Genomic DNA, 288,358 nt, shown 5'->3' on the forward strand with positions numbered 1-288,358 from the left:
ACTATAAAGTCAAATGGGCTTGACAGTGGCTCCACAGCTAAAAAAAAAGTGCTTTGAGCCCTTTTGAGTTCAAGCGCCAGTTGAGTTTGAAGACTCGCATGTTGTGGGTATGATTCTGGACCATTCCTTTTGTCCAGAACACCTGGACTTTCATGTCTTCTAGAGAAAATCTGACCCGTTTAACCTCCTTCACACGTGCAGGCCTGCTGTGACATCATAGAACGGACATGCAACTCCTCCAATCAGTGCTGGAGCGCTTGTGTGCCGCTGCAGAGCCGAAAGCTGATTGGCTGGATGGCTGAAGGAGACTGCATCTCTTCCTCCTTGTGTGGGTGCAGGGGTTGTTGCCAGGAGCCGAGAGCGTTTCCAGATTGAGTGGCAGTTCTTATTCTATAATATTAGAAATTAAAAAGGACATCTTCGGTACTGGCTTGCCTTTCATTTGTTTTAGTGTACTAAATATTTTAAAAAGGGGACGTACTCCTACTGGCCAAAATACTATGAGTCCACAATGAATTATTGAATTATCTCTTTGGGCAGCAGAAATGCTTGAACTGGAAGCAGTGTGCATTTCAAAAAGTTCTGAAACACTGTGCCATTCTGGTACAGTGTAAGTAGTGATGGTGATGGTGTGGGATTAAAATGTGCACTCCTACCATTTCTCCCGGTTTTCAGTGGTGTTGGTGGGACATCTTCTGCCTCATTCCTGGGGCCCCACTGGTGGGGAAAAATGTTCCACAGACTGAATCTGAAATCTCTTATCCTCTTAAAAACAGAGTCTTGTTTACTACACAGAAATCCAATTAATTCCTTTGATTGTTACACATGTGATGATTTTTGTGCAGTTATTTTTTTAAATTACTGTAAAAAAACAAATAATTCCTCTTGCTCTTTATGTGCTTTCAGGCTGGAATTGCGGGAGTGGGAGTCTATTTGTTATTTACATGCAATATCATAGTAATCATTGAATTATCTGAACCTGATTATCTCTGTAATAGCATTGATGTTATTAGCTACATATACATACTATATAAAAGATAGAGAGAAAAAATCTTGGATTAGTTGAAGATAGTGCTTCACTTTTTCAGTCACTGGGATGCGTGAGTGCTCTTCATTTTTTTTAGTTCTTAAATTTTGAACCAGTGTCTTTTTGATTACCATAATCTATCCTTGCCCTCTGTTGATTTTGCTTTATGTTGCAAAGCTTAGTTTCATTACTTTTATCAGCATTGATGATTAAAGACTTACAGTATGCAGTTGTCCTGAGTCATGCAGTAGCTATCCCTTCTGAAGAGAATAGGCTTGACAATAGGCAACTGAAGACTGACATTTGTCATGAGAGCTGACAAATCGGAGTCATCACAGTACAGAACAAAAAAAAAACAGCTGGAAAGCAGAGATCCGAAATGCTGACAAAATTAGGGTGTTTAACAGTGTTTCCGACTTTATCTTGTTCAGCAATTAGTAAATCTTCAGTACCCCAGATGTTTTAGGGAAGACAAACTCGGAACTGTTCCAGATACCTGATCACACTTCTTAGACTCTGGAGTGGCAACACCATATTACAGATCAGTATATTACAGGTGGCAATAAACCTTCCTGTTCAGACACCCTTGAAGAACTATTGGAGAATCTCTCAGCCTCTGGAAAGTGTTGTTTTATGTAGGTTACAGAAATGCCACGTGCCTCAGGACACTCCACTGCCCTCCAGTGAAGACAGGCTCTGTGAAAGAGGGACAAATCCAGTGGGGAGCATTCAGACTACGGCACCATCACCCTTGCGTTTCAATGCGGTGTTGGTAGCTTACAGGGTCCTGTCAGATAGGACTTTTTTACCTGTGTGAGCTGTTCACAGGAGGTCTGAGCTCTGGTCTCATCCATTCAAATCTTCTTCGTACAGTTTACGACAAAAAGACTCGTGGCAACTGGCTAAACAGTGTGCAAATGGAAAAGGAGAATGCACAGGTACTGTTGCAGAGGAAGTAATGGCAGACTGAGGTGATAAATAAGGGATAATTCCAAATTGGGAGGGTTAAACATACATTTTATGAAGCTTAGAAAAAAATGTAGCTACCAAGGAAATTTCCAGTAAAACGGCGCCTCACATTCCAGACACTGTTCTTGTTAACACTGCAGACCTGATGCAGCGATGGACTAATGATCTCTTCGTGTCTGCGGTAAGGTGCAATATCTCTGTTTTGACCACTATACAAGACTTGTAATAGTCCCAATCTGAAACATCTAGCGCAGGAGAGATTCATGCTTTTGGGTGCTCAGTACTGTAGACTGGAAGTCCGTGAAGTTGTTCAAATGCAACAAATGTTATTGGTTCTACTACTCATTTTTTCCATTTTAATGCTCTAAGTATAATCTGACTTTTAATAAACTTCAAATAGCCAAAACTAATCATTAACATTAGCTTTAAATTTGTTAAAATGCACCTTGTTAGTTTATACTTTACAAAAGAGATACCTTTGGTGTTAATTTAAGTAATGGCTTACAAGGGCTTAAATATATATCTTAGTATCTGGATAAAAGGAAATAAATAAAACAGGATTCTTCATTCAGGTGCAAGGAAATTCCTCCCAGCTTTCTCTCTTTCAGGGTTAGTGTTAAACCACTTTTTTTCCCCATTTACATTGATCTATATCCAGTGCTATCTTTAAAACAGTTTGTATGATTAGGTCTTTGGCATTTAAATTTACCCGCATAAAAGTTACATTTAGTTGTTTTTTTGTTTGTTAGAGGCACAGAGTATTACTGCCCCCTGCTGATGACATGAACACCAGACAGTCTATAGCCTTCTTCCTCCAACCCTAATGCCAATGCAGTCATTTCTCCCTGTGATGGATCCAGTCAGTGCACTGGAGTATTCTCAGGAGCGTCTTCATGCTTCTTATAGAAAGCAGTAGGAGAAAGAGCCGTGACGGACCCTGCCAAGTGGCTTTAGTTTCCATGTTAAAAACACCCCCCTTAGACCTCTTCTGTAGTGGGTTGTTAAGGACCAAATATATAAAATGTTGTGAAAACTGTCTGTTGGACACTACTATATCTTATATGAAAGCCTTCTTGAAGCCTCTGCAAAGCCATCTCAGATTTATAGCCTGTTTCTAAAGAATTAAAACGAGAAAATGTTTTTGTCAGATGTTTCAGTCTGTAGGTATTTTTACATTTTTTATTATATGGACAAGATTTGTTTGCAAATAGTTAACGTAACACAAAAAGCAATAGCTTTGACACAGCTTTATCTTTTCATTTAATAAAACAATGGACCACTTTGTACCAAACACGATAAGCATACATATGGATGGGGAATAAGAGCCGATCTGCAACGTTTCTTTTTAATATAACTTCAGGGATACAAACTCTTGAAATTTCTGCACACAGTTCACTGAATTAAAAAAAAAATGAAGCAAAACCTTTATCTATTCTTTCATTTCTTAGACAATGAATTGTGTTAAAGATCATTGTGTATTATTTTTTTCATTTAAAGGTACACATTGAAATTATTTTAAAAAATAAAACTGTAACTGTCCTTCTGGTCTTAGTGACTGCTCAGTTAACCTAAAGGGGATTGTTTCTTACAGTTTTCACAAAATTGGTCTGTTTGATGACCACCTTTAAAAGAATTCTTTCTCCAGACTAGTTTACCATTCTATAAGAAGAAAACATACAGAAATGCAGAAGTAGATAATACAGTGTCTGGCCCTTTCCAGAGAAATACACATAATTGCCAATCTCAGTTAATGTTCCATTGGTCCAGTAAAAATTAGTAGACCACATAGAAAATCCCCTAGGTGTTTTGATACATAAATTGATTAAGACAGTGCCATGTTAAATCATGTATAGTACAAACCTTCCCAAATATAAACTAAGCATACCCAATATAAATATTTGGAAAAAAATTTAAAAAGCCCTGGATTGAAAATATTTTCCTGGATAATCAAGGGCAGCTTGTTAAACACTTGCTGCATTTTGGTCCTTAACTTGTTCACCTTTCCTAGACTAACATGATGCAGAGGACTTGTTCTCGCCGTCCTGCATGCACATCTTGAAAAACATCCATCCCTTTTCTAAGCCTATTCCAGCATGCAACGGGCAAAAGGCAGGATACACCCTGGATGGGATGCCAGTCCACCGCAGGGCACACACACAGACACCATGCTCTCACACCAGGGCCAGTTTTCTGGGAAACTTATTAACTTGATAGATCTGGGAGGAAACCCATGCAAACACAGAGAGAACATACACCTCAGATCTGGAATTGGACCCAGGGCTCCAGCACTGTGAGGGAGCTACCCACTGCAGGAGCATGCCACTCTGAAAACTGAGAGGCAGAAATTAATTTCTCCAAGTTTTCAGTGTTTAAATACAAACTTGCAATAAAACTTCTTAGTAACTTATTTATTATTGACATTTTACATTTTATTCTTATTCATAGAGGATGAAATAAAATTAAAAGACTTGTAGGAAGGGTACCCCAACTCAAAAAGAAGCAGCTGAACATTGTGTATTGTATTGCACTCGTATCCTTTCACTGTTTGACCTTAAATGTATTATTGAAGTCTAGAACCCAAACCAAAATGATTAGTTTTAAAGTAAAACATAAATGTTTTACATTTATGTGAATAAAAAGTTTTGGGGGCATTCAAATATAGACTGAAGAAACAGTGCATTACATTGTTTTATTATTTTCAAATATCTCAAAAGATGGTCATTAACAAATGCACTATGTATATACAAAAAGGAAATCCCACACTAATTAAAATTAAAGCTATTTAAATTAAAAAAGACTATATGAACTGTAAATAGTCTTACTGTACACCTAATCATCATATGAACATCACGTGTTTGTATCCACAAAACAGCAATCAAGTGTTTTTGCCACCAAGTTGGTTTCTGAATGACTTATTTTGTAGCACAGAAAGCTCCATACATTCAGACTTTTTTTCAAGCAAGTATAATTTGAACCCCAAATCACTTAGCACATTATATATCCTGAGACCACATTCTGCTATTTTTAAATAACGGGACTTGATAAATATGAGTCAAGGAAAATAAGACATGCATTGCAAAGTTACTGATAGAAACAAATGTCCAATAATAGTTTTTAGTTACAAATTATTTTTGTGAGTGGGGAGTGTTTTCATGTTTATTATTGACCACCATTAATAATATGGTATATGATCATGTCTCCCTTAGTTTAATAAAAAAAAACAGTTGGAAAATGTGACAGTCTTAACAACATAGTAGGATTTTGTTTAATATTAGAATTTATGACCTTTTACCAAAAGGTATAGGTTCAAATTACCTTACCATAAACACAACATATATTGCACTTTCTGTAGCACAAAATATAGCAATGAACCAATTTTTATACATCAAGGATTAATCCTGCAATATTTATTCAGAGTATACAAATTACCCCTTGGCTTATAAACAACACATATTGCACTTCGTGAAGCACAAAATAGATTGTATGGAACCTTTTTTACTCATCTTACTCATAGGATTAATTGTAAAATATTTATTCAGCCTGGATAAATAATAAAACATACCGTTGTAGGAAAAAAAACAAGATTGAAACCTTTAAGACCAAAGACAGCAATTAAGAATTGGACTGATCCCCATGTTGCAATTGTTAGTTGAACTTGGACACCTTTCTTTGCAACAGCAACAGATCTGTCTCCAAAGTTGTGGTTTTAAATAATTTACCATCTTTAAAGTTCATACCCTGACAATGAAATTAAATGGTAACAGGGGAAACAAAATTATGCAAGGATTTCTTCTCCAAATCATTTGCAGGTCATCGTGTATACGTGTACGTCTGCGTTGCTCATGGGCTGCATGTACACACAGCCACATACATACAGTATATTCTGTACATACAGTACATACTGTACATACAGTACCCAAAAGGCACAACGATCAGGGGTGAGACTGTATCTCCTCCTTCTGTCCCGGAGGTAAAGGCTCATTATTTCCTGCCGGTGGAGGTGGGGGTGCATTCCCACCTTCTGAACAACAAAGAAGGTTAAACAATCATTTAGAAGCAAAAGTGTGTCTGCAACTGTTCAGAACCGTTCGGAGGTTTTCTAGCATTAAAAGGGTATGAACTGTTATGTACTCAACAAAAGTACAGTTCAAAAATACTCTATATTGTAAGGCAACATTGTTATAAATTTATAAATATAAATGTCTAAAGACTTATTTCATGGTTTTCTTATTAAGAAATTTACTAAATGGGAGGGTCTACTCACCTTTATCCTCTGGGGGAGCCTGATCTTTTTGACTTTTTAACTTCTCCATGTGTTGTACAGCCTGGGAGAGAAAGTAAAAAAAGATTATTGCAGCATTTGAAAGTGATTGCAAGGTGTAATGTTTAATGCTGATACCTTTACCTCATGACAAACCCCTGAGAGGAAAATGCTTTTTAATTTTAGTGGCAAACTTTTTTTTTATCTCCTTCTGCAGGGTCTGTCTAGATGCATGTTAGAAAGGTAAATGCAATTGTTCCTTTGTACTTTCATCTTCTTCACTGTCGCAAGCACCATAGGCACGGTGACCCCATTTTCAGTCTTAACAGTAGGCAGGAAGTAATACTGGACTCGTCAAGTTTACACTGATTGTTGACATAAAGCACAAAACTGTAGCTAATGAGAATCATTGCCATTGAAAACACAATCGGGTCAGGTGAGGATGTGGATTCGAGCTGAGGGGGCTTACAGGGGAAAGGCCAAAACTACCCCAGTTCAGGTGAAACCTTTCAATTGTCACGTAGGAAGGGCACCCATCTCAATCACCCGGATTTGTCTGCCTCAGCGCCTTTAGGGAGGCTCCTGCACCCGGAAGCTTCTCAACAATCTAGCTTCTGCAGAAATAATGTTCTTGCATACAACACCACAGAAATGTCACCCCAATATTCTAAGATGCTTTGGAATGTCTCTTTTGCACTTCAGTGCAAAAACAAAATGCAACACCTCTTCTCACCTTTAATAGGCGTGAAAGTGTCTTTTGAAAAACAAACATAATGTGCAATATGCACATATAATTTCACAAACTCCTCTGGGCACCACAATTGCTCCTGGGCTCCCTGCTCTACAGACGTCTCACCTGCTGAAGTTCCAGCTTCTGAGCGTTCAGCTGTTCCTGTTGTCTCTCTAGCTCTTCTTTTTGTTTCTGAAGATCAGCTGATTTTTGGTTCAGGTCTTGCTCCTCTTTGGCAAGCTGTTCCTCAAATTCCTTAAGCTCTTCATCCGTGTAAGCAGGATTTTGTTCCAGGGTCTAAAAGAACTGACATCTTAGGCACAGTTGTTGAAGAACTATTTGCATAAATAAAATAAGTCCACTGTATATAAGTATTGGCTCTTTAAGCATTAGTTGAGATTCAGATGTCCAATAACTTTAAGAAACTTGATTCTGGATCTGTATGCCTGAAACCTACAACTACTGTGTCTTTTAAAAAGGTTTATGTAATTAAGATAAAACTAACTTACGACTATACAATAAACTTACAAATCAATCAGAAATTATAAAAGCAAAATAAGCCTTACCTCCCAGCTTTCTGGCTCCAAGAATTCCTTTTTCTTTGTAGCGACTAAGAACTCATCTAAAGAAACTAGTCTGTCCTTGTTTATGTCAACCTGTTAACAACAGCAACCATACAATTAGAAACCCCTTTTCACTTGTACATTCAGGAAAAGAAACTTAGTTTCTGTAAAGCAAACACTCAGAAGATTTTGAGTGTTGCTTTAGTACTCATAGCAATGCATAGGTTGATTTTTTTATAACAAGTTTTCTTATTTTACCTTATCCCCTCCCACTTCGTAATCAACAGCTGTTAAAAAAAATTGCGAATACACTCTAATTGGTTTTACTGCAAGCCTGAGAATGCCTTGCAGGAGCATCTGTGCTAACCTGAAATCCAATGTCTTTGTCATTGCATAGTAGCAAATGCCTGGCAAGGTGCTGTTCCAAAGATTCCCTAGCTAACTTGACCTGCCCAGTCCCACTGACACCTGGCTGGTACCAGGAGTACCAGTCAAATTAATCTAATGATGTACAGTAGATCAGACATAGGCCTCCAAAACCAATTTCCTTTACTAGTTAAGTCAATAGAAATCCCTCTGCATACTTCTCTTTCCTTTTGGAATAAAGACTTTTTTATTGTATATCCAACTGATTTGGAATTGCCATTTATTATTATGAAGACTTATGGAAACCCATCCACAGTTGGCTAGTGACCTGACCCAGGCTGCAACTGACATGAGGTGGTGTTTTAAAACTTCCAGAGGACACATTAATGTGATTCCCAAACAAAGTTACAATTTTTTTTAAGGTTGTCTTTAGAATCACCTCATTCATGACATGTTCCCTCATTCTGAGTCTCTCCTCTTCCATCTCCACCATGTCATCTTCTTCATTAGTGGGGTCATAGAGCTTCTCTAACTAGGATCACAGGAAAAACATCCATATTATTTAAGACAACTTGCTCTTCCCACACAGGGAAATAACAGGATTTCTTTATTATTCTATTTCACAATTAAAAATGTATGCAAAAATGTAAATGGAAGCACAAAACATTAGGCTGAATCCAAATAATTATCTTTTTTTTTTATTTACATTTTTAAAAAGTTTTTTTTAGTAATATACTATATTTTAAACTAAAATGTTACCCACTTTTCATTAACTGAAACAACTTTTCATTTTTCTCCGAGTCAAAAGAAATGACATCGTGCAATTGGTTTCTTCTTCACTTTAATGGAAATGCTATAAGCACAAGATGTACCTCTTTCGTAAAAAGGGCTTCCAACTCCTGTTCATCAAAGTAACCATCTCCATTGGTATCTGTGAAAACATGGTTAAACAGTTTGCTTTAAAAAAAGGAACGCCGTTTTATTTTACAGCCTAAAAGGCTGGTTGATGGCAATCCCTCATTAAGTTTTACATTAAAAAGATTTCTTTGGGCACTCTCCGGAAGTCCTCAATATCTGCTTACCATGCAGGTTAAAGAAAGTCTTTGGGTCAAAATCTTCAGGATCCAGGCCATCAGCTTCCTCCCAGACTTCCTTCAGTTGGTCCTGACTACCCTATGCACCAAAGAACAGCATATCACACCAAAGTACATTCACACTGTCACCATCACAGTGTGCTTATAACATCTTTATGAAAAAGAAAAACCCCAAAGTGTACGGAGTACCACCTAGGACATCTAGACTCATATTCCAAATATTTTTGCATTATCTTACACTAAGTAAGCTATGAGCTTTCTGGGCAGGAGAACGTTTAAAAAATTTGCCTCAAAAACAAATATACAATAAAATTCAGCTACAACAATAACTTGTCTTCATACCTGCAATAGTCTGCCAAAGCAAACATACATTTTATAAGAAAGGCTTTGAGAGTGTTTCACCACTTCGTACGCTGTGAGAGTTTTCAGTTAAGTCAGCTTTGCTTGTGGGGGGAACTGTGTTGTTCCGTACCGGGTGGTTGATTTTGGGGTGGTCGGCATGTTTCTTCTTCAGTTCTTCGTAGTGCTCCTCCTCTTTCTGCCGGTTCTCTTCATCGAGCGTCCTCAGGTGCTCTCTCCTCTCGTGCTCCTTCATCATCTCGTACCTCTTGAATTCCTCGTGCCGCTCCTTGTCATAGTTTTCAAGATCCCTCGTAGCCTGGAGGCAGAGGTTCATTGTGTCACTCACTTGTGGGCCAACAATGTGGGCCAACTGCCTCGAGATGTTTTAATTTCGTAACTTCTTAAGCACCACCCATTTAACCATGTTCACTGCACCTCTCACATAAGACAAGTCAGGTAAACCTGGAGTGTTTTGTATGAGTACCACACTACTTGTGAAGACCTTCTGCTCTGGCCAGAATCCCTGATTGATTTCTACTTTTTACTTTTTAAAAGCACACTATAGCTTAGCGAATACTCCCTCATGAGCTGCAGAGAGGTGATAGAGATGGATTGCAAGTACATTCTATTCAGTTATATCAAATAGACTAATACACCCTCAAAAATCTGTCTTCCTTTCCTTTAAACATTTGCATCCAAAACTCCAAGTTTCTCCTTTTGTCAAAAATATATTATATTTAATTTAAGGACACCAGGCATCTCCAACAAGTGCAGAATGCACTTATTGCTCTTTACAATCAATGGGACCTGTATCACCAAAAAATTAATAATTCAGAAGGTCTAGAGAAGAACGGTTCAGAATAATAAGAGAAAAAACAAGAACATTTTTGGAATTCTAGCAAACTAGGAAAATAAACTGCACATTTTAGAAAAAAACAGATTAAAAAATTAATCTTTTTTTATTAAAGTTCAGGGGTACTTTGCTTGAGCGCTCTGAAGCAATAGTCCAGCAGGTTTCATACTATAAATCTCTACAGACTAAGACATAAAGAAGTGTTAAATTGGTTTAATAAAGTTCAGTGATATGCTTCTCTTCTATGGCCGAACACAAACGAGATGGAGCCACAGCCCTGGGGACCCCAGGTATGTGCCATTTCTTACCGATTTAATCAGCCTGTCCAAGTCATCAACTTCAAAAGTGTGAGGGTTCATGTGGTTCAGATACTCAAACTGCTTCAGCAGGGCTTGATGGTCAATTGCCATGTCTAGGAGAATTTCAGGCAGAAGAAAGGAGGAAAGGTTAAGAATACATAAAAATAGCATTTTACATTAAGCCACCCAGGAGCACCACTCCAGCTGGTGTTCTTAACGGTGTACTAGATAGCATTTCCGACCCAGACGTTCTCTGACACACCGTTTAGTTTTTGTGGCAGGAGCTGGGTTTGCTTTGTGGGCACTACATTTCTTTTTAATTAACGTTCTGTAAGAAATGCTCATTTGGTAGATTTATAAATGGGTAATGCAGCTACTAGCTATACAATAATAGAGTGGAATTCACCAGGCAAAAGTTAAACAATGTAAATCACCAAATTAGCATTATTGCACAGTCTACACTTTAGTTCTGTTTCTGCTGGGATTGAAATACAATGTGATTCAAAGGCTCCCTGGTGGCTCGGTTGGCAAAGGTGCTTGTTCCAAGTACAGGTAAGGGTCTATGATCATAAATGTAAAAGGGTTTAAGGACTGGTACATGAATTGCTAGATAGACATTTCTACATGGAGTGTTGTATAATCAGGACTCCATTTCTTTACTTATAACTGCAAACTCCTCAAATATTTCACAGGGATGTATTGAAACTAAAAGTACACACTAAAACATTATATCAGGCCAACATATCATTATAATTCTGTTCACTGACATTTTCCACTACTGCTAGGAGTTTACTGGAATCTGCAAATGACCTCAGATGCCCAGCAACACATGTTGTCTGTCCTACACTGTTGCGTAAACACCAAAAGGGGTTGTAAATTTTGGTACATCTGGTATATTCAGCGTTTCAAACAGACGCAGTTAGATATAGTCAAACAGCTGTGGACATGCTGTTCTGACTCAAAGATTATTTACGTTTTTGAACTGATATTGCACATGACTTTCAGGTAGCAAACCTTCGAACACCTCTAAAAGTCACACCAGCCCTTTTTCCTTTTAAAGCTGCACTCTTCTCTGGTAAGGTTCGCTAGGAACTTGATATCTTTTTCTATATTCACAATCCTTGTTATAGCTTATTTATTTCTATGAAACAAAAACTGTAAAAAAAAGTGAGGTTACGGGTAAATAGGAGATTTATTCCTCTCCTACTGCCCTAAAAGAAGACAAAATACATCCAAATAAATGAATAATGAAAAAAAAGAAAAATAACACAAAGAATGCAAAAATATGTTGCATGATAATTCACCTTGACAGTAAGTCAGGATTTTATATTTTGGCAGCAGTTGATGTCTGTACTTTAGTTTTCACCGATATAGTGAATACTATCTACTTGCCAGTTTCAATGTAAAACACATGTAATATAGTATAATATTAGATAATAACCTACTTACAAGTTACAAGGGTTTAGACTCAATACAATCAGAAAAAAAGGCCCAGGTAGTATCCGAGTCTTTGAGCAACTGCAGTAAAGTTTTTCAAAAGAGACATGGTCTTTCATTTATATTGCTTTAGTAAAATGTTTTTTAGTCTCAGCATTTTGTCTGAGGTGTTGCTGAGTATGACTGCCATTGTGCCACAGTAAAGTTTAGTTTCTGCAGATTACCTTTTCCCCCTTCAATATCTTGCTTGGCTTTGATCAGGGTCCGCAACCTGCTCACTTCCTGCCTTTTCAATTCATCCAGCTTTGTTCTCACATTGTGACTGACGAAATCCAGCTCTTTGGCTAGCTTTCCTTTCTGGAAAATCAGAAGCACGTTAGAGGGATAGGAGAGTCTTGTTTAACAGAGTAAGGAGTTTTAAAGCGCCATTTCCACCCATTCCCTGTGGAAAGGGAACAAGTAAATAATAGTTACGTGATCCCTACAAAACACATTACAAGATACACAGCTGGAAATGTCCTATACAAGTTACAAGAACCATTTTGCTTTTTTTGATTCTATCTGTAAATTGTAAACCACAAATTCTATTAGCGAGTTTCTTGTGAAAACGGAAATGAAAAGCACATTCAGACAAGTAAAAGTGGATGAAAGGGTGTTAGACTTTAACGATTATATTCTCTTAGGAAATAACAGCAAAACTCCATAATGTTCAGTTTAACCATGATACCTTTTGCTTACTGTTAACCATGTTTTTAAGTACAGTACATTTATCTTACACCAGGGCAGTGTTTTGTTGAGCTGAGCCAACCAAACAGCCAGTGTGAATAGAACTGTACTACAAAGGCTTGGGAATGCTTGGAAGAAAAGGGAATTACTCTTGTCTTCCAGCTCTGATCTGTCCAAATGTAGTGTTAATGCAATGGAACAGCTGTACAAAGAACTTTAATGAATTAATACTTTTTTTTCTGGGAAGGAGTGTGTTTGTTACACCTGCCATTGCAAGGATGAAAGCAATTTGCAATTGGCCCTTGTGTTATATGAACACAAGTCGTATAATAGCTGATTATTGAAGCAGTATTGTTACTTGACAGTTAGTGACTTGTACCGCAATGAGTGGAAACCTCTGTACTCTTGCTATCAAGAAGGAAGTGACAATGCACAAAGTCTCCCAAGTTAACAGGCCATGTTCCTGGATCACACCAAAGTTCTTCAGACAAATACTATCCATGTGGAAACCTTTAATATACATGTGAAAGGAAGGGTCTATGGATATGTGAAATGCCTTTAGAAAATAGATGTGGTTGCTAGAGAGTAGAATGCACCATTAAATTGCAGAAAATAGAAATGTAAAACAAAGTGACTTCTACTGAAAATGTAATTACAGTTTTACGTGGGTACTAAGAAAATCGATCATTTTAAAACACTATTCTTTTCCAGAATATTTTCTTTTGTTCCTTAATTGCCTTCGCTTTTCAAAGTTTCTGAATCGTTTACTTAGTGTAGGTAATTCCAATTAAAAAAACCGTTTAAGTACAAGTACTATTGTCATGTCGTGTCATTTACCAAACCACTTTATACCATGCGGTGTCGCAGGAAGCTGGAGCCTACCCAGCCAGCAACAAGGCAGGGCACAAGTAAAATCCAGCCACATAATTTAGCTTTACAGGTGTTTACATAATATAAGTGCCAACAACAATTTTGTTTCCCAGAAAGATTTTTGAAAGAGCTTTTTAAAGTGCAGTACTCCCATGCTGCATTCTTTTCAATCACCACATAGTCCATCTTTTGTTCTGCTCTGATCCAATTTGTTTGCTTGGCTTGGCTTCACTAGGTTCATGCTGCAGCAAGCCTTTTTCCTTCGTAAGGCAAGTATGGTCGACAACCACTTGACTGCACTGTGGTCACATTTCTTTCTAAACAAATGAAGTAGGACTCTTGTCCAGAATGTCTAGGAATACTTTTTAATCATTTAATCTTTGTGTATAACATGCCTTTTTTGTGCCTTTTGTTTTTCAGTTATACTTATACCAAACAATCTAATGTAACAACATTGAATTTGAGGTTCATTACAGAAAAGGGAACATGAATACCACAGAAACCAACACTTGCAGAACATAAATATACTAAAACTTAGATATTCTAAAACTTGCAGCACAAGACAGAAAATGAAACAGGCAGAACAAGAATGTTCTCCTTATGGTAGTTAAAGCACAGTAAATGAAAATTCAGCACTAATTTTTTACAACAATCTTTAACTTTGAAGAAAAAAAGCATTAATGCCCAACACCAAGAAATTGTGAATAAAACCAGTGCTGTACCTTTATGTCCTCCATGTCTGTATTGTGCAGCTTCTCTCTGAAATGTTGGTCTTTTTCTAGAAAATCAATGACTTCCCTGAGGTACCGGTCATAGTGCAGTCCAGTGTCCTATCACAGAAAGCCAAAATGCTCATGTAGGGTGAAGCAGATGAACTCCACTTACTAATTTACTGAAATATCGACTGAGTCATCTGTTGATGTATCCTTAAGAGCATTAAAGAATCCTGGGGAATAAACTTAAAAAAAAACAATAGCAGTACACCTGCTACACACAATATAATTCAACCTCTGCTAAAATGGTCAAGTCAGAAATGCATATTGTATATCTGAGTAAAGCCGAAATGAAATGAAAAATTGATTTTGTGAAAGTATATTTTTTTCTCTGCCATTATTTGACCTACTTTCTACATAAAACCCAAATGATTTGTTTCTATTATTTGCAAAGCAGGACAATACCCATGAAATCGGCACTGAAAAAACTAAAACCAAATATCTCGACTTTTGCTGCCAGCCTGTAAAAGTCATATGGGTGACACGGATACAATATTTTATGTTGATATCAGAATTTGCATTATGACATTGTATCATTTTGCTCAAGGCTTATTCTATTTGTACATTGAACATTACAAGTTAAACTTGCAACAGTGAATGTGGCACAAGACGACGGACAGAAAGTACGGAACTGTTTTTGCTTTGGGGTGGGCAATACACCTCAAAATATTCATCAGCAATTAACATAATTATTAGTATAATAAGCATAATTATTAGCTTAATAAGCTACAGTTCACTTTTAGCATTCCACCAAGCCTGGAGAGGCACTGACATTGGCTTAAGCTGGGTTGGTGAGATACAAGAGGACAATTATTCACAGGAGTTAAACCTTTCCAAGAGAAAAACTGGTATTGTGTGAAGTAAGCATAACGAAGGAAAACAGATTAACTATTTCAGCATTCCAGCATCCAGTTATTTATTTTAATACAGGTTTGAAAAGACACATGATAATTAATAAAAATATTTTGTGAGCCAACAGATGAGACAAGGATGAAAAGCACACTACTTTAAAATCGGAACAATTATTAAAATAAAATTCAAGATTTCTAAGGTCTCAACATAAGAAAGAATGGAGATGCCCAAAGTAAGGGGAGTGCTTTAGTAATCAGGGGGAGATTTTAAAATATATAAGAAACAGTAAAAGTAAAACAATACTATTGAGATTTTAAAAGTGTTTAACTTCTGTCACAACCATATAACAGTAATATTCACCCACAATGTTAATGTCATAAAGAAAAGGGTGTATATTGTATCACCCAAACCAAAGTCATAACTATCTTCTTTCTTACTCTGGGGTAACATCAATGCAATACATTGTTTTTTTCTGCTTTCACGTCCTGCCACACTTACCACATTTTGTGTCTTTTCTTCTGGTTTCTCTGGTGGAGGGCTTACTTTTGTCTTGTCTATACTTATAGGCACGGCTTCAGCACAAATGAGCAGACAAGCGAGCACTAAACAGCAGTGGCTCAAGCCCACACTCCAACACATCTGGAATAAGAAGGAGACAAACTGGATGGTGTAGCTCATTTGGATAACTCAGCATGAGTTACAATACATATTATTGTATTAGCTAATGGGATAAGAGCCAAAGAAGCATTCAAACTATACATTTTCCTTTTATTTTGCCAATAGTGAAAATCGTATCAGTATTTTCTATGATTACTAAAGACGAACTCCTAATGCAAGAAATTGTATAGGGCTAATAAAGTGATCTTAGTATTGGCTACAGTTTAGGACCGTCACTCGAATCACTTTTTACCATATGGTATCCTAAACCGGTTATGTACAGGCATATGAATTTCTGACTCACTCAGTTCTTAAATAAAAATAGGTGGTGGTTAAATATCAGATTTTTTTGTACAACCTGCTTTATAAAGTAATATCAAATCAAATATGTTAATTATTTGTTTGACTAACGTCCCGGAGGGGGGAAAAAAAAGCATAGATTTGGCATTTGAAACAGAGGTGTAACCCAGTTTACATTAAGTGATGTCAAACTGATAATTTAAGAACAAAACACTCCTGTTCAGCTCCATGAGATGTTGATGATTTCTAATAATATAAACACCTTCTTATATCCAAAAGCTATGCTATAATTGTGCATTAAATTAAATATTATGGAAGGGTGGAAGGTTTAAAAACTACACATCCTATATATCCATAATCATAGTTTTCTTCAAGGACTACTGAATTAGTCAGGGGCGTCTCATGCTCGTCTGTTTGCTTGTATTCACACCTTACGGTTTTGCAAAACTACTAAAGCCCGTTGGAAGAGTTTTGTCGGATTCAGTTTTACTCCTGCTGCACACTCCCTTTAAAAAAAAAAAAGGGCAAACCAATTAGTGACTTAATGAGTGACGCCGGCCTCCGTGTTTCAGATCAGCGTTTGTTTTCCCCTCTCGGCTCTCAGACTAAGCGTGGATAAACTGTCACATTTCCAAGGGGCTCACCGTCGCTGTTGCGACAACCTTTCGCTGTCCGTTACTGTTTCGACTAGCTTATCAATGCAGACGATGTTTCATACATAAATAATCGGAATCTGACTTTTCCAATACGTAAAAACTTGAAAACATATTCACATCTCGCTGTATTTACAACATCTGAGCACGCTAGCCCCGGGATTTCTTTTCAACCCGACATCCAAAGGAGAGGGCTAGTTCACCCCAAAAAAGTTGCACAATCCTAAAACACAAAGAGCGCTATATCCGTAACGTATCGAAGTTCTTTCTCTTACTCTGTTAGCTGTCATCGCCTTTTTTTGAAAAAAACAATCTTCCGTCGCTTCTTTACGGGATCCTTCATTCACCTAGGTCTCCGCCGCAGCTCCAGTTATAGTTGTACTGTAACACAAACCAGAGCCTTTAACCCCGCCCCTTCCTACCCATGGCCCAGCCCAAACTCGCAAATGCCATGGCAACCCTCCGCCTGTCTCCGCGGCCATTGGACAGAATCGTCCTCCTCGATTTATTTAAGGCTTCGTCTAGGCAGGGCATTGGGCTTAGCAGACGTCTATCAATTTGGTGTTTGGCTGACTTCCCTGTCAAGTTGCGTTGCACCGAGATGTACGTGGCGTTCCGATAAGGCAGCTTGGGAGGTGATGTCAGTGTGGGTTTTTTAAGTGGTAAAGGTTAGTATCTTATCTGTCGCAACATCCCCGATGAAGAAGATTGTCTTGTTCAACCAATGTGTGCCGTCGGACTAAAGCTTTTGCTCGGCCACGCTACGTTATGTGTAGCTTAGCTACGCAAAGATGTTGCGAGTGTTGTTGACTAGCGTTGCAAAGCGCACAGTCGTACACCAATTAACTGGTGGAAGATGTCGAGCTGAGGTTTACCTTTGTGGATTGTTAAAAATGCGTAGATGCCAAAAAGTGCACCATTTGTGGACTACCACCAAGATCTTGGTGGGAAATCTCTGTGTGTGTGTGTGGCTTCAACTTAAAGATAACACTTATGTTCTTGGTTTCTGCATATTTCCCCCTGTTGTTCATATTGCATACTAAGGGCTTAATGATGAGGGCACAAATCCTGCTTTAGTGCCATTTCACTGTTTTTGCATGCCCTTTTAACGTGTTGCGAAAGACGTAGAGCAATATTGTTTGCAGAAATTTCACTTAACTTTTCTTAAATTAAATACTACAACGACCAAAGACTATTTTACATTATAATGTGGCTGTGTGTAAGGAAAGAAAACGCCCATAGATCTTAATCGTATATATTTTTTATTCTTCTATATTCCATTTGTGTTGCGTTATGCTTAGATGTACACCAAGATCTTTAGAAACCAGTGGAAACTGGTTTAGGGTTAGTCACAATAAACACGCCTAACTTTCTTGAGCCTGGGGCTATTAATTTTTTTATATTATTTTCTTCCTGGATTCAGGCACTTCAAGGGGTGCCTGAAGTTAAAATCAAATTAAAGCAAATACAGCGTATATTTCTTCCTTTTAAATTTAAAATACATAAGGTAATATTCCTGTCTCATCCTTTTTGTGTGAACTCTTGAGTTCCTCTGATTTAAGTCTTTTTTTTTTTAAATGAAGACTAAAAGCCTTACATGACCTGTTTTTGTATTATAATACACACCACGTGTGGTATGTGTAATGTGCATTTTTGCTGCCTTCCCATCATCCAGATGGGAGCTACACATTGGTGGAAGGGACTCCTCATACCTTTATCTGTAAAGCACTTTGAGTGGAGTGTCCAGAAAAGAGCTGCAGTATAGAAGTGTAAGGAATTATCTGTATCAATTAGTTTCACTTTGCACACTGGGGCCAAATAGTTAAATGCATACCATACAATAATATTATTTAGATGTGGCAAGTATTTGCTTTAAGGTTGTAGGGACTGTACATTGCTATGACATTAAGTTGGTACATGGGGAAAAATGACCATATCCATAAACCATCATTTTTTTAGATACTGGTGGCTGCTACCTCAAGGAGCAGCTCATAAGACCTGGATTGTCCATTTTATAATACAATATTAAATAAGCAATGCTCAAATTGGTATATGCTCTTCTTTTGTAATTTTTTTTCCTAATTTAAAGCAAACCGTTTATGCTAACTCAGTTCCCCTTTTCACCCTATGCCACATTCTTGTGCAAACACCAAAGAATAGATTTAAGATTAATAATCTTAGCAAAAATCATAACTGCTGTAGCATCTTGCATGCAAAGTATTTGGATGTCCTGTAGGTCACATTCCCTGCTTCAGGCTCTTGAAGAGTAGAATTAATGAATTTGAGCAAAAGCTCAAATAGTTTGCTCAGATGATGGTGTACTGTGTGCTGTATAGTTCAAACACATTAAAAATTAACATCAAATTAAGTTTGAAGTTGTTTGCTTAGCCTCAAACAAACAGTGAAACCTCTGCTTTGATTGCTTATTTTTAAAAATGACAGTGAGAGCCTTATGGAGAGAGCTGTCACTGGTCTTGTTCTTACAATAATAAATCTCTGTTCAACCAGCAACCTTTATTCAACACACTGAAATTCTGCCATGTCCTGTGGCAGCTTTCTTATTTCTGATTCTTCTAAAGTTTTCTTCATAGAATAGTACCTTTTAGAGGTCATCTCGGTTTTCTTACATTGCAGAGTAAAAGTTTTGTGTGTTTGAATTGATGCTGAAAGTAAGCTAAAACATGATCGTTTAACGGCAGTGATAAGGCATTGCAGCAGTGGCTTCATACTGTACAGGGCCCACACAGACATCCCAACAGTGGCCTGAAGGTAGTGTGATATGTGTTTTGGTGTAGAATCTGTAGAGAATTATTAGGGCTGGGTGTCAAAGGAATTTCACATGTGCCTTCTGCTCACACACAAAGAGGCCCACATTCAAGTGTCCTTGCGCCAAAGAGGAAATCAAAGTGCAAAACAAAAATCTGATGCAAACTATGTCATACTACAGTTCAGAACGTTTTATGTTTATTCATTCATTTTCTAACCATTTCATTCAACTTTAGAGTTGCAGGGGAGCAGGAGCCTCTCCTGGCAAACAGTAGACACAAGGCAGGGTACACCTCGGATGGGACGTCATACCATCGCAGGGCACATACACCCACTCTCGCACTTAGGGCCAGTTTTCCCAGAAGCCAGTTAACCTACTAGTATGTGTTTGCACTCTGGGAGGAAACCTACGAGAACATGGAGAGAACATACAAACCGCACAGAAGGCTCCCTGGGTCCCCCAGCAATGCTAACCACTGCACCACAGTGCCACCTGTGCGTTATGTCACTGTATGATAATGAAATGCCTACATAATGCCATGATGCCAATCTCAAAAGCTCAGTTCTTTCTGTGTAGCCTCGCTACAGCATTCATGAGCACAGAGCATCTGTTTAGAAAGTTTAGGTCTGGCAAAAACAATGAGTACGGTTTTGACCTTGCTCAAAAGTGAAAATCAGCAATATGTTTTAACTGCTGAGCCTTCTTCAGGTATGTATAAAACATGAAGAAAGCCTAGCATTTTAAATGTTATGGAAAGTACTGTCCATAAGTGCTTCCCTAAGCAACAGGACAGCGCTTGAGCAGATCTGCCTTGAAGAATGAGGAGTCTAAAAACGTATGCGATCAACATATTTCAGTGGTTTGCCTTTAGTTTTCTTGACGTTTACTGTAACTAATCTTAGCCTTAGAAGTCTTCAATTTGAATTTATTCAGAATTTAAGTTCTGAATAAAATTAAGGAAACAATATGTTTTTTTTTAGTTTCACAAAATGGGACACCATAGGATGGATGTGAAAACTTTTGTAAAGCAGTGTAGCTGCCTTTAAATTGGGAGGTAAATGTACTGTATTGTATTGCATTGTTTCCAAGCCAAAGCTAGTGTTTCTACATAATGCTTTAGTGTGCCCAAGGGAGTGGCAATAGGCATGAGCCATCAGCACACATCAGTGCAAATGCTTCTTCTCATGCTAGAAAAAGGTATGCTTTGCACTTCAGGAAGCTGCACAGTGAGAAGACTGATTGTTTATTTAGTCATGATGGCATCCTGGAGATGTTTTGGAGCATACAATTATCATGCAGTGACACAATATGATCTGAACCGCAGTTTGATATAATTTGATTTTGATTCATGCTGGTTTTTCTCCATGATCTGCAGACTGAAGTCTTGGTGTGATTACGCAGTCGACATCTCAACAGTCGTCAATTTAAAAGGAAAATGTGAAGTGATCAGGCTCAACTTGTTTTCTAAGCAGTTTAGTAAACTTACGTTCTGTTGACAGGTGCTCAGGCACAACAGGGAATCAATGTACTAACCAACACAGGTCCTGATATCTTCATCTTTGTAAAGATCTGCTATGGATTGTGATGATTGCAGTGATGTGCATTTTAGTACTTTATTGATTATAGTTCAACACAGTGGTTTTTCTTTTCACAGCAAACTGTGATGACAGAGTACAGGAAAATCCCATTAACAGACCAAAATAAATGTCACTCTTTGCTTTCTTTAAAACCTCATTTGTGTCGCTGGAAATTTGTCAATAAACATTTTCTTCTTGAGCACTATTTATGACTTGTTCACTTTCATTCCACATTGAATTCTGTTCTCATTCTTGGAGCATGCTTTTAAGGAAGCTGAGGGCTGAGGGATTCACAACTTTTCCATAGTGGATGAGCTGTAAATCCAGAGAGTTTCTGGAAGCTGTGGGAAGCAAAAAATCCCAATGAAAATAATTCTGTGTAGAGTTGTATAAACAGTGTTTTCTTTCATTAATAAGATTGAAAGATATGCAATGATTTAGGATTATCAATAGCATATGCTCAGAAAAAGGACATTTAGCTTTTACTTTCTACAATGAAGTATTTTTTAACATGCAGTATCAAATATTTGGCTGTTTCAGTTTTCCGACACGATATCCGATTCTAGTTTTCACTAAACAGTGGAACTGTTGTGACCTGGTACAGAGACAAAGACAGACATGTGGATACAGTGGAATATATCTGAAATACATATGCATGAACACAAACAAAGGTAGTGTTCCCAAGCTGAGACAGCTAGACTGATTTATAAAGTTGAATTAATTGTTATTTAGGGTTAGAAAACAGAATGTAATTGCACTAGACCAGGAAAAAGACACTGGAAAAAGTACATATAAATATCCACTGTTTTCACATTCCAGACCAATCAGACCATTCTTCACAATCTTCACTCTATTTTCTATTTCCATTATGCTTTAAAGTGAGCATTGCTGCCCTCAGGCCATAAAACATTAGAATTTCACACCATTGCTCAACTTGTGTGCCCTAGCCACATTATCACAAACTAAATCTGAGATAAAATGTTTGATATCGAAACAAATCATCAGTTCTTTGGAATATGCTTGGAAAATGATCAGACTTGTTTTTCGAAGGAATACCAAGTTTTTTTTTTCTGTCAATTATCTGTTGTAATAATACAGAACACAATATCAATAGATACAGCTATATTCAATAAGATGAGATGAAATGTGTCAGTCCCTGTTATAGGTCCCCTTGGCAACGGAAGATGTTTCAAGATGTGATATGTCAGAAGGAGGGAAGCGGATGTCTTAGTTACTATGTATACTAAAGTGGCTTGAAGGCAAATACATAGTTAATTGGGTGCTAATCATTATTCAATATCCAGTGGAAAATGTCTTGACTAAAGGTAGCATCAATTAGCTTTTTATTGTAGAATCTGCTTAAAAATATGGTGATCTTGATCAAAGATATTCTAAGAGAAATGTGCTATTCTTTACAAAACTGAACAATAGATCTATCGTATAAAAAGCCTGATGCTAACTGAATGAAAAAGGAAAATCTTCAAGGCCTCATTTAAAGGTGAATGAGTAGTATATATAACTGTTGGGTTAACACACACTATATATTTCAAAATAAATCTTGGGAGAGCTGAGAAGAAACAGCACAAAGGTATTGTTCATCTAAGATTCATTACAGCTGTGAGGTGTCATGAGTCAATGAGAGAGTCCAGGCTTATTTTATTTGAGCTTCGTATATTTAAAAGATGTAGTTGCACTATCTATGCGAAACTTAAACATTCTATGTCCTGTTTTACAATACCCAGAATTGCCTCAATTAACCTCAGGCACAGTCTTTGAAATCTGACCAACTCTGTATGCATTTATCCCACAATTTCTGATATCTCGGTAATTATGACTAGAATGGCTGCAAGATAAGGCCTCAGTGACTTTGAAACAGCGGTAGTTGTTGGGGTGCATTTGGCAGGAGCTTCAGTGACCAGGCCAGCTTGCTGATCTTTCACGTGCAGCAGTGTCTAAGGTGATGTCAGATGATGCTCAGAGGGAGACGTCACCAGCAGAAGGCATAAGTGGGCAAAAGTGCATGATACAGAATTACAATCCCATGCATTCGTTCAAAGTGCGAGGCAAAACAGACAAGCAGCTGCAGATCAGTTGATTACAAACCTCACCCAGCAGCGAGAGCAGCCAGTCTCATTCAAAACTCCGCGTAATGGGACACCACAGTCGGGCTGTAGGGAACAAGCCGCTCATCGTACTTGACATTGTATGTTTGTGAGTCCAGTGGTGCAAAGATCACAAGTAATTGACTACCAAGCAGTGGAGAACTGTGATATGGTCAGATGAATCATCTTTCACCATGTTCTTGACAAATGGCCAAGTGCAAATGTGGCACCAACCAAAAGACTTCTACAGCCCTGAGTGCTTAGTTCCAGCAGTGAAGGGTTCTGATATTTCTTTAATGTGGTGGGGCATATTTTATTAACACGGTTTGGGTCTACTTATTCCTTTAGAAGGTAAGGACGAAGCTAATTTCTCCTTAATGGTGCCGAATGGTCATCTTCACATCTTTCAGGATGACAATGAATGCAGAATTCCAGATGCTGGGTGTCTCTATGCTATGGCACATACAGGTTCAACACCATATTGTGACTTTACATTAGTGGGTTTTTTTTTGTCTACCATCTGTAACTGTTTTTTATTCATTTTCAGATTTCTTTTTAAAAACCTGATCTAGTATCTTTGTTGGTTGTTCTGACAGTGATAGATCAACCACTTAGGTGCTACAGTATCAACCGGATCATATCAGCTACCTATACATATTCCTGACATACAGTATTTCACATACGTATTTCCTTTTTTTGTCGTTTTTGACAATGTGCATGAACGGGATTGGAAGGCTTCCCCTGCTGTACATATATCCTCATAATTGTGTCAGAGAACTAGAATACTACAAAAATGATCGTTTTCCTGAAATCATTACCTGATTTGCTGAAAGCTACAAAGATACACTTTGACTCTGCATTCTCTAATCTGGTCAGAGGGCGGCACTGTTGCGGTTGGTACGAGCAAACTGCACTACAGCCTCGACTCTGAGACAGGAACTGACGTCGTGTCTCTGGTTGGATGGATACGGTTCCAGCAGCAGGAAAATGGCTACATCGTTCGCTCACTCTGTAAGGTGGGAAATGTTTATTATTTCTTAAAACCGTGCAATGCAGCAGTTAGGACAGCCAATTCAGTGTGATTTGTTCATGAGGACCAGTAAGCTTGGTGGTGTTTCGGACGTGTCCGAGCCTTTTCTTTGTTGAATTTCACTTTGTTGGCAGGTTGCTGTGTTGATAGTTTTAAATTATTCAATCAGTGTAGGATAAAGTTCAGGAGCCTGGGTATCCTTTGACTAAAGGAGCTAGGAAGCAAGTGCTCTTTATTGATATTTCAAAAATGTGTTTCACGGACCAAAATGATTTCTCATCTCTAGCAATAGTGTAAATAGTAGGGATTTTTTCTAGTTTAGTCCGTATAAGCGAGTAATATACTGTTGAATGTTTAGCCTCCATAAAATAAAGATTAATGAGCTTTGGGTAAAAAAAAAACACTTTCGTTTCCCTTCCTGGCATTGTGAACGTTATTTCTTTACATATGTCGGTGCTCTTAACATAAGACGCCGTTCACAAAGTGAAGTAATAAAAAAAACTTTCAAAACTACTCTTATTTTGCATTGGTTGTATTCGTCTATCCCCTCTCTTGCACAATAATCAATGAAAAAAAGTCGCATTAACTTAGGTGTTTTTATATACTGTACGTACTGTAGCCCTGAAGTGGATCTCATTGTAGACTTGTAATATCTTTGGATACTTGATAGCGTTAATTACCCTTTGAAAATTTGTTTCGATGCGCAAGTTTTTTGTACCGTTGTGAAATTGCCCGTGTATTACATGTGATGCTTTAGTTTAATTGTAAGATTCTTGACTTCTTGACAACATTTTCTCATTTGTGTCTTCCGAATTTAGGAGAACTGTGCATCAGTGATTAGTAATAAGTCCATTTGATTTTTCATCTGAGCAGTGTTCACTTCCTGAACTCCCTTTTACAGTGTGACATTAATCGTTTTTTTGTTTACATTTGAAGTATAAAAGATAGCATTTTGCATATTCTAGTCCTAGTTTTACAAAATCCCCAAAACGTCTTTAATGTCAAAATGATTTGCCTATCACGCTTGGGGGTTATTGTGAAATTAATGGTAATCGCTGCTCTCTATTACTAATAGTATTAGTAATGTAAAATCCCACACATTCTGTTTAAGACGAAGCAAGTAGCCTACATGGCGGGATGCACTTGTCTCCAAGGCAGTGAAGATCACAGTCAGATGAGATTTCTGTTTTGTGTGCTAATAGTGAAACAAAATACTGTATTCAAGAGAAAAGGCTTGTGTAACTGTGCAATCAGTGCTTTAGAGATCTTCAAATTTTTCACAGTAAGAAAAAAAAAGAGATCTGGCAGCTGAGACTAAAACTTGCAGTCCAGTGCTCGGTGATGTTTGTTGGAGTACTTTTCTGAAGATGATGTGGTTATAAAGGGACCTGAGAGGAGAGAGAAAAATGACAAGCTGCAAAGATATGTGTTCAATGTGTACCTTAACCTTGGTGGTGCACCATTAACTCCTTTATTTGCTGCAAAGCTCGTGATATCAATAAGGGCTTGTCATTCCAGTGCTGAATCCAAGGCCGTTTCATCAGGCATTATGTAGTTGGCAGTTCAAGTTCAAACATTGTACAGGATTCTGTGACGTTTTCATGGAAAACTAATTTCGTAGACTGAACCATAATTGTTTTTCAAAAAGAAAATATATGGGGTAAATAATTATAAAAATACAGGGACAATTTGTTGAAGTAGTTTAATGTGCTACAGTTGTTACTAAATTGTTTTTTTTAATATAATTGCCTATTTGGGAATAACTTTAGGGTAAGGTGATGTATCTACAGTATTTGATATTCCTATTTATGTTGAGTGTTACTGGGTTCCTGCCGGGGCTGTTTTCTCATGACTTCCATTGGCAGACTGTCCCTTCTTACTGTCTTTCTCTTTCACACCTCCAAGCCTGGCTCTTACCTCTATGCCAGCTCAGCTCAGTGTCAGTCTCCTGAGAACTGCCTAAATTAGTCAACTCCTAAAACTCATGCTGGGCTGAGCAGGTCAGAGATTGAGAAGTTCTTCAGTTGGATTGTCATTTAGGAGTGCACTACAATTAAATCTCGAATTGGGCCTTAACATCTCTTATTAAGCTTTCGTTATGTGCTTTTTTGCATTTCTGAATTGTTTTTCATTTTAATGTTTAATTCTGTAAGCAGTGATGGAACAACAGGAACTTTAAGGTAATCATGTTTCGGTATTTGGGATGCAGATTACATTTCGTCAAAGATAGAACTGAATGTGAAGCCTATTATGTTAATCAGAAAAGTTTAATTTACTGTTTGTAGTGTTGGGGTTTATTGGTGATTATCTTGATGTTTACAGCCAATATTCTTAATGTTTTATGTTTTAATTCAAATTTTCTACTCGTAGCAACTTATTTCATCACTTCCTGAGCTCCAAATTGCTGTTCTGTGACAAGCTACTATCTTTAAAAAAAACAACAACAATTCTGTGGAAAGTTCTGTGTGAGTCCATGCTGCATTGTCTTTGATATTGGGTCCGGCCAAAATATTGCAACCAGCAAAAAAAAGCTTTAGCTTGAACAACTTCCAACATACCACAGCTGCCTTGTTTCTTTACTGGGACATGGGGACTTGAGAACAAGTTATTTTTTGACATATAAATAACCAAACATAAGTTAAATACAGAACTGTAAATGATGCAGCAACATTTTCACTTCGGGCAAAGATGTTGACGAGCGAAGGCTATTTCTGTTTAGTGTGGGAATAACACACACTCCTTGGAGGCAATACATTCAATGTAATGAATGTTGTGTAAAACTTTGTGTTAAATGCTGGAAGATTGGTCATCACCACTTCCCTTTTTACAGTTCACTGTTTAGAGGCACCTCATGTTGCAAAACCCTGTTGTAAAAATCAAATTCTGCAGTACTATTGGTTTGTTTTCAGGGGGCATATCCTGCCAGTGCTTATCTAAGAATGCTTTGTAATCTGTGAAAACAGCAGGAAGTTCAGCCTGACAATCTTCAAATTAACAAAGCTTTCTCGAAGCCAAGCACCGCACAAATAAATCTTTAAACTCGCAGGACATGAATTAGTTATTCATTTCTCTCCTCAAGATACAGTTGTACTTTGATCTGCTGTACACTGGTGTGCTAGGTGTAATGCTTTTTATATCCAATGGACACCAGACCGCCAAAGTCTTCCAGGGATTTGTTCCAAACACTACTAATGTTTACAATTAGAATACATTAATAATGAGCTGGCCATTATCAGTCCTTCAGGTAAGAGCTCTGCAGGATTTATTCTGCATTTTAAATCATCAACTACAGAGTTTTTTAAAAAAAATTAAATTTGTTCAATAAAACCCAGAGTCTAACTACAGTAAACACGAGTCATTCATTGGCACATATAGCAGAAGCACTATGGCTCTTGAGAACAGGAGGATCCTTAAACTCCCCTTGAGAACTCTTTATACCGTTTTATAAAAAAAACATTCTTTAGTGTAGACCTACAAAGAGGCAGCTTACACCTGATGGAGGCTCCATGCCTAAAATATTGTGATTTTTTTTCTTCCTTCTTGTACTGATGCAATGTGGAATTAACCTCTGCTTGGTACTTGAAATTGAATCACGTTTTGTTATCAGTAAGAATTGTTGAATACACGAATCATATTTTTACATTCAGAAGACTCTTTTTAGTTTCCCTGTCTTACTGGCAGGTTTCATGCTCAGATATTTTTCCTTTTTAGGGCTTTCACAAAAATGCCCGCCTTTTCAGTCATGGCCTTGAATGACTGTCTTGTGTTGTTGTAACTTTTGATCTTTGTAACTTGGGAAGGAAAGGGAAATCTTGAAATAGACTTTTATTTTTTCTATACATGAAAATCCTAACTGGGAAAGAATTTTGGTACATTGAAAAATATTTCAATAAAGCAGATAATCACAGTACAGCACAGATTGTGTCTTTATGACTGGCATGATTTCCTTTTTTCAGTGGAAGTAGCTGAACACCATCTATGTTTTCTAGCAATAAAAATTAAAATATTTTCTTCATAGGAAAAAGTTACTAGTTCTCCCTGCTGGCATAGTGGGTTGGCAGGGTTGAACATCTTGCCCTTACTAACCCTCAGCTCACTGAGTGTACTGTGCCAGTCTGTTTCCCATTTGCTCAATTTACCTTATTGTTTAAATAATATTAGGAGACTAGGATGTTCTTATGTTGGGTTAGTAGGAAAGGATCTGATCTTTTCTAACAGGCTCTGATATGAATTTGGACACAGAAGCGCTAAACTCTTCCTCCATTTTTTTGTAGCTTTGTGTAATATTCAAAAAGATAAGCATTACAATTAGGGACTGAACTTTTCACACTTCATTTCTGATCACATGGTGCCTCTTTGGGAATAGTTTTGAGATGATTCAGCCTCTTGTTTAAATGGGCAAAAAGCTGTTAATTGTAAAACAAGTTCAGGTATTTAAATTCATTCCTTGTCTGAGCATCTTGTTTTCTTTTGCTTCGTCATTCCATCACAGGCAAAAGGTTGCTTATCCCCAAACATGTTTAACTTACATGCCATTCTAGTCCTTCTGTAATTTAGTTTTTTATAGCATCTTACTAGCTATTGTAGTTCTGTTATGTGGGAGTTGAAGGCAAGATTGCCTGACCAGTACTCACTGATCAGTAAGGGGATACAGTGATTCACATTTTTAAAAGATTTTAAACTCAATGAATCATTTTGATGCCCTAACAGAAAATACTTAGGTCTAATAATTCAGTCATGAAGAGATTAAGTTTATAACTCTTAAACCAAAATGTGCAAGCTCAAAATATTAATAATATCAGTACTGAGTGATCCACATTTTGTCAAGGACAAGTAAGATTCTTAAAAAAATATTTGAGTGCACGTTAATGTGGCCCATGCTTCAACTTCTAAAGAAAAATTAAATAGCACATTAGCCTGTTATGCATTTAATATACAGTACTGTACCACAGCTGGTAACCATACTGTTCCTTGGTTATTTCTAGCTTAGCTGATAAGGCTGTTAAAATGCATGCTATGAGCTGTAGATAGTTCTATCAAAAGAGACCTGTCTGGCTGCCTTAAATGTTAAATTGTTATGGCTTTGTTTTGTACATAGTCGCATGTTTGACTCACAAAAGAGTTAAGGGAAGAAAATGAGGATGTGATCTTCTGCAAAGTTCAATCGTAGCATGAGAATGCTCACATAAAGAACAAGTGACAGTATTGTTAGAACTGTTGTTAGGAGGAACCGTTCTGTGGGTCTTTAAAAGCTGAGCAACTTGCTGCCTGAAGAAAATCGCTCTGGTACATGCAGTGTAATACAAAATGACCTTTGTGGTTACAGGATCCCAGACTGAAACTACTGGTATGTGCTTGTATTTTACAGACCTGTGATGAAGAACTTTTATGTGATTTAATTCTTGTCCATTTTTCTGCAGTTAGATAATTATGCTCATCCTCTTATTTTTTTGCAACACTAGAAATTACTTAAGTTTCCTTTTTGTACTATTTAATTCTTGTGAAAGGTGAAAATGTCTATATTAAGCTTTTTCTCAGAGTTTCCTGTGTAAAATCCTAGACTTTTGTAAATGTACTGTATGAGGTTGCATGTGTGAGTGTTCCTTTCTTACAAGAACACTACTAGGCTATATTGTAGACTTAAACTGCATAAAAACATGCACATATATTGACTGAAGAATATGAACACATTTAAGAGTCGTTCTTAATCTCATATTTTCCAACATCCCTTTTGTTTAGGTTCTTAGTTTAAGCTGCAGGAGGTGGTTTACATAAAGGGAGGGGAATTTAGTGTCATGATATACAGTAGCTGGTGTTGAATTGTGGGTATTAGTTTTTCTTCTTGTAAACCTAAACTGTCTTTCTGCTACATCTTAATTATAACTTACATGATGAGTACTTTGTGTATAAAAAATGTTAAATACAAACTTGTAAAGCCTTTTAACAGGCACACTGAGAATTCTGGAATGCATCTAAAGAAATCCATGCTGAAAACAGAGTATTGAATTATTTTTTTTCAAATTGCTAAGCCAATTTTATTTTAATTGGAGTGAGTGAGTGACTCTTTGCCATCTTGTACTTAATCTGAAAATGTGCTAGAACATTTGTAAAAATGCATATCTATACACTTTTATTACACGTTTTATCATTTTTCATGTGAATACTGCTTTGGTAGAATGATGGATTAGTAAAAATACTATGCAAACATCTTTTCCACATTACATTTGTCATTTCGTATCAGGTTTCGTATCGTATCATTTATATCAATTATTCAGATTGAATTGATATAAAATTGCCGACGCGTTGTTAAACTCTATCGCACCAGACCAAATATTCTGTTGACAGATATTTGTACATTTGTATTTATAGTGTTTTTTGTACATTGTAACTGATAGCTAAGCATCTAGTCGCAATGAAGAGCTCAGTAAAACTGTCACATATCAGCTGTTTTAGGTTCTGAGGTTTTAAGGATGTGAGAATTGAAATTTGACCTACAGTACAGTGTACGTCCCAATGGATTAATTGTGAGCTTTCATTTTTCTGTTTTGGACTAGGGATAGAAATTCTATATTTTTCTGTTTCACCTGTGGAGAAAAAAACCTTGTGATTCGTGATCTGCATTTATTTAAAGCCTTTCTTGTATTTTGCTCCAGATTAATTCTGTAATGTGCAAAAAATTCTCTCTCTGAGGTCTGTAAGTGCCTGCCTGAAAAACTGTTTTTTTTCTGGGCATTTTGAAAGTCTCTGTGGAACCATGGTTTGAAAGTTCAGTTGCTATCAAACTGAATTGCCTTTGATCCCTTTGAGTCCTCATAGAATATACCCTTGTGGTTTGCTGGGATCCATCACTCTTTCACTCTGTGCTGATGCTACTGTAGACACTGTGCAGCTCCCAATGTGAGAGGAGGTTTATGGCAAAGACAGTCCTCATCCCGCCAAAACTAGTAGGAGTTAGAAGCCAGTGGGATAATTGTCAGTTCAAACTTGGCATGGTATGAGATAATAGCAGTCAATTCCATATTTTATACAAATAAGAAGCATTCTGATAGCATCGGTAGTTAGATAAGGGAATCTTTCTTTTTGGATGGAACTTTATAAGCCTGTTTTGACTTCTGTGGCCTGACGTTAACTTGCTTTTCTGTTGTTGGTTTCAGAATCTTGAACGGAGTCCATTAAGAAACCATCCACAGCAGCACTGCGCTTTATTCATGGCACCTGTTAGTTGACACAATGGCCCAGATATCCAGTAGCAATGGGTTCCAGCAGAGTCTGTCCACCTCACCCGGGGCAAACAGGCCAAAGAATGTTGTTGGGAAGGAGGAGGCCCTGCAGATGGAAGCAGACGCTTTAGCCAAGTTGCAGGAGAAAAGGGCTGCATTCACAGTTGCTGCTAAGGCCTGTAATAGTGCAAGCCAGAAAGCATCTTCCACGCACAGGCCAGAGAAGGACCTCATCGTCTTCCCCGAGTCAGAGGCCAAGAAACAGTCGGAGAGAGATAAATTTCAGGACATTGACGTGGAGAAGCTCACAAACAAGGAACTGGAGAAGCTGTTATTGGATGACAGCTTTGGTAAAAACAGTAAAGAATCCAGGCCTTTGACTTTACCAGGAGCGAGTGGGTTGAGTTCCTCATTTTCAGGTCGGCCTTTCAGCCCCTCTCCATTCCACGCTGGTCAGTGGACTCCTGGGCTCTCGCATCCCGCAAACTCGCCTCTGCCTGGTCCCGTCATTCAGTCCTCCATTTTCCCTTCCGCGCCTTTCCCTAAACAAGTGTGCTCTTTCCAGAATGGTTTTAACCCAGGGATGCCTGCTTTCAGGGCCACTGAGCCGCTGTATCTTGGCCTGTCGGCTCAGCCCCACTACATGGCCTTCCCTGTCCAACCTGCAGCATCTTTGCACTCAGCAGGGGTTATGCCTATGTACCAACCAGCTGTAACTCCAGAGATGGCAAAGCTGTTTGACAAAATAGCCAGCACCTCAGAATACTTGAAAAATGGGAAATCCACCAGCACAGACTTGGAATTTGCCACCGTCAAGTCCATAGCTCCGAAACCCCTGTCCTCGGAATGCACAAACATTAGTAAATTTGAGTGGCTCGATCTGGACCCTCTTAGCAAACCAAGGACAGAGACTGCAGAGGCCCCTAGGAGTAAGGAAGGAGCTGGGAGTTCAGAGCCAAGCGTAGCCGGTGACCCCTGGGATGCTGTGCTTCAAGATGAGGGCCCGGCTGAGCTCTGGAGCAGCTCCCCAACAGCCACTGCTCAGCCCAGCAGGCCTGCTGTTGCCACTATCACCAGGAGCCACTCCCTAAATATTCCACCTAAAACTTTCCAACAGGGCCAGACCACACAGGTACAGTTTACAGTTTACTGTCTTTAGACATTACTGTATATCAACAATGTAGGCTCCGTGTGACTTTGTCAGTTCAGCGGTTATTCTTCAACACAAAGAATCGGGAACTATTAATGTAATGACTGCTTCCTTACAGGGTAGGAAACCTGGAGATACAGCACACAAATGTTGAAATCTGTAGCAATTTTTTTTTAAAATCAAATAATGTCTTTATGTCCTGTATCTCAGTAGTTTTAAGCTGAATGGTCTACCAGTATGAGAATTGTAAGAACCTGAGAAACGTTTTAAACGAGAGTAGGCCTGTCCTTATTTGCTAGTTGCTAAGTGATCCAAGAATCTCATCCAGCTGCTGCTTGAAAGAATCCTGAGTGTCAGCATTTTTACTACTTACTCATTTTCGGAGCAATGTTTTACAACTTTCATCAAGTGTCATTGCTTTTTTGAAGCCTGCTAGCCCCCTGCCAGTGTCTGTTAGCTGTATCTTTTCACCTTGTCTTCAACTGCTCTAATTTTACAGGCCCTATCAAAGGGTATGGCTGATACAGGAATTAAAGTGATAAATATGTAATGCGGTATTGATTGGTATTAATGAGGAAAGTAGTGTAAAGAGAACCAAAGTACATCAGAGCCTTTCACAGTTCCATTTGTACTGTTTCGAGTACATCTTTCCTCATTTGCCTAGTTCTGCAGCGCAGTCATACCCTTGCAGAAAAGCTGATTTCCTGGCAAAAAACATTTTGTATGAATGAGGACCAGGGCGTGTATTTTTCCCAGAAAACACATTTCCTGCTGCATTGTGCGGTTTTCCTTCATATCAGGAGAATTCCATTGTGCAGTGTCTCAATTCTCAAGTACAGAGGTAGTCAGAACTTAAGTCTGACTTTACTGCTTGAATAGGTATAAATACCTATGTCTGTTTTATTCATTTAATCTGAAGGCTTGTGAATTTCTTGCTCAGACGTCTTGCTGATTCCTGTTGTGCAATTCAGACATGAACAATAGATTTAGGAAATTGAAATTTGAAGACTTGTTTTAACATTTAAGGTTCAGTCAGTTTTTTTAAAAAGAGGAAAAAATGAAATGTTTTTGCATATTAATTTAGTTTTGGTAACACAGAGCTCATCTGTATGTGCCTTATGGTTTTATGATCCTTTTATTCAGATGTTCATGTTCACTGATAACTGATTAATCACATTACTAGCGCACTTTACTAGATTACTAGTGCACTTTCAGGTTTCCCCAAACACCTCACAGAACTGTAACCCTTAACCTCACAGAGCTTTTGTTCAGTTGCGTCATATGTTAAAAGGAAGACATGCTCTGCCATGAAAGTTCAGAAATGAATTGCCCTGCATATCCTAAGTACAGACTATTGCCATGAACAAGTCCATATGGGCTTCTGTATCGGTACAGCTCTTATCAGATCACAGGCTATCTGCTGAGAAAGCAGACAAGGACAGTATTTATTGACATGATATCATTGTGAGCCTGGTGCTGTCGGAAAGAGGAATTAAGCCTTAAATCTGCATATACTGTACTCATACAATTTCCTCCTTTCCTCCTGGAAAGGTTGGTTACCGGTAATGATTTAATAGATGCTCCATTAAATTCTTATTTTATAAATATATTTTGTTCATTAGTTAATATAAATAATTGGTCAAAAAAGCTGGTAAATATTTACTTCAAGGAAACTGGTAGATTTCAAAGCCAGTCCAGTATTCTCAGACACATTGGTTTGTAACTGTAAGGAAGGGATTTTCAAACTTGGAGAATTTTTTAAAACAAATTGTTACATTTTCTTGTAATTTTTAATTTTCTTTAATTTTAAGGTATTGCACACAGCTAGAGCTATCCAGCACATGGAGGACAATGCTGAGGCCAAGCTGAAGGAAACACATTTAATACTTTAGATGTTTTATACAACAAGAGCCTGGTCACTGACTTACGACATTGAATGCTTTTACATAACAATATTGAGATAGGAATAAATGATCACAAGCATTTTAAGGAGTCATGCAGAATTTAAGATGGTGTTAGAAGGCATGCATAATTTAAAATCTTTATGTAGAACAAATCGAATTGAAACAAGATTACAGGGCATTTTGGACACAGGTTATCTGTACTTATTCAACACAGCAGTCTGTAATGATGAGAGAAAGATCAGAAAGGCAAACTCTCCAGCCCTTAGCTACTTGTTATAAAATGCTTTCAGTTAAGAGGATGTTCCATATAGAACAATGTTGGTATTGCTCTGATTATTATTAAACATGTCTCGGGTCTATGGCATGACATTTGAAAAAGTCTCTGGACTTGAATAAGGAAGCATTTCATCATGTTCAGCTCTAAGACAGTAATGGATGTCATTAGAATTCATTCAGCAGTTGTACATTACTCTGTGTGGGGAAATGGAGGGTCTGTAACATTAGGGATCATTTCACCAGAAGTCACGTCTGCGACTCAGCGATGTGTAAAGGAAGTGGGTGGGTCAAGTCTAATTTAAGAAAATGTCAATGTGTGAAACTGTATTTGGCGCAGTGTAAGTTCACATCAGAAACCACACATTTTTCTCTGAGCGTGGCTTGGCAGATGATCGGATCTCAAAGGCAGGAGCTATTCTTTAATTAGTCCTTCTGACACTGTACCAGGCTGTAGTTAGCACTGTTACATCCCACTTGTTTTATACAGGCCCAAATACAGGATATGATTTAATTTGTTTTATCTGGGAGGGGTATTGGTGTTACAGGAATACAGAGTGGAGGAGAACACATCATAGTTCCATAGGAACTTTTTATCAGCTGTATTTTTTATAGACAAATGTGGTGAGATACTTCTCAAACCGAAACAAAAAGGGAACCCAATTGTTTAGATATACGCTGTTGACTTCCTCTTTGGGGAAGTAATTTTAAATGGAATTGTTCTACACACCTGGGACTAGTAGTTTAGTTTCCCTCATTTGTCTATAATTACACTGGATAGCCTTAAAAGCATTTTACTCTGGTACACATTTTATTTATTTAATTTATTAGCATTTATGAAATACGAAAACTGCGCCTAAGTGACAAAAAATGTTTAGTTGCCTTTTCTCTAGTTGCATTGGCATTCTTTGGGAGAAAACTGAATGATGTGTCTGTGTTTTCTTTATTTCTAATAATGTGTCCTTTAAATGACGAAAAGACATGTCAATCCATGTATATATTTATATATGAACGTGAACATATGTATACGAGTTTGATGACCTCATTCTGCAGATTTTTTAAAAGCATGTTATTTGTCTAGATCATAGGTTCCCGATCCAGAGACTAATTGAGGTACCAGAGACATTCTAGGGAGTCCCAAGATAAGCTGGACAATATTTTGTCCCAAAGTTAAGATTCTAAATCAATTTAGTCCCTTATAAGATTCATTGTAGATCCAGCCTTGAAGTTGTTCCAGAATATTTATCATAGTAATATCAAAAATACTTTTTTGCCGATTTTTAATGTCAGTGTAAGAGTGCTGGGGTGGCCCTGTTTAAAAGACTTCAATAAAAAGCTCTTAGAAAACTTGGGGGGCATCCTGTTACGTGACTTATTATTGAATTACAACTACAGTAGAGAGAATTTTATAGATCATTGTTTAGTATCTGTTTATTGAGCATTATAAATAGTTTGAATTAGATTTTAAAGTGTGGGGTCCCTGTTAGAAGTGATGGCTTGAATGTGGGCTTCCATACATCCAGCCCCTGTTCTAAATTAATTTCACAGCAGATTACAATTTGTGCATCTTGTCACATGTTGATGTTTATCCCTCCAGCTCTGCTGTTGTGCTCGTGCTCAGCAACAGTATTCACGAGGCAAAGCAAAATAAGGTGAACAGTGCTGGATTACTGTACAACGGTGTACCGTTATATTCTAAATTGTGCTTTTGTGTATTGTCCAAAAGCCTATGTTAGGTCTATATACTAAATTCTTTTTTTCTTAAAAATACCCTAATGGAGTCAAACATTTTTAAACATTTTCCTTTTTTTCCTTAAATATCACAAAGTATTCAAATGTAACTGGATTGATACATGTACTTTGGACTATAATGGAATACAACACACATATTTTGGAGAATGTCACACTTGAAAATACATTTATTTTTACATGGAACATATGCTGTTTAAGGTTTTTAGATTTTTCCTCAGCTTTAGTTTTCATGACTGGTTTTATTGTATTGAATATGCTGAAGGCCCTCTGTGCAATGTTACTGAGATACTACAAGACCAAGGAAAAAATAACATCTTGAATGTCAGCTACATTTGATAAAGATTTGAGGTTTTGATATAGAGCAAATGAAGGAGTTTGGCTTCCCTGTTGATATATTATCATTACAGTTGTAATTAAGGAGTTGTGCATATTTTTCTTACTGAAAATGACCACACACATTTTGGGTTTCATCTAGAGTTGATGTGATGTTTCGCTCAAACAGCTGTCAGCTCACAGAAACCTGATACTACATCTAGCTCAGTTTTGAAAATCTAACCTGTTGGATACATACTAGGCACTTCCTGCTGGTGATCTCTGCCGGAATGTGAAACTGCTTTTAATCTTGCTCTGGTATTCTGGCAGAGCTGCAGTCTGTTTCTGGGTTAATTACTATTTATACTTGCAGTATTTATCTCTGAATAGGAAATAAATTCAGCTGCAGTATCAAACGTTTCCCCTTTTCACATTTTCTGTTTTTTTTTCAAATTGTTTTAGATTCCTAAAAGGCGTTTACGAATTTGTGATCCTCGGAAAAAATTAGAACAAAGATTTTGAGAGGATTTGTAATGTTTAACATTTCGCTATACACAGTTATGTACAGAGAGCGGGGTACAGTGCAAAGACTATGAAACTATATATTAGTCTTATATAAGCTTCTGTATCTTATAAGCTTCAGTTCTTTTCCTTTAATTCCATCAATCATGGAACAGACACTGACACTAAACTGAAGTGCTGTTCTGAACAGGTCGGTGTACAGAGGGACAACTATTGGAGACAGTTATGGAACCATTACATAGGAAAGACTAGCATTATTTTAATAAAAGATGGTGATGATTTTCGTCTATTAAGAGCTGGTCAAATTTTATTTTATAAAGCTATTCACGTGGTTAGGAGTATGTGCTAGCACAACAAAAGAATGATTTATAAAGCAGACAGTTACAATACAAAGAATTGTGTGTCATCAGATCATAAACACATTTTTTAAATGACTATTAAATATAAAAAAAAATGTCTCCAGGGAGGAACATAACTATGCACTTCTTCCTAATCTTCCAACACCAATTAAAGTCTCTAAATAATCAGGGAAATTTCATTTCCCCTTTTGATTGCTATTGTATATGGCCAGGTTTACTTTACCAGAGCAGTCTCAAACAGTCTTCAAACAAGCAAATGTTGGAATACCTCCTTAAAACTGTAACGAAGCACAGAAATTATACATATTCATATAGAGCATTTTCAGATAACTTATTTCCATTACCAGCTCTCACAATTCTGTAGTGTAGCTTTTAGTGGATGACTTTGGATGTTTTGTTTCAAAATGCAGCAAAAAATGTAAAGGAAAAAAACAAGCACTTTAATGTCATTCTTATAAATGTCATATGAGCCTGTAATCTATCTTGGGTAAACACTGTTTTCAGAAATAACACACACATGGTGTGCAAAGTTCTTAATTTAAAATGTTTGTGTGACAACACTGACATTAAATGTTCCCAAGCTAACTTTTAGAAGTTCAGTTTTTTTAACTATTTTTTTCTGTTTATTATTGTAATATACTGTATCCGCCCAGTTTGCAATTGTGTGTTTCTCAAGTCTTGACTCGGTTATTAACTCTGAAACCACACAAAGGGAGCAGTAAGAAGGGCCCCCACATTTCTCTGACTGCCCAACTTTGAGCCATTCTCTTATAAAGATGCCACAGCCCTGCACCAGAAGCTCAGCTCTGATTGGAAGAGAGGTACATCCCTAACTGACAGAACTGCAAGCTTGCTGTTGCCTGGGAAGTCATTGTGTCGCCTGCAACTGAGAAAGTTCTGGCAAATGAACCCAGTCCTACACAGGTGACAAAACCTGGTCATACTGTAGATATCCAATGACATGACCTACCACACCTGCATCGGATAGCTCAGCCTGCACTCGGGAAACCTCCTTTACCAGTGGAACCACTCTGGATCTCCAACTTTCTGTTCTCTGACAGATCTTTCATGGTTGTTTTAAATTGCTGAACATTTGCAGGTTTGAAAACTATAGTTGCAGAACACCATAGGATCTTGACGTTTACAAAGGTTCGGTGCAGAGAACCAGTATGAACGGCCAAATTCGCATATAACCAAGCTGCCACCCCTATACAGTTGCATAATCTGCTAGTGTATCGTATGTATAGTTTAAAGACATTAGTAACCCTCCCCTGTATGATAATTAAAGTACTAATGCAAGTTAATTAAAATAACATTGATGAGCTAAAACAAACAGCAGTAATCAGCAAAAATAAACAACATGCATCTCTCCTCTGTGTCCAGCAGATGCCTGCACTTTCTCTACGTCCTAGCAGGCCGTAGTACTAGCAGGCCCCACTGTAATGGAAAGGGCAGTAAACCTGTCAGTCAGCCTCTAAACCCGTCTCCAGCTTGTCATTCCCCATGGAGCCGAGACCACCAGGAGCGTTGGTTACAATATAAAAACAAGAGCACGCTGAGGTGCAGGTGTGGGGCAGCGAGCAGGGACAGGCTCAGTCACTGGCTAGATTCCTCTCGTGATCCTAGCCTGTTGCACAGCTAATTTGACGGTTGCAATTAACAACCTTCGGCTCCTTTTCATCCCGCTCTGTTCCTCTTCCATACAAGATCCCGTGGGCCGGACCGAATCGCGACAAAACAAATTTGCGAGTGTTAAATTCACAGATATCAAGACCCTACTGTATTGAGCTCTCTCTGTGTACCAGTTATGTTGACCATGTCTTTACTAGATGCCTGTTTTATGTAAAGATCAAAATCATAGACATTTGACAAAAACATTTGTGCAAATTGCCTTTTATTTCAGTGTGACAAGGGAATGGGGACTGCAACAGGGAAATACAATTTTCTTCAAGAAACGGAGGCACAAAATGAAGAGGTGGTCGATTTCTGTGAAGAAATTGCAAAGTAAGCTGCATGCTATGATCTCTTTTAAATTATTGTCCATCAATTCTGTAGCTGTGTAATGTGGCAAATGTGGACCAGAAGAGAGAAGGATTTTGCTACCATTTCCAAAAAAATATTGGAATATTTAAGTTAACAACTACATCAAAATATTATATACAAAATTAAATCAGAGAAACCGTTTGGAAATAAGTGTGACATTGGCTTCAAACAAGCTTCATCTTCTTTTTTTGGATAAAGCCAGATAAATTGGCAACAAAATTAATAATATATTCCCTTCATTTATTTTACTGTGGCATACATTGAAGCAGTAGTAGCTGATGGCTAGTTTCCATTTTTCCAAAGATCTGTACTCCTTAGCTATAATCACAGCCTTGTACATTATTTACACACTGTGTAGTATACACAACTGTGCTGAAATATACCAGTATTCTGTTTTCTTCTGGATTTTTACTTATTTCAAATCCACATACTTTTTTCTTATCTCTCTGTTTGCTTTTTGTCATTTTTTTCCACTTTCAGATTGAGGTCCAGATTCCCTCATGAGGATGTGACCACTAACCCGGGCTATGTTTTAAGCCCAGTGATTCTTCAGAGAGATATGAGTGGTGAAAATGCCAGTGTCAAAGTGTGCATTGAAATTGCTGACTCTGAGCAACCAGTCACTTTTACCTGTGACGGTAAGATTGGTTAACTTTTCCCCACTGTATTTGCCAAAAATGTTTGGCCTTTCACATATCTCAGTGCTAAACACATATACCATATATAGGAATTTTTAAATTATTTTGATAGGCTTTCAGAATGAGAAAAACCTAAAATGTGTGGAAATAAATATTTTTGTTCCTTATTCTAAATGTTGCTCAGTTTCATGTCTACAAACGTCTATCAAAAAGCTTATTTTTCTCTTTGTTGCTCATCACTGCCTCTTAAGTCTCACTCTACTTAGTGTTTTTTGTCCTACCATCATGTAGAATAAATGACATGACAGAACAAATCCATTGTCTTTTTTCTGTTGAAATATCAGTCAGACTCCATACACAAATAAGGGGTGTACATCTCCAGTTTGTGACTACTGCAGCTTTGATCTAAATTACTTAACAAAACTAACTAGAAAATCAGAAAAAAATACAATCAGTTGTCCAAACGAAGCCGGTGAACAGCTTTGGGAATAGGGAATTCTTCTATCACACTTAAATTTGGTTGCTCTAAATCAGTTCCCCATTGAAAGGAGCTCAAATTCACTGTGCACGGGGTGGACATGACAGTATATAGCAGAAAGTGTAGCATTTATGTCAAAGGCTATAATACTTAAGCTTTAAAAATCATTAGTTAGACCATTTAGATTGTTGTATTTAGTTTTGGTCACAGTACCACACAAAGGATATTATAGTCTTGGAAAAAGCTCAGTGTAGAACAAGTAAACCAATTCCCAGTCTCGGTGGATTTTCCTATACAGACACCATAAAACCTCTTCTGTCTGGAACAAAGGCGGTTGACATTTTATACAAGTGCAAGAATGTATAGAAAGGGTCAAGCAAGGCTAGGTAATAAAACAATGACACTTTGGTCACAATGTGAAAGTAAAAGGGGAGAAATGTGGGCTGGAGAATATGAAACATAGTTGTGGGTCTCTGAAAGAGGCCTCCCAGCCAGAGCTCCGGCCGCTTGCGAGATTCAGCTGGATGGAGTTTAAAATTCCCCCGAATGAGCGAGAAGTACCGACTGGTCTCCTGTGGAGTCTGTGGAGTCCCGATCCTCCTGAAGGAGCTCCATTTGCAGCCTTCATGCTCCTTTGTTCATTCTGCAATGTCAAGCCCTGCACCACCGGCTCCGTTTTATCAGACCACATACTAGATTCAGTGCTTTGTTGTGTAGGGTATTTCTTCAGAATTTCAAGTACCTTAGTCATAACGTTCGACAACTACAAATCTGCCTTTTCATAAACATTTTAAAACTGAAATCAGGATATTTAAACTTTTCTGTAAATGTTGTGTATAGTGTGAGGTGTATAGTGTTTTGTAGCTGGAGTCAGTACCTCTTCGTGAGATTGCGCGCTGAACAGTTTGATCTTGCTCGTTATTTCTGAAAACAGCAAAGATGATGTTCCTATCTATTTGTCTACTTATAAACCTGTTCTAGCATTTCCTTTGATCTCCAGTTAGTGGACAGGGTTTGATGTCCATTGGCTTACTGGCCATCTTACCTTAACCATTAAGATATAAGGTGTGTTGGTTAAGGGCATAATAATGGTGAATCCATAAAAGAGCTGATTTAACTCTTAAATAACATGATGAAAAGTTTAGAAAACAAACTGGCAGATCATAAAAAAATAAGCAGCATAACAGCTTGGAATATATTACAACTTTTGGGAAGCACAGCATGTTCCTTTTTCTTATAACATGTGGTATGAAGACTTGGCAGAGTGGTGGGGCAGTGAAAAGGCTTTATGCACGGCACTTCTATCCAGAAGTCAACTGAAGAAACAAAAACACACTCGTTAACACATGGTGATAAATAGAAGATTTTATTCAACTACTTCATAGTTAGGGTTTGGTGGGACATTTCTTTTCATTTGCCTGAACCTTCCTAAGTCTTACGGTAACGAGGCTATTGTACAGTGCTTTGTAGTCTAGTGCTGGCATGCAGTGAGACCAGCTTTTGTTGTAAATAATCCAACTGTGCAGAATTTTTAGCTGGTGAATCTCTTTTATCATTAGCACTGCGGATCCTAAATAATGCATTGTGTTAGAACTGTTAATGTCTTCTGATAAAATAACCAACCTGTTGTCAAACAAAGTCTTGTATTTTCTTGCTTAGGCTTGTATTCGATATATGGCACAAATGCTTTTAAAATGTGTACATATTTAAAATTCATTTACTTTATTTGGTACATTTAAAAAATAAGCCAGACTCTTTTTATTTCCTACATAAAAAAGTACTGTTTGTGTTCCATCAGTGCAGTTTGCCCTTTGATGTACAGAACAAGATCGTGTTCACATTCTCGGATTTGAAAGTCAAATTGAATCCTTAAATACAAAACAATAGCCTAGTTTTATAAGCACTGATAAGTTGAATGTATTCCGATGTATTCCATTCATACTGCTGTTCACTCAACCTCGAGATCCCAGAATTCAAAATCTCTCACTGCATTTAAAAGTGCCGTGAACGTTTTAATCTTTACAAGATTTGCTGCTGATAATGTCAGGCATCCAGTTTAAAATCTACTGGATATATAATCAAAAGAGCTATGTTATTAATTCCATGCATACACTGGTATGAAAGTGCACAAGGTTAGAGTGCTCTGAATGTGTTTTCATAACATGGGAGTGTTTTCTCCATGAGAGGACATGGTCCTTATTCCTTCTTAAATTCTATTAGCAAAGCCAAAAGGGACTGCTTCCCACCTCATTTTTGACTGTACCACAAATGTGTGTGCACTTATTCAGGAATCTTGAGTGAATTGTAATTTTGATGACAGTCCAAATTGTAGGACATTTCTAGACATGCAGTTTTTTTTAAGGTGCGAGGACAAAAAGAACTTACACCCTATATAGATGATTTAGAATTTTTTTTTGCAGTCTTAAAGATTGATTGCAAATAAACAAAGATATGAAGGCTGTTTTTTTTCTTAGACTTATAAGGAGTCGTTCAAACTTTGTGTATGTTCCCTCAGAGTATTCTCAAGCCCCGTTTAGTCTAGGTCAAAGTAGTGTACATCATTGCTCAGGGGTCACTCAGCCAGTGCTTTGTGGGATGCTGGGTGAAAACCCTGGTCTCCTCCCAGTCTGTTCTTCACAGCATCTTCAGCTCCAGGTGTCCTTGGTTGCTAAACTTTTTGTAGTGTTTTCTTTTGTTAAATGGTGCACTGTAGTGTAGGACCCATAGGCCTTTAAATTATATGTACTGTACACCTTTAGTTGTACTTGTGAAAATGTGTTCTTTGTAATTGGGTTTTTAAGTGAAATCTATGAAGATTTCATATCTGAAAAGTTAACAAATTCAGTAGTTTTTTGCATTTTGTACAATCTCTGCTAGACATCTACTGTAGTTTCTTTTTGGCCTTGTTCTTGATATGAGCCTTTCCACAAGTTTGTCTGCTTGATTGCTTTAACAATGGCTAAAATACCACACTGTGATAGTCCCTAAGTGTTTAGCACCCCCCATCATTGGAATTGAAATCTTGAAATTGAAGTCCCAGTTATAAAATCCTTTTCTGTGCCCAACATTGCAGGACCACCTGAGACATTCAACTGACATACTGCATTTGGAGAATTCAGCTTACATTCTTCAAAATGCTTCAAATCACACAGTAGTTCCCTCCTTCATCCAGTTGGCAGAGTACATAAATATATGCTGTGCTTTTATGATACATTTTGGATTTTTCTATAAGGTTTGCATGTTCTTTGCTTTCTCTGTTCCAGCCATGCTAGGAAGGGAGTGCTGTTGTTTCTGTAGTGCCTCCTTGTTCTCTGTCTCATCAGTGATCTTTTGATTGGTGATGTTTCAGTGAGTTCCCCGGTGGAGCTGCTCATAATGCAGGCCCTGTGCTGGGTCCACGATGACTTGAACCAGGTTGATATTGGCAGCTACGTGCTGAAAGTCTGCGGCCAAGAGGAAGTACTGCAAAAGTAAGTCCTATTGTTAACAACCTCCTGTCAGTTCAGCATGTTCTCAATGGGGTGAAGAAAAAAGAGAGAAGTAGAGAGAGAGAGTGAGAGAGAGAAAAATGTAAACAAGATGACTGCCAACATTCCAGACAGAGGAATATTTTCTTAAGTGGGGCTAGGAAAATATGTTTCTCTTTTGTCCTTTCATAATACCCAACACAACCTGGCAGGGCAAGAAAAAAGGAGCAAATGTTTTTGTAGCTAATAAAGAGCAGAAGGCAAACGTTAGGCACAGACCTTCCTCAAAAGGCTCTTCCCTTCATGCTCATCCTGTTTTGAGTTAATGCTTTGTAAACGCTTTCAGATAGTTGCCTGGTCAGATTTCTATTCCTGTGTGCATTGCAGGAAACGTCCATCTCTTTCATTTTGATCCAGTGCTGCTCCCTAACGTTGCTCAAGCACTGTTTTCTTTCTGCAGAGAACGCAAAGTCGTGAGTCATGAATTTCTGCAGATGCAATTTTGTTTCCTGCTCTACAGAATTAAGGAGGTCCCATTTTTCACAGCATGAAAAAATACATAGTGGCCCAGCTCCTTTTTCCTGTTAAATATTTTTTTTCTGTCCCTCTCCAGTAAACATTGCCTGGGCAGTCACGAATATATTCAGAACTGTCGAAAATGGGATACCGAGATTAAGCTGCAGCTCTTGTCTCAGAGCACTGTATGCAGGGATCTTGCTCGTACGGTAAGCAGCATATTATCTTGTGTGCTTGTGTTAAGTCTCAGCACGGTAAATAAGAATCATCTGCATGTAGAGTTGTATCTTAGATTCTTTTCAAGCTTGACAGATGTAGCTATTTGAGTAAAATGTCCTAGAAGATAGCTTTGGGAACAAAGGTGCTATCTTGCTAGTACAAATATCAGAGCAAAAACAAAAAGTGTATATGTGGAAAAGAGAAAACGTTTCTGTTGTGTGCACAAGCAGGCTGACGATGATACTTCCCCCATTGATTTGGAAAAATACCTGTGCCAGGTGGAAAGGCCTTTTAAGGAGATGATCACAAGGTAAATCTGAGCTTGTTTTACATCCTGTTGTCTCGTTCAATTCAAATCCAAGTGTTTTTACGGTATTCTGATTCATGGTGGTTTCTAATGTTTTTTTTAGACAATGCCTTATCGACTACTTGGACGCTTACCATAGTTCGGTTCAGTTCTGCCTCCAGAATGAAGTAAGCACTCTGATATTGCAAATCTGTCACATACATATTCTCTTGTCTCAAGGAAATGCCCGTGGGAAGGAATTTTAATGTCAGTATATTTCCTCCATTTAGAAAAATAGGAGTACATAAAATGGTATATATTTTAGGTACCTAATAATAATTCCTTACACTTATATATTGCTTTTGTGGTGAATTCCCAGCATTACCAATGTGTAGCCCCCACCTTGATAATGAGACGGCAGCCAAAGTGCGCCAGAACACTCACCACACATTAGCTATCCGTGAGGAAGAGGACAGAGTAATGAAGCCAATTGATAGATGGGGATTATTATGAGGCCAGGATTGGTAAAAGCCAATGAGAAGTTTGGACAGGACACTGGGGTAACATCCATACATTTTTGAGAAACACCCTGGTATTTCGAATGACCACAGAGAGTCAGGACCTCGGTTTTACATCTCATCCAGAGGATGGCCCCTTTTACAGTATAGTGTCCCCATCACTGTACTGAGACATTAAGACCCACACAGACCACAGGGTGAGTGCGCCTCTTCCTCATCCCTAGCTCTCCCCAGTGGTCTCCCAGCCAGGTACTGGTCAGGCTCACACTGTGGTTTGCCAGTTGTGAGTTGTACGGTGATATAGCTGCTGTTAAAACATAGATACTACCTCACCAATGAAGTACTATATTCTGTAACTCGGCTCCCATTAATGTTCCCATTAGAATAACCAGTACAAAACGGTAGAGCAATTGACGAACACTGTGAAGACCCTGTGCTGTGTGTTAGACGAAGTAGAGACAAAGGCCGTCACGGAAGCTGTGAAGAAAGTGAAGCGCTCTGTAAATCTCCCGAGAACCAAAAACCTGGAGGTAATCCTGACTTCATATTTCAATGAATCTGTGGCAACTCACTCACATGCTTGCTCTAGGGTATAGTCTCCTGCCCTGCAAAGTTATTATTGGACTTAAATTTGTCTCTTTTCTCCTAATGAGTTGGATTACAGAACTGCAGAAATGAGCTTCAGTTTGCAGACCTTTACAGTACTATACAAATGTAATTTGTTGATTCTGTGGTTATTCAATTGACGTATCTCATGCTCATAAAAATGTGGCCAAAGTTTTTATTGGGCTTTACACTTAAAAAATTTTAATGATCACTTGCTGATGAAAATTAACTTGATTTTTGTGTGCTTATAACTGATGTTTTATTTCACAGGGCACTACAAAATCTTCAGATGGTTCAGCAAACAGTAAGTAATATGTCTGTGCAATCCTTATTGAGATGTACTTTAGTCAAATAGTCCAGAAAAAAAAACAAAAAAAGATTGAGTGCTTTATCAAGCATAGCTAGGATGCATTGCACATTTTCTTATTTACAATGTATTTGTTTTCAGGTTCCTGCAGCCCTGTTGAGGAGAGTATAAACGGACTAACAAGTGCAGTGTATAGCCTTGTGCAGCTGTACCTCAAGTCATTCAGCAGCGCAGTCTCACAGGCCCCTGTGAATAGGCAGAAAGAGGCCAGAAGCACAAAAGAAGCCTCTGGGACCACAGAGCATATCCAGTTTACACTATTTGCAGTTCATGGCATTACAGCAGCATGGGTCAGCAGGTATGTTCTTTAATAGGCAGCAGAATGACTGGGGGTTGGGCAGGTTTATCTGGAAGATTGAAATTATTTAGCATTCAGGGACGATATTGGTTAAGTGCCTGCACTATCTTGTAAACAAGGTCTACAGAATTCATGCAATTCCTGCATGTGATTTCTGGTCTTAGACTTTGGTCTGACCCGGAAATATTGGCTGGGATTCGCAAGTCTGCGGCACCTGTCGGGTTTCCCCAAAGTCACATTTGCTCTCTCGTTTGCTTTATCTAGTTAAAAATAAGCAAGTCTTGGATGTTTTCCAGAAAGCAAGATAACTTTCTTGCACTTAAGGTCGAAGCAACTGCTTTGTGTTTACACCCTTACTATCTTAAAAAGCCAAAAACACATACTCTACCTACTGGAAAAAAACATTGTTACTGTTAAATTTCACAATGACCTTTTTTTTTCCTGAATACAGTGCAGTAATATATCTGTTTAAGTCCGGCCTTAAAAAGTAGGATATTTTTTCAATTTAGATATCTTGATTTTGGCAATGAACAGTTTATTTCCTTAATTATCTGTCCCTTTATTAAAACTATTGCCGTGTAATTAGTTGACTGACTGAAAATGAAAATTATTATGTCACAAACCAGATGTACTATGTGAAACTACAGCTGTAGTGCAAGAAAGCTGTTTTTCTGTAGATTCATGGTTAGCGAAGCTCTCCAAATCTTCAGGGAGGATTTTTAAATAGTCCTGTAATATGCTTTAGCTGTGATAAGCAGTTAAATAAAACTCTCATATTAAATATGTTGCTTTTAGTGTTATTGTATGTTACAATTTCATGTTGACAGTATCCAATAATGAGGGATAATCATGATTGTGAAAAGGGATTCAAGTTTACCCAGTACCATTTGGCCTCCTGACTTTGTGTAAGAACTTTCTGTTCTTCATGTAGATAAAACAATGGGAGCAGTGACTCAGGTTCACAACTGAAACTGTTTTTTTAATGTTCTCATGCATTCAAGATACAAACCCAAATGTTTTTGTTTTTTTAAATGTCATACTTGCTAAACCATGAACACATTTTGGGCCATTCTATTTCAGGGACATAAAAACAAACACCCTGAGGAGAATGAACTAATATTTTATAAATGGTAGCTTGTGAGACTTAACTGCCTGAGGATTTTTCTTTCTACTGTGCTGGGCCAACCAGAGTTTATAAACTGAACGTGAACTGGTTAAAAATAGCAGCTTTCTGCCTGTAGCACATGACCCTCAAGCTGTATCTCCATTCTGTCTGTGAGCTCTAGGTTATCTGAATTCTGAAGTAATATGTGAAACAAAGCAGCACTCAAGAAATATTATAGGTTTTAAAAAATATGCAGTGCTCCACTCTTTTGTTATTGTTTTCTTAAAGATGCCTTTTTTAATTTTGATTACCAGTTGTTTTTTCTGTTTTGTACCCTCTCAATTCGGATTTATCAGTCAGTCTGGCTTATTGTTGTGCCCCCCTGTACTACTATTAGACAGGAGACTTCCCTGGTACGCTTAAGCTGTCAAACATCCGTCATTTCATTTCTCACAAGCTCCTCGGGGCTTGGAGGGGTAGGAGGGGCAGTGCGTCTCACAGACATCACGGCAGCTTAGCAAGTGTCCAGCAAGTCCCAGGAATTGGTGATGCTTGACCAAAGTGTGCCATTGCTTGGGGTTTGACACAGTCTAGGCCAGGCCAGTCCTGGTCCAGGAGTGCCTGTGTATTTGCAGGTCTGTTTAAAAACTGCTTGGAGACGTTTGTAATCGAGTTACCAGCTAGCTTTGTGTGTTAAGAGCCTAACTAGAATGAAGATCTGCAGACAGTGGCCCTCCATTACTAGGATTGGACACCTGGAGAGTGTCCAGGCAAACCAGGAAAGTCCACAATATGTTTTAAGCACCATTTCAAGTCAGCACTTTTATTAGTAGAGCAACTTAAGATAAGATCACTTTATTAGCCATATACAATTTCTTGCATTAGGATTTTGTCTTTTCGCATACCCCAACTTGCTCTCCATGAGACATACAGACAGGGAGAGAAGCTTGGTGTCAGAGCGCAGAGTCAGCCATTTATACGGCGCCCCTGGAGCAGTTGAGGTTAAGGGCCTTCCTCAGGGGCCCAACGGAGTAGGATTCCTCTGCCAGCCGCAGCATTTGAACCCGCAACCTTCCAGCCACAGGTGCAGATCCTTAGCCACAGAGCCACCGCACCACCCTTACTTGAACATGATAAGAATTTTTTTAATGAATTTAAAACTACTGTAACAAGGTTACTAACAACATCCTGTCATTTGATTTGTTTTAATTCAGTGCTTATTCCTGTAGTCATGGCTATTGCAAGAGAAAGCTGACAAATGTTTTGACCAGTAAGGATTGCTAGTTAGTGGATGGTCTTGAGAATTTTTTAAAAGCCTTTAGCATTGTGTGCAAACTTCACTGAAGTTTGTTTATTATGCTAAGCAACTTTCATTCACATTCAAAATAAAGAATGCTGTAAAAAAAAACAAATGTAAACCTAACTGAAGATTTTTATAAGTTCAGTATTTACGCCTGATTAGACCTTTAAAAAAGTGCCTTTTTAATTCTCTTCACCAAAGCATGTGTATGCTTAGTAAAGTTGTTTACCCATGCCAGAGATTTCTTCACATAAAAGTGCACCATTCACTGGATGTAGTCAACCTCACTGTCAATTCTTTGGTTCTAGTTTTGAGAAGTACTACATACTGTGTTCTCTGACCCACAATGGAAGGAATTTATTTAAACCAGTCCAATCCAAGAAAGTTGGAACATACAAGAACTTCTTTTACAACATTAAATGGGAAGAACTGTAAGTATTTTAATCTGTTAGATCATTTTTACATAATTAAATGTTGAAAACTAATCTCTGCTACAGAGTTAAGCATTTGTTTCTAAAAAGGTGGTTTAATTTGTGTGTAAAACTACTTTTACTAATTGATGTTTGATCAAGGATTTAGGATATTAGAATTAGAATATTCTTAATTTCAGATTGTGAAAATACCTACTGTTGCACCTGGCTTCTCAATTTATATATTTTTACATGAATGCAAAGCGGTAAAAATATAGGAATCCACAAATTTTGTAATCCACCAGAATTACTGGTTTGAGTTCATCCACCATTAGCTCAAACCAGTAATCCTGCCTTTTCCCAAATCCATTTCTCTCGTTTTTAAGTCCTTCTGTCTTTATTCTTTTGCAGGATACAGTTTCCTATCTCAGTTTCGCTCTTGCCTTTAGAGTCAATGTTAAGTCTGTCTTTGTATGGAATCCTAAACCAGAATGCAAGCAACTCGCCCGATTCCAACAAACAGAGAAAGGGACCAGAGCTTCTCGGGAAAGTGACCATGCCACTCTTTGACTTTCGGGGGTAATTTCTATGCATCTTTGTGTTATCCATTGTTTGTTTGTGTGAAAGATGCTCATCTTGGTAAATATTACAGGTGTCTTAGAGGTCTCCCAGTTTTTAATATGATTGCCTAATATCTAATTACGACTCTCAGGTGTTTATTTTTTTTTAAGTGTACATGGTGGGGCCTCTTGTTTCAGTGCCGCCTTTAATTTTTTCTGCCCATTTTAGGAAAAAAAAGTGTTGTTTTTAGTTTACAGTGATAAGTTTTCCTCTCCTTTAGTTCACACTGCATAGAAGAAAAGTGCCACCAGGTTAGCTTAATACGTTTGCAAACAGAATGTTTAGAAGGCAGTTTCTTCATCTTTTAAACTTCTCCTAGGTTGCCATTCCTAAAAAAGACACTGCCTTGGTCCTGAAAGATTGCTATTGTATGTGTGAATTGCATTGGTTTTAAAATAGAAGTTGGATGTTGATTCTGATCGTAAAAACAGTAGGAAATCACACTGAAATAAAGGTTTACTTACTTTTTTTCAGCAACACATGCTCCTAAAAGTTCATGCGTGGGCATATTTCTACTGTTCATCAATCTACACTTTCTTACCTTCAGCATTATTGGTTTTCCTGTTAAAATTACTATACCAGTTGTTTTAAATTGCGTCCTCGCTTCATGCTGACAGTTGTCCGTTTTTTGTTTCGTATGGCTCTTGTGTTTTAGAGTGCTGGCAAGTGGAACTAAGCTTCTCAGTCTGTGGACGTCTACAGTGGTCGCCCCAGCTGCTACAGGGAATAGGAAAGGGAATGCAATAGAGAGAAAAGTGCTGCAGGTAATCACAGGCTGCTCTCCCTGTCCTTGTTCTTGTTCCAAGGATTATCACTGTCATTTAGCTGAGAACAAAGTTTCCATTTCATTGGAAAGCATTCCAAAGACTTTTTGGCTTGGTTAGTTATCTCTTAATTGATCCTGTGTGTGTGTGTGTGTGTGTGTGTGTGTGTGTGTGTGTGTGTGTGTCCTGTGATGGCCTGGCATCCTGGCCAGTGTTGTTTATGCGCTATGCTTCCAGGATAGGCTTCACGTTGTCGCAGCCCCTACCAGGAATAAGTGGCTTTTCTGGAAATGGCTGGATGTTCCAGCATAAAATAAAAGGATTTAAAACATTTTGCCTGTCCTGTCTTGCCATATTGATGTTAAAGCGCGTGAGGAAAAAGCTGTGTGAAGAAAATGATACCATGTTTTGGTCTTGCTTCTTAGATTAAATGAATGACACGTTTGGTGTAGAATTTGTTCCTCTACTTCTTTGCTGTGCTCTACCCAGTGCTAGATAACAGTGGCTGTTTTTTTTCTCTAGGTTGATTTCCCAAGTCCCGCTGTTGACATTCTGTATGTTGGGCCACAGCCTCCCAGCAGACCTGACCCACAGGCCTTGGAAACCCTAGACCCTGAGGTTACAGCGCGACTTGAAAAACTGTGCAGCAAAGCTTCTACATTTGGGTGAGTGTTCATTCCTGTGGGAATGTGCTGGGATTATTACACACTACCTTTTTACTGTTTTTGTAAAGAGAGTTGTTGTTTTTTTAAATGTACTTGTACGAGGGGTGATAAAGACTCTACACTTTCTGGTGACACGCTCTCTGTTATTCGTTTTACACATTGCAAGTTCCATAATACCATCTGAGAAATCTGGAATTAATGTTGGATCTCTCCCTGTCATACAACTGCAATCCCAAGTCTTGCTGAGAACTTACAGTGGGTTATTGTTACATGACAAGCTGAGGATACAATGGTTGATTCAAGTCTTATCATCCCCTGCACTGGTCTTTCACATGGGAAATCCCTGTTACAATTGGCTAATGACACACCAACACAAGGCCAATGTCTGGACTATGAGGCTCAAACGAGCTTTACTGGGTCAGCCATTTGGGAGCTAATGGAGTATTCTTTCTTGTATTCAAAGTCATTTGCCAAAGTAGACATAAAGAAAACAGATTTCATAACACACTTCAGTAGTGTAAGTATGGGAAAAGATAAGGGAGAAAAGGGCTTTCTAATCTAAATAGTATTTTAATGTATGTCTAGTTTTGTTAAAGTAAAGCATAAGAGGAACTTATCAAACTGTGTAATATAGAAAAAAAAGGATCTTCATCTTTCTGTGGTGAGGATTGCCAAAATAAAACAAATAGTAAACGAAGCAAAAAGTGTTCAGTTGAAATAAAAGACACCAGTAATTAAATATGTTCTGATTTGCTGATTGCAGTGGCTGGTACAGTGCCTACTTCAAGCAGAAAAAACTGCTTGAATAGTCACAGGTAAGAGTGTTGAAATTCTAGTGAAAGATGAGTCACACTTTAATTTCACTTAAAAGTCATTGTCAGGGTATTGGGCACAAATCCATCAGCGTAGTTTGTTTCCATGGTCAGCTTGTGTTTTGTGTTACTGCTGAATACCCACAAATGAAAATCATCCCATGCATAATTATAGAGCTTAAATGATCAAGTTTAAACAGAGGGTTTTAGATTTTTCTTAGCTCTAAAACATTATTGCATATGTATAATATGACAAACATAAATTCAATGAGCAGATCATTTTCCTTCTGTTCTAAGATGTTTTACTGTTTCTCAATGTAAATGTCCTTAAGTGAGCAGCACAAATCCTTATCCCATTGTGACCTACAGAAATTGTAGCTGCAAAATCCCTTCTCAAGATTTGCTTCGGATGAGGACAGGACTAGCTGCAAAGTGTATATGTCCAGGATGCCTTTTCATACTTATACATATTTCTGACTTTTCGGAACTTATGTATCTAATAACTTCTTATGAGCACTTCCGTTTTGGCAAAGCATAGACATACTACACTGCTGATTTGAACACTATGCATGGTATGTCTCAACAGGCTCACCAGGGCTGACAGGCAGCTCTTGTGGGACAAACGATATCACTGCCAGACCTTCAAGAACAGCCTACCAAAGATCCTGGCGAGTGCACCCAGCTGGGACTGGGGAAGCATGGCCGAAATACACTCCCTGTTGCACCACTGGCCCCCGCTGTCGTCTGTCTGCGCCTTGGAGCTGCTGGACTCTAAGTAAGTCACAGAGATGCAAGATGCTGCTGCCATTTGCGGAGTGTATTACAATTTCTGGACAAGTGATCAGATCAAGTCCAAATTTACACTGTTTATTCCACTTTGCAGCCACAGTATAAGCGGACAAGAATATTGATTCCACCTTGCACTTCAAATATAAGACATGGCCCATTTGCCCTTTAACCAAGCACCGGTTTAAGACATTGTTTTGGTTTATGTAATACACTTATTTCACTAATTTTAGGAAACATAATTGAGTGCGAAAATAAAAACTTATTATCTCTGGTTTCTCAGATTGCGGCAGGTTTTCGATAATATGAGTTAAGTGTTGTGATGTCATCTCTGTATCAAAATGAGAAAGGTTACACAAAGGAGAGGAAGCCATTCGACCCATCTAGTCCATAGGGTAGTTTCTTATTTATTTGATCCAAGGATCCAGCCATTTCTTGGAAGAATCTGCAGTCTCCAAGGACATAACAAGTTTGGAACAGAACAGTGGCCCCCATGTTTGGCAGCAACTGCAAATCCAGCGTTCTGTGAGAAAATGTTATTTTAGGTTTGCAGATACAGAGGTGCGCAGAATGGCTGTGAACTGGATAGAGAGCAGCAGTGATGATGAACTGGCCGACTATCTTCCACAGCTGGTGCAGGTAATTCAGGCTCGAACCTCCTCAATTTACTGTACACTGGGGAGGTCGCATCTCCATTGCAGACGTGTAAACTGACTTCCTGGAGATTAAGCTCAAGCAGGGCCTCTTTCCCTGCCCCTTGTCCGCGCTTAGAAACTAACCAGGCTGTTAGCAGAAGAGGTTCTTCGCCAAGCTGTCTCCTTCTGAACCAGAACTGACAGAGCTGTTACCCTTAGTGGGTCTTAAACTAACAGATTTAGTTATTAACCTCTTCCCTCATCTTCTTTTAAGAGCCTCTCAATTAATAAGAATTGGCTGTGCATTCACCCCTCTTGATTGCGGTCACTGGTAGACATCCACCCCAGTGTGATTCTGAGACTACGCTTCCACCAGACCATCTTAAACCTTCCCTAGTGCTACTTCAGCATGGCTTGCCCTGCAGTCAGCCTACCACAATATTTTAAAACCTATAATATCCCTAATTTTAACCTTGATTTCACACAGCCTGTCTGGGTAAAACTGGTCTTCAAAGATGTATGGTCTTCAGTCATTCGGAGCTGAACAAATGTTTAAGAATCCAGATATTGACTTTGTAGAGAAAGTCGTTTAACTTGCAAGATACAACTACATTTTTCACAAGTTTCAAGTTTTATTTTGCATTATTCATTTGGCACTCTACGATTTCCAGTCATGTTGAAAGATCTTAATAGCTGTTTCTATCCTCCTGTAGGCCTTAAAATTTGAGTGTCACTTGAAGAATGCCTTGGTAATGTGTCTGCTGTCTCGAGCACAAGGAAATGTAAATATTGCTCATTACCTTTACTGGTGAGTTATTTCTTATTTAACATTGTTGATGCTTGAAAACAACAAAAAAAAACAGTCTTTTAGAATGGTCATCATTTTTGTCACACTTGTCTAAAACATTTTTATTTGGCTTGGCAGTAAATAGCATAATTTTTGGTAACACAGATGTGGAAACATTTTCACAGCCATTCTGTATTGATATCATTAATATTGAAAAGGATATTGAAAAGTCATTATTGATGTGCAAAGCATGGTCTTTCCCTTAGAATTTCAATGAAAAGACTGGAGTAAAATGGGAATTTGCTTAAACCCTTCTTCTTCTTAATCTCAAAGATTTGTGGCGCAGCTTCATGGATAGACAAAAATCACTGTGTTCGAATTTTTAGAAAACACGTGTGTTCCGTCACACAATCGAATGTTGTTGCTGGTTTTTCCTGAGGCGAAGTGTCAGTGTGTCAGCGTTGTGGATGTTTGCAGGCTCCTGAAGGACGCGGTGCAAGACCCGCACTTCGGCTCTCGCTACGAGAACGCACTGGGGGCCCTGCTGTGCCTGTGTGGCCGAGGGCTGAGGGACGAGCTGGACAAGCAGACGCAGCTGGTGCAGCTCCTGGCCGTGGTGGCAGAGAAGGTGCGACAGGCCAGCGGGTCTGCGAGGCAGGTGAGTACAGCTGCCATGTGCTCCTGCTGTGTCGGTGTCGCTGTAAGGAGAGGGGGGATCCTGCAGATCTGGACATGGCTTCATGACTCCACAAAGAAAGCAGAGCCTCAGCCAGTATCCTGCTTGTCTAGGTAACTATAGGACTGCTGCTTGTACGAGAAAAAGGACAAAATTTCACCAGAAAAAACTGACTGGCTTCTCGGGTTTCGCAGGTGGAGCTTGATGTTTTCACTGCGGCTCGGATCCCAGATCCTCAAATGTTAAATTGCCCTGCCTTTTGAAAATAACAGTATGGGTTTATCTATTCACAGGGTAAAGATAGATGGCCTATTCAAATAACTTTATCATAGCACAAGGAACTAAAGAAAATGGTTACACTTGCTTTGGTGAACACGTGCCTGTGAGCAAACACTTGCAAGCCATTGTAGATACAGGTGGTGGTCACATTGAGCCATTCTTGTGCCTTTTGGTGTATATACTGCCATTCTTCACAGTGCTTTTTGTTTATAAGTATCCTGTATTTCATTTGAATGGGTTTGGGGGTGACTAGTTGTATTAAGGCATGTTGGTTTATTGTGGTTTTAGGCTGTTCTTCAGGAAGGCATGGAAAGAGTGCAGTTGTTTTTCTCAAGGAATAAGTGCCGCCTGCCCCTCAGTCCCAGCCTGGTGGCTAAGGAGCTCAACATCAAGGTAGTCCGTTCTTGTGCTTCTGATCAGGTGTTTGCAGTGCACTTCTTGAGCTCTTTAGCTCTTCAGGCACTGCTGATTTAAAATATCCTCTAAAAGCCTGCCTACTTGCCAGCATGCAGAAACCAGAATTAGACCGCCATGCTTTAAAATATTGATCAATCAAAGTCTTTTGGTCATTGAATTTATTGTACGTGACTATTGGCGAGTCCATTTTTTAAAGTTTAGATTCGAAGATGTATCTTCTATGTATATATATTGAGAAGAACTGAAAATGTTAGTTTTGAAGAGAGTGGAAAACAAAACCCAAAATGTTTTCTTGTATACTTTTGAAAGTAAACTTGCAAATCCCTTTTCTTTTTGTTCTTTTTTATGCTGGGAAGTTTATTAAGTGTTAAATTACTTGGAGGATTTGGTTTCATCTAACAAGCGGTTGTGTCATGAGTCAATATTTTATCTTCTTTCGATTTGAAAAGTTTACATAATATATTGTTTTGACTACATAAACAACAAAGTCGCTTTCTATGTCTATGTTAATGTTCTCTGAAACAAATTGATTTTTGAGTGAAATCTGACATCCCTCTGTAGATGTAAATATCTGTTTATAAATATAGGAAAACTATAAACTAATGTTGATTTATTTCTATGTGAACAGGCGTGCTCTTTCTTCAACTCTAATGCAGTCCCTCTGAAAATAGCCCTAGCGAACAATGATCCTCTAGGAGAAGAAATCAATGTAATGTTTAAGGTAAGAACACGTTTAAATGGAATTGAAATTCAGCCCTAAAGCACATTTAGACCTATTAGTTGTATAGCATACCTTACATAAGTGGTTGTTCAAGGTGGTAAAATAGTTTTCAGTGTTTTTACAGAAGTAAAACCTAATATGAAATTAACAAGTTTGGTATTCTTAAAGTTGAAGACATTGTTTCAATCCAAAAGTTTTTTTGTATTGAAATAACTTCATTATGTGTTCTTCAAGAATGGTTTCAAAAAGATGAGCTTGTTCAGTTCATTAAATTGCCAGTGTGAAGTTTTTATTTAATTGTCCCTTAATTATCCATGAGCTAAGTAAACATGATCCAGTGCACGCATAGCACACTAGAGAAGAGTTCTGCTGTACTAGAGTTCCTGATCCTTAGCCTGTGTTTAAATAAGGCTTGCTGTTGTCTAGTTGTGCTTGCTGTGGTGTTTGTTTGCTCACAGGCTCTCTCTGCTGGGAGGAATAGGAGATTGTAACATTAGGCTTTTTTCATATTTTTTCACCCCAATTACAATATGATAGCTATTAAAATGACATGTTAATACGCTAGTATCTTTATACTAACAAAGAAGGTATTTAAAAAATATCAAGTATTTTTTATCTTCCTGTATCATTTTCTCGCACTGACTAGAAAATAACTGACCATTTGCTTTACTGAGTCTAGATGCTTCCTGGCTAACTTGGGACGTAGGTAAATTTTTTTAAATGCCTCACTACCCCCTTTGATCCATGAGGTAAATTGACCGTGGTTGTTATATCACAGCCAATCCCTTATCTACCATCCCTTTTCCTGTCTGTTTCACCAGGTGTCTGTATATTTGTTACACACATTTGAAAAACCCATGTTAGGTTATTAGGGGGTCTCCTGGATTGACAGGCTCTCTTCTTTCCATCAGGTAGGTGAAGACCTCCGGCAGGACATGCTGGCCCTCCAGATGATCAAGATCATGGACAAGATATGGCTGCAGGAAGGCCTGGATCTCCGGATCGTTAACTTTAAATGCATTTCCACCGGCAAAGACCGAGGTACGACCAGAGAAGGTTGTTTGCGAAGCCTTTTAAGGTGTGACGGCCTCCATAAAACATGAACCGAATCCAGTTTTTCATGGTTTCTCTCTGAGCGAGTTGCCTGCCTTCATTGCGGTGTGCTTTGCTGTCTCGTCCTGAAGGCATGGTGGAGCTGGTCCCGGCGTCGGACACGCTGCGGAAGATCCAGGTGGAGTATGGGGTGACGGGGTCCTTCAAGGACAAGCCCCTGGCGGAGTGGCTGCGCAAGTACAACCCTTCAGAGGAAGAGTACGAGAAGGTAGAGAGACGGCCAGCATCCCTCACGTGAAGCCATCGAATAAAACAGCTGCTTATTTTGAAGACCCACCTCTCATTAAAATAAAGATCTTCTCATGAGTTGGCAGCAGGAGATGAATGCTAGTGAATTAAAATGTTATACCTAGTGATTCTTTCACCAGACCATTATAGATGGATTTGAAATACTTCACTTGAATTATCTCTAAATATTAAAAATGTATTCCCATTAGGTTCTAGGATATTTTATTTATATATATGTGACTTATTTACTGTAGTAGTTCAGGTGGGTAGCTGCATCAGCATGCGTAGGCTGCAAAGGAACAAGTAATAGGTTTATTCCATGCTGAAAAAAAGAAGAAAGAAAACACAACGTTTCGGCCGTGGAGCCTTCTTCAGGTGTGAGGTGCTCTCACCTGAAGAAGGCTTCACAGCCGAAACGTTGTTTTCTATCTTATTTACTGTCACACATCTTGGACTCCATTGAGGTGCTGGGCTTCTGCTGCCAACTGTAGAAAATGGAACAGAGACTGAGCTGTACAGTAAAAGCCTAAAGGAAGCTGATGTGTTAGAGAGATGTACTGTATAACAGAGGAGCTATACACACCCCCCCCCTCTTTTCCCAAGGCATCAGAAAATTTCATCTACTCGTGCGCCGGCTGCTGTGTGGCGACGTATGTGCTGGGGATCTGTGACCGTCATAATGACAACATCATGCTCCGCTCCACGGGACACATGTTCCACATTGATTTTGGGAAGTTTCTGGGACACGCACAAATGTTTGGAAGTTTTAAAAGGTATTGTCGTGCCTGTTGTTATAACCTCCAAGTGAAGCATTCTTCCCACCCTGCACGTGTCCAGTCTCCGGGACTGACTCCCCTCTCTCCTCCGCTGGCTTCCAGAGACCGCGCCCCCTTCGTGCTGACCTCCGACATGGCCTATGTCATCAATGGTGGAGAGAAGCCCACCAGTCGCTTCCAGCTCTTCGTGGATCTCTGTTCACAGGCCTACAACCTGATCCGCAAGCACGCCAGCCTGTTTCTCAACCTGCTCTCTTTGGTAAGAACAAAAGCCAGTCATATTGCAGTTCACTTATTCACGTATGTAAAATGAGGTCTCCATGGACATGTGCACAGTTATGGAACCTGGAGCGTTGGGCCTAATTTAGATTAATTGAAGTTTTTTAAACAGTCTTAATCAGTAGATGGCTTTAAAAATGACATCCCTCAGCACACAAATGTAGGGCATTAGCAGTGGCATTTTGTCCTGTGTTGATAAGCGTTTATGTGATGGATGTCAGTATGTTTTCTTCTCGCCTCCCACAGCTCCCATTGTAACTCCCAGATGACTTTAGTGAAAGATCACATTATTCAAGGAAGCCTGATTCACTCTGTCTAATTTGATGCAATTGCTTGTTTTCAGTTGCTTGATCAGCTGCCAAATGTAATTTCCTGAGATATTTAAAAACCTGTTCATGCAACACATCCACATGACTAATAGACTGGTGTTTTTACACTTTTGTTTTACTGTTTCTAATTAGCACTAAATTTGTATAATTCTAAAGCAATTCTTGTTGCCCATATGTGTTCATTTTTCTTTATTTCTATTATTGTCAGATGACATCATCTGGATTGCCAGAGCTGACTGGTGCTCAGGACCTGAAATATGTCTATGATGCTTTGCAGCCTCAAACTACAGATGCCGAGGCCACTGTCTTCTTTACTAGGTACTTCTCTACTCAAATTTCTGATCGTAGCTCTTATAAATCTGCAAAGATAGGATGACAGCATGTACATGTGTCTTTTTAATAGGTAACATCTTCCATATACAGTAGCTCATATATTAGTTCTGATTATGATTTCTATAGCCATGCATTAATAGTGATAATTGGTGGTCTACAATTAATTGGTTTGTGTTTCATTGTGGTTTTTTAAATGGGAACTTTGCATTGCACTGCCCTTGCCTTGAGTGATTGCTAGAAGAGTTTGGTGAATGGCCATTTCACAGCGCTCTTGAAGTTCCATTTCCACCTGTTTTCTTTGCTTTGTAGTTGCTATATTGGATTGCACCTGGCAATTGGCTTGATTTTACTTGGCATTAAACAGCATCCCCTCTGATGCACAGCACTGATCTGGTAATGGTTTGCGTTCACTGCTAGGTTGATTGAGTCGAGCCTGGGAAGCGTGGCCACCAAGTTTAACTTCTTCATTCACAACCTGGCGCAGCTGCGATTCTCCGGCCTGCCATCCACCGACGAGCCCATCCTGTCTTTCTCACCCAAGACCTACACGCTGAAGCAGGATGGCCGAATCAGAGAAGCGTCCATTTTCACTTTTCAGAAGAGATACAACCCCGAGAAGCACTATGTGAGTGCAGCTGCCAGCGTTAAACAGCTGGAAACGAGACCCTTAAACTGACTTTCACAGTCCATTCTGTTTGCTGATGAGACGCTGTTTGCTGATGAATACAGTGAGCCTAAACAGTTTACAATAATAAGTACAGCATGTGAGGGACGTACTTGGATTTTTAAAAAATGATTCCCATGCATCTTCATTTGGATCTTCAGTCTGTTATAAACCTGTGATGTTGTCCTCACAGTTTCTTTCTGCTTGTTTTTTTTTGGTAGACCTATGTAGTGAGGGTTCTTAGGGAAGCGCAGAGTGAAGCCCAGTTTGTCTTCCGCACCTTTGACGAGTTCCAGGAGCTGCACAACAAGCTGACCATCCTCTTCCCACTGTGGAAGCTGCCAGGGTACTTGACTCTCTCTCCTGCTTCAGAAGCCTCTGGGACGTGTGTGAATAGGCCTCCAGCTGAAGCGAACCCTACTCTGTTTTCATACGCAGGTTTCCCAGCAAGATGGTGCTTGGAAGGACCCATATAAAGGACGTAGCAGCCAAAAGAAAAGTGGAGCTGAACAGCTATGTTCACAGCCTGATGAGGTGCTCCACAGACGTGTCGGAGGTAACCTTCCAAGTTTGCAAAGGCTTTAAGTAGCGTCTTTAAATGCATCATTCTCAAAGTGTTTTAAGAGAATTAGTATAGTAAAAAAGGGCCGGAGAGTAACCAGTTACGATTGTTGATGACAAGAAGTTGTGAACTGATTCCCTCGCTGTTTCTGCTTTGTTTCTTCAGTGTGATCTGGTTTACACATTCTTCCACCCAGTGGCGCGGGATGACAAGGCTGAGGGATTAGATGGCACACCCAAACATTCCGGTGAGGTCTTAAGAGTGTTCCAGTTCAAGACGGGTTTCAGTCTCCGTTGAGGAAGAATGTTTAAGTCAAATTAGAAAATATTTTATCTGAAGTAAATCTACAGTACAACATAAAAATCTGAGGTGTGCATTTGTCTGCTTTTTAAAAAATCTCAGATTCATTGAAAATGAGTATCATCATGTTTTATAAACAGCTTAAAAATTCATAGCCCTAACTGAGGAGTATGTTAAGACTAGCCGTAGTTGGTTTTAATAGCTCCATTTTTGTCATAGCTATATGTTCAAATGTATTTGTTTCCTCTAAATGCCCTTAATACACATCTTTATAATGAAACTATAACCTCATTAATAAGAAACTAGCAGAGAAATTCACATAGCATTTAAAAAAACTTTTCTCTTCTTGAAACGTCATGGTACTAAAGGTACAGAATGCATTGTATTCTGTAAATTAACCAGTTTTATATTTCACACCTTTAATGCATTTTCTGCTTTTGAGTGAAATGAAAAAAAAACAATGAAATGTAGTCTTCCAGAGTTTAGCATGTTGATGGAACATCTTAACTGAGAAGAAATTGTAAGTTATTGGCACCAAATCAGAGTCAGGTTTACCTTTGTAAGAACTCTCTTCTCTGTCTGATTGCTCACTTTTTGTAGAAGTGACTCCAGCGAGCCCCACTTCAGGAAAAGTTGAAGGAGAAGTGAAATTATCCATCTCCTACAGGAACAGCACCCTCTTCATCATGGTCATGCACATTAAAGACCTGGTAAATAAAAACGAGAAAGAAGGCATGACTCCACGCATTAATGCTAACTCACGCCTGATTCTCTGGAGAGATACAAAATGTCCTGTTTGTAACTGATCTTGCAGGTGACAGATGATGGAACGGATCCAAACCCATATGTGAAAACGTACTTGCTTCCAGACACCCATAAAACATCCAAACGTAAAACGAAGATTTCAAGGAAAACGAGAAACCCCACATTCAATGAAATGGTGAGTTTGTGATGAATGTTGTATCTTTACTGACTTTGATATTCTGTCAAACCAGGGTGAAACTGATGAATCACAGCATTACAGAATTTGATGAGATACATTTTTTTTATTTTCATCTACTGTGATTTAGATCTTAGAATTTAGCGAGAATAATGATTTTTTTGTTTTTAAAATAAAAATATAATTATAAAATCTTAATCTTATTCTTAACATCAACCACTGGAACATAGGTTCTGGTCAAAGCACAATTCACCTATTGATACCCCCAGTAGATCATACTTATACATATATTTGTATACCAATCAATTGACAGTTGCATAATCCATAGCTATCATTAGTGAATTAGTGATTAAATTTCTCATGAATCAATTATGAAAAAGTGGATATAACGCACCCCAAAGTTGTATAACACATTAATTACATCATCATATAAGAATTGGGAGTAAAACCAAATCCATCTAGTGCCACAAAAGGATTGTATTCTAAATTGTGAAAAACTCAACCATTAAGTGTAATCCACAGGTAAAGCAACAATCACGTTTTCGTTAACATAATAAATAAGAAAACAATTCAGTCTGTTCATTTAAGCTGTGAGGCAATTCAAGTTCTGGGTGATGGATCCTACAACACTGTACTAGCGATCAATATAAATGAACTCTCTCTCTGTAGTTTAGTTTTTTGATGCAGGAAATTGTACCGTTCCATGTTTTATTTGAGAAACAGATGCTGTCCTGTTTAATTAAAAAAAATGTGATCCTTGGCTCCGTTGCTGTGTCTCCTCCGATTAAACAGCATCCTCTGTGATAGAGACCGCTAGCTTGTCTGATGGTGCAGGTTGTCCGTTCTGTTCTGCAGCTGGTGTACAACGGCTACAGCAAGGACATGCTGAAGCAGAGGGAGCTGCAGCTGAGTGTGCTGAGTGCCGAGTCGCTGAGAGAGAATTACTTCCTTGGAGGCATCACTTTGAGTTTGAAAGACTTTGACTTGAGCAAAGAGACTGTTCATTGGTACAAGCTCACTGCTGTCCCTTACTTTTAGATTCAACACACACCGATCTCCACAGATGTGACACACTTATTTATATATACAGTATATATGTATAGGGAACCTTTCTGACTTCTCATTTAGAACATTTCTTTATTTTAAAAACACAATCCATTATTCCTAAGATATGGAAACCTGTAATGTTTTTGTAAATTTAACATTAGAGGACCAAACTGCATTAGAAAAAGATAGACATATATATTTTTAAGATGCTCATTTTTATGTTACTTTTTCTATTAAACACTTTATTACAGATCCCCCAAGACCTCAGTATTGATCGCTGAGCCCTTATGAAGCTCCTGAGCTTTGTTGTGTTATTGCTGTCCATTATGTCTTTCCCATCTTGAAGCAGGAGAGCAGTTCTGCATGTGGTGAGCCTGAATGTCCAGAGTAATGTGCCAAACTAATTAGGACACTTTTGGAAAGTAACAGTGTGCCTTGTTGAAATTGCTACAATTATAAGTACTGTACCCATCTGGGACTAGATATATATTTTTAAAGTAGAGTTATCCCAATAAAACACTTACTATATAAAATATTTTCAAATGTATTGTATCTACTGGATGAATTGCAAAAATCTGGGCTTCCTAATATTCATATTATGTATTATTCATACACCTGGATTGTTTTTTCATTCACTGTTCTATTACATTTTCTTACACTCATGGTAATCTCTGTGATTGTCATTGCTGAATTTTAGCAAGAAAAGTATGATAGCACTGACCACTGGTGCGAGATAAGGTGTACAAGATTCCTGTGTTTAGGGCTACAGAGTGCCTGTGGTTACTGGCTGGCTAGTGCAGTGTTCAGTCAGTGTGTCAGAGGAGTTATGTTTTGGCATAGTATAACATTTTAGTTCATGTGAAATGAAAGGTCTGAATATAGTAGAGATTGTACATTAAAAAGTGAAGGAATTACACTTAAATAAACTTTTTCATATGCAGCAATTTTTTAATATTTGGATCAGTCTTTGAGTATATTAAAATGAAAAAAATTTCAGACATTTATATTGAAAATAATTCATGATGAAATGCAAATAGATGTGTGAACCATAATATTCCTGTGTTCAATATTGACCAGAAACAGAGATATTTTATGATACAAAATCAAAGCACATTTATTGAAATTGCCTCCACACAAGGCCAAGCCTTTCCATATCGTTTGCATTTGTAAGCTCACAAAATGAATATGGAATGAATTGTTACTTGGATATACAGAACCTCAAATTCATTGCACAGAATGTCCTCCTTGCATTTCTGGATGTTTTAAATATGGTGTTATAAATCCTGAGGGAGCAGCCATGAGTTTTGTTTTTTTTCCTGAATTTACTGCAAGAACAAAAACTATCCATTGTAACAGGGAGAAGCAACAGTGATAGAAGACAAATCAGCAGTTTGCTTTGTGGAAAGCAGGCGTCTGGCCTCAGCCGCATCCCGCAAACTTCAGGTCAAGCTGTGGCCTTGAAAAGAACTGAGTTAACCATGGCAGCCCTGCCTCTTTATATGAGCACAGATTTACTTTTGTTTCGGAAAGTAACTGAAATAAGTTTTGTTGTATTTGTTGGAGCAAATATTTCAGCACAGACAAATGTGCTATAGAAAACAATAGGATGGGGCATTTTGTCACATGACCTAATTGAATTGCACAAACCATTCCCTACTATATTCATAGGCTATAATGTATTCTTCTGCTGGCTCCTGAATTTAATTCTCTCTCAAATAATATATAGACCAATACAGCTATTGACTGCTCTTACTAAATTATTCTGTCTGCCTGTTGTATAATACCCAGAGATCAGAACAGTAAGGAGGAAAAATATTACAAAACCATAAAGGACAATATATTAAACATTCTGAATTATTTAATTTCTTTTCTGCCATTGTCTAATTTCTCTTCATTTCCTATAAATGTTAGGATTAGGTTTTTGTGGAACTGAAGTAAGTCTGGCACAATGCATTTCCATAAGCCTGGTTACTACACTGTTAAATCCATACATTATATACACGTGTTTATAAACAGACTTAAAGGCATTTCATCTCCAGATGTGAAGAAGAATCTGCGGCAGGTTTGGAAATGACATCTAGAGTACAAAAGAAAACTTGGTTTTCTTTCTGATGTGTGTGTGTTTGGCATGGTACTACAAGTGTGCATCCTCTTGAGGTATACGTGTACATCATGGTATTGAATTGGTTAATATTAAATCAGAGCTCTGGCCCAGGAGCCATTTGGAAATTCCAGACCCAACACCCAGTGGACGCCTATATTGAGTAGAGGGTACAACCTTTTGATAATGTGCCGGCAAGCAATACATTTGGAACATTTTGTTGCCTATTGAATGGAAACTAATATAAGCCAAGAGATGTTCTAATTTTCCTCAGATTAGAATGATTTTTCAAATCATGTTAACTTTTAATACCTACTTGTTTTGATATTTTACAAAGTGGCATGGTGAACAGAAGCTAAGACTGAATTCCAAGTTCACATTTAAAATTTGATCACTGAAAAATACTTTTAATGTTAATTACATTAGCACCATTTTAATGTCTGTACTTGACAAAGCATGGGTTGTGTAAAAATAGAAAAGTGATTAGTTTTTAATATTTTGCTCCATTTGCTCTTATGTTGTGTTTGCTCCTCTGTGAGTAGAAACACTACTGTGAGTTTCATTAAAGAAAGCCCTATGGGATATTGTTTAAAGGATTTTTAATGTCCTTAACTGTTCATAAACCCTAATAATTTCCCCTTATTTTTACATTTAACCTGCAATTGTCTGCTCTTTGGAAAGTGGGAGAAGCTCTCCTGATGCTTCCTGTAAACATTCATTTTCTCTGGGGCGCTTTTATAAAATGTCAAACTGTAAAGAAGTTATTTGTAATTAAAACAACCGTCAGATAAGTAGTACGTCACTGACCCTTCATCATCTATGGAGAACACATTCCTTCAGCTGTGTCTATGAGAATATTTTAGTGGTTAAGAGCAATAATAAGTTGATCATCTAATATGTATTGTTTGTTTTTGTCTGAGTCAGTAATTATAAAAACAGTACATTTGATCAGTTTTGAATAATAGGCCAACTGCACATAACTAGCTTTTGCTTCCCAAATTAAAATGATTTCTGCTATTAACAGTATCCATTTGTGCTGTGAAATAAAATATGCACTTAAATGCATTCTCTTTTTTATTTGCTTACACAGTCTGACCTGTAGTTATGTTGCTTTTTCTTCAAATGTGGTTTGGAAGTGAGCTCAAAGTTTCCAATGGCCTTTTCTTTTTTGCCTTAATATGCTCTTTTCCAATTCTCAACAGCTCTGACTAGCCTTTCAGTTAAGTGCAAAGCAGTTGGAAAGTAGGAATGCTCTACTGAATAATGTATTATAGTTTTAATCATGATGTTCAGTTGTGCTGTATATTAAGTTTTTATTCTGTGAAATCTGACTCCTACTAAATGCATGTAAATGTTTGTAGAACATAAGGCACACTAGGGAACAGAAAACTTTCCCTTAAATGTGTGTGTATGTGAGCTTTTTTTAGGCTCTGCATTTTCTGAGATTTGATGAAGATGTACAGTATTTCTGTTAAAACTCTAGTCCACATACTAATGGACTAAATGTGTTTCTGTTCTAATATTTTTTTAAATAAACTTTGTTTTCCAGAATGGTGGTGTTTTAATTGAATCTCACAGAAAGAGCTTTCACACTACAGGTCTTTTTAAAAGCCTCCTCAAACACCATTTTATATACAAAAACCTCAAATTTTGAGTCAAAATTAGTAAAGGTGTATTGAAAATGGGAGACAAGGTGGCAGGTATACAAATAAGAAATACAATGTAATTTGGGGAAACAAACATTTGAAATCTTTATTTTAAAAAAAACAGTGCTTGCACAGAGCACTTTTGTCAGTTTTAATAAAAGTCTTAAAGGTCCTAAATATGATTGCACCTTATACATCGTGTCATTTTAAACATGGAAATCGCATTGTTAGCGTCCAGGTACTCCTCGTGATGCCATTACTATGCACAGAGGGACCTACCGAAGCTATAATTCAAATATCCTCTAAACCCCTCCAAATAAACAACACCTAAGGAACAATAATACTGGACGTACTTGAGTATGTATTTAACATGGCGTTAGTAGGAAGCTAACTGAGCCAGTTTTGGCACCAAACGCAGTTAAGCGCGTTTGTTTCTTAACTTCATAGTGAGTTACTCCTCTGCAGCCTCTAGCGAGTTCAGAGGTTTCCGTATTACGTCGTACGCACCCTCACGTCCTGGTCTGCTTCTACGTCACTTCCTACGCAGGCCCTGATGTGCTCGGCGCCTCGCGGTGTTTTCTCTCTCTCTTCTAGATCGCCATCATGGGTCGTATGCACGCTCCTGGGTAAGCTGGCCTTTCCCTCTGTAAAAGTGGGATGTTAACTGCTTAACCTGAACATTTATTTCTTAAAGAACGCCTTTAAAGTGCCTTGCGCCAAATTAGAGTGAATTTTGGGGTAGGAACAGACATTAGGAGGTAAAAAGTTGTGTTTTTTAAAATGCCCCGGTGTGCCACCTTTCCATTCAGTATGGCCGCGTGCGGGCTCGTCTCCAGTTTTTTTCCTCGTTTAACAAAATCCAGAAGTAGAGTCCAACTGAAAGTCAAAATAATCCATTTGGATTTAAGTCTTGTAACTGACGTGCAGATATGTTAATAATTTAAGTTTGCAGAAGCACCCCATCTTCCGGTTATATCGCCCGTGTAACTCAATGTCCTCTTAAGAAATGAAGTGTAGGCCTCTTAGCGTTTTGTGAAATTTCATATCGGTTTTATTGTTGATCGATTAATATAAATCGAGTAATATTAAGATGATCAAACGTGCTTCTTTGCATTTCTTTCCACGTATTTAGGTCGTGTCGCGTAGTGGTGTTGAGGCTTGTTCGGTTAACAGTATGTAGCCCACATGTGGATTTGAATAGATCGGCCCGTCTGTGCGTATGCAGACGTTCATTGCTGTTATGGCCAGAGTTTTACTTTTTCTTCCTGGTCACTACTGTACGTTCATCTAAAAATCATGGTGGAAAAATATGTGGTGGTTGACATATTAGGTCTCTGCTCTGACGAAGTGAAACCATTTGTCATGTTGCTGCATAGATGACTTGGAAGAGACGTGCTGCAGTGTTAGCCTAGAAATGTATTCAAATAATAGCTGGCTTAATATTTGTTTCAGAAAGGGCCTGTCCCAGTCGGCGCTGCCCTACAGACGCAGTGTGCCCACAGTGAGTACATAATGTATTTGCCTTGAGAGCAGCTGCAGTTTGCCTTGCACATTGGATCTTAATTTGCAACTGTACTTTTTCTTTCATAGTGGCTGAAACTGACATCTGATGATGTTAAAGAACAGATCTACAAGTTGGCCAAGAAGGGCCTGACTCCCTCTCAGATTGGTGAGTTTTATGTTGACGTGATGGCATCCGCAGGGTTTTAGTGCTTGGACTTTGGGGAGATGTTTCAGAACGTTCTAGGTGATGTACTTAAACCCAAGCCCAAACCCTGATCTTTAGAGATTGTTCGGATTGAATAGCTGTTTTATATAGCATTTGCTTTAAGATATTCTATCAAGATGTAAAGGTGCGAACCCCTTTGTAAACCCTGGTAGATCAAGCGTGGTATCGGGAGGTGAATCAGCCTTATTCCATATCCTGCTCCAGGTGTAATCCTGAGGGACTCCCATGGTGTTGCCCAGGTACGTTTCGTCACTGGCAACAAGATTCTGAGAATTCTGAAGTCCAAGGGCCTGGCCCCTGACCTGCCCGAGGATCTGTACCACCTGATCAAGAAGGCCGTTGCCGTGAGGAAGCACTTGGAAAGGAACAGAAAGGTGAAGCTCTCCTTTTGACTCTACAAAAGTACTTGTGCATTATGGGGCCTATTACTGTCAAGTTCGAATGTGTTCAATTCAAAGTGGATATGCTCATTGTTTCATTTTAGCTGTTTTGTGTAAATGATATTCAGGAGGCTGATGACTGCATTTATGTTGTTTTTGTTCATAGCCTTGGGTTAATTATAAGTTAAATGTCTAATTCTATTTTGCAACACAAACCGTGAAGCAAACTCTGTTACAGTAGGCTATCCCAATAGCTGCATTTTTCTGCTCAGAATATTACTATACATAAACTTGCAAAATAAACAGTATTCCAGGAAATACATTAATTTGAATCTAACATATACTGGGAATGTTAAGTTATTGTGAATACACATTTCAAGTCAGAAAATTACATGTAGAAGTCTCTTCAAGCAGTTATTATGTAATGCATATTTTATGTTTAGTCATATCTGACTATGTAATACTATAGAACAGGATGTAGATCTATTCTTTAACATAGATCCAAGTATGTTTTCAGTCCAGGTTAAATTAGCATTTATGTAGCATTTCTCACCTCTTTTGCACTGAAGACACTTTTGCCTTATGTTTTAATTAGTTCAGGAATGTTTTTTTTGGGGTGGGGGGGGTGTAGTTGTAAAGGGCCTCCTCTTATGGAAAATTTTGAATTCTAAATATTGGTAGTGGCTGAGACTTTTAGATCTGGGCTTTCATTCAGCATCTGATCCTTTTTTTTTAAATTTGCAGAAAACAATCTTCTTTAAAATTAACAACTGCTTATAACTTAAAAGGATCTGTAAAACCTGCTGGTTTCTGTGCCTCGATGACTAGGTTTGCCCATCCTGTTCTATAGTATTATATAGTCAGATGTGACTAAATATAAATATACATCACATAATAACTTCTTGAAGAGACATGTAATTTCTGCATGTAATTTTCTGACTTGGAATATTTCTAAATGCAAAATGTATGTACAGAATAAAAAAGCTGTAATATCCCAGATACGGAAAAGTGAAGGGGCGTGAACACGGGTAATTTAGTAAAACCTGTCTTAGCAGAAATGTTGGTAGCAAACTAACCTTAAAATCTGGCTCCTTTTTGATTATGACTGTTGACAAATTTGATCTCTTCCCATCACAAGAAATTCTAGAAATGAGATTTATTCTAATTAGTAGGGGTGTTTGTTTTAATCCCTGTTGACCGATAGAAGACAGTTGTTCAGTGTTTTGCACTGATATAAGATGCACATAATATAGAATATAGAACCTGGCTTTGTTAGGATCTACAAAAAAAAGTGGACATTACTGTAGAATCTTATTGCATTCTGCATGAAAATGCTGAATAATGCATAGAGGAGAGTTAATTTGCTTGCATGTAAATGCAGGCAAATGAACTATAGAAAGCTCGTATTCAGTATGATCTGGATGTCAGCCTTAAAATAATTTACATCATAAAAAATCTATATTGAATTCACTGTAGGTTTTCCTGATCTGACCTGAATCTGTGATTTTACTGTGTTCAAAATGAATGCTGAATGTGAATGTCATGTAGCTGCGAATTTCTCTGAATAACCCCTCAGTTTCCCTTTATTTTTGTGAAGACTTCAGTGATATTTAACTTGGTGTTTTTAATAGCCTCTTAAAAGACTAGGAACTGATTGTGAATGATATAGTAGCATTTCTCATTCTGAAATCTGTTCAGCTTTCTTTAGTTTTTCAAACATTTAACAATTCTGTATTTATATAGGACAAGGATGCTAAATTCCGTCTGATTCTCATCGAGAGCAGAATCCACAGACTTGCCCGTTACTACAAGACCAAGAGAGTACTCCCACCCAACTGGAAGTAGTATGTTGCTTTTTCATATATATATATAACACATGCTAAAATTCTGTTTTGCATTTGTAAGGTTAGTGTGATTTAGCATTGCATCTTATAACAGTATGACCTTGAAAATTAGCTGTAGGAGAGGCAACTTGAAAAAACTTATTTAGAGCTAAGTTGCATAGTGTAGTAAGTTCTATTGTAATGAAGCTAAAAATAGTGCCCCTAAATGATAGGATGTTTTTATAACAAGAATGTTTCTGGAGATCCTAGCATATAGCTGTGAATTCCTTTTGAATTTCATTGATTCCTAAACCTCATTTGATTGATCCCTTACAATAAACCTATAGAAGTCTGTTCTGAGATTGTTCACAAATGTTAGCCAATTTTCTGTGGTAATCATCACATGTCTTTCAGAATTGACATCAGTGAGATGTTCTCTTAAGGTTTAAATTGTCCATACACTGCAACAAACTGATTTTGTTTTTCTTCATCCACAGCGAATCCTCCACAGCATCAGCCCTTGTTGCATAAGTCTCATCACCTGTTGGACAAATAAATGGTGTTTCACTCTGATTGAAAACGTGTTTTTTCTTGACTTAACTATAAAATTCTGTTTGTGAAAACCTATCATTTTGGCAATACCAAATCTGCAAATTTGTGTTTGCATGGTGGAACTTCATGGATGTCTTGGTTGTTGAAGTTTAAGTTTTTTTCCCCCCCAAAATGATGTATTTGACATGAGCACATGGTCTTGTAATACCCAAGTCACTGATGGGAAGATCTGGTTTTTAATGCTGTCGCAAAACTGAATACCTGAACTTGCTTTGATACTGGTCCTTAATCAACTTCAATACATTTGGCTTGAAAAAACTTTATTTTATTAATGGGTATGTTTGTAGTTGCACATGATGCACAATATAGCTATGGGTTACCTGAAAAAAATATGTAAGGCAAGCTCCAGTTCACAGAAGTTAAGTTGTATATTCACTTAAAATGTAATTGGGTATCTCTGTGGGGGAAGAAGATTAAGATCCTGGGTGAAGCACTGCTGCTGTACCACTGTACAAGGGTATTTTGTCCACATTACTCAAGTTGTGTAAGTCACTGCATTTCAGTGTTGGCCATAATAATATCAACATAATGAGAATAATAGGAAAGCCAAAGAAATATGGCAGGAGTGATTGTAACATTTTCCAGGTTTGGTTTAGTTTATAAGGGTAATGTTTAGTGTTCCCATCAGTGGGGCTATATGAAATGAATTCAGGTGTATTGAATATGATTTAAAGTAACTGGTGATGAGTGTAAAAACTGAACTTACTGAAGAAGGACCATTGAACAGTAGTTCTTTCAGTAAGTAGTTTTCAATTTAAAGGTACTTTGCTCATTCCCAGTGGGATAATTGTAAGATTTTTAAATATGTTAATTTGGTTATAAATATTAGATTATATATTTAGATATACGCAATATTGACTGAATTGTCTTGAGACATGATTCAGTTTACCACTTAAACAGGTTGATTTGTTTTTGTACGCAAGTACAAGGACATGAGCTACCAGTCTTTATCTGCTCACCATTCAGATTTTTTTCAGTCTTTACAATAGGGGTATATGAGGTTTTGGAGCCCCAGGCTTGCATTTGTATGACCTCTGCCACTTAATTGAACTTGGTTTGAAAGGTGAAATTTGCATAAGTGGGCGTTTTCAATTTTCTGAAAGGTTGCAGAATTCGGCAGTTGTACAGTTCATGTAAAATCTCGCATGAAACACAGATTTCGAAACGGGAATAGCTGGCTATTAAATAAGATCAGCTCATTTAAGGGTTCAATTAACAGTTCTTCAAAATAAAGTACCAGATTGCTGGAGAAGCCGTGCTTTAGAGGTTTTATGTGCTAGAATACTTTTAAAAAATTGACAATTACTCCCATAAGTACAAGCGACTATGTAAGGAACTCATAACTACTTGGATCTGCTGTGAAATTCGAAAACCCAATTATTATCAACGTGTTGTTTTAATTACTGTTCACCAGGGTTGAACGTATTTCAATTGTTTTACAGACACAAATTGTCACTTGTCCTCGACCTATGAATCTGGTTTTGCAAGCCTAGCATCTCCCAATTCGAAGTCAACAATACTGTCTTCTAAACAAAAGCAGCAATTTCAAGCGTTTTCTTCAGAGGAGGTAAGGAAATAAGTCAACGGGTTTGGCTTATTTTCAGCAGCACTCTTCCGAAGGAAGGCCTCAAGGCATAGCATTATTAATAGTTGCCAATTTGGGTGTGGACATCCACTATTACGGACAATTAATGACCCATCACGTAATGTTGCACAAGGAAATGTCGGGATGTTTCCATGTAAACTTGCTGTTTAAAGAAATACAAAACCTAGCGTCACACGTCACGCCTCAGATATGAGGCCCTGGAGAGGCAAAACCAACATGAGTGACAACAAACCCGGCTTATCAGCACGAACCTCGCTGCCTGATTCATCCACTGTGTGCGCTTCTGCTGGGTGTTTCTCAAAGCTCGTCTGCCTAATTTGGTCACAGACACTTCCCCCCTCGGAAAAAAAAACAATCTAGCGTAAAGGGGTATCATTTTCGCTCCGAGTGCAGTGAAGGGAAGTGACAGAAACATGGAGAAAGCAGACCTGTGTCGAAGCGCGTTGTAAAACGGTTGTTCAGTCTCGTTTCTGTGATCCCCACCACCACCACCTCAGAGTCGTGAAAATGAAGGTTTTATTTGTTCAGACCCTTAAGATCGCGAAGAAGAACAAAGCAGTTGTTCGAGAAGTTGGGAACTGGAATACAAGTGAATGTTCCGGAGACTTCAATCGCTAAAAATACCTCCGAGAGACATGGATCCTCCGAACCCGTCCCGGGTCCAGAAGGCGATGGAGCGGTTCGGGGGGAGCGGAGTGCTGGCGGTGCCGTGGACCTGGCCCATCTGGACTATACTGTTTGAACACCTCAGGTTCTTGGTTCAGGTGGTTTGCTGTACCTTCTGGACAGGTAAGCCCAGACACGTTTATTTTTATGAAGGGGAATTACAACAGTGGGCGACGGAACACACATTTCGTCCGACAGTGTGACAGCGTAAACCACCTCGTTATTTTCCAGGGGTTTTCTTTAACCGCATGACGGAATATTGCCGTTTCGGCTGCTGGTTGTCATCCTGTATTCTTGTAAAAAGCACCTGTGCTTCATAAGGTTCAGGGATGTATGAAGTGACTTCAAATAGCAGATACCCTTTTCGAAACGCGCTGCCCCTCTTTGAAGCATCTTTGTTTCTGAATGTAAGTCTAGTTTTGCTGATTTATTCAGGGACCGATTTCAAATGCAGACAGGGGGGTTAAAGTCTTGACACCTAGAGGCTAATGAAACCGCGAGTTGAAGTCAGTCACTGTAGCGAGTAAATGCCTGAAAAAATGAAAGACTTCTCAAGTTTTTCAAATTGAAAGTTAGAATTTAGGTCTCCTTGGGAGCGTCATTATTTTAATTTGCGATGTATAAGGAGGATTGCCTAAAAAACTAAAGTGTATAAGAAGTACAAGAAGAGGACAAGAAGTTGAAATGTTGTGCCATTTAAACATAAATGAAACCATACCCCTTTTTAACATGAACCCTAAACCAATGTAGCTAAGGACATGCACGTTCTAATTGTTTTTGTTTGCGTTTTTTTTCTCTTTGTTTGTTTTCGATTCGACATTGCAGTTTTCCAGATGTGCCGACTCGAAGTGCACTTAAGGATTACAGATGAGACGGGGCACCATGTCCAGCACATGAGCGCCGGAGGAAATGCTGGCCCGTCCTTCATCATCTCCTCTCTGCTGGACAGCAACAGCAGAGTTGTCGTCTCTGGGTCAAACCACGTAGCCATGCGCGGCGCGACCGCCTGCGCTGGAAACTCCGAGGCGGGCTCCTTGATTTCTAGCCTCCAGGCCGAAGACATCTGCCGCAGCTTCGTGGACGACTTCGTCTTGCGAGCCGCTGAATGCTTTGCCGACTCGGTCCCGTCTGACGGCGTCATCCCTTTGCCACCACATTCCCGCCTGGACAACCTCGCTGGCAATCGCAAAGCGTTTCTGCTACCGGAAAGGGAGAGCGGCGAGGAGGTGTACCCCGAGAGCATAACAGAAGAGCCCCTGACACCCTTGCCCTCTCCTGTCGTTGTGGGAAACCAGGACGATTCTTTCTGGGATGATGATGATGATGATGATGATGACGACGGCGAAGATGCTGAGAGCAGCAGTGAAGAGCTCAGTGCTGAAGACAGCCAAGCGCTCTGGGAGTCCTTTACAAAATTGGACGACCCCTACAACCTGCTCTGTTTCTCGGCTTGCATTTCAAGCCGCTCCCTGGAAGACAGTTTGAAGTCGCCCCCTACGAAGGCGGCAGAGGAGCTTGATGACAACAGTGAAAGCACCTCCTCTGGCAGCGACACCGAAGAGCTCCGAAACACAAAGATCGCAGAGCGCCGCCAGCCCCTTGGCCGCTCCTGCCTGGACAGCGAAAGCGACTGGGAGAGCTCCAGTGAGGACGGCGAAGGGGATCCGGAGGAAAATCAGAAACTATGGGAGTCATTTGCTAAATCCTCGGACCCTTACAATCCTCTGCGCTTTACAGCTTGTGCTGGGAATTCGAGCCCAAAGGCTGCTCTGTGTGGTGAGAAGAAACACTCGGATTCAGAGGAAGAAGGCGAACGTGACAGCCCAAGTTTCGGTCTGGACACGAAGGGAAAAAATCACTGTGATGAGCTGTCCTGTAATTTGAAGGAAAGCGACGACCTCTGGAACTCCTTTTCACAAAGCACTGATCCCTACCACCCTTTACATTTCCGAGCTTGTCTAAAAACCTCTCCCCCCTGCAAGCAAAGTCCCCAAGGTGAAACTAGCACTTCACATGTTTCACAGCAGGTCAACCACTCAAAGCCAGAACTGCCAAAAAGACAGTTTAAGCATTACTGTCCCGCGAGAATATCTGACAGCCCCCAGCGTGCCGTCTGGAAGAAGCCGTCATGCATGAACACTCTAGATGTGGAAAAGAAAGGCAAAAAAACTGAAAAGAAGGTTAATATTGTGCTATTTCTGTTCTTCACCACTGGAATTTTTAGTCAGAGTATTCAGCATATTTTATGCTAGATACACAAAGCATAGGCCTTTAAGCCTCACCATGAAGGTGATAGTGTTTCTATGCATAATATTTGAGTGCGGTGAATACAAAACAGGGTTGCTGGTACACAGGTACCTCTGCTTGATCTTCACATTTCTCAGCCAAACAATTTAAACATTCTGTAGGGGTGTTCTAGAGGAGATTATGAACTACTGAAACACTTTAATTTCATTCATACCAGTGCATTGTGCAGTAAATTCCGATGGTGTCTATAATACTTTCACGAAAGCTCACGTCAGACACAGTCCCAGTTCATTCTGGCCCTGATCTATGCGGTTTTTCTGCTTGGGCGAGAAACTGTCACAAAAGGATGAGTTGCATGTGACTCTGAAGTTACCAGTCTCCCAGAAAAGCTCTGAGTCATGCTTAGCTCTGCGCTCTGGCATGGTCAGAAATTCCGGATGACTCTTTGTCTGTCTGGACCCTTTGAGCTTAGGGTCTGGCTCTTGAATTGTGGTCTGAAACCTAGGAGAGACATGTGACCCCAATTCATATTTAGAATGATCTCAGGAAGTCTGTTTTTTTAGAGGCGAGATAAGAGAAGGAGGAACAAAGTTACACAGAACCCAAATTGAGAACAGACACTGTGTCATGACACTTCCCATCTGATACCGAAGCTCAATGTGTTTCTTTGTTTCAGGTGTCGTTTTCTCCGGTTGTGCAGGTCCATGTCATGCACGCCTGGTCGTTTGCTCTGCGGGCTGCGCGGAGAGGACCCTGGGAGGAGATGGCCCGCGACAGAGCCAGGTTTCGCCGCCGAATTGAGGAGACTGAGAAAGCTATTGGGCACTGCCTCAGCGCAGCGCACAGGGAGAAGATTCTGGCCTCTTTGCAAAGCACAGCCAGCAAAAACACTCCACCAGCAGCTATGACCTGAAATGAAAATCCAAACCGGCCTGACTAGTTTGCACATTATAAATTTATTGCACTGATTACTTTTCTAATTTAACTTATTCGGATAATGTACAGTTTTGGAATTCTGTGCTTCCAGGAACATAGAATGTGCATTTAGTCAAGAGAACAAACTTTGCCATTGACTTCTATTTTGGCATTTTAATACCTCTGTTTGAATGTTCTATGAACAATATTTTTGTAGACTGTAAAGGTTTTTTTTAAAAAACTTATATTTTGAGTTGCATGTTTGAAATCTGTAGCATTATATTAAAAAATCTTTTTAAAATTGCTATGCTGTTGTCTGTATCAATAAAGTCCAGTTTTTGGTGTTGAAATGATCAGTAGTGATTTATGTACGTCTGATTAAAATGCCATCCTTATTAAGAGTAGACTGATGCTAATCAGTAGTACAGATGACCTTGCAAATGGGCCTGTGTCACTTAGAGTTCAGCATTTGACATTTTCAAAATACATTCCCAAACTATTTACGATGCTGAACATTCATTTGTATAATGCATACAGTTATTAGATGATCATAAACCCGTGACTGTTTGCAGCTGTTGTTGGTAAATGTAGATTGTGATCTCCATTTTTTGGGTTCCAAAATCATGTCACTTTTCAGTCAGGTTTTAATTCAATGTTTCTTTCACACCTCTGGAGAGGCATGTGAGCAAACACAGGGTCACAGAACTAGGACTGACCTGCTTTCTCAGAAATCACATTGGATTTGTCTTTCAGAGGGTCCTGCCTGTTCCAAAACTCTTAACAATGCACCGTTTTGCTCCCTTCAAACATTCGTTTCCATCTTCCTGACAGCACACATGTGGCAGTTTGCTGTCTGTGGTTCTGTGACCTTGAGTCTAATCTGAACTGAAAGCATCTGCAGACCAACCCACCTCTCATTACAAATGGCCTCTCATGGTCTGGAGTCAAGCTGCCCAACATCATTTCACAGCTGTCTTGTGTTTGGGGTCAGATTCCCTACAGGTGATGGAAATCAATTGGTCTGCCAGGTAAGGAAAAGTCTGCAGCATTATACATGCTTGCTGTTATTTCTGTACTTATAAAGTATTTATTAGTAAATACACCTTTACTACAGTGCTTTTCTCTCTTGAGTGTTTTGAAATGAATCTCAAATTAAATAATTTCATTCATCTTGTGTCCGTCCCTGGTTCTTGTGATCATACTGTTGGCTTGTTTGTTGCTGTTACTTAATTGATATCTCAATTGAACTGATTTGGTTAATTAGGCCTTTTCCATGGTTTTCCACAGTTTAAAAAGCTTAGAGGTTTCAAATTCACTATAAATGTAATATTTATTAAGAAACGTTAAAAAGTATCATTTTATCAAATAATCAATGCAGTTAATAGCTCAATTAGGTAAAAGAGTTTAGCTGGACCAATACATGATTCTGGGATAACCAGGACCCCTATACAGTCTAGGAATAGGAAGATCACAATGTAATAAATCAAAAAAATATATTTCTTGAATTAGAATTTTAAAAAGATATCACGAGAGCACACACGCTATTGCTGTTGCATGCTGTATCAGGATTCTTTAAAGGGAGGTTTTTTTTCTGTTAATAGTTTTTGTTTTAATCCACCGTAACCTGAACCTGTTCTCTTCCATATGAGGCTCTTCGGGCTTGCTGCCTGCTGCCTCTATTTCTCTAAAGGGTATTTGAAAAGGGTTTTTATCACCATTGAAATCACCTGTGTGGAAAAGGCAGTAGATACCCATGGTTTAAACAAATGAATGATGAAATGTTCTCCATAAAGAAGAAATCAATTTGTCTTTATCCCAGTCAGCCTTTATTCCCTAGACATGCAGATTACATGTTGGCAGGAATCATGAGATGTATTCAAATTCGGACCAATACTTCCTCTAGCTTTAAATCCCCCATATGGTGCTATCTGATGTCTAAGCAACCAATGGCTCATTTAAGAACAGAAATCAGAACATAAATCATAATCAGAAGCCTTGTTAAAGGATTATGCCAAAGCAACACGATTGCTGTTATCTTTACGCATGGCACAATTAATACTTCCTGTATGCTACTGTACAATTCAAGTCAGAAAGAAAGTCATTTTTAAGAAAAAGGTATTGTGGCCACTTGCTGAAAAGAGAAACGGAGAAGCAATGTTGTGTTATAGGTGAGTAATTGGTCCCAGACAACCTCATATCCAAGCAACCTGCCCCGCCGTGGCCCTGAAAGAATTACAGATGATTGCAGCATGGTGTGTTGTTGGAGAGTGGTGGGGAAGAGTCAGGTGAATGCTGAATCCAGGTGAGTCCTGTGTAGTAGAGGAAGCCTCAGGGGTTTAATTAAGTGAATACAGTGTGATGCAACACAGCAGTGGTGTGAGCTCCTGTCTTGCAAAGACTAACACATGCAATCTCTCAGCCGTGTAGTGTTTGTGTATTTGAAGACATTCTAAGGGATGGCTACGCGGGGGCCCTGGGTTCGATTCTGCGTCTGGGGTGTTGTCTGTTTGGAGTTGGTATGTTCTCCCTGTGATCACTTAGGTTTTCATCTGGGTGCTCTGGTTTCCTCCTGCTGTCCAAAAACATACTGGGAGGTTAATGGGCTACAGGGGAAACAGGCCCTGGTGTGAGTGTGTCGGTGTTTGTGTCTGTGCGCCCTGAGATGGACTGGTGTCCCATCCAGGGTGTACCCTGCCTTGCGCCCATTGCTTGCTGGGATAGGCGCCAGCTACCCTGTGACCCTGAACTGGATGAAGCAGATAGAAAATGAAAGGACGGAAGCCGTTCTAATTGTATGATAAGAAACACTTCACTCTCGCATGCTCCACTGTTCAGAAGCTCTAGAACTCTGCTTAGGAGTCTTGTTAAAGACCTTGCTGGCTTAGCATTGAGTTTAGGAACATGTTGAAATCAGTTCTGATTTTTCCTTTTTAATGGCTGCTTAAATAATATATAATATTATATAATAATGTATTTGATTCTAAGAAAATTGATTTAGCTCCATCATTATAAATGTCTGCTGAGTTACAAGTAGGCTGTTATTCTGTGTTAAAGAATATTTCTGATATTTTAACACAAAGCAGAAGTGTTTTAAAAGGGAACTGAAAGGCACAAGATTCAGTAGATCCTGGTCATGCTAAGATTAAATATACCCAAGGCAGGATGAGAAATCCCTAACACATGCATGTTACCTTTTGTATCAAAGATCTTGTATGGCAGCACAGGGGTTAGCACTTCAGCCCTGCAGCGCTGGGTCCACTGGTTTAATACCTGGGGTGATATCTGTGTGGAGTTTATATGTTGTCACCATGTGGGTTTCCTCCGGGGGATATTCTGCTTTGTGCCCCTTTTTTGTTTAGTTGGGTTATGATGTTCACCGTGACCTTGGACTTGATAATGCGGTTTGGAAAATTGATAGGCTTGCTGTTTGTGATCTGTTTCAGCTGTAATGTAGGAGTTTGACCACAAGAGGGCACTGCTAGACAGAAAAATTAAAGGCCATGCTGCACAAACCAAGGCTAATGCAATAAATTCATGATGATGTTTTTCACATTTTAAAAGACACACCACGTGAGTTTTTGTCGAAACATTGTCAGACAACTGCTTGTCCTGGTGGGGATCCTGAAACCAGAATCTAATCTGCAAGCACAGTGCTCAAGGCAGGGCTGAGAATTCATGATTGTTCTCACGCAGGGTAGATAGAATAGCCAATAAAAACTAGCCACAACCTGGACCTTCTTGTAGCTCAGTGTCTACCCTTTTGTACTTCAATGTTTTTACTGCCTGCATGCAAAATGTTGTTCTTTTAGGATCACCAGTGGAAAACTCTGTTGTATTGACAGTAGCTGTAGTCCAGACCAGTGTTTGAGATATTGGGTCAATGGAGCATTCCTGTCCTTGAGTCCTTGAGTACCTGCCTCTGGCTCCAGGTCCTGGATTACAGCAAATGTCTGGGGTGATGTGACACTTGCTGGTGGTTTTTGGAGGGCATGGTGAAGTTTGTCTTTCAACTCCTGGGACCTGTTTCTTTGCCCATTTCTCCGTGTTGTTCAACCCACCTTCCTAAATATTGTTTTTTTTTCCAGTTCAGCAATCTCCTGGAGCCCTCAACCTGTTGATTCAGGTTTCTTTTTTGTGGCAGTTATTACAGATGTAGTCTGGGTATTTGATGCTCCACATGGTACACAAGCCGCAGATCACTGGGTTAAGCATCAAGCATTAAATTGGAAGTAGTAAATACATAGAATATCAGCACCATGCTCAAACTGCCTGAGCCATCTCACCCTGTGAAGCGCAGGCCTTATATATAGTTAGTGTACAGCTTGATAAAGTTTCCCATGACTCAGTATTTGCAATCAATAAGACAATTTAACCTTACCTGCCTGTAGAGCAACATGCTGGAGCTGTAACTTACCAGAGTACTGTAACACACCTTTTTAAATATGATATGTTAAGTAAACCTTTTTTGATTCATTTTATTTTTGATGTATTTATATATATGAATGGTGCCTATATGACTATTGTTGGTGTAATGTCTTCCCCAGGGCACAGCCCTAAACGTTTTGCTTTGGCAGAGTAAGCTTCAAGGCCCAAAATCTCTCTTTAATAATCTGTTCCTTACAGCTCCTGAAAAGGCAAGTAGAAGGAGATGGTTTAATGCATTTTCCCCCATGGCGAAGTTCAAGCTTTAAAGCTTAAACTGCATCTCAATGTCATAGATTGAAATAACTGCTTTTGCAATATTCCAGTATACTCCTGTGTTTCGAAACAGTTTTAATTATGGTCAAATGTTGCTTTCAGCGGGTCTATGCCTGGCAAATTAATGGTTAATTATGCATAACTTAATGATTTAACGTGTGTCTTGCCAAGCCTCTTTCATAGGCACTGCTCTGCTACTCCTCCTCATGTTGACGTGGACACAGGGTCTCCTGTGAAATATTCAGGAACACATCCATTTCGAAGTTGCCAAGATGGGTAAGAGCGGCTTCAGAAACAACATAATGCCTCTGACATTTTTTTGTATGGAGCAAAGCCAATCTTCATTACAGATTGCTTAGTGTCTAATTAAGCATAAACAGTGCTGTGCAGGAATGTACACTCCCCTGGCTTGGTGGTTTCACTGACATGCCACAGCTTCCAGGGAGAAAAGACATGCATCATTTACTCCCAATTTACATACAGACAATAGGAGAAATATGCAGTTGTGGTTGCCGTATTGCAAGCTCTGTAAGTTTATTTCATTTTATATACAGTACAACTCAATGGCAGTGGTGAAACTGTGTTTGGTGGAGATCTCACATACTGCTCAAGCTCAAACACCACTTTCCACACAGCAATATCAATTTGTTTGTTTCACTTGATTAAAAAATGCCAGTGAACAGCTGAGTACGTGTCTTCAGCTCTTATGCTTGGCTGAGGAAGCTGATCAGCAGCTGCCTTTATCACACTGCTGTGGCTGTTAACATTGAATCACCTTGCTATACTTCATGCCTCAGGCAGCTTAGGGGCAGCATTTATGAGTTTATGTTCTGTTCTGGCATTCCACTGCAGATTAATACTGTCACAGTCAAGGCCTCAGCATTTACAACTCAGAACAATGTCAGTTAAGAGGGGGATAGACTCATGTCCTCTTCTCTCATGCATGATGGTAGACATGTATATGAACTCAGACACTGATTTAAGAAGTGATTTGCATCTTCATTTGCAAAACTGCTAAAGTGCACAACAAACAAGAGCGAGGCTGTAGTGATTCCTCTGAGAACAGTAGACTGTAATTCAGCTCAGAATATCCCCTCTCTCTGCATTCCTATGGGTGCTGAAATGGCATGAATCACAGCACGTGAAATATACTTTTTTTCACTGCAGTGAGGCATGGAATTGAACATTTCCTTTTCCTGGGAAGTGATGCCAATCAATTTAACTAGATATGGAGTTAAACCATTTTCAGAAACTTTGTTTCAAGACTAACGTTCATGTTGTTTACCCTACCAGGTTGTTCTATGTTCTTAGTTTGAACACTGGGACAAGCTGTAGCTTTGCTAGTGTGTGTTGAAATGATCTTGGCCATTGGAATTTGAATGAGATCAATAGAGGAAGAGAATAGGTGTTGATTGCTCTTGAGCCAATAGCCATGTATAGTGGGCTTTTTTTGTAAAAGAATCAGCTCATCCCTGTGAGTTGAAATGAAAAGCATTTAACCTCAAGTGTTATAGAAAGTGTTGTAGCAAGTGGTGTGTACCAATGTCAATGTAAATCAAGCTTAGTTAATTATTAAGCACACACCTGTTTTAAAGCACCAATTATATCTAGGGCTGCTTCACATAAACAGTGCGATGTAGTGACCATTCTGCCATTGCAAAGTAATGTAAAGTAATTTGAAAATACATTTCAAAAGCATAGCACCTTGTTGGCACACATGGATATTAATATGAAGTGTTGGATATTATGATAGCTTAGTTCTGTGCCATTGTGACAGTATATTTCTGGAGTACTATGTTAAAATTTTGTTCAGAATGGCCAAAATATTGAACAATGGTAAGCTTTCTACTTATTGAGGCAGTTCAACCAGCGTAATTTTGAAATAATAGATTTCAAGCAAAATGTTAAAAAGTTAAAGGTGTACATTAAAAATAGAATTTTTAGTTAACTTCAACAAAATGGTTAGATGTTGAATAATTTTCATTACGTAAAATGCTTTTCAAAAACACTGCATTGCCTGTTTGCTGAAAATACATGTGTTGATTTGTACCTTTACCAGAGGCATGGGTAGGGCAGAGAGGAGTCAGGTCAGCCTGGAGAAAGAACTGTAGTGGAACCTCTGGAATTGCAGATTAATCATTTCTCCTGACATGGACACTAGGGTCTGCTTCACTGTACACTTTGCTGCAAAGATAAATCACGTTTCAAAACATCCATTGGAGTTTCTTTTCCAAAACAAGATATGGAGAGCTATTCCAGGAATCACTGGGAAAGGTTTTTGTGAGTTTATCTTCAGCAGCTTTCTAAAGGAGCTTTTGAGTTGCCTTGTCCAAAACCTATTCCACTCCCTTACTCTCTGTCAAACTTTTTAGAAAACGCCTGCCATTCCTATCAGATTTGGTTACGATAGACAAAACTGCCATTGTTTTTTGTTTTTATTCTATACAGTGCACGGTCAAGAAGTAGATAGGTTAATCTCAAGTCATGTTGTATTGCAAAAAGATGAAAACACGTAGAAAAGATGAGCTCTGAGAGTCTTAGGCTTTGTTTTTAAAGACATGATGAACTAGAAAGAGATTTTCACCTCGTTATTCAGCCAACAGTCTGATCCATGTTCATTGGAATGAAAAGCAGTTTCATCTTAAATTATGCATTCAGAGGGTCAAACAATGTATAACTGACTAATTTTGTCAGCTTTAATTATTCATAGGGCAAGACAGATGTCTAAATAGCAGCCTTGGAAAGATACAGCTGATTGAGCACTGAGCCCAGTGATGGAACAAAACAGCCAGGCACAGATGTGATGACAAAGCACAGGAGATTGGTGCCCTGTTTACGAATGTCTTGCAGCTATAGAGTCCCATCTTCTGTGATGCCTGCTTCTGCTTTAGTTTCAGGATTTAACTGACCTGTCTACCTGCATTATTGATAGAGAAGCATGTTCACTGCACACAGAAATACTTTTGATCAGCAAAGTTTGAAATCCATAGCATGCATGACCCGGAGGATTAGAAATCAAATCTCTCCTTCCCCTCAGGTGGAAAAGATCTTCATTGGTTAAGGAATGATATGGTCTTGTGAGTTCTACCAGTACTCAAAGTGCAGGAGGACATGATTCCTGGACATTCTCAGTTATATGAATTAACAATGATACAAAGACTCAGATGAAAGTACGATACATTTTACTGGAGGATTTTGTACAGGTTTCCTTAAGAGAATTTAGTAATTTAGAGATTTTAAAACTGATACAGGAAGGTTATCTTTATTGGCTACAGGTATGTCCACCTGTCTTCATATGATGCTGAACGACCTCTGAAGTCTGCAAAGAGATCATCAAGGTCTTTCTTGAACTTAGGGCTAAGGAAGGCACAAATCCCTGTGCTACTGCTGGAATAAGGAAAGGGATATGCATTTTTAGTCATAGTTATATGTAGGATTTTTGTCTGCATGTTCCTGTCATATGACACGGCGTGCATTTTGCCGATAAGAGAATCTTATGCGGAGAACAATGCTCCGATAAAACTCTGCAGGAAAACAATGGGATTGTGGTGTGGTTATCATTATTTCTAACAACAGTGGCTTAAAGATTTGTCAGGTGAGATCAACTCCTTACAGGATATACCTGGTATGTGCAACCATCCAGAACACAAACACCTTGCTCATACAATACTCGAGTCTAACGCATTCTATGTGGTAGAAATCTAAAGAATCTGTCCATTGGACTGGAAACATCAATTATGTATTTTTCATCATTTCAAAGATGCACTTTATTCAAATGTAATCATAAACCTGTAATTATCTCACAGTGGCCCTGGAATTTAAATACTTAATTTTTCTTTTTCTAGATATCTCTAACTATTGTGAGCTGGGAAGCAATTAAAGAATTAAGGACTTGTTTCTGGTCAATAATGAATCTAGTTTGGATAACTTGTGCTATACTTCAATCAGTGAATTCTAACTAAGCAGTTTTCCTGGATAAATATTCTGTATGGGTATGTCATTTTTCAAACAGCAATCAAAAGAGGTGCTATAGCACAGTGTCTCTTCTCCCTGAAGGGGTTGTTGTTTTTGAGAGGCTTCACAATGATTGCTTTGTTATGCATGGTACAGTATATGAAATTAGGGCAATAACATCAGGTCCTCCAGAAGGCTGTCTTTGGATATGTTCTTTAATACTATAGGAACACAGTATTGTTGTATTGACACTAGGATTATGTCTATGAATATGAGTTTAGTATGCTGGTCCAGAAAATAAATATTTCTGCAGCAGCTCTAGTACTGTACAGGTCTTAAATTAGATATGCTAAAATTATACTACTCACCATTCATAAATTATATTAGTGGTTCATAATTATTAATGATGTTATTCATTAATTATAAGTGTGATTATTAATAATAGTACGTGGGATATATTTTTTACTCACTTTGATGTTTGATGGTACAGGCCTTATTATAGAGCTGTTTTTTGCGCTTTTCAAAAAATAGTTGTTATTTAGTTATACTAAAATTAAGTCCATCCATATATTTTTAGCTCCTATCCATGAACAAAGATTTTCACTGAATTGGTTTTTTTCTCTTAGAAGAGTTTTTGGATATCATATATCCACTAGAATATTCATTACACTGAGAGTGACCCAATGATCTGTCATTGTAGTTAATTGCGTGACTTTTCAGAAATACTGCACTGAATTTTATAATATAATTAAACCAAGATAAGCGCTACAATAATGCAGGGAAGAGAAATTTGAGTTACAAAGAATGTGAAAGGCATAAGGCCATAAAGAGGTAAATGGCAATCCTATTACAAAAGTACATTAACTGTGACTTGAAGGAAAAAAGAAAAGGGTAGAAATCTTTGTCTGCCAGTAAAATCATTCCTTTAACCTCAATTATGAAAAGTGCAGTGACATGAGATACACAGCACTGTACCCCCTGTCTGGCTAAAATTGCAGGATAGCTTCAGAAAACTGGGCAGTTAACCATGATGCAGGGTAAAGATTATTGCAATGTACTGTATAGCAGATCATGGCTGAAAAATGTTACTGTCCTTTGGGAGTGCAAAAAACAAACAATATTGAAGGTCATGGTTAATAATATGGACACAGTTTCCACATGCCTGTTCATGCCTAATCCATAATTTTCCAAATCTATTTCATTATCCACAGCAATACAGGGCTGCTGTATTGACACATAACAGTTTGGACCATTATTGCAGTCTATGTTACGCTTGATTTTTTTTAATGTAAGCTCTCCCACTCCAACAAAGACCCAGATAAAAGTGTCCAGCACAGGTTTATTATTAATCAGATTGGTTGGTTATAGGCTGGACTTGGGTATCAGCATTTCATCTGTGAATTTGATTTAATCATTTTCTCATCTGTGTGTGTGCAGGCAGCACATCACCTTCTCTTTCTGAAGAGATTACACAGTAGCTGGGTGAAATTTAAACTGGTATCCCACAGGATTTTGATTCTAGACACAATGAGCCAATCCTGCTGGGCCAACATCATGCTGTTGTGAAGAAATAATTCAGAGAGCTCATCTGGAACAAAAACAGCTGGCATTGAGGTCCCAGGGACTGAAAACAGAAATCTCTGTCCTAAGTGATATTGTGAAGAGACTTGGCTATAGTCCTCGTGACTGAGGCAGCTTTGGTTACAACATTATCTGGGCATGTCTTATCCTAAATTAATTAGGTAAATTAATTAAATATGTTAATGACATATGTCTCTTACCATTCACAAATTACATATGAAGGCAGAAAATGACCTATCTCAGTTAAAGAATTCATTGATAAACACTAGTGCATTTTCTGAATCTGAGAAAACTGTGTACTAGGGAAATCTGTGTATTACAATCCAATTTTTCACAGGCCTCTAATTGTTTTGATGGATAATAGGTTTTTGGTGGTATTTATGGAATGATTACGATCTGCCCTTTATAGGCTCAACCTTATGTCAGTAGCCGAGTGTAAATTGCTGGGGTTTTTTAGAATTGAAGGAGGTAGCCAGTATCATTTTGCCATTTGCTTCTGAGTTTCCTGTTTTCGACAACCTTGCTCTGCCCTTCTTTGGGCAGACAAAAGATCAGAAAGTGCCCATCTGAGATTTCTATATCTGCAGTAAGGTCATGCTAGAAAACAGGAAACTGCAAGCATTCTAGCTATGACAAAATGAAGATTGCCACTCTTATCTTATATTCTCTGGCTATTTGATGACTAGCAGCAAGTCCAGGGAAATAAAAGTTAATTGCTTCTGTAAAATTGGCCCTGATGTGAGTGTGTGCGATAGACTAGCCTCCTATCCAGGGTGCCCATTTTGCCCATTGCTTGCCAGGCTAGCCTCTAACTACCCTGAGACCCTGTTCTGGATAAAGTGGTTCAGAAAATGAATGAATGGAACTTAAGGTATGAGTGTCCAGCTGTGATCTTCGAGAGCTAAGGATTGTTGGCAGCTTTTCAGTTTTTCTCAACTATCGAATTGAACGCACCTGCTTAAGAGGTCCAAACAAAATTGTTTAAAGTGTTTTTAGAAATTGGTGATTTAAGGGTGATCAGGTATCAGTAATGAATCAACCATGGATTGATCATCAGGATATGATATCAAATGATGAAGGCATCCATGATGTCAGAATGTTGATTTGATAAAAATGTAAGTACATGGAGTAAAGAGTGCACAACTTCACCAGAGTTTAATTATTTTTGCTTTAAGGCAGACTCATACAATCTGCTGGATTGTGGCTATCCTGAACCAGGACTGGCCAACTCTGCTCTGCCTGTTCCTTGCAGGTGAGATGCTGAGCTGCTCTCCACACTTCCCTCCATATATAGTTACACCAGTGTGATTCAGAGAACACACTGTGATGAGCAGAAACCTACCTGAACTAAACCATCATGTTCACACCAACACAGTTGTATACACATCAGGGTTTCTGAATAAATCTCTCCTTATTTCCAGTACAGTATTTTTGTTTTGTCCTAGAGATGAACAGGAAGACAGCATCAAATATTTCCCAAACTTATCTGTATTTCACTGTCTCGTGTCTCCACCCCATACACCATGCTAGATGAGCTGTAGCTCTATAAATAGGACTGGTGCTATATATCGATGTGAGCTATTCTGAGAAATCAAGGCGGCTTATGTTAGTGCTTTAAAAATGACTCTTTATCTGCAGCAATAATAAAACAGTGTAAGAATAAAAAGAGATACGCACCCAAATGCATTACTTTTCCCAAGGGAAACATCAAAGTGAAATGCAAATGAGATCATAGAAAGAATGGTATTACATCATTGCTTCTGCTGCACTGTGTGTTTTGAAAGTACTTTAAAAAACAGATTTATTTAAGCTGTCAAGGAGATGATGTTTTTCACAAAATAAATCCCTAATGAATGTTACTTTAAGGAGTATAATACAACTGGGGTTCATGTCTAAAACGATGGCGTAGAAATCTCTGTTTACAGGACCTTTAGGATACTCTGTTGCAAACATTTTTCAACTTTAACTGGTCATAAAGTGACAAAAATACCAGTTTGAGTTTGGAAGAAGAATTATTTCTCCAAGAATTGTTTTTCAAATAACTTAAACCAGAAGCATAACCTTGCCGTTCGCCTAATTTGATCGTGTTCTTGAACTTTTTCAGGGTCATACAATGTCATTCATCTTTCCAGCCAGTGACACACGTCTTTAACTTTACAGAGTTTACAGTTTTCCTCCAGCCTTTTGATGTCCTTTTACCACATATATATACAGTATCTCAGTCATGAATTCTTCAAATGCTGTTTTATGTCTCTAGGTTTTTGAAATCTAAGAAATAAGTGTCCTTTCTTGTGTTACCGATATCTGATTGAACCCTGAGTATAATCACTCAATAAGGGAAAAATCAAAATAGCTTGACAGTGATGTTTTTTTCCTTTGTTGATACTGACTACAGTCTCTAACTGAAAGGAACTTTGCTTTATAACACTTTTAGCAACACAAAGGACAAAAGACATAAAATAATGAATTATTTAATGTTAGTGGTCTTTACTCTTGTACTGTATATTAAAATTCAAAGGTATACCTTCAGGTGCATTTAAAAGAAACCAGGATATAGTTCCCATAATGTTCTTCAGAGGTCTTTGTTGAATTCGCTGAGCGGTTTACTGTTTAACTACACTCTTTCTATTCATAATAATTGGAAAGATATGTAAAGTAGGTGATGACTTTTTTCACCCAGGTTGGCCATTTGTGTGTCAAAGATGTTTGCAAAGAAAGTAGCTTTCGATAGCTTTGGTGTGCAATTTGCATTTGGCAAGCTGAAATAGTAAATACAACTATACAAATACTTCCTCTTTCAATTCGGAAAAAAAGAGAGGCTTGGACCTGTAATGAATTGCATTTATCTATATTTTCGCCTGCATAAAGCCGCTTATTGGATCAGCAGTGACACGCAACTACTGAAATATCCTTCTGTGTGTATATTGTGATCTGAACCTCACACTTAGTGCCCCAGTAAAATACCTACATTTTGCAGAACTCCCCCACTTAATGCCCTTGTTGCTCTAGGACTTTTGACAGCGATATGTTTACAATTCACAGATTTTTAGGGGTATTAACGCTAAATCCCTTAGCATACGTTCCGACTGTTCAATTGCGACATTAATTCCCTAATTACAATTCGTGGTGGCAGTAACTGGCTTTGTGCGCCGCGCTATCCACCAGAACCGAATGCGGTTTTCCACCAAGTTATTTTCTGTCGGCTGGGAAAATAAGATTGCAAAGACTTGCTACTCTCCGCAACCATAAAAAAGGGCAGACCTGCCCCTTTAAGAGCGCAGCGGCCCTGGTGGTGATTAATGAGTCTCGGATTCCCTGGAGACTCCACGGAGAAGAGAATGAAATAGTACTTCAAACCAGGATCATGGCGGCTCCGCTCGGGCGGGATACTTTACCTGAACACTGGTCTTATGGAGTTTGCAAAGACGGAAGGGTGTTTTTCATTAAGTAAGCGTGCACTTTTCTTCTGCCTGGAAGCTATACGAGGAGTCGCTGCAAAGATTGCTTTGGACAGTTGCTTGGACTTCTTTGTTCAGTAACAGGTGTTTTGTTTTCTTTCCCCTACAGTGATGAAACTCGAAGCACGACTTGGCTTCATCCTCGAACTGGTGAACCTGTCAATTCGGGGCATATGATACGATCAGGTATGTTGTGTTAAAAGTCAGAAACCTGGCTTTTTTTTTAAATCGGGATTGGACTTTTCCAAGAGCGATAGAATTCCAGAATTTACCTTATCAAAACCAAAAGAAACAAAGTTCGCCGACGCGTAAAAGCAATTATTCACTTTCGTTCTGTTTTGGGTCTTTTCTATCTCCAGATCTCCCGCGAGGATGGGAAGAAGGGTTTACAGAAGAAGGGGCCAGTTATTTTATAAAGTGAGTGTACTTTCTCATCTTGCGCATGTTTTGGGAATTTCAATCTTATGCAGTCGCTAATCAGAGCTGTGAAGCCCCTGTTCGATTAGCGACTGCATATGTTTTTGCAAACCGTTGCATTCAAGATGTTTTTAAGTTACAGCTCAGGCTTCAAATCAGTTTTGAATGAGAGTTAAAGATGGGGGGGGGGGTCCTCCTGGTTATTACTGACTTTCACTTTCTGTAGTTTGTAGAATTGTATTGTCTTGTACTTTGCGACCGCAATTAAAGTGCGTAATCCTGAAGGGCTATAAGGAGTAAGCGCAAGTTTGCTTGTTGGCCGTGTTCAACACAAGGGGTGAACTGTGGTTCAAAGTCTAGATTTATCACTCCTTTGCTCACCCACACCAACGTAACTAGTTCCCGTATCAAGTTTGTAGTTTGGGCTGTGGTGGCATTGTGCAGTACAGTCGTCTTCATTGGGGAGTTCTTTCTGTATAAAATTGTGCAGGGGAGTTAGAATAGAGTGGACAGTTCCCTGTGCCGGATACAAACACTGTTAAAACGTTGGATACATTTGATGTTGGTTACGCGGCAGAAAGTTACATGTGCCTGCTCTGAGGTAATACATTTTTAAAAACTTGGACTTTTAGTTTTTCCGAGTATAGCATATGAAAACAACAATGTAGCAGCTCGGCGCAAGTATTTATAAACATGAATACTTACAAACAGCTTGGTACAGCTTATTAAAAAAGTGTTTGTGACTTTTTCCAACTAGTTATTATTTGTATATTTAGCAAAATAAATGAATGCGTTGTCAACTGTTAAAGACAATGTTTGTTTGCCTATAGCCATTCCGTTTACTTAACGTCTTTAGTTGGGACACAAAAACAAGTGTGTATGGAACTGCAGAAATGTAGTTTAAGAAGTCCTTGATTCGTGCTATCATGACGATTTCCTGGCTATCTGAAACGGAGGAATGCAGTGCCTTATGAATACTGACTAAATAATTAGTATGCACTATTGCGCAAGATACTGTCTGGATTGAGTGAACTCAGGACCCATAGATATTTTAATTTCATTAGCAAACACTAACCTGTTGCGACACATATTTAATTCTTGGAAATGGGCTCCTGATATACAGGACATTTAGGTATAAAAATAGCACCTGGCTCTGAGCACTAAGTTTTCATTGCAGGGAATAATACACTTAACAGAAAAGTGAAGCCGACTAGAAAGTTTTGAATTAATTACCCACTGAGGGAATTTATGTGATGTGAGATGCAAGCTGTTGACAGACACTGTACAGTAAAAAAAAACTACTCCTTGCTTTTGCAGCTCTCTTTTCCTTTGAGATGTTTTCATTATACCGTTGCTGACAATTGTAACAGTGCAAATGACGCTGCATTTTTTTATTCCACATATTGCTAAAAATGTATTTTTTTCCATAGTTATTATAAAATGAGAAACTCGGATTTACCCGAGTGAAGTGAATACTTTTATTTCTTGTTCATACAGAACAGGCAGGACGTTTTTCTTTGTTTGTTCTTATCTGGGGGCTGATGAATTTTTACAGAGGTAAATATTTGTTGTGGGTCATATGAAACGAGTGCTGGATCCAAATGAGACAGCTGTGAAGTGCCATACACCAGAAACCATTGCTCGTCTTCAGCGTTGTTCGAGTCCATTAGCAGTATTAACAGTACAGGCCGTTTGGAACAGTACCAAGTTTAAAGCTACTCTAGACGCAAGTTTTAATTGGCAGAATAAGTATATTTGTGGTTCAATGACTTGTTCAGGTTATTTGAATTTGTTTGGTAGTGTATTGGGTGGCACAGTAACGCAGGGGGTAGCAATGCTCTGGACTCAATTTCTGACCTGGTCCGATCAGCATCTATGTTCTCCCTGTGTTTGTGTGGTTTTCTTCTGGGTGCTCCAGTTTCCTCCCACAGTCCAAAAGCATACAGGTAGCTTCATTGGCTTCTGGGAAAATTGGCCCTGTGTCTGTGTGCCCTGAGATGGACTGGCATGCTGTCTAGGGTGTAGCTTGTGTTGCACCCATTGTTCGCTGGGATAGGTACTGGCTTCTCTGCAATCCTGAGTTGTAGTGCATTAATGTGGTATGTCTTTGTTCTGCAAAACAGGTCTTTGCACTGATAGTCTGACAAAGACATGCCGGTACATTTGACTTTATTGAAAGTAATGCTGTTTGTTTGTTTTAACTCCATGTTTCCCCATAGTCTAGGAATGACTGGGTTATGTCGTTAGTAAGTGACTGTTCCATTCACAGGGCTTGCTAAAATGATGGTGCACCTGTGAGTTTGCAGTGATGTTACTGTCTTTTGTGTTACTCCTCCAAACAGTGCTGGCTCTGGTGTTGGTACTGAGGGACACCCAGCTTGAAAAATGGGAGATGTCTTTGTTGAGCATGTTTATTGGAGGGAAGCTCGCACGTTCCCCTGAGCCCGTATGAGGGCTGTAACAGTAAAGTTACTAGTTCAAGCTGTCTGTGTGGGTATAATTTGCTAAAGGGTGGTGTAAGGTCTGTTTAGAGTGTAATTAAATGCAGGCATTCATACACAAAGGCAGTAGAAGGATCCATAGAGTCAGCGTGGCAGTGAGTGCTGTTGGTTCTGAACCTCCCCAACTAAGAAAGTCATTAAAGGGCTGTATTGTGCAGTCATTAACCTGGGGTGAGGGTGACAGGGTAATCGTGCCAAGCACGTCCCAAGCAAACTGGTTGGGGTCTAGGTAAGTGGAAGGAGATGCATGGTTTGCACTCCTAGTCGGAGATGGGGCTGGTACGCTCTGTTGGGAAGGGAGATGGACAGAGGAACTTTAGCTGCTGGTTCAGGCTGAGGGAATCTTGTTAAGATCTTGACCAAAAGTAGAGTGGAGGTGTGGTACAGTATATGAGCCAAATTAGGGCTGGAAGGTGATTTCACTACACCCGAGTTGATCCAGTCTAGGGCTTGGGTTTGAGATTTCCTGTATGGTCATGGTCTACTTGGAAGTATATAAGGTTCATGGACCTGACTGTCGGGTGGCTGTTGTATGTAGGTTCTCCTACACAGTGCTACTGGTTAAGGGGCACCCATCTTGGTGATGTGTAACTGACAGTGACAAAAAGCAACCCAAAACGGATTGTCTCTTGATCTTTTGGAAATTTGCTTTCCATATTTTAGTTTTCTTTCCAGATCCAGATTGAGGTACAGTAGATGTATTTTAAGATGCCCTTGACTAAGGTCACTGAGGAATGTTTTTTTCAGTGCATGTCTTGCATGACTGGGGAGGGGAGGATGTGACAGATCTGTAAGGGATTTGTGTTTACTCACTTTGTTTTGCTCTTGAAAGGATGACCTCAATGTAAACTACATCCAGCCCTTTTAGTACCTTATCAGATCACAAAGTAAGGGTTACCTGATGCACACGAAAGGATTCTTTCACTTTTAGAACCCGTTTGCTTCCATCTGCCTTTCCTATTGTCATGTTCCAAAACAGATTATTACTTTCAGTCTTTCCTCCTTCAGAGTTCTTTACTTTTATTGAAAGGCCTTTTTATGCAGTAGTCGTATACCTGACCAGTAAGATTGTTTTGTACAGTTCACAAATGCAAGCATTTGCCTACTGGTGACCACTAATTTCAGCTACAGAAAGCCAGGGTAGAATAAGATAGTGTCTTTTTATCCTGCCTTAAATTTCATACTGGAACAAAGATGAGATAATATTTGAATTGCATTTCATGTCACCCTGATTCCATGTTTTTCACATTTACATTTTACATATAGTAGGAATTATTGTTTTTTATGCAGCCTTAAACTTTCAAATTGACATTCCAAAACTTTTTTAAAAAATCCAATAAGTTTTCCTCTTGGTTTCTGTGCTTTTAAGAAGATTAATTTATTAGTCATGTAATTGCTTTTATATTGGGCAATTTACATGTCATTTTGGTGTGCAAAATAGTGACCAATTGTCTGTTATTCCATAATAAGTGTCCAGTTGGTGTACATTTTCTGTTCTTAAAAGTGCAGTTTTGTTGAAAATGTTCTATTTCAAATGAGTAAACTCATACATGTTCAATGTGCAAACAGAGGAGACGTGGACCTCATTCACAAACCCATGTAGAAGACTGCCCCATACTGTACTGCTTCAATGCTTGCACAATTGTGATCGTTAGCTGAAGACAGGTTTGGCTTAGAAGAAGCCTGGTCACATGCTCTTTGAACAGCAGGACTACAGAACGTTTGAAACGTCTTATCTGTGTATACAGAAGAACTGATGCAAAATTGGGACCATGTGACAAGAGCTTCTTTTACAGATTATTTTGTTTGTTTTGGAAGGCAAACAGTAATCGCTCTAGATTTGATGAGGAGGGGAGTGTGCCAGAGAAGTGTTTTTTTTAATATTCCAAAATGTATAAATGCAAATAAGAAGTCATTTATTCTTGTTAACTTTTCTGCAGGAAAATGATTATTTAACAAATTACGCCTGTTGGCAATCAGCTGCAGATGCTCTGCAAGGAGTCTTGATGGCATGTGCAGCGGTCTGTGTGTAGATGGGGAAAGCTGAAAACAAACAACTTCTGTTCTAAAACAAACTGCCTCAAAGCAAAGAACAAAAGGTAGCTGGTGATAGAGGGATACAGCGGTAGGCCTGTAGTGGGATCCCAGCAGGTCTGGGAAGCCCAGTAGTGTTGGTAGACCAGTAGGTGGTGCTCTTCCATCTGGAGTAGAATTCCTGAACTGTAATGGGTTGTGGGCATAAGGAACACTGTGCAGTAGGAGGTTCTGTCCTTGCAAATGTTTCTGGGCTTGTACAGTCTAACCTCAAGTTTCTTTTTTAATCCAGTTGGTGAAGCAATTTCTCCCTTCTCTCCCTCATCTCCTGTGTAGTGATGCTGCAGGTGTATAACTAGCAGCCCACTGAAGCCCAGCAGGTGTGAGCCTGGCCAGTACCTGGATGGGAGACTCCTGGGAAAGCTAAGGTTGCTGCCAGAAGAGGTGTTAGTGGGGCCAGTAGGGGGCGCTCACACTGTGGTCTGTGTGGGTCCTATAGGGGGCGCTCACACTGCTCACACTGTCCTAATGCCCCAGTATAGTGATGGGGACACTCTGTATTAAAAAAAGTGCCATCCTAGGGATGAGACATAAAAATTAGGTCCTGAGTCTTGTTTCTTGAAAAGAGTAGGGGCGTTACCCTGGCGTCCTAACCAAATTTCCCCGTGCCCTATAACAGTCATGGCCTCCTGATAACCCCATCTATGAATCACTTTCAGCACTCTTTTCTCCTCCCCAATGATAGCTAATGATAGCATGTGTGGTGAGTGTACGGATTCACTTTCGCTGCCATCGCATCATCCAGGTGGTGCTACACATTACTGGCAAAATTATTTGTAAATTGCTTTGAGTGGAGTTTCCAGAAAAGAGCTATATGAGTGTAAGGAATTATTATTAATTATAATGATTGATGAATGAAAGGGGTCTATTTAAAGTGCTTTAGGATGAAACGCACTACATTAGTGCAATTATTATTATTATTATTATTATTCAGTGTGGAACTTATTCTTGCATTGTTAGTGCGAGAACACAATTGGCTTGCATTCTTGTGCTTTAAAACAAATAGATGTTTTTTTTAAATTATATTGGTCAGTTTATTTTGGAACACTTTACTAAACCCAGAACATTCAGAAAACACAAAAGGAAAAGAGATCTGATTAAACAAGTTTAGAAAAAGCTTCCAATTGTGATTTCAGTTTTTGCACTAGCAAAATGCAAATTAGCTGTAATTCTTTCCACAATCATTTCTGCAACTGGATGCAATTAAGTACAACCTTAGGGTATCTCATTCTCCATCCAGTTTCATATGACTGAATTTTTTTTTTTGACTCCAGTAACATGCCAGTAAATGTCATCATGGACTTGATCTCACAAGCTACATCTTACTGATCGTTATACTTTTTCTGATGCCCAAGATGGCTCAACAAAGTTAGAAAACAAAGTCTCTAGTTCTGGAGATGTGCCTTCATTTCACATAGACCAATGGTTGTGTACTTGTTGAGGTGGAAAGAAATGATCAATGAACAGATAATAGTGCATTAAGGTTGTGTTCAAAATTTTGCAAGAATTTGTTTTGAATATTCAGGGGCATGTATCTATCCCATGTAACCTTTTATTGAATTATCAGTAAAGCCAGTGTTTGGATTGTACTGGTCTATTACATCATCATTCTGGTACATCTGATTTTGATTTTTGTTTTCTGGCACTTTATAATGGCTCATGGAACTAAATTCCCTAAGAACTGCCCCCTTTTCAATTTTAATCATGTTGGATTCAAAACATATTTGACTATAACCCATAATCCAGAACAGTCTAATATGGGTGTGCTTTTTAATCCTGTATGTGAATTCTTTTTTTAATCCTTTACACAAATACGTTGAGCTGATATAAAATTCCTGAGCTTGTTTCCCATCTAATTATTTTGACGTTCCTGGGCAAGTTTGCAGCCTTTCTGTGACTGAGTGAGGGAATCAGTTATTCCCAAATTCATGGAGATAAATCCATGACGCAGTGGACAAGTCTTGTCTTTACTGTCTGTCTTGTTAATTCTTGTTGCTGTCAAATATTTTACGAACATTATATTTTTCTATTGGGGTAGGGCGCACTGGCAGTTTTTTTCCTCCCACATCATTCAGGAGTAAAGACAGTGTATTACAGGTGACGTTTTACCTCTGCTTCACGTTCTGAAAATTCACTACAGTTGTCAGAAGATGTATGTGTTCCAAGATTCTTAATTTGATCTTTCCATATACTGCTACAATTTAATGTGAAACTGCTGAGTAAAACTGTTCTGAAACTTTTTTCAGCAAGAGGGGAGTAATTATCATTTGATAGCCATTATATATATGACAACATTTTGGGCTAGGATCTGAACTAATTTTAGACATTGTTGGGATCTAAATCGGGCTGGAATTTGCCGTGTTTCATGTTCAGAGCAATGTATTTTTAATATGACTGTTTGCAGGTGCTTGCTTGGAGTATTTCTGATTACTTGCAAATGGTTGTTCAGGTTTTATGCTAATTAGTCATTTTGTTCTGCTAATGTGAGTTTAGTCAGAGCATTAATGGTTCGACACAAGCAGGAGGTAATCTATTAAGGTTACTGTTTTTAAACTGAGTAATTTCTAAATGATTGTGCGTCACCTGTTTCCTAGTGTTAGGGTCACAAAGTATCCTTTTTAATCAGTTCATGAAAGCCTTTGTTCTGGTGGCAATTAACAGCAGACTGAAGGCCTGTGTGGTGAAAGCAGGGATGAAACTCAATCGAGTGCCTTTTGTGGTCGGTTTGCAAGAGTATGAAAGGAATGTTAGCACGGGGGGGGGTCTTAGTTGATAGAATTTCTGAGATTTGATCACATGAATTCCAAAAACAAACACAAATGAAATAAACTGAAAAGGGAAACAGAGATGAAGGTTAAATAAACATTAACTCTGTGTATCTATAATAGAAAATTGGTCCCTGTCCCCCCTTTCTCTCTAAATGCATGGGTAGATAGAATTTGGAAATATTGGTGGATATTGCTGTGGGGAAGAAATAGATATTTTTTCAAATTGAGTACTGGATTAATTTTGGTCCAGCATTCTCCCTGTAGCATCAGCATAAAGAGACCATCGTTGTACTAGCATTATCACACAACAGGTCATTGTAATTATCAAGCACTAAAGTTAGTAGTTAGTCTTCCACTATAACAGTGAAAAGTTAGTGTTGAGACTTTCAGGTATCTTATGTATGTGCAATAACAGGACTAATCTTTGTGAACATTGACTGCTTGATATCCTGTTTTAACTAATGACTAAATGTAAACAAGTTTGCAGATGATACCATGTCAGGGGGATTAGCAAGCTACTTGGAAGCAGCAACTGAAATTTGAAAAGATATACAGTAGATACAGTACAATTCAAGACTGAGCAAACACCTGGAATGTGAGAATTAATGCAGAAAAGAGTTTCAATGCAGGTAGTTAAAGCTATTTATGAAAGACTTAGGACATCATCCTGAGGTAGTGGTGGACGGAAGTCCCCATTCCCTGTAAAGCCTTTTGAGTAGAGTGTCCAGAAAAAATGCTAAATAAGTGTAAGAAATCTATTATTTTTATAATTATTTGATGTGTGTACAGTACATGACGTTGATGCGTCATTTACATCTTCAAGGTAATGTGGTAAAGCAATAACAAAACAAAGTTAGGATATGTAGTTCAACATATAGAATTTAAATGAAGGGATGTAATATTAAAATTGTGTAATGCACTAGTAAGGCCTCCTTTAGAATATCCTGTACAATTTTGGTCACCATGTTGCAGAAAAGATTATTGCTGCTCTGGAATCAATCCGAGGAAGATCAAGCAGGTACGTTCCAGAGCTTAAGGGAATGTCCTACACTGGCATGCCAAGGGATTTGTACCTTTTTAGTCTTGAACAGTGAAGGTTATGAGGCGGCATAAGGCATCGACAGTAAACACAATTCTTTAAAATGAACAGTGAAATGCACACCAGAGGTGTGTAGTGTAGAAGTGCATTTCCAGTCGAGAACAGGAGGCACTTCTTTATCTAATGGGTCGTGGGGGTCTTCTAGCTAGCCGTGATGAAGCTGATACCCTTGCTTTTTTAAAGAAAGGGTTGGATGAGATCATTGGATCAGGTGGGTACTTGTCAGCAAATGGGAAGATGAGCCGGAAGGCCTGCTTTCATTTTTAATTGTTCCTATGTTTTATTAGGCTTGAGGAGCTGAATTCCTTAGTAATTGGTTTACAAATAAGCAGGTCTCTGTGCAGGGAGAAAAATACAACTGTCTGAATGTCAGTACCATACCTCTGGAGGGGGTGGCATTCGGCTCGGGTGTTGTTGTGTCTCAGAGTGCTGTGCTGTCATGCGGTAAAGTCAATTTCACATTTCTGAGGAGCTAAACATCTGCCTTCTCCTGCAGCTATAACAAAACTGTTCAGAGGCTTTAGGGAATGATTATACAGGGTTTATATATTAACTGCTGCTGTATGATGACTGTATACCTTGGGCAATTATAGATCATTTCCATGCAAATGTCTTAAAAATTGAAACTGTGACAGAGATGTTTACCAGTTGATGGTGGCCAGACAAGTAAGTTAGCTTAAAAAAATGAAATGAGATGCTCTAATGATAGTATGGTTTTCAGAAATAGGGTTAGCAGAAAATCGTGGCCAAAATTACATGCATATTAAGAACCAATATTATATCTGTTTCTCCAGTTCCAGCACTTATTACTGTATTTTGGTAAAATTAACTCGGCTGTCTCAGAGGGCATTAGGCTCGTCCTGGTTACTTTAAGCCTTCTTATTCCTCTTGTTTTGTTTTTATAGTTTCATTTTTCAAGATTGAAATTTATAAGGCTTATAGTGCTAGGCACCGAGAGTCATTAACACTGTCTGGTGACTGTTCAAAAGAATGAAGACGATTCTAGCTTTGCAATGGTGTGTTTTAAAGGTCAACGAAAATAATTTAAAAAATTTGTTGCCTGTGACACTTTTATAGTTTGCTACATGAAGGGGGTCATTGTGCTGTGCACTTGTGGAAATGTTTAAAGACCTTAAACTGCAACAGTGAAGCACAGAGAGATATGAAGGGCTAAATGTCAGAGCTGCTAAAATAATAAGTTATTTGTTGTTCTAAATGGCTTTGAGGTTCCTGTTTTGATCTTGTATTCTGGCATTGAAACTGAACATTGTCTCTTTGTCAGCTTTCACTGTCATTAGTAAATGAAGGAACAGTAGGTTTCTGCAGAGAAAGATGAAAAACAAATGGTAGAGCCAGTTTCCTGGAAAGAGTGTTGTGTGAAGCTCTGTTTGCTGAATGTTAAATCAACTTTTGCTTTGTGCCCAGTTTTTTTGTTGCTGTTGTTTAAAAAAGATGGCCAAAGGTGTAGGCAAGAGGAAGTGGACCTGTGAGTACTCAGGTGACTATACAGTATTGGTAGTTTAATTATTAACATGCTTTGGATTTTAAAATGCATTTCTAAACCATTAGCTAATTCGTTACATATGACAAGTTTGCTTGTGAAGATAAAAGGTACATTCAAGGTGGTCACATTTTTGGTAAGGCATTTAACTGTATCAGCGTAACCTGAAGCAATTCATTAACCTGGAACATTACTTACACTTTTATGAATGATGCAGAAGACTGGATATTGATTTGTGCAGGAGCTTGCTTTTCAATCCAGCCTGTATATTGATGGCCACTGTTCAAATGTGCTTAGCAGTACAAGCCTCTGAATGCATACTTCCAAATTTGTGTTTTGCCGACTTGAAATTGGAGTGAAAACCAGTCCTTGTAAAGTACAGTGCTTAATTTAAGTTTCAACACCTGGGTGCCTTTTTTCCCTGCGCATGTTTTATAAATCGGGAACATGAACTATTCTAGCCGAGTTGCGTTTTTATTTCGCAGATCTAAAGAAGCCAAACTGCAGTGAATTTTAACATGAATTTTGTGATGATTTACTTGCAAACATTAGTTCTGTGCTAAACATAAGTGTTGATCTTTTCAGTTTGTTGATATTACAATAAGTATATTGAAATATACATTACCTCGAATTGTAAAAATAAATACTGATGACACATTTGACATGATGCACTTTAAGCGTGTTATTATGATGTGCGTAAATCCATACCGTACTGTTGAAATCACAGTCCTATTCTGCTGTTGGCTTGAAAAATAAACATGATCTCGCTGACGGTTTGTAAATGGTGAAACTCTGTCTCCTGACTTGCGTTTGTGTGGGGATGAAAGGTTCTGTGTGTGAGAAACGTTGTTGGCACCGGTCTTCCTGAAGAGCTCTATTCTAGACCCAGCAGGCTGCAAGGGATCCAGCTACACATGCCACTGCCGTGACAACAGGCTGCTGCTGGGGCAGCACGTTACTGGACATGTTTTAAATCCACACAATGAGGGGATTGTTGAACTGGCGCGTCTGTAGTAAAATCAGATTCATTAACATCTATCCCAGTGGACATGTAGCATTTTGTACACTGCATTACAGAAGCTGTTTTTTAAGTCTGTATAATTGAGAAGTGTGATTAGATTTTTGGGGTAGTTTCTTGGAAAAGTGTAATTAAGCAGAAAGCACTGCATCAAAGGGACTGCTTTCTTCTAAAGTCCAGACTTTTGAAAACTCCCAGAATCAACTTTTTGAGTCTAAATTAGTTTTGAGACTGAGATTTTTTTTTCTTGCCTTGATACTATTACAATAAGAATAATTAAAAGTTTAAATGTAAGCATGCAGCAGATACTGTTAAAATACAGTTTGAGCAATTAGTACACTGCTCTGTATTTAAATGTGCCTTGATTTGGCTGAAGGCGTTTGTCCAATACTCTTCATACAGAGAGATATTGGAATGCAGTGGAATCCAAGTGCAATTTAATATGTCCCAAAGGGAGAATAGCTTGGATTAAGGTACAATTGTGTCTTATTAGTACAATAGCACTTTGTCATTCGGTACAATTTCCTGATGAACAGTGAACTGTTGACTTCGCTTGTGCAAGGCACTGGAAAAATCCATCGTCTCCTTTAACTAAATGAGCATGTATCTTGGAATTGCTATTGAAGGCTTACAAAGAAAGGTGTTCAGTTACCATGGTGTATTTAATTTCACATCCTTTTCAGACCGCTATGTCTTTCTTCATTTTTCCCATTAACTTATAATTGGTTTTGTCTGCTCCATGCCTGTGTTGGAATCTGGGTGCAATGAATTAATTAGCTGCAAGATGCTTCAGTGGTGTAGGAGTACAAATGCTCTGGAGATCTGGCAGTGGAATTTCTATCTTGCACTAGTGTTCAGGCTGGGTTGGAATGACACATTTGATTGAGATGCTATTTTGGACCACTGCCAGCACGGTGGTTTTACCCACTCTTGCATGGCTCTGAAACATCTATTGTACACCAGAAAAACATCCACATTCTTGTCTTATAGGTGTTGCAGACCAGCTGTGCATAGCTCTGTACGTTTAGGTGACATCTTAGATTTTTTTGCTATAGTCCTTAATTTTTAGAGGGGAATCAAAAGTAAAAGAAAATGCTTTTGTAAATTTGCAACAGGTTTCACTCCCATTTCTGATGATGTCTTCAGTGTAATGGGTTGTTAAACAATCTCTGTTGGCCTCTCTGTTGGAAAAATGCACATTTAAACCATCAGTGTTGCTACACTGTACTACTCTGTAGTACACCCTAAAAAACTGTGCTGTAGATGATAAATAAGATTGGTTCACCTCATTGTTTTTACATGCATGATCACTGAACATGATGAGTTTGTGAAGATATCTTGCATTTTGAAAGTATTGCAGAAACAACTGAATCAAAAGTTTTTGTTTAATAACCCTTTTTATGCATTGAATAAACCAGCAAAGAAAATATGGCTGAATTGTCAAACGGCCGTTTTAAACATTTGAAATGTTCTGTTTCCTCCTGGAGAGGCTAATCAGTTAATTGCTCTCTGGATTTTTTGTGGTGTTGCTTGGTTCTTGTTTCTGCAGAGACTTGCTGTCCAGAATTTGAGTGACAGTCTGGTTTTTCAGTGCAGTGTACTGCTAATTTGCTTTCGCTTTGCTGCCCCTCGTCACCTTGGTGAGGCATATTCAGAAGTTATTTTTACATGAATGATGGGTAAGCAAAGTAAATAGCAATCTGAGCAGCAATGACTGCACAGAGTGATGCAGATTGCCAGTATAAGAGCACCACACAAGTGAGGAGTGCCATAGGGGATTCTAATTAATTGCAGACTGCTTCTCTCAAATTGATTTCTAGTGGGCAATTTGTAGAATAGGCAAAGGTATATAGAAATCCATGTCCTTTCTACCTAGCTCAGTTGTGCCCATATGGAATGTGGAGATATGCAACTAAAACAAATCAGATTCCAGCTGTTGCACTTGTGCTAAATGTCTCTGCATTAAGAAGACTTGCTACATTAAGAAGCATCAAATAGTCCTGTATCTCAAAGCTGCTAGAGACCAAGGTGACTTTCCTGATAAAAATACAAGCGTTTTCTAATTCATAATCATTTTAGTAATGATAAGCAGAGTCAATACTGCCATTAGAGAAAAGGGGAATTAATTTTCTAAATGAAAAAGTTCCTACGCAGGAAGGTGGCCACAGGCTACAGTGCACACTACTGCAAAAGCTCACACTGCCTTACTAAAGACATGATTTTAATAAGGCAGCGATAGGGCTACTTCACTTTTGTGTTTTGTTTTTTTCACAAGGAGTATTCTTTTTTTTTTAATTTAGAATTGCCAATTATTTTTCATCATATACCCACTTAGTTGGGAATTGCTGGTTTTCTTATGTTATGGCCCACAGCAATGATTTCGGCACCTACATAGCAACACAGACAGACAGCTCCAACCCACCCCCCTTTTGAGACTCTTCATCCATGAGACGTGATACACAGTGATGTATGGGGGGTTCGTTGTAGATTGGAGGACATTCCTCAATGATTGTATTACTGTATTATAGTGTCCGCTTTTATGCAGGGGATTAAGAGAAGCCTAACAGACTGGTTCCAGCCTTTTTGCTGGAGATACTGAGCAATTGTGCATATCCTCTTGGGGAAACCCAATCACGGTCAGTAAGCGACGTGACCCAGGCTCGAAGCCGTGCTCTGTGGACATGGTATCGTTCAGCTTAACCTGCACTCAGGTGAGCGACTTTACTGATTAAGCCCCTGCTGGTCTCCCAGTCTAGTCATTGGTGTTAAATTCTACATTCGGATTCTGTCATCTGCATTTGAATGTTTTGTTAATGGGAGGGACGTTGAATGGGACGTTGATATGAATGTCCTAAAATTCTTCCATGAAGTATATTTGTTTAATGATTGCTATTCATTTTGAATTCCTTTAAAGGAAACAAAGGCGCCATATTTAAGCTGGCTTTTATTTTTGCAGCAAATTGCCACTGTGCCTTTTCAGATGTGTACTGAAGCAGTATTCCCCTTGAAGTCTGTTCAAGCCAGGCTCACTGTGCTCATTCCAGCTCCAGTCTGCCAAATCTGTGATGTGAACTGCATGGCAATTATGTCTATAGGAGTTACTCACATTGTTTGGGCATATGGGTAAAAAAAAAAAAGAAGTGAGATCTTCAATACAGACTGTTGTGGAATTTTAAAAAAGCAAAGTGAGTATATTGGAATTATTGGACTCTGTTTGACACAGTGGAAGGATTATACTTGTAAATCCTCAATATAACTATTGGTGGCAAATGAGTTAAGCTGAAGTAGGTACGGTTTATAGCAGGGGTCTTCAATCATGGGTTTGGGAACCTTTGGGAGACCTCTGGGACTGAGACTAGAGGCCCTAGAAACAAAAACAATTCATTCTTGGTTTAAAAATGTGCAAAGTCTGGAAAACATACACACTTCATGTACCGGCAACAGTCATAGAGGATCTGTTGACCTGTACTTCTGCATTGGATATTGTTTAATAAGCAGTAGAATGATTTAAAATTACACCTTTTTTCATTTCTTCACATGGAGTATTCCCAGTCTTGCAAATGAAGGCCTGTAATGTTGGTAACATGGGTGTTTTCATGCTATATGGCCGAAGAGTGGCACTCCTAATCCACCGTATTGTAGAATCCATTACATGGTGCCTCTGAATCGTTCAAGTTTTAACAGCAAAATGATAATGAGACAGAAGATGGTAACACCTCAGTCTAAAATGAGTTATCCAGGTACTGTACGAAGCATCTCGGCAGCACAGGGGTATGATCCTGTTTACTGGCAAGTCTAATTATCACTCATGTACCAATGTAAACTATAATTTAGGGATTTATTTTGAAAAGCATAATGTAAGCTTGTGAAACTTTTTGATGACGGTGAAGTGTAGTTTTGAAAGTGCATTTTTAATGACATCCTACTTCTTCAAAAGTAGAAAAAGTCTTTGTACTTCCACCCCCATTCTGCATTTGAAGAGTACCAGGGGTATACAGACTGACTGGGGTAGAATATGCTTCAGGGGCCTTCCTTCGAGTATTGTCTGGACCATGGATTTCATGATTTTAAATTGTGACTCAGTGACTTGACTCTTGTAAGTGTGACTCCTGCTGTGCCTTTTATTGCCAGCAAATGAGGACTGAAAGAACCTGTTGTGAGTCTTTTCAACAGGTAAGAATAAATGCCAGTTTGGAGGTTTTTTTTTGCTCTCAGTGTCTTTTCAGTATGTTTGAGTGTGCTACGTTTCCGTGGGCTGACTTTATTATACTATTGAAAGATAAAATCTGTTGCTAAAATGTCTTCTTGAGTAAGTGAAATAGGAGATGAAACCTCAATAAAGACCAAAAAATGCAAACAGTTACCCTGTAACGAATGTGGTCTTCAATAGAAGCTATCAAAAGCATGCAACATTTTTTTTGTGCTTTTATTTTGGTGCAGTCTTCAGAGTCTAAAGCTTAGTTAGGTGAGGTTTCTTAGAAACAAAGCACAAATTGTAATTGCTGTATAGGGAAAAGATGTATAAATTTATAGATATTTGATGTACTGTACACATTGTTTGTGGTCTTTAGTACTGTAAAATACCTAAGCCCTCTTGTGATTATAGGGCTTTGAATTTGAATAGATTTGAATTTGAATAATTGCATCTAATGTGACCTTTAAGCTTGCTAGTTATTGCTTGCTTTTGTAAGGAAACATTCTTCAAATTTTTCTTTGATAATATTTTACATGGAGAAGATCAGTGTGGAAAACGGTTGGGGTCGACAGCGTGTTGCAAATGGCTGTAGTGAGAGCCCTGCAAAACTAATGACAAGGGTGACCAGAAAGACAAGAAAGGATCCAACTTGGAAAGTAATCCGTAACCTTTTCTTTGAACTCTGCCCAGTGGCACCTCATGAAATAAACAAGGTCTCATTTAGATGGAAGTACTGTCAAATCTTCAGGCAGTTGTCAGATTTCATTTGAGTACTTTACTGGCTTGTAAATATTGTTAATGGCATGAGAGGATAGCGGTGGTTGTCTCTACACCCCATCTATTAAATATTTGATCTTTTTTTAATATACCTTCTGGGGTTGTGTTGACGTGCTTCAAAGTTTAAAGGCCAGGTATATCAAAGACACATGCCAGCTTGAGTTCTTTTTGGGAGCAGGCTGCCACTGGCTCTCCCTTAGCTGCATTCTGCTGCTTTATCCTTCGTGAGATGCTGGGCAGAAAGGTCTGCACATTTCCAATCTTTTAGCAGCTTGTGATTTAAAAGTTAAATTCTGTCCGCTTTGCCAAGCTGACTGAAAGCCACTGCAGTACAGCAATATATAGCTTGTAATTCCTGTATTTTCCTTTCAGTTTAGCTATTTTTCTGTGATGAGGCACTTATTCCATTGGTGCTCATGAGCGCAGTGGGTGATTCTGTTACTTCCAAGTGCCAGTTTTATGACAGGTTCTCATTGTGACTATGCATGTGTGAGTGCTGACTTGCATGCCTCTTGCTAACCAACCTTGAGCTCAACCAGGCAAAACTGACAGGTGCAGCCCATATTCTTGACGGTGGTCTGGCGTCCCGCTAACCTCAAGTGCATTTAAATTAACTGCACTCTCCAGGTTTGAACCCAGGAAACATAAAGTATAGCACACCACAAGCAATTGAGTTGACATCCATAATATGTTGGACATCTGAGCCCTTTCCCTGTAATTTGTAATGTCCAATAAGAAAAAAAGGAAATGTATTTTGTAAAGATTGCTGAAAATGTATTTTCTTGTTGTTGGCTGTTCTTGTGAAAACTGCAGCAAAGCAGAATCCTCTTTACCCGTTTTTCTTGTTTGAATCTTGCTTTAGTTTCCTTTCGGTAAGCATTCTTGGACCATCTATCCTTGTGTCCTTCAGCTGGTTAAAAAAAAAGAAATAACGATGCAGAATGTTATACCCACATCTCAAACTGTGACCCCCCTATGCCAGGCCAGATCCAGCAGGCAGACTGGTAGGAATGGTAAAGGCATTTGTTCCACTTAGCAGGCAGATTTTCTCTTTGAAAGCCTACCTGCTTTAATTGGCTCTTTCTTTACACTGTGAAAAGTCTTTAACACTGCTCCCTTAAATCATTTTTATTATCTCCTGCTTTCTGTATTTGTATTACTTGATTAGCCTGTCATAGAAAGTGCACTGTAGTGAAAGCAATAAGAGATAATGTTACTGTTTTGTTTCTATGCTGAAGCAGAGGAACATGTTCTTTCACCAATAGGTTGGCACTGAGCTTCAGATGTTTTCTGCGGTTGAATTAATTTTCTGATTAATTTGACTAAATTTGTTAAATGCTTTTAGCACACCTGATAAAAGTTGTCTGAAATGTTTAGTTCAGTTGCGGTGTTAAGAACCTTCTCAACCAATAGTGAAAAGTTGGTCTTAGAATTTGGTCATTAGGTCATTACTTAGTTTTTCCTTATGTGAAATCTGTGTTTTTGCTTAACATTAGTGCATATTTGGTCTGAAACTCTTGGTAAAAGACTCCGTTTTTGTGCCAGTAAAAGGCTTTTAACTCTGTAGATTAGGAAACTATTATTTTGTGTATCTGAAGTTGTAAAAACTTTGCTAACATTCTTTGGTGTTGCCATTGGAATGCACTGCACACAGTGGACATAATCGTATAAAAATAATGAGCTCCTGAATTCCAAAGCACTTTAACTTTCTCTTTAAAAACATCCACACTAACATTGTTTTGAGGGTAGAAATTTATTTTTTATTTGAAGTGATCAATGCAATGGCTTTCATACATATTAATCTGCTGGATGAGCAGAAGATTTGATAGCAGTTGCTATGGTAGATGTCTACCAGCTGATGACTGTTGACAGCAACAGTAATCGTCTAAACTTGCACTGAAGCATTAAACAGCTTTTAGTGATAAGCCTGAAGTCTGCCCTGCTTTGAGCACTTATCTGCTTTTCTCAGAGACTGTTTTGCAGTGGTTACCCTGAAGTGGTATCTGGAAGCTAGATTCATCACAATCAGATCTGTTTGCGAATGCCTGGGTATCTGATAGAGATTGTATTCTGTAAATGGCTCCTGTATTGGAGTATTCTGTTTGTAAAGGCTTCTGTGTGAACTCTTAACAAGATTGTTAGATCAGGTTTGTTCGTTTTATCTGGCAGAAATGGACAGACTGAACAGGCTGTCCAATATGTTTCGTTCTCAGAAAGCTGTAATTGACAGAAGTGTTATATTGGTAGTTGGAGTCAACCCAGCATTATGTCCTTGTCACTGGCACATTCAATTTCTGATTTTCTTCCGAGTGAATTAACCTGATTTTGTCATGTAACCAAATGGTTGAATCAGGTTAAAATGAATTAACAGTCCCTAGGTACATACTGTAGCTTTATCTGTTCTTTGTTATATACATTTGTTATAATACAATTCTAGAGTCACTTGATCTTATCAAGGCCTGGTCTTTACCTACAAACACTTCACCGGCTGTGACTTTGTCCTCTTGCCTTGCTTACTGCAGTATGATGGAACTTGTTACTTTTAGTTCACAGTGTGAGAAGACGCAACTGTCATCCCATTGTTTTCTCTGCCACTCTGAAATTTGTAATGAAGGAGGTGATTACACAGCATTTTCACTGTCTAGGTAGCGGATTGCTTTGGTATGCCTCGTTAGCAATTTCCTGTTTGGAAGGAAGCTGCCTGCAATATGAAACCACAATAGGATAGGGCCACTGGAGGAAATTATTAAATTCAAATCAGTTCAGCTTACTGCCTTAAATAACTGACTACAGTACTTACCATTTATCTCCTAAAAATGTATGATGCGTTTGTTGACTGCAGTTGCAAATTCCAACCAATCGAAACAAATGATAAGAAACATAACCAAATTAAAAGGAGGTGTTCAGATACTCCTACTTGACTACAAATAAAAATTTGTAGACTTATTCAGATGTAGGATGTTGTTTTTATATATGAAATGCTAAATTTGTCACAGCCCACTTGAATGTTGGAGCAAGAAATACTGAGAAAGGTTTCCCAGACTTATGTATCCCTGTCTTTAGACATTTTTCCTAAACAGCAATTAAAAGTTAAAATGACATAATCCTTTTGTGAATCAGTATAGGCATAATGGAGAGAACCTCAAAGGCTTCTGTACTCTTCACTAAAGCTTAGTGTAATCTCTTGCCACAACAATAAAGTCTGGCATATTGGGAAATGTTTTTCTTCTTTCTGTATCACAAAAGATATCGATGGGCTACCATTTCTCTTAACTGATTCCGTTTTGTAACCTGTCTTCATGATGATTGCATTTTACAATGTGAGTCGGCCTGTTCTCACCTTTGCAAAATTAAAAGAAGAATTGAAACGAGTTTGAAGGACTGAGATATGTTTACATCCGTTTGCTTCATATTGTTGCATGTTCAACAAATGCTGTTTCTTCATAATGACAAATGGGCTGTATTAAATACTGAATAAAGAAGGGGAAACAAAGAAAGTATTGATTGGTGTGTACAGTGGGTGGCTATGTCTTGCAGTGGGACATTGTAGGCATTCCATCCATCACTGGGTGACCTGTGATATTTAACCCGAGATCTTCCATGAATACATTAACGTCTACATCCAAGATGAGCAGCTTGTAATTAATAATGTACACTATACGAGATGGGACGGTCTTGCGAAAGACCACAAAGAAGAAAAACCTCTGGAGGCCACTATGACAGGATTAGAATGGGAAACGGCCGCAGTTGCCTTCCTTTGAGGTGCCTAAGGAAACCAAAACCACACTATGAGCAGACACTTGTTAGACCTCCGACCAGAAAGAAGAAAAATGATCATTCTGTTGTGGAAGCAGTTAGGTGAGTTTGCAAAAGATTTTTGTTGTCTGTTGGAAATTGATGGTTGCCTGCTTGTTTTATGTTTTATTCTTTATGTATTTCCTACTGATCATTCAAAGAAAAGGGTTGCTCTTGCCATGGTATGGATGTTGCAGTGTATTGCACCACACGCCACTTATTTCTAGAATCTAGATATTGTCATCTCTCATACATCAAGCAGCACTTCTCTGCTGAGATGATTTAAAAGCTTTGGAAAATGAGAAAAAAAATGAATAAATTCTGAGGGATGAAACAGATGACCGTTTTACTAGAGCTCAGAGTTTCATAGCCCACTTTCTGTCGGGAGTGGGCCATTAAACAATGCATCTGCTTCAAACAGTGCCTGTAAAATGTTTTTAGAGCAGTGAGTGGTTGTCATGCAATGCTTTGAAAACCAAAACTGGAGTAGCCATTTAAATCTGAGGGTTTTATATAACTGTCACAACCACATTCAAATGCAGGTAACGTGCATCTTTTTGTCTATAAAGATCCACAACCCATTTCAGAAGCTAGAGATTGATGTTGTCTATATAAAACCGTAGCCTTGATGACTCAGTTTGCTGTTTTGTGAGAGTAAAGCACTTCCTCGCTTTTACCACCTGAGCTCTGATGTCAATTCCAGCTTCAGGTTCCAGGAAGGCGGAATTGCAGGACCTTCAGTTGGTTTGTGCTGTTGAAACATTTATTGTCCCATAGTGCTGCAGGTGAAGCCAGAGCTGCTAGCTACAGTTTTACTTTGCTTAATGATTAGTTTTATTTCCTTGGTGCTTGCATGAATGGCGTGATGTACTATAAATGTACTAATTGTATATAATTGTTTACTTATTCAGCCATAGGATACTGTTTTATGTATATATCAGGAATATCAGTTCTGTGTAGAATTATCAGAAACTGTTGAATTGTCCAATGAATGTTGGAAAATATAAAGCTCATTTCTGACAACGGGGAGTTAGTGATGTCTTGCATAAATCTTCTCTTCATTTTAGGTTTAGCAGTGCTGAAACAGGGAGATCCCTGAAAATATCACTGTAACATTTCTGTTGAAGGTGCAATCTTATATAATTAAGACCCTAACAGCACATTCTCCTTGGCTGAGTGCACCTTTCATATGAATAGACTTGGATGCTCTCAAATTAACTGGCTCATGAAAAGCCTAAAAATCTCATCTTCAGGAATTCTTTACATAAACAGCTCTGGCCTCTCCAAGTTTCTCGTAACGTTCACATTTCATGGGCTGTTTAATGTATTTGGTTTATCCACTAAATCAGAATAAGCATGCATATATTATCAATATTAATGCTCTTAATGTTGGGAATAAATCTGTGAACTCCTCAATAGTACCATGCTGATTGCTTGTTGATGCGCATGTACAGTATATTATCTGAGGGAATTGTAACCCGAGAGTAAAAATCACAACAGAATCAGCCTGCATTCTGCAGAACAGCTGTATTCTAGCAGTCTGCTTGTATTAGTAGAGTTCTGATTTGCAAATATGTGACTCATCTGATATTTATTTCACATTGAGCCCACAGCGCAATGTGCTCAATAGGGGATGGTGCATTCTCTGAGCACTGGTTGAGCTTTATATTTCAGCTCTTGCCAGTTTGAGCCTGAAATGTGTGTCATTAGCTGTCTGTGAATCGGATACCCCAGGGTTTGCTTGAGGTGAGCCAGTATATCCTCAGACCCTTGTGGCTTGCCAGGCACTACAAGCTTGTGATTTTGTCAGTGAGTAACATTGCTTTTCCAGTTCGTGCAACCTCCCTGAAAAAAGCAGAGTGCATATTAAAAAAACATTTGATAGATTCTGGTACAATTTTAAAGAAAGACATCCTGTCTCTTTTTTAAAAAACATGGTCAGTGTTCTGTATGTAAGATCATTCAATTATATAAGTGGTAATGTGTCTGTAGTTCCCAGAGAGTCTAAAATGAACACCTGTGATGTATTGTTCAGCAGATGTCTTTAAATAGCATGTTTTGCAGTGTTTGCAGATATTAAATTGAAAGTAACTATATATATACAGTATGATTACAAGCAGTTACATTAAAATGAATCAATCTAAATGCAGTCACAATAATGTTGATAGTGCTGCACAGGAACAAAAAAAAAACAAACCTCCAAAACCAAAGGAGGCAACTTTGGGAAGTGAGGATAAGAAGCAGTGTTTTAGGCACTGCAGTTGTTCTGTGTTTGAAGAGAACACGTGCGACAAAGGAATTGCATTACTAAACAGAATCTAAAGCATCAACGCAAGAAAGAGGAAGAGTTACTGAAGGATGCCTCTGAAAGCCCTGGACAGGCGAGTCTTGAGCAGGTGTGAAAACGTGCTCAGGGACTCGGCAGCTCTTTTTTTCTGTGGGTAATTTATTCCACGGCTGCAGAGCAGTGGCACAGAATGACAAGGCCCTGGAAGTGAGAGGACGGAGGGTACCGCTAGTCTGTCAGACTAGAGGAGAGGGGCGAAGGGAGCCATGCGAACGAAAGATAGGCAGACTCGGAGTGCTTGCTCTGGCGATGCACGAGAACAAGGGCTGAATAAGATGTCTGCAACATTCACAACCATATCGAAGTAATGGAATAGCAAATGAAAAGAACAGGTGTGTTAGAGTAAGCAGATAATTGAGCAAAGAAGATATGCCCCACCACACATTGTTCACTTTCTAATAATCACAATGGATAACGTTTGGCAGGAGTGTCTTTTTTTTTTGTGCAAATACCTGCCGACTCCTGCTTGTCCAGAATTATGCTGCTTGCATGGCTTGATCGCTGAATATCTGAGTATATTCTGCAACACAGTTGCTACCTCTATTAGACTCTTGTAAAACATGTGGCTTGCTCATTAAATCACACTTGCACCAGCAGCCTAGAGAGGTGTCCTGTGTTATTTTTATGTCACTGCATCTTGTTTTACTCGGTCACAGCAGTGTATAAATAACATTGATGAAAAATCAGTGGTAACTCACCCATTTCAGTTTCAAATACTAGCTTTGGAACCCAGGTTCAGTCAAATTAAGGTTAATTTTAAATGCACTTCCTTGCTGTTTCTGCTTTCGTTTCCAGTTAGCAGGTTTAAATAGTGTTCCTTTAATTAGCTTTGTCATGGTCTCATTATCAGAAAGGCAATGGAATGTGAGTCATGTGGCAGTTTGGCAAAACTGTTTTTAAGGGTTCGTCTGTTGCAAGTACAGTGAAATTTTATTACTTTATTAGTGCAAATCAAGAGTTCCAGTTCTGGCTCCATATGCCATTATCTTTGGCAGATGCATGTGTCATAACACTCAAGGGGTTTTCAGTGGCCTGAAAATATCTTTCATATCCTGCTTCAGGAAATAATGATGTCTAGTGGTTAACCACCAAATGCTTAGAAAAATACTTACATTGGCAAAATGTTTTCAGGTAAGTAAGGACTATGTTAGAGTGTTTTCAATTTGTCACACTCGGTGGCTTAGGAGTTTACTTCAGATCTCAAGGAATAACTCAACACTGGGGACCACTTGAAGATAAAATAGGTATGCAAGTACAATAAACATTGTATGGATTTTTCTGGCTCTGTAAGTAAATAGACTAGAAATGAAGAAACAGTGCCCAGCATTTTTTACTGTTGGTTTAACTGATATTATTGTGGGGACTTATTTTGGCTTTCCTGATTAAATTGTTTTCATTTTTGTATTAATTTTAAAACAGTATTGTATTCATACCATTATGCTTTCAATTAGTAACTGCTTTAAAGTGCAAGGCCTAAGTATAATTTAATAGCTTTTGCACCTGTACGTAAAATCAGTATATTTATTGTTAATATTGCCTCTGAGCTAGAGGTGATATTAACACAAAGAATTATACAGATAACCAATTTGCTCTTCTCAGTACATGTGTAGCTCTACACCAAATTATTGACTGATGGATCATGGCTGTGCAGCCACAGGCATCACTGAATCGAAGTGAACGGGATCCAATTATAGTCTTCTGTAAAAACCACAATTGCACGCACTTTCTTGTTTGTTGTATATACTCTGTAATGTAAACCATCCATAAGAAGGTGCTCTAAATCCTTTCATTTAAGTGTTATAACCTTACATGTAAGGGATATAGAGACTAGAATTAAACTATAGTTTACAGCAATATGATATTATAGCAGTGGGGATGAATTAGTGGAGTACTACAAGATCCTGTATGAGGGCCTCTGCCATTAATTCATACCGGGCACCTAGATTCGGATAAAGTTAATATAACTGGCGCTAGAGCTGAGTGTATATTGGTCGAGCTCTGTGCTGAGCTTGGCCTGGTTGGTTTTATATGAGAGACTAAAGTTGAATCAAATAAATTCAGTTCTTTATGCAGTACAGGGACAAGCATCAACTTAATTAGAATATATCACTTTTGGCCTTTCCAGTGACAGATACTCCTGTAATAGTTTGCCTGTTTTACCAGGACCATGTCTTTCCATATGTGAGCTGTACGACTTATTTGTTATGGGAGAGACTACCAGTAATAGTGCTATGGATCAATTACATTTACAGTAGCAATAAAAACCTGTGAAGCTTGCCTAAGATTTGCTTTTAGGGCCAAGAATATTAGTTCTTGTCAAGGATATTAGTTTGGTACACTTGGGGAAGAGTAGTTAGAGGTGAAAGCTATTCACATTCTAAACTGTGGGATATTGTGGTTTTTTTACATAATTTAATTAAATATATATTTTCAAGCAGCAAACAACTCTGCAGTAGTGTCCTAATGGCATGTGCTTGCTGCCAGGTGCGTGCTGGCATCTTTGCCCTTGTTCCTTGTTCCCAACGATGCCTGCTGATTTTGAAAGCGAGAGCCGCAGTTGCACAATTCCCCCACCAGGGATTGCTGTTGACTCTTTATCTTGGATATTGCCCTTTTGGATCATTCCAGAATTGAGATATTTCTGTATGCTGACTTTAACATTTTCGCATTATTTGAGCTCGCAGTTCTCTTGCTTATTTATTTCTGAGGTGTGTTAAACTATGCAGTTTATTGGTCCAATATCTCAAGAAACTTTCCTCCTCTATGGATTTGATGGATTCTAATGGGTGTGACTCTAATTGAAATCTTCTTTTCCATTTGTTCTTGCATTGTCCTTTGTTAGAGGCAACAAATGTTCTTTAATGAAAAAAAACATGTTTCCACATAGATGTGCTTAAAATCTTGTCATTATCAGGGCACAATTCATATAATCTTGGTAATATGAATTTGCCATTTAATACTTGTGGTTGAATTAGTTTAACATTTAAACAATAAATAACCTTTAGATTTCCATTCTTGCCTTCATTCCTATGAACAGAAGAGACTGTAGATATATTTGATGCAGAACATGAAAATGAATTATTTCTGTCCAAATTGTGATTGATGGATTTAGTACAATTTTAATGTATTACACATTTTGGCATTTCAAAAATTCTATACAAGATTTTAATTATAAGTGTTTAACATTCACGAAAGATAAACATTATTCATAAAAACAATAGAATGAATTGTCTTTTGGTAAACAACTGCAAAACAAGACTTTGTCTTTAATGTTAATCTTAGCACAGTGATCCCTGATACATTGGGATTTACCTTTTCTGTTTTTTTTCTCTGAAGTATTTCATATTATTTTCATTGTTCGAGAACAACAGCATATTGGAACAGTAATCATTTTGGACCTGTCCTTGTCTTGGAAGAAAGATTACATGGAAAATGGATTTTAAGTCACTCTCTGCCTGTGGGCTGAGGGGCCTTGCTGTAATCATCTTGCAAGTTTCTGTTTCAATTCAAGTGTTGCCCTGTCTGAAAATGTAAAGATGCAGCAGATCCGATAATGTTGTCTAGTAAAGGTAGTTCTAAATGCTGATTCACTATGACATATTTCAAGATGTCAAGACGGCAGTGCCTGTGTTGTAATTTGAGTAATGGTATATGTTCGATGAAAAGGATATTTGTAGTAGGAAGCCGTGCTTGCTTGCTGTTCTCCAAGGACAAGCACACATTTTCATGCAGCAGCAACAACGCTATGCAAGAAAATGGTGTGCAGTTTTAGGCACAGTTAAAAGACTAATATTGCAAATACTAAAGTGTAAAAAAAAAATGAAAATACAAAGTTACGATTATATCTGTGTTCCTAGCAGTACTTGAAATGCATCCACATTTTTTTTTATAAAAGTCCAGATTTTTGGACTCTCAAACCCTAGTTTTTCATTTGAGTGCTAAGAATTCTGTAATCTGTAATGCTAGAGGATTAGACTACATCAGTGTCTGTGATGGAAAAACAATTCAGTTGTAAAAAGACGAGGAAAAAGACTGATATTTAGACAACTTTTGCAGTGCTTAAATACGAGTTCTGAGTCTCTAAATGTTTTTTTCTCAAAACTATTGCCAACAAAGTAGGATAGTAGTGTTGAAAAAACACTCCAGTTACAGTTAGACATTCTATCAAAGTTTGAATTTAACCGAGATTGCCAGTGTATTTAATAGGGTAAAATTAAGTGAGTTTTCATTGAGAGATGGACTCAACTTATAATTTATAACATTAGTGAAATAGGGGTGGACTGGTGCTTCTATCCTTTGTGTGAAATGTGATGGAGCTCTACAAATTAAACACAGGCCCATGGGCCTTTAATAAAACAGTTGGTTTGGCTGTTTGTTTCTTTGCAGGCATTGAGCATAGTTCATGTAAAAGATATTTTGAGCTCACAAGGCAGAGCTGTTGGCATCCAACTTCAGCAACATACCACAGCAGCCCAAGTGTGGATTTTCCAGGGAGCTAGGTTAGAGCTGCCAGTTGAACTCTGTGAAGTCTGTCACAAAACCCAGAGCTGTAGCCGATTCAGAAGCAAAATAGTTCAGCAGAAAACCTCCCACTGCCTGCACTCAGGTATATTGTAATGGTACACCAGGTGCTTTTTGTGTGGACGCGTAGAGAAGCTGGAAGAAACCAAAGACATTATTAAGTGAAAGACTGGACAAGACTGTGGAGCTTGGAACACAGGTAAGAGGTAATTTTAAGTCATGACTTAACAAAGAAAACAACTTTATGAGGTTTCAGAGCTTTTATTTGTCTTGATTATCCACCTCCTTTGACGGTACCGTATTTTGTAATGTTGATTGCATGCTAAAATGTTCTTGCTGCTGTGAGATTATTGGTTACTCTGGTAAAAGTTCTGATTTCAAGGCATTGTATATACTGAGATGTTTAAGAATGTATTTGTTAAGTACCAGCTATATAGCAAGGAATATACTGTATAGAGAGCAGTTTGCACATTTTATTGAAGTTTTATAGCAACAGTATTCAAGTCTTTGATGTAGTTAAGTCATTTTGTCACTATTTATGATTCTATGGCTTCAGCCAACATTAATCATGTGAAACATTCATTCAAGAATAATGAATGTATTGATCCCAAAGCTGTATTGTTGAGCTTCCTGTAATTCATCGAAAAATGAGTTTACAGATTTGTCTTTTGAGTACAGTGAAACATTTTCCATTTTTATCTTAAATTGCTATATCAATTGATTGACTGATGTTTTGTGTACTATTATCCAAGACAGGCATACATTTTCTTAGTTCCAGTAATGTGTCAAGATGTTTAGCTGTCTAAGGAATTGTAATCAAAGATGCTGCACTTTCTTTTTCTTTTTCTGAAATATATTGCTGATGCAGTGTTTTGTGATCGGCTACAGACTTTGCTTGGATTTCAAATTCAATTTCTCAGCTCTGACCTTAAATCTGTCCTTTTCAGTCACTCACCATTCTTAGGGGGTAAAAGATGGTTGTGCCAGAGACATTTTGTCAAGCGGTGTTTTTATTTTTAACTGGATGTTAACCAGATGCGAATGAATGTTCGTTCCAAGGACAGCTAGAGTTTTTGTCCTGTGCTTATCAGCAGTGTAGAAGCAAGGTCTGGTATGCATCTGTATCATCATCTGTTAGTCAAGTTTAGAAATGTAAGTGTTTACTACCAGCAAAGACTGATAAGATTGCACTGCATGCTTTTGTATAAAAAGAACTTTGACATTATTTTTTAAAACTTTTTTTTAAAGATGCTCAGAATGTCTTATCATATTCAATTTTAAATTTGTTTAAATGGTGTTGACCCAGCCCAAGTAATACTTACCTTAAAGAAAGGTAAAAGAGTGTGTGTTCCAATAGTGTGTGATAGAGATGGTCTTATTTTTACTTTAATGTTTGGGAAGAACACATAAATTGTAGAACTAAAACATTGAATTAGAGATCATGTTTCTTGATGCTTGTTGTCTGCAGCAAAATGAAGAGTGTTTAACAGTCTCCTCATTTTAAAATAGTTCATTAGTTAAAAAAATGCATTTTGGATCACCAGCAAGACCAGTTTCACCCTTTGGTTGATGGTTATACTGTAGTGATAAAACCTGTGTTCATCTTATCCTGTATTGTGTGATACAGAGTACCTGCCTGGTTTATACAGAAGGAATCTTTACAAGGTTCTGAAAGGTACACTGAGAATCTTGAAGAGTCTCTACAGAGCTGTTAGCGTCAGAAATGATGAGAGAACAATGAAGCTGTATTCTCTTCTCTCTAAACGCCACACCTTCTTGTAGTGTCATAGACCACCCAGATTTTTGTTACTGGGAAACTGTGTAATGTCTGAAAGGAATGACATCCAGAAACTACAGTACTCCCATTTCGTAATTTATCATGTGTAATTATATTGTTAAGTTGGTTTATAATTTTCTAGCTAATGTTGGTTGATGAAATGACATGATGATCCAGCAAGGATCATGTTTGTAGCACCTTCTGAAATTTATTTTGTACAAATTTTGAGCTTTATAATAAAGAACTATTAAGAACTATTATTAATCCTTAATAATAAAGTACTATTACTGGAAGGATGTTTTGTAGAACTCATGAAAAGTCAGAACCCTAATTCAAAATTTAGGCTCGTTAGTAATAAATCTTAATAAAATAAAAGGTCGTTTTGGAACACTTTGGTGTGTTTAGATACATTCTGCACTGAAACCATAGCAGCATGCTGTCGGATAAAAAGAAAGATGATCCTTCAGGAAACAAGATCAATAAATAATAATCAATACCAGCATTAGGTGTAAGCTTTATATTGTTATGGTCTAGCCATGTAAGTGAGGTTTTTTTATTAAAAATGCTAAAGAAATTTGCTAATGCAGCCTTGAATGTGATAAAGCTTTTAATTCTCTTTTGAAAATATGAATCACATAATTGGAGCTGTTTTGATTGCAGTGCCATTCTTTTCTTCCTGTACGTGTTAACATTGTTCGAGACAGTGGAAGGTGAAAATGAAGCCTGACAAAAACCCATTCTGATGATTCATTTCCGCCCTTCAGCCTTCTGTGACACTGTTAACTTGAAAAGATAAAGACAGTGTCACTGACAAATGATTTCCATTAAGTTTCATGATATTAATCGAAGTGTTTGAATCCACATGGTAAATCTGACAAATATTTATATGAGAATCTCAACAGAACCCTACTCATTATTAACCATATACAATTTCGTGCATTAGGAATTTGTCATTTAACAGATTGTATAAATACTGCCATTAATATAACACCACTAATTCTAAATTTTCATGTTTTTTTCCAATAGAAAATGTCCTTTGCAGGACACTAAGTATGTGGTATACAGATGGGTAAAATGATAAATAAACAGATATGATACATGGTTATCTTTTTGTGTGTGGCTGTTAACCACATAGCTACCAAGTCATCTCATGGCCTCTATGATACAATTATATGAAGCCACAGATTGAATGAGACATCAGAAACAGATCCTGACTATTGGGACATAGCAGCGTTGGTAAGGCATATTTAATGCATTTTTGGATCCTTTGGGATGAAAAGATCTTATGGTCACAGACTGGAATATTTAGCTCTCCAGTTCTTTTGATGCCATGACTGGTCACAGTTACACATTAAAACAGCTACATAGTATGAAGAAATCTAGGTATTAGCGTTTAGATGAATTCTTATTTTTTCGTCAGGTCTCACTATCTGAAGAGAAACATTTACATCTAAACTTTTTAAGCAAATTTCTATTAAATCTAAAAAGCCTTGCAATGATAACCACAAACATTAAACATCCTTCATTTGTTGGTAAAGTAAGCATCGATTATTAAAAGCAAACTATTGCCCTCGTCTGGAAGGTTATTGAAGGCTATTTTTGCTTCTCAAATTCAGCTGCTCTTTTATAACTTCTTGCTGTGTTCTGAAACAGATTTGAGTTTACTGATATTTTAAGCTCACACCTCGGTACCACTTTATTAAGTGAAGATATGCACTACTGCTCTAATGGAAGCCTGTGAGAATATTGTTCTGTATCTAGTACCAAGCAGCAGAGATGAGGAAACCTTGTCATAACCAGGACTTTAAAAAAACATCCTGCAGGGTATTTCTAGTTTTAGGGCTTTCCTAAAATATCAAAAATCACCTTCAACATGTATGCAGTAGGACACAATTTTTACTGCAAAATTGCAACTGGTTATACTGCTGTGTTTTACGAAAGAAAAAATCTTTAAAAAGAAACCCTGCGAAAAAAGGTGTTGATTTGTAAAAATAAATCCAGAAAGTGTCAATTTTCCCGGTCATGTTCTTTAGTTAAATCCATGAGGAGAAGGGTATACAGAGTATGTTTGCACTAGGGACAAAAGAGAAGCTGAAAGGTTACAAATATTGTTTCTTAAAATCATGTAGAAAGGTAGCAGGTAGCTAGAAAAAAATGGGACTTTATCCAATTTTTAATGAGTAGACTTTTTAATACCAAAATTGGACTCTTCATGAATTTTGATGAGATTCAGGACACATTAGCGCTTTACAACAGATGCCGATCCTTGTGGCTTTTCCAAATAAACGGGGACAAAAGTGATTCAAAAGCTTGATAATACCCAGCAGAACCTGGTTAGGGGAATGCAAGCTTTAGGCAGCAGTCTTTCTCTTTGCGCGGTTCTTGAGTGAGGCTTTATTTAAAGTGAAACTGGTTTGACATGGGGATTAACATCAGTTAAAACTCAGTAAGTGGGATGGACTGCAGCTAAAAGCCTAATTGGTGTTGAAGAAACCGTCTGTCTCTTTCTGCAGTCTGTATATAGCTGTGTATTTATTCTCAGTGAGTGTTTCACACAGCTGGGTGGCAGGCACATAGACTTGTAATGGTTCAAGACATACGTTAACTACCGACATATGTAGCGGTCTATTTATGGCTGTTAAGCACTGATTAAATAACATTGCAGTTGACTCATGCTTACTACTACCTTAAATCCACAGAGGGGTGTTTACTGTATTCAGCTGCTAACATGCTGTGTTTTCAGTACTTTTTGAATGTATTAAAACCGCAATGTGCTAAATGTTCCAAATGTAAAAGCTACATTTTTGCATTGATTAATTGTCCTGTCATGAATTTACAGAATCTGAGCAAGCTGAGATACAGCATAAACAATTACGATTTCCAGGAATACTGTAAAGAAATGTGTTGCAAAAAACAGAAGTGCATCAAGTCCATTCTTGAATGCTTTATTTGACAATGAAATGAAAGTTGTGGAATTTGAATTTATTTGCTATGTGTAAAAAGGGATTTTTTTCAGGATAAGGGATGTTTTCTTCAATGAGCTTTAGTGCAGTACTATAAACGTATAAAGAAGCACTACCTACATGTGAAACAAAGAATCCTAAAGATGTTTGAATGGAGCAACGACTGCTGGAATAGCAGGCAATACAGCGGTAACCTGCTTAACATTTCTCTTCTTGGTGCAGAGTAAAAATAATTTTAAATACACCGCGAGTGGAGCATAGAGGTCACTTGTACTTTATGGGCTCTCTTGGGAAGCTTCTTCCTGGGTTTGAAATCATCCTTCACCTGCAGTCTTGATCTTCATTAGCTGATAGGAGGGATTTGCAGCACTTGCAATCGCACTCGCAGGCTGCTGGCAGGCTGCCAGAGCTGCTGTTTGAGGCAGAAGGTCTCTCTCCAGCGCTGCGTCTCCTCTCAGAGCGGCAGAGAGGGAGAGAAGCATCTCCAGCTCAGCCTGAAGGCCAGAGCACAACCGGCCGCCCGCGAGGGAAGACGTCCGATGTGACGACTGACATTGTGTCAGGGTGCGATGTCATGAGGGTGGCGACTTGGAGAACTGTTGAAAGACACAAAAGAGAGAGAAGCAGTCGTCCCTTTTTGTTGTGGGTGGATTTACCAGCTTCGTGTGAAGGTTTCTCTCCTGCCGTTCTTCAGTGAAAGCGGGATGGTCGCTGTAATACAATCAAAGCAGGTGTGTGTGTGCTGCGCTCCCCCTGGCCCTGGTGCATGAGGGAGGGAGCTGGGACCTGTTTAAATGAAACTCCTGTTTTCGGTGCTCGTCTGCAGCAAACATGTGGAGCCAACCTGGCTATTCAAACCACTTACCTCACCCAGGACATCCTTTCTACGATGTGCCATACAGGTGTGTATTTGACATTCAGTTTTATGTACATTTCTCAAATGATTTCCCTGACTGAATCCTGCTGAGGCTTATGGTTGTTTCAACATCTGATTTTAGACCTAATCTAAAGTATGAATGGCATTCAAAGAACAATACTGCTGATCCTGTCTAGTAAACCATTCAGATAATTCACATATGCCATAGATTAAATGAATTGAATGGATGAGTTTCTTTTCTTGTTATTGTAAGTGCTGTTCTCTGACGGTTGTGTCTGACGAAAAGGCTGCAGGACATTGACTGACAATGTGAGGTCCGTGTATGCTACAATTTAGTATTCATTCCTTTGTTGTGATAATATCTTTACACTAAACCCTGAATTATGTCTTAACTATATAAAGATACAGTACATGTTGCTGTTTTTTATTATTGGTTTCTCAGTACTGGCAATGTACAAAATGTTATAGATCTTTCATTCCAAAGGTTACAGTTCCCTTCCCTGCTGTCTGAGTATTGTGTAGTGTTCCTCCCCTCCCTTCCTTTTTGTATTGTTTTACACCCAGTGTGATTCCTAATTATTATTTTTGAAGATGAAACTGTGTTATTAGTACGCTGGGCAGTGGCTGACAGGTGCAGTGCTCTAAGCTCTTTTTCTAACAACTGTCTTCAGTGCGGTTTTGAACTTTGTTTCAGAAGGCTGTAGTTCCCAGAGCAGAGCAGTGTAATCCTGTGAGATTTCAGGCACACCTCAGCTGTGGAATGCAATGGCTTTTGTGTTTTCTAGCCCACACTTCCTGAACTCTGAATGCCACTGAAAGAGGAAAAGAAACGACCTCATACTGCTCTGCTCACAGCTTGTAGAATTACTCATCCTATGCAACCTTCGATATTTAAACGGGTTTAACTGGGATTTTCTGATTAATTATTGATGCTATGCATTTGAGAGAAACTGGCTCAGTTCGACTAACGAGTTGAGATATTGGAAACCGGGCGTCTGCAAATTGGTTATTTATGAAAGACTTCAAGTGTCAAGTGTTTTACTAATGGAATAATACAGTACGTTTTGTCTTAATACATTCTTGTCAGGATGTCAGTACTTTTTTAGGCTGCCTTCCTGATGCTCTGTTGTCTCATTAATTGTGACTTAGTCCTTATGTTTTTTATTTTTTCCATGCACATTCCCTCTCATTTCCAGAATATGACCAGGGAAGGGGTTGCAGTAAGAGCAAATGAAAAGGTGCCATAGATTTGGTTCTCTATGCCTGCCAGCTTCTGGGAATCTGCAATACCTTAATTGTGCACTGCAAGCCAGCTCGGCCAAGAATGTTGTTGTGCAGTTGTGCGCATGCTGAATAGCTGGGTCCTTTCCTTGTATAAACCTGAGCTAGGGCAACAGTATATAGGACACTGCACACAAAGATATTGACTGAGAGTACTGGAATTAATGGCAAACAAATAAAACACTTGGAATATAAGCTTCCAAGCTTATAAAAGCCTGTAGTGACTGTAATTGTTTTTCTTGCGTTTCCACATTAGTCAGAAGAGTAGCTTCATCTAAGAAGGTATAGTGAGGTATAAAATCCATTATATTTTATGGCAGATGTTGGGCTTTTACATCAACCAAGATTTCACTAACCCTTTGAAAATTTTTTTATGAGCTGTTGCACTAATTGAATGAAAATTATTTCACGTGAAAAACCTTTTCAGTTTTGTACCCGAATTGTTGCTACAATACTTTTTCTGCCTGCAACTGGTCATAAGCCTTTCTGAGAAATATTACTCATCATGCAAACAGTTCCTGCTCCAGACCTTAATGGTGTTATTTTATCAGACATGTGAAAATAAGGTCCCTCCTTAAACCAGGGTAGTTGCTTGACTGCCGTTTCTTCTTTGATGTTAGGTGGCTTATAAGACAACTTCCTCTTAAAAAAGACATTTGACCAGTTAACTCTAATCTTAGTGTCATTCTATTTAGCACTCAGTTAACATGATGCGTTAGCATTCTTGAGTAAACTAAGGTGACCACTGACTGTTACTCTTCCAGCAGAATCACAATTTGGCAGATTTCAAGGGAAACCAAAACTGATGACTTCTGGCTTTGCTCAAGTGACCCATGCCGGGTCATCGAACTGCCTGGTGAAAAGCAGCTTTTTATGCTAACTGCTCCTGTTCAAAGGGTGTTTGTCCATTTAACTTCAGACATGTTCATTTTCAGGTGGTGCTCAGCGTAGCTGCTTTGCATACTGTAGCTGGGGCTATTCAGTTCCTAAAGTGCTATCTGCGTGGAGTTTGTTAGTTTGTATGGGTTTCCTCTGCATGCTCCGGTTTCCCCCCACACATGTACCGGACATTTAATGGGCTTCTGGTCAAAACTGGCCCTGGAGTAAGTGCTTCTTATTGGGACAGGATCCAGCTCCCCCACAGCCCTGAACTTCATAAAGTAGTCAGAAAATGAGTGAACAGTTGTCATCATTTTAGGCACAATGCTTTGAACATATAGGAATGCTAATTTGCCATATGAGCCACAATGCCTGCCTGACCACATTTTTGTTACCAAATTCAGCATAACATTTATTGTCTCGGGAAATGCCACACTGACTTGAAACTTGGCCGTTGTCATCACATCCTAACCTGCTTTAGAAGTGCACCTCACAGGTTTTGTGCTATTATCTTAAGTACTGCTATGGTAGTTGATGTGTAGTTTGATTAAATGTACTGTAAGTTTGTAACTGCTGTCCTTCATAAATTGGTTCGACCATATAAATGGGTTGATCATCTTAAATTCTGCTTGATTTAGTCAAACTGTTAAAGAAACTGTTAAAGAAAGCGATTGCTTAAAATTATTTAAAACTATTTTGAGATTTTTTTTAAAGTCAAATTTGAAGGAATTGTGGAAAATGCACATGAATTCCTAGATGTCTCACAAGAGGAAAAGCTCAGCACATCCTCAGGTATGACCATACTGTATGTTTTAAATTTAATAATGGCATTTTATGCCACACTGAAAGATAAACTGCTTAATCTGTGTGCCAGTCTGTTTTTATGAGATTTGTGAATTTTGCAGCTTCAAAGAGCCTCTTTTCTGTGCTTTTGAAAGAAATGTATTTCATTTTCTGTAATTCAGAGGGGGCTGTGTTTTAGCTGGGCACAGTATTGTGCAGCATTATAATGTTGCAAGCTATTCAACTTTTGTTTTCTGAGCTGTAGTTAGACATTGCTGAACAGATGTGACCTGGTTTATACCAATATTTTAATCATTTTACAACTTGAGCATTCCATTGGGCAATGAAAAAAGTATGCCCTTGAAACCAATAAAACTAGTGTAATATTTGCATGTGGCTTCACATTTTAAACTTCTCTTTCATAGCCATTTTAATATTGTGAAAAGTGTTTCCGCAGTAATGCATCAATTACTTATGTGAATCAATGGTTCATTAATATCATCCCGAGGCTGCATAATTAACTGTCAGCCTTATTACCTGTACATATCTTCACCTGTACGGTATATATAGTGCTTTACAGAAGAATTTACCGCTTCACAGATTTTTGCATTTTATTGCTGTTTGAGCTTATAAATAAATAGGACTTATATTTAGAATCTACTCAGTGTGTTCTGAACCAATAAAGGAAATCAAATGCTGATATTATGTAATTTAGTTTAAAGGAAATTAGATTCTCTATTACATAGTTTTCAACCCCTTTGCTATAGAAACTGAAAATCAGTACAGGTGCAGAAGAAGCATTAGAATGTAATTTATCATAATGGTCTCATATCCTTGTGCAATTAAAGTGGTTTCATAGTAAATACAGTACATCTATCGCTGTTAAGTTCCCTCAAAACTGAGTTTCAATCCAAAACTTACTTATTGAAATGATAAATTGACCATGAGACATTTGGATCTTCTGATTTGTATCTATAGAGGTACAAATGAGAAGGTTGCTTATTCATTTGAGTACGGTGACGTCCATTGCTAAGTTGTGAAATGTGCATCATATCAACTTGGCCCTAATTAGAGCAGGCAGCCCTTCCAAGCTGAGAAGTTAGGCAGGTAGGAAAATGTTTTGAGATGCCTCTATGAAGCAAAAAGGGCTTTGAAAGGTTCTTCTAAAATGCATGTTGCTTTCATACCTTAACCAAATACCAGCCCCAGCATCAAAGCTGGCCTATATATGCAAGAGCCACGCATAGAGAAGCTATTTCTGAAGACTTCTCATCTTAAGTCTTAAATATGAGATATACTGTGGACATGTGGCAGAAGGCCTCGTGGTTATACAAGAGGCAAATTAATTGTTTTGGTAGAAAGCATCAGCACCTTCCAAACTATCAAGCATGGTGGTGGCAACTTCATATTCCGAGAATACTTCTCATCAGCAAGGACTAGAGAAAGTACAGGCGGTTCCTAGAGGAAATCCTGTTTGAATCACTCAAGTATCTAAAACAGGGCTAAAATGTGCAATTTTCAAAAGGACAAGGACCTGAATATTTTGTCAAGGCACTCAATTTGTATAGATATATTTGCACAAGTTCAGATTGTAGGATTACCAGATGTCTGTGTTCTTTAAATCCCAATTAACACACAGCAAGTAAAACACGTTTTCTATCCAGTTCAGTTCTTAACTGCTGGTTTTGACTAATAATTGGTTTCATGAGAGCAGCTCAACAGATTCTTAAAGCTTTGCCTGCTGGCATGTTGCCTTCAGGACCAGCTTTGGACACCTGTGTGGAAACAAATTGAAAACAGTTGGAATTTGTTAGAAAAATTAGTTTACAGCAGCACATTTAAAAAAAAAAAACTTTGCCTAGGGAGCCCTGCCTGACTATTCCCACCCTCCCGCTGGAAGTGCCCAGCCAGTTGTGGGCTTCTGGTCACAGTCAGCTAGTGACATGATCCAGGCCTGTATAGCAGAGCTCCTTCTGCACTCAAGTGAGAGACTTAACCAACTGAACCACATGGGAGGCCCCATAAAACCAAGTGCTTATGGCAGCACTTTTCAAAACAGCTGAACAGACATCTGGAGGCTCTCTACTGACACCCAGAACCCCTTCAGGTACACATTTCTGCACAATACTGTGCAATCATTTTGATGGATAAAAAGCAAATACTATTTTTAGAGAAAAACTTTTATTGCTTCTCCTGGTCTTTCTGTAGCTGTAAGTGAAGCAGCTCAGGCCAGGTTGTTTCGACCAGACGCGTGATTTGCAATAGTTGTGGGTGTACAGAGGAAAGAACCTAGAGCCTGTAAAGATCCAGAGCCGTTTTCCTCTTGAATGAGAATGAGTAACACTGTTACTCTGAGTTCAGCTGTCTTTTCTTGTCCGTATACAGAAAACATACATTCATTTGATCAATATCCCCCTATTGCAGAGGGTAATTAATGTGAGCAGCGTTGCCACTACAGGTATTTTTTATAGACTAAAAAAATCTCAATTCACTGACAAATCAATACTGTACTTATTCTTTTTGTTAAGTTGTTTGGCTTTGCTGTGTGCATTATCTATGTATAGAAAACTATATTTCTGATTGAGGCTTTGAGGCTTTCATCACCGCGAACAAAAAAAAGAGCCATAGTTAATTTTAGACAGTGAGCTCGATTGAAGGAGAACCTATCAATGGAATAAACCCAGACAATAGAAAACTGTCAAGACAAACCTTGAATATCTGAGATTACCATGAACAGGGTCGTGTCACCCATTCCTGTGAACACCTCTCACATCTGTCTGTTGTGTTCTTGTTTTGTGAAAACTTTGCCTGGATTACTGTGAGGTTTGTGGATGCGTATTTTCAGCATGGGCAGTGCTAAGCAACACTGAGTTTTGTAAAACAGTAAGAAATGGAAAACAGAATTGCAGTACATGTGTGCACGGGAGAAGTTAATCATTTTCTCTAAGTCAATAAAATGTAACTCCCTCAGCAGAATCCACATATTTACTGTTCCCTGTCACTGTGAACCATACATTCCTTTGTACAGATTAATGTTCCATCAGATGCTTCATTGTTGCTGTTGGCTTGGCTTGGGATTTGTCAAGAACCTTAAAGGACAGGAAATTAAAAGTCCTTTAAACCATTTGTTGTGAATAATAAGCAGCAAGGGAATAGGGAGTATAATAAATATGTAATGCGCTGCTTTTGGAGTCCTGTGTTCTTGGATTAACTGATGATTAAGTATCTTGAATCGCTGAGTCAGTCTTCAGAGTGAAAGTGACTATGGAGCAGAAAGCAAGGTAAGTGTGCTTGTCAGCTAATGGTTACACAGTCATAAAGTCTATTGACATTTTGAGACCGGTTCCCTTGGGGCGAAAACTAAACGCTTTGCACTTAAGTGCTCTGTAGGTGAACCAGCTCAACTGCGTTTCAGCTGAAATAAGCTCTGAAAGGACTATATTGGAAAGAAAGAAAAGAAAACAATAAAACTTTGTTTTCTACTGTGTGGTTAGCAAATAGAATGTTTGAACTATTCTAAACATAGTAGCTGCCTTTAAAAGTTGCTTTTGGCTACAAATGAGAAAGTTTGTTTGTGAAGGTGGTGGTTTTCAAAGGTTATGTGTAATTATCTGCTGTTAAGACAGTAATTGTGGTGAGAGTTCACTGTTTAATGGGATACCTCAGCAGATGGAGATCCTTATTTACATTGACTACTGTTTCCCATCTTTGCTGTATTTCCTGTGCTCAGACCCTGAACTTTTCCCCACAGCATAATTACATCTATACACTGAACAGAACATATTGATTGGATTTTCTTTTTGACGGTAGGTAGAAACATTCTCCTTTGTAGACAATGACAAAGTTAAGTTGTTTAAAATAGTGGTTATCTAAAAGGTTGTGACATGAGACTAGGTAGTAGGAAAAATGTCCTTTTTTACTTAAGTAAAGATTGCTTGCTTAACCCAATTGATTCTGTTTCACTTTGATCAAATGAACAGGCAGCTGTATCCCTTCATTTGACAGCGGATCTCACACATGGACAGTGGTGTCTAACAGTTTTCTGGTGATTCCATACTTTAACTGTACTAGTTTAGTCCTTCTCCCTTTAGTTAAGGTCGCAATCGGGAGTTTCTATAAAAGCTAGATTTGCTTTATGGCTGTAGAATGACAATACTTCAATGAGGGTGAGAAGACAAAATTATGTTTAATTGACATTGATAAGGGTCTTCAAAGACTTGATCGTAACGCAATGTAAACCATACACAGGCAGCCAAATAATGTGATTTACATTTTCCAATCAAATCTAATTGTATTTACAACCACAATACTTATGTATGGTAGTACAAATTCACACCAATTAATGAATTAATGAATGAAATTCCAAGTAATAATTATAATAAAATCCATCATTTCTTTTTCTTCATATTTGTATAACATAAAGCTACAATGATTTTTTTTTACTATAAAACATGGATCTACAAGGAATAACTGTCACTTAAAACACAGCCATTATAAATTGGCTAAAATTGAAATAGAAGATCACAGCAGAATCCTTTCTGCATAAAGAGAACAGTTCGACAGTCTGAAACAGTGAGAAGGGCAGAACGGTGCAGATGGAGGCATTTGCACAGCGATGTGTGCGCCATTGAGTGAATAAGCGATCTGTCTAGAGGTCAAATCTCCTGTAGTTTAGGTGCAATTCTGTTGTTAACCCTGGCTTTTAAAGCCTGGGATTGCTCATCCTGTATTATACAACATGGAATAAATGCCACACCTGTCGGGATTATGACATCTCGAGCACGGGGAGGTGTGGCACTCCCAACATATTTTTGTAAGAGGGACTCAACGCGAGAGCATAATACTGTGAAAAGCAGTACTCTGCATAATGCCTCTAATAGCTTTGGAATCCTTTGCAGGAATGACCAAGGCATGTGCTGGATTTGGAGGGATCCATAGCGTGTGCTTTCTGACAGTAATATGACAACAGAAGATTCTTTTTATTACTTTTTCCATACGTTTTTAGGAAAGGGGAATTTTTTGCACTATTCTGTATAAAGAGGGTGTCAAATACGTATTGCTTCACCTTGCGGAACATAAGCTGTATGCAGTGCAGTTGTAAACACAAAGAGCAAAAGGGTAGAGAAATGGCATTAAAAAAATACATTATACGAGATGTGTGCTGGCAATGATTGGTGTTCTGGAAGAAAATGCAGTGCTCTTCATCATGCTTTCAAAAGCACTTGGGGAGGAAAAATAGTTTGCATCAAAAGTACATTTCACACTAGTGCACTTGCTTGCCTTTTTTAATACACAAAACACCAGAGCCTTCCATGCAACTATAATTGCATGTCTGTGGACATGTCCTTATTTTGTGTATAAATTACTAATATATTTTTTCATTATTCATGATTGAGTTCAATCATGGAAGTCGTAATGCACACTTTTAACATCCTTGTGGTACTGATGTACACTTTGGGTCTCCAGCCTTGGTCTTGGAGAGCCCCAGTTCTGTTTCCCTATGCCTCGCCTCGCCTCCAATCATTTCTTCTTTGTTTGGAACACTTGTAAGTTATTGAACCATTAATTAAGTTAGTCCTTAAGGGCTGAAGAGTCTTCAGATTTGTGTCCCAGATCTCTAATTAAAAAAATAGCTTGTTTAACTGATCATATGGGAATCATACTACCAGGTCTTTAGAAATGACTGCTTGAATTTTTACCTTTACAACGTGCGCGAGAGGGACTCTTGAGGAACAGGGTTGGAGGAGTCTGTTCTATACCCTTCAGTCTTCAGAAGCATTTCCATGATACTGTATACTTCCTTTGATATGCTTGTTTCAAAAATCTTTGAGTGTATTAAACTCTTATTGTTTATGATGATGATGCCCTACCATGTTACAACCAGAGTCGTAAATAATTCAAGGACATAACTGAGGAATAAGTGAATCTTTTACATGCTTTTTTGGAGTTTGGTAAGTAATTAAAATGCAAGTCCCAATATAGGCCTGTAAACAAAAAAACTGACTTTGCGTTTTCTTCTAAATTATTTTTTCATAAATTGTAGTGCTGTTAGTGTTATGCTACTACAACAAAACAGAAGTTTTACAACAGACATAAATGATGTGTTCTCTTCCAACATTCTGTCTACCATTCTTCTGATAGTGTGCCTGATAATGACCTATGTGAGCTTAAGTCTCTGCATTTTTTATTAAATAGTTTTAAGTACATTGAGGATATGATGCAGTAAATCTGTCAAGACTGTTATACTAATTGCATGATCAGAAGCCCAATTTAGCAGGTCAGGGTGCAGACAACAACCCTTTCTCCTTCTTGTCTCCTGTATATTTTTCAAAGGGGCAGACCACTGACGAAAGCGATAACGTATAGTATTAAGTAACAAGTCATTAGTTCTGCGCTCCTCTGTGGCCTGCTGCAGTGGGAGAACAGCAACTCATTTTAATAATAAAGGCAAGAACATCTTCATGCATAAATCATGCCCACCTGGCATCTTTTCACTTTTGCTGTCCTTGTACAGCTTCAGACCTTTACCAGTAGCCCCTGCTGAGCTGTGCTGATGCTGAAGCTATTGGCTTTCAGTTGACCTGATTCCACCTAGAACCAGTGGGAGCTGTGGGGATTAAGTTTCATGTCAATCTGTTAATGTACTGAATTGAAATACAACATTAATGTTTTCAGTCGTTTACCATTGTATGAAATGCAAGGGATTTATATTGTATTTCATGTAACTGGTTAAAAAAAAACAAAGTCAGAATGAGAGAGCTCCTAGTGTCATTGACACTATGCTGTAGCAGACTGAAAATTGCTCAGGGCTCTTAGAGAAAGTTTTGCTTGAGTACTTTGAGAGATGGGTCTGTATAATGATAAATAAACATACTATGTTTCATTTAAGGACAGGAATATCTGTAATGTACTGTAGTTTATAAAACAGTGCTAAATGCATTGTATCAGAAACCATTAACACTAACAATAAGATGCTAAAGAATTCAATTTTCACTCAAGGTTAAAATAATCTTACACCATATAAATGAAAATAATACAGACCAAGAAATGATTAAAGATTTTTAAAACTGACCAAAAATTTCTTACTTGTCTCTTGAACAGGCTGAGATTTTCTAAAATTGAGGCAGCTCTTTTCCCATTGCAGAAATAGATGGCATCCTGCCTAAAGGCCATTTATTATTTGGATGGTGGTTCTCTTTGTAGGGACCAAAAATAAGTTTTTAAAATAAGTGCTGGTTCTTCAATAAGAAAATACCCATTAGAATGCCCTAACTGCAGGCCATTATCATTGTTAAATTCAGACATCAAATTATTTACAGATGTTCTTTCAAAGTGACTGGAAACATATTTGCCACTTGACATACCACTAACAGACAGGCTTTGTAAAGGGTGGATGTATTACTGATTATTATATGATGCCTTTTCCACTTTTTAGCTCACGGTAGTCATCAACCTGTGCCACATTCAGGGTTTTATCTGGATCAGTGATGTCCAGTTTATGATTGTCGAGAACTGTCCACTGTGATCTCTATTATTTGCATAGGTGACAACTTGCTTGGATAACTCCTGTTCATATACATGAAGCTAAATGTCATATTTCCCTTCAACCTGTTAATATTATCTTGTTTCTAATAGATATTTCTAGCTCACTTTCCTGTGTTATGAACTTAATAGCTAACATCTGTTTGTAAAATCAGTGAAAAGTAGTCCTTATGGTACAATGGATCTTTCTGTATTAAGGTTTTCAAACCTCTACATATTTCATTAGAGCGAATTTATTGCATCACATTAAAAAGGTTATCAATTTTACGGCGTTTTTTATTTTATAAAACAACAGATTTAAACCCTATATCTGACCGTACTGCTTTAAATTGGAAAGATTAAATTAAGTGTTTCCATACTAGATTTAAATGTTTGTGATATATGTGGCTGAGTACTTGAAGGGGTCTTAGGTTTGACTAGACTCAATGTAGGCTTCAATTTTCCCTTCACTAAAGCTTGTACAGTCATGACTCTAAATGCTTCTCCCTGTCTTGATAGCATCAGAAATGTCTTAGGTGTATAGCAATGACATTTCTCAACACTGCTTTATCTTCAATTTATAATTTGACACAAGACTTGTTATTAGATTTATATTCTTGAGTCAGGTGATTGAGAGAATTGAGGATCAAGCAAATTGACCTAATCAGCATTTGTAATCTGTGCTTTGGACAGATTGGTTGTGCATTTTGAGATGCAAGGTTGATGCCAGTTCCTCACAGTACATATTTCATTGCAGTTTTCTGGGCTGAATGCTTTGCTGTTTGGGACAGAGTACCATTTGTCTCTGCCAGAACAATATTTTTGCTTTATTTTTCTTTAGTCTTAAAAGGGTAAGGGATACCAAGTCAACAGTGAAGAAATTAGGACTCCTTCTGTGATATTCCTGTAATTTGGGGAAGAGTACATGGGATTTGTTTTCATGCTTGCTGCAGTAAATTCACAAGCATTAGGGCTAGTATTTAAGTTTTCAACCTTGTACCCAAGGAAACAACAGTGAACTGTTTTAATTGACAAGCTCACATTTCACTTGGATTGTGGTGTTTGTGAAAGTGAGAGTATAAAGAGATTTTAGTATAGTGTGATTAATTTTGTCAAGCATTCATCACAGATTATTCAGGTGTCATAAAGCTTTAGTTCTGCCTTAGATAAAGAATTATAAATCAAAAAAGTTTTTCACATTTGATGAACATTATACCACATTTGCTGGAACTGGCTGTAAATTATACAGGCACAGATTGTTTTGTAGATTTGATGCCAAGGTAGCTGAAGGTACAGTTAAATATTGGAGATTTATACATCCTTTGTAATTGTGCATCATTGGTGCTTGCATACAAAGGAATTTCTCTCTTCTTGCATCTCTTGTCAGCTCTGAAAATACTTAGTTGCTAGAGAATAAAGTGAATGTTAGATCACAAAGACACTGACTTCGGAACAAAATTGCGTGTAAGTTGTGTTATTACCGCTCGCTTCGGGGAACTGTGGAGAGATGTCTGGTGCTGATGCTGTGTGTCATTAACTGGGGGCTTGGCTTGCAGCAGGAAGTGCTTTTGGATAGCAAAGCTGTCACCGATCAGAGGCTGTCACACACTGTTCTATATGCACAGACTAACAATCACATTTATGACTCACTGCTGACTGATTAAGATCTGCCTGTTAGCATAAAATGACAGTCTTTTAGGCATTGCAATGTGGGCTTCTTTTGGCTACCTTAATCAAAATTCCTTCAAAAGTGTTTTCTGGGAAAACCACACCACAAACTGTTGGCATTTTTTTTTGCAAGAACCTTGATAGCTAGGTTCACATTGTAGATTTGTATATTTTTATGCAGCAGTAATATGTCGTCTTGATGTGTGCTGTTAGGATTTGACAGTTTTTTTTATTGAACTGCTTTTTCTGTTGTTGTTGTTGTTGTTATTTTCACTTGATTGGTATTATTTCTGATTTACTAAATTCTCTGCTTAAAAAGAAGCAGATGGAGATTTCTGGACACAATCATCATTATTCAGAAATCTGCTATGAACTGAATAGCTGGATTAAAGGGAATTTCCCTCCAGTGCTGGATATTAGAGTGAAGTGGAACCAATGGAGATCAAATTGTAATTCGGCATTTTTTATTTTATAAAACAACAGATTTAAACCCTATATCAGACCGTACTGCTTTAAATTGGAAAGATTAAATTATGTGTTTCCATACTAGATTTAAAAGTGTTTGTGATTTATGTGGCTGAGTACTTTTTATTGCAATCAGAGGATTCCTACTCCGTTGGGCCCCTGAGCAAGGACCTTAACCCCAACTGCTCCAGGGGCACCTCTGCGCTCTGACCCCCAGCTTCTCTCCCTGTCTGTGTCTCATGGAGAGCAAGTTGGGGTATACGAAAAGACAAATCCCCAATGCAAGAAATTTTATAGGGCCAATAAAGTGATCTTATTTTCTGTAAATCTACAACTCAAGACCCTGCTCCTCAGGTATTAGGCATCATGGACTATAATGTACAGTCCTGATTCAAACCAGAGATCTCTGGACTGCAGGATCCTTCAGTCTGGTCTTCCAACAGACAGTCAGAAGCTTGCTGTCCGTATGTATTTGGCATAAAATTTTTTGTTTGATATGACTAGATCATATAAGCATACAGAAGTGCCAAAGGGATTTATTTCAGAATCCCGAGTCTTCAGTATGTAGAGAAGACTTGTATGTAAATATGTTGAACTCAAGAATCTCTGGTAGGCGTTCGGAATTGTAATGCTCAAATATTTGAAAAGAATGCTACATTGTTTTATTGTTTGAAAGGACAACCTACTTTAACAAATTCTGCTCAATTCCCCTCAGTCCCCAGATATTCATTTTTATGTATTACTTTACCAGTTTTTCAGTAATGAAAAATTATGGTTGATCAAATCATATTGCTCATAATCTCTTAAAGGTCATGAGCAACAGCAAAAAAAAAACAAACAAACTGGATTTTGTGTTTAATATGGTCATATATTAATGCCATTTTAATTCTAAATACCTTTTTTCTCATAAAAGGTATGTAGTCCATCCTGGCATGAAGTAGAAAAGTGGATTTCGTTTAGACAGAAAACAGTCAGCTCAAACAAGATGTAACAGTAGATTTGGCATTATGCCATGTGCAGTAGTAAAAAAAGGAACAGCTTATAAATGCATTGCTGAAAACAAGTCCTAGGTATCCTTTATGAAAACGTGCCTTGGTGTTTATCTCTGCCCGACACCTGTAGAATGTAGAAAGGCCATTAAACAGCAGTCACTGTGGACTGAGTGAAGAGAGTGAATATGTTTGAGGCGTTTCTGGTTTCCAGTGTTTCAGTGTGACTGAATCTCCTAGGTCGGTCTCTTGAGTCCAAATTGTGATGCTGTTTTTTTTGCTTGACGGTGATTCTTGTGGAAGTTAGGAATTCTAGTATTAAAGACAACTTGAAATGGTCATTAAACTTGGAGGAACTAGTTTTTGATGATCCCAGATACCAGAGTGGAGGGAATGTGCTCAGCACTACTCTTTATAGTACTGGCGGCATTTCCTTTCCATCTTTTAATGTGAGGCTTTTTTTCCTGTTACATTTGAGGGCTGTCTGTAGTGGAATACGTGCAGCTGTTCTGTTTTGCATTTAATAGTAAATGCTAGACTGCTTCCATAATAACAAGGCATGGCAACACACAAGTACAGTAGATGATTTGCTGTTTGTCAGTTTTTTAAATTTATTTCACTTTACAGTACATCTTTTCACTCTCCATGTAATAAAGTGCTCGTGAGTGGTTGTAACCTGACTGGTAGGTCCTGTTGACATGATTTGATATAATTATAGAATAGTAATGGAAATACTATAATGATTTTTAAACTAAGCTGCTTCATAGCTAATTGCAATCTTTTTGTATACCTTTATTTTACTGTCGACCCAGTGTGTCAGTTACACCTGTACCTTATGTTAGTGATGACCTTCATTTGTAGTTATTTCCTGGTTCTATTAAATTAAGTTCACCAGTGAGATTTTTCAGGAAGTGTGCATTATGATTACAGGAGTATAGAAATCCTCCAGAGGGCTGCAATACACAGTAGTACTGTACCTTCATTGGTTGTACTGATGCAGCATCAGGCTTTCACTGGCTGCACCTGTATGGCTTTTCCTATTAACAGCAGTGATGGATTTTCCTGAAATATGCTCAGAGCAAATTGTCTTCAACTATTGCACCAGTGCGTTCGTCATTCACCTTAATAGGCCATGACTTTATTGTACGATGCTGGATAATTTAGGGATGAAGCTTCTAATTTTTGCTTCCATCCAAGCTTACTAGAACATTCTGAGCAGGCTGAGCCTTATATTGGGATAAACAGGGAAGGCGTGATGTAATAATAATGTATGCGTGTACAAATCTGCGGGTGAATGATTTAGAACCCATTGATCTTGCCTTTGATCAGAAAAAAAAGCCTGCCCCTTCCAATATCACTCATGATGGCGACTAAGCTAGTGTGTCTGTCGGCTGGCCTCAGTTATGCCACCTCGCATCTTTCAATTACATTCCGCAAACAGGCTACAATCAAGATAGAGCATCCTATCTGGGCATGGAGATTGAATCGTGTGCCTCCCTGGGCTCAAACTTAACTGACTCTGCTTTCTGTGTTTTAATTATCATCTGTCTGCAAGAGGCTCAGTATAGAATTGGGGGGGGGGGGGAAGGCATTTGATGTTGGTAAAGTGCAGCTAACAGTGAGTTTAAGTTTTAAATTCCTGCCGTCAGGATGGGGTGTGCTTATTTTGTTTAGGCAACAACCTGCTGTAAGTGTAATTCATGTTTAGCTTTCTAATTGCGGTAGAAGAATCTACCATCGCTATTTGGTGAGAACAAGTGTCTGAATTTGTATTGCGCAGTGTCCAGAAGAGATTTAGTTATCACTTCTTGAGACAATTGACACTGAAGAGAAATTTTCAGTAATTTGAATTATTTGGTTTTGAAATATCATCATTTGTCTGTATACAACTAAAATATTGTATAATATAAACTACAGTTCTCAATAAATTAAAACATTTTCACAAGGGCAATACATTATAAATTTCAATGGTTTGCCACAGCACAGGAGTGTTACATTTTAGAAGTACACTAAACAGTCACAAATAAAAACTGCCACTCGTGGTCAAAGTATTAGGAACCTTGCTTTATAATTAAGCTAGTGGCAAGAGCAGTTTAAATGGGATGAGTTCCACAAGGTGAAATATTTGCTATGAGAAAGCCCATCCCATTCCTCATGTAGGATGGTCTTCATTAGTGATTGTGATGAGGGTAATGGTGTGTGAGATTGAACTGCACGTTGTAACAGTTTGCATAAGGATTAAGATCTGGGTATTGTTCAGGCCTGGGAAGGTGATGGAAGTCTGTTTTGTTCTGGTCAAGACAAGTGCACATTGCTTGCCTTTAAAAGTCTTTTCATTTTGCTTGATTAATAGACTGGGGAAAGGGGTTCCTAATATTTAAACTTCGGAGTGTTAAATATCTAACGATTCTGGGAGGTGTTGAGATTTTGCTCTTTCCTGATTTGCTGTGCAATTCATTTTTTTATTTTTTTTTAAATTAAAACAAACATTAGAAGACCAGATCAGAAGTGCATTACCATCCAGTAAAAGGATGGAAATATATCAGGAATATAATTCCAATATAATGAGGAAAAATACAAAATATAACCGCAACGGAGGTGATACCATAAGAACAAAATCTTCAGTTTTTTAATACCTAGTGTCAGGTCTTAACCTGTTCAGTGGAAAGACAGAATAAAATAAATGTCACTTAGTGGAAACCTATATTACCTTTGGTGAAGGTTGCCTTCATTTTCTTAAATTTTGCTACAGGAATATTTCTGGAGTAATATCCTGACATTGTGTTCTTGGCCATTGGACTGATGTCATTCACCTGCAGTTCCAGCAGATTATAATCAGTTCTTCTGAGATGAGCACCATTTATACTTTAAATAAAAAAAGACGTTAACTCATATATTGGACCATTAAAGGATTTATTTCCCTTTAAAGATGCTTTATCTTTATAGATTTTTTTTTTCTGGCGAGAATGCTACAGTCTGTGATTTCAAGATGGTAAGACTTGCAAACTGGAGCAATTTATCTAGATCATGTATTCCCCCCTTTCAGATAAGGTCTGTGCAGAGACCTGTCAGAAAATGTCAGGCTGTAAAGCTCTGGTCCTCTGAGGTCATATTGATCTGTGAGCCATTGACAGACCGAGTGCTAGTGTATTCTCCAGTACATTTTCAGACAGAAGAGGCAACACTCTTACTGCATAATGTTTAAGCAGTCTTTGCAAAGAAGCAATTGCAAACAAAAAAAAAAGCAAAACATCACGTTTAAACTCTAATTTACTGGAATACATTTTCCATCTTCCACATCAGACAAATCTGTAGCTCTGCAACAAAGATCAGGTTTTACTGTAACAAGTAATTCCTGGAGCTTTGTAGAGGTGCGGGTGTTACTTCAACAGCAGTTCTATCTGTGTGCTTTATTTAAATAGAATAAGGTGGTATAAGTTAGTATTTTTTATTTCTTTAAGAAAATCCATTTCCCTGGCACTCAGTTCCTAAAATTGGATATTGACAAAGCCTTCTACAGCTAAAACTCATTCTCAGGATTATTTAAAACTGATAAAATGCATATAAAGTTAGTTAATAGACAGTTTATGAATCCCAGTGCTTATTCAAAGTCTAAGTGTTTTTGCTGTGCAAAAGAAAATTATATTTTACCCCTCTTTTTACATTTTCATGCAGCATACTATTGTTTTTTCCATTCTAGTATCAGTACTCTTTTATGAGAACAGTTTTAGTCTGGCATTTTAGTTAATCCTGTCATCTGAATGATACAAGTTTTCCTTTTTTTTTACATGCATACAGTTTTATATTTTATTCTTGTTCTAAATTTGATCGTACATTATCATTGTTTTCAGTTTTTAAAAGTGCCGGATTGCATTTTGAGCAGATTGCGTGTCCAACACCATTCAGAATAAAGAATTGCTCTCCTGGTGTCTTAGAAATCTCTTTTTTTTATTCGTATGAATTTATCATAAACGTGATTAGTCATCTTGCCTTTGGGGTTCAGTTTACTATCTGGGATGGCTAAATCAGTTATGTACAGTATGAGGCTTGTATAGATGTTTTTTTCAAGGAAATAGTGTAGATAGATGACTGACGAGGAGTATGGTAGACTGAACACTACATGTACGTTTAATTGGCAGGATTCCAAAAATCTGTATGATTCCTTGAGTCTTATCTAAGTAATTTAATTTTCTCGGTGATATCAATGGCTGCTTCCATACTGCATATACCCTGAGGAAGAAAACAATGTTCTGTTTTAGCAAGTTTAGCAACTCTGGTGTATGATGTTTGGGTCAGGGGGTTAAACCACTCTACCATGAAATGACATACTGTAGGTCGGAAGCTACAGTAGAACTACTGGGTTTGACTTTTAAATGTCTCACAAGTAGTAGTATGGAAGTTGTGATTGTGTTTCTTGTTCAGATACACATCACATGATTGAAGTAGCTTTTGACATCTCCTCTCTCTCTGGGCTCTGTCAAATTTGACACATTCCACAGAATTTTGTCAGCTGTTCTGCTTTCATCTTTGAGTTTCAGGAACCAGAGATGATGAATAGAGGGCACACCTAATAACTTGGAGATTACTATTGAATTTTGGCTGTTTTCATTTCCCCAGGTCTCCACCCCAAAAACCACAATGCTTTTGCTTTCGGTGGATTTCATGACTTGGAGGACTGGTATATTATCTTTGATCAAAACACAATTGCAACAGGAATGCATACAGTGTATGGCACTTTCACAAAAGTGTTACTCTCTGCATAGGAATGTTTAGATTATCACAGAAACCTTTGAGAGTTTTTAAGAAAGGCCATTGGTATTATAGTTAGCTTGTCAGTTTTCACCAGCCTTCATGTCAGTGTCTGCAGAGCAATGCGATTGCTGTCTTTGCTTTGTAAAGGTGAAATGTAATTGTGGTGGCTTACTGCCAGAATGGGTAAGTGTAAGAAAGCAGATCGCATCTGTTGCATAATGTTTTTTTCCTCGCTTAGAGACGACCACAATGATCTGATCGATATTCTATTTTTCCAGATTACTTCAACTTTGTTGTAGAAATGAAGTGCTTCTTTGTTTTCTTTATTGAGTTTGAGATCAGCATCTTTGAAAGTCATTTATTTTTTGTTAAAGATGAGGCACTGCAAGCTTGCAAGCAAAACTTGCAGCTGAATTAAGAAGTCACTTGCAACGTCATACTACTGTATACTGTATGTGGATGTATGTAGTAAAGTGTGAGGTGGTGGTTTCATAAAAGGTGATTTTTGCAGCAGCTTGAGAGAAACTTTGGTTCCATCTGTGACCTGGATACATATTGAACATTGCATGAATGTTTCTCTCCATTACTGAAGTACTATAGTATTCTGTATCTTTAAAATTAGTTTTATTGCCATCAGTACTTAGTGAATTTGTCATTTTTTGTAATTAGTTAAGCCATCAAGGCCGTAGATAATTATATTGTAGCTATTTTTTCCATATGTTACCATAGTTTCAGAGGGATAAAAAATACTGTTGAAATTTTAACTGACAGGTTCACATATGTTCCTTTTTTTCTTTTGTAGCAATCATTTAACTTTTCCATTGCTTAAGTTGGTGCTCAAGCCAGTATAAACTTAGTTTTTAGATTTAGTTATTCTTTTAACATTTTGGGATTTGTGTGAATGTCATGAATTAAACTGGGATTTAAATCTTTATATTTTTTAATGCTGGTTATAAATCAAAACAGCGCAAGCATTTGTACAGTCATCTGCAGTTTATATTTATTGCTTCAAACTATAATATGTAGTATTCAAGAAAATCAACATTACAGAATGAAGTTAACTTTATGGTGAAATATGAAGAAATACTGTGGAAAGCAGTCCATGTTCATTGGTAAGCTCTGAAATTAAGTAGTTTTGTTTGTTTTTCAACACAACAACGTTTGAACTGGCCACAAGGAAAAGTTCCGAAAAATCAATTTTCATTGCTACAAAATTTAAAGTCAGTCCACTTAGGTAAATGAATTCTTTGAAAATGTCTGGAGATAAGACATACGGGTAGGTTAATTGACTTCTGGGAAAACTGGCCCTGGTCCGAGTCCATGCACGTTTGCGTCTGTGCCCTGGGATCCTGAGCTGGCATCTCGGTCAGGGTGTATCCTGCCTTGTGCCCATTGCTTGCTGGGATAGCTCCAGCTCCCCTTTGAGCCTGTATTGGATAAAGTGGTGAGTAGATGAAAGGATAGATGGATAGCTACAGTATAAGGTCTTTAATAATTTAATGAACTGCCTCTAACCGAGTGACCTCTGGGTATTTCCTGCACACTGTTTGTACCACCTTAACATTCAAATTGTTAATTTGCTGCACAGAATAATAAAGACTAAATTTAATGTTCAGCTACTCTCAAGCCTTTTGAGAACTGCAATTAAAGGCTTTGTTTGTAATAATAGGTTGTTGCTGTGCAAACTGTAAAGCATCAAAAACATTAATTTCTCTGGATAGTATCAACAAGGGAGAAAAGCGCGGTGTTTAACGTGGATACATCATTAGCAAAGCTGTTCCCTTTCAAAAACAGCCTTCAGTAAATTTTCATTTACTTTATTTGCAATATGAATTAATCTTTGATCTTGTAATAATAATGAAGTTGTAAATAAACTGAAGTTGTAATAATAATGATATGAAATCATATTATAGTTTGCCTACAGTATTAAAAGGAGGTGTACACCTTACAATATACCCCAAACATTTGTTTTGCCTGGAATATGTCTCCTTATTGGGTTTCTTGTAGATTAGACTATGATCACACATCACAAGTTGAAGACTAGTACATGTGTAAATTCTTACTCTAGAAATTTCTTTCAGAAAATGTTTCCTGTTTTGTCATTTAATCGCAAGAAAGATTAGTAAAGCTCCTGTTTATCTACATGTAGGCCGAGAATGCCCTTTCCCACTTTGTTTTTAATTACCTGGATATTACCAGTTGATAAACCCAGGGGTTGAGAGAAGTTGAATTTATCAGTGTTTCTGTAACAGGTTACTTGGAAACCTATTCTAAGAGCATGCAGGTACAATTGAATTGGTAAACAAACTAACTGGATTGAATCAATATTTCTGCATGGTACAACCACAGGAACATATGAAGGGAGTAACCCTGTGAAACCATGGAAAGATCCGTTTGGTCAGGCCAGGGCTGCTACAGGCACAGGGGAAGGACTGATCAAGTGCAAGTACAAAATCTTTAAAGATGGAATCCCATAGAGCAGCAGACTAAACAAAAATGTTTTAAATTGCGTTTGATGAGTGATTAAAAGGTTTGATTTAATCCGACCTTGGACTGATTTTACAATTATTAAAAAAAATTCTTCTATAAAATATGAACAGCCTGATAAAATCATACATCGCTGTATGCAAAGCATTCAGGAGTGCCACTAAGCTCTACCACAATGTTTTTTTTTTTGTTTTGAATTTGCTGGCCTTCAGACAGGAATGTTACATAGGTGTTGAAGTATGTACCAAAGTGACAAACCCACTAGTTGAGAGAACTGGATTGTTTAAAACAATGGGAGTTAACCTGTGTGCGAAGAAAAGGATGCATACTTTTCCTTCAGTCTCACATCTGTTTGCTATAGGGCAGTCCAGACTTGCATCTGAATGCAATTTCAAAAGGAGAGCCTAATTCAGTGTTGTTTGACTGCTGGCGTCTGTCTCTGCTGTACATGTCTAATGTTCTTCTTGACTTCCGAACAAAGAAAGAAAGAAAGCCTTAATTGCATTCATTACAATTTACAGAAATATTGCTTGGAGGAGTTTTCGGTGCTTTCTCTGAAATGTTGAAAGACAACCTCACTGAAATTACCTTGCCAAACTCCATTCACAGCAACTTTCCGTAAGAGATACAGTAGTGTGTTACAGGCTGAACTTGAAAATGTCCTTTCCCTCACCTCAGACCTTTCATTTCATTTTCACATCAGACACATCAATATCTGCATTTTGCACCTAAATGCCTAACTTAAACCAAAGGTGCTAAAACCTTAATGGTATCTTAATATAGCTCAGTGATATGTTCAGTGTTCGAGCTGTCAATCAGCCTTAAACTGCATTGGAATCTCATTAGGGTTTGTCAATCTATAGCCCAAATGTTCTCAAAACATGGCAAATGATTTCAGATTGTTGCTTTTGTAACTTTTCTATGTTGCCTTGTGGAAGATCATGGACAGTGCTTACCCACAGATTCCATTTCCTACCTGGTTGGTACATGGAAAAGATTTAATTTTTGTCTGAATACACATTGTTTATATTGAAAATATTTTTGGTGTCTTTTCTCCATCCATCGCTTTCTTATTTCAGACTCCTCCTCCGATTCAGGGTCGCGGGGGAGGCAGAGCCTATCCCAGAAAGCAACTGGAGCATTACAGGATACTCCCTAGATGGGATGCCAGTCTATGGCAGGGTGTCATTTATGTGTGTTTGAAAGTGTGTATGTGTGGGGGGCATTGGTCACTGGTATTGGTATAATCCTTTTTAACAAGCACCACTTTATTTTTTGATCAATGGCAAACATTGAGTTGACCCAGACATTGTTTCCACATCGTTTGGCTCTGTCCCCAGACTGAACACATGAAATCAGCAGGTTGTTTTCGTAGAGGGTGCAGCATTGATGAGCACTTAGTCCCACAAAAGATAACTTTACTGCTAAGACGGGGAATAGTACTTGGAAAGGTTTTGAAAAATTAACAAAAACAAATTCCATTCTTGCCAGGGAGAGTTGAATGTTGAGCAATGTGCTTTTTGTGACAGCATGATTAAAGGCCCTGAAGAATAAGTACTAGGAATCTGTTTAATTCTATTGTGTATAAGCTTTTTCCACAGTGGAGACATGAGATCCAAATGAAAACTGTTATGCAACAAACTATGCTAGTCCTCTCGTTCAGTTTTCTCTCTAGTTCTTTGCGTGCTGTTGATTTGACAGATCGAGTGCCAGTTTGGGAATCTGCATGTGTTTAGAGTTCAAACTTTCATGAGGGTTTGGAATATTTTTGGGTAACTGTTCTATTTTTGTCGCTATCAGAGGAATGCTGCAGAGGCAGTGTTTGTCTTCATGATGATGGATAGCTGTTTAGTGTTTTGTCAACACATGACTCTAATTTAGAGGTCTATAAGCACTTGGGAGTTGAGTTTATGGTTAAAGGATTAGGACACAACAGTTCATTTTTTGGCCATGGTGTCATTTTTACTCCAAATACTGGTTCTTTGTTAGTATTTCCATGCCTAAGTTACATTGTAACTAAGGTGGCATTGGAAATGGCCATTTTTATCAGAAAGGCAGTTATTCTTATCCGTCATCGCCATTGTGTGCCATTTACATCACTCTGCTGGAAATGCTGCTGTTCGTTAAATCCTTGATGAAACAGGAGACCAGCCGCTGTCATTTCATAATCCTGCCATAAAAAAACATCTTCTATTGCAGAAATGCAGGAAGGTTTTGGATATGTTGCTGGAATTAAACTTGTTGATGAAAAGTTATACAGTGTAGACAGTGCCGATCTTCTCAATAATACATTCAGAGCTCTATAGAAAACGGATAACATTATAATGTGACTAGATTGGATCTGACAATGGAAGTAAGAGAACTGACCTCAGTTTTGTCCCTTGCAGCAAATTATTTGCTCTGTGTTTTCAACCTATTATGTTGAAAGCTCACTTTAACATAAAAAAGTGAAATGGTTATATTGTATGTCTAGAACAGTATGGCATATTAGGAAGAATTATTAGGCTATTTGATATCAAGAAAAACAAACTTTAGTTAAAATAAGATTCTTTAACATCCCTGACATTTATTCTTCTAGATGAGGTATTTAAGATTCTGTTTGAGGTTCTATACATTCATAAACAGTAGTTTCTCTGAAGTACACTTTGTGCTGAGAAGCAGTCGAAAACTATCATACAGATAAGTTTTCCAAGTGTAGTGGTAAGCAAGGTGTTATAGTCAGAAATAAACACTCTGATGTTTCCCCAATAATTTGAGGTCCAGGCCCAGCTGCATCCTCAGATAAAGTCCGAAGAAGGCTTAACAGCCCATTTTCTTTTTCTTTATACTTTACACTGTAAAATTAGCCATGCTATTCCTTTGCAGTCTGCATGCTGGTGCAACTCTACATCCAGGTCTGTAGGTTTATGATGTTTTTTTTTAAATTTAGAATACTCTTATTTTTGTCTATATGCCCTAGCAGTTTGGATTTGTGGGAGAGCAGAAGAAAGTGTTGAAGACTGCTGTCCTTCCTCTAAATTATACACTTATCAGAGCCATCTGCCATTTTCTACTTAGAAATCATGAAAGATGTGAATCTCACTTCAAGGCAGTCTTCTGCGACTCAGCCTGTACTATTAACAAGATCCTTACTGGTTAAGTCATTCCAGAGCTCCTGTATTTAAAGTGGTTTAAACCATTTACTACTTCTTGTAGTTATTAACATTGGAGGAACAAGAAAAGATGCAATTCACTCTAATACAAATAAATCTGCTGCTCAATAGCAAAAGATTTTTTTGCTTCATTGAACAGCTAGAAATAGAGGGTTGCTAATGTATGTCTTAATACCAAATGTTATTTGCTCAATGCACTTTTCTAATTTTGTTTGGTTAATAACCATCTTTAAAGTAATTTTCACAGCAAGACAGAGTAAACATGATTAATCACAGCAGTCTTTCTCAAATACGTTAATTTTCGTTATTGTTTCTGTTTTGCCTGATAGCAATTTAGGGAAGCCTTAAAGAGTCTTGTTTAAAAAGCATTGAGTCATTAGTAATTGATAAACCAATTTAGGGTCAATTTAGGAAATATTTTTGAAGCATTAAATAAGTTAAATTAAAGTACCATAGTATTTCAATCTATTGTTGGAACATGTATTTGTCTTGGTGGAATAATTGTTTAAAAGTAGGAAGCCAAGGTGAGAGACTTGTCTCTAGATACAAAACAGTGTTGGACACACTTCGAATGCCAATGAAATAGTAGACTAATTTGTGGTGCATTGCTGGAAGTATGTAAAGAATAATCATTGAGGCATGCTGACCTCCCAGTGTAGAGATTATATACAGTAGATATTATTTTTCTAAACCCACTCTTATCACTGTGAGATATTTCTTGGAAGAAGGCTCAAAAATGTCTTAGAAACCAGTGAGCTTTACTGGTATGGCTGTCAGTCCTAGTCCTTACCATCAAAATCGAACAAGAGCAATATTATATTTACAGCACATTATTGGCCTATTGACATTAACAGTTCATTACTCATACCTGCCTACCTGTAGACAACTGTCTTTTTATTGACATTGGGTTAATGCATACGAGCCCATACTGTATGTGCAATTATAATAAAAATGATTGCAGCTGCCTGCCTTAATATAGCAGTTCATAACGTTTCTTAAGTATTGTCAGTGTATGAGGGTAAAGAAGTACTGCACTGACACTGTATAGTAACTCCTGAGAAAAAGAATAGAGCTTAATTTGAAATCGTACAGCTGTCTACAAGCACAAATTTTTACATCCACGTAATCAACATATACAGGTGATTGCTTGGGGAAAAATGAACTTTTTCCTGCTGATAAAGCTAGAGAGTTTACTGAAGAATATTAAAGTCTTAAAATAGTAGATGTCACGCAAATAACGCTTAGAATTTAAAAAAATCTTTAAAAGAATGATTTTAAAATCTTTGACTTTATCCTTGGTGACTTGAACTATGCATAAGAAATATTACCTGACAAGAAATACAGGACAATGCGAGCTACAGAATGAATAATGCAACAAATAAATAGATAATATGCTCACAAAGTCACAATAAGTGAAGAATTCTCAGTATGTATGAAAAGATGCAGCACAATAGTTCTGTAATATATGCTAAGCAATTCAGTGCAAATGACAAATTGGAGGTTTCAGGGTAGAGTCTTACTTTATGTACTTTTGACAAGTGCTGTTGCTCCCAGTATAATTAGATCCTTTATAAATCATAATACAATTTACATGTTTCTCATGGAGCCTCTGATTGTATTACAATTAATATAATATTCACAGTAAAGCTACATATAGCTTTTTTATTATTAACTTCTTTTACCAAAATAGTATGGGTACTTTGTGTGAAATAATATAAAACATTATATTTATTTATTTATATTGTCTCATAGGTCATAAGAATTTGTTTAAGTGGCTAAAGGCAAATGTTGACTGTGTCATTTTTAGGTGCAGATTATCCACATCATCTTGGACATAGCTGTTTCTGCTGTGTCTATCTTCTGTGCCATCCATCTTTAGGTCAGTGATGAGTCAGTTTATAAGTTTTTTCAATCCATCATACATGAGCGCTGCTATTAAATAAACAAAGGTAATTAATTAGACCTCTGTATTTTGTTTCATTCTATTGGCATTAATGTCAGTATTTGTACTGTTTTGTGTGCTTAGAGCCACATACTGTATGTTTCACATACTGTACTGTACTTGCTCAGTTCTAAAAAAATATATTGTCTATTCTTAGCTCTCGGAGGAACAGGGTAAAGGTGTTCGGAGAAAAAACTTAAATCCAGATGAAAAAATGTGTTATTTAACACTACATTCAATTGTGCAAATGAAGGTGGATGAGCATCCTATTAGCAATCGCAGTATTTTGTGTGGCTGTAATGAATTTAACATTCATGTTTTCGGGTGTAAAGTGGAGGTCAGTCCTTTTAAGAATTGGACATATTTCGTTCTCATCACTGACAAAACATTTTTTAAGAAATTAAAAGATTTATATTGAAATGTTTGTTTTTGGTGTGTACTTAAGTATATTTGAACAGACAGACAAAGCAGGCATTATCATCAATTATTAATAGTTATTACATGCAAAATAATCTTCTTGTGCTGTTTTCTGTATACTTCTTAATCTGGCAAGGTCAGCTCAATCCTGTTCATACATATATTTTCAGTAGAACCGAAACAGCTTTGATAGAATCAAGCAAAGTGTTATATTGGAAGATTATCTGGCGATCAAGCCAGCTGTAAGTGGTACTTTCAGGAGAGTGCTGCTGTAAATTCAGTATAATAAATAGATCCAGGTGCCTCTTCCCCTGAGTCCCTGATCAGGGCTGTGGTAGTTGAGTGCCTGTTTGTAATGCAGTCTATGTATTCTGGGCCCAGCACTGCCTTGAGGCTGATCTTTCATGGCTTTCTTGTGACCAGAGCTGTGCTCTTCTGTGGGTTCTATCAAGCTGTCATTTCAAGAAACACCCAAGAGGCATTATTGATGGACAGCTCTCTGTAGGGCACACAAGAAAGGAAGAGACTGGGGACGTACTGCTCTGGCAATCACTGCATATCCATAATGTTATCAGAACTCAGTGACCTCTTTTGCAGGGATGGACACATGCTTCACATTGTGCAGTTATGCCAGCAGCATAAATTGATAGTCTTTTTATGATCAGTGTATCAATAGTTGAGCTAGTCTTAAAAGAATCATTTTGGCTTAACTTTAAAACTGCACTTTCTGAATGTATTGTGTACCTATATTTTTTGTTTTACTGTGCATACCCAAGAATGGTTAGGTGCTGCAAAATAAAATAACACAGTAGACCTGTAACTTAAAAATCTGTCATTCTAATTTGACAAGACCTACCAGAGTGAGACAAAAAAAAGTGATAGGAGAATACCTATACAGCATTTCAAACATTGCATAAAATGACATGTTCCATTAAAACTCCATTATGATAATGAGAGGAAAGCATCCGTGCCCACATACTGCATTCCCAGATGTCATATAAACTTCATTTCATTTGGAATTGATTGTCTAAATCTATGCTTGCATTGCATTCTAAACATCACATCACACCCATATTAACAAGTGTGTAATCCACACTCTTTTTCCTCTTAACGTGTAGGAAATCTTAATTTTTTCCAGGAAATCATGGTAGATGTGATAGATATTTCAAGGGAGATGAGCCTAGCGATCCTGTGTGCTTGAAGGATTTCAGAATACCCACTGAATCGGAGGTAATTAAGGGGTGCATTGTTAGTATGAGCTGCAGAATTGCGACCAAACAGGGGGGCCTTGGCTGGGACATAGCGGGTGGTTCACAAGGCTCATAAACATTTCTCTGCTGCCTGTCACAATCTAGGACGTGGGAGTGATTAGAACTTCAGCAGAAGCACTGCTGCCGTCTGGCCAGCGGCTTTTGCAAACCTAGCAGGTTTCACTAACCATTGCTGAACCGTACATGCATAATAAATTCCTGATCGATGTGAATATCGCCTTACACCTTCAACTGGGATTTATGCTTAGGTGTTGCATTAGCGATGTATAATAATTAAGGGGTATTCTGAAATATTATGCCACTGTGGCACAGTCATTTTAAAATATGTCCTGATCAAGATTCAGGATGTTCCTTTTGAGATGCTGGGAACAGATGGGGTTACACTGAACCAGGAAAAAAGGGGAATCTATTCCAATGCTGTCATTGTCATTGGGGCTGTGCTTTTTATGGCAACTCTGGAGTTTGTTAAAGTGCAGTGTGTGAGAGAGAACTGATAAGTGCCAAGGCATTCCTCCCTTCCATCAGCACAGAGGAGGGGGTGGCGAGAGTGGTCCCTCTGAATTGGGTCCTGTACTGTGAATGAATTTTCAGGGTAGAGTTGTGCCGGGAATTGAGGTGCCAAAAGAAGAAGCTGGAAGGTTGCGTTTCCCCCTGGAGAATGAGGTGGTTTCACTGCTAGGCACTGAGATTAAGTAGTAACTACTGGGAAATTAGAAAAGATGTTTATCTGCAATGACGAAAAGCAGGTAAATATGGGACCTCTGCTTTTATATTTCGTAACGAAATACTGAAACAGTACTCGTAGTTTGACTCCAGGCTTTGTATTAGAATTTAAGCAGGCAGTGTGGTGTGTGGTTATTAGATTTCAGTGACATTGACAGAAAGGCACTGCAGTAGCTTATAATACCTGTCCCATTTAAGACTGACCTTTAGCTGTGTTCTTATGCTGTAGTAAAACAATTTTACTGTGGTCAATGTAATACAGGTGTTTTTCAAGCTTGGCTGTCAATATTGTTTTATATGGAACAATAGAATAAATTAATTTTCTTTTGATGCTTGCTATGAAATGTACTCCTGCAGCTTCACCTTTTATTTAAACAATAAACAGGCAGACCTATATAATGTAAATTTTCAAATTTTTTGGATATTTAAATTTTTTCATGTCAAACTGTTTTTGAAATGACAGAGCACAATAATGAGCAATTATCAGTGATAACTGCTTCTCTGTTCAACTGCTAAAAAGCCTCGCTTTGCTCCAATTTTTGTCATGTGCCATAACTAAACATGCTGAAAAAACACTTTGCTGTGGTCAAATTAAATTTGAGTGCTAAAAACGCTGTATTCAATTAGAAGAACGAAATTAGTTGGCATTTGCTTTTGTTAATTTCGATGTTCAAAGCTTTACAGCTGAAGCAGAAGTTAACCACAAGCAGTGCAAAATTGCTGAGAAAATATCTGTCTTTAAATGGAAATAATTTTTACTTCTTTTCTTCTGAATCCTACGGTCTCTTTTCATATGATGTATTTAAACAGATAAAGAATAAACCTTTTAAATTCTGACTTACTTTATGCACAAATTTAAATAGCAGCATCCTAGTGCTGTTAGCTCTGGGTTAATCCTGTACAATAGTTAAAATAAATTTCAGTCTTTAGATAGCAGTGACCATTGACTGTTTTCACCTACACACCAAACAGTTGTAAAGAATTGTGAAACAACCTGTTTCAGGTAGTTAAAAGCTAGAAAAGGCTCAGACTGTGTGGAAATTCTTTGATTAAGAATAGGCATTTGAATCCATTCTTTTTCACATGGTAGCAGATTTTGTACAGTGAGCTAGGGTTTTGTACACTTTCATGATATTAATGTGATCCTGACATTAGTGCAGAATTTTAGGGATGCACACCTGAGATGGGATGAAATTTTAAACAATACGTATGGGAATCTGAAATCTCAAGGGTTAGAAATGGTCATACAGTGTTTTTGGAAATGCAGACTGACTGTAATAGTGAATACAATCATTCTGTGTCGTCTGGGATATAATGGAAGCTTTCACATTTTAAGAAAACGTACTGTAACTGTCTTATGCCCTTCTAAACATCCTGTTACTTCGATATTGTCTCAGTAAATATCTTAATTTGAGAAGATGATGAGGAATCAGCTGCAGCCTGATTTGTTAGCCTTTTCAAAGTTGATTTTGAAGTGTTTAGCAGAAATAATTCTGATTGATTCATGGCAGTTTCTTTTGAAGCCAGCAGTGTGAGAATGGATTACGGTTATGCAGTTGTGTTGAAGATGCCTGCTGGTCATGAGGTGCAGTGGTCCTACATGTTTAACTATTGTGTGCCTTTCAGGAAGATTTAAACCATGGCTCGTAACCGCAGGGCAGAGATGGCTCTTTCAGAATTGTTCAGAAACTGACTGAGACTCAGAAAGGGTGTGGTTAACCTAGGGGCAGGTAATTTGTAATACTAGTCTGAAACAGCTGAGCATTAAGAATGCAGTTCACAGGCATCCAAGGTACTGTATTAACGGAGCAGTATTGCAGAAGACCAGTATTGACAGATCACTGATACTTAATCAGCTTGTCTTCTTTGGGGCTATTCTTTCTGCATTGTCCTGTATATATGTCTATTGCATGTAGTAATGTTCATACTAGAACATTATTAACTCCTGTTAGTGGTGTAGAGTAATGGTTAGGAAACCCGACTCCATACCAGAAGGTCATGGTTTCAAATCCTATGTGGTACACTGCTGTTGTACATGGGCAAGGCACTTGACTTATTTTAAAAATGAACCTGACTCTGCAATTCTCTTTTTTGTATACTTTTGTTTATTACTTCGATGCAGATTGTTTTGTCAAGTGGAATTGCATTTTTATATTTTCCGTTGTAATTTTAGGCGAGTTATCATTCTGTATTTGCCGTTTCTCCTGACAGAGACAAGACAGAGATGCAAAACACAAGACTTAATGTACTGCTTACCCCAGCCCCCACCATGTGAACGGTCTTGACACAGTTCAGTAGTAAATTCCATGACAAGTGAATCAGAAGTGATTTTAAGTAGACAAAAGGGCAAAAGAATGCAGATTCTTAATTGAGCAGGGAAAGACTAAACCATTGTGTAACTGTAATGCAGTTTGTGGCATTGGTACTCTATTAGAATCAAAGCTCAAGCAGATGTAGGCCTAGCAGCTGTTGAGATTCTCTGTGCACTCCAGTCTAACGCTCTCGCAGTTTACAATGATAATCTAATATTGTAAATAATATTGTTTCTAGATTGGATACTTGGAAACTGTCATTTAATCCAGTAGGTAGAGGTAGTAGTATTACAGTAGATGTGTGTGATTTAACGATTTTTAAGGGGTTTTAAAAAGTATCAGTGACTGAAATGAAGGTTGAGGATTATTGCAATCGGTGAATAACATTACAGTGTTAAGTGATGTGTGTTCTGGCATATTTTCAGAACATGTGTGTATAAATCTTTTCTCTTTTGTAAAGAAGTCAACACCATACTGTTAGGGTGGGGGACAGAAAAAAAATTTTTTTTGAATTCATAATTTAAAAGGCTCCTGGTCAAAATTCTCAGAATAGCAAAGGAGGAGAATTCGTAGTACCAAAGTAAATACTTAAATTTAATGCCACCACAGAGCAGGTACAGTAGATGGCAACAGCACAGCTGGTTGTTAAATTTCTGGAAAGCACCATCGGTGTAGAATATGAATGAGCTAGCAACATTTAGGCCTTTTTACTGTAAACCACTAAATGTTCCTTGACTCCATCATAATTGTTGTTTACTTCTCAACCAGTAGTCCCTAGAAAATTCTGTACTTCATTAAATTCCTTTTGAATAGCCTTTGGCTATTGTGGTTTGAAAATTTCACTGGGGACAAAATTAGATTTTAAAGATTTGTTTCTAAACCAACCAGTGTCTAATCACTGGTATTGTAATGTGTTTATTCACGTTCCTTGCCTGTGGATGGTATGGTAAATGCTGTACCTTATTTTAAAAGGATCTTTGTGGCAGATAGTGTTGTATTTTGACAGTTTTCAAAGCTTTTATTTTACTTCAAAGTAATGTGAAATTTACAGATTTGGTTCAAATTTTTAAGGAACTCAAAGCTATATATCCACCTGACCTCTAATAAACATTATTATTCACAATGTGGCCATGGTGTAGGTTTTAAAGTTCCTGGCTTTGTGTATGCATGGTCTTAAAATTAAGCACACAACGTAATATTAAGAAAACACATCTTGTGTAGTTTTGCTTAACCATAGCACATCAGGAATGTTGTGTATTGTTTTTTTTCTTATATATTCACTGTATTGTACAGATAGTATAAAGTTATTCCATTAGATTGTTTTGTTTCATGACTTTCACCCCAATGAATAATACACTGAGGGCTAACAAACAACTAACAATGTTAGTCCTCTTCAACACACACCACTAAACACTATTAAAAATATTTTTTTTCAAGTGTACACTGTCAGCTTTGAACTGACAAGCAGTGAGTCAAGGCATTAATATTTTTCTTCCTTAAAGGTCACATTCTAATTAATGTTTATGTAGGTGAATATGTGTTTTCAGATTTAAGGAATTTTGCATGAGAATGGTACTTGGTTGGGTTGATGGAACAAAAATGAATAATCCACAAATAGCATAAGCAGAATTTGAGCTTGTTTACAGTTTCATGTAAGTCATTTAAATTACGCTCACTCTTGTGAATTGAATTAGTTGTACCTGAACTGGTTAGGATTATTGATATTTATTGAATACCACTTAGCTGTATTTAAATACTGACAGTTGACACTAGGGGAGAGAAAATAACATAATCTGGATGTTTAGCATGTGTAGTACTACAGGGTTTTCAGCATTAAAATGTTAGGGGATATTTTGGGTTATACAAATATATAATGTTTATTTAATGAGAAGAGCTCAGTTCTGACACCAGTTCTGGTTCATAAATGTAGAAAAACGCTACAGTATCTTGCTGCTTTCAATAACCATGAGCAGAGTAAAGAAAAATAAATTTAAACAGTAATTCGAGTTTGGATGTCAATTTGGATTCAAATTTTGCATAGCAGCCAGGAAACCTAGACTTGTATTGTTTGTTTCCATTTTTTGTAACTTATTTTCTTTATTCCTGGAGATATTTAAGTTGAAAATAAATTATTTCTTGAATCTTTGACTTTGTTCTGTATAAACTATGGTTGTTGTGGTTAGACCAAAAGAAACATTTGAAGTGAGATACAATACTAAATAAGTACACATCACAGCAAGCCAAACATACAAATTTTGGGGGACAAAATCATCCCAGTTACTACGTTTAAGTGTGGTATGTATTCGGCTGTATACTGTACCAATAATTTGAACATTTGCAAGAAAACCTTTAGGTATAATGGTACCTTGTTTTTAATTAAATATCCAGTTGAGAGTAATTCTTCAGACATGTTGATTTGTTTGATATAAGACAAATGATATGAAGCCTTAACATCTCAAATACATTCCTGTATTTAGATTTGGAATCCTCTTATTTTTCTCTTTCTGTTATTCTTATACCATAATGCTCAGTGTACTCTAGCTTTGAGATTCATTATACTGCTGATGTCTACCTGAAAGAAGGAACACACTGTTTATGAAAGGAACTGTCTTACAGTCCATTGAACCAAATCCTAGTTGATACACATTTGCATGAAAGATGCTTAAAAGTGTGACAGATAAAAAGCTCATGTGAAGAGTTCTTCTGGAGTTTCCATTGAAGGAGAGAACATCATTCATTCTTGGAATACAATGGCTTTCTACCTCCAAGAAAAGCAAGCACATGAACCATGTACTGTACAGTCAAGTGGTTTTGTTTTGTGAACAAAGATGCAGCAATATTTCAGAGTTTTTTTTAAACAAAAAGACAAGTCCAAATATGCAGATGTGTTCATGCTTTTAAAGAGTAGAGGTTTACCTGAAAGTAATGTTTTCTAAATTTTCAATGGGGAAGAGAATACCAGAGGCAGATTTCAGTGATATAAAATATTTTATCCTGTGAAGTTTTGATGGCTGACAAAAGTATGTCTGTGTGTATTATGAAGTACAACATGTACATTTTGTACTGGAGTTATACTGAATGATGCTTAAATTTATCAGTCTTTCTGATCAGGTTGCAAAGTGAAATGCAACTCTGGTCAATGGTGTAATTTGTACTGACCTTGAAATGTTCCAGTGTGCTATTTATCACATAAAATGTATCTAGTTAATGTATGAATTATGGTGTCACTTGTTAAGCGTAAGAATCTTTGCATAGATAATAAAGAGTTTTTTAAAAAAGGCTTTTCTTTTTTCTTCATTGTTCTGGTGAATATAAAATTGGTTAATTTCCAAGTTAAGACAATAAAGGACCTGGTGCAATTGAAATCAATAAACCTTCATTGGCTGGCTTGGATTTGTGCTGAGCAGTACAGTTTGTGTGAAGCAATATGAGCTCTGTTGGCTGAGTGACAGTACTGCTAGACTCAGATTCAACACACTTGTGGGAAAGTCTTAGGACGTCTTGAAACTTGGTGTGTTGCTGAAGAATGTTATTTATGCAGTGGTAAATGCAGAGATAGGAGCTCAGAGCTGAGTGAAATGCCCTAATGTTCTTCTTTTCTCTCCCCTTCAGCCATAACCAGAGAACAACCACCTTCCGACACCCTGTGACGGGGCAGATATCCCCAGAAAACCTTGACTTCGTCATAGAGGAACAGTGAGTGCTTTTCTTCGTGACGGTCACCGATCAAACTGCTTTCAGTTGCAGCACATTTGGTCTGTGACGGAAAGGGATATTTGAAAAATATTTTATCACCTGGGTGAAACAACCTGCCAAAGCCGCTTGAAGAGGCACCTTTCCAACAAGTCAAATGTAGACATGAATAAAGCTAAAATATAAGTATATAATATATAATATAAAAAGTATAAGTTTTTAATGAGTGTGGATTTATTCATGACTTTATTGAATTTGGGAACTGAACCATTAATTCAGATCGTATTTAACTTTTGGGAAAGTTAATTGAATGCATGGATTATTGTGATCATGTAATATCCAAACTGTAACTGTGAATAACATCTATAGGCTGTTGGTAAAAACTACAGGAACTAAACTGTTTCCAATACCAGTGGCCCTGCAAGCATAGTTTTGTGTGTACTTAAAGTTTAAAGTTAATTGTTAGGTTACTTGCTAATTTAGTATTCCAATGCAGGTTCACAGCTTATGACCTTTTAGGAACTTCTTCATGATTTAACCTTTTAAGACATTTTCTTCACTATAGCTCAGCCAAACACCTTTTGCGGTTTTTCTTTCAAATCCATATGAGGAGGAAACGTTTTGAGTGTTTTCTTGGAATTGAAATATATTTGGGACAAAACAGATGTAATAAAAAAAATAAGTGTCCACCCTGATAAACACTATTATTCTAGTTTTGTGGGCTTTGTGGAGTGTTTTTGGTTTGCTATACTCATGGGGGAAAAAATAATTCATCCAAAAAAAAGCAGTGATACTGTTGTTGTCGCCTGCACCTGTCAAATAACAGATGGCAAAGAATGGACCTGGGCAGTACTGCAATGGGAGACCTCTAAGGAAAGATCACTACTGCAGGTGGAGCTCGTAATCCAGTAGATGTCGCTCTTCGTTCTGGCCCAGAATGTCCAGCTTAAAGCCCCAGTATGGTGATATGTGCTATAGGCTTTGGTAGAGATGTCAAAATGAGGTCTTGAGTACTTGGTCTTTAACAGCGTAGTAGGAGCATTTTCTAAAATTGATTTAAGGATGGTGTTTTTATTTCTGTAGTTAAAAGTTGTGTAGCCTCTCCCACGGCGGTTATTTCCTTTTGAAGATAAAAATAGTGTTTCACTAATCCAGTGGGGCTGTAAGTCCTCCAGAGTGCAGCTGTGGCCGTCTGGCACAAGCCCTGGGGAGAGGAGGGAGTGTGGGTGAGGGGTATTGCCGATAAGGGTTAGCTTGTCCCTCTCTCTGGCTTCCAGCTTTCAGGCTAAATTGCCAGCAGCTGCCACAAACAGCTCCACGAAGGAAAGTTTGCTCCAAGAGGGGAGATGAACATACTGATGAAAGACTTCAGTGCCCTCAAGCTCAACAAAGAGGGCTTTTGAACCCTACTCTACGATCAACATTTATACTCCCAGAGCAGCACAGTTTAAGCTATAAAGGAATACTGATATGAACTGGAGGCTCTGTGAAAATTACTGATGTACAGGCTTGTTAGAGGCTTGTAGATGTTCTGCTTGCCACAATGGGAATGATTCATTGCTGTGTTCAAACATGCTCAGGGATGCATCTTTGTAACAGAGTTCTGCTCGATCTCCTCACATCTTGTTTCCCTTTGTTCATAACTTTGCACAAAGCCACAGGAGGCTGATGGAACACCCAGAGGAAGATTAGGCCTTCAAAGCTGTAACATTTCAATGTACAATATTTTTCAGACCGCTTTCTTTTAACCTACTTCTTATTTTTTTGTTCTTCTACACATTGAGGGAAATTCGTGTGAACAAAGCATACCTTTTAAAAGGAGTTTATTTAACTGCAAGATGGGGAGTGTATTAAATGCACAGAAAATTTAATTGTGTAATGTAAATGTAATGCATAGTTGTGTATTTTTTGGTAAATATAAATAGTTTTTAGCTTTTTTAACTTAAAATTCCGATAGTCCATTGAAATTTAAACATTTATGCAATCTGATTCTTACTTCATCTTGACTGTTGATTGTCTGAAGCTGTTTATGAGGTGGAAAAAATTATAACCCATTTCCCAGCAAATATAAAAAGATAAAACATTAAATTTCACCTTTCTGTAAACTGAGAGCAAAAAGCAAATAAAACTCCAGTGTATTCATTCCAAGTATAGCTATTTGAAACCAGAAAAACCAAAAGTCATACACAGATTTGAGTTGATTCCTCTTGTTTTTGCTGGTAAAGAAAAACATTAAATGGAATCTGAGGACCAGAAGCAAATAAATACATTATTAAAACCTTGAAGATTTGGACTGTGTAATTATTATTATTCTCTGAACACATTCCTTAGAAAAATCTAAAATTTGGTGGATTTAGAAAATAATTAGTTAAGCTGTAACTGCTGCAGGCTAGGACTGAAACACTCCTGCATAAATAGCATCATATCACAGAATGTGATCAAGCCCATTCTTCATTGGGAAGGATAGCCATGATAATACTGGTGGGTCTTAATTGATTACGCTCATTAATGGCAAAGTACCTTTTGGCTATTAGCTGTAGATAATGTGACAGAAACCCTTTGCACTCTGACAGGACTTAAGGTAAATTGAGGGTAGTTTACTAACCTGAAAGTGACACAAAGACTCAGTGGAAAGAAACCCTGTAATTAAATGACTAAGTTGCATAAAGCATGGATTCTTACTGAAAGAACTAGTCAGTACAGTACATCACAGTCCACAGGAAATCCTGTCCCTGATTAATGCTACTGGAGGTGGTTGGCTTTTAAGGTCTTCGATGGTCACAGTTTGCAGGCACATAAGTGGCTAAACTCTAAGGACTTTAGCAACAGTTTCAGGTTACTAGTGGCTGTCGTCAGGTCCTATTTTTAAATTTGATCAGCTTCTGTCCCCCTTCCACTACACACATACACCTTGTTTTGGAAATTGCCTTAACAGCTGCAGTAACTGATGATCTCCAAGAAAACCCACACAATTGCACAAGCAATTGAAATGAGCCTTCCTTCCATAGATAGCTGGCTCCCTCAATGCTTATCGTTACTATGGCAGCAAGAGTGTACATTTCAAACACCTGGGACCTAGAGACATAATGGGAAAGTAGGCTTCTGGCTTGTACAGCTCTGTGATTTATGTTGAACTCAGAAGAATTGAGCTTGACTTGCTATAGCTTACTATCAAAGAAAAACAAACAGTGCAGTACATTTCATTGTCAAGGCAGTTTGGACTTTAATTTAGAGTTTATAGGTAAGATGCATCTGATTAAGTAAACCATTGTTTTTAAACGGGACACTTTGACCTTGAATCAGATTATACATTTGCCTTTATTTTTTGTTAATGAGTCAGAATGCTGCTGCTTAAAGAAGTGCCTTTCTGTATATGAAAATAAAGGTTCACTTGATTAGCAAAAATGTCATGCAATGTGAAGAGAATGGTATAGCTGCAATCTTTTCTGAAGCATAACAACCACCAAGCAGTTTAAATATTTAAACCTCACTTGCTAGCAAAAAGAAAAAAAAGTATCGGTATCAATAACAGAGAATAAGATTTATGTTAGGCTATTTAGAATAATAGCATTTTTGTTTATATGACATTCCAGCTAATCTTGTGCTGTGTATTTGCTGGGAATTTTGAGTCACATAAATCTACTGGAAATAGTGAATCAAAGGAATTTGTGCAAGTGAAAATCACTTTTATCTTTTGGAAATGTTGGTAGGAAAGAATGTTTTTTGTTTACCAAAATTCCTAGTTGACTTAGTTTGCTCATCCAAAGGCCAGGGAGCAGTTTTTTGTTTTTTGTTAGATCTGACAACATGATTTCTAAGGTCCTAGCTGCTAAGCAATGACTTAATTCTCAGAGAACAAGAGTAATTGCAGCCCTTGGTTGGTTGTATTTTCTGTCTCAATTTTTATCCTAAATGTTCCTACTGCATTAAATGGTGTCTCTTCCTTGTGCCACCACAAAGGATGTCCTGCTTGAAGATTCATGTGGTAGTTATCTGCTCACACCAGCCTGTCTGACAATGATGAGGTGATAATTCTGCTTTAGTATTTTTCTGTGCCAGGAGGTAGACATCAGAAGATATAAACCTGCCAGAGCTCTCTGCCTTTTAGAACAAATGTGGGATGTGCGATAAATACCTAGAAAGGGAAAAAGGCTGCAGTCTTCTGAGTTATTTTCCTGTCGGAAAAGAACAATGTTTTACAGTCCCTCTTTTTACGTGAATGACATTTATCTCAGCAGTTTTTATATGGAATGCTTAGCAGTAAAAAAAAAAACTGCCTGAACAATTTTTGCCATCACTGATTTTCTGAAAGTTCGAAGCTTTATAAACAACCTTTGCAAGAGAATTGTCCTTGTATGTTCAGATGTACAAATTGTTTGACAGTGACATGTGGAGGGGTGGCCCCATGGGATTTCTCTGGGTGCTCTTGCTTTCCACTCACCTTCCAAAGACGAGGGGAGGTTACCTGCTGAGGTTCAATGGCCCTGTGATGCGTTTATGGTGTAGTCATACCTTCTACGCTGGGCTTTCATATAAGGCTCCAGACTGCTGTAACGGACATAACACAATAAGCCTTCTATCCAAGCACAGGTGCTGCCCTAGTTGGTACAGTGCCTACAATTTCACATCAGTGTCTACCTGATGCATTAGTTCTTTCCCTCTTCCTGGGAAAACACCTCTTAACTCCTATGAGGAAAGACTTCAAAATGATTACTGAAGAAATAATTGAGAAAAAAGAATAAAACATATTAGAATCATTTATTATATATAATCTAGACATTAACACCAGAAAATATTTTAATGTGGTCTAGTGCATTTGACTTAATCTTCCCAGAAAACTATTCTTGTATGAATTATTTGATGTTCTTTTTGGGGGACTTTTAAAATAGATAAGACTTAAAAAAATAAATTGAAAGATAACTTTCACCCGAGTCTTCCAGACCTTATTTTGCATCAAGTTATAGATTTGTCAAAGAGTCTTGGGTTAATGTGAGGCTCCATTGTTATTTGTGGCTTTTCCCTGTATTCAAACAGCTGGAATTTCACTAAACGAGGCTCAAAGGGTTTTTTACTGCATCCGGTACTTCACAGGAACACCTAATGCTCTACAGGAAAAAACATTGTACTACTTACAGAGAACAATGCTCCTGTTAATATCATTGGGTTTAATGTTCCCCGATACAGAACATACTCCTGGCCATGAAAACGTCTACCTATTCTTTTCAAAATTGTATCAAGGCATGATGAGGCTTTCCAAGTGTTGCTGAATTGAATTCTGGGAAGGCTCTGTTTACCTCAATATCAGCCTTATTTGCTCAATTATAGAAAAGGAGGCTTGCAGAGCGTGTGTCTGCCTCTAGGAATGTTGAAGTCACTGGGCTTACATATCCTGTAAAAATGCTCTTCTAGAACAGAAATAAACATTTTCTGTCAAAATAAATAGTTTTATAATAAATATTCCATATATTCCAGGTGAAAAATATGAACTATTCCTGAGTTTTAGTGACTGCAGTTTATTAAGATGTAACATTTACTGTACCTTCTGTAAAAAAAACACATTTTTCACCACTTCAATTTCATTTTAAAATTGTCGCTTTAAAACTGAAAGCTTTGATGTTTTGGCAGTCTTGTTTCTTACAAACCTCTTACAGAGGAACCAAGGACTGTGCTTCAGTTCATTCACAGATGGAGTACTTGTTTTGTGACAGGCGTTTAGAATTACTACTTTAAATAGGTGTGCTTGTGGGCGTTCTGTGACAGGCAGATCCCAAGACAAATTGGGATAGGATATTTAGTACTAAGTTTTGCTTGTTACAAGTGGTGCTTGCAGCATTGAATCAAGTGTATGAGTCTACCTCTCCTGAGACAATTAACAAGATCAGATGCGCTGTAAAAGAGATGAGTTGATGATTAGGAAACTGGGAGCACTTTCAGAGACCTGTTTGTTTTATTTGAGATTCTAATTGACATTTAGACATGTTAATTTATTTCATTGAAAGGATCTATTTCACTTGCATATTGTGCAATAGCATGCATTACAGTATGTCACCAGAAAGTTCAGAGTTTATTCATCTCCCAAAAGAAGTGTAAATTGAGAGAATGAGTCATTGGACCAACTCAACTGAAACTCAATAGTGAGACAATTGTCAGTATGAGATCTACAATTGTCACTGAACCGTTTAACTTTTGACTATGTCTGAAGACTGTTTTTAATTTGTAATTCACAAATATGACAGATTGTAAAGCAATACAGCACATGGTGCTATAGGTAGACCGATTGGGTTACAGATTGTGCCTCAAAGTTTTTTTTCCCCAAGAGTTTCAGTTTTTATTTTTAGTTTTGATAACAGCGCCTTCCAACAGGGATTTTTTCCATACTTTCGCTCAAAGTAACTCATAGCCTGTCATGAAGAAAAATAGCACTCTTCCTTAGGGTCAAGTTATTCTCTCATCTCATGAAGTGGTGGTGTGTCCAATCCAGATTGAATGTCATCCATTCTATCCTGCAATAATCCTGAAGGGTTTTCTTTGTGGCACATGCAGTAGACATTTGCTGTAGGGAACATTTATTAAAGAGAGTGGTCTTTGAGATTTTTTTTGTCCATTTCATTAATCTTTAATTACATTCATTTTCACCAGATTCATACTTATCACCAATCCACATTTGGATTTCCTGCTCTTTAGATCCTTAGATCCTATTCACTGCCAATTTGAAATAATCGATTTATAAATTGAGCATTGATCTTTTTGTAATTTTATAGTATGTGCAGCTATTTGAATAACTGTCTGTAAGCAGTAATCCTTGTATATCTTGTATACCTATATTCTTTATTGAAATATTATGTATTTCTTTTTTCTGTTTATTACCGATTTCATGAATTGGATGAATGAATGAATTTCATGTATATTTATACTGTGTGTTAAGATTTTGTTTATTTCAATAATTTTGTAAGTTGTTTTTTTTGTTTATAATTTTTTGGTTTGTTAAACCAGGGTTAATGGAATCTGGAATTATTCATCTTTAGTTTACTAGATGAATTTAGCTTTAGTCCTACTAGAGGAGGAAAATATTAAAACATCCAGACTGTGTTTTTCTGGCCTGTACCATGCAAACACATTTGTTGGTGTGTGTGCTGTTCGGAAATTCCTGAGTGTCATTGTGTAACCAGTACTGAAGGTGAAAAAACCCATGAGTTGATGAAACATTTGTCTGAAAGTATGCTGTAAAACCATAGCAAATAGAAAAGACATAAAACCTCTGACAAAGCTGCTGAGTATTGATTTTTATCTCTGGAGATAGTGTGTACAAATGGGGGTCACATGATGAATCTACAGGTACCTACATTTGACTGACTGACAGGATTTTTAAGGTTAAGCAAGTTTCACTAAAAACTACTCATCTCATGATATGTGCTACACTGTTATAAACTTATAAAGGATAGTTTTGATTTATGACAAAAATTGATTTTTGATTTATGATATGCTGCTGATATATGGGGTCCACATTCATATTGTAGATATCCTTTTAAGGACAAAGCTTCCTGTTTTATTCTGATCTAGGAATTTTCCTTAGTACGAGTGTTTCTGGACGTCACATCAGACCAGTGCATTTAGTGATCACAGTTTGCCATTAATGAAACACAAGCAACAGAAGATTGTGTAACAAGAAAATGTTTCTCCAGTTAACACAGGGATGACTGCATTCTGTAATCTGAGAAATATGTTTCCATAGGCCAAATTTACACATGTCCAAGCAACAGTCAAGTCAAAGACCTTCAAGTATGGTCAGCGAGTCATCAACTGCTGTCACATCATCCACTGTTGACACCACCTCAGGGTCAAAGGTAAGTACGCTGTTTGCTTTGTGCATAGTTTTCAGAGTTAATAAGGAACAAGAGGACTTTCCTGGGCTCAGTTTCATATTTTGTCTTAATATGGTGTGAAAGCTTGCAAGATTTAATTCTTACATTTTCAGTGTTGGATGTCTTTAAATCTTCATTTGTAAGGACAATTGAATGGTACTAGTATTGCAAGACCTAATACTAGGACTTTGTTTCAGGGGTTTGTAAATAGGACCAACACAATAAAGAACATTGGAATTAAATTGACTCATTTAATGGAGGGGCAAATGCAATGTTTTAATATCAGTAATATGAATTTAATTAATTTTCTAACCTATAATGAAATGTGCTTTATAACCCTTGACAGCATTAACTCCAAATTAAAAAAGTGAACTGTTAAATCTTTATCACATAAATATATATATATATTTTATAATATTTCAGTAATATAGCAATATACAAAACAGCAAAGGAAAATATAATTTCTCCCCCAGATAAAATTCCTGCCCCCTTAATGGTCCTTTCCTGCATTTCTCAGGTTGTGGAGACAGATAATTTAATGTCCACTCACTTGGAAAAGGTGCCATTTGAGTTTTAAAGTTTTAAAACGCACTCTATCCCAGTAGCCTAAAGTGGGGAGAAAGAGGGTTCCTAGAACTAAACATTTTTAATTAAGGAAGCACATTACTTTTTAATGGAGAAACAAGGTTGAAGATAATTAGAACACTTATTCAGGTTCATAATTGTCTATGTCATGTCTGTGGCACCTTGATTACCCTCTTTCATTTTTCACTTTTGCACAACCTAAACCTTCTTTTTCTCTTTTCTAGTACCTTAATCGGGATAAAATGTGTCAAATACATTGAACCTATTTATTATTATATAGAAATTTTTAGAACAATATTTAAATCTTTAGAACAACTACAAGCACCTTTTAATCCTTTTGGGAATGGCTGGATGAATTGTTTTGCAGTGTTAATAGCCTTCTGACATGCCCCTTATTTACACATCATGGCCTTTTCTGGGGGTTTTCCACAGAAGCCCTCGTGTTTTGACACACCCCAGCTCCACTCCATTCCCAGTCGTGATGAGTTACGAGACCGGCCTGCGAGATGCTAACTGTGCACATATACCATGTTTTTCTGCCTTTAACATTCATGCCACCTGCCCCGTTCTCACCCCGAGCTGCTGTCACGGCAGGCCACTGCACTTAATCTCCTGCCAGCCCTTGGCTGCTGAAATTCCATCTCGCACTTTCTGGATTCGAGTGATATCCCAGGTGTGGGTAGTGCTACAAATCTCGTGAGCAGTTTGGGCGATAGCCATGAATGTCTTGTTCATAGTCATCTCCCTGTCCTCCCACACACACATTCATAAAGGTGTTGACACACAGCGGTATTCAAGTGCCCCTGGCTCCTTATTGAGCGAGCTACAGTGTGCAGCAAATGCTGCTTTTATGAGTGACATTACAGCATCAGCATCATATGAGCCTTTTCAAGAACAGATTGCACCAAGGCTTTAGAGTAGCCATATGTTATCCAATAAGCAGGTGTCCCTTGACTTTGGTTAAATATTACTGTCATTTTATGTTTGTCACCTTTGGAGAGCTTTAATTTTTGTACAGAGACAACTCAGAATAAATCAAGGGAAGCATATTAAAGTAGTTAATACCACAGGAAATGCCTTTCTTATAGTTTATAGTTTATTTTAGTTCCTGTTGAGGCTGTTAATCAATACTCATTGCTTCCATAAAGTTTTTATGTTTGGTTTTGCAAAATTTTATTTCACACATGATGATAGAATTATTCTGCTGACTGTAGGAGATGAAAAGCATATGATTTATAGCTTCATACATTATACATAATTATGGGTCTCTCATTACAGAAATGTGTGTACCCTTAAACCTGAGCTATTACCTTGTGAACGTAATCCTAATCTATGGATTACATAGATTTAAACATCAGTTGTCTGGCTAAAGAAACACTAATTTACTACACAGTTTAAAGTTCAGAATCGCTTATTGACATTAATTCCTGTAGTCAAGACAATAGAATTCTAATTTTGAACAGCAGAACATTAAACCAGTGTTGCAAAAAAGAGTAAAACTATGAGGATCATTGTCACTTTTGTTTTTATGAGCAGGTACATCATTTGATATTCTTTCATTACAACTTTTGTTTTGCCATTTTGTATATTGTCCTTATTCTGAAGATTTTTCTTCTGTTGTTAGCAGCTATAATCATGCTAATGCTAAACAAGAAACATTTTTGGAGGACTTTCTGTTTTGGTTATTAATAATAATTATTGAGCTACACTTTACATCTAATTAGCCTGTGGATGCAAACAAGGTGTTCTAAATTATTTTTTCTGGAAACTGGAATGATTTCAGATAAAATTGTTTTAAGAGCACTCTGTACTGTTACATTGTGTTTTCACCCTGAAAGCAAACTTAAGGTCTTACAAGAGCATATCTTACTAAGCTAACTACTGACACTGGGTTTATAATAAAATCCTGTCAGCAAGATAAGTAGGACTAATGCCTTGTAAAATCGCAATGAAAATTTGGTTCCATTACTGCAGCTTTCAGTCAAGAGAGAATCATTTGTGTAAGTGAAAGAAATTAATATAATAGTTTCCTTCTATAGATCATTGGCTAAGTTCCAGTTCGCTGCTAATAAGTGCGATAGATTTCTCTCCTGCTGATGTAGGAAGAATTTGTGAGTCACTTGTGAGTTTGCATAGGTTTAAAACCTGTATCTCATTTAGTACAAGCATAGTAGTGTTAATTAACTGGTAAAATGTTTCTGACAATGCACCCAAACACAGCTGATTTACTGATTACAGAAGAATGCATATGCTTCATTAGTCTCATTCTTTATAATTAGTGTGACTTTTCTGTCACATTTTCATGAAAGGCTTCCTGAGATTTTGCATTTAACACTTTTATCAAGGATCTGCAGAAAAGAATGCAAGAGATGAAAGATGAAAATGTCCTTAAACACAAAATGTTTCTTCCGCTCCATCTGTGTGTATTAATAATGTAAGCGTTACAATAATTATACAGTATTGAAAGTAGGATCCAGACCTGTTTGGGCTCACGTTCGTATTTTGTTGAGGTTTCATTTATTAACTCAGGTAATATAGCCATCCTGACACAGTATTTACTGCCACATTGATCTTATGCCAGGACTCTAACAGAACAAACTACATGGCGTTAATCTCGTACGATTTAAAAATAAACAATTTAATCAATTAAGGAAAAACATCCTTCAATGTGTTTTTTTTAAATGTAGGTACATGTGCAATTTGAGAAATACTGTGGGGGTTTTATAGGAGTGTCCAGAAACGGTAAAAAAGTACTAGATTCACCAACATAATATTCAATTTGCATTACTTCAGAACTTCTATCCCCTTTTAAAATCCTCTGTCTTGTATGTATGTTTCTTGTTGTTCATGTTATAATGATTTTGTCTGTCACTAGGATTTATTTGCGAGATGGTTTTAAATGATCAGACCACCTGGTAAACAGATGTTATTAATGGGCATCAAATAAACAAACCAATTAAAATATATTTTCATATTATGTATTCCAGGGCTCTAAATCCAGTAATAAGGTCCATAGCTTTGGAAAAAGAGACCATGCCATCAAGAGGAATCCTAATGTGCCTGTTGTGGTGAGAGGCTGGCTTTATAAACAGGTATGACTGATGACGACCTTACGATAAGATGTGGTCTCATCCTACCGCAGAGCCCATGTGAAGATTAATGGTTCTTGAACTTTAATGGGCAGGCAGAGATTTTCTGCCAGCAGCATTGTGTGTATTAGCTGTAAACCACAAAGACTGAAAAGACAAAAGAAAAAGCACAGTGTTTCACAGCTTTCTTCAGGTGTGAGCCTTTGTAGTCAATGCACACAGACGCACAGTGCTCTGCTTAGACCTCCGAAGATATCTATGTACATCTACTGACCTCATAAGTAAGAATTATCTTGTCTTGGTTCACATTTTTCAAATAAAAAAGGCCTGCCCTTTTTTGGTCACCTTTAATTAGATGTAACTGAATCCTGAAAAATATTTCCACATCAGTTTTCTGTTTTGACTGAGAAGAAGCAGAGGCTTTTTTATTTTTATAGTACAGCCACCTGATTTTAGTTGTCCTAAGACTTTATTCTTATGTCTTATTCTTGCATTTAAATGGCTCGTATAGCATTAACTCTGACAGTTCTTATTTTTAATCAACGAGGCTTATACATTTTACAGTATGGCATGCAGAGACTTCAGTAATTCAACATGTACAAATGATTGTTTACATAGTACTGTGTACAACACTGCAGAGCACTAATGAAATTTGAATAATGGAAGCAAGCTTAATAATAAATTCCCAGCTGGGCCTCCAATATAAAGATGTCCCCAGTAAAATAAAAAAATGAAAATTGGCAAGTTCAATTATAGTTGGGGGGGGGGGGTTGTAGCGACCTGTTGGGTGTCTGATTTTTAATTTTCTCTCCTTACAGAAATCGCTATTCCCAGGCTAATGGTTGTAATTAAAAAGCTGTTGTTGTTTCTACTTACAGGACAGCTCTGGAATGAGGCTATGGAAACGAAAATGGTTTGTGTTGGCTGATTACTGCTTGTTTTATTATAAAGGTGAGTGGCACAGTGCCTTTATTGAAGTTTATTTTGTGAGAGTCAAAATTGATTTTACTGATGAGTGAAGGAATTATGGGTAATTTCAGCATCCATTATGTAAAAATGTTAATTACTGATGTATTTAGTGTGATATTTTTTCAGATTTTGCTAAGCTATCTTGTTTGTACATTATATCTTGTCTGTATTTCTGAACATCAATTCTTCCTATTAAGTTATAGCTAAGGTGAAGTGCACTGAAGTACATTCTTCCAGTTTGGTTTATTCAATGAGTTTCTTCTTCTTGGGGTTACTAAGTAAAATGAAATCTTTTTCATATGACCAAAATGCACATATTATTAAGTAGATATGATCATTAGTGATTTAAATGATGTTATTGTTTAAATGTCTTCAGGCTGCTGAAATATATGCTTTTGAATGCTACAGTATGTGGTTTTCAATAAGGATTTATGTACCACAGAAAGCAAAAAAATAAAGTAACATGTACATTAGAGCTGCTGTAATATTAGATATCCTAATTAGTCCCTGACTGTGATTAACCTGCTTTCCCACAAGTAGTGTAAATGACTCCATCTGAAGGTCCCTACCTGACAGCCTTTATTACCTCACGGAGATGGTATGTGAGGACTTTAATGACATGCCACAGTTTGAAGTGTGTTACAGAGTGCAGTATTAAGTGAAGGGGCGATTGCGTTTTCACTGTTCAGCTCTTCTGGCTGCCATTGTGCTCTTCTAACCCCAGCACAGAGATAAAAGTGCTGGCACCATCTGTGGAATGTCCCCTTGAAAGAACCTTGAATTATTTTTAACCAATTACACTTTAATCTACCCCTCTGGCATGTGCACACAATGCCCAAGCAAAAAAAGTGATTTATTTTGTTATGTGAAACCCCCTGACTGTGCTGAGATATCACTGCTTCACTGGGAGGCTGATTTGGGATAAATGATTTGGGGGGGATGATACATCATTTTTTATTGCACGCAGACAGTAGAGAAGAAGCTGTTCTTGGTAGCATTCCTTTGCCCAGCTACGTGGTTTCTCCAGTGGAACCGGAAGACCATATCAGCCGCAAATATGCATTCAAGGTATGGTTCTTAATATGCTCTGCGTGTGTTTTTTTAACCCCTAGGAACGATTTATGTCTAAAATTCACGTAAAACATTTCTGTTATGGTAGAATTTCTCTGAGTACTCCAATCAAGTGTTGACCTAGCCTTGCTGGTTTTAGGAGACAGCCTTGCAGAGTGAAAAAGATTTAACAGTATGGGTATTTCTCGATTTACAGGCTCTTACTTTGTTTTTAATTTAACACACCTCAAAAATCTTAGTTTAGAACAGATTAGTTCTCGCTTTAACATGCTTGGCTATAGTCAGAAACATGCAACTGGATGGAGTGTTTGTGATAATATTTACTGGGGGATGAATAGTATAATTTGAGGGACACACAAACAGCTGGCCAGTCTGCTTTGGTTATTCCATCCCAAAATAAATCTAAAATCCTAAGCAAGGTTATATGTTTTAAATGTAACTTATGAGACTTTGAAATATGTCATTTAAAAGGCTCACTGAGACTTAATAGACCAAAGATCGTTGTGCGTTCCAGATGCACGATTGGACATGTGACTCTTGTATTTCTAGATCACTACTAGATCCTGACCACCACTAACAACAGTCATGAAATTGTTAAACTTGAACAAACATTTAGTTTAAAATTACTTTTAATGCAATTATACAAGTATCTTATATAAATGTGACTTTTTATTTGGGAGTTATTTACATGTTTTCGTGTGGGGAATTCGTTTTCAACTATGAGTTTTTGATTTACGCAGCGTTTTTCAGGAATGGATCTGCCATGTAAATCGAGAATTGCCTGTACTTAATTGTGCCAAGTTTAATATTGGGGAGATAAAGATAACTACCCCCCTCCATATTGGATTTAATGGTGTTTATCACGAGAAGAACTGTTAACAAGCTTGAGAATCCATGAAGAAATATGTTCAATGGTTATAGCAATTCACAGAGGAGTGGTCAAAGTTGTAAGTAGTTTACATTGAATGTGGTTAAAGCACCAACAGCACTGCTACTCAGGCTCCTGGTTTTTGATGTGTACAACATGATTCAACTCTTGTTCCTCATTTGGGCAATTGGATTTTGGCAACCCTAACTGGTCTGAAATTGGTGGAGCTGGCCACCTGATGCCACCTGATGTTCACCTTCACCGGAGCTTCAACATCCAGACTCATCACAAATAATTGAGATTTGCTTTTGATTTTTTTCAGCTCTGAAATACAGACTGGCTGTTCTAGTTCATAATGTATTGACTGTGTTTGGGGAAAAAAGGCTACATGTGCACCGACTTAAAACATCCAGTTTCTTTCTGCAGTGTGTTGACTGTCTGTGCTATATGTGAAGTGTCACGGTGCTGTATTTATCATTGTCACAATTAATGGATTGAACAGGACAGTGGAACCACAATTCTGACAGAATTCCAATTGTGTTTCCAGCTGAAGTGTCACTTTACAATTAGATGTATCATTAAGTGGTCCTCACTTTCACCTCAACTCCATTAGACCATTAGTGTCCACAACAAAGAGAAGGGCTATTGAACATGAAATCGAATTTGCCTGAATAAAAAAAGCAAAAAGCTCTTTAAATGATATATATACAAAGCTGTTAGTTAATATTGCTCCAAAAACATTTACCCTTTAAATACGTTTGAGGTACTTAAATTGACCCTTTTATGACAATAATATTGTCTTTGTCTCTTTTCTAGACTGACATGGATTCCTGTGTTGTAAATGTGATTTATTGTTTATATTGTAAGAACAGCTGGAAATGGATTTAGAGGTGCTGGATTAATAGAAATGCACAACTTAAAAGTGAATTTCAAAGAATGACAAACATGTTTTTCCTTCTTTGTGCACAATTATTTTGTTGTGTATTTGGGAAACCCATCAGAAGTACTTCCATTCATATGGTGCAACTTTTTGTTTTGTAAAAAATGTAAAGCTCTGACTGTAGATACATTTTCTGCCTTTTGATCATACTCGAAAACTAGCTAAATCGATTGTTTTAAGTGGTCTTCAGAACATTATTCTTTTTAATGTATAAATGATTATACCAGATGATAAGTGTATTTTTGCTGTTTAGAAATTATGCATTTTTTTCTTTGTTTCATCGGACAGATGGCTGCAGTTTAATTAATTTTGCAGTAATTGCTTGGCTTTGACTGGCTAATTCCTGGACAGCTAAGCTTTGGTTGCTATAACATAAGGTGGCGCTTTCTGTATACCCATGTCTTGAAGTTTCTATTATGCAAAAAGGTTATCATGAGTGAAGGAATAAGAATTGTTAGGCTTGACATGCAGTTGGTCATTTTGTCTGATTCTTCTGCCCCCAAAGTAATTTAAGAAGCATTTAATAATGCTGTAACTCAAATGTATCATTATATTATCAAGTGTGTTTTCAGGCTAAGTGCTGTGTAAGCCATTGGTTGAGATCTATGGCACAAATTCGTATTTTTTGCAGCTGCTCAGACATTTACCCAGATCTGTAATGGAGGGAATTAAAGTCTGGACTCTCCCTGTGCCTGTCAGTCTGTCAGTTATACATCCTGTGAGGCAACAACTTGCTATGAACCAGATGGGTCATTTTCACTGATGACCCCAGATTCGCTGTTGAATGCTGAAAGCGGATCAGATAGCTACCCTGAATGTTCCTGTTTTGAAGACGAATGTGTCAAAGATTCATTGAATTTGTCTGTTAGTAATTAGACTCTACCTGAAAGCCTTCCTTCCTTGGCCATCTGTGTTTTAAATATCTAAAACAGGGCCTTTTAAACAAATCTCCAGTATGCATGTGTCAGTGCTTGATTCAGTGTGAGGCATCATCCGGAACAGCTGTGGTTTTGGTTGTGATGGTTCAGATTTGTTTTAGTTCTTCATTCCACAAAGTTGCTGTCCACTATGTGCCACTAAACACATAATATTAAACATCGTCATAGGCACTTTATTTTCAAAATTATTTTATAGATTACAAATGCTTGCTATACATAGACAGAAGAGCTCTGTTTTAGAAAGGTAGAGATGCAAACTGTACTTATTTTGGACAGAAATATTGTACATTATAAACTGAGCAGTATTAAGTGGTAATTGCAGAATCTTGGATACATATTATGTTGTCCTGAGTTCTTTGGTTCAGGGTTTATCGAGGTAAAACGTTGTTTCTATAATAAAAACTTACATTTGATTCTTACTAAATTCTGTTGAATTCCTTGCAACTTTTCCATTAGCCACACACAATATTATTTTCTGTCTTTTATAATACCCTCCTGAACTACAGTACATGTCACAACATTTAGAGCTTCCAAAGCTCATTGGTACAATACACATTTTTTGCTTTTCTAAAGCAACTGAATTTTATTGCAGGCACTCAGGATGTCACTGTTTTTATGCATTCTGAAGTTTCACCAGGATAGAAAGATATTATTTACGTCTTGTCAGAGTTGTCAGCTGTTTGTTTTGCTTGAGCGTTTCTGAAATTAGATTTAAAATCGCATTTTATGAGCTGGAACTGCTTTGACTGGAAATTGTTTATAAGGGTTTAACATTTAAATGTCTGTCGTGATTTTCAGTGGATGGGCTTAAACTGGCAGCAGAATCACTGTAAGCAGTTTTTATTTCCTAATCCCTTAAAGAGGGAAATGCCTTCCTGAGCAGCCTGCTTGCTGAAAAAGAGGGAGAACAAGGACAGCATGTATTTAGATTTCAAGCGATATTCTGTTACTAAAATGGGAAAATATGAAATAAGAAATCTTACAATCTTGAATTTCATTACCTGCATGAATAGACTAATACTTTAGCTCCCAACTCCCCCCCCCCCCCCCCCCCGCAAAATAAAACAAATCATGAGCTTCCCCAGCCAGCACCCCCTTTTCCTTATGTTTTTACCTCCCATTCCCAAAGTTCAGTTTTTTCTGTCATCCCAGCTTAGTGTTGCTCTTGTGTGTGTTGTTCACCTTACTAACACTCGCAGCATTAGAGCCACAAGTAGAGCCACAGAGAGCCGACTTTGTTTACAAGCAGGCTTATAACCAACCTCTTCTCTGTTTGCTCAACTCTTTGTCCTTCTCTTGTTCCTATTGGTCTGCTCCCTCCCTTTGACCCTCTGGGTCCGCTGCTCTTGTGCACTGCGGGAGAGAGCCCATTCTTCCAGGAAAGCCTTCCTGAAAAATACAGGCACCTCCATGCATGAATAGGTATTTTCTTTTTCTTTCATTATTTTTTGCACTGTAAAGATTCGTAATTTTATTTTTTTTATCACAGTCTTTGTTTTTTTTTGTTCATATTTCATGTGAAATTAAGAAAAGAAATTATGCATTTTTTTTAATTTATGGAACACCTACTGTAGGAAGCTATGCTCGTAGTTCACTCATAACTAACATGCATTGAAACCCTCATTAAATGAAAAGCCCTCCAGCAATAGGTAAACTCCTGCGTTGCTCATTTTTGGCATGGGATGTGGGAAAGTATAACTCAAATTGCAGTTTCTGCTTTTAAATTACTTTGTAGAATTTGGAGAACAGTTAATGCGGTACTCCTGGTGGATTATGTAATGTTAATTATGTGCAGATCAGGGCAGAAACATTTTGAATGTGAGATTTCCCTTTCTTTTCATTTAGTGCTGACCTTGCTTAAGGAGCACCAGTGTCTTATCAGAGCTGGCAAAACTTAGACCATCACCTCTCTGCTTCAGTCTCCTTTAGCTGAATACTGTAGCTTTGTCATCTAAAACAGAAATGTGCTAATCTAATATCACAAGTGCCCTAAAGTAGAACAGTGAGGTGAAAAGTTCATCTATTGTTAGGCATTTTATTCACTCCGGTTATTTCACAGAAACTAAATAACAGGTTCTGCCCTTAACAAATGGATTATGCCTTTACACAATCAGAGATGCATTTGTTTCCTCTGATCTGTTATGTTTCAAGATTGGTGAATAGTAGGGTGTTGAGATTTAGTTTGGAGGTGCAAGATCTGGTTTAAACATCAGCCAAGGCATCCAGAGTTCCACAGAATTCATTTCCTCTCTGGCCTGTCTGGTCGGCTCTGGGTGTTTGCTTTAGATGTCAAGCTCAGCAGTTTCCAAAGGGAAGCTGTTGAGATCATGCTGGAACCACAGCACAAGATTAAGTCGACTTTGTGCTATCAAAACATACATTGTATTTTGGAAATCCAAGTATCACTAAGAATTAATTTTTCATCCATAGTAGCATATGTATAAAGAGAAGGTGGGGTTGTACTTAAAAAATAATGAAAAATATCCTTTGTCATGACAACAGACAAATTGGCATTTGTTTTGTAGTTTGCATATCTGCATCTGTTCAATCTACAATCTACACTCTTTTTTGGATTAGTAAAACGTTCATAGACTGTACTTTATAAAACTGTAGTTCAAGCAATAGAATTTATAGAACTTATTCTGTTGCCTATTTTTTTTAAACATGGATTAATGTCATGGTAAATTTTCTTAAAAAAATTGAAATTTTTCTATTCTGAGGTTAGATTCCACTTTTATTGTATCAGTAGAACGGTAAAAATGCTGACCTGGCCTTTGATGAAACCATGGCTGTCACTTCCTGTCGCTTTCAGGAGTGGGTCTGATTAGTTGTACTGCAGCTGCTTAGTTGGGAGAGATCAGGGGTGGCAAAGGGGGAATGCCTTTTCAGTATAGAGCCAGTTGTTTCAAACTTTACACATGAAGACATGAGGTAAGAAGCTTTAGTCAAAAAATCTTGAGACTGTTTTGATTTCTAAGTGCCAAATATGGACAGAGTATTACATAAGAATTTGTAGATTTGCAGCATTCAGAGCTGCTATAGAAAGCTGTAAAGTAGGACTTATTAATATGTTGTACTCTTGTACAGAAATGCACAATTTACTGTTTTATAAATAAGACTAGTTTGAATTAAGGAGGGTTCTTGCTCAGCCATTTTTTTAATAGAGATACTAGCAGCAGGTTTTCTGCAAAACTTTGTAAAGATAAAATCAATGCAAATATGGGGAATAAACAAAAAATCTAAACTTTTTTATATGGCATGAATACACAACAATCAAACCTGGCATTTAAAGTACAAAACATGTCAATTTCTGAGTTTTAAAGGCATTTGTTTTTTTAAAATTAAAATATATAAGCAAGGATATAAAGTAAGTTGCATAAAAAGCGAAATATAGAAAGCAATTTCACCTGGGGGCATTTACGTAATTTGTTTTAAGATAAAACAAAGCTTGGAAGAAGGCTTTTGTAAAACCTTTAAAAGAATGATTAAAGGATTAAACATTACTTCTAACTTTATATTAATTTTAGTGTACATTTTTTTAAGCAAAGAAATGCTGCCACTTTACGCTAATGTCATTCTGTTTTGTTGCAGGCTACCCATACAGGAATGCGTTCTTACATTTATAATAAGAACTCTGTTATTGGCTCCCAGGCAGAGCATTGTGGGATGCGAACATATTACTTCAGTGCAGATACACAGGAAGATATGAATGGCTGGATGAGAGCCATGAACCAGGCGGCACTAATGCAGACTCACACGTTGAAAAGGTTAGTTAAAGGCTTTATCTTTTATGATTTGTTTGCTCAATCAAGTTTATACGTTGTACTTTAGAAAATAATAATGTAAGAATTTTCAAAGGTATCTGTTTTGGGATAAAATACTGGAATGGGAACTGAGAACACAATCACATGTCCAATTGCAGTCTTTTCCTGACCCTATCCTTACAAACCTCCACACACTTTCATGCTAATTTTCTGCTCTAGTAACCTCCTCTCTTGCATAAGCAAAAATTGAGATATGTAAGGGAGTGAAACTGATTTAAGAGATTGACAAAATGTTAAAGGATAATAAAATAAGTTGAGAAATTATTGAAAAAAAGATGCTTTTTACTGAAAGGATAAACTTCAGTTTTAATTTGTGTGATTTGAGTGTGATGAAGTTAGGAGTGGACCAACAGGAGTAGTGAAAGGCCAACCATTGCAGCTACAGTATCTACAACATAAAACTGTTTTAATTCATCATGCATCTCAGAAACTTGATTGGCTTCAGTGTGTGTGATTTACAGTACTCGTCACCATGTACCCTTTCTCTCTCTCTCTTCTTTTTTTTTCCCATACTTTTTAAGATAAGCTGTGCAGTGCCATCTAGTGGAACATCCTTACACTGTAAATAAAATATTTGAAACCTGCAAGTTCAGAACCTTACATTCTTATTCTAATGACGTCACCTATTTATTATTGTGTATACTGTATCTTGGTATTATTTGCTAGTCTACATGCAGCAGAAATATTATCTGATTTCATGCTTAACCAGATTGCTTTAGAATGAATCGATACAAACTAATTGCTGTAGATGTCTGAAATAGCTGCATGAGCACCAGCTTTACAATGCAGGTCCAGCGCTTTTCTGGCCAAGGCACTGCATTGTCAGGAAATCTGATCACTGCAGCAGACTGCGGTGTGGCTACATGGGTTATTTAGCTGTGAACTGACTCCAGTTTCTCAGATTCTGTGCTACAAAACGATGCAGTAAAGCTATGGCAAAAGACAAGAAAGGAGTTGAGTTTTTTTGGGAGAAGGGCTGGCATTACACTTTATTTGGTTAGCACAACCCTTCGCCTAGTGGGAAGCTGAAGAAAATAGAAAAGCAACAGTGCTAAAATGGGTAGTTAAGCAAAGCATTTAGCAAATCAGAATTTACAAATGTTGAAATGCGTAACCATTGTCAGCTTTGTACCTTGGTCAAACTCCATTTACTCTCCATTTCTCTGTTTTAATTGTGATTTGTGGTTTGTTTTCAGCCCACTATGTGATATTTCTCAGAATCTAGACTGGTCTGGAACAGATTGAATGAGATAGGATCTAGGAAAGGCTTAAAATACATCAGACATCTGAAGAAGTAACGTGTATTGTTTGTCTGGATGTGCATTATTCAGCAGGATGAGGAGCTACCTCATAGTATAGTATATTGTTTCTTAATTAATGTGCACCATCTAGCGGTTTCCCAGGAAAATGTCTGTTCTTGTTTCCTTTAAATTAGCACACCATCTAGCACCACAGTGAGCTCTAATTACTGAGACCTGAACCCAGACAGAAATAGAAATAGAGTAAGGTTTTTAATTAATCACAGTGCTCAGTGGGACTTCTGCAGCACCTGCCTTGTAGATGTACTTTAGTTCAGTTCTCATTTGCTTTTTACCTTGGTGGGTGACTCAGGATGTGTTTAGGTTGTGACGATTCCTTTTAGGAGACCTGACACAGATGTAGCTGTTTGGGTCTAAACAGGAAAATATTAAAAAGCATTAACATTTGTTTTCACATTTATGTTAAGAAAGGAAGGAGAAAAGTGGGCACACACTGTTTTATATGTAATTAAAGAGGTCGACCGTGTCCTCTTTAAGTCCCACTACGGGACTCGACACGACTTCTAATTGGAGAGCATGTCAAATTTAACGACTGCAGTTGCTGAATCTCACTGCCTTTTCTGTCCTATACGACTGGGGGGGGTAACTACACGATTCCCTCACAACTTTTTCATCACTGTTCCAAAACTCGTATTGTACCGCGATGTTGCCTCATTTTGGCAGCCAATCAGTGTGGAACACACCGGAATAAAGTTTGTTTACGAAAGTAGACAAACAGGAAACATCAAACAGACATCTTTGCTGGCTCCAAGGTTCGACAATCCTCTCCTCCGTTTGCACAGTCCAAAACACTCGCTTTTCTCCTTTTCTTGCAGCCGCACTGTATGTATTGTACTTCCAGTTGAGCGCTCATTAGCTGTTGACTGTCGCAGACACAAAAGCCCACCCCTACCACTCACTGCGACTCACTATGAGAAAATCAAACCTGTCTGACTTTATCGTAGTGAGTCGCAGAGATTCGTATGGGGCTGTTAAGAGCGCTATGACTGAGTCGCTGGGGGTGTTACACTACACAACTGACGGTAACAGGCACGCGCTGTGACTCTCTACAACTCGCTGTGATTTTCTTACGATTATGTAAATGAAGGCTACGACTGCAAATGCTAGGAAAAGTCCTGTAGTGTGATGCCGACATTAGACACTGAGATTCACCTCAAAGATTAGAGCCAGAGGGGCTCACGTGTTGATTGAAGATTAAGGAGGAAGAATCCTTCAATATGAAGGTCAAATATCTTAACAGCTGTTGCGTTGCATTTGTAACTGTTTGTGAAAGATTGTTATGTTTTTTATTATCTGTGCCCTTCAAAGCAGATTTCTATCTTTGGTGCTCCATGATTAAATTCTTGGGGCATAAACTGTAAATCAAGTATACTGTATTCATGATGGGCGTCATCTCAAAATGAAATGTTGAAAGTAAACATCTGTAATTTATGGATGAATATTGGAATGCCAGGTCAGATTATTTCTGAAATTACTCCTTGGGTAGAATGGAATTTTAATGAGTAATGACCTCATAAATTATTTAAGAGTAATTGATCATGCTCCACTATACAGATCTTGAGATACCCAGTGTGCCAAAAGGTTTGTTAGGAAAAGGCACTTAATCATTTTGGCTCAGGTATAGGAGAAATCAGGATATTCCCAGTATAATAGAAGTCTCAATAATAACGTGAAAATAAAAATGGAGAGAGCTCATTTTGATCTGTTGTCATTTATTAGAATTACTCATGCCATTCGTACAGTATCTTTGAATTTCACTTTTACTAAATGAAAATATCTAGGTTAATTTTACAGACTTTTTATTCAGAATTATTGAAGGATTTTTCAGTTTTAATTGTTTTCTATTCAGCCATGTGAAGAGAATATTAACACCACTACTCTTTTTGAAAAACTGCCTGGGATTTTTAATGACCACAGAGAGTCAGGACCTTGGTTTTATATCTCATCTGAAGGATGGCGTCTTTTTTACAGTATAGTGTCCCCATCACTACATTGGGGCATTAGGACCCACACAGACCACAGGGTGAGCACCTCCTACTGGTTCAACTAACACCTCTCCAGCAGTAGCCTTATCTTTCCCAGGAGGCCTCACATCCAGGTACTGGCCAGGCTCACACCTGCTGAGCTTCAGTGGGTTGATACAGGTTGATATAGTTGCTGGTGTTGACAACCTACTTAAAACAATTCTGTTCACTGAAAAATTAAGAACCTCTTGTGAATATTTTGATCAATCCACTGTAATTAAAAAAGATACACAGTTGGAAAGATGTGTTATCTTAGTCTAGTAAGGTCATTTTGTGTTTTTGGTCTTCATAATTATTGATCTCACCATTTTGAAAACCACGCTGAATTGGCAGGTTAATACTTCCAATTATATTGAAAACCTATTATAAAAAAAGGAAAATATCAAAAATATTTGATTGGAGTGAAACATTTTCAGTGGGGAAGAATCTTGTTTATTGTTGGATTGAGATTGAAAGCACCTGGGATGAGCGACTGAGGTACTGACTAACTCGGAGACTGGACGTGACTGACAGTAGGCTTGCTCATGCGATGAGAACTGTAGGCCTGGTTTGACAAGCGATCCCTTGGTCATTACAGAGAAGGGGAAAGGTCAGAGCGACAGGCAGCACCCCAGACCAACCACGTCAACTCTAGCAAGAGCTTTCCCCAGCCAGAGGGGCAGCGCGGGTCAGAGAGGCCCGAGAGGCCCACCGATGAGACATTTGGTTTTGAAAAACGAGAGGAGATCCGCAAGGAGCGTGAGGACGAGGAGAGGTACGGTTTCCGCAAGGACACCCTGGAGGACAAGGGTAAGGTCCAGTCCCCAGCCACGGTGGGCGAGGTGGATGGCTTGTTACCTGAACCGGCCGGTTGTTCTCGTGCGCAGCCTGTCCAGAGGAACGGACTGGCCTCTGCTTCAGTAATGCCAGAGCAGAACGGCAACACTGTCTACAAGAGGGGCTTTGTCCCGCGGACAAACACAGAAAAGCAGGTTCAGAGAAAGAGCAACCTCGCCCAGGTGGAGCACTGGGTGAAACTACAGAAAGGAGACCCCAAGAGGTTAGTGCATACTCCATAACTGTGCTTTCTTTTCAACATTTAGCAAAGATAACTATTGATATTAACACTTTCTGACACTGTCAGCCTCTGTCCTTTCTCAGTATTCTTGCACACCGTTTCATCAGACTTCCTGGTCTCCGTTCCTTAGCTGTTGGTATCCTCCAAAATATACTAAGCTTCAGTAACAAAATCAAAAAGGAAATTATCGGGGAAAATGACTTTGTAGTAGGTGTACTGACGTTTTATTGAACAGACATGACCTGGGTAGATTCCTTTAAGATGATTAACATTCGTCAACAGGATTGATCATCAGGGTGTCTACTATAAATGTCACAGTGTGTTGGACCTGTTGTAAGTAATCCACGGTGTGCTGTGATGCAAGAATGAGAGACAAAGGTGCAATACAAATGAGATGCATGGAAATTAACCAACGCAGGTGTATATTGTATATTGTTACAATAATCCTTGATTCAGTACAAGAGAGAACTGGGTTCCTCTGCAACCTTCAGTGCATTGACTTTTTCCAGCAGCTTTTCCAGCATTCTTTTGACATAAGTGTTCTCCTCTGGCTAAGCAGGGATTGCACCCTTTCTGTATTTGTTTTTTGGTTAAATCACCTCATCACCTGTGCCCACCTGTTTCTCCCTGGTGAGGTGATTTAGTGCTTTTCAAATCAAAAGGATATCATGCATATTAATCCAAATATTATATTATCAGTGTCCTGCTCAATTTCTTCATCGTGTAATGATGCAATTATTGATTGGGGTTCTAGAAAGCCCAGAAACAGGGAAATAGAAAGCCTGATGGATTGTAATTTGAAACATTCCTGGAGATCATGAACTGCTAAGTGCTTTGCCGAGCAATGAATTCTTGAGTGCATGCAAGAAGGTCTGCCACACGTCTGCCCTGATCTACTGCTGCTACTCTCCTTAGCCTTGATCACTTGAATTGGAGCTCTATAGCAGGTTATTTTCAAGTGATTTGTTGTTTGCAGTTTGTATGTGTCCAAACAATGAACATAACAACACATGTAAAGGATCTTGTAGTAAAGATATTTCCTTTTTCTTTATCCTGAAATTCTGAGAAGCACTAACGGAAACCTATTAAGCCAAAAATTCTGTGAAATAACTTTTAATATTCATTTAATTTAATATAGATTGTTGTGCTATGCACAGAAAACAAGAAATATGCCTTATAAAGTAGCTCATTTAGGGGATTAATATTTAGTGCTGTAAAGTAGCAGTGGAATTTATTTACAGAAATTAATGAATGTATTGCATATCTTGATAAAATCTAATGTTAAATGTTAAGAAACAGTACCCTCTAGTGGCAGTAAAATATTGAGATACAAAGTGAAAAGCAGTAGTTCTCAAATCCTGGTACTAGAATTTGTCAGCGGTATTTGTTTGATACGTTTTAAGCTTCTGTCAGGTCTTAAACTGGGATTGTAAATTTCATTAACATTTTAATTGAGTCAAACACCCTGAACAGAATTCCCTTTAGTAAATGTCTAGGCAGTTGTAGACCCACAAAAACGGAAAAATGTTAAAAAACATAATGAGCTAAGAAAAAATACGGACACTTTAAACATTTGCTGACCTTTTAAAAACAAATTATCTGCAAATGTGTGCATGAAGGCTCTCCATTGTTTCTGACCATTTTTACCCAACTAGTGAGGAAGAACCAGGAGCTTAGCTGAAAAATTGCTCAGTTGAGTAAAATGAGTATTATGCTACTCATGGTCACATTTTTATGTGGATCAAATCTCATTGCTTGGTTGTTTGAATTGGCCCACTAACTTAGTAAGCATAATCTCTGCTTCTTCTGTTAAGTGGTGTTATTTTAACAAAGTATCAGTAAGCCTCAGTATTCACAGGGTGTTCTGAGGAATGGTTTAGGTAAACGTAAAACTCCCATTTACAGACGCTGACCTGTGAGCTGTCGTCCCCGAGCAGGATGAGCCCCTGTGTTTGGGACCCAGATTTGAATTTCCTGTAGCTGGTGTCTGATAAAACGCTTTAGTAAAGCATTAGGCATTCATGTTTTACCACTTGCTCTTGGCCTAACTAAAAGAAAAGAAAGGAAAATGTACTATAAATGATCAGCCGTTGCTACCCGGGGGTTTTCTGCTGGCTTAAGTCAGATAAAGCGTGAAACTCGAGGGCGCAGTTGGCTTACTGTTTTTACCCTTTTTCTTCCAATCCAGCCTACCTGCCTCTGAGCAGACGCTGCCTCGGCGGACCCCTCCAGTCCAGCGCCACAGCGCCGGGGAGACCTACCAAACCCTGCCAAAGAGCTCCAGGCAGCCCTCAGGCAGCCCCCCGCTGGCTCCCCGCAACCTCCCCAGCGATTACAAGTATGCCCACGACCGGCTCAGTCACTTCCGGATGTCCACAGAGGAGCGCTTGGCCTCCAAGGAAGGCACGGTGTGGCAGCTGTTCGAGTGGCAGCAGAGGCAGCAGTTCAAGCACGGCAGCCCCACGGCTCCCATCTACCCGGACTCCGGGGCCCCCAGGATGACCCTAGAGGTGCCCCGCTCCATCTCGGTGCCGCCCTCGCCCTCTGACATCCCGCCGCCCGGGCCGCCCTCCAAGAGCCTGTCGCCCCGCAGGCCGCACACCCCTGCAGAGCGGGTGACGGTCAAGCCCCTAAACGAGAGGCCGACTGCGGAAATCCCCGCGTCGGTGTCCCCCCACAGGGTACGGTCTCACATCTCCAAGGTGAGTACCGGGCCCCGCTGGGGTCATGGAGCGAAAGCATCTTTAAAAGTTGTTCACATCACCCTAATTTTGTTACTGATTCTCAGAACAAGTCGGTTTTAATAAATTCTGGAATTTTGTCCAGAAATTTTTATTAATCCCTAAAACAGTCTATGCAGTTATGTACAGTATTGAAGAGCTTTGAATTCAAATTTAGACTTGTGCCCATAAATCCAGTTTGGAGAAGGATATCCACTGTGTGTTTGTGAGTGTGGAGGATGTCTCAGAGGACTGGGAAAGCTGCAGGCCAGGTTTCTTGCTTTCTGTGTGTCTGAGAACGAGAGAGCTTTTAAATCGACCTGTGTTCTACACGTTGTCAAGACAACACGTTGATGATGATGGAGCACAACGGGCCATGACGTCTGTTAAGTGAATGATACAACAGGGCTTAAATCGTTTTTTATATGTTAAATGTACACTAAAATATCAGTAAAATTACTGAATTTAATAAATATATTCACTTCTGTGAATCTCAAATTAATTGAATCGGTAAAATAATTGGCTGTTTTAGAAGAAAATGCTTGTAATTAGTTAGCCGTTTTTACAATTTAAAGGAAAAGGAAAATAGTATAAAGAAAAAAAAACCTTTTGAACCAGATTAGGTAATGTTTTAATAATTTTCTGAGCCTGTAAAGGAAGGAAACCCTACTGCAAGCTAAGCCAAAAAGACACAAAAGCTTTTAATATCCAGTTTTTTACAGGGGTCCATTAGTTTGCTGAAGGCAGCCATTGGTTCATTGACAAAATACAAAAGGTCAATGCCTGTGTTTATGTGAAAAGGTAAATCTCAATAGTAGTTTTGAAGAAAATTAGTCTTTTTATAGATGCCAGCTGTCAAAACAAAACATTTTGGATGATCATATTTGTCTGGAATATACCTTCATCCTTTTCAGTATTATGAAAGTTAGAGGGAGTTCTGAGTCAAAAAGATGGCTTAAGCATGTACAGTATCAGCTAAAAATGATCACTTTGGCTGAATAATTAGGAAAGCCTCCCATAAAATGAAACTGAAAATGTTTGAGAGAAGATACACAAGAGTTGTGTATCAAAGCCTTTGAAGCTTTTGTCATGGGAGGAACACTGAACCTGACAAATCACTTCCCTTCCTGTCATACAGCTTGTGTAAAAAGCCCTTTACTGGTCAAGCCTAGAAGCTTGTGATGCATAGACTGACCTTTCAGGGCCGTGACCTGTGCCAGTCTGATGTAAATGGAGGTGGACTCAGTATAGCGAGTTCATACATCTGGGTACTGAATGGGGACAAAAACCAACATTGGAATTAAAACAGTTATTAATAACTGTGGCTAAAATCATCAGAATTTCATGAGCTTAAAAGTGCTTGTACTTTACATTTTTAGATTTGAAAACTATTACAGGTCTTCACTAGAACATTGAATTATCTAGTCAGTGCAAAATATGAATGTGTGTCTTTCAGTTTTCGCAGTAAAGTGTGTTGCTTACAGTGTCGTGTTATCATAAAGGGTCTTTTGAATCGCATTGCTGAATTTGTGACATTAAAAGTGCTTTACTAAATGCCCACTGTTAAATACATATTTATAGGTTTTAAAGGGGGTAGTTTGAAGCTATGAAGGCCATTTTTGTGCTTGGAGTGCCCTCCTCTCCTTTATCTTTATGTTCTTAAGTGCTGTTTCTTATAATGTAGTTTCTTGTTTGTGATTTTCATATACCTCCATGGACTATCAATAAAGTGTAGGTTATTTTGAACCGATAAAATATGCCATGAGCAAGTATCCATCCCATAAGCAGCCCTTTTTAAATGTCAGCAACTGTCTTTCTTCTGATCTAAAATTTAAATAAATCTATTATGCAGCAAAAAATGCAGATATGGGAATAGATCTGATAGGCTCATGTTGCGTTTTTTGCTACTAGCAAACAAATGTTATTTTAAGAAAGCAAGTTGAGGATAATTTATGTGTAACTAATTAAATCTCTTGTTGTTTGTGTCCTTTAAGGCTTGGCAATAGTCCTGCTTTAGCAATTCCCTGTGTAAAGTAAAAATGTCAAATCAACAAAGCCTTTTGGCAATATAAAGCAGCAGAACAAATCTTCGCTAATCATCCTAATAATAAGGGTGAGATAAATAAATAAACCCAGCGCAGTGGAGAAGTCAGGATTTTCTAATGAGGCTTTGAAATGTGGTCTCCAAACCTTAGAACTTTTTTTAATTATTTAACCTAAAAAATAACAAGATACTTCTTTTTAAGATATTGATTGTGTCACAGAAATATGAGATTTGTAAACAAACAGATGGCATGGCAGGATTCTGTGATCTGTTCTCATCTTTGTCATTTCATAGACAGCTCACGCTGAAAGACGCTCAATGCCACCGATGGGATATATAACTCATACAGTCAGCGCACCAAGTTTGCATGGGAAAACGGTAAGAAATTAAGCAGTTACGAATTAAGTGATTTTGCACTTTTTATTCATAGAATTGTTTTGTATTGGACTAACTTGTCAGTTTTGCTTCTTTACACAAGGTTGTCTGAACATTACCTCTGATCCTTTGCTACAATTTTCTCAGAATGGCCCTGATATGCATCTTTAGAGCTGCAAACGAACATGGTGTCTTTTAAGTAGTTTTTAATTACTGTATGTTGAGACAGTTGATTGAGGGAGGAGGAAAACTGCTTTCATGCCATTCCATTCCGAGATACTGTGCATTCATGGCAGATCAATTTATAGAAAAGCAACCTTGGAGACTCGTGAGAGGTCAAAAAAAAGATGTGGCTTGCACTGGAATTCACACGAGCGCTTGTCAGGTTAGGTATGCGTCACCCTTAGTGAAGCAGCAGTGCGAACAAGCTCTCTGGCACCTCTGCTCTCAAGGTGTGACAGGAGGCGAGAGTGTGTGGTTCTCACCTTCCTCTCCCTCGGGGAAAGGCTGAGATGTACTGTAAGAGAAAGAGGTGGATGTAAATGCCGAACAACAATCTCCCTGGGATGTAAATAAAATCTCCTTTCTGTGCTTCTCTGGCATCTTGAACTGGCTGCAGCTGGAGGAGCTGACGTTGCTCCTCATTCAGTTGAGGAGACACCAGGCTAAGATGGCCAGTGTGCGAAATGACACTATAGCCCAACTGCAGCAGCAGAATGGGCCAACAAAGTCAACTCTCCAGGTCAGGGCCTTGATTGACTCGTCTACTGTGACATCTGTGATGGCATCGTGATGTTGCTTGTTCCGTGCTCCTTGACTGTTCGTTAGACTGTGACTTGATTTTCGTACTATAGCATGGGCATAGCAACCATACTGTAGTTCATTTTCTTCTCCAGACTAGCTTATCCTGTGGCTTTATTATATACACACCTGTATATAATTCATTGCACTGCCCTGTCCCTTTGCAATTTGCACTTGTACAGCTATTTTTTTGTTTGCTTAAAACTGCTGAATCAAGCCTGCCGTCTTAAACCTCTTGAACTCTAATCTAATCAGTTAAAGGAACAAGGCTTTTTCCTGCATCTCTGCAAATGCTGGTCTGAGTGAATTTAATACACTTTGCTGTGCATTAAAGTATTGACTTTTTTGATTCTTTGATTACCTGTCTTCCAACAGAAGAATAACATATATCACAAAAGGTTTTAGGTGGTATGCAAACCTGAAAAGAGAAATAATTGAGTAAAACGTATGTTAAATTATCTTTTTGAGTGACTTATACCTTTGTGATGGCTAGCTGCAAACACTACCTTGGCTTTTTATTTGATTGTTTTGGACACGGCATCAATTGAATTAACCTTCAGTTCAATTGAGGGACTACTGTATATCACAGTCCTTCACAGATACACACTTCAGAATGTAATATTCATCAGCCTGGATATCTCACTATTTAGCTACTGAGTGCAACCAGTCAGTCTGTCAGTGCATGGCTGTATCACATCATGTCAGGAAAGCAGGTATTCTGTTTTGAGAGACACTCAAATGCTTTCACCTTGTAGGACTTTGTTTCGTAACTGGCACAAGTTATTGTTCAATATTTCAACCTTTAATTTTTATAATAAATATAATAGTATTGGAAAACATTTTTTTAAATGAATATAATCTTCTTTTTGTCATTTAATGTAAAAAGAGTGGCATTAGTGAGTTTGTCCCTTATTTTTCGAAAACTTTAAATGTTTTTAAAGGTTTTCCAAATAGGCTTTTTTCTTGAATTATGAATTATGTCAATGCAATAATACTATTTATAATACAGAACAGTGCCATCAATCTAAAAGCTCATCCAAAAGATGAGAAATCTAACCTTCTTCACGACACGCCCTGAATTAACGGTCTATAATATTTCAGGCTTTTTAATCCAACATTGACTACTGTTTTACAGTGAAATGAAGTAAAGCACTCTTAACACCCGTTTCTGCAGCTTTGTTTTCTTTGATTTGATTTGTTTCTTCACTCCTTACTTAAGGCTGATGATACTTACATGCAACTGAAGAAGGACCTGGAGTATCTAGACTTGAAGGTGGGACCTGGAGGACTCATGCCAGTCTCCTCTCATGCTCTTTTCATTTCTTCTTTTCGCCCCTAGGCTCCAGCTGTAGTGCCTTCACTCCTAACTCTCTCTCTCTCACACACACACACACTAATGCTGCTGCTGCTCAAGTAGGGAGGTTGAAGTCGACACAATTCTGTTTTAACTTTGAAGAAATTGTTTCTCTTTTACAGTAACATATGGTGTAGTTAGAGCCTATGTTTCTGCATTTTCAAGTAGGATGTTACACTATATATACTGTATGTAATGCTGTGTTCCAAGAGCACCTAAATGTGTGCAAATAATACTAGATCAGATGTCAGAAAACAAAAAAACTGAGACCATTACAATACGTTGCTGAAAGGTGTTCAAGTTCAGGCACCACAGAAATTGGAATATCAGCTGTAGGATTTGTTTTGTCTTCTCATGTCACAACTTATTCAACAGAACGTGAATGCAATATGACATTTTGAAACTGTAGTATAAATATCTTAAGTCATACGTGTAAACACAGAAATTCTTCACCCATTTAACAAAATACTATTAGTAGTTAGTTATTATTTAACCTGATTTTTAAAATGCTTTCATTGATTTTTGAAAATGAGATACCTTTGGAAAGTGTAAAGGTGGCCCTCTGGTGGTTAATGTGTTTAACTGCTCCAGAACTAATTATTAAAAACTAGTTTTTGGATTTGTCACACAATTTCTGTAAGAAAAATACTGTTCTCAATATCCTGAACTGCCTGTTGTGAACTTGAAGAGAATTACAATACTTTGTGTGCTTTTCGAGTGGACATTTTTGTTATAACTAGATGTTTCTATTTTTGTTTGGAACAGATAAAAAATATTGAACCGTTGATCCTCATGGTTCACAATGTGTTACAAAACTCTTCACAAGGTTTACGATCCAGTTTAAACGTAAGGATGTCTGCATAAAAAGTGTGACCATTTCATTGCTTTCTTGAAACTTTTGCACATACTTTTCTTGTCCATACCTGTCTAAGGTCAGCCCATATTTCAGAACAGTTACATAGCTGTGGATACAACCTTGTTGTTCGCTATTGTATGTGCTTAACACTGTGGTGATGTTCAAACGTGTGGCAGTGATGTTCTTCTTTTATTATTATTTTTAATCTTTGAGGATGTTCCATCGTGCATGTGCTTTATAATCAAAATATAGGCCTTTTTGTTTGCAGGTAATGATGTTTTTAAAAAAATTAAACAATTTTCAACTCAATGGCAAGTCTCCATGAAATATCCAAGAGTAAAACACGGATGTATGCCCTGAATAGTTTATTTTGAACCTGTTGTTGATGCAGAAAAACTGGAATTTTTCACAAACTAGTTTGTAATAACCCAAAATGAAATTAATTTGCTTAAGGTGTTTGAAGAAGACGGAGCGAGTGGGTTGTCTCCAGAGACTGTTGACTGTGATAATTACTTTATCAGAAGGTTTCTGGCTATTGTGTGGAGACTTGAACACTCTAAGGCTCTAATGCAGCCGTGACTATAGCTGTTACGGAAATATTTAGTGATATTTGGCCTCTTTGTGAGTGATCACAAAATTCCCACGTGCTTTTTGCACAGGAGAATCTGCTAAAGCTTTTAGAAAATAAAGCTTTTTTTTCTTGTTGGCTTTTGCTTGATTTTGTGTATTGCATACCTTTTTAACATTCCCGGCAAACTCACAGCTAATATGTTTTCAGCGCAACCGTTCTTAAATGGCGATGGCAAGCAGATTGATTTCAAAATGTTTTTTTACAATAACTTCCAGTTGTATGCAAAAGTTTGGGCACCCCTGGCCAAATTATATGTTTTGTTGATTTTCTGAGTGAAAAGAAGTTAACACAACCTCTACAGCAAACAAACTTAAACTTGACATATTTCTGCACATTTCATGCACAGTTACTATTTATTTGCTGAATTTAACAGATTGAAAAAAATAAAATGGTAAATATGGCATGTGCAAAAGTTTGGGCACCCGATCAGTCAGTATCGGGTTGACTGATACTTACCCTGGAATTAAGTACCCTGGAATTAAGTACCCTGGAATGATTCGTACCCTGGAATTAAGCACGACTGGGGACGTGCTTAACAGTCCCCTTTGGCAGAAATCTCAGCCTCCGAACTTTTCTCGTAGCCAGCTAACAGTCTTTTTGTTCTTGCTTTAGGAATTGTTTCCCACTTTTCCTTGCGAAATGCTTCTAGTTCAGGGATATTCTTAGAATAATCTTGCATGCACTGCATGTTTGAGATCTACCCACAGATTTTCAATAATATTCAAGTCTGGGGACTGTGAAGCCCATTCCAAAACCTTAATCTGTTGTAATATCTAACCTCTTTTCAGCTTCAGTTTCTTCACTGACTGTGGGACATTAGCTTCCAGGATTTGTTGATACCGTACGTAGTAGAATCCATTCTTCCTCTTCCCAGACATTATTTCCTGTGCCACATAACCCCAAAGCATAAAAGATCCACCCCCGTGCTTAACAGTTGGCAAGGTGTTCTTCAAATGTTTCTCCTTTTTTTTTTGCAAACATACCTTTGGTGATTGTAGCCAAAGAGTTCCATTTTTACTTCATCAGACCACACCATTTGGTTCCAAAATGCCTCTGGTTTATCTTAGTGTTGTGTGTTCAGATGTTGACTTTTGTCAAGAGATCGCAGGTAAGGTTTCCTTCTGATGACTCTTTCAGGCAGATCATGTTTGTGCAAGCAACACTGCACAGTGGTCCGGTGCACCACTACTTCTTGCAGGTCCTTTGCAGTGAAATGGGGGTTTTGCTTTGCATTCCTGACCAGTCTACGAGCAGTTCTATCTGAGATTTTTCTTGGTTTTCCAGATCTTGTCTTGACTTCAACAGTTCCCAGTAACTTCCATTTCTTAATGACACTTTGGACAGTGGAAATTGAAAGCAGGAAGCATTTAGATATCTTTTTATAGCCTTCCCCTGCTTTGCAAGAGTCAATTATCTTTATTTTCTGATCCTCAGTCAGCTGCTTAGAGGAGGCCATGGTTGTTGAGTGTAAGCACAACACCCTGAGAGGTTCGAAGAGTCAGAGAATTTATTAAGCTCTGGAATTGTCATCACCTGACTTAGATTAAGGCCTAACAAGACCTTACAAAAAATAACACTAGTGGATCAACTGGAAGGGTGCCCAAACTTTTGCACATGCCACATTTACTGTTTTAATTTTTTCAATCTGTTAAATTTAGCAAATAAATACTAAACCGTGTATTAATATTTGCAGAAATATGTCAAGTTTGTTTGTTCGCTGCAGAGGTTGTTAACGTCTTTTCACTTAGAAAATCAACAAAACTTTGGGGTGCCCAAACTTTTGCATATATGTTTGCATAAAACTGTATACATTTTGTTACTTCATGCTGGGTTTTTTTTGGGTGCTACAGGATAACAAAGAAAAATCAACCAAATAACTTTGAGCACTTTTGGCTTCTCCAGGTGTCGGGTCGTGATAGTCTCAAAGAAAGATCCGCAAAACCTGTTAAAATAGCCGAAAGTGATGTTGATGTAAGTATAAAAACGCCTTCCATTTAGTCTAAAACTGATTTTATTTTTAAGTGCACTTTTGGCCTGTAAGCATTAAAAATTGAATCCAGTAATTGATAGTCCCTCTTAATTTCATTATTATTTGACCTAAGTCAAGCAAGTGTCATTTGGAGGCAACGATGCAGCAAGCAGTAAATGCTTGTTCTCAAAACTTGATGAATTAAAATCTTTGTCAGTTTCAGTTAATAACAGCTTTTTGCACCACAGAAGGAGCACATAATATACAGCAATACACTGGAAATATTTTCTTTCCCATTTTATTCCCCACAAATTGACTACAATTGATAGCATGATAAAGCCAGCAAGATACATGGATAAACTGCTGTTTTATTCTTTTGCTTTAAGGAAAGACTTGCTTCAATAGAAAGGAGTCTGAACTATAATATAAGGGGAAGGGAAAATAATGCAGTATCTGAAAAACAAGGGAGGATCTAACAGTCACACAGAAGAGTAGAAGATTGAGAGGATATTGACCAGTGCTTGTATTTCAAGCTTTCAATTTAAAGAGAAAAAAACATGCAATGGGATTTATTTTTTGAGCTGTTCAATTTTTCAGTTTGATCTTTGTAATCCTTATTTTTGTTTTTTTTATTTTCAAAGATAAATAAGTTGGAAGTCCTGGCTTTTCATCGTTATATTGTTTCATTTTAACATTTTATAAGAACCTTCTTGTATTAGTCTACATAATAAATTATTTACATAATAAACACAATAATACACTGTATTTTTTTATAAAACTGGCACGGTTATTTAAGGGAATATTGGTTTTAAAGAAAGTGGAAAAATTCATAAGAGATGTACTATTGTAAACAGTATAGTATATTGCTATATATAGTGATTCAAATGTGTTTCTCTTCATTTAAAACTTTGGTATCTTTGTCAGAAATCTACATGTATAACATTATGTAAATGACAGTGGTTCTAGCTGTGAAGACATCAAAAAATCAACTATCCAATGCGTATATTTATTGCCATATATGGAGTTGGAGACAAGCATTAAACACCTGTGTGAATATATGTGTAATGTTTGCTTGCTATGAAGAAATCAGGATACAATAAACTGTGCGAATATTTTGTGTGCTACTTAATATCTACTGGTTTTATAGGGATTGCTTTTAATGACACTATATTGAATATCTACAATAAGAATATACATCCAGGAATGTCACAATATCATTAATTAATCAACTAAGAAAGTAATGTTTTAGTGAATGGAATACTAGTCCTTGAAAGCTGAAGGATATTCAATTTTTTGTCCCAATTGATATCTATATTGCTTAAATGATTGTAGTTAAATTGTTCCAGGCCTTTAGAAATTTGTGATTTAAAGGCTACAGTACCTATAAAACCTGCAGGTAACCCCAAGTATACAGTGCCTTGCGAAAGTATTCGGCCCCCTTGAACTTTTCAACCTTTTGCCACATTTCAGGCTTCAAACATAAAGATATAAATTTTTTATTTTATGTGAAGAATCACCAACAAGTGGGACACAATTGTGAAGTGGAACGAAATCTATTGGATTTTTGAAACTTTTTTAACTAATAAAAAAATGAAAAGTGGGGCGTGCAAAATTATTCGGCCCCTTTACTTTCAGTGCAGCAAACTCACTCCAGAAGTTCAGCGAGGATCTCTGAATGATCCAATGTTGTCCTAAATGACCGATGGTGATAAATAGAATCCACCTGTGTGTAATCAAGTCTCTGTATAAATGCACCTGCTCTGTGATAGTCTCAAGGTTCTGTTGAAAGCGCAGAGAGCATCATGAAGACCAAGGAACACACCAGGCAGGTCCGTAATACTGTTGTGGAGAAGTTTAAAGCCGGATTTGGATACAAAAAGATTTCCCAAGCTTCAAACATCCCAAGGAGCACTGTGCAAGCGATCATCTTGAAATGGAAGGAGTATCAGACCACTGCAAATCTACCAAGACCTGGCCGTCCCTCTAAACTTTCAGCTCAGACAAGGAGAAGACTGATCAGAGATGCAGCCAAGAGGCCCATGATCACTCTGGATGAACTGCAGAGAACTACAGCTGAGGTGGGAGAGTCTGTCCATAGGACAACAATCACTTACACTGCACAAATCTGGCCTTTATGGAAGAGTGGCAAGAAGAAAGCCATTTCTCAAAGATATCCATAAAAAGTCTCGTCTAAAGTTTGCCACAAGCCACCTGGGAGACGCCCCAAACATGTGGAAGAAGGTGCTCTGGTCAGATGAAACCAAAATCGAACTTTTTGGCCACAATGCAAAACGATATGTTTGGCGTAAAAGCAACACAGCTCATCACCCTCAACACACCATCCCCACTGTCAAACATGGTGGTGGCAGCATCATGGTTTGGGCCTGCTTTTCTTCAGCAGGGACAGGGAAGATGGTTAAAATTGAGGGGAAGATGGATGCAGCCAAATACAGGACCATTCTGGATGAAAACCTGTTGGAGTCTGCAAAAGACCTGAAACTGGGACGGAGATTTATCTTCCAACAAGACAATGATCCCAAACATACAGCAAAATCTACAAAGGAATGGTTCACAAATAAACGTATCCAGGTGTTTGAATGGCCAAGTCAAAGTCCAGACCTGAATCCAATCGAGAATCTGTGGAAAGAGCTGAAAACTGCTGTTCACAAACGCTCTCCATCCAACCTCACTGAGCTCGAGCTGTTTTGCAAGGAAGAATGGGCAAGAATTTCAGTCTCTCGATGTGCAAAACTGATAGAGACATACCCCAAGCGACTTGCAGCTGTAATCGCAGCAAAAGGTGGCTCTACAAAGTATTAACGCAAGGGGGCCGAATAATTTTGCACGCCCCACTTTTCATTTTTTTATTAGTTAAAAAAGTTTCAAAAATCCAATAGATTTCGTTCCACTTCACAATTGTGTCCCACTTGTTGGTGATTCTTCACATAAAATAAAAAATTTATATCTTTATGTTTGAAGCCTGAAATGTGGCAAAAGGTTGAAAAGTTCAAGGGGGCCGAATACTTTCGCAAGGCACTGTATAATTGCATTAACTCTGTGTACTGTGTACTGTATAAACTACAAGGTTGTGTATGTGTTGCTAACTCTGTCATCACTGTTACATTTTCAGGTAAAGTTAAGCAGGTTGTGTGAACAGGACAAAATTCTTCAAGAGCTGGAAACCAAGATCCGAACTCTGAAGGAAGATAAGGTAGAACTGTGTTAATTACTGGATTGACTCACTATTGTTTTGATTAGATATTATTTTGACAAAGAACATCATGTAGTTAATATCCAGTCTTCTTACATGTAAACTAAAATGAAGAGTCTTTTTATTGGCAATAAAGTGTTTTATGAAACACTCCTTTTATTAATTTTGGTATTGGAATACTTTACATATAATTTTTTAATTACTTTGAATAAGGTCTTACATTGTAACCTTAGAATCTAATTTCTTTGAATGATAATTCTGTCCAGAATCCATGTTTACTAGTGTTTTTAAAACTCACTACAATAACCTAGACAATGAAGAGATGTACAATATTGTTGTACCACGTGTAGTAACAATACTTTAGCAACTGTCCTGTGGTCATTTCCTTGAGTGTTGAATGTATTAATGAACACCATGAATCAAAGGGCTAATGTCATGAATCCAAAATTCAAGTTGTGAAAGATTACTGTGATCCAAATCAAGTTGTTCTTTGTCATAATTTATGTTCTACTCCTATGACTCCACATGCTTGTCCTCTTCCGAGGAGGGGAGAGATGTGGGAGAGTTGTCAGTGACCCTAATAAAATTCTCTTGAGTTGTTTTCTCCATGTATGAATGGTTTATGGTATATGAAAGGACTCTGTTTCTTTCGTTCATATTCTTACAAAACAAATAATAGGTGATTTGACAGATCATGTTCACGCCCCCTTCTCAGGATAAGCTGGAATCGGTGCTAGATGTGTCCCACACACAGATGGAGCACTACAGAGACCAACCCGCTCATGCAGAAAAGATTGCCTACCAGCAAAGGCTACTGCAAGAAGATGTGGTTCACATCAGGGCTGAGATCTCCAGGCTGTCGACGGTGAGCTCCTAAGAGCTTAAATCCACCTCATCTTGCTGGTGATTTACCAACAAGAAGAAAACCAGTCTCCGGACTGAAGGACAGAGTATAATTTCTCAGTTTCTGATTTCTGAATGTCTAGTGTTAGAGACCACAATAAAGTACAGTATATGTATATGTACAGTATGTAAATATACAGTATAGTTAATACAGGGAACCAGTGGCTGCACTTCCCACTTCCATGAAATATTTGCTATTTCAGTCTAGTTGATTTTCCTTAAAGACGTTTTAAGACTTTGTTCATTTGTTGCACCACATACACATCGTGGGGAAAAAATCAGGAGAATCTGTGAGTGGATGGCGTAGGTCTTCAGTATTTGCCTGCATCTGTCGTGACCTTCTAAAAGGAAGAGGGACTGTCATCTGGAAATCCCGGTGTGGTCAACAAACTAGCATCTGCAGAAATAATGTGCCTGTAAATACGCAGAAATGTATCCATGGAAATGTCATCCAAGTATTTTAATATAATTTTTCCTGAGTTTATCAACAAAATTGCTGATGTAAAAACAAAATTCAATACAGCCTAACACTAGTCTACATTTTTTATAATAGCTGAAGCATTTTTACATTTCTCAAAGAATTTCTGAGGTGCATACTTGACATGGAACTGCTGTTTTCCAGTTACCAGTTACGTTAAGCAGTAACTATTAACTAACAGTCATGATATTTACTATTGTCAGTGAGAGTCATGAGGTGTATTTTAAAGATGCAACTCCAGCAGCTTTATTTTTACAATGTGTTTGGGTTGTTGTGAAATAGCTTCTGACCACCTTTTCTTTCCCCTGTTACATTTACATTTTACATTTGCTGTTCTATCCGATAGGAAATGGAAAATTCCTGGAATGAGTACGAAAGGCTTGAACTGGATTTAAAGCAGCTAAGAGACGGTCTGCAGGAACAAATTAGCAGAAGTGTTCTAGTCCAGGTGAGCAATTTTGAAACATTGTAGCCCTCCTAGGTAGCATGTACAGTAAACCAGTTTAGGAACTATTGCATCTTGATCAGTTTCTTGTTGTGTAACTTGCTCTGCAATGCATGTCACTATTTTGTTTCCAAGTCTTTGGTTTAGTAATCTAAAATGTAACATTTTCATAGCGTGACACTTTAATTAGTTTAGATATTTTTTCTGCCCCTAATTATCTGTAGAGAAGGGTAATGTTATTTTAATAAAGCTTGGATAAAATGTTTTCCTACCAGTCAATCACAGTGCAACCTGGAATGATTCAAAATGCTTGAAGCATCATGGAGTGAATGATGAAAAAAATCAGCATGACTTTTTTCTCCCTGTAGTGATGGTGTTTGATTTACTATCCCTCAGCACAGCATGGGGAGAAGTGGGCGTTCATTTAATAGAAACAGACTATCTTTTTTATTTCTTCCATTTCTAGACTTTCTGCTTTCATTTTTCCTCTTAATCTAACCTTGTGCAAAAAATAACTTAATCTTGCATCTTCTTTTCTACAGTCAATGGAAATGCTGCTGTGCATTTTCATGGCTTTGTCTTCATAATACTGTTCCTCATTCTTCTAAAATGCTGAACCTGGTGTTGAGCACTTGGTGCTTTAGTGCTGAACGAAGGGTTGAATTTTATGTCTATTCTGCTTTTTTCCCTGACTTTGGAATCTGCAAACCACAAATAAGAATCTGTTACAAATTAAAAAGAAACTACAACTGGGCCATGCTTATTTATCAGTGAAAACACAACCACAACTCCAAATAATCAGTAATATAATCAGGAAAGATTATTTTAATAAATCCAAATTTAGGGTCAGAGTTGGCTTTACTCTCAAATTAGACCTCCAGGAACATTTTAAACATTATTCCCATGCTTTTAAATGTTTTAATTCTGAGTGCTATTTTCATTTTTTATTGTTGTACAGTATTGCAAATACAGTTGTATTTTCCACCAGTAGTAATTTCGCCTTAAAATCACCAATCTGAAACTGAACTCAATGTATAGTAGAAGAAAATAATACAGTGAAAATGCAACAATAGCTCCAGATGAAATAAATGTATTTTTAGGAACATTACCAGATCTGGAAAGAGTTTTGCTTAAATAAACCCAGACTTAGTTTTAGGATTAATTTTCTTTTCAAAGCAGACCTTTAATTGTTTCACATTATCTTCAAGGTTTTTAAGAAGGTTTTGATACTTAGTGTTGAATGTAGATGAATATTATACATACCGTACATAGTTAATACTGTGCCTATTAGTAGCAATTTCTCCAGTCAATAATCTGATCTATAACTCAAACATCATCTTAAGCATTGTTGGCTCAGTGGAAACAAATCCACACAGAATCCATGTTTCATACAGATGGAATTAGTTTTATTCTTCACTTCACTTTACTCCCAGATCATTAAAGAAGGTTAATAATGTAGTGCTGTTTTCACATTCCTATTCTAAGTTTTAGATTTAGTGTTTTAATAAAGTGAAATCCCATGGTTCATCACTGTGTAACTGTATTGTCTTTGCCTTGAATGTATTGCTTTTGTTTCACTTTTCACTTACTGTGTCTATAATTAATTCCAGTATTCAAGCAAAATTGCTGTTTTATTATGGATGTATTATGATCATCTGCATACTCATAAACCTGTCTCAAGTCATTGAACAGAAGTGGCGAATTTTCCCAAGGACTTTATCTTGGAGATCAAGGCTCATGAGTTTTAGCATGTTGTCTTGTTAAGCTACTTATACCTTTTCTTTTCAAAAGAGTACATTAATTTTAAATGAAGAAAACCTTTATGTACACATGCAACTACATCAGTAAATCAGCTAATTGTTAAAGCAAAATGCATGTGTCACAATGAGCGTGATTAGGTCTGTCTGCACCAGGAGTCCCAAATGGATAATCTGCAAATTCTCAGACCATGTTCAGTTTTTTTTTTGGAACATTTATATTTATCCTTTAAAGCAGGAGAAAGCCCAAACGAAAAAAGATATGTGGCGGATCGAGGATGTCATGGCTGGACTAAGCTCCAATAAAGCCAACTACAAAGTTACCATTGCTTCTATGAAATATCCAGGTGAGGAGAATTTATACTCCCTTGTCCTCTTTATTTTTTTAATCCTTTAAGTGTAAGAATACACATTAGGTAAGGGCCTCGCATAATGCCATCTTAGTTGAAAACCCTCTTCAGTGCTGAGGAAAACAAAGTAAAATCTTTGTCGTGTCCATAGCATTCGTAAAGAAGCATCATCTCATAAATCATTTTTAATAACAGAGATCTGGATAACATTTTGATGACCAAAATTAATCATCAAAGAAATTAATTCTTTTTCGTTGATTAATCAGTCAGAGCGGAAGCAAGATTGGCATTTGTGGACCTGTCCCTGCAAGTTCTTTGTCTTCTGCAGAGAGGAAAGTTGTGCCTTCAGTGTCCTTGTCCTCAGTGCCTTCTCTGCCCCTCGGTGTCTCCACGCTGGAGAGAGTGCCAGTTCCCACCCGCAGCCCACAGCTGAGCCCTGTCCAGCCTGCCCCAGAGACCAGGGCGCCCCACCATTCACAGCTGTACAGCCAACAGTTCCTGCAGCAGCCCCACTCATCGGGCAAGTCCGTGCCAAAGCAGGTGAACGATGGCTCTAGAGTGCTGGCTCATGTGTTTTAGTGGGTAAGAAGTCTTGAGAAGTGTTCAAACCACATTATTAAGAAATAGGAAAACCGCTGGATAATAAATGACTGCTCCAGAAGTAATCCACAAGACATGAATATTCGAGGGGGTTGTGAAAAATGCTTGAGAATTTAAACCTTTTAAAGGAAAACTGCACACCTCTGTCATGGCAATAAGGGCTTCTTTTAGGGATTGTGTAGCACTCTTCAAATTGCATTCCCTTATAGTTTTGTCATGAACGGAGAAGAGTTGCAGCTTTCAAGCGGAAGGGCTGTTTCTGGTGCTTCCCCATATGAGGGTGATTTTTGAGAACATTGTGTTTGTTTTTCCAGGTGGAGGATGAGGCTCCTCCCAGACCACCCTTGCCCCAGCTGTATAGTCCTGATGACCAACCGCCTGCTGTCCCGCCACTTCCGAAGGAAGCCTCGGTCATCAGACACACGTCCGTCCGCGGTCTCAAACGGCAGTCTGACGAGAGAAAGAGGGACAGAGAAATTGGCCAATATGTTAATGGTGATTATAAGGTGTGTGTCCTTACTCACAATGCAAACTTACTATTGTCTTCAGTGCTCATTAGAACTAAACTTTTTTTCCTAAAGTTTGACTTACAGTATATTAGATTTTGTCTTATATTAATTGTTCAAGTTTTTGGTTTCTTTAGTGTAGTGTGAGATGCAAGTAACTTTGAAGCAGCATGATTAAGGCAGGCACCACAAAAGTAGAATTTAAGGGAGCTGGAACAATTTTAAAGGTGTAAATGAGTTTTATTGACTGGAGCATTTCACTTTCCCTTCACTGTGTCAGAGTGTGGAGCTGCGATCGTACATGAGCGAGCCTGAACTTTTCAGCGGAGGAAGTAGCTACAGTCAGATGAGTGCTCTGGATCCTGACAGCAGATACCAGACTTTACCAAGTAGAGGTAGGAGGAACCTTCATATCTTACTGTATAAATTATACTGGTATGCTGGTAGATTTAATGAATTAGTACTATATGCACAATTAATAGTTACAGGAAATAATGATGAGACTGTTTTTTAGTGTGTGGCAAAGAAAAATCATCTCAGATCCCAGGGTTATTAGGTTTTATGTGAATGTGAAGAAGCAGTATTGGGTATGGACAGTGACTTTATTGCTCTTGCCTTAGGACTAGCAGGCTCCACCTCCAGACTGAACCAGTCCACAAGCATTTCCTCCTATGTTACCCTTAGAAGAGGAGTTTCTCCATCTGGTTTAAAGGTATGTCTGTTTCTGCCCTGCAAGAACAGTGCAACTTGATGAATGAGAAAATTTACAACTGGCTTCACCTTTGATAGAAGAAGCAAAAGGATCTGATCTGAGCAAAGAGGAAATCCTACCCTATTTTAATATAAAAAAACAAAGACACTTCATTAGATTTCTTTTGTTCCAGAAACATGTAGTTGCATTTCAGGGTTATGTTATAGTCTTTGTCATTGTGCTTTGCATACAAAAGCAAAAGTAATCAAACTAGGATCTTAAGTCAAGAACATTTTAAATTTGCTAAGGTTTAATTATTACTGCATAAAGGAAATAGTGTATAGTCATACGCAGCAATAACAAACACCATTTTAATCCATTTGAAACCTTAAAATCTTTTAATGTAAGATTCAAATCATGTTACGCACCATGAGACACTGAGGGGGAAGAAAATTGAACTTGTGAGACTCCGCGCAATGTGAATTAATTATTGCTTCAATGTTGCCATGGGCCCTGAAAAGCAGCCCCTGTTTTTACGCTGTATATTAATGAAAAATGTAAACGCATGAATTTACCAGGGGCTCTTAGAAACTTTTTCCTTGTTGTTTTTTTTTTTTGTTGTTGTTGTTGCTAATGTATGCTCCGCTCACAGTCCTTGCAGGAAAGACCAAAGAGTGCCTTAGAGCGCCTGTACTCTGGGGAGCATCAGAAAGGCCGAATGAGCGCGGAGGAGCAGCTTGAACGCATGAAGAGACACCAGAAGGCGCTGGTGCGGGAGCGCAAGAGGACTCTGAGTCAGGGAGAGCGAGCGGCCATGTCATCCGGCTCCACCTCCAGACCCGTCTCTGCAGACGTGGGCTCAGTACGTTAGAATGTCCTGCCAAAAACGAAACGCATTGTACTTAACAGCTGGAGCATTTAACATCTGTCAGTATTTTCTTGCTTATAGTCGTGAGGAACTCAACTGTGTGGTCTGAAGAGATAATATATTAATACTGTATTAATAGTTGTACTATAATCGGTTACAATAGCACAAGTGCATTAATAATTTAAAAGACTATAGAGATAGGTAGCAGGTACGGCAGGTAAGTTGGTTTGTGAAGTGTGGTGACTGCAGAGATGGGAGTGGAGTCTGTCTGGAGGGAGATGGATAAGGAGTTATTCCTAAAACTGAGGAGGATTTTGAATGTACTGTGTTATAACAGTAGAAAGAAGCCCTTTTTGAACTTACTTTCAAGTACAGAGAAAAAATGTACATTATGTACATTACTATTTAAAACTGCACTAAAATATTTTGATGCGTTTGCATAATTTGTATCTTTTATATATTTGCTATGTTGTGCAAAATAATTTTAATAAGTGGTTTTACTTCAAATTCAAAGTTCAATTTAAAAGAATAAACGTGCTGTCAGATTCAGACCTCACTAGGTGCAGGTAAGCCATGCTTCTAAAAGAAAGGCAGGCTACACAATTCTCAATTACTGATAATGGTTTACAACAGTTTTTCAAAATTCACTTCTTCAAATTTCAAATTATTTTCGTATGGGGTTTTTTGGCTCTTCAAGGGATTTTATAAAAACGGCAGTGTTAATATGACTTACATTTTCATTTATCCATAAACACATTTTAGTTCTGTTTATCCTGTGACTTCTGAATCCTGTACAGTAGCTAAATATGTATTTTTTATATAGTATGTAATTGGGCTTTCAATGATGCATGTATCTGGAAGGCCTCCATAAGGCTCAGTTCTTAAGGCTAAGATCTCCAGCACTGTCTAGTGTGGGTTCTGGTGACGAGTGAAAGAAAGATGAAGTATTCTGAAGTGCTAATCTCTCTCTGCCACTAACACATTCCTGCTGCAAGGAGTTGCCTACTTCCTCTGTGCTGTTCATTGTAAAGGATGATTTTTCTTTTCCACTGTAACATCAAGGTTTTATCATGCACCCCTCCTGTACCTAAGCCATTGCACAAGCTCTCATGCTTATAGCAGTGTATCGGTCATCTCATATCGCTTCTTCCCCCAGGCTTTCTAATATTGAATCCATAATAATGGCATCTAACTGGTTTCCCTCTCACCCAGGCATCATTGTGTTTATTTTAGCTACTGAAAGATGCATAAAATGTAGTCCTGCACACCCTTTTACTCCATAAATTTGTTTTAGCATAGTCATTCCAGTAACAACATAACTTTTCCATGGCTAGCCCTCCTGCTTTTCCTAGAAAAACAGGAATCCGATTTGACTGTATGATATGACATGCAGTGAATGGACATATGCTAACTTCCATGCTTTTACAAACATCTGCCATGAAAATTACATGTATATCATTGCTTTTTTGTGTTTTGCCTTCATTTTTAGAAACCTTTTTCTACGTAAATTATACTGTAACTTCTGACCCTGTATGCTTGTGTTCAATAGGTCTGACATTGTGAGAGCATATCTAGTGCATAAGTGATTACATGTAGCTCTCTGACTTGAACAATTACCATTTACACTGTGTAGTTGATCCTGAAAGTTGTTTGCTAGCATTAAGTGTTATTTAATTTCATTATGAAGGCAAGTCAATAGGAGGTGAATTAACTCTGCATACAATGTTGAAAAATCTCTGTACAAATACTTATATGACAGTGCCCTTTGGAAACTGCTTGTAGCATCAGCAGTCTATCAATGCAGCATTGTTTGTACGTCTCTAATAATTAAACTACATTCTTTAAATAATCCTTGAAAACGTATGAAGACTAATCAGATTAATCTGCGAGTGGAATATAAATTGCACAACTCATATTTTTTAAATGTAGAACTTTCCACTTAAATAAATAAAACACTTTGCTAATACATATTGGCCGGGTTTTTCATTGCTGGTATTATATATTTTTGAACATGCATTTCTGTTTAAATCACAATGACGCCTGGGATTGATGTGTACAGTGAGAGAGGTGTAGATTCCTTTCCCAGCCATTTAAATTAGTAATGCCTTTCTGAAACTTTAAAAAGGACATTAATCCCCACTCCTGGCAATATCTCTGATGTAATGATACTGTACATGCTGAGCACTGAGAGCTTGAGCTTCAGACACATACTTGCACAACATTGACACTTTCCCACCCAAAGTGGGCCTGCTGCTGCAAGGTAGACAATTCTGAATACCTTGTAGCTTTGTGTAGTTAAAAATGGATAGTAAATTCGGTTTAAGATGGTGTATTTCCTTCCTGAAAAACATTAACAGATTTCTACCTTTAACTGCCAAGATATGCATGCTCAGTATACATGCTGTATAAACATTTGACTCCCAGACCAAAGGTGGTGGTTGGGCAGTGGGTGCTGATATAGCAGGATCCAGTATTTGTGTGTGTCTGTGTATCTCTACGTTCTACGGTATGAAACAATGAAGATTATGTGGAGACATTTTACAGAATTCAGGTATTCAAAATCCTGAAATAAATTGACTTGGCCATCTCAAGGGACTTCTTCAAAATGAAAAGCAATACAAGAACTTGGTTACACAAGTTAGAATTATGTTCAGGGCCATTTAAGACGGAAAAGAGGATTCATTACATAGTGGAATGAAATCCTGAGTATTTTGGTTGAGTCGGACTCCACAGAATCCTTTAAGAAATCACATGCTGTGTACTTTGAGTTTAGGACTCCTTCATTATGGACTGCATACGTGGAGTATTGTGTTATAGCATCCTAAAAATGTATTTATTTCTGCAGAAAATAAATACATTTTTGGAAAGCAGTAAAATGGTATATATTTCCTGAATAATCAACATAAGGCATGCCCTTAAAAATGTTGTTTTTTTCATAACACACTTTTTTAACTAATATAAGCTTCTATACAGCAGTCTACTGTTTGTGTACCTTAATATGGTTTATGAAGGAGTATACACACCTTTCTCAGTTGTATAACATTCCTAGTTTCTGGATATATATAGGACAGTTTCACTATTAATTATACATTTTATAGAGGAGATGATACACTGATCAAATGTATAAATATATTGGTTATTGATGAAACCGTGTAAATCATCACCAGTATTGTCCTCAATTTCTGTGTATGTGTTGTCTCCCACCATTTAATATTAGGGGACCTTGGTACCTTAATTTGATTCGTAAAGAAACACTATGATCGTTCCTGTTTGTGTAGCTTCCTTAAAAGGAGGAGAACACATTTAACTGGCATCACACTTGGACAGCTTCCTCATTAAACGGGAAGCGATTACATGTCTGTTCAGGAATTCAAAGATATGAGTCAATCTGGGGATTACAAGTTAGAGGAATGCTAATGCTGGAGCACTGCTATATAAAGCAACATGCATGCTTTCAGAATGTGCTCTTAGTAGTGCTGTGCTATTTGCATCTTATGGGTGACTGTACCCGTACTTGGGAGATTGTCACTTGCTGGCAGCTTGTGTTCTTACTGTCGCATACAAAAGACCCAACTGCTGCCTTGCCGGTCATTTTCTTGGCTTTTGTCAGTGTGGGAACGTCCTTGCCTCTTGAGCTGTTTAGCGGGGTTTTATTCCATAGCTCAGACTTTTCTTCCTTTTAAAACGTGTATATGGGTGTATGTATTTATACACATATACATACACACTGTATATGTGCACATCCCTTTGGACTAGATATGGAGCCAAAAACAAAGCTTTACCATAGTGCCCTAGAACGTATTGATGTGAACAGATTAATGCTGGATGTCTTTTATTTTGTTTGGCACTCATTAATGGCATCTTCTCATGCCAATGAATGTGTTTGGACAAAGGCCACGGATGTTTCCTCTTTTCTAGAGACAGTTATAGCTATTGATGCACAAGTGTTGTGCATCTATAGCTGTATTCCTGCACATGTTTATGCAAAAGTAAAGGAAATGCTGAGTAAGAGCTGGGACATATCCTGCTGTTGAGAAGAAGCCTCAGACCTTTTCTGAATGTATTTTATTGGTGTATGAAAGTGCTGAATAAGATTTTTTTAATAGTGCTTTTAAATGTTCTTACAGTATACTGAGCATAAAAAGAAACCTATTATAGCTGCAATAAATTCACAACAATGAAAATCACAAACATATAATAGGTGCGCTTCTGTTTTTGTAAAACAGACATGGTAAATAAATGTATTATGCTAACAATTTGGCATAAACAGTTGGAGCTCTAATGTGAGAATCACATTTGGAAACAGTACAAGCTGGACATCTGTGACAGATGCTTTGCACCAGGTTACAGATGTAACCGCGTTCTCCTCATGTAGTCTGGAGGAGCACGTGTTCATTCACTGGTCTCTGAGCCCTGCCTTGAGACCCTTCACTATTAAGCTGAACGAAATGCACTCAAAGTGGAAAATTAATGATAGAACTATGCTTCTTTGTCCCACTTTGTCTCTTCAGTGTATCACAGTCATGAATGACTATTCGTAATAGCGCCAAAGACATTTCATTAATAGCCAAAATCCATATACTTGATTTTTATAAAAAAACATGCATTGAATTAAAGTTTCTTTAATGCTCAGTATATATCAAAAGTGCATGGGGTGGTGTAACTAATGAGAGGGAAGGCATTGTCATCCCTTTGTTTGCATCTGTGAATAATATGAAAATTGAAGAACGTGTGTGTTTTCCACACACAGTTGGTGACCATGATCCTATGAAGTTACCTAGTAGCAAAGTATCTGTTTCTTAAGGCAACAGACACACTGGTAAATTCCTTGCCCTGAGACCCTTCACTACTAAGTTGAATGAAATGAACCCAAAGTGGAAAATTAATGATGGGACCATGCTTCTTAGGCATCTAGACAGTATCTAATAGAGGATGAATCAAAATGTAACAGACATTTGTCACTCTACCTGGGAAATGGAATGTCAGTGAAATGTACACCAAGGTGCTCACTATGAATCCACATTTTGATTCAGAACTGGTACTTTAGATCTAATATTTAGATATAGTTGTTACAGTTTTTAGGTTGTCTTCAGTTTTCTGGATCTTTCCTGTTTCTGCTACTTTTGCCATTAAATATACAGTAAGAATACAACACTGAGTGTTGAGGCAATGGGGAATTGTCCTTGTCAATGTATAGTGTGAATGCATTGAGTACAAAATGGAAAAGGTATTTTCTGACCAGCAACATTATTTTTTAGTGCGTAGCATTGCTGAGTCAGGATTTAATCAGCTGACTTCAATTTATAGGATTGCAATTTACACAGTTGCCTTGCAAGCTTCTGGATTGAGCTCCTTTGTAAATCTATCACAGTCATCTTGCACACCTAAAGTATACAGAATACATGACAGTAGACTTTCAGAACCTTTAATTTTTTATTTTTTTTAAATACCTTTTTATGCAAAACAGTATATAATAAGTGGGAGGCTCAGTAAAGGAGCAAAAGGCAGTGCAGAATTAACAACAGAAACTCGACCTGTTAAATATTTCTGCAGTGCAGGCACATCTAGTGTTGGCACTGGCGTTAGTTAACTTGGATTGATCCTGTTCTTAAAAGGGAATAACCACACGAGGACTGATGGCAAGTCAGGCTAGACCCTTATCAGTAGGACTGCATTTGAGATCTGTTAGTCCAACTGGCAAAGTGCTTCTTGCTGCTGGGTTAAGATCAAGCCAGGTGTACCAAGTTTAATTTCTGAAATGGTCAAGTTCAAAGGTTTTTGAAGGCAGATGATGATGACTTCCGTGGTCATCACTCATTCTCAGAATGCTGTTTTATGAGCCTGTCTGGGTTATAATCTCACAACAATGCAAGAAAACATGATGTAAAAATATGTGTTGTTGGAAATAGGCAGCTGTCCAGTGGCTATATGAGATTATACAGGTGTCCGTGCTGTCTGTTTGAGCTTCACCGTTAGCGTGGTGCTGTTCAGGAGATTAACATGCCGGTGTATCTGTTTGCCTGTCAGTGGAAGCGAGAGCAGGAGTTTGATTTACAGCTCCTGGAGCGAGCTGCGTGGGGCGGCGGCGGCGACGCCAACGACGCCAAGAAGGAGGAGCGGGCGAGAGAGCAGGAGGAAGAGTGGCTCACTGTTCACGCTGTGCCAATGAAGGAGCTGGACTTGGAACCGCAGGACTATGATTTAGATATCAGCCGAGAGGTAAAGACTGAAGGGGAAAACAGAGGGCCTTTCTCTTTATCTCTGTGTGGAATGTGTTTCTTAGTTGGACAACTTTGCCATGTTTTACTTTCTCTTAATGAAAGTAAGTCCATCTGCTGAGATGGGGACAGGGCTTCATGAACAAGGCAAACTGCATGTGTTTACAGGTTAACAATGTAATACTTTTCTGCTTGTAGAGTACATTTACCTTTCTTCTTGGGGAAATATGTAAAATGTAAAAATGTATAAGGAATAAACATGAATTGATCTGCATACAACTCCTGTCCTGTGTAAATTGCATTGGCTCCATGTGAAATTTAGACAGGATTTTGAAGTTAGACTGTATGTAAGACACGGAGCTGTCAGTTATCAGGGTAGTTTAAAGATTTATTTCAGGAATAAAGTGCAACATATAATCTGAGATCTGCTTCTTCATTTTATTCTGGAACTCATTGCCCACTTTGCAGCTACAAACCTTTTTAAAATTAGCTAAAAATGTGCCTTTTGATCTATAATTTTTATAAACTATAAACTTTTGATCTATAATTTCATTTTTTTCTCAATTTTATTTGGTTATTTTACTGTGATTTTTTTTCCTTATGTACTTTTTTTAGCACATTTTTAAAAGCACTTAGAAATAAAATGTTTGATTATAAAACATGAAATAAGTGATGTGTAAAACAGAGACTGAAAGGCTGGAAATGATGACCGAGCAAGGACTTCTGATCTGTTTCTGATTTTATGTGGAAACAGGACTTAACTCTTCCTGATTTGTACTGACATTTGTTCTTAATTATTAGAGACTTAAACATGTTCCCCAGCACTGGTTCAAAATATGCAAGTTGCATTCCCTTAATAGATTTAGAGTATTTTTAAAATGTATTTTAATTGTGGCATTTTTAGATGTTAAAACTGAATAATTTTGTATTTACCTATTTACGTTCCGAAATTAATATACATTTTAATGACACTTAATTTAATGACCTTCATAACACTAGAATCTACTTTTTAATGACCTTCATAACGCTAGGAGTTTCTTTTTAAAGATTCTGATTGGCATTTCTACACCATTTGAATTTCTGTAAACATCATCACTGAGGATGAAGCTTCTTTTTAACTTGGAGGTCTCACTCAATTCTCCGGTGCTCGCCGCCGAACGCATTTTATCTTTGTGTGTGATCAAGTTGAAGATTCTCATCCGAGGCCATATTTTCTTTAAACAATATCTGATGTCATAGCAGTAAAGATAACCTTGTGTTCTTGGTATTTCCCGGTGAATTCCATCTTGAAGAGCTGTTCATTGTCTGATCACAGTTATCAAAGCCTGAGAAAGTTCCCATTCCGGAACGCTATGTGGAAACGGAGCCAGAGGAGCCTCTTAGCATTCAGGAGATGGAAGCTCGTCATCGCAAAGTAGAAAGAATCAAAAGCATCCTTGCCAAATCGAGGTAATTCATCACAGACAACCTTGTCTACTGGGACGATTTGACACCTCCCAAAATAGAAATGACGGCCATTCCAGAAGCTTTTGGCACCATTTCCAAATTAGTGATACATGAAAACGAATTCCCTCTCAAAGCAATGTCTCATATTCATTTTATTTGAATATAATTTCTTATTTCCTTATTTAAAATAAAGAAAGAATGAGATCAAGCTTGATATTTGGTTGGAAAAATTACTTTCTTCTGTTGAGTTTTTTTTTTATTTTGATAGTAAGGTTTACAGAGCTTAGGCTGTTAAGCCTAATTAGGTTTTAAAACATTCAAAGATGCAAATGAATCACTTTTCCTACTCATTAATACTTAAATACCTGGTAAAAGCTTTAATTTTTTTCCAGTTTAGTATTTATTTGTGAGACTTCTAACTTATCTTGAAAATGTTCCACAAAAATATTCCAGGATATTTCTTTATCCACTTCCAACCCATCTACTCAGACTTGATTTTGTCTGGTAACTTATCAGAATGATCTAGGTAACATGATTAAAGCTTTGGAGAAATGAGTATAATGTTAAATGTACAGACTAGACTCTGAAGAGAAGAAGACACCTATCCTATCTGTGTTTCAGCGTGCAGAACGTACAACCGGCCATTGCAGTGGACAAGCCTGACTTCACAGACCTGGACTCTGCACTGCAAGAACAAGAGAGAATCATAACTATGTCATATGCACTAGCTTCAGAAGCCTCACAGAGGAGCAAGCAGGTAGCAGGTAAGAAAGACACTTAGACCTTAGACCTGGATTCTACCTTTAGTAAGAAAAACAGAACTATACTTCAAACAGTAGTACTTGTCTTTTGAAACATTAATATTTACCGCAAGTCAAACAATGACATAAACACAGAGTATAACTACGAATGTCACTAACAACAAAAACAAAACATTAACTGACCAGTGCGATGTTGAAACTTTTATCTTTGGGTTTTAATCCCAGAAATATCTTTTGTGTGTCCTGTTTTCATTACACATTTTTATTCCATTTGTGAATGGTTTGCTGATTCTTTTAAAAAGGGGTTTAATGGTATATTAATCCAATCATTTCTGTTCTTGTCCGTATTATGGTTTGGAATCGTGACAGAAAACAGTGCCATCTTGAAAATCGGCTCAGTTTCCTCAGTGATGTTTGTGTTTCATGAATTTGTTTTGTAGGAACATTTTAGAAAGTTGTGGTTGTTCATTGCACAAATATGACAGGGCTGGCCTAGCCTGAGTGAATTTTAAACAAACATCTGCTGTTGTATGACATCTCAGGAAAAGCTGAAAGGTGGGGGTAACATTATCAGGAATAGCCACTGGGCCATAAGTGGTAGCAATTTGTGTAATGGTCACTCAAACCCACATTCATGATAATAACGTAGAGTGTCCATGACTGGACTCAGACGATAAAACCCTCCACAACACTGTTGTAATTCGGGGCTCTGGAGGAAATACACCTTGTGTGTGTCTCGTTCAGTGTTTTTCGGAAATGGCCTTTTTAGACTCATCTCAAACCTTCACTGGACAGCTCTGAGACTCCATGCAAGCCCTACCATTGATTTATGTCTTTTCAGGATGTTCAGTGTGGTGACTAATCAATTAACCAGTCTGTTCTGCATTTGTGTAGCTTTCATGTGCTATAGATTCCCATTAAACATATTTTTAAAAATGGCACAAAGGAGTGAGGAAGAACTATATATTTATACATTGTAATAAACCGACAAGTAAAACTTTTTTACTTTTTAATCTTAGTCATGTAGACATATTGTTTGGAAAATCTGCATTTGTAGTGCTTTTGTAAAGCTATGTTATGATTAACAATTAAAATGTTATGAGCTAATGAATTAATATTTATCCACATGAAAGAGATGCATGAGCTCTGGGTTTTATTCTCTTTGAGAAGATGACAGAAAATGCCAGTCTTTGAAGCCAGTTAGTTTTAAGAATTCCAACATCTTGATACAGTATATACTGTTAGACTTGGTAGGATTTAAGAACTATACTTCATCACACTGTAGAGTCAATCAATACAGCCTTCTCACAGAATATGTAAGACAAGCACCCATTTAAGTTTCTTGAAGGTTACAGCCAACGTTTTTGTTTAGGAATATCCCTTTATGCAATTCAGTGGGTTTTTGTAAAAAGAGACATTGATGTGTCATTTCTTGAAATGAAACTCCTTCCTTTGCGTTTTGTTAACTTATTACTGTGATACCAGAGTGTGTTTTCTGTTGTCTGTGCTGTAGTTCCTCACTGTTAAGGAGAGTTTTACCCTGTGGATGTCTGTTTATTCCACGTAATCTAACTGATGTCGCTTTGTCCCTGTGTGTGATCCCTTCTAGCTCAACAGCAGCTGTACGAACCCTATGTATGCACTCCTTCTGTTGCACAAGCATCTTATTCCCCCTTAAGCAATGGATTTCACTACACATTTGTCTAATAAGAAAAAAGTAAGAACTAACTGCTTATTTAACACGGTTAATTTGCTTTGAGCTTTGCTAATTGTTATAACATCAGGTTTGCACTTAACACTTCACTGCAAGCATGTTCATTAGACAATTGTAATTTTACAACGCTAATCTGGAAGCATAATTTAAGCAAAGTGATTACATTTTATCATTAGCATCTACATTTGCAACCCCCGAGTTAACCAGGCAGTGCGAATTGTGTGCAAATTGGTTTTCTAATTGTGCCAGCAAAGCATAATTCAGATCTTCTTAAGAAAATATATAAAAACTATTGACAAATGCTGCATTTGTTCATTGTGTCTAATTACTAAAGTGTGGTACCCCCTTGTTTCCACACCTTGATGATAAAACAGATAAAGCAGCTGCAGAACAGAATACCAATTATATGCCATCTGTAACCTGTAACAAGAAGGATGCTTTTATAATGTAATTTTCATAATAGTCCCTTACTATATATGTTATTAAAGGAAAAATGCACTATGAAAGCAGCACACAAATTAAATTTAAAACATAAAACATTCAAGAGAAACAACCCAACCACATCATATAATATTGTAAGAACAGTTTTGTGTGGAATCTGTGGATCAAACTGACCAACACTTTTTAACAACTGCCTGATTAAACAGTCATTTCACCCGAACTGTGTGCCATTATATTATTGGTCATTTGCCTGCATAACTGTTGTGACACTTTTGAATGCAGATTCACTGGCAGATCTCAAGAACTGTCTTGAGGAGGTTCTTGTGCTCTTACAGTAGTCTATAAAAGTGGGTTATCTAATCTTTATAAAAATATCATAAAAGCTTTAACCCAGTTGAAAAAGAATGGCCATGTCTCATCCTTGATTTTCCTTTTTTTTATTGGTGTTGTTCAGGCTACCATACCTTTTCTTTAACTGTATAACCTCCATTTATGTACCTAAATGTAAACCCACATAGAAGGGCTTCTGAACTTACATGCCATTTCTATTAACTCCACTATTTCATCTCATCTTATCTATGGACATACTTTACAATTTGTTTAAAATTCCAACCTAAGGACCATGGTGGCAATATAATGTATATTGTTTTCAAATATTTTACTAAATACAGTATTACATATGGTGTTTAATCCAGTGTTTTTGACATAAATATATCATAACGTGAAACTTTGTGGTTTGATTTTCTAAAGCATCTAAAACAATACTCCCCAGCCCCAGAAAAGGTGTATTTTATTAAGTTAAACATTTTTAAGTAGATGATCTAGCATGTTCTATTCATGTCTATATTCTGGTTAATTTAAATAATGCTGGCATTTTCCTTCCTGCAGACATCATCTTCAATCCCATTCTCACTGTTTAATGTTGCATCTTGTCCTCTGTGTTTAACCTAGGGTGTTTTAATAGTTACCAAGACTGATGTCATTTGTGACTGGTTAAATGATCTTGCAGTTAGCATTAACACTGCCTAGTACTAGTACTACTTGTAGTTAACATTGCACCACAATTTTCAAGAGCACTTAGAAAACTCTTCTTTTGGTTGAAAAGGTAAAAGGAGAGAACCCTATAGGTTGATTATTTGGTCAATGTTTAAATTTGGCCGTAAGGAATGACATGAGTAGTGTCTGAATATGGTTTCATACTTGCAGAGTTTTAATGCTAGTTTAGTGTGCAATTAAAGGCAACAGTGAGAATGATTTATCTTCTTTGTTTTGCAGAACAGAGCTCAATTTTAACTTTATCTTAAACTCTTATCTTATTTCCTTCTACTTAATTTATTATTAAATAAAAACCTGAGATTAACTCTCCAGAAAATTAGTCTTAAACAAGTTCACGTAACACAAGATTGTGAATGATATTTAGAACAGTAAATAGAGTAATATACAAGTTTATAACATCTGACACAGATCTTTTAATTTAGATATGTTTTTAATGTCCTGCTATAGCTATAATAACTCCATTAACTTTAATTCTAGGCATATTCTTTAACATTCACATTCTATGACATTATCAACTTCTGACCTGAAAAATGTAACATACCTTCAGAAATTCTTCTTCTATATATTTGACTATTCTGGACTTTTTTTTTTAAATCAAAGCCATTCTTTTTAAAAACAAATATAGACAGTGTTGCCTGATATTAAATGCAGAAGCGATACAGTTAATTTGTTGTTTTTCTGAACCTTGGGACACATTCGGGATGGGTGAGGCAAACCTAGTGGTGAATTTACAATTTTGCAAGGTCTTGTCACATTGTGATCAACACAGGGACACCAATATATGGAGGAGAAAAAAGGGTGAAACTGCAATATGTGTTTTGCAGTTGTGATACACAGTCGGTTGAGCCAAACTTACAATTACCATTTGTAGCTCTTTGTTTTGACACGTTTCTGGATGTTAGCCTTGGACTCTCGTGATGGAATTCCAGAGAGGAAATTGGCAGTCAGCTCAATCTCTTGAGTTGTTGCTCTTGGTGCCTCATTTCAGACGTGTTACAACACCTTACAGTAGGAATTCTCAGATTTGTTTGACAGTTTTTGAAGGGAGGTGCATACTAATTAATGTAGCAAAAATGTACTTAAAACAGTCATGTTTTTAAGGTTTAAGTAACGATACCAAAAAGCAGGGGCTAACTGTCTGTAGTTAATATTCTTCTCCAGTGTCTTCCTTTTGTTTATAATGGATAACACTTTTCGGTAATTTAGGTCAATATGAAATTAATTTGATCTGTTATTTCTTATCATTCAGCCAAAGCAGCAACCGAACATTAAGGTGGTATCAGACTGGCTCAGAACAATCTGCGTCCTGGAAGACAGAAGATTTGTGTCCCCATATATATATTAAAAACTTTGCAAAGTGAGTTATTTCATTGCATAGCTATGAGTGCTACAGTACATGAGGTACATTTAATGCATTTTTTAAAAGTATTTCTAGTTTTAAGAAATGTATTTTGTAACGTAAACAAAACTTTGCAGTGAGGCCTGATGTGAATATATTAACTATGGGTGTTTAACAATGTTAATATTATACTAGGAAACATTTTGTACATGCTATTGCACTTTTATTAATACTGTATCACAATGAAGACTTGGAATGTGTATGGTTTTTTCAAAAAACAAGTTGCTGTGTTTGCAGTGTTGTATGAATTGAAGGGAAAGTTTAATTTAAAGGTGTTTTGTGGTATTTTAATGACTGAAAGAGTTGCAACAGCAGAAAAGAGGTTCTGAAATTATTTGCATCAAATGCTGATTGTATTTTTATCTATAACTCAGATAATACTCTTACCAAATCAGTTAATTTTTGTATCTAATCCAGCACTGCCAGTATAAACTTCATGTTAGTTTGCCAAATGGATTTTATTTTTGCCTCTGATGTTGACAGTACTGATATTGATAACCTTTACGTAAATATTTTCAGGAAAAAATGACTTTTTTAAAAAAAGGTTATAATGTGATTTTTAGTGTAAATATTAAAATATTAACCAGACTATTTTTGCCTACATATTTGGATTTTGACACTATATAATTGACATTACAGAGATTGTATTAAAATGTTGCCTTAAACTGAAATGGATGAGTTACTCCATGAATGTCTTTTTTCCACATTCTGTTTTCATGAAAAGCATAAGAAATTGTAAGAGCTATCTACAAAAACATATATACAATATTTTTTTTAAAAAACTGCAGAAATTAGCAGTAGTGGTCACTTAAAAAGCAGAAGAAAGATGGACTTTGGGGCTGAAGTGGACAGCTATAGCTTGAAAGGGATTTGCAGGTGCCATGTGTGAGGAAGATGGCAAGGTCACTGCTGAGGAAGTCTCATCTCTGAAAGTCACCAGTACACTTAGTTCACAGCACCTGGCACCAGCTTTGAAAATAACACTTATTTTTGGTAAGGTGTGGCAGGGCTTGAAGGACTGCTTTTGGTGCATGATTTCTTTAGCTTAAATTGTTTTTATAGTAATTTTTACAGATTGCTTTTAAATGTGTATGTGTGTGTTTTTTTTTAATCAAATACTACAACTGCAGTTTCTACACTTTACAGCTGTCTGTCTGATATTAAGATGGAAAAGAACTTTATTACACTATGATCAGACTGAGGTTATTCTCAAGTGCTCCTAACATCCACTTCAGAAAGGTACTTATTTCAGTGTTGTTGATGTTGTTGAAAGCTGAATCCAACATTTGATTGAAGTTAGAAACCTTGGTATTACTTTGAGACTATACTATGATTTGAACAGCATATTGAGAACATCAAGGTAATCTTATTATCCCACCTGTGTAACACTGCTCGCTTATGACTGCTTATCTGACAATTAAAATAGTTATACTCTACATGCCTTTATTTAGTCAAGATTGTCGTAGCAGTTTACTGGGATACAACATAGCCTTCAGTAGGTGCTGAATTCAGTAGCTCCAGCTAAAAGTACTCTGCATCAGCATGTAAATCTCATCCTCTGTCAAATGCATTGGTTCGAAATCCTGTGCTTATTGGTGAATTTCAGGACTGCCCTCCTTCTGGTGTACTGACTGAAAGATAAGCAATTGGACTGAAGCAGAAGGAAACATACATACTGTCAGTCCCACCTGATCATCCGTTGATCGCTTATTTAGAGCTGATGAGTTAAAAACAATAGAAAAGGTCAACAGACATAAAAATCAAACTGACTTGTCTACGCATGTATATACTGTATGTACATATAGTGTTTATTATAAACAATATAAGTATTTATAAACAACATTATAAACAAGACTGATTGTCAAAAGGTATGTGTACAACAGGACTTAAATACAGAAAATGGTCAAAAGGAACCAGATGGGAACTGGAAAATACGCACCTATGGTTACCCAACAAACTGAAAAAGGCATTTCTTCTCATTATTTAGATTTATTAAAATGTTTAAAAATGTACTGTTAAAACAGAAAAGATAAGACTGAGAGTCTTAAGCAGATGTAAAAAAAAATCTGAAGTCCATTTTTGTGTTAATCTGCAATAAATCATTTAATGTTTAGCACCACTTTGAAAGGAAACTGCTTTGTGAAAGGATTTCTTGGCACACATTCCAAAACCGAATTGTCTTCACGAGTCAAATCAGAAATTCTGATTTTATTAAATGAAAACAGAACTCCGTAACAACAATACAAAAAAAGTTCTAATTGTGAAGTTATGGTAAACTTGTCTTAATCAGAATATACAATTTCAGTTTGACTAACTAGTCAAATCAAGTTGACAAACTAGAATTTACTTTCAAAAAATGCCTTTTTGGTTCTCCTTTGCAAGGCTGGTGAAGTAACCTTTTCTTCATAGTAACGGAGTACAAAGGAAAAGTACAAAATGTACGTACATCACAGCACCTCAGATTCTGTTTGAACACTCTTATTGATTGCTTTGACCTCTTTACATTTCATTCTATTATTTGAAAAGGGATTCTAACTTTAGCTGAATCCAGCCAACAGAGGTGAACTTTCAATAAAAGAAAAACTTCTTGAGACACTTCTTTAGTTCAAAGCTTTTGCATTTTAAAGAGCATTTTTAATTTGACGCTACTACAGTATTCTCTGCTGTGAATTTGTGCAGGGATCATAATTAATCTTTGTACATGTTGGTCCATTGGCAACATAGAATATGAAATTACAATTTTTTCTTCGCACTAGTTCATAACATCAAATATTTACAAAACGGTATGGCGTGAACAATACAGGTCACCTTTATGTCCAAGCTATTGTATGTTTTTTTGTGTTTCCCAATTATTGTCATCACACAAATAGATTTCTTGTACAGTATTCTTAGTCATTGTCATTAAACTATCCTCATCCGTACGTCCAAACTCATCTCCGCAACAAAGCCCAAGATTAATTATTGAGCTTATGTACCCAATGTGAGAAAAAGTTTCTGCAGGTATCTTGACTATTATTGAGTATAAAATGCTAGGTATGTTTCATTTAAAGCTGTCTTTTGAATGTTATAGGTTAGATAAATATCAATGAGCACTGACCTCAAAGAGCTTGGATGTAGGAGGGTAGACCTCATTATTTAAACCTGCTGCATACAGTATGTCAGGCTCTTTCCCTGTAGCAAGCTCAGGGTTGCTGTCTATTTTAAAAAAAAGACCATCTACTCTCTACTGTTTTTTACTTTGTAAAATGATTTTTATTTCACATATTTTCAGTTTTTAGTGCACTATAAACAAGATCCATGAATATACCTGAAGACAAGTAGTATTGGCCTTGATAGCAAATCTTGTGCTTCCAGCACTGGCCCCTGTAGTTCAAGAATCTGTGTAGTATTTTTAATGTTTTGTGCATGTTAGACAACATGCAATTTCCTTTTTTTGTGGTTTTTAACAACTGTAAATTATATTGCTCTCATCACATAGATGGCATTCTGACATTTTCCAATTATATATTTATTTTTAGCAATTTACATGTTCAAATACTGTATGTCATTTATTTAGAACTATTTTTGAAAATCTTATCGGACTGCGATGGACTGGCATCCTGTCCAGGGTGTACCTTGCATTGCACTCGTTGCTTGTTGGGATAGGCTCTGGCTCCCTGGTGACCTTAACCTGGATGAAATGGTTGTAAAAACAATGGGGGGTAATTGAGTTTCCATTACTGTTTTTAATTCAATATCTCAATATGTTCTGATTTCTCTTAAGAAGTCCTCATTCTAACGACCCAATTTCATTTGAGATCTTTTCTGTGTACTGCAATTTGTTTTTTTTCTATAAGAACATTACTTCTCTGATACAGCCGTCATTGCAGTTTGTTCTGTGCATCTTGCACCATCCTGGAAGGATCAAATACACCAGATGATTTCTTTATATACGGAAATGGACGACTGCTCCTACTAGATCTGTAAGGTAATAAAAAGCATATAGAATAACATACTTTAAATGAAATGCAAAATAATAGTATGGAAGTGGACTGCGTGTGAACTGCAGTTTTAACCTGGTCCTAAACCCATGGACAGTCCTCAGAACCTTCAACTTCAAACATGGCATCTCTATGTTTAGCTTCAAGAAAACCAAGTTGGCTCCCTACCTCTCAGAAGTTCAATGATGATTCTTGTAAGGGTACGTTTTTAGTGAACGCTTTCTTTCCTATGAACCAATGACAAATCCTAATCCTTATAAGCTAATGTTCAATGTTAAGATTAGAAATATTGAACTTATAAAACATTCTTAAAACTTTATTTCCCTAGAGGGCAATGGGACCACATTTCTTAGCTTTTTACATCGGGGAAAGTCAAAGATTGAAACTTAGAAGACAAGCACGATTTGTGAGACCCGTGCACTAATGAGTCTGGAGGGCATACGTCACTGAAAATCACATCCACTATTCTGCTTATTCTGCTGTTATTCCAATACATTGAGGGGGTTTTCTTTATAAATCCACTGAGGATCATCCACAGAGATTTTGGGTATTTCCATTTATTGATGTTTGGCTGGTAGTTCATATACATTTGTTATTCTCCTCTATGGACTTCAAAGAGAATGTAAAAGGAGCTATTATGCTAATTCATCCCTGTTCTGTTACATGTAATGAATGCCATGCACACTAATTCTTTACAAAATGTTCTTCGTATGCATATTCCAGAAAAGAGTTAAAAATATATATATACACATGCTCTCCTCATTCCCCTGTTGATGCAGTAGACTCAATAATTAGGGGACAGAGGGGAGTAATTACCTTGAAGATGCAGGCCAGCAGTATTGAAAATGAAAATGACTTGATTTTTATTTTCAAACTAAGAAATTCCAATAGATGTCTGGGAGATGGTGTGCTGAAAACAACATGTATATAGTATAAAGTAGTATAACGAATTAAAAAGACAGCATTTTGTGACCAGTTACGAAGCCTTCACAAATGTCATTTTATAACCACTCTTCTTCTCTTCCTTTTTGCTGTCTGCACAGTCTTCTGTGTGATCGTCCTGTTTACTGGGCTCCTCTTGTTCTGATGAAGTCTCTTCCTTTGATTCGGGTTTATTTATAGAGCCCTTTGGACTGCCCTGTTTTTCTGACTCTGCCGTGCTCTGGGTCTCTTCAGGCGAATCGGGCTAGCGGGGGTGAAAGAAACAGAGCTCTTAATAACAACGAAGAATCCCTTGCATTCACATAGCTCTTATCATCCCACTTCACATAATGGAGGGGGCCAAATTCAACCGTAGTTCAAACGCCATGTGCGGCAGCTCCACTCCACATCAGGTCAGATGGAGAGGAGAGAAATTACTTCAGCTATATGAAGGGGAAATTTGGGCAAGTCACGCAGGGAGAGCCTAATGTGGGATTTAGTCAGGACCCCAATAAACATCTGTAATCTTACAAAATGGAGCTGGGAGAGGAATATTAGTTCACCAACACCGCTTACATGAGCCACTTCATTTTCCTTCGATGTCTCCCATCCTTGTGTTGACCTGCCCCAGCCGTGCCTAGCTTACGAGACCTGACAAGGTCTGCTCCAGCTGGGGAGTATTGAAAAAGACTGCAACGTTCGCTTATAAATAAAGAATAACAAACATTTTCCAATTAAAATACCACAGGAAACCTCACTAGAAAGATGAGTCCAAGGCTCTTTCTGTTTTCTTAAGAAGTGTAATACACCTCGACAACAACAACAAACGGCAATATATTCCCTCAGCAAAACAATTCATTTTGTTCTATAAGTAAAATGAGTATTCACATAAAGGGAATAGTTATTAATTAAGCTACATTCACATATAGAGAATAATTATGAAACCAAAGCTTAATATTCATATCGGTGTCAGAAGTGAAGATACACAGGCAGTATTTACCTCACTGAAGCCTAGGCCACAATGCCTCTTATTCCTCCCTGAGAGTTTTCCATCCAGGCCTTGTTGATACTGGTGTTCTAGCTCTGAATTCATTCTTTTATCCTCCTCCCCTGTTAATACACAGAAAAGCACACGCACATAAAAACACTTTAACGTGACCGTAGAAACAACCTCCACTTCCCGAGTATTCAACAAACCTAAAACACAGGCAAGCATATGTAGAGATTCAACCACATAATGGCTGACACCTGCATACTGTAATTTTTTTCTATATATTTGGGATTCAAATTGGTTATATTAGACCCAACCAACCTGGGACTGCCACTATTAATCATCTGGACCTTTTGCTTCAAACTCGGGAAGAGGATACTGTTTGATGCCCCACTTCCAGCCACATTTGTCGTTTGGGCTTCAAAGTGCCGCAGTACTCAAACTCAAACAGTACTCACTAATTTTCACACGGCCACTTCTCACATACCAGTTTTCACATGGGTAGTTTCAGATGATCACAACATCCTGTAAGTACCATTCTAGAATTCATACGGGTTTTTTTTTTTACATGTGTATGCAGGACTGATGTTAAATCCTGTAGGACAGTCATCAGTGCTAAACAATTCTTAATCTATTAAAAGGTAACCTTAACGCTAACCAACAGCATCAAGCAAAGTATCTTCTCAAATACCTTGTGTGTATATATATAATACAACTTCACTGCTTTAAGTTTCTGAGATGGGATTTGGTTGCTTTTCCCTTCAATTTTAGGCACACAGCTTTCAAACGCTTGAAGCAGATAAACCCTTGTACAAAAGCTACTTTGATTTTCAAAAAGTATCTTATGCTCTTTCATCATCAATATATATTCTTTAATAAGTGATTTGCATTGAATTATATATGAGGTCTGCGATGAACCATTGCATGTACTGTGAAAGCAACTCTCCACAAACAAAAACAAAAAAAACAGAGGCTGCGCTGTTAAAGATTACTTTAAAATGCTGGAATAGAACACTAAAGTAGGAATTTCATTTGTTACCTGTTCTGAAATGTGAAGTTGATTTGTGGTCTCCGATAACAATGCGTCCTGTGTGCTCCTTCTAGAATACATAATTTTAACAAGTTACCCTTTTGTCTTTTGGCACTTCACAAAATCATATGCTTTTGTTTTGTGATAATACTTAGACGTGGTCGGACAATGCATTATTGGGCTAAAGAGTCTACAAACTGCAGTTATTTCTCCGCACTATGTCCATGGTACAAAAAGTACTCAATCCTGGTCACCACTACTGTAGGAAAAACTGAACAAGATAATAAACCATTACCTTTTTAAAGCCTGACAATCTGTAGAGATCCTGATCTGATCTGAACAATGTCAGCCTTGTACCTGTCTAACTCTAAGAGGGATGAATCGAGATTCGACCACCAATGGGGGGGTTATTTTTATATCCCATTTTCACTGCAAGGACCAATAAAATTATATCCATGTATTTTCTAACTGCTTTATCCAATTCAGGGTTGTGGTGCAGCCGGAGCCTATCCCAGCAAGCAGTAGGTCCAAGGCAGGATACACCCTGGATGGGACGCCAGTCCATCGCAGGGCACACACGGACAGACAGACATGCACACACGCACACCAGGGCCAGTTCTCTCACGGGGAACACAGCCAGGACATCTGAACAAATGCCCCAGCAAATTGAACCTAGGGTCCCAGCACTGCAAGGAAGCAATGCTAACCACTGTGCCAGCCATAAAATTACATCTCTGAGCTTATTTAGAAGTTTTTTCCACAGCCTAAAAAAAAAAAAGCTTACTTTAATTTCTTAAAAAGTCAACAACGTACTGCAATATCACACCGGCCATTAACACTGCTTGCTGGCGCGTGAGACTGCATGCAACTGCAGACAGACATGGATACGCAGTGTTATCTGGAAATATTTCTGGCAGAAAAGGTTTTTTAATTTCAGGAAACCATTATTAATCCACTTTGTTCTCATTCCTCTTCCAAGTTTTATAAGTGGTATACATTTGCAATGCCTACAGTTCCGCGGGCTACTGTATACAAAATTGACGCGTTTGTCCTTAGGCTTATCTACAGTAGACCCAGTTATGCACTGGGCTCAGGGGCCTTGAGAGGCTCTTTTCAGAGAAAATTAACGCTGGATGCATTCTTAAGGCTGTGAAAACTGCCAAGCCACAATTTCTCACTGTGTCTGCTAAAGCTTCAATGAAACATTGATGAGCACATTTATTCCAGCTAGTCATCCATTTACCCTTTCTTGTGTTTGCATCCGCTGCATTTGTTTTATACCGTTTTGTTTACTGGAGTGCCTGTAGTGTAGCTTGAGGTGCCAGGGACTGAAACTGCCGCAACTCTGCTGTAACGGGGAAGCACAAGCTTACCTTTCCTGCTCCCATTAGTCTCAAAAACTTCTGTTTCCGCTCGTCGGTACCTAAATCCACCGAATCCCAGCTGCTGGACCCGTGCTGCAGAGAGAGAGAACGAGTTTCAAGAGGAAGGTCGGCCAACTTTAATTTTGTCCTAGATCCTCTTTCATTACGTGTGAGCATCTTGAGGTTACTACATTAAGCCACGCTGTCTTCAGCAAACGCAATATTAAAGCCGTTGTATTACAAAACAAACATGCACGTACATTTTGCGGCTATCATCCCTCGCAATGCGTTTCCGATAACCTATATTTCTTTTTTTATTAAGTTCTGCTAGACTTTCTAACTGAAATAATCAATTGTCAAGAAACAAAACAACTTAATGCAATAAACGACAATATTGTACTTGCTGCATGAAACCGGAAAATCAAACGAACGTTTTTTTAACAATAAGACTTAATTTATGAAGTTAGTAAAGTTAAGTTATTATGTTATTACATTTTCTCTGATTTAAAAGTATTTTTTTTAAATATCTGATCAAGGTGCAGGAAGCCGAAGAAAAACGCGTGAAATCGCAAACAAACGCACATCCTTTATTGTCTTAGAGCACCAAAATCGAGGGGTTCAGTAGATTTTTGTTCAAAATAACTGCAGATAATTCAAGATAACAGCAAAATAATCAAACATAAATACTGCTCTAATGCAGATCTCGAGTTATAAACGTAGCTCTTCCAGCGAAAGCAAAAGGCATCGTTCATTATTGCTCATTACTGCAGCCAACGATTTTTCAATTTTTCAAAACACCGCAACTACATTCAGGATGATTTGCAAAACCAACAGACTGCTACACACAATTGAAAGCAATGAAGTACTACTACAAGCCAGCTCAGTCGTCGGCAGAGTGTTTTTAAACACTAGTCAGAGAGGCCTTAGACCTGAACATCAACAACCACCTTTATATCGTCTATTAAATCATAAAAAGAAAATGTACTTCGTTCGGAGACGCCGGTCTTTTTGTCCCGTGTTGATGATCCTCACTGGAACTCATTTCGCAATTCTCTTAAAAAAGCTTTCTTTTACAAAGCTATACCTTACTTAAGAGGGACAATCCAACCCTAGGTGCTTTGGGGGAAGTGATTCGTGGGAAATGTAGTCTGCACCGCTCTGAAGAGGCGGGGCAAATCTCGAGAAGAACTACATAAACCAACAGCCCATGCCCTTCAATGCATTTCAGAATTTGCACGTTGTAACTTGGGAAACGTGAGAAATTACACGTTTATAGAGCCGATGTCCCGTTTACAGCGCTCAACACATCTACTATAACATGTGTCAAATGCGTACAAAACGTCAAAAACAAACAAAATAATGTCTAACATCATGCCATTGACCTTTCACTTTTTATTTATGATCTGAGTTGTTACTATTCTCTTTTTTATTTTTAATATCTGCTTATCATATGAAATTTCTTGATACGTTTTATGTCTTTCTCATATTTTGTTGGTTGTCTCATGCTCAGCAACAGATGTAAATAAGCTTGTTAGCTGACTCTGGCGCAGTTTAAGAGCTGTCCCGTTCGATAAACCAAACCTAAATTTAAAGTATCTACAGTGCTAAATAGTAGACTGTTAGTATAATTTTGCCGGTGACCTTTTAAATACGTATGTCTCGCTTCTCTTTTTTTTAAAGAGTTTCGAGAACAGTGTCATCATCTACCCATTATTGAATAATATTCGGACTTTAATCTCCACATATCAACAGTAAAACGTTTTAATTTAATATTTTTATATATTCCGTATGATTCGTTATAAACATAAATTGTACCTTGATATAGTCTTTTTTAAGTAAAAAAAATAAGTGTCTCCAATCTTCTTGCCTTTGTTGTTGAAAAGAATACTGTGTGGACAACAGCAGTGCTGTGGATTCTTCTGCTGATGTCTAATAGCACCATCCTAAAACACAATTTGTATGTTAAGGGACACTGCCCTGTCATTTAAAGTTACACTTAATGGCCAGACATATGCTGACATGCAGACATACTATAGACAGATATGCAGATATTAACTATCAAGATGCTATCATCTCGTTATTGTCAATTTAAAACGGTACAAATGCTGGTTATAATGTCTACTTTGACCAAACCCTTTCCCAGAGCAATTAATGTAATTACATGTTATCCCTCCTATGATTCCACCAAATGGTCTGTTTGTTTTCCCCAACATTCATTCAAAACCTTTAGGCTGGATCTTAGCAAATTTGGTATGATCATGATATGATTGATGCAGTATATATCCAGTATTTTTTGCCCACCATTGTCAACAATATTTTCTTTCCCAAAAATCGTTGTTCAGTTGCTGCTGGAAGTGGTGTTAGTAGGACCAGCGGGGGGCCCCCACCCTGCGGTCTGTGTGTGTCCTAATGCCCTGGTATAGTGGTGGGGACACTATACTGTAGTGGGTGCCGGCTTTCGGATGAAACATTAAACCGAGGTCCTGACTCTCAGTGGTCATTAAAGATCCCAGGGCATTTCTCGATAAGAGTAGGGAGTTATCCCGGTGTCCGGGCCAAATATACCGCCCTCGGTCTTTGAAGAGACCTCCAAATTGTCCCCATGTATGATTGGCTTGCACTGGCCCTGCGATGGAGGTCCAGGGTGTTCCCTGCCTTACACTCATTGCTTGCAGGGTAGGCTCCGGCTTCCTGCGACACCGTGTGGTATAGAGCGGTTTGGTAAATGACGTGACACTGACACTGAGATTAGATTTTCACAGAGGGATGCTAGCTCATTTTTTGGATGCTTACGAACCATTCAAACTTTTTGTTGCTAGTTCCAGAGAAGCAGATTGATCTTGGGCCTTGGGCAGTTGGCTGCTTTTTGTTGCATTTCTGAATGATGTCACTTGGCACTTAATGATGCAATATGAAGATGCCAGGTACAAATGAGACTGTGTATGACTTGTATTCAACTGCCAAACTATTCCCTGTTTCCTGTAGTCACGACATAGTATTTTTTTTCCAAACTCGCAGAGGCCGTACCCTGATGTAGATGATGCAACTCCAATGCAGATCTGCTATTGCTGGATGAACTGAACAAATAGGATTGTGTGAGACAGTGATTTTAAAAAATGACGAACCTTTGCTTCTTAGGAATATTCGAGATGGTGGAAATGGAAGACATCTGCTCAGAATGTGGTGATGTGAGTCTGTGGAATTGAAGACATGTATTCTAGTGTATTGGCATTCATTTTGTCATAGCAAAGCCGTCAACATTGGCAAATTAGTAAAATTCCAATAATCTCATAATTATTACTGGAATCATTTCAAAGATTAATTATTCAATGTTCCTTTCATCATACAGATAACCAAGCATCTGCTTTCATCGCTTTCAAAGAGTAAAAGCAACAGGCAAAATTGTATTCATCTCAACATAGAAGAGAACCTTTGAATGGCTGTCTCAAGCACAGAATCCAGCCTCACTGAGCTTGTGTCACAGTCGCTGAGCCATACTGTACATCAGTCTGACTGCCAGGTAAAGAATGAATGCAGCCAATAAGGTAGTTGAATTTAGTTTTGAAAATGCATTTAGAACATTTAATGTATTTGCTTAATTATTGTATGTAGTGGTACTCTCGATATGTAGTGATCATGGTTTTTTTTGTGTTAATATGATTCTAAATTGGTTCTGGAGTCACAGAAGTATGTGTACCCCAAGTTTAGAGCGGCTGAGTGGGAAGAAAAACAGGAGCACCTAGAGAACCACATGGACGCTGGTAGTTCACAGACTCAATACATTAAACACCCTCATCAGGGTTTGCACTTGGTACTCAAACGTTGTCAGGCCACAGCCTTCACTGCCACATTAATTTGGTTCTGAATTAAAATGGTTTGTGAATTGGGATTTGGGGTGTAATTTTTATAAAAATCATATGGAAGGAAGAATGGATTATGAGAAACATTGGTTCTGAATACCCTTGCTGTTTAGGTCACATATGATTTGGCTGCAGTTAAAAATGTACCTGTTTCAATCCCGTTTCAGAAATCCGTGGACCTAGTTTCCATATATAATTTGAAGTGCTAATGATAGCATGGTTTGAGAATTTGCCATGAGCGTTTCTTTCTCACACAAACTGCTTTCTGGTATGTCCAAAAGTCATTTTCAGCATTGACATCACTCATATCATCCTTGCTTTCCTTCGGAACAGAGCTAGGGGCTAAAAACAAATTTGCTGTCTTTTCCCCTGGGAACATAAATTCCCATCCTTTCACTAGAACTTGGGACTGTCATGTCCCACCAACTCCTTTTTTTGACATTTCAATTGTCAAGAATTGTTATCCTAGGATTAAAACATGCGATGCCACTTATCTAAATCTTTGCAGAGGATAAACAGATGGAGTAAATGTAATGTGCAAACCCATGTAAGAAGTTAACTTGGCTTTCTTTAGTCAAAAAAAACATGCATTGTCTAAAATGAACTTTTACACAAATATAACAGTTTTCCAAAGTAAATAGGCTGAACCTTTAAAGAACATCCAGTACATACCAGGTAAAGGTTTTTAAATAAAAGTCAGAAACTTATAGAATCTTATTAATCATTGAATGACTTTATTTATGATATAATATGGAGCGGTAGACTTTAATTTGTATAATTGTGTACTGTGTTGAAATCTTCTAGGTAACTGTAAATTTGGATTCTTTTAATTACCCAAATGTACTTTGTACATATAAATAATACATACTGTATATATGCTGTATTATGTTTTAGCAAGAAATGTATTATACATACATTTCCCTTGGTTAAAACAATAATCCAACTGGGAGCCAAAATAAAAGTAGGAAATAGAGACTGTAGCTGTGGAGTGTAACCTTGTGAATAAAACTATTATTTTGGTTTATTAGTATTTATGTAAATTAAGTTTAAATTAACTGACAAATGCATTTCCATAATTAACTCCAAATCAAAGTCGAAAGATATTGGAGGTTGCTCTCATTATGTAATTAGGAATAACATGTATTTAAGTTCTCTTATTTAGACTTAATTAATTAGACTCTCCCTGTTAACTTAAAAGGAATTATCAGACCCTGACTAAACTTTGATGAAATTTAGAGTAACAAGTAGGAAATTTAGGTCATCTAATGAGAACACAGTGTCCCACTTTACTAATCCAAGTGGGATTAAGATAATTAACATGTATGCAAATGATGATTCAGTTAATTACATAACAAAATTTTCATTAAAAATTAACAGCAACGGTTGCATCTAGGATGTAGAGCCTTCTGAGCTGGTTTCTGTAGAAATCCAGGAACTTAATTAAGGATGTGTCAAAGTGAGAGAAGAGCACCCCTATCCTCTCCAACCTATCTTAACTTCTGTGTCCACAGGGACTTCTTAGCATTAAACAGGTTTATTTTCTGCTACAGATTAATATTAATTTTAATTTCTTGTCATTCTGATACAATCCTTTGCAGTGATTTTTTTCTTATTTCCTTCAAAAGTGAAGGAGAGGTCTTTAAAGTACTCATTTATTAGAATGGTGAAAAGATTATTGTAAGACCTATGCATCTGGAAATTACAACAATTAAATTATATAAAAAATGCATATAGTGTTATAAATCATATTTCTGTGGCATACATAAAGTTGAGCTAAATCTCACACTGTAATCAACCATTGACATATTAGTGTTGCATATATAGTTTGAGAAATCTCACAAATTTAGTTTAAAATGTAAGATGAAAATTTCTGGTTTTAATCTCATTGTATGGAAAACCATAAATAAAGTGAAATACAATCCAGAATTACAGTTATTCTCAAATGATCTACAAATATTTTTATAGAACAGCTTATTTTTAAAACTGAAAAACGTACTGTATGTTTGTTATAATTATATTTTAGATGTACATATTTCTTTGTAATTTTGGCATATGTATATTTGGCATTACAGTGTAATTCATGTATTTTTGTCTAAAAGCTGTGTGTTTAGAGTCATGTTTATATGATGCAGTAAAATTTATTACGTTCTAAAAAGGAGTGTGTTGTTACGTGCTGTAGCTGCTGTGCACAGACTGAACTAATCATACATGGTGACTGAAAAAACAGTAACAATCTTAAATTGCTCCAAATTTGTTTCCCCACAGGAAAACTCATCCCTCCATTCCTTTCTTACATTTTTTATTAATTCTTGACAGGAGGCATAGTAACCAGGAGCTCACTCCAGAAGCACAGAGCACAAGGCAGGAGTACACCTGTCCATCACAGATCACATATACAGTATACAGAGATGGAGAAAGAAACCCATGTGAACACAGAGAAGACTTGCAAACTTCACTCAGAAGGAACCCAGAATAGCACGCAAGTCCAGGGAGCTGTGAGACAGCAGTACTGCCAGACCACCATATAATCTATATTTTATTGGTATCCTAATAGTAATCCTAACATTTGAAAGTCAGTTGTTTTGTGTAATGCAAGGACATTTTGAGCTTTGAAATGTTATGTTTAATGTTTCATATGTGTAGACTGTTTTGTAAGTTATTGAATGAAAATAATCAACTATCATAATTACCACAGAAAAATCTAGCAAGGTTTTTGAGACATTGTATAAATGACGTGAATGTTTACTTTTAGTGATTGTTACTCTATAACAGCAGAAATCTAGTGTTTCAAAAGCAACATACATCTTAGCCCTTCCATTTTCCAAACACTTCACCCTTCGTGCAATTGTTTTTCTGATTACAGTTACGTTTAAAAGATGAAAAAACAATCTTAATGCTAATCTACTACACACATGTCCCTCCCACATAAGCAATTATCTATAATTAAAATGCTCAAAGATCTTTAAAGCGACACAAAATGTCATAATGAATTGGTTTTCCTGCCTCAAGTAGTTAAATGAACCCCACTTCTGCTTCCTGCCTCATAATAACTTATGGTTTGTGATTTTCCCTTTATACGTCTTGATTGCAAGGTTTTAAAAAAGAAGGAAAAGAATGTCATAACATTTTCCAGTGTATTCTGTAACTGGTCCTGGGCTTCTGTTTCTAGTACTTAATAATAGTTGTTATCCCTGTGTAACTCTTAAAGAGACAAGAGTGTCTTAATATGTTATGTAACTTTTCTAACTATACCAGTCTGTAAAGTCTGAAAAGTTTATTTTTGGGGGATTTTCAATTAAAAGTGGCAATGAACAGCAAAATGCAGATTTATCTGATTTATTTCTCTAAATATGGTGTTACTTTCCAATCTATCCATTTTCTTTCTCTATTTGGTAAAGTACCAAAACATGATATTTCCCGGCAAGGCTGTACCACTTATCAAACATTAACTAGATGACAATTACAAGTTGTGTGCTTGTAGGAATATTCCATTTCCTATGTGATCTAACTACAATAAAAAATGATAGACTAAAATTACCAACATGAGGAGACCATTCAGGTCTGTGGTTTCTGGGGCGATTGTTGCTGATTCAGTCAAAGACAGAAATACAGAAATATACTGCTAATTAATTTCTTTTCATGTAATAAGATCCATCTTGGCAAAATAAACATTGTGGTTTGGAAGCAGCAACTAAATCCCATCATGCTCACAGTTAAACATTTTAACCTTTAATGCATCAGGCTGACCTTCCCTGTGAAGACTTTTCTTAAACACAGGATAAGACACTAAAACGGAAATTCTTCATAATATTCATTGTTTTTGTGTCCACAGAAGGGCTGCTTTAGACAGTATACCACACATCAGAAATTCACAAGCTGGACACAAATGTATATTTAAGCATCCTCTCCTGAAATGGATGAGTTTGGATAGGTTTCCTTCTAATCATAACAAATCATGTGGAAGTTTCCATATTATTTTGACAGACTACTGTTCCCCTAATTAAGCATGTGGAATAAAACAAGAACACATGTTAATTTAATGTAACAAAAAGTTGATTTTCATGCACTTACTTTTAAAATATTAATAGAGTAGACTTGCATTTTAAGATGCATCAAAGCAACTCATAATATGCAAATGTAATGTATTCTGCCTTCTCCCTTCAAGGCTAGAGTGATGTGTTCTCTCAGCCAGGCATGGTATTGGTTAAAGATGTTTTGATTTGCAAACGCAGCCATTTTAATTTAATTTTAATCACCTAAAAAAAACCCTAAGTAAGCATAGTGATATGAAAGACAAACAAGCTGAAACATTTGAAGAGGGGAAAATGATATGTCATTAAATCACCATTACTGACTTAACTTCCAGGCTTCTGAATCTTCTTTCATTTTCACATTTACAGCAAAATAAAAGTACACTAGCTATGAATACAGTCCCAAACTGCAAGTTCATTAAAAATGAATTATGTTATAAAAAGTGGGGGAAAAAGATTTCCTGAATGCTGAAAGGACTTATGTCTGCTTTAAACTCATTATATCTTTGCTAAGATTCCCGTTTTGATGCAGATTTGAAAGTTTAATGACCCAAGCTAAGTGGTGCTAAGGCATGTTTAGAAATGATGATACTCAACGTCATCATTTTTAAAGACATTTTCAGGATGGATTTTATCTACAAAGACAAGTCAATTGAACACCTTTATAAAACAAAGCCATAAACAAAAAAGACTAGGAAAGGGTTAGAAATGATGAAATGTATGCCGGGCATTTTATGTTGCGTATATGTGCTTTGCTTTGCCTTCAGGCAAAGAATTGTTTACAGATAGCCCAGGCCTAAGACCTTGAATGGTGCCATAATGTAGGCACTTTTGAATGACAGCTACTACAGGATACTTCACTAGGGAAACTATAATAAATCAAAAAAGAACCAAATTGTACCGTTGTTTTTTCTAAGCAACTGTGAAGTAATTAAATTAATTTCCTATAAACAGTGCTTGCCTCTATTATCAATTATTGACACAATCATTAAGAGAAGCAAGTCATTTCTGAAACAGATTGCAAGGGCACCCGTTTTGAATAGTTGTCTATTCTGCTAAACGTTTTGGATATGGATTTCATTTCTAAATTGCCTTTTAACTTATAGGAGTATTGGGTTTACTTTTGGTTTTGTTATACATGTCAGGTTCAACAGTTGTTCGTGTAAATTTGCTTGTTTTCAGGTGTGAGATATTTTCAAATGTGGAAGCATACTACTGTGTACACAAGAGAGGCTTCAAAATGGAAATAGTTGGCTATTGAACCTTTTCTGAAAACATATTTTAGCGTATATTAAAGAACAATAATAACAAAATGCTTCTGTAGTGAGGTAATTTAAAAGACAGATCTAAATGTCTGTTTTCAGTTTTTTGTTTACCTAGAAAAGGTTATATAAATTATTATTATTAACTCATAGTAGTCACTAGGAAATGTTACAATACTGGAGATGGGTACAGCTGTCTGAGTGAGTGAGGACATAATTAGTAAGTACAGGATAGAGCAATATAGTTTTGCTATTATTAAATAAGGTTAGGGCAGAGGCAAGGGATATTATTTCGATCTTGCTTTGAAAGATTTAACAGAAGCCATTTGTGAAAAACTCATTATTGTAAACGGGCCATATGGATTTACTTTGATAAAACTGCTAAGTATTGTTTTAAGGGCAGAAAAATATGCACTTTCAAAAGTTTTTGCTTAACATATTAAATACTCAAGAGGTTAAGGTAATTTCTAAAGATGCCCATGTTTCAGGTTTTGTGTGCATATTTGGAATTATCTTATCCTTTCCCGTTCACTCCCAGTTCTCTGAAAATATTATTTTTTCCCCCCAAAGAGTGACAACGGTTTTATCGTTAAATCTGTGAACAGCATATTGTATTTTTGGGTACAGGCTTGTTGTGTGTTCATTTTTACTACAAGACGGTTGCCACTTTTTAAACACACATTGCGTTATTTTAACAACCGGTTAAGAATAAACAGCTGCACCTGTAAGACGCCACAAGTCGTCATTCACCATTGCCTACCTCTGCCATCATAATCGTGTATTGTGAATGAGTGCATTTAAGTTTAAAGACTCTTTGAGGAGGCGGGAGTGAAGTCGTAAAGCATTTTAATGAAGAACTCCACGTAATATCGAAAACACGTACGCTGATTATAAAAAAAACCCGAATTGAACTACAAGACTCAGATTCACTCCCAAGCACGCCCCGAAAACCATAATTACAGAAGCATGTTCTCTATAATACATCTGCTTTAGAAGAACGGTTTCTTCTAACTTTGCTACCTTTAAATGATACAATTTAGGAAAGCAGTTAAGAACCTAATACTATTAATTTAAATAATGGAATACCACTTCAGGCAAATTGCTTAAAGTCTTATGAAAATGCAAGCCATTTACCTTGGTTGATCAGAAAGGACAATTAAGTCGTATTTAAAAATAAAACGGAAAAGAACAGGAAATCATTAAAGGCGTTAAGACAGGTGGCTGAGAAACACTGTGACTGGTTTTAAGGTACGGTCGTAAGAATTAGGAATCGTTGTCATAAGACTGGCAAAGTGAGATCAGACGAGGAACTTCTTCCGTCCTTGGGATATCACTTGAATGAAAGAAAAAAAAGTACATTAAAAGCATATTTTCTTCGTCTTTTATTCCACCCCGAAGCAGTCATAAAACTGGGGGTTGCCTAAATACTCTAGTAAAAGAAGACAATTTAAAAATCATCAGATTACATAGATAAACGCTAAAGGTCGACTCCGCAACACCTGACAGAAGTATTTCCGAAGTATCCGCATATTTAATCAATATATTTAATTAGCTTTTATTTTATCGCCCACTACGTTTCACTAATTTACTTTGAAATGTCTAAAATCATCAAAATGTGAATTCAAATCATCCCATTGTCTGTTCTTTTTCACTCCACGCTACACACAACTGTTCTGAAAGGAATTACGCCGTTATTTCATGAATTAAATTTAGATCAACTAAAAATATTCGCTTATTATCCTATTGAGCCATTAAAAAAAGCAAAACAAAATTTCTCCGATACTCAAAAGCTACGATACTTGATTATGATTGTTAAAATTAAGTAAACGTTACGCATCGTTTTTCTCTGAAAAAACTAAAAAACATACAGTACTTTATCAAAAAGGTAAAACATCGGATACATTTTTTATTCTCATAAAAAGTACTTATTTTGACTTCTTGTTTGACGTTTATTTTCAATTAAAATCCGATTTCTTAAAGAAATCGATTATTGATCCACCCAATATCGATTTATCTCATTTTAAAGAAGATCTTTTACCTGCATATTTCATGGCTTTGGCATTTGAGGGTGAATATGGTAATTGTTATCTGTACTGATTTCTTGTTTAATTACGGAATATTTAACTAAGTGAAATGTTTAGTACAAATATAGAACAATTACTTGGAACGCTACGAAAAATCACGGTTAATGCTACTTTTGTAGCCACTCACATATTTAGTTGCAGAATTTATCTTTTGTCCTCCTACGAAAAGCAGGAAATACTTAAGATTACTCAAATGAGAGAGACCTGGAAATGCTTAAAAATGCTGGAATGAGATAAACCTGTGAATATAGGAATAGTAATTCTCAAGTTCATCGAAGGGTGGCGTGCGAGTCCCGTTAAGTATTAAAATACACCTTATTCCTGCGTATTTACCTGTCCACGTTTTAGTTATCAGAGCTGAAATTAAGACTATATCTAAGATTGTATACTTTTTAAATATAGACTTTTATGGTAGACATGTCTTAAGAGCTGATATTTAGAATTAATTGTTAAAGGACAAATTTATTTGGATACTATCGATTAGACACCACAACGATATAACCTATACAAGTTAAGAAACCCTAATTCAATCTGCCCTCTATTATATTCACATGATTAAAACTGAATTGCGTTAATGTGTGCGATGCCTTATTAAATTATTATTACAAATTTTGACTTTAAACCACAATACTTATGCCGAAAGTTACAAAATTAAGATTCTAACAAAATTTAGCGAATTGAATGCTTACCTTAGAAAGCGAGACCCATTCCCCAAATACTTTTATATTTCTTTTCTCCGTATTGTGTCGATTTAATTAACTTACTAACTGAATATGAATGTATTCGGTTTACATTCTGCTATATTCTTAAAATAAAGCGAATATTAGTAGAAAATTCTGTCTTTCGCGCAAATCTGGTCAGGAAAAGGCTCCATTGACTTAGTTGTTTCAGCTCCAAATCGGGATTAAAGTCGTTCGGTGAATTTATAGGTCAAGCTAACCCTCCAATAATTGGTCGTGTTCAAATAACAATATACAATATTTATAAATAAATATTATTTCTTTTACTGGTTACTATCTCCAAGTCCGTCATTAACAACTTAATAATATTTTTAAACCTGATTCTATTTTAAAATAGTTATGTGATCCTGTTTATTGTTTTGTTTGCTCTTGCATATTTTTTTTTCAATTCTCGATTTATATAAAAAAAGACATTAGCGCATTAAAAAAAACTTTTAAGTGCAAAAGGTTTATTGCCTAGGAGGCAGCGCTCAGTTTGAATTATTCATCTTTTCTTTGGTGCAGACTGAATCTGGGGATGAAGATGTGACGTGTGGATCTGTTTTTTTCAGGAACAAAGGGAATGTGAAAATGAAAGACAGACCCTGGCAGATGTGATGAGATGTTGGTGAAGGTGTATCTACTGGCACTCCCACTCACTCCTCTCTCTCTCCCTCTCCCCCTCTCTCTCTCTCCCTCTCTCTCTACAACCCTGTGTGACTCTTCAGTTAACAAACAGCATTTTCTACTGCAGCCTGCCCTGTCATTGTAAGTACAACATTCTATTATCAGCATGCTGATTCAGAGAATCGATTGTGTTCTTATTGTTTTTAACACTTGTCAGATACAGTTTTTTATTTAACGGAGAGTACCTGCACATTCGGAGTACTGAACCGTTCTGAAGAAAGAATCAGTTATTGATTATATGGTTATTTTTCTTCTTTTTATTATTATTATTGAAGTTAGCATTTCGGTCACAACTTCTGACAGCCTCCCAAAGACCTTCTACTAAATTAAAGAGGGTTTAGAAGTTTTCAGAGTTTTGTTAAAGCAATTTAGCAAATCCACAGAGTTTAAAAAAGCTATGCAAAATTTTGATTTCTGGAGTTTTGAACCTCATGCTCATATAATTGATGGGTTTGATCATTCAAACGGGTCAGTGTTAAGTAGCGATTAAACTTCGTAATTAGATATGTTATCGTACTGTTCTTTTAATGGGGAAAAAAAGAGTTTGGCGATATTAAAGTTTTAAACAGTTGTTTTAACGGTTTAGATCTTAGTTTCACGACATTTTTACAGACTTGCCTGTAAGGCATTTTGGTTGGCAGTTAACTTTCAGAAACAGAATAGACAAGTACCTAAGTAGCTGGGAAAACAAGTGTGACAGTTTTATTTTAAACGTCATTTTCCCCCCACATTTTTACATTGACCTGTAAGTATTTTAAGACGTCAGCACTGTTTTTGTAAGCTTAAACATATATCTTTGAAAATCAACTGAGGAACGAAGAATGGTTAATTTCTTAAACCATCTGTTATTTGAACAGATTTAATACCGATAGGTGCGGTAGAATTTTAATATTATTGATTATTGATTAGTAAAAACATAGGCGAACACATGAGTCTCCTGAGACTATCAGTTAATGTATTCTAATATATAAATTAGCTCCAATGTTAACACAGAAATATTATTGATGATGGATAGAACAGTTTGTGAAATATCCACTTTATCAGTAGAAACACCTATAGATAAAGCAGGTATTTGTTGAACTCCGTTGACAAATAGAACTCTGTTAATATGCGTTATATAGGTAAACCTTTACAAATAATTTTGTAGGAAAAATACGTAAGGTGACATGAGACGCCAGTCCTCAAGAATAAGAAGGATTTCTGTAAAATAAACAGATGTGTGAACTTAGGTCTTAAGGTTAAATGATTTTTTCTTCATTATCAAACGTTCGCATTAATTGAATTGCTGCGGTCGAGTTCTGCAGATTGTGGTCAGATGTTTGCAACCGGAATGCGATTTCCCTCAAGATGAACGCAGATTATAAAGACCATTTCAAAAGAATGTTAGAGCAAAGTAACAATCATTTTACTGTTCATGCACATATTGAAAAGTTTCAGCACGAACCACTCCTCGAAACAGCTATGTGTGTATGAACACGCGATCTGGAGTTACGTTGAGAGACAGTAAATGACATCTGTAGTTATAAACATTTCACTGCAGGAATTCAATTTGTGCAAACATTAAGTGATTGTGTCCATTACACATAATCCAAAAAGCGTTAAACCACGTCTGGACTGTAAAACGCAAGTAGTGGATTGAGGCTGATTTAAAAAAAAAAGTGCAAGTTAATTTAGAAAAGCTGTCAGTAATGTTAACATTTAAAAGTTATTTAGGAAAGTTGTGCTTGGATGGAGAGTTCAAGAACTCAGGACATCACAAATGGGTATATGAAATGATGAATTAGTTCACATTTACCAACTACATATCAATATTATTTAAAAGCCTGTGATAATTAAAACATTGTTTTACTTACAGTACTTTGATGTCTATTCACGAAATCGCATTTCCACGGACGCAGTCTGAATTGTCGCGAACACAAAACCAACTCATATCATATCAAAAAGCATATCATTTTAAAAACATAACTAGACATCCAGTTTTCCATAATTTGCGCGTGTGCACATAAAAAAATCACATACGTATCCACTGCAGCCTCCACTGAAATCCATATTTTCCGCATCGGAAAGTGCACTGAACTAATATTAAAGTTGCTCTGTAATGTCACATTGCTTCTCGTCTTTGTTCGGCAGTTTAAGATTTTTTTATGACCATCTTGATGATGTTCGGAAATGGTCTCTAAACCTGTACAACTAGGCTACGCTTAGTAACGTAAATCTATATTTGTATTATTTAGTTATTTTTTGCATTATCCGCTCTGATACGTGTGCATGCATAGTATACACATATGGGGTGCATATGATTTAAGGCCTGTTTATCGTTGTTCACACCCCTTTTAATCATGTTTACAGGCTATATATCTAATATAGCCTACCGTAAGTGTAATATAGTATATCTATCACTCTTTTAACTACTAACATCATAACAAACCATATCACGTTTTGAGGTTTGATCTATTTAAGAACTCTTTGCCAGCACTGTTTTTATTTTCTGACATTTACTGAACAGTTGTCCTCGCACTACGTGCTCTGGCGCTCTTCTGACCGTGTAGCTCCCTTGCAGTACCCAGCGCAGACAGCGCTCACGAGTGCCGGCGAGGACAGAGCAGGGAGAATTAAGCCTCTTCACTTTGCAGTCAACGCATTTCGTGCACGTCCCGTTTGTAGTTTTTACAAACCTGGATTTTACTTTCACTTAGATCGAACAGGTATTATATACGTTATTGGGTCGTTCTGTATTAGTGCAATTGAGATGTGATGTCCCTGCATATAACATATCGCAACTGAAGAGATGGATATGCATTCTCATTATAACCTAATTATATTTTCATTTTTCATGTTGTCCACCTGTTTAAATTCAATTTGCACACGTACCGGTTTATAAACAAACACATATTTGGTGTGCGCAACCTGGTTCACTTCTGTTGTCGCTTTTCCCCACTTTTGTGTGTAACCTGCACATTGCTGTGCATTGGCGAATCTTTTGTAAGTTTTTTTTTTAACAGAAGGTTATGTTAGATTATCATGCGTACTCTTTTCTAGATTATCGCCGTCCTGGAAATATAATTCTTGTCAACAGGGGGGGAATTAAACCTCAATTAGCACGCCCTGTTAAAATCACATCTTCCCAAATCTTCCATTGTCTTCCGGGTTGACTAATTTTCCAAAAGTACTTTTTTAAAAGCTCGGTTTGTTTTATTTGCTGTATTCTCCGGTCTGTGCCTCCCTCCCTCTCTCTCGCTTTCTCTCTCGCTATATTCCCCCCTCCCTCGCCTGCCCGGTCTCCCTCTGTCTCTTTCTCTCTTTCTTGCCTCTCCTGTCTGAGAGGGAGCCCTGCCTCTTTGCCTTCCTCAGATCAATGCCCTGGCCACTCACTTTATGATGTTGCACGACGGGAAATGCTTTGAATACTTGCGACATGGCCGCTAACATTGATTGCCAAGATTGACAGCACTAACCATCGCCTTCACTTGTTTCACAGAGAGAGAGAGAGAGAAATAAAATAGATTATAACAAAACCTCATACCAGTTGTGACACTTAAACTTCTGTTAAGAACCGGATCCCCTGTCCATGGCCCGTGGAAGCACCAGCAGAGTTTAGTTTCATTTTTTCTCCTGAAATCAGTAATCAGTATTAAAAAAAATACCGAAACGGGATATCGTAAGGACCTGCCTTTATCTTTGCCAGACTGGCTACTACAAGGTAATCTTGAATGATCTGAACCTGTTGTGCCTTGTTTTTCTTCCGCTGTATGTTGTATTTGCTTTTGGTCCTTTTTTTTTCTTTTTACCTCGTCTAGTGCGACTAGTGCTCGCTGTCATTAAGCTAATTTCTCCTCCGTTTTCTCTCCTATAGTTGTTATTGAAACGGATAATTCTTGAGTTATTGTCCTTTGTGATTAGTCTTGCTCCTTGTTTGTGTTCTACGCTGCAGAAACGGGGTGATCATTAGGGTAAAAGTACTATTATTGTTGAGCGTACTGCATTGTGATGTGTAGATCCAGGGCGTCTGTCTGTAATCTTAGTTTTCTTTTTGGTCTGTGCATGTAAATGTTACTTTTCCTTTTGCGTAATTAAGTTTGTTCCATGTGCTTCCATCGGGAGAGCGATCTTGTTTGTCACTACGAAAGGCTGTTAAAGCTTCCAGTTTACCTTCTGTTAATGATGGCAACTTCTAAAGAAAACGTAATTGAAACAGAGCTCGACAGGGTCACTGTGCAGTTAATTATTTTACCTCATGCCGTTGCTGCAGAACAATGTTATAAAAGTTGGCTTTGTACAGCGGTGTATTAGGAGTCTTGTGCAGAGCAGTTTGCTGAAAGTATCTTTTCTGTTGGGAAGCAATTTCAGTTTTGTCCACAAAGCGGTACTCTTCATTGACAATGACGTTCACACTGCTAGGTATCCAAGCCTGAGTATTTTTCATTTTAAAAAGTTTTAACCAAGTTTTTTTCCCCCTTTTTAAAAGTCCCCCCCCCCCCCCGATTGCTGCTTCTTAAAATCGATAGTTAGAATTCAGACAGTAACAGAGGTTTTCATTAATTTAAGAAGAAAACTGAGGGATCTTTGTTGCGGTGGCGCAATAGCTTGGGAATTCTCCGACTTAACTTTCGCTGGAGGTCGCGCAAATTGACCTTAAAAGAATGCATAAGCCATAAATTAAAATAAAGCCCTCATCCAGAGGCTGATCCATTGAGAGACAATAACACAACCTGGACAAACCAGGCTTCCTTTGCGAGCTGACAGAACGCTTTTCGGAGCTGTAAAGAGGGAATTTGACAAAGTAAGTCTTAAACTGAGCTTCCAAGTCATGGAATTGTTTGATAGCCCTTGCTGTTCCTTTGAGATTGTTTTAGAAGGCAGGTGTAACACGTGTTAAAGCTGTTAACACAAACACCTGAAATGCTTTTTGTTTCATTACAGAAATATTTATTCTACAGTTAAACCTTTTACATTTCATCGTAAAAGGTCAGATTTATTCAAGATGAAAAAAAAAGAATGCCGGAAATTTGAAGTGATTTACGTTTTTTTATACGCATTGCAATTTATATTTTTAAAAATAATGTTTTAGTGTTTTGCGAGACAGTAAAAAGTAATGAGCTGTACCTGTTTCAGAAGTAGTCGCATTAATCGGACAGACATCTTGAACGTGTTATCTCCTTTTTTTTAACTGATTAATTATGTGATCCAAGCAGGACAAGGTGAAGATGCTTGAGACGTTTGAAAAAAACAATTTGGTGTTGTATCTGGGTGCTAAGTGGTCGAAAAGGAATATTGTGAGTGTAAACTCAGCCTGGAGAAATGAGATAATTCATCTTCTTAAGGGTGTTTCCCCAAATTAAACACTCCAGTTTTTACAGATAACACGTATACCCGCCTGCTGTGTGGCGATAACAATTTTAATGTGAAGTCTTGTTGACGTATTTTCTTCCAAACATTGTACCCCAACGAAGACGGCAATTAATAAGACTTGTTTTTGTGAGCGTAGGGAATCTGATTCACTGCACATAAAAAGCGACCCCGGTGTTTGCTTTTCAAGTCGAATTTGAATGTCGATTTAATATTTGTTTTTTTTAAAATCCGTGTAAGTCCGTTTTTTGAAATGATCTAAATATCAAACACGTACAATCACCACATTGTTCCTGTTCTACCAGGAGGAGTATAAAACCTTAATTGAACACAGTTAAACTTTTCCTTTTTTTTCTAAATTGTGTCCAGTCTGTAATAATAACTTTGTGTCGTATAATGCATTCTTGTCTTAAGTGAGAGAGGCTGTTTGTAAAACAATCCTCTGGCTGGTGCCTCTGTCGCGGCGAAGCTGAGCCCGTAATGGCATTTTGTTTTGAACAGTTGCTGTTAGCTGTGAGTTGAAGTTCCCTCATAAGGTAAGGTGGCACTGGAGCTCAATGTAGGTCCAAATGGCACATTTATAATTAGACTGCCAATTCAGCACATTGTCCTGATTGCTATACAGGGATATGTTGCACTGTCTGGGATTTCAATAGAGGAGACTTTATTCAGTCTTAGCCAGCTAAACGCGGTCTGTACGGATGGATTGAAGGAAAGAAAGGAGGACTGCAGATAGGCTACCAGCGGGCGATTGTTTCATCCCGCGTCCTAAATCAGAAATAAAGCCGGGCCATTGGGTGGACTCTCTGAAGTTATCAATTTCTTTCCCTTGTTAACTGTTTTGGCATTGTGCAACTTAAATTATGCATAAAAATCTAAAACACAAAAATGTTTATTGAAGAGGGCAATCTCATTTTAAACATATACTGAAAATAATGACATAGATATTAGAATTAAGAACCTCTCCTTACCTCATAAAAGTATAGTTTCCCGTGATTTAAGAAACTTGAAGACAGCGTGTATAAAAAGAAATGAAAATACTGTATGCAAACATTTTGCACATTGTCTTTTTCTTAAACGTCAAGGTGTTCAGCGGTTGGTTCTGATCCCCTAACACCAGGCTGAGATTTTAACTAAAAATACATGCTTTCCGTGGAGCTTAATGATGAATCAAATATGATCAAGAAAAACTTAACACTTTTTATTACAGAATCGTTTTTATTTAGGATTTTAAAGAATTCACTAGGATTTATGGACTGAATCATTAGTTTTGACTGTGCATATTAATAATCCCCTGTGGTTGCGTCAATATAATAGACACGTGGATGTGTTAAGTAAGTTGTGGTTTTGGGAGACTAAAGTGCATTTCCGGACCGTGTCCCGACTTTAACGATATCGCTTCGCTGACGCATATGGTGCCAGTAAGTTCAGAGATTTGGGAGAACATTTTGGCATACTGTAACCGCATGCTTTGCAGGCTCTGTACTCCTGCACGGTGGAGGACTTGTTTGTATAGATCGCGTATTGTAACCTAAGATCAATGAATCGTGTGTTGGTGTATTGTGAAACTTTTACTTTTCATCTGTATTATTTCAAATATCAAATGTGAATGGTCGTAGTCTGTGATGTCGAACTTAGCAGTATTAGACCAACATTTATTTTTTGTGAAATAAACCTGTCTCTCTGTGTACATAAAGATTAGCTGTATATGCACACACACCTCTCAGAGCCATTAGTAAGCTCAACTATAGTAGGTTTTTTAATGTAAGCTGCTAAATATCTTTCATATTACAGGTTTTCTTAGGCGCATCTCTGAAAAAAAGAGCACATCTGTTTGCTTTAAAACTATATATTGGTATAATAAAAATATGTATTTTGAAGCTGTAAATTATATTATCAATTCAGTGCCTCATCAGTTTTGATGGGGATATTGGTTTATTGTTACCACTTTTAAAGAACCATTGAAATTATTTTAAAAAGTACAGGATTTTTTAATACAGCAATATAACATTGGCCCGGTCTAAGAAGTCCTTATTTTATATATGAAAATGTGATTATTTTTCCTATACAGACCATGGTTTTGAAGCTCAAGGAGCAAAGGAAATACAGACCACTCAATGTTCTTTAACAGAAGGTCTTGTTAAAATATACACTAGAGATATACTAGATTACAGTAGCCTGACTGTGGAAAGACAGTAGATTACATGGACATTCTTGCCATGAAACGGAGAACATTATTTTATGTCCATTTTCGTGTTCTGATTAAATAGCATATTTTAATGTTTTGTTGATTAATATTACTTTGCATATTGTGTATTTCAGAATCATAAGGTGGCTTGCTAGGGTGGATGTTATGTCTGTTTTAAGATAATTGAATGTTAATGCTTTCTCTTGGGATATCCTACAACTGTTTGGCATCAGTAGAACGCATTTATAAATCTAAAATTCAAGCATTAAATGAAGTTTAAATAATTCTCTTTCAATTAGATCTGCAGCAGTCTTGCCGGGTAACTAGATTTTTTCGGAGATTTTAATTTTGCATTATTCCTTGCTACCTGTTTTTTTTCTTAAGTCAATTTCGGAATATAATTAAAAGGCTATTATGCATATGCAGTCATATAATGGAGACTTCATTCTTTAAATATTTTATTATTACTCTTTAATTTTCTATATTCAATTTTCTAGAGAAGTATGATGAAAAGTAATAATTATAAAGAACAGAGAGCAGAGTGATTTATTTAAAAAACTATGGATTACAATTGTGTCACTTTAAGATTGAAACATTTCTGGGAAACTTTACGTTCAGAATTTAAGATTTTCTGTTGAAAAAAGTGTGGGAAGGAATTTTTGTATTTTAAATTTAATTAATTCAAATAAAAATGATTGTTTTTTTTTACAGTTGATGGGATTCAATGTCTAAAATTTTATTTAAATCACAGGTGGTAGTTTTTCAAAACAATCAGTATAGCTTAATTTCCTGTTGTTTTGATCATTTTTCTAATCCATTTAAATTTGTAATTTGAAATCAAAATACTCAGATGAACAGACTTGCTTAATCCCCTGGACACGGTGTCCTAAAGAATTTGTGTTCTTTTTTCCTTTTTAAATGTCGCAATTTTCTTATCTAAAAAATGTGATAAGGTAGTTTCTTTATTGTAATGGACATAAATTACAACCTATTTTGGACCTTTTACAATCATTGGAAAAGGACATACATCTGTTGATTTAGACAATCGGAAATCTTAAGGGTAATAATACCTGTGTTTAAAGATCGGCACATTTATGAGTTGTGGATGCACACGGTTTTCATTACTAAACTAGATGAATTGTGTTGTAATGAGCTAGAACTTGACACTGCTAAAAACGAGACAGACTAGGGCTAAATATTGGCCTGTAAAACTTCAAAGAATTGCTTTTGTGCGTAAAGTTTTGAGATGGGCATGGACAATAAATATGAAGTCAGATTTTGTTAACATCTTCATTTTACTTGTCTGTGAGCCATATGCTTTCTCAGCTTATGGTTTTCTTCCCATGGCACTTATTTTAAAAATTATTTTAATGTTATTGAAATATAGAGAATCTGCTTCCTGGTCAGACGTTTGCACTCTGATTTTCAGACAAGTTAGGTTGGGGGGTAAACTATGTGGTATTGCATAGTGCACAAATCTATTTTTTTGTCTTTTCGTGTTGCTCAATATAGAGTCAAGCTGGTGAACATGACTGTTTTTCAACGTGTCTTGAAAACCTCTACAGCACCGTGTTTGAAGTCTACAGGGTCACACAGTGGATATTCAAATAAACTCATTTCTATGATAAATAATTAAAACGGCAACATATTAGATGATTGTAGAAAGCATCACTTGTAAAATTCGGTTACTGCCACTAATTTCTGCCAGTTGTTATGAGAATATTTTCTGGTAAACGTGTTCTCATACTACATTTAACATGTAGTGTGTAACCTTGATGTGCTATATATGACTGAGATATAGTTTATCAGACTAAGTCTGGAATTGAAGCAAAATAAACTTTTCTTTTTTAATTCTAACTGGAAATTTACTCTGATGCTTTAAAATGGAGTCAACAATTTCAATTGAAGAAAAGGTTAAAATGTTTAAAGGGAAACAGTGCCCTCCAGAAACATAGTTAATGTTAATGGACACACGTACAGTACCACTGATTAAGCAACACTATGCAAACGTAATGTGACACGTGAATCTTGAGGGCAGTTAAAATTCTGTGACCTTTTATGCTTGCCAGACCATCTCTTAGTGTATGCCTGAGATACCATCACCTTTGCAGGATTAAAGCAAAGGGCCTTTCTTCTGTGCTACTGTATATCTAGAATTTTTTCTAGTGAAGTAAACTTGAGGATTGATGTATTGAAATTTGCAGTTCAAATCAAGGCAGCTCTATATTGTTCTTAGAGTACTTGTCCACAGTTTGTAGGTCTAAAGGAATGCTCTAAAACTGACATTGAGTGTGAATGTCACCCAAGAATGTCTAGGATCAGAGCAGTTTGAAGGAGCTTATAAGGAGTTGATAAACATTATTTCTAATATTATTTTTATTTGTGTTGTATGAGGCAGAGTTTTAAAAACATTTTTCAATTTTAAGGTGTTTTTTTACTTTTAATTGTTATTAAAATCAGCGTGAAATAACTGTTATGATATTTGAAAGTGTTTGCTTTCTGTCAAATATCAAAATGGTGATAAAAATACTTAACTTTCTAAGGAGAAGAACAGGTAGAGGAAACTGAAATTGTGCATATACTTTAGTAGGTGATGTATTTCAGGTACTGTTTGTGGCCATCTGTGTTATTGGAATCTTATAAGTGCGCAAATAGGAAAATTCCTCATGAGGAAAATTCCCTCAAAGGGAAACAAGCAAGAGCAGTCGTCCTAAAGGTAAGGCTGTCCAACAGCAGTGCTGAAAATGATAGATGCGGTAACACACGTTTTGACTTGTTTTGACCAGAGTGTAAGGTAATTTGCTTTGGAATACCTAAGCATTGATCAAAGTGGATGTCACCATGATTATTGGTATTCTTTCCTTTATAGTAATTTTAAATGTTTTGAACGTGGCATTTTTAAGCCATATTTATTTCAGTCATTTTCACTTTAATGCAGTGTATGTTTTGTGCACTCACAATTGAGTTCCAAGTGAAGCAGTTAAATTTGTTACATAGTGCAGTCCAAGAATAATTGGAGTTGTGTCAGAGGCAGAGCCACAGTAGCGTTTTGTTCATGAAGGTGTTCATAAAGCAGCCAATGTGCTTAATATGGTGCTTTAACTCTTTCCTCGGACAGGATGCCGAATTGATCACATGCTATTAAGTAGTAGTTGTCACTTTACAAGGCAAGAAACCTTTAGTTTTTATATTTAGACATTTAAGAAAGAATGCTTATGTCAGGAAATTTTGAAACAAGCAAAATGCTGCAATGCTTTCTGGCCTACAGCTCTGTAAAGGTTGAGAAGCTCTGATTGTGCGCTCTCAGTATTACCATACCTTCAAACTAAGTGGTTTGTTGCTATGCAGACTTTGTTTGCCATTGTTGTCCTGAAGTGTAACTTCACTCTGAAACATTAATGAAGACTGGGGTGTGACCAGGGCTAAGACTGTAAGACAATGTGAGTAGACAGCAGGAATATTGAGACAGCAGCAGCTTCAGTACAGTAATACAGCTGTACATTAGCAGAAGGAAAGGGGGCATGCATTGTAATTTCTGAGCTAGGGACAGTTTTTAATATCTTAAAAAAAACTGTGATGGGCTGCTGTTGTACAAATAGACATTTAACTTAAGTCTTAAGTATTTCTTTCCACATAGTAAGTACAAATTAGCTAGCCTATACTTATCTGTGGCTTAACAACACACCCAAATTGCAGTCTTGCTGCAAGAAAGAAAAGAGCAGAAATCTGCAGCACACGAGGCCTTTTAACATAGTAATATAGTTTGGCATGTCTTGTAACCACATTGTAAGCTGAAATGTATTGTTTCTTCTTAAGGGCATTCATTGTTTTTTATAACCTTGGAACCAATTTCTTTTTTTTCTAAGAATAGGCCCTTCAGCTTACATTTTGGTTATTGTGCTTACTGTGTAAATTGAGACCACATGACTACCACTTTTTAATGTCAAAGTCTTGCCACTTACCCTCTTGTAATTCAGGCAATTTGGAATATAAGTTCATTTTTTATTGGTTGATTAGGAGTGTTGTTCAGGATACATAGACCCTCAGATAGAGTAGTAGTGTCTGAATTGTTGAGCTTCTTTTTGTCCTTGGTGGAATTTCTAGGGATCTTATGACAAGTTGCAGTGAAACCAGCAGTGTGCTTTCAAAGAAGCACTGTAAAAAATGTTTTTTGTTCTTTTTTACTGGCCTCATCTTGTTTTGCAAATTCTTATTTACTCGAGAGTGCCTTGTAAGGTGCAAGAGTGGTGGCGTTGGCTACATCGCCACTGTTGTGTATACATCTTTTGATTTACATCTTTTTACTCTTCTGATTTGAAATGCAATAGCTGTTGTTTTTTCTTCGCAGCCCATATTTTTTTTGGAACGTCTAATCAGCGCAATCAGGTGTTGGAATTAGAGTCTTGTTTATTTTTTTATGAATCAGATAAAGATTTCTGTGGCGAATATGAAGATGGGGGAGAATTTCCATATCAAAGCTGATATATCTGAAGCCTTGCAGTAATTAAAATGCAGTGGTTTGGACTCTGCGCACACAACGCTGAAGCAGAGTGTTACTGGGATCTTGTGCAGTATGCGGGCGGTTACCTCCTGCATACTTCTAGAAATATACTTATAATTTTGTACAAATGTTTATGCCAGTCCACGCTCTTCTGTGGATGACTTGTCTTCCAGCCAAAACCATTTCAAGACGAAGTTATTTTTCTTCAGCTAACCTCTCATTGTGGCTTTTTTTGCATCTGCTGTTTTTTTTTTCCTTTTTTGTTTCCTTTCTGTTTCTTGCTCCAAGAAGCATAATTGGGAAGATAATTTATTATGATTGTGTAAACAACACTATAAGCTACAGTAGGTGGTCACACTGTCAGTGCAGATTTGCAATGTTTTTTTCAATGAAGTACTAAGAAGTCAAATTAAAAAAAAAATGATATGACATTTAGACCAGCTGGATTTTGAGTTCTTTAATTCACTGTGTTGTGTGTTATCTAATTGCAGAATTAATAAACAAGACAACACTCTCTCCCTTCCTAAATGTATTATTTTTATTTGTGGATGGGTTCTTTAGTATGAATTCAATGGCCCTGCAGAAATGGCATAAATCCTTGTGAGGAAATCTGAAGATTAGCTCAGGCTAGAAATGCTTCTCAAAGACAATACCCGCAGAACAGTGTTTGCCTTGTGATCTCTCAATTGGTTACGGATCGTCTTTTCCCTTGGGTCGGGTTTTTGTGCGATATAAAGGGATTGACAAGAGACCATGAAAATTTCAAAATAAAAATTGTCTGTTTATATTAAACTTTAATAAATTGTTTTTGAGACAAAAATGCTGAGTTAAAGCTATGTGTAACTACGTAATAAATTTCAGACAGAGCTGTAGACAAGGTAGCTACAGAAGAACACAGTGATGTCAGTCTAGTCTTGAATAGGATGTCTAGATGTGTTTCACTAATCATTAACAAAGTTTATTTTGGGATTTCAAAAATAACCCCATAGGTTTGAAAATGATTTTTTAAGGAAATGGAAGATCTCCTTCATGAGATTTTGATTAAAAGTGAAACGCATAGAGGGTTTGATTTTGTGGCTTTTTCATGAAATGAGAAAACTCTAAAATGAAATAAAAGACAAGTGACAATAATGCATATAATGCCTTATGTGTGTATGTTTGAGTTATACCTTAATATGCATCCTGAATTGAGATTCTGAGATATTTACAGTGCCTTTATGTACCATAAGCAAGTTAAAACAGCAGCCTGATAAGCATTGCCTATGTCGTCAGGTGTACTGTATGTATTGTGTAAGTGCTTATGGAGTGTTGTGCAGAAGAACAATGCACATGCTTCCTGATGTGGGCAAAGACTTGAATGATTTTAATTTATCCAAAAGGAACTGTGTCTCCTACATAATTTATTTCGGTGGCTAAATCTCTGTGGAAATATCTTTCAAATCTATTTATACGTAATAAATTTATATTTGGAAATCATTAGCTGTGATTGTTTGGATCCATTTCTTTCTGAAATCATACTCTAGGTTTTCTTGCTAAACTGCAGAAAGTCATTTTAAAAGAAGTGTATTATCGGTATTCATATTGGCACCGTTTATATCTCATTCTGTTTGATATCCTTTTATGGGTTTTTACTTACATTATATGTAAAAATTCACTTTTTAATTCTTCCTCGCCAAATATGTTGTAAGAGTACAGTATACCACATCTAGCTGCCATAGATGTGTGTAGCTACAGTATAAGTCACACCTTTCTTTGCATTGTTCAGCTGGAGACTGAAACCATTTTCTTCCTGTCTGCTCCATTTCCACTCAGATAGACACTACTAGCACCTTGAATTTCTGCAGGAGAAAACTCTGGTTCAGATAAGATGCATGAAAATGATAGCATTTAGCATTAAGCACAATAATGCATAAAGAATAAAGAATGTATAACAATTATATGACTATAAAGTTGGAAATATATAAAATTCTATGACTATAAAGTTGTAAAGAACATTAGAACTTTAAGACCACTGACTGTCAAAAACCATTCTTTCAAGATGGACCAAATTTGGATTCACATTGTCGTTTCAAAACATGATCACTTCAACTAAATATTTTGATTTATCCAAGTTAAAATACGTTTTCAGTGTCCTGCCACTTAATTTCTGTGAATTGGATCCTATTGTTTTTGTTGGTCAATGAATTAACATCAGGGTAACAGGAAGGACAAAGAAGTGTGTTGTCTGTCCATTGCATTTGAACCTCCAGTATTGAATTCCATGGGGACGATGATGAGCTGGTAGTTCTTCACATAGGTATTACAGGATTTATTTATGTCATGAGATTTGTGTGTAACCCCATTGTATCCCAGAAGTCAGTATTAGTTCAGTGTTAAGATACAAAGTCTAAAAATGAACTGTACAGCTGTGATTGACAGCTTGGCTTACATCTGCTTGCTTAATCAGATTTTCAATGTAAAATTTGCTGAAAAGTTGTGACTAAGTAAGCCAATCTACAGTGCATATTTTGCTCCTTTAAGATATTTGTCAAGACAACACATGTACTTCAAACATCAAAGCCGACACTTGCCGATCATTTTGTAGAGGGAATCTTAGGATCTTTGTTTCTGTTTGCATTGCAGAACTGTCATGGTATGATGGATCACAAACTTTATTACATGTAGAAGTGACTTGAGGTCACTAATTGATATAACATGATTTGACATAAGGATTTACAAGAGGACACTAGAAATCTTGATTTAAGGTTCTGTGTGCTAATAGAAAGCACTCTTGCCCCTTCAATACATTTGAGTCTAGCACATTTTATCACCTCATCATATACAGTATTTCAACTAAAATACTAAATAATCCAAGGAAAGGAAAAAAGAAGGAGATGTAGCGATATTATGAGTTTCATTTCATTGCAGCTTCTGCTGAACAAGTTTGATGTATTTTCTCACATTGTACATTCAGAGCTGTGCACTGAGTGAACAACTTCCCGTGCTTAAGGATTCCACCAGTGTATTGTGTTTGAATGTAAGTAAACCCGCGTACAGGGAACACAAAGTCTATTGATGCTTAAACTGCTAGATTGGTGAGGAGGATGCTACCCTGCTAGTTCTCACTCTTGTCAGCTCCAGAGAGCAGCGGTGAAACTGTTTGTTCCTGACAGTAGACAGCCCCACTGCAGGGCCCTGGTTTCATGTTACATTAAGTATTAGTGCTGTTCTTTCAGGAGTCATTATGCTGTGACATCAAAGATTGCCTGACAGGGCAGTCATAGGTTAGTGCTGATACTGTCTATTGAAATTTCCAAGAGTAAAAATGATAGCTGCAGTGGAGAGAGAGAGAGAGACACACACACACACACAGGGGTAGGGCTAAATATTCAAAAGACAGGTTCTGTGCTTCATTGGAAAATGTGAATTGATAAGAAAAGAAAGGACTTAAATCCTGTGGGAGCTGTTGAGCTACCTTCTCAAGAAAAGTTGCATTTTTAAGAGAGATGTAGCATTTTTCATCAAGCTTCTGTTATTGTACGATAGGTGCATATTCAGCCTGCCTTTTATTTTTCATTTTTCTGTTAAAAGAAGGAGCTTGGGAATTTAATCAGGATGTTTCATTTAGTTACAAGACAGGCAGAACCAGCTCAACAGTATGTCCATATACCAAAGTTCTTTTATTTCTGTCTTGTTTCATATTGTGTCATGTACAATTTTGTATGGCTATCCAATATGCCATGAAACTACGAATTATAATATGAATAGTTTTTAAAAAGACCACCTACAACTAAATGACAGAAACTATGAGAAGTATTATTTTTAAATTGTAATTCTTTAACAATGGACAGCATCTTAATAATGCACGTAGTACAGGGAGCAGAAATAATATAGTTATAAATGCATTTTTACATAGCACCATTCAGTTTGCATATGCAAAATAAAGACATCAGAATGAGGTGATATTCTTATTTCATTTGTCCATAATCCTAAAATTATTGGTATTCAAGATGGACATATGGCTTTTTTATGGCAATGCAGATAGGAGCATTTTTTAAACAAAGTGTAATAATCTGTTAATATTCTGTTAAAGTATAGTTATGAATCACTAAGCATTATAGTATAAGTTGTGAATTTTAATTAAATGACCAAAAGACAAAGGGTAAAGTAATGTTTGCTCATTGAAGATGTGACTCCTAGTAATGTGACTAGGGCAAAAAGCACCTGCAAATGTGCAGGTGAAATTTAGTGACAGTAAAGTGGGAAAAATGAAAAGCATAGGAATTCTCAGAAAAAAACACCCATCATTTTCAGGCATTATTGAATAATAGCATAATCCTTTTTCATGCCGTAATTACTGTGAAAATATGCTAACTGATGCATATCTATATCCTGCTAGTCTTAGCTACCCATATTGTCCTATACAGGGCCTACATTTCAGATTTTCTACTGTAACTTCTTAAGTGTTTTTTTTAATTAATGTAATTGTTTTTAGTTATGCACAGAGCTTGCAGTTCAACATGATGTATTATTCGTTGTGCCCTAAAACCACACACAGTCTGTGTACTAGTCTTTTTCTAACAATTGCCTTAGGTCATCAAAAATTAAATTATACTTTTTCCTCCTTTTGTATGCCTTTCCCCCTACTTTTTTCAAGTTATTTACTCAGGATAGGATTGTGATATATATTACTAATAAGATGAACCTTTGAAATTTGACTAAATAACAATGAGGAATTAGTAAATGCGATCGTTCCTTGTATTTATGGAAGAAGGATAATATAGGAGGCAACTTGCTTTGTCGACCGCTCAATTGTTGCACCAACGTGATAGAAGAATTTTAATTTTTACTTTCGGACCGTCAGTGAGTTTTAGAATGTTAACCAAATGTGTTTGATGATTCCCTAAAAATATTAAAAACCAGATCTCTTACTTGATTCTCTAAATTCTTGGTGAGCATGCTTCCAAAGTGCTTTTTCATCAAAAGGTTACTATAGCGGACTTTCCACTTGACTTCTTATTGCAAGGTTGGGGGTGAATCCAGGGAGGTGTAGTACACAACTCTTCTAACACTGCTACACCTCCCTTCAAAACATTCCTGGTGCCTCCTGTTCATATCTTTTGCCCTGCATGAGATTATGTCTTAGTTTAACGGGTCAGGTAGGTATGAAAAAATGAGCTCAAGTGCTGTTCTAATAACTTCTTGATAATGCAGAAATTGGCAGTAGAATGTGGATGAGATGAAATTTTTAAAATTTTCTTGCGCTAGTGTGAGACACATGGCTACTTTATCTTATCCGGTAATATACTGTTTAGAAACAGAGGAATTAAGAGCAGTTCGCCATCTGCGTTATAGGAGAAGAGAAGAAGGATTTAACACTGCTGAAAGTAAAAGTGCTATATAGTATGAAACCGTTGTTTATAAATGTACAATGAATGTTTAATAAACACATGTTGTACATTTATTTCTCCATGTCAGTAGCTTATTTGTGTGGTCTATTTTCAGTCCGTGTGAGTACTCCAGGAATGACATGGTGCCAAATAATTCTCAAAGGACATTATTTAACGGTAAAGTTGTTCAAAATTTTGCAAGAATCCATAAATTGCCCATGATTTGGTCATGAAGTCTTAATTCATGTTTTAATTAACTAAGTCTGGTAAACACATGTTTCAGAAACAGCATGACAGTTCTCTTGATTTGTTTTTAGAGTTCAAGGTCCTTCAAATTCAGGACTGTTTGCTGAATTCTGGCTCTTGGTTTTGTCTGCTTCCTGTTAAATAATGACTTTTGGATATATTACAGTAAGAAAACAGCCTGGTGACTGACACTTCCACTTAAGTGACTCCCCTGCTATCAGTCAGAAGTAAATCTCAGTTATTGCACTCAAACAGATGCCTTGTACATAACACCAGTGCTGTACATTAAGGAGCAGAGAAAAACAAAACCTGGCACGTCTGGTTTCTGCAATATACAAGTGCTCCATCCAGAACTATAAAAATGCCCTTCAGGGCTGCTGTTCTTTTTTTTTTGTATAACATTAATTTAAAACAGCGACAATGAGATGAAAATTGCCAGGTCTCAAAGAAAATGTAAAAAAAATACAAATGCTCTTCCAGGAGCCTGAGAAATCAAAATGTTATAATCGCTGGTTGCAGACCAGTCTCCAACGATACAGTGACATTTGTGTTGTGGCATCGGATCCTTCACCTTATTGCGTACAGTATATGAAACACTGAAATAGGGATTTTAAAGATGGAAATGAGTCTCAAAGCAGATGTGTATCATGTATGCATATTGATTGTTATTGAAGATTCTTTTTTTAACAGTGGCTTTTCCTTTCAGAAATGTGAGCTGCAATGGGAATTCTTGACTTAAGCTTCCTTTATTTTAATTAGGCGTAGCTCTGTAATCTGTCAAAACCACAAGTCCATCGCTGGGCTACAGGAGTCAGTGTGAGGCACGTCAGAGCAGGGGGAGATCGTTTTAATGTTGACACAATGGGTCACATATGGAGACATCTGTGGAAGCAAGAAGGTATCTAAAAACAGTCTTAAACATTATATGGAAAAGCTGGGAAATATTAAGCCAAAATTGGATTCCCCACAGTTTTGTGTGGAAACTTAGAATTCGTGCTGCCAAAAACACATTAAAGCGAAAAAAGGAAAAAAAAATGGGAAAGGAAGAATGCTGTGGCTGAAGTTATGACAGTAGTTAAGCTGAAATATTTCTGCTGCTCCAAACCAGGTCTTTTGTTTCCTGATCTCGTTTATATTTGCAGTGACACAATGAAGTTTTAAATGATTTTGCCTTAAATGTGCGTCAGAAAGAAATCAGTGCAAAAGAACAGTAAGTGATTTCACTTATGAGGCATGAGATAGAAAAGAACTGCTCTTGGTAAAGCAAGCGGGCATTAAAATGCATTGATATGTCATTGTGCATTTTCTTTTGCTGAAATTAATAAAAAAGCACCAGCCAATTTACACTTCTATTGAACAGCATTCATTGTGTGCATAGGTGCAGTATATAAAATCTAATTCTCACAGCTCTTCTAGGAACTCAGCTTGTCCTTGCAGTCATTAGTAAAGAGGATGTTGATGTTTCATTCCTCGGTTCTTTACATGAAGAGTGTTCAGGCTAATCATGTTAATGTTACTATAAAGCATATACAGCAGTCCACTTTCTCTTTGTTTATTGATGAATAGACTGTACTAAGCATCCTCTGTCAGCCTCTTCAAATGCAATCCACTAACAAATCAACAACTATTTTATTGCTCTGAGTGTACAAGGCAACCCTTCTCTCTTCTCTGCTATCACGGATTTCACAGCAAACCACTGCAGATCAAGGTTTCCTATTATAAAGAAGCTGCATCAAGATATAAATAAATATATTTAAAATGTATTCCACATGACAAAGTGCTACTGCTTTTGCCAAAATGTTGGCATTGTGAAAGCAAGGACATTTTTCGTGGTATGTGCCAGCACATATTAACCACAGTATGAATAAACACCATGTAAGAAGCTCGGAAAATGTGACTATTGTACTTTAACGTAAGTGGAAAACAAATTGAAATGAAATGAAAACTCATCCGCTTGCTTTTTAGTCAGTCAATAAAAAAGGAACTTGTTTTAGAAACAAAGGTTTTTAAACAGGGCAGAATCGATGCAGAGCTAAAGAAAGAGTTCTTGCTGTGACACGTAGCACAACAGAAGTAACAGAACGCGTAATACTTGTTGCCATATGTCTTCAGTTTCTCTAAATATTCCACAGTTTTAAGAAATATCTCTTGAAGCTGCAGATCAGCCCTTTAGAAAGAAATGGTTTGCAGTCCAAAATGTTTAAATGTTTTAATTTAAGAAGTTGATGACTGCAAAAGTAATTCAGGAGAGTTTTGCTAAATTTGTGGCTTTGTCATGCACTAGACAATCAACAAGTCTTAGACATTGAAGCTGTGTCAAAAAATATTTTTTATAAAGATTCCCAGAATGTATGCATCAATAGCATATCCAGGTGAATAAGTTTTAAATTCTCAGAGGTCATAGACTCAGTATTAGCCTTGATTTGTCATGATGTTTGATCCAGCAACTATATGTCATTATGACAAAGGCTTTTGCACTGAGGCAGTATATTTCTTTCTACTGGAAACTTGAAAGTCTTAACTAGAGTGATGCAGACCGCAAGTAATCATATAAAAGATGCTGTAAGGGACCTTCTGTCTTGAGGACAGATTAACTAGACGTTATCATCTTTTCCTGTAGCAAAGAAATCTTTTCAGCTGCAAACGGTGAGATTGTGAGCCCATTGTGTAAAGCAGGCTGTTGCTTTGTTTCATTTTTTAATAAAGATGAACACCTAATCCCTCTCAGACTTCTCTGTTTTTCTTTTTCTGTCACTCTTTGAATATATGTGTATGTTTTTCTTATATATAGGCATACATGTACGCTCGCAAAGGTGCACTCACACATTCATTTTGTGCTTTATGACCTGTACTCTGTATAAGAAGGCTAGCTAACTTTTCTCTGCATGGCTGCATGAAAAAATGTTGGTTCACTGTCAGCTCAGAGCAAAGCTCACACATTTCTGTAGTGATTTGGGTCATTACACCTTCCTACCCCTGATATCTGCTATTCATTTAGTTATACGCTGTCAAATCTCTAAGCAAAATGCTTGAATGCTTTTAGATTTTGGAACTGCCATGACAGTTTGTGTTTTATTTTGTACATTTTAGTCCATTATTTTATTATTTATGTATTGTTAATATTTTATTTATAGAGCAGACATACAGTACAGTATGTCTTAAGTTGCTTTTGTTGCTTAGAACACAGTGTTAAAAAGAATATAATTGATTTCATAGACCTAAAAGCCTTGCACAGTAACTGAAAAAGTAAAAATGCATAAGTCTGTTTTAAATTGTTTCTATTCTACATTGAACACCAATACTTAACATGCATGCATAGAGATCTTTATGCCTTACTGGCTTTACCTCGGCTTCCTATCTTATAGTGTACTGACCTGCTGTTCTGAGGAGAAGATCTTAGATGATCAGGAATAAATATAATATAGCAAATACATCTGCTGTAAAAAGTTTTTCAAAGAAAAATATGTTCAGTAATCATATGGAGCAGGCATGTGGTTTTACCTGCTTTGTATTCCCCATGAGTCACTGTTTCTGACTGTCTTAATGATGACCATGCGCATGTACTCAGAACACCCGCATACAACATGCAGAATAAAGTTCTGTGCCAGTAACCAAGTCTACAGAAGCATGAAACTCAGAGGGGGCCTTTTCTGGCGTGCTGTCAACCACACCAGCCTTTTTCCAACAACCTCCAGTGGTCATGCTTTAGACCTACCGTTGAAAGCTCTCACTTACAGCACAGAGCTCCATAACAGCAACAGAAACTGAAACTATGACTCTGCACAAAATAGAGCTAGTATGTATAGTGAATTAAATCCTGGAATAACTGGAACATGAATGAAGGATTTCTTTCTTAAATGTTGTGACCCTTGTTTGCAAACCATGAATCACAGTGTTTCATGTTTATTTGTGCAAGGAACAACTTTTCTTTTAAAGAAAACAGTAACTTTCAAAAGCCAAACAACATGATACACCTCACTGGAGTAACCTGTATAAACACTTCACTTGCTATTTTTTTTAAGTGATGATAGTAATCTTTGCAGATAAGGGAAAAAAAAAACTGTTTTGGGCCGCAGTGATAAGGTTTGATGAAGGTTTGGAAGTGATGTTTTCTACTTCATCTTGTGAGTGTTCAAAGCTGAAGCTCATGCTGCTGAAGGAGCAGGGCTGCTCTAGTGTTAAGGAGCTTACAGAGGCAGAGACTGCCTTGTGTGCTGTGTGAGGGGTGGGGCTAGGGTGAGGCAGCGGTTGGTTGGGGGGAGTCTGTCTTGCCTTGATGAAGCTGAATTCATTGGTCGCCAATAGCAGGGTGGAGGGGTTTGTCTGGCTGCCAGCTCTGCGAAAGGCTTCTAATTAAATAGTCATCATTATCAGCTTGTAGCCCCAGCTCATCCCCAAAAATGAACCTTCCAAGGCAAATATGGAATCAGTTAAGCCTCCTTGAGGTCTGTGTTGGATTGAATTTTGAAGATGACATGGAAGAGAAATGTGCAAGAAGGCACAGCGTTTAGGGTTAAACAATTACAAGACTTAGGAAGGACCTTTACTGTTTCTGAAATATTTGTTTTGTCAAGTAATCTGTAGAAACATGGAAGGAGAGTGTATTTGGGAGTCCCAGACTTATTTTAAGGTATCTCTATTAAACCGCTGAAGGGTTTTTCAATGCACATCCTCTGAGAGTTAGTATGAGTCTTATGAAGTAGTATAAATGTAATATCTTTTAGATGCAGTATATGTGGTATTTCATATTTTGTTCTTTATTTATTAAAAAGGTAATGTACTTAGTTTTCCTTGATGTTGTAGATATTCATCTAGCTTAACCTTATATTACTGGTTGAGTTTGATCATTCTCTTTATTTGTTTTAGGACATGTAATTGGAATATACATTATTACAATAAAATACAATGTATATATAACCTCAAGAAATTTTAAAACATTATATAACTAACTCTTTCAAAGGAAACAACTAAACCATTTTCTAAGAATTAAATGCAAGTTAGTTTGATAATTAAAGGAAAAGTAACTTACAAGGTATAGTTTGTGGTCTCTGCACCTACTCTCAACAGCAAAGATATTTTGAGAGTTAATCCTTTTTTCATATGTTATTAGTTTGGCATGTAGGGATAATCCATTGAGCCTTTACAGCAAAGTGAATACAAAATTGCCTGAAATGGAATAATAAGGAAGCCAGGCATCTCTAGAGTTAACTAAGCTTATGGAAAACTTGCTAATTTCACACCTTATTTTGAGCTTCAAAGTTTGTACTGTTCAAGCAAGGAAATAAAAGGTCTTATTATTAGAATGTTTTGCAAAATAGTTTTCTTTCTTCTGGCTTTTCACATCATAAACGTATAACACGAGTTGTCATGTGATACTATCTTTGTTATGATGGTCTTGGGCTGCTTTTATAATATGAACTAGACAGCTTGACTTCTAGATTTTACAGTTTTACAACTGAATCCTTTTTTAAAATGTCAGTGGCTAACCCACCAATTACTCTCTGTGATTTAAGGAGAATGTTTTTTTTCTCTCTGAAAGGTTATTAATAACTGAGATTTCAAAGAATTGTATAGCAAAAGTATGCTTAACCCTCTTCATCCAGCTAGAAGAGGGGTCTTTTTTTTTAAGAACTTGCCTAAAGGTTCTTTGAATTCTCTGGAAGTGGTCAGTCTTCACAGTATGTTTTTTGCAATCCAAAAAATAGTAGAGATTAAGAAATTCAGAAAAGCAGTATTTGCTTTGATTGTCACTCTTCAACATTTTGTGGTCTAAACACAATTTATTGGAAGCCACTGCCATTTGGTTAGGTTGTGCTTTAGAAAGTTTTTCAAGTCAATTATTTACATATCTTAGCTGTTAGGTCTAGACTTTATTAAGAGCTCTCCCAGCAGAGAATGCCATGTATCGGGAGCCAGTCCTGACTCCCGTGAAGTGCATAGTTTAGGACCCTGTGCAGATGGTATAATCCGGAAGCGACTGGAGTAGGACACTTGGGGAAAGATGGCAGGATCAGGATGGGATGACTGACAAAGGGGGCTTGACGGCTGGGATCCGGTGCTCAGGGGGCGTTGCGAAGGCATACGTGTCCGAAACAGTCCAAAGGGGAAATCAGGGCGCAGTCCAAAATCCAATAGCCAGGAGGTCCGTCCGAGACAAACACAAGGAACAGGAGGGAACTTGAAACCAGAACACAGAAGTTAAAATCAGAGTGACGAGGCCAGGTGCTCAGCTGGTCAGGACGCCGTTCGGAAGCCTGTGCCCTCAAGCCGCAGATGTGGGGCGACTTGATGCTAGGCGGGCCTCCAGGCGCCCGTCTTCCGATGCAAACTCTTTAGCTTTGGGGGCACAGGGTTTAAATAATACAGGGAACAAGGGGCAGGTGAACGGGAAAATGAAACTAAAATACAAAAGGGTCAGAGCGCCCTCTAGAGGAGGGATGACCATTGTGAGAATGTAGTGTACTTGTGTGAATTGGGTGAAATATACAAATGTTTTCTTGTCTCAACAATATTGGCTCACACTTAGGAAGTGGGAGCAAGCTTCTGTGATGAAGCGTCCTCACTCACAATCTAAGCAAAAGATGAATATATAATATATTGGATATATTGGTGTCAAACACAGCCTAAACATGTTTTGTCATTCTAAAATGATTTTTTTAACCAGATTTCCAGCTCAGTTTTTAAAAATCACATTTTGCTTTCACACATTGTTCATATAAAATGGTAGTAGTTGTTGAAGCCTCTGGATACGTTTTTTTGTGGGAGGTTCTTCTGTTTATATGAATAATAATGGAAACCATGTGTTTGGCCCTCTGAATAAAATTAGAAACCTTTCATGTGACCCACCTGTTGTGCTCTCCCAACTGATAATACTAACCTCATGTTGTCATCTGGAGAGAAACTCTGTGTCAGCTCTCCGGGTAATGAGAATCTAAAATGATTTTTGGCAAGAAATTTATCAGAGACCCTTGCCTGTCTTAAATTAAGAATTTGCCTACCAAGAAGAGTTTCACAACCTTTTTGTAACTAATAACGCTGACAAAAACAACAATAACTGCAAAACTATTCTGCATGATTGCTGATCATTCCTTTTTGTAACTGTCCTGATTGTAACCTATATATTTGAATTCTATATGCCCAATACCACCTAGTGTACTGTTAGTTCCCACATGAAAAACATCACATGAAGCATTTGTAGCTTTTACCAGCAAGTCGGGAAAAGGCACCTCCTCAAAGTTTGTGTTCCCCTGTTGAATTTGTACCACTTTATAGGTGTAATTTGAAAATAATAGTCGTTTTGTTTTGTTTTTTTAATTTGGGGTTTCTACCTTCTTGAACCAAACTAAAGTAAAACCTGTCCTTAATGATGGGTATTTTAGAAGAACTTGTGATATAAATTATTATTTCTGGATGTGTCAAATTGGAAAACTCAGACCGTTTTCCAAAAAGCCACCATGTGAAGAGAATTACATCATAAAAGCAAGGTTGGATCTTGTTCTGTGAACTGTGTGGAGCGTTATTTGATTCTTAACCTAGCATTTACTGGACTTTAGCCAGTCATGGACAGCCTTGCGCTCACAGTGTTCACATACAAGGCCTAACCGTTTTCTAGTTTTCAAAACAATAAATCACAAAGGTTTTAATACGTAATGGTCAGGAATGAGTAATGGAAAGTAAATCGAACAGGAGAAAGGAGTCACCACTGAATTCTTAAATCAAGGTCTTGCCTAGTGGAATATTTTAATATTATTCATTTCAAACTCTTGTGAAGTATGTGAGGTGATGGGTATGTGATGGAAACATTTGACACAAAGGAAAATACTACAAAAAAACTTTTCCTTTGGCTTGGATTTATGATTGCAAGAGAGAATTTAATTTATTTTTTAATGTCTGATTTTCTTGCTAAAACCAAGCTAAACATGATCATCTTTCATAACTCTCTTTTTCATATCTAGCAATTGCAGAGATTCTAGACTGTTTTGGATAAGAATGTCTCACAGCATGAAGCTGGTCATCTTCCTTGCATGTCTGCTTTGCCTTTCTACCATTTTCCTCTTTTCATTATCATGTGACACAGCTACACCAATCCTATTTTATGACTTTTCTCAGCTTTTTTATGACCTCCTTTTAGGCAATAATGGCTTATGGTGTTGTGCTCCTTTTCTGTACTGCTAGATATTATTTTTAGAAGGGCCTTTTTCTGATATTCAGTGTACAACTGGAGTTTTATTTCTGTTTTGAAGAACCTTGCATCGCCTGTTTTTACTAATTGAATTAAACACTGAAATATGCTGGCAGTTCTTACTCTGTCATACTTATTTATTGCCTGATTGGAAAGATAAATGGACATTCAGGAAATACTTTTAAACACAAGTATGTGAGCAGTCAGTGACTCAAACGCCCCTTTTGTTTTCTATATGAAGAAAAGAGCTACACCATATGCAGAATCACTCACAGCACCTACAGAGGCTAACGGAAACAACTAGAAAATAGATGTTCTACCTAATAATTCATTCACTTTCTCTAATATGATTAACTTAGAAGTATTAGAAAAGTGGTATTTAAATTGTGGTATTCAATTGTATAGTTAAATTAAAAAATACTAAAATAAAAGAGAAACTTTATTTCTTAAAATAACAAAAATAGAACCATTTCAATTTCTTGAATGAAGGCCACAACAGCTCCATTATTGTCATGTTTGTACTGCATTGTTATTTAATATACTGCTTAAAAATTATTATTCATTTTTTAGGCATTAGTAGAAAGATCAGTTAGAAGCTCTTCTGACCTCCCTGACATTCCCTGACATTCTGCTTTGCTATTTTAACTACTTGTCATGCCTGTTGTGTAATTTGTTTCTTACAGTACATAGGAACAAGTAGAGTTGAATTCTGCTCTAAAAAGCTGCTACTTCCACAGCCCAAACAGTTTTTTTCTTCTGTCTGCTTTTCAGTGTGGGATTGCCCTCTACTTGTTCCTTTGCAGTACACACACTGAACCTCTAAACTCTTACATTTCTTACATGCTTTACAAACAACTGGCTTTGTTGTTTCTTTTGATACTGTCCTGGATCATATTTCTCTAAAAGAGTGTTTTTATCATTTTGATAACATTCAAAAGACGTTGTTGGGTTGTTTAAATTCATTAGACAGACTTGAAGAACACCATGTTTTCTTCCCAGGAAGCAGAAAGTAGCATCCAGGATGTGAGTTGGAGCTTGAATTTTAACCAGACCGTATGAATTTACAGAAAGCATGCCAACACCACCACTCCCAGCTGCCCATGTATTGTGTCTTTAATTCTTTCATTTTTTCTTGCTTCCATTCTATGATTTTTTCTTTCATTTTGCAAGAAGATGATACAGTATTTAAAATATGCTAGCTTTGTGAAATAACAGCAAAAGCAGCTCCACAAGATGGTTTATATAAACCCCCTAGAGCTGTTGTGGTAGTACTGGAGTCATTTCTCTTAATGCTGTTGACCTGTCACTTCCAATTCTTTCATTTAAATGTTATCTGAACTTTTACTGAGAAGGTAAACTGCTAAAATTGCAATCCAATTGCAAATATAATTTGTCGGTGAAATAACAACTGGAATATAGAATGTGCTTCTAATGCTTGAACAAGAACAAGACAAATAATTTGCAGAGACTGATGTGGCTCGCTGTAACCTGATCATTTATGGATCAATTGATTCTATTCTAGTTTAATTTACCATATGATTGACTTGCAGCTCTGAATTGTAGGAAAATATCCACATAGAGTTCTGCTTAAAATAGCTCAGTCATTTGAATACAGAAGCTCTGTAACCAGACCTTGTGTCATGATGTAGCTTAAAGTCAGGCGACAATTGCAGGTTGATACTGCTGCTACCGACAGAAATAGATAATCCTTTGTTTTCCTCAGATATTTTCCATTTAGATGTAAGTTATATGTATGTTTCTTACCATTTAAGTACTAATTATAAGGCTAAGATAAATGGGAAAGATAAAAAAAATGATTTTTGTGTTGTACAGAAGGTTTAAATGATTAGAAAAATAATTTGTTTCAGGATGTTTTGGAAGAAGTCCTACAGTTCTTTAAAAAGAAATGTAAAACACATTTTATTCTAAGCAGCTGAAGATGGGCATGAATCTGTACATTAATACAATTAATATTCCATTAACGATTATGCCTCCAGAAATTTCTGAATATGAAGCATAACAAAAATGTGTTCTTATGGCCATAAAACACACTTCTTATGGCTGAAAGGATTATAGTTCCCCTTTATATCCACTTTTCCTACTTAAGAACACCTCCCTGTACATGATCTTAAACAATCTTAGATGATCAAAAAATATGTATCTCTCTTATATGCAGTTTTAAGAGGTGTCTTCATAGTTTTTTACTGAATATGAACTCATTAGAATATTTTTCGGGGTTTGTTTTTAATCTCTCTCTTGTGTTTCTTAAATGAAACTTTTGATGTGTTTTTATTTGTGTACACACTGATCCATTGATACTTCCTCTTTGTCCTACTGCTTTCAGCATGTGTCTGTCCTCTGGGAGCAACAGACTTTCCAGTGTCGTTACACAAAGCCAAAGATTTTGTAAGGTGTTAAAAACTTCCATTTGTGCATTCCCAGGGTGAAAAGCACAAAACCCTTTTGAGTCCAGTCGTAACACAGACCGACATTGTGGCTACGCTTATCCAACAGTCATTTCACAGATTCTAAAACCAGGATATGGTAAACGGGATTTTAGAAGCAAAAATGTCCTGAGTGGTACTGGTGATAAGAAAGAGAAATGCTGCAAACCTTAAAGTAGTTTAAGATACCTTTAAAATAAATATGTTCTGTAGCAGAACATTTGAGTTGTGAAGCCCAAATCAGAAAAAAAAATTTATGACAGAATCATACTTAACCTATGGAACAGAATACCAGTCTTTGATAAAAAAACAGACTAGCATAGCTTTAGCATATTAATAAAACTGACTTTAAATAGTTTGCAACTTTCTATTCACATTTGGATCATGAATGTTGATGGGCTATTTCAGTTGCTTTACGTCCATGAAGTGGCTGACTGTTTTGTTTTTCTTCTTTTAACCTTAATTTAAGGGAGATTGAACTGTTTATTGGTGTGTTTCAGACATAGCTGTCACCTTGATGTGGAAAAATTGATGTTAAAAAATTCATAGACCTGCTAGTTTCGGGTTTGAGAAGATGGTGTGCAAAAAAAAAATCTTTATTGATTAGAAAAGAGGAAGGACAAAATGTACTGTCCATGAATAAAGAAATTATTAAACCTTTTATTGTCATTATTTTTAATCCCACTTGACCAAAAAATGAATGATGCTTTACTATGGTTGCCAAAACCGGAGTGACTGTGAATTTGAAACAAACAGGTACAATTTCACAGTTGTCAGGAGGGTATATAATAGCTTCATCTTTAACCTGCATGCATATTGTTAACCATTTTGTCTGATGGCTGTGTGGCAGTCAGTGGGATGCGAAAACAGCTGTGGCTTACAATGATTGGAGATGTTCCAGAATGAAATAATTCGATGATATGGTAGATTTTTTCAGAAATAAAGCTGGTCTTTGTAACATTATAGCTCCTTGCGTGCCTCTCTGCTGCTTCACGGAAAATTTATAGATCCCTATTAATTAGGTTATCATAGCAGCATCATGAGCCTTTCTTTTCTAAGTCGCCTTGAAGATATGAATATATATGTGCAACAGCGACATAGACTTTTTCCCCTCGAGCCAGGTGACTGTAAATTCTTATTTACTTCAGAATGGGTTTTATTACTTTTGTAATAGCTGTATCTAAGTAGTTAATAATTCAGTCCACTTAGAGCTTGAATCCATGCTTTTTTTGCTTGCCTTGGGCAATGTAGAAGTTGATTTTGTCATGCTGAATATTGGATCTGACAATCCCATCTACTGAATACAGACATTGCTCTGACACATACTTTTTTCATAGTTGCATGATGTAGTAGAGGCGTTTTGAATACTTAGTGCGACCTATTAATGCACTGCCCTTTTGACTAAATTGTGTGGGGTTCCTGTGTTATGTCTGTTTTCTCGTCCACTGATGCAGATTTCTCTCTGTGTTGGGCCAGATTTATCTATCATGAAAAGACCTAGTTTGAGAAAATCCATCCTTTGACATTTTCTACTCTTTGAATGCTCTTTGAATGCTTGGTGACAGCTGAAATAAAAACATAACATTGACATTTGGCCTAACTAGCCAGTTTAGTAGTCAGTATCATATTTACTCAAGAATCTCATCCAGATGTTTTGTGAGAGACACCAGCTTCCACAACACAGTTAAGTAGGTTGTACCATACTCCCACAAACCATTACAGAAAGAAGAACCTCCTCTTCTCAGTTTTGGATGCACTTTAGCGTAATTTCCACTTGTGTCCTCTGGTTTGTGTTTCAAAATTGAGTTCCAATCTCCGTTATATGTGAAAAGTCATTTATAAGCTTGACAAATCCCTTTGTCATTGATATATTGCACTCCAAATTTGTATTTTTAAATTGTTATTGATAGAAGTTTAGATTTTCTAATTCTCACCTGTGTGGAATAGGCTTTTCAGCAGTGCATTTATCTAAAATTCGTGCTGAAATTACATTGTGTTTATGATTGTTTGCTCAAAATGCAAAGACACCATCACATGATAACATCATAAACAAAACCAGATTATACATGCTAGTAACTATGTTCTCCACTTTATATGAATGCATTTTAGAAACATTGAGGCTTATTTTAATTTTGAGCTGCAGTCATTAAGGGTTTGCTCTAGTAAAGGATTTGTACCACAACCACTGCTAAATATGTATTTTCCATTAATACATGAATATTTTATGTTCCTTTTGGTTGTTTGAAATATTTAGAATTTACGTTTTCATATAATAATGATCCAAAACAAGCATAGCAAGGTTTGTATTTAAAAAACAAAACATGATTTCCTTTCACTAAATATGGCCTTTTTACACTCCGGTGTGAAACTCTTGTTTAGTCTGGCTCCTATGCCGGTGTATTTTCCTTGTTTGGTCTGGTGACTGAATTGAGCCTTGAGAAGGTGAGGTGACTGAGTGTGTGCGTGGGAGGTGCTATGGTCTCTTGGTACTTGTGATGGACAGAGAAAATGCCAGACTTTGATATAAATGCCACAGGTGTCCAGGAACGGGGCTCTGGGGACTTTGAAGTCAAGTAGTCCAGTCTACTATGCTTGCCCAAGCTGTCTGGGTTTTATATAAGCTATTTGTTCACGTTTGACCTTCAATGCTCAGTTTGTTTGTTTGCTTGTAGTGAGGGGTGGGTGTACCATTGCCTTTCTCACATGCACGGAAAATGCACTAAAGCCTTGTCACCCTACGAAACCAAACCCTCCTCTAGGAGATCCAAATTGGCATTGGCAGAAATGATAAAGTGTCTCCTTCTGTAGAGTTACCCTCAATGTCTCTAAGCCCCTCATGCAGAGCAAAGGTACAGAAGCTCTTTTAAGGAGCATGTCTCAATTATTCTCCGCTGTGCAAACCTGAAACTAAAACTAAAAAAATAAACAGCTTAGGGGAGATCAGTTGTCCCTTGTGTGTTGCTGCTGAGACATACACAGCCCTTGTGCATAAGGTTAGTACAGCTAACTGTGTATCTCTGGATTGTGTGCCTTATTTTTAAAGAACTTGCACAGATCCTAGAAATTTAACAATTTCTCATAGAACCTCTTTGCTAATTGTGGTAATAAAACTTTTGGGAAATTAAGAACAGTGAGCTTAGAATTAATTTAATGAAACTGATCTAAATGGTTTAAACTTATCTGACTAATGATAATGATCTTCCCCATGGCTGTCACCATTCTTAACCATGAATGTGGGATGTAGTGTGTATATAACTGTGAACCTATGTTCTTGTGTGAAGTGTACATGTACTATTTAATTATTTTTGCATCAGTTCACCAGGCCAAATTCCTTGTACATGTAACGGGCTTGGAAAAAATAAAGTGATTCTGTTACTGAAAGAAACTCAGTTACTAAGGGTTTGAGTGTGCATACTGTACATGATGTTCTGCAAGAAGCAATTTAGTCCCTCATTGAAAACAAGGGTTACTTGAAATACCAGGGTTGTTAAAAATGGTGGTATTAATAGACAAAAATATTTGTTAGTATAGACCAGTATGGTATCTGGATTGTTTTTTTTTCAAAATATTTGTTTACTTCTATTTATTTAAAATAAAGAAGCGCTTATTAACACAGATGCTAAAGCAGATGGATACCTGTTTGTTTGCTCTGAAGTTGTCGGAGTTGGCCACTTGCATATGCACAGTGCTGTGTCAGGTGTGATTTGCCTGGTGGTGGCTAGCTGTTGACTGGTAGTCTGTGGCTGCCTGCAGCAGGCTGGTGAACTCAGAGGTGTTATCAGAAGGGCAACAGGCCTTAATTTGTTCAGGGTCACTGGGTCTGCTTATTCTTGTCTTCTTGCTTGCGTTGTCACCTACGGCATCAAGATCGCCACATGTAAATTTTACTTTTACGCCTTGCAGGCTTATTTTTCCTTCATTTGAACTTTGCAATCAGGGTGTCGTCACATCAGGCTTATCTTCGTACTCCTTTACACTTAGTGGCATCATTACGGGCTGCTAAGGATCTGCCTCAGGTAGTGGGTCTTGAAAGTGTTTACGCTCAGATTAATTAGCTATGACCTTACAAACCTCTGTCCTTGTTTAATTGGTGGTGCTGAAGCAGACTAATGGCATAAATCAGCTGTTAATGAGATCCCAGCTTGTTTTTAAAATATATAATAATGTGGGAAATGAACATCAGTGAGCTTTGTGCACTACCAGTGTATTGCCAGGCTAGATAGTGTTTCTCAGCTCTCACTGATAAATGAGTTTGATTAGTAGTGACATGGCTCTCTGTTTATTTTTTTTTGTCGAGCTTTGTTATTAAAATATTTAATAATAATTTAGTATGGTATATTTACTTTAAATCATATACTTGCATGTTTCAAAAATATTGTAATTGTTGGAGTAGATCCAAGATAAAGAAGTACGTAAAAACCTTAACTTGCGATCAGTCTATATTTTGAAGTAGATCATTAGTGCTGTGTAGTAAGTAAAGCAAAATGCTTTATATCTGAGCCATTCATCGAAATAAAGCCACATGAGAGGTTAGTGAGGTTACAGACTAGTAAATTTGAAATGTTGAAAGTCAATTCTAGGATCCATTCCCAAAGGAGCCAACTAGGGTCTCAGTGGTTTACTTCACATGTACTGTAGTCTTACTGAACTGCAAACAATTCTAAATTTCAACTTAATCTCCAAATTCAAAGAAATATCTTGAATTAATAAATTATTAACCTCAGTTTAAGTATCAATCATTATAGTAAACTATATTGACCGAAAGTTGCTGATAGCTAATTATTGAGATGTCTTTTTTACATATTATTTTTTAAACACTTGACAGAAAAGTCCCCTATAAAGTTTACTTTAGATTATTTGTGTTCAGTAATTGTACATACTAGAACTGTCAGAGAATGGGTTACACTAAGCAGAATTGTAACATAACCTGTGGTCCTTGTGTGTTAGTTCCATTAGCTGTTTTGACAGAGATACTTCCTGCTTTCTTTGGCATGGGAAGTCTAACTTATAAACATTAAAATTAGTCAGAAACAAAATGATAAATTAAATAAAAATGCAGGTTTCTACAAGGTAACTACTCTTTCTTATCCCTGTATCTAAAGAAATACAGTTTAGCAGTTTGCAACAGGTCATCTCTGAAAGCAAAGTTCTTTTAGAAGGAATAACACAATGGAAACAAATGTTAATTACATTCAATGTACTGCTGTATATTTTGTAGTACAGAAATGCTGTAAAATTAAATAATGTGGATCCCACAGTGATTGTTAAGAACAATTGGTAAGAACTGCAATGTTTAAGTAGATAGGTCATTTGAAAAAGTGAATCAGTGGTAATTGTGCTTAGGATATATTTTAATGGAGTCATAAAAATAACAGTGCTTCAGATATATATATTTACGGTCCTTTTGGTTTTTTTTATACAGGCAAGAAAATACTTGTCATAATTTTTTCCATGGGTAATTTGCTGCATTCACAAAAGGAAGACATTTATACTTTCAGCTGTGTCATAAGACTGCGTGAAAAATTGGAGGTAGCTATATGAATGATCATGTATTCTTGACACAGAGTGCAATTTTTTTCCAGTAAATTGTGATAAAACAATAATGCTTTTCTGTATTGCTTTTTTTCATAGGTCATTTTCATGAATTCAAAATCAACTTACCAGTGATCACTGGGTGCTGGGGCTAATTTCTTTCTGTATCAGTAAGTACATATACTGTTTTTGCATAAAATTTTTTATTTTCTTGAGTGTTCATTTCATGTCTTCTGTAATGGCTGGCATGATTTCTTTCAGCTTTTCCACGCAAGTCCTGCAGCCCCATCACACACTCGGTATACTCTAGTGCTAATTACTGTGCCAGCAGTACTACGCCATTCTGTCATAGCATTGTTGTAATGGGATGGAAATTTCCTCTGTTCCGATTGGCTTGGATTGATCTCCTTGGAGCTGAGTCATAGTCATTAACTATTTTGAAGATTTCTGTTGAAAAATGTATAAAACATGTGCAGTGCAAAACAGTATCCTTTACGAAAATATTATTTTTTGCAAACCCTTGCACCAAAACAGAATGTGCTTTACATTTTTTTAAAGAATTCTAAATCCCCTAAAGAATCATTTGCTAGTATACTACAGTCATTTGCTGTTATCAATGTAACACTTGCTTTTAGATCATTTTTGTAGTGCGTGAAGGCTGCAGACTTGTGTATAGGATTGCTTTTTGAAAACATGTCCTGAACTATTTTTAGAGGTCTTCATTGTGAACCTGTTGCACCCATCATGCATTGTTACAAACTACTAGTGTTGTGTTTTCACAGTTTACCCAGTTTGTACTGCTTCGACACATGCATGTCACAAAATCATATTAAATGTTTTTCATGGTTTTGTAATGTGGTTATTTTTGCATGCTTAGAACTTTGAATACTAGTAGAAAATGATTTTAATTAGGAATCTAGTGTTGCTAAAAATATGTTTGATGGAAGGCTTTGGAGGACATAAAAATGTCACTGTACAAAAGAATCCCAAAAAGTCCAATATGTGAAGCCATTTTATAGTCATCTCTTCTTAAATGCGAAACCTAATCAGGTATGCAGACAATTTGTTAACTGTAGCTTCATTAGAGTTTGGATTAATACATGCTTTTTAGATCTGCAGTATAGTAATATTGGGTGGTGACTTTTCTTCAGAAATCAGTGACCAAAATAAGGCTTTGTTCTTTCTTTTCCTGGTGGATATACCTGGTTTTATGACTCACCACAAACATCTCAGTCTTCATATAGAGAAACCTTTTGATTACATTCTTTATGCTAATGTGAAGTTGTGTTATGGGGTGTTTATGGCTGTGTGCCACCTGAATAAGAGTATTCAGAGCAATGAAGAAAGAGGTCTTTTAAAGAAACACAGGCAACGCTTCAGGAAACTTTCAGTCTGTTAGTATATGGCTACAATAAGCCTTTAATGGAATTTTTTCTGGTAGTAATAAAGATCATATCTGGAAAATGACTGCGTTAGGTAAAGTTGGGCAAATAAAGTCAAGAAAGTTTAGTTTATATTCATCTTTTTTTAAATGTCACTAGGAAAAGGTTTCATTTGAAACAGGACAGAATTATATTAATCTCATGAAAAAAAACACATTTGACCTGCATAATCAAGCAGCACGCTGATGAAAGCATATCTTATCTCAAAGTTCAGACTGATGTCTTCATATGTGCAGTTTACTCCAATGATTCAATGTCAAACACTATCTTGAGATTAGATCAATAGACGTATGTCTGTAATAGAGCTGGACCTTTAATTTTGTTTGTCATGTCTGCTAGTGTTGTTAAGTCCACATGCTAAGAAATTGTTACATTTCATGGAGAGAAGGCTTGAATGAATCATGCCAGGAAGTCGTTGACTTCGGCTTCATTCTATGGCACACACTGGAAAGAATAACAAAACTCTTAAATGATTGTAATGCCCTCTGTCTGGAGAAATTCTGAAGCCCTTTTGTTACACAACAATAGACAATTAATCTTTGTACAGCATAAGGAACATTGAGATATCAAGTACTGTAAACATTTGAAACAGACCATTTCCACAGACCTAGCTTCTTCATTTTTTTCATTCTTCTGAAATATGATGTTATCTCATTTAAGAAGGATGTTGGCAATTCAGGTATGTTTTGTTGCTGATATGAACAAGGATCATTATTGTTTTAATAAAATCATACCCTCTTATAAAAAAAAAACTGCCACAATTTTAAAACCACAGAAACACACAAGAATATAGAAACTGAAACACATCTTCAATGAGTAATTGTTTTGTCAAAGATTTTGACGGCTAATGAGAATACATTTTAAGAGAGATTTAATAAATAGACAGTTAATACAGTAAGATTTATTAGTGTCTTGCACCTTTTCGTATGTCTAAAAAAATCAATTTGACATTGAAATTAGAACAGATTTGATTTGTTTGATTTGTTACAGAGAAGAATGAAGTGCTAACAGCAGTTTTACCATTGACGAGTTGCTGGTGTCTTGTTCTGATTTTGGAGCATGACTCAAATTATTGTCTTTAAAAAAAGCTAAAGAACTAATTCTGACTAAGAAAAGCAAACATTCCGAAAGTGGTACGCAGCCAACATGAAATGTAACAGTATAGAGCTTGTGTAAATGCAGTAAATAGTGTCTCTTCTTAATAAAAATCGTCGGACTTAACAAAAAAGGTGGAAGAGTTTTTAATATTCATATATACTCTACATGTATGCATCTGTAAATTGGTTACATTAAGTTGAAAGTCATCGAAGAAACCTGAGCCTTTTGTCAAATATTTTGTGTAGGAGATTTCAGTAAAGACAAGGCATTCAGATAAAAGGACAACCAAATACAAATATTTATATTTTTCTCTTTTAGCCATTTTTAATGGTACACCACTGATTTAAAGGTAAATACTAAGTCAATATATTATTTCTACTGCTCAGGTGCTACAGTTATGAGAAATATACTGGGAATGTGCTGAAACAACTGTATCACAAACATATAGTGCAAGGTTTTGTGTTCCATTTGATTACTATGATCTTTAGTCATATTATATTAATTACATTGACATAATAATAGTCATATAATTTTATAGATTCTGACTTTTAAATATTTGTTGAAGATGATGGATTACATAAGCAGTGGTTTTGAGAAACAACAATGTCAAAATCAGTTCGCTTGTACACTCTTTATAATACAAAAGAACATAAAATATCTGGTCATTTTATAAAATCTCAATCTCGCTATCTTTTTTAAAACCAGATAATCTAAAGTAATTCTGAGGGGCTTAGTTTCAACTACTTGGATGTTCTGACTAGAATGGTTGAGGGTGTGTGCAGTGCAGGAGTTAATTCACCAAGCTACTCAGATTCACTTCTGGCCTTGAAAACAAGAGAGATTAGTTCTGTGCTCTCAACTTCACTCCCTGAGGACATTGGTCCACATCAAGAAACATACAGCTTGTCACAACTTGGAACATTTGTAAGCAGCGATTGTAGATTGAGAACCTATTGGCACTTTGGACAGTACTGTACGGGCTGCAAAAGACTTACGTTTCGAATTTAATGGAGCCGTACTTTCAGAAAAACACAGTGTTTGAGTCTGATATTTACTGTGGGCTACAAGTTAGTTTCTACCAGAGCGATTTTAGTGTCAACTCAGATTCTTCTCTGAGAATTTTTCCCTGAGAAAAGGAAGTTTTTGGGTCCTAGTTGGCTACTTCTTTAGCATCCTCCACTTGGATTCCAGAATGAAGTATACATCCCAGAAGAATATGGGAAATGGTTGGAGGCAGGAAACTGGCTGCGGCTAGGAGCTTTCTGACGTAGGACAATCCTGTTGGGGTTGGGTGGAGTGAAACTGACTGGAAAATCCTGAGTATTCGGTGCCATGGTAATCTTTGCTGCCGGCCAGGCACCAGTCTGACGGGGCCTTATTTATAAAGGCCATGTCCATCTTCAGGAAGACACCGAGCTGCTCGCTCCCTGGGTTTGCAGTGCTCAAAGAATAAGGGTCCCGACAGGGACCAGCTCTGAGGATGAGAAATGAGTTGTGTTTTCTAGGCAAGTAAACCAGTTTGAGCAGTGGGCCTCGTTGGGCTCAGTTCCATATTGAAGCCTACAAAAATAAAATAAAACAAATCATTCTAAATTCGAAAAAAGCAAAAAATTACAAAACGGTTTCTGTGTTACCTTATATATACCTAGCTGGGAGTTTCTTTCATCGCAGTTTATTCCTTGCAGATATGATTGCTGTACCCAGCCCATCTTTGTGCTGTTAAGTCGCGCATTAACAAATTGTGTTTGCACCCTTAAGGATGTGAAAATTATTCTGCCGGATGAGATGCCATATAAATTTACAGGTTGCATAACTAGATTTAACAAGTAAACTCTCCCTGATTAAAATAACAATTGAGCTTGTAATTATTCTGTGCAGCTGTTGCGGAAAAGGTTGTTACCACTGAGGTTGGAATGCCATATTTGCCTTTACTTGGTGAACTGTGCAGCTTAACATTGTGTAGCATTGTGCAAAGTTTCCGAGCCTGTAGTAAAATGTTATTTGAAAGCTGTCAAACCATGTTAAAAACATTGCAGTGTCCAAAGCCCTAGTGGCCAGGATTCAACATGTATCCTTGTCTTACTCATTCAAGATTGCATGTTTATAAAGTTCCAATTCCCAATTCACTTATATCAGCAAGACTTAACTTGCTCATTAATCTAAATTCTTTTGCAACTTTAATCTGCATGTTTAATTAATCATAAAATGAGGCGGTAAGTAATTTCAGAAATGTGTGGCTTGTTATCAGACACTTTTAATCACTCTTCTGTGAACTCATTTGGAAACACCTGAAGATGTTGAGAGCAGTTTGAATAAGCATAATGGAGCCTTTGTCATTCATCTAGTAACATATTGTACTTGGAAAGCCTTTTGAAATCTAGAAAATGAAGAATTTTGTTGTCCCACAAGAGTTCATCATAACTTTACAAGCATGTTAACATGAATACTGTAATTTTCCAGAAAATATTGATATACCGCCTTGAAGAAACTATCAGCTTTTTTTACCCTGTAGGTTTTCTTCTACAATTTTAATCCATTATTTAGTTTGATGTTATGCAGGAGTTAAAATAATATCTTTTTTATGTCCCTTTATTTTGCCCTAGCTGGCTTTATCCATTGTTGAGCTTCCTGGCAGGATTGTGTCTGCAGTGATGTAATTACAGTGTGAATTGAACTTCTTGAGTACAAACTTTAATATTCCGAGCAGAAATGGCCATGAAATTAAAAGATGATCCGCTGCACTTGGTTTCAGAACTCTCGCACTCCCTGCCTGTCCTTACTGCGCTCAGCAGCCACCTCTGCTGGGTGAGTTTCTGTTAAAAGCATGACAGATGCTTCCCAAACAGGCCAAGTCACTTTGAGGTGGCAGCCAGCCAGCCAGCCATACAGCTTGTATCTTCATCCTTCCCTTTGTTTGACATTGTTGTAGGTTTCTTACTTTCACTTGTTTTTTTTTTTCTCAAATTGCCTTGAGGTGGGTTGTTTCTTTCTTCTGCAGCCATTCCTTCTCATTTTTCAAGTATTATGCGGTTAGCTTACAGAGTTGTACAGAATTATGAGCGAAGCTTCAGATTAGGAAATCAGTACATGTTATCCACCCACTACATCAGTTAGATTACATTCTCTTTATGTTGTCATACACACACTTTCTTTTAAAGATAAATCAGCCCCTTGTATAAAGAAATCCTTTGTTGCCTGACCCGCCATTGTAATTGTTTGCACCTCCTCTATTGTATACAGTGGAAGATTCTCTTAAGTACTTCCTACTGTTTGTCACATCATCAAAAGCCAAAGCCAAAACAGTGAACAATGCCAGCAGTCAAAAAGAAGTCGGGGGGAAAAAAAGGTCCAGCCACATCTTTACAAAATAAAAGCTTCCTTAAAGGTAGACGTAATGAGTTGCTTAAAGGCAGGAGTGTATTGGAATCTGAATCAGTGTTTTAGAGGCAGTGTTGGACTTTCCAATCTATAAGTAATTGTTGCCTGCCCGTGATCTGAGTAATGAAACCAATGACCTCTTAAATATCTTCAGTTCTTTTGTAAGTGCTGCCCTTTCCTATATATGTTCTCTATTGCATATTGTAGATATGACTTTACCTCTTAAGGAAATGTAGTGGTTAGTATAAAGGTGTGTCACACAAGCTGGTGAGCGTAAATTGTTGTCATATTATGTTTGCTATGTCTATGATACTGAGGCTCTCATTAGTGATGCTTTATTCTGTTTAGTCATCATAAAAAATATTCAAGTGGAACAGAATGTGGTACAAGCGTGCAGTGTAACTTAACTACTACCCTTGAATTTACAGCTGTTTGTATTGCATAACACCTTACAGTGACCAGAGATGAAGGAAATCTGGATTTTCTCTGTTGTTCCAAAGAGTAAGGCTAAGTTGCTTGCTGGGTGTTTAATGCTGTTCCTACCTTGGAAGAGAAGGCTCAAAATCTTGCATGAAAAACCCAGGAACTCAGCCTCACCTAGATGCATCAACAGGGAAAAGGCAGGGAAACATTCTAATTAAACTCCACACTTCCCCAGCTGTGGAAAGTAATGCATAACTAAAAGTCCTGTAAAATTAATTAATGATTTCAACCATGAACTTTTCTTCCAAAATGCTATGAATCTTATCTGGCTGATAATGCACTGACCCAGGAGTGTGAAATCTCTGTTATGTTGAGAGTCGCCAGTTAATTGATTCACAAATTATTTAAAGTTTGTTGTGCCCAAGGGAGTGCTTTACACTAATGACAGCTATTTCCAAAGAGTTTTAAAAACTCTTTCTTTCCACCCTGCCTCTGATTGTTATAAGCTAACAAGCTTAATCAAAGGCCTAGAGGGGAGGGCACAGAACTTCTTTACTCCTCAGTTAAGAGTTGTTGGTTAATATGATTGAATATTAGAAATCTGTGTAAGTCCATTGAACTTGGGATCTTTGAAATGGGAATGGTTGAGGTATATCATTTTTTCCCAGTATTAATAAATACCCATTCATAAATACTGATAATATAGTAAATACAGAATACACGTAATAAATGCAATTGTACTCTTCCGTCCTTTCTGATTGTTTCTTCTTCAAATAGCTTAAATACAGGAATCCTCAAAAAATTGGTTGATTGTGGACTGCTTTCCACAATCCACAAAATCCACAACTGGAAATACACACTAACACATTTTAAAGCCATTGTATTTATTCTTTTCATTAATTAGTTTTATTCATAAATGTGTTTTATAATATTTTTGACTGAAGAATCAGTTGTTAGTGTGACATTAGACTCGATCTATTAACTAATTTGAGTTAAACAACTTGAGAAATATGACTGGGAAATCTCTTGTTAGGCATGAATTCCTATGCAGTTAGTTAAAAATAACATTCACTGTTACAGATCATTTATGAATTCTTGCCACAAGACTAGCATTAATATTCATTATTTTCTTTCAGCATAATTGATGAGCTGGTTATAGCTGGCAATTCATCCTTAATATGTGCTTAATAATATCTCTTTTCTGTTGTTAATAATCAGTTCAGCTTGGATTAAGACGTAATTTGTTCTCAGTGAATGTATAGAAGTAACGCATTTTTAACTAGTGTCAATAGAAACTTAATTTTAATTAGAAAGGGTAGATTAAGGTCTCAGGTTTTTTGAAGTTTGCAAAATCAAAGGCGTTGCTTCTTTCCCCACACACAAAAGGTTTAAATGTAATACAGCACCATATGATATTAAATATCAAATCTTTCCTGCATACCATTAGCTGAAAAAAAAGGCTCCAGCTAATTCCAACTGAATCTGGTTTCCGAAAGCTCTTTGAGTGTTTCATGACATGCATAATATGTAGTTCCCTCATTGCATCTGAGCACAGGTGTGTACTCCTTCTGTTCATAGGTCCCAGTTCCTGAATTATTCCATTTGTATGCCTGTGGAAAATCTTAAACCACAATCATTTGATTAGATCATTATCTTCTTTCCAATTACTTGTAGAGAAAAACTAACTTGCCATCATGATTTTGGGCTTTATAGTTTTTTAAAGCTAAAAACTGAAACCAGACAAAAAAAATCAAATGTAAGTAACTGATCCAAGGACTTGTTTTAATGTTCTGAGACTGAAGAGTAAAACTTTATGTTGGAGTACAGTTCTATCTCATTTTGAGCTCCTTTGAGAACCATATACAGTGTTAGCTTTCTTTTTTAATTGGCCTATTTATGTTGGAGGTGCAGCATAGTGACACAGTGGTTAGCATTGCTGCCTCACAGAGCTGAGGCCCTGTGTTCAGTTCTGGACCTGGTGTGTTATTTTCATGGAGTTTGTAGTATGTGTTCCCCGTGTTTGTGTGGGCTATCTTCAGGTGCTCCAGTTCCCTCCCACGGTCCAAAGACATACTGGTGGTTTAATGGGCTCCTGGGAACATTTGCGTGTGCGTGTCTGTGTCTGTGTGTGCCCTGCAATGGACTGGTATCCCATCCAGTGTGTAACCTGTCTTGCACCCGTGGCTTAGGGTAGGCTCCGGCTCCCCTCTGAGCCTGAATTGGACGAAACAGCTAGAAAGTGGATGGATGGATTGATGTTGGAGGTTAAACAAGAAACATAGTATGGTAACCAACCTGAGATATTGAATCTACTTAATCACCATTGACCTTTACTGCTTTACTGGTCTCTCCTATCCTCAAAATACCATATTAAACATTTTGAACAGCATTATTGTTAGTCTATATTGTTAGTCTAACAGCACTATTGTTAGTTCTGATTTAGATTCTAATTGTGCCTTCACTATAATTGTGAGATACATTATTCCAGTTTCTTGCACATTTGTACATAGAGTGTTAGTCACTTTTGAAGAGTGAGATGCGATAAAATCTTATCAATTTTCTTTGTGGCTACCAGAATGTGTTAGTTAAATTCAGTTTATCAGTTCATATACCCAAGATTTCAGACCAGGTAAATTTGCCCAAGAAATTGTGTAATGCAATATTAAATTATTTATTACATTTTTTTTTCCATAGTTTTGTTTGTATTTTAAGTAAAATTACTGCCTGTCACCCTTTGGAATGGAAGGATATACTTTTGCCTAGATTTCCTTTCAAAATATTAGCTTGTGTATCTTCAGAGCATTTTTATGTAATTATTTTTACTGCTTCAGCTGGGTTTTGGCAAAATGTGTAGTGGGAACAATGACACTCAAGTGTGTTTGTTCAAGATTAACATTTAAATAAGATCCAAAGTGTAATTAAATAAAAATGAGTCATTGGAGAATTACTGTGCTACAGTGTAATCTCATTTGTAGAATTTCTTGTATTCCAAAGTGCCCAGTAGCTGTACCATACTGGTACACTACTGGATTACATTATGGGATTCATATTTAAACAAGTAACCATCTCAGGTTTTGCTACAGCTACTGTAAAAAACAGCAGTCACCAAACTCACAGTCACAATTTATTACTGAACAGCTTACCCAATATTGCTTTTTTGCCTTTTCTGTTCGATTATTTAACAAACAGGTAGCTAAAACCTTTCATAAAAGCCAGTAATGAAAAGAAAGACAAGACGCCCTCCGGGATGAATTTAATCATAGTATATAGAGACAAGAAAAACTGGTACAAGCACAATCAGTAAGTTCTATCACGAATGCATACTTAATGCGTATTTTGAAAATCTAATGTATTGTATTTTTAAATGTTGTCATACTCCTAGTAAGTCCTAGGCTGAAAACAACCTAGTGCCAAGTCAAACTTTTTTTGTTGGTTGATGGGTGCCTGTATGTTTCTCGGGGGTAATGTCTATTAAAAACATTTTCAGCTCAGCTGTTTGCTGTAGATCAAGGTGGTCCGTTACTTACCTATTAAGTGGCTGTATCTATTTGCTAATATCAAGGAGCCTCTAATCTCAGCCCCATTAGCAAGCGCTGTCATTCAGACACACAGTGTCTGGCTGATTTAAATAAAATGAAATGAAGATAGTTGTTTCTGGTCCCTTGGCTTCACTCATTGCCATAAACATATGCTCCGCGCCCCGCTTCTTTCCATCTTATTTATGACTTTAATTTGTTGTGTGGGCTGCGCTAGAAATTAAATTTAATACAATTCTCCCAGGGACCCTGTCATATAATAACATGGTAATTTCTGTGTATCCTTTTGAAAAATGAGGAAATTAATTCTTCTTGACATGTTCTAATTATTCCAGTGTGAACGGCAAATCCGCTTTTCCCAGCCCCTGAAGTGTTATAGGCAAGTGGCTGCTGTTCAGCGCTGAGGTGCTAATGCTGACCAGCAGTGCGTTTAATTTGAAACATGAGCAGACACCTTTCAACACACCTTCCTAATGTTGGAGTGCTTTACACAAATTAATTCACTACTTATTTGGCAGCTTAGACTTGAGGGTGGGGGTTGTAGTGGGCCAGGGTACATAAACCGGGGTTTAGTGGCAATCCTGCAGTGTTCTGACTCCCCTTAGAACTTACTGCCTAAGTTTGTGTGTCTTTTTTTTTATCCGTCATGCATTAAATAGGAGTTGAGAAGAAAAAAAAATACAGGGGAAGGTGAGTTTAACTGTCATGTAGAACTGCTGGTATTGGCTTTTTTTGTCTCTTGTTGAACCCCTTTAACACCTCCTTCTGTACAGCTGAAAGGTCTTAAATGCTAATTTAATTAGTCTGTCATCAGCAGTCCCTAAATGAAGGATTTTTGCAACAGTAAAACTATGGGGACAATAGTTCTTAGAATTATCACTTGCCTAGCTCGTGAGTGGGATAGTCTTTGACAAACACATAAGCATCCACGATAAAGTCTTGTTTCCAGTGCTGAATCAAATTCCTTTGAAATGAGTGTGAGTACAGTATATGGGGTAAGAAATCAGAGGTGTGATGCTGAGTACCTACATTAAATCAGTCACACTTATTACTGGAATGAGCCTAATAGCTTCAACTATTATCATCACAGAACCTACCACTCTGTTAGGTACAAATGGCTTTTCTTGTTGTCATCTCAGAATAGAAAGTCACTGTCTGACTGGCCTGAAAGCATTCCACACAAAAGCTACAGTACATGGCGGGGCATTTCCTGTTCGAGTTACTGGAACAGAAACCACTTCTTTTCCTGAAAGGTTTTGCCTTTTGTCTCCCGTTTATCACTTTTCAAAAGCGTGAGCAGAAATGTTTAAGGAATGGTACTGCGGGCATGAGTTGCAGTGTAAAGAATGGCACAAACATAGAGTGGTTAAGAGGAGCTCATAGTGAGCTGAGGAATCACCATGTAAGTGTGGCCGGAAATGTCTTTTTTGTAAGATCAGCTGAGGCTCTTAAGATATTATGGCTGTTGCCATGACTTGTTATACTCCACAATCTGTGAGCAAGAGATCTGGTGGCCTTTTAAAGTGACCCCTTGTGTTGAGCCTTATTAGAAAGGTTGCCCTAGTAAGGAGTTTACTTTAAAATCTGGTCTCTGCATCTGTTTTTCTAGACGATGAACTTAGTCTACCTTTGAAGAGCTATTATTGAAAAAATCTAAGGTATTTAGATTTTTTAAATAATACAATACCCAGATAATATTGTATTTTGAAATTACCATCTGTTTCTAAGTGGTTCTAAATGCTTTGTAAAAATGGTAACTAAAAATATAATCTTTTGTTTCTTTAAGAACGTCATCGTGTGTTGTAAAGGAGGTATGTCCTGGCACACAGAGCCCACAGCGAATATAAAACTCCCCAGATTATTGATTAATTAATTGCCTTAAATTAAGACATTGCAGTTGTTCCTATATGACTTATTTTCTGAATGACAAGGCAATTACAGCAGGAGCTTGGTTTATGTTCACAAAAAATGTAATTGCATTCCAACAAGTGATATCGGATACAGCCAAGTGGATGGGTAGTTAATGTGGTCCATGATCCCTATTCGGAGGTCTATAGAATTCACATGATTATGTATAACTTGGGACAAGATAGTAGAAGCCGTTTTGTCTCCAGTGTTCGAACCCCATCTTAAAGTATGACCTGAGACTGCGATCAGAAAACCTGAATTAAAAGTTTAGTTGGTCACGTCATTGGCCAGATTCCCTTTAGTCCATAAGAATTGTATATTTGAGGTTGATTTTTCAGTTAATTTCTTGTGCCAAGCAAAATGCAATTATATAATTATGCAGATATTGGCAGGTATAACTAAGCCCAGTTCTAAATCCGGATTTAAAGCATCGTGAAGTCGTGATTTACAAATTATTTAAGTGCAATTAAGTATGTTTTCTTACTACTACACATCCACATTGATCCCTAAAAGAAAAATGCAATTAGTTTAAAATTGATTATGCAGACATGATGTATTTTAGTTTATAAATAGAAAAACAATCCTCCTTATCTATCTTAAAATCATAAAAATGTTAAAGTCATTATACCATAATTGTTTTGGTGTGTTTGTCTTTTGATATCAGAACAGACTGTTCTAAGTCATGCTGTAATATTCTATTATGGCAGAACTACTATGTAGTGTTTGGGTGGAGGTTCAGAGTTACTCATAAAAGAGAGTCAGAAACATGGCTGCTTCATGGAGAAGAATTATCATTTTCCAAACCCTTTAGGTTTCATCAGTTTTGTTTTGGCCTGGGAAAGGCACATTTTCCATCACTGTGAAGGCACCGATTTGTGTCTTTATCCAGCAGAACTTCTTCAGAACTCCAACCAAGATTTATTTCAGTCTTTGGATTCACTCACATTTAGATTCATTTTAATCCTCAGAGATATTTTAGATATTCAGTTCTGAAGTTACGCATTATAAGAATGAAAAAGCGCTGACAATTTCTTGCACTTTCAACTAAAACTAAACATAGCTTAAATAGCCTCATTCCTCAATTTGACTAAAATTGAAACATTCGCGTTATTTTATGTCGGATTGATTATCTTAGAACATTTGTTTATTGTAGATTGAGACACATTAAGTGATGGAATTCCAATTCCGTGCAGCATGATTTAACTGTGTATTGGGGAGATTTGCTTTTGAAACCAGAAATCTCATTTGTTAAAAGAAAAGGCAGTTGGTATTTTTCAAATGTATATATTTTGTAAAATTTATTACATTACATTCTTTAAGTTTAGAAGGAAACACCATCATGAAGTTAATATAACTTTTTTTCTATGTTTGGAGTTAACTCATTTTTACAGTAGATCATTACTGTTTTGAAGTTCATCAAGATACACATAGGAAGCTTTTAATAGTATGGTGACCATGCACTATGTTTACACGCATTGCTTGCCTTGTTAACAACCAGATAAGTACTCAAGACAGGGTCAAATTAGAGCCAAGGTCAGCCCTTCACATATCTTATGTAACACTCTAAAGTAATGACTGAGGGGCAGGAATCACTGCACATTGCCAAGGCCTAAATGGCAGTAGTATGGAATTAATTCAGCAGTCAATTTCACTAAAAGTTTGAAATCTGTGCTATATTAGGGGAACGTGCAGAAACTGTGTTAATTGCTAGCTTGTTGTCCATATGGTTCTTTTTTAATAGAGCACATTTGTTGCAGATGGTTGGAAAGTTGGTTGGACAGAGAACTGGCGATGACTAATTCTTCGAAGGCCTATGCTCTCTTTTAACATTGAACAATCCTCTTGAGTGAAAGACTTTTTCATTCACAGATCCATTGCCCTTGAATTGTGGCCTACTCTAAATATAAGCCATTCTGCTTTTTTTTTAGATCTAGGAGAAGAGCAAACACAACGTGGTTTAGTCAGTTTTTCCTTAATTCTGATTCCAAACCACACCGAACTTGGATTCTTAAGACTTTCAGTTGTCTCCATCACCACAGTGGTTTTCAGAGCATGGTTAGCTCACTATCCTTCTTTCTCCTAATATAACCACCCGCTGCAATAGGCCCTGTCTTATTGAATACACACTGCTGAAGCTGGCAACTTCTGTATAAGCATGCTCTAGAAGAAGACCGTTTATGTATTAAAAATGTTTATCATCTTTTTGGACCATCACAGAATAAACCTTCACAGAACATCAGAGCATTTTAAGTAAAATACAGAGCGACCTTTTTACTTTTACTTTGTTCCATTGTCATTCAATGCCATCAGGAGTTCCAGGAAAAAAAAAATTGTCGTGTGTCCATTATGATTCAGCTGTGTTATTTTCTGTTTCCTATATTTCTTCTTCGAATTTTCTACATTGTTTGTATGCCTCCTGCACTTTGTGTACAGAAGTACTTTCACTCACAGACTGTTTACATTTTAATAATAATTTAAAGACAGTGTCGTACGTATAGTTTTGTACCCTGGTGCATTTTGTGTAACACATGCTTCCATATCTTGTCATGCTGTACTGCTGCCTCAACAAATGCCTAGCCAAAATAAGAAAGCAGAGGTAGGGTTTTTTATATCTTAGAAGCAAGGAGATACGCTTCGCTGGTTCTGTGCAGTCTGCTGTTGTTTTCTCACATTGTCACTGCACTACTTGTCTTATTATCTGAATGGGGCATTTGTGGCCTGGCCAATTCCCGGACACCTGATTGTGTGAAAAGTCTCGGTTAAATCCATTGGGCCTTAGAGGCCTGGTACCCTGCTAAGTGCTGTACAGCCTGAAAGGCACGGTGTCCTTGTGTTATAAAGTCATTTGCAAGGCTTTGTCTTTGCACTTAGGAACAAAACTTCAGTACATTGTCTTAGTAGAATTATCTGGCAATATAGGAGTATGGTATTTTTTTCATTTCTGGGGGTGTTATATGTTTTTACTTTTAAAATAACTTCATGAATTGCTTCTAAATTATATTTGGAATTTTTTAAAGCTACAAGTGACGATCACATTTTTGTATCGCAGCAATAACTATCAACTTTGAACACTTCAGAACAACTGGAAAATAAGAAATGCAATATCTGTAATCCACATTAAATCTGATTGTCTCATTTTCACAAGCTTTGTACAATGTTCATTAAGAAAGAATGACTCTTAATGAATGGGATCTTGCTCAAATTGAAATAAAAAAAGTACCTGATTAGTACTATTATCTCAACCAAAAGACTTCTCAATTGGTTTCTTCAAACCCGTGATCATTATTAGAACTACTGTATTACACAGCCCTTAATTCTTTGTAATGTAATTCCTTGAATATTTTTCAGAAGAAATGCCTTGGAAATGCAAAAGAGCATTTTAAATTATTTTACCTTTTATGCCAGACTTTTGACATTGTAATGTGGGCAGTTTGCATAGCCAGTATGGCATACAAATATCCTTGTAGCCTTTTATGAATACCAAATACTGCATATATAGTACATAGCAATTAGATATTTATAGATTTTTATAAAGAGGGTTCAAATAGTATTTTAACAATGTAGCGATATATTCCATCTTTTTCATCTCTACTTTTTAAATATCAGTTGTTACTTTTTAAATACTTTATTTAATATCAATTGAAACATTGCAATATGTATAGGTTACATACAGGAAAACACTTATTTCTGGAGCATTGACCTGGAATAAAATAAAATAGCCAGCACTGGTTAATGATTATGAACTTTTTTTTTACAAGTAATCAAAACCATCAACCACCATGTTTAACCTGCGCTTTATCACATTGCACACTTTCAGCTGAAAGAGCCGTGTTTATCAGACCTCCAGAACCAGTGACATCATGCCCACATCCCCCCGCGTGCGCACCCCCCTCCCACCACCCCTCAGAAGCTGTGCCATGCCAGTACAGTGCAGGGACTCCTGTGGTCAGGGCTTCCAGAAGCCACACTGCCCTGGCCACACATGCTCTGCAGCTGGACCACCTTCAGTTGCAGCACAGACGTTCAGTGGGAGGAGGCTGTCTTTAAGGTTAAGAGGAAAAGCCATTTGTGTAATGCAAACATATCATCAGGCTGGGGCTGGCAGCGTTGTATGCAAATTGTTGCTCTTTTGAAGAGAAGTCATAATTAATGATGTAGGAGAGGGGAGGTTTCAGGGGGTTTTAACCACTCTGCTTGTTAAAAAAAAAACTATTGGGGAAAAAAAAACTGTATTGCCTGTGATTATACGGAGTTACAATGGTTTTCTATGTATTTCTCCCGCCGCAGAACCCCAAATGCTGACATGGAGGGCTCTCTTCGTAGCAGCTTTTTACTGAGGTTAGTTCTTTATGTTGTTGTTGCAGGCCAGATTCATCTGTCTCCTTCACAATTTCAAAATCCATTTCAAATAGAAAGTGTGACTCGGAGAAAGAGCCGAGACGGTCCAGCCGACGAATGTTTTGCTGGTGCAGGAGGCAGGTTGTCCATGGCTTTGTGCCTGCCCCTCAGCTGAAGGATGCCATTCCTGCTCTTGGGCAGAACGATAGGACGCACTAATATTGAAAGTGAGAGATCATGGCATGGTGCATGTCTCAAAACTTGAAGTTAGTTGAGATCAGTCATCTTTAGAATCAGAAGTGCATGTTTGTTTCCCTCTCTCAGTAGTGGTGCTGACAATAAGGGTGGGTAGGCTTGACTTGTCATACATTCTGATGCTTTCTGCTCTCACATACGAAATGCAATGAGGACAGAAGGCACTTCCCCCCATGTTTCTAATTAAGAATTCATTCTGTCATTACTCAGAGAAAATAGATACTAGGAAGTAAAATTACCATTTACTGTTCTTCTGAACTATCTTATAGACCCTACTGTCGCACCCTAATTAGTCGTGTCTCATTAAATGTGGTGGCATCCTCCTTTTAAGCTAGTGTCAGCCAAACTTTACAAAACCTGAATGATTTTCTTTGATACCGTTGCTTTTTTCACCTTAATTGATTGCTTAAGTGTAATGAAGGTCATTTATTTGATTAAATTTTCACTGATTTCTTTCAAACTTGACCAGACTTAATTGAATAAAAGAAATTATGATGCAATACACGCTACTTTAGGTTAGCTGTTGATCAGATCTAAAATTGCCAGAAGGAACCTTAGGCTCTTCTTTGTCAATACAATTGCTGTGGCACCTAGGATATTTAAGTTATTGTTTTAAGATGGTATGGCTTCCTAGAAAAGATCTTGGGTATAGATGGAGCATACTGAATTTTAAATGAATATTAATAAAATAAATTGCAGGCGGATGAAATACAGACATTTTGCTGTGTAACTGCTAGTAAACTAGGTGCCTTTAGATTTTTATCTAAACTTAGATAATGGTGGTAGCATTACCCAAAGAGCTAAATCTGCATAATAAATGGAATCTGAGTTAGAGATTGTCTAACTACTTGAAGAAACAGCTCTGAAGCATGGAGACCTTGGAAAAACAGACTGCTGTTTAATGATTTTCATAGATGTCACAAATTACAAACATATTCTGTGTATCATGTACAGTATGTGAAAACAGGTGGCACAAT

General features: G+C 37.4%; 7 protein-coding genes across 44 annotated transcripts in view; 5 read left to right on the forward strand and 2 right to left on the reverse strand.

Annotated features, from left to right (window-relative positions):
- Positions 1 to 3,161: 3,161 nt before the first annotated feature.
- On the reverse strand, positions 3,162 to 17,190 carry LOC148819453 (nucleobindin-2-like). 2 transcript variants are annotated; one of them, XM_088934857.1, is made up of 13 exons: positions 17,048 to 17,190; positions 15,661 to 15,801; positions 14,260 to 14,367; positions 12,166 to 12,298; positions 10,514 to 10,617; positions 9,483 to 9,668; positions 8,999 to 9,089; positions 8,789 to 8,847; positions 8,356 to 8,448; positions 7,554 to 7,643; positions 7,114 to 7,284; positions 6,261 to 6,321; positions 3,162 to 6,017 (listed from the first exon to the last, which is right to left on the reverse strand). In XM_088934857.1, the coding sequence occupies exons 1-13, from the start codon at positions 17,060 to 17,062 to the stop codon at positions 5,929 to 5,931; spliced, it is 1,341 nt and encodes a 446-aa protein (XP_088790983.1). In that variant the 5' UTR covers positions 17,063 to 17,190; the 3' UTR covers positions 3,162 to 5,928. The 2 variants fall into 2 exon arrangements, with proteins under 2 accessions (XP_088790983.1, XP_088790984.1); XM_088934858.1 differs by having other exon boundaries at positions 3,162 to 6,014; positions 17,048 to 17,188.
- Positions 17,191 to 24,177: 6,987 nt separating this feature from the next.
- Positions 24,178 to 67,377, forward strand: pik3c2a (phosphatidylinositol-4-phosphate 3-kinase, catalytic subunit type 2 alpha). Its single transcript, XM_088934619.1, has 33 exons — positions 24,178 to 24,234; positions 31,403 to 32,600; positions 39,644 to 39,744; positions 40,264 to 40,421; positions 44,249 to 44,369; positions 44,980 to 45,091; positions 45,332 to 45,411; positions 45,512 to 45,575; positions 46,289 to 46,435; positions 46,782 to 46,815; positions 46,960 to 47,176; positions 49,890 to 50,012; positions 50,403 to 50,570; positions 51,268 to 51,376; positions 51,899 to 52,041; positions 53,440 to 53,628; positions 54,185 to 54,278; positions 54,988 to 55,082; positions 55,539 to 55,719; positions 56,305 to 56,409; positions 57,062 to 57,154; positions 58,066 to 58,195; positions 58,339 to 58,475; positions 59,099 to 59,268; positions 59,374 to 59,530; positions 60,088 to 60,197; positions 60,630 to 60,837; positions 61,098 to 61,222; positions 61,315 to 61,432; positions 61,604 to 61,685; positions 62,339 to 62,448; positions 62,553 to 62,678; positions 63,534 to 67,377. Exons 2-33 carry the CDS (start codon positions 31,479 to 31,481, stop codon positions 63,714 to 63,716), a joined length of 5,112 nt encoding a protein of 1,703 aa, XP_088790745.1. The 5' UTR covers positions 24,178 to 24,234; positions 31,403 to 31,478; the 3' UTR covers positions 63,717 to 67,377.
- Positions 67,378 to 68,004: 627 nt separating this feature from the next.
- rps13 (ribosomal protein S13) lies at positions 68,005 to 71,984 on the forward strand. Its single transcript, XM_088934620.1, has 6 exons — positions 68,005 to 68,098; positions 68,925 to 68,973; positions 69,063 to 69,141; positions 69,406 to 69,575; positions 71,325 to 71,425; positions 71,902 to 71,984. The coding sequence occupies exons 1-6, from the start codon at positions 68,076 to 68,078 to the stop codon at positions 71,933 to 71,935; spliced, it is 456 nt and encodes a 151-aa protein (XP_088790746.1). The 5' UTR covers positions 68,005 to 68,075; the 3' UTR covers positions 71,936 to 71,984.
- Positions 71,985 to 73,732: 1,748 nt separating this feature from the next.
- Positions 73,733 to 77,800, forward strand: LOC148819456 (uncharacterized). Its single transcript, XM_088934622.1, has 3 exons — positions 73,733 to 74,411; positions 75,114 to 76,468; positions 77,212 to 77,800. Exons 1-3 carry the CDS (start codon positions 74,216 to 74,218, stop codon positions 77,446 to 77,448), a joined length of 1,788 nt encoding a protein of 595 aa, XP_088790748.1. The 5' UTR covers positions 73,733 to 74,215; the 3' UTR covers positions 77,449 to 77,800.
- Positions 77,801 to 90,996: 13,196 nt separating this feature from the next.
- plekha7b (pleckstrin homology domain containing A7b) lies at positions 90,997 to 216,937 on the forward strand. Of its 22 annotated transcripts, none has more exons than XM_088934623.1 (29): positions 90,997 to 91,130; positions 91,251 to 91,327; positions 91,501 to 91,558; positions 158,046 to 158,129; positions 165,859 to 165,970; positions 169,561 to 169,665; positions 170,541 to 170,613; positions 171,599 to 171,699; positions 178,040 to 178,215; positions 182,193 to 182,654; positions 184,861 to 185,374; positions 187,731 to 187,814; positions 188,431 to 188,553; positions 189,832 to 189,885; positions 190,732 to 190,812; positions 193,356 to 193,424; positions 196,553 to 196,633; positions 197,349 to 197,498; positions 198,361 to 198,462; positions 200,452 to 200,563; positions 200,895 to 201,106; positions 201,481 to 201,672; positions 201,953 to 202,067; positions 202,293 to 202,384; positions 203,016 to 203,225; positions 209,259 to 209,450; positions 210,765 to 210,898; positions 211,517 to 211,659; positions 216,117 to 216,937. In XM_088934623.1, the coding sequence occupies exons 1-29, from the start codon at positions 91,048 to 91,050 to the stop codon at positions 216,137 to 216,139; spliced, it is 4,014 nt and encodes a 1,337-aa protein (XP_088790749.1). In that variant the 5' UTR covers positions 90,997 to 91,047; the 3' UTR covers positions 216,140 to 216,937. The 22 variants fall into 22 exon arrangements, with proteins under 22 accessions (XP_088790749.1, XP_088790750.1, XP_088790751.1 ...); XM_088934624.1 differs by having other exon boundaries at positions 200,455 to 200,563; XM_088934625.1 differs by having other exon boundaries at positions 178,100 to 178,215.
- A 3,610-nt stretch (positions 216,938 to 220,547) lies between these two features.
- c16h11orf58 (chromosome 16 C11orf58 homolog) lies at positions 220,548 to 225,712 on the reverse strand. The gene is made up of 5 exons (XM_088934647.1): positions 225,538 to 225,712; positions 224,562 to 224,645; positions 223,198 to 223,258; positions 222,168 to 222,277; positions 220,548 to 221,432 (listed from the first exon to the last, which is right to left on the reverse strand). The coding sequence occupies exons 1-5, from the start codon at positions 225,592 to 225,594 to the stop codon at positions 221,223 to 221,225; spliced, it is 522 nt and encodes a 173-aa protein (XP_088790773.1). The 5' UTR covers positions 225,595 to 225,712; the 3' UTR covers positions 220,548 to 221,222.
- Positions 225,713 to 240,474: 14,762 nt separating this feature from the next.
- Positions 240,475 to 288,358, forward strand: part of sox6 (SRY-box transcription factor 6) — a 200,495-nt gene continuing 152,611 nt past the window's right edge. For 5 of the 16 annotated variants that reach the window (XM_088934658.1, XM_088934656.1, XM_088934664.1 and 2 more), the window contains exons 1-2: positions 240,491 to 240,895; positions 271,103 to 271,173. Coding sequence is in view for 6 of the 16 variants with exons in the window: in XM_088934650.1 (XP_088790776.1) it covers positions 287,092 to 287,126 (35 nt within the window). In the remaining 10 variants the exon portion in view is untranslated. Of the gene's footprint in view, positions 240,896 to 241,867; positions 241,976 to 271,102; positions 271,174 to 287,075; positions 287,127 to 288,358 lie in introns of those variants that run through there. The other 11 variants (XM_088934650.1, XM_088934660.1, XM_088934653.1 and 8 more) reach the window with 5 other exon arrangements.

This window comes from Atractosteus spatula, chromosome 16, assembly GCF_055471065.1.
Source record: "Atractosteus spatula isolate fAtrSpa1 chromosome 16, fAtrSpa1.hap1, whole genome shotgun sequence".
NCBI lineage: Eukaryota > Metazoa > Chordata > Actinopteri > Semionotiformes > Lepisosteidae > Atractosteus > Atractosteus spatula.

Bases quoted from the DNA above. Each gene is read 5' to 3' on its own strand.
- LOC148819453 (XM_088934857.1), bottom strand. The intron at 14,368-15,660 runs GTAAGTGTGGCA...TTTCTGTGATAG, and splicing joins AAGAAAAGACACAAAATGTG to GACACTGGACTGCACTATGA. The intron at 6,322-7,113 runs GTGAGACGTCTG...TTTCTCTCCCAG, and splicing joins AGAAGCTGGAACTTCAGCAG to GCTGTACAACACATGGAGAA.
- pik3c2a (XM_088934619.1), top strand. From the start codon at position 31,479: ATGGCCCAGATATCCAGTAGCAATGGGTTCCAGCAGAGTCTGTCCACC. The intron at 40,422-44,248 runs GTAAGATTGGTT...GTGATGTTTCAG, and splicing joins AGTCACTTTTACCTGTGACG to TGAGTTCCCCGGTGGAGCTG. The intron at 53,629-54,184 runs GTAAGTCACAGA...ATGTTATTTTAG, and splicing joins TTGGAGCTGCTGGACTCTAA to GTTTGCAGATACAGAGGTGC.
- rps13 (XM_088934620.1), top strand. From the start codon at position 68,076: ATGGGTCGTATGCACGCTCCTGG. The intron at 69,142-69,405 runs GTGAGTTTTATG...ATCCTGCTCCAG, and splicing joins CCTGACTCCCTCTCAGATTG to GTGTAATCCTGAGGGACTCC. The intron at 71,426-71,901 runs GTATGTTGCTTT...CTTCATCCACAG, and splicing joins CTCCCACCCAACTGGAAGTA to CGAATCCTCCACAGCATCAG.
- LOC148819456 (XM_088934622.1), top strand. From the start codon at position 74,216: ATGTTCCGGAGACTTCAATCGCTAAAAATACCTCCGAGAGACATGGAT. The intron at 74,412-75,113 runs GTAAGCCCAGAC...TCGACATTGCAG, and splicing joins TTGCTGTACCTTCTGGACAG to TTTTCCAGATGTGCCGACTC. The intron at 76,469-77,211 runs GTTAATATTGTG...TCTTTGTTTCAG, and splicing joins GCAAAAAAACTGAAAAGAAG to GTGTCGTTTTCTCCGGTTGT.
- plekha7b (XM_088934623.1), top strand. From the start codon at position 91,048: ATGGCGGCTCCGCTCGGGCGGGATACTTTACCTGAACACTGGTCTTAT. The intron at 91,328-91,500 runs GTATGTTGTGTT...TTCTATCTCCAG, and splicing joins GGGGCATATGATACGATCAG to ATCTCCCGCGAGGATGGGAA. The intron at 165,971-169,560 runs GTAAGTACGCTG...TATGTATTCCAG, and splicing joins ACACCACCTCAGGGTCAAAG to GGCTCTAAATCCAGTAATAA.
- c16h11orf58 (XM_088934647.1), bottom strand. From the start codon at position 225,594: ATGAGTTCCAGTGAGGATCATCAACACGGGACAAAAAGACCGGCGTCT. The intron at 224,646-225,537 runs GTACATTTTCTT...CTCTCTCTGCAG, and splicing joins GACCGGCGTCTCCGAACGAA to CACGGGTCCAGCAGCTGGGA. The intron at 221,433-222,167 runs GTAAATACTGCC...CACCCCCGCTAG, and splicing joins GTGGCCTAGGCTTCAGTGAG to CCCGATTCGCCTGAAGAGAC.